We start from the raw sequence: 288,358 nt of genomic DNA on the forward strand, positions 1-288,358 counted from the left end.
CATCCCGAGCGGAGAATGATGTGCTTGAAGCCACATGAAGTTACAGCGCATTGAGTCCGTATTGAAAAGTTCAAAGCACAAAGGAAATACATATTTATGAACAGTGTATTATACATTATATATCTATGCAATAGTTTATTGAGCCTTTTCTTTTAAAGGTTTTAAATTTCAGTTACTGTGTGCGTGAAGAACAATTATAGTGCTCTGACTCTAGTGTTGTGATCTAACCGACAGCGTCTGACACCCGGTAGAAAGTAACACGATTAAGTTACAGCAATAAAGTCCAGCAAGAAAAAGTTTCTTCATTCGAAAATATAGACCTTTAGACCTTTATCTTAAAGACCCAGTATAATAGGGTTAACATTGAATCATCTTGAAGATCGTTTCATCATTGACTGTAACCGAATGCGACGTGCTGTTTGAATGCTGAATGGAGAATGACTGACAGGCGCAGAGAGGGAAAAGTTTACGTGTTCTTGAATTTAATGACTTAAATATTAATTTCTATATCACATAATAGCTTCAGAACACTTATAATACAGTACACAAAAACTTTATGGTACTTTAGAAAGTTTTTGTGCCTTTGTGCCTTACATAGAATAGTATATGCACAATATAGAATTTGAATCAGCCTCGTCAAAGATGGCAGTGTCAGAGCCGATACCGATCCTGAGTATCTAATCGGCGCACTTCTTTTCAACAGTCAAATTGAAATTGAAATTGCTTGAAACTCAACAGATACATCACATTTATTAGCCAGTAGACGTGCAAAGTTTCAGAAACGGGCATGGTGCAAGGACTAAATAGCGCCACCTTTTGACAAAAGTGGGGTTGTTAGTTTTATCTACAGTTACAAAAATCGGTATATACATTTTACTCCTCAAGCCGGACAACTTTCTATTACATAGTCATTAGCTCGGACCAAGAGGAAGTCCGATATTTTGGTTTGAATATGGTGAGCCTCTCTCTGAGCCTATGTCCCTGTATAAAGCTAAGTTTGCCTATCCGGAATTAACATTGTAGATATCAACAACGTCTTTCTGTCTAGTCGTAATTACATTTTGGATAGTTTGTATTATCATTTAAGATATCTGTAACATAATTTTGACTAGTCGAAATGACAGAGTATGGCAAGCCGTTTTAACATTTAATCATGAAAGGGCCAAAGCCTTCGGCACCGCCACCCGGGTGCCTTTAGGTAACTAAAGGAACCGGGGTTGCGGTGCCACCGGCTTGGGCCCGCCATCGCTGCTCGCAGCTATATTTATTATTATTATTATTATTTATACGACTATTCGGGCACTTTTGGGGCCCTTAACATGCTCAAAAACTCTTGAAACTTTGCACACGGGTCAGAATCCGCGGCCATCAGGGCCGGGCTGAAGATGGTACCCGGGCGTGGCAGGGGGGCTAGACAGCGCCCCCTGGAACGGGGTCCGAAAACTTGGTCCATAAATCAAACACGCTTGCATGTAATAATATGAAACTCGGTGCACATATAGATCTCATCGTTCATATATACCTCAAACTATTACTTTTTACCCCAGCCCAACAGGAAGTCGGTTATTTAGAGTTGTTCATAAAACACTCGCAATGGAATGTGCAATACTCCTCCTAGAGAATTCAAACACACGGCACGAAACTCGGTCAGCGTGAAGTCAAGACATTGAGGATGAAAGTTTGTGTGGGGATTTTTGATATCTCGAACGGTTTGGCCGTGGCGAGGAAATGAAATAATGGCGAGAATCGTGAAACAGGAAGTGTGTCATAACTTCAGCATACATTAACTGATCTTGATGAAACTTCAGCAGTTTGTTCTCTGTAAGAGGACGATCACATGGATGTGACTATTGTGAGTCAAAGTTATAGCGCCACCAACTGGCAGCAGGAACTGTGTCACTTTCAAAATGCTTTGAAATCACCCTCTTATTTTTACCCGATTTGCTTCAAACTTAATCTGTATAATGTAAACACATAGCAGATGAAGACCTGTGAATGGATTCTTGATATCTTTGATACTGTTGCTGTGGCAACGCATCAAACTTTAAAATTCTTTTTTTTTGATGATTTTGAGACTCTTAGCGGCTTTTGGGGCCCTTAACGGGTTTGAAAACTCTTGAAACTTTGCACACAGGTCATATCCCACAGCCCTCAGAGCCAGGCTGAAGATGGTACCTGGGTGTGGCAGGGGGTCTAGACAGCGCCCCCTGGAACGGGGTCCGAAAACTTGGTCCATAAATCAAACACGCTTGCATGTAATAATATGAAACTCGGTACACATGTTGATCTCATCATTTCATCTCTACCTCACACTCTTACTTTTACCCCAGCCCAACAGGAAGTCGGCTATTGAGGTTTGTTTGTAAAACGCTCGCAATGGAATGTGCAATACTCCTCCTAGAGAATTCAAACACACGGCAGGAAACTCGGTCAGCATGAAGTCAAGGCATTGAGGATGAAAGTTTGCGAGGGGATTTTTGATATCTCGAACGGTTTGGCCATGGCGAGGAAACGAAATTATGGCGAGAAATGTGAAACAGGAAGTGTATTATAACTTCAGCATACATTAACTGATCTTGATGAAACTTCAGCAGTATGTTCGCTGTAAGAGGACGATCACATGGATGTGACTATTGTGAGTCAAAGTTATAGCGCCACCAACTGGTAGCAGGAAATGTGTAACTTTCAAAATGCTTTGAACTCACCCTTTTATTTTTACCCGATTTGCTTCAAACTTCATCTGTATAATGTAAACATACGGCAGATGTAGACCTGTGAATGGATTCTTGATATCTTTTAAACTGTTGCCGTGGCAACGCATCAAACTTTACCCTTCTTTTAGGATGCTTTTAGGATGCTTTTGAGACCCTTAGCATGCTTCAAAATGCATGAAACTCAACAGACACATTTATTAGCCAGTAGACATGTGCAAAGTTTCAGAAACGGGCATGGTGCAGGGACTAAATAGCGCCACCTTATGACAAAAGTGGGGTTGTTAGTTTTATCTACAGTTACAAAAATCGGTATATAGATTTTACTCCTCAAGCCGGACAACTTTCTAATTCATAGTCATTAGCTCGGACCAAGGGGAAGTCAGATATTTTGGATTGAATATGGTGAGCCTCTCTCTGAGCCTACGTCCCTGTATGGCAAGCCCTTTCAACATTTAAAAGCTAAGTTTGCCTATCCGGAACTAGCATTGTAGATATCAACGTCTTTCTGACTAGTCGTAATTTCATTTTGGATAGTTTGTATTATCATTTAATAGATATCTGTAATGTAATTGTGAGTAGTCGAAATGACAGATAGAGTATGGCAAGCTGTTTTAACATTTAATCATTTAATCATGAAAGGGCCAAAGCCTGCGACACCGCCACCCCGGTGCCTTTAGGTAACTAAAGGAACCGGGGTTGCGGTGCCACCGGCTTGGGCCCGCCATCGCTGCTCGCAGCTATATTTTTTTTTTTTTCTTTTATTTTTCTAACGACTATTCGGGCACTTTTGGGGCCCTTAACATGCTCGAAAACTCTTGAAACTTTGCACACGGGTCAGAACCCGCGGCCATCAGAGCCGGGCTGAAGCTGGTACCTGGGCGTGGCAGGGCGGCTCGTCAGCGCCCCCTGGAACGGGGTCCGAACACTTGGTCCATAACTCAAACACGCTTGTATGTAATAATATGAAACTCGGTACACATGTTGCTCTCATCGTTTCATCTATACCTCACACTCTTACTTTTTACCCCAGCCCAACAGGAAGTCGGCTATTGAGGTTTGTTTGTAAAACGCTCGCAATGGAATGTTAAATACTCCTCCTAGAGCTTTGATCCAAGTTCGACGAAACTCAGTCAGCGTGAAGTCAAGACATTGAGGATGAAAGTTTGCGAGGGGATTTTTGATATCTCGAACGGTTTGTCCGTAGCGAGGAAACGAAACTATGGCGAGAAACGTGAAACAGGAAGTGTGTTATAACTTCAGCATACATTAACTGATCTTGATGAAACTTCAGCAGTGTGTTCGCTGTAAGAGGACGATCACATGGATGTGACTATTGTGAGTCAAAGTTATAGTGCCACCAACTGGCAGCAGGAAGTGTGTCACTTTCAAAATGCTTTGAAATCACCCTTTTATTTTTACCCGATTTGCTTCAAACTTCATCTGAATAATGTAAACATACGATAGATGTAGACCTGTGAATGGATTCTTGATATCTTTTAAACTGTTGCCGTGGCAACGCATCAAACTTTACCATTCTTATAGGATGCTTTTGAGACCCTTAGCATGCTTCAAATTACATGAAACTCGACAGACACATCACATTTATTAGCCAGTAGACATGTGCAAAGTTTCAGAAACGGGCGTGGTGAGGGCTCAGTAGCGCCACCTTTTGACAAAAGTGGGGTTGTTAGTTTTATCTACAGTTACAAAAATCGGTATGTATATTGTACTCCTCGAGCCGGACAACTTTCTAATTGACACTCATTAGCTAGGACCCACAGAAAGTCAGATATGTTTGTTTGAATGTAGAGAAAATCTCAGAATTTTGCCAGTCTCTCAGTGTCCCTCTGTGTGAGTGAGAGGAGGGGCGCCTGTCAGGTTAATTTTAACCCTTTATTTGCTGTGTGCGACTTCTCTGGCATTTTCGGGGGCCTTAACATCCTCGAAAACTCTTGAAACTTTGCACACGGGTCAGAACCCATGGCCATCAGGGCCGGGCTGAAGCTGGTAACCGGGCGTGGCAGGGCGGCTCGACAGCGCCCCCTGGACTGGGATTCGAACATTTGTCCATAAATCAAACACACTTGCATGAATTAATATGAAACTCGGTACAATTATAGATCACATCAGGCCAAACAACTTTCGTGCTCTAAGTTTTATGACAGTTCAAATGGAAGTTATTTATGAATTATGAATTATGGGTTGTTTGAATAATTGTCCTAGGAGAAATACATCAAATCACAATGCATGTGTTTACCAATCACAACCAAACTCGGTGTGCATGAAGTCAAGACATTGAGGATGCTCAATTCCGGACGGATTTTTGATATCTCGAACGGTCTGGCCGTGGCGAGGAAATGAATTTTATGACTAAAAAAGGACACATAAAGTGTGTTATAACTTTGCTCAATTTACCTACAGTTACAAAACTTACCACGTATATTGTTCTCGTCAAGCCGATCAACTTTCCAATTTAAAGTCATTCGCTCTGAGCAACAGAAAGTCAGATATTGTAGTTTGAATGGATTTATTTCCCCTGCGATTCTCTCTCTCTCTCTCTCTCTCTCTCTCTCTCTCTCTCTCTCTCTCTGTGTGTGTGTGTGTGTGTGTGTGGGTGTGTGTGTGTGTGGGGAGGGGAGGGCTGTTGTCTGTGTTTATGTGTGTGTGTGTGTGTGTGTGGGTGTGTGTGTGTGTGTGGGGAGGGGAGGGCTGTTGTCTGTGTTTATGTGTGTGTGTGTGGCTGGCTGTGATTTTTCCTTCAAGTCCTTGTCTCTAAGTCCTTGTCTTTTTGCATAACAATTTTGTATAACAATATTTTTAAATGACAAAATAGGCATATAACCCCCATCTTTTAAATGTATAGATTGCTTTAAATGAAAGTAAGATTGTATTTGTAATTGAAGTTGAATGAATTTAAAATTCATGTGCTATATTTCATTCAATATATTTGTTTTCCTTAAGATTTTAAAACACTAACTTCATTGTTATCTGAATTACAAATATTTGTTTCTGTATAAAATAATACTCTGACTAAAAACACATTTGATGTTTTTTTTTTTGTATTTTTATTTACATGTATTTATGTGTGTGTGTGTGTGTGTGTGTGTGTATATATAAAGTGCAGGGTTTTTTTAGATAAAGTAGAATTTCTATAACTATGTGTTGAACTAATAAATCACTCTTGTGTGTGTTAAACACAATCTACTTAATACAGACAACTTCATTATAAAGATAAATAACAAATCCAAAAAATATATGATTATAATCTATGACAAAAAAAGCCATTACAAACTATATTATTGGAAAATACACATTGCTCTTTGTATTGTTGTAAAATATTCATGAAAAACAAGATAACAAAAATCAAAAAGATAAATTATTTTAGATATAGCCATGTTTTAAATGTATAGCAGAGATGTTAATTGAGGCAGCAACATACAAACTTTCTAGAACAACATGGACCTGGATAGCTGGTTTTTATGGAGGACAGTGAAGAGGAAGAGGGTGCAAATCAAACAGCTCATTCTCAGACTACACAGCAAACAGCTTAAGTTTTTAGTGCTTTGTTTGAGGTTTTTAGTGCTCTGTCCTATCTATTATCAACATATAATAGATGGAACAGAACAAGAAAGGCAATTAATAATCTGTCATTGCGTCACTGCATTATGATATGAAAGGCTCAGTACAGTGTGGCACAAAACGCTTATGCGCATCCCGAGTGGAGAATGATGCGCTTAAAGCCACATGGAGTTACAGCGCACAGCGCATCGAGTCCGCATTGATGCAAGCTCTACAATACACTTCTTTTTGATAGTCAAAGCGGGGGTTACGTTTTTACACGTCGTACAGAATAACCCTAAAGGCACCAAGGTGGCGGTGCCACCGGCTTTTTATTAAATATAAATATAGCTGTGAGCAGCGATAAAGGGCCAAAGCCGGCGGTACCACCATCCCGGTGCCTTTGGGTAACTAAAGGCATCGGGGTTGCGGTGCCACCGGCTTGGGCCCGCAATCGCTGCTCGCAGCTATATTTATTATTATTATTATTATTTATACGACTATTCGGGCACTTTTGGGGCCCTTAACATGCTCAAAAACTCTTGAAACTTTGCACACGGGTCAGAACCCGCGGCCATCAGGGCCGGGCTGAAGATGGTACCCGGGCGTGGCAGGGGGGCTAGACAGCGCCCCCTGGAACGGGGTCCGAAAACTTGGTCCATAACTCAAACACGCTTGTATGTAATAATATGAATCTCGGTACACATGTTGATCTCATCGTTCATATATACCTCATACTATTACTTTTTAGCCCAGCCCAACAGGAAGTCGGTTATTTAGGGTTGTTCATAAAACACTCGCAATGGAATTTGAAGTACTCCTCCTAGAGAATTCAAACACACGGCACGAAACTCGGTCAGCATGAAGTCAAGGCATTGAGGATGAAAGTTTGCGAGGGGATTTTTGATATCTCGAACGGTTTGGCCGTGGCGAGGAAACGAAATTATGGCGAGAAACGTGAAACAGGAAGTGTGTTATAACTTCAGCATACATTAACTGATCTTGATGAAACTTCAGCAGATTGTTCGCTGTAAGAGGACGATCACATGGATGTGAATATTGTGAGTCAAAGTTATAGCGCCACCAACTGGCAGCAGGAAGTGTGTCACTTTCAAAATGCTTTGAAATCACCCTCTTATTTTTACCCGATTTGCTTCAAACTTAATCTGTATAATGTAAATACACGGCAGATGAAGACCTGTGAATGGATTCTTGATATCTTTGATACTGTTGCCGTGGCAACGCATCAAACTTTAAAATTCTTTTTTTTGATGATTTTGAGACTCTTAGCGGCTTTTGGGGCCCTTAACGGGTTTGAAAACTCTTGAAACTTTGCACACAGGTCAGATCCCACAGCCATCAGAGCCGGGCTGAAGATGGTACCTGGGTGTGGCAGGGGGGCTAGACAGCGCCCCCTGGAAGGGGGTCCGAACACACGGCAGATGAAGACCTGTGAATGGATTCTTGATATCTTTTAAACTGTTGCCGTGGCAACGCATCAAACTTTACCATTCTTTTAGGATGCTTTTGAGACCCTTAGCATGCTTGAAATTGCATGAAACTTGACAGACACATCACATTTATTAGCCAGTAGACATGTGCAAAGTTTCAGAAACGGGCGTGGTGAGGGCTCAGTAGCACCACCTTTTGACAAAAGTGGGGTTGTTAGTTTTAACTAGAGTTACAAAAATCGGTATGTATATTGTACTCCTCGAGCCGGACAACTTTCTAATTGACACTCATTAGCTAGGACCCACAGAAAGTCAGATATCTTTGTTTGAATGTAGAGAAAATCTTAGAATTTTGCCAGTCTCTCAGTGTTTCTCTGTGTGAGTGAGAGGAGGGGCGCCTGTCAGGTTAATTTTAACCCTTTATTTGCTGTGTGCGACTTCTCTGGCATTTTCGGGGGCCTTAACATCCTCTAAAACTCTTGAAACTTTGCACACGGGTCAGAACCCATGGCCATCAGGGCCGGGCTGAAGCTGGTCATCGGGCGTGGCAGGGCGGCTCGACAGCGCCCCCTGGACTGGGATTCGAACATTTGTCCATAAATCAAACACACTTGCGTGAATTAATATGAAACTCGGTACAATTATAGATCACATCAGGCCAAACAACTTTCGTGCTCTAAGTTTTATGACAGTTCAAATGGAAGTTATTTATGAATTATGAATTATGGGTTGTTTGAATAATTGTCCTAGGAGAAATACATCAAATCACAATGCATGTGTTTACCAATCACAACCAAACTCGGTGTGCATGAAGTCAAGACATTGAGGATGCTCAATTCCGGACGGATTTTTGATATCTCGAACGGTCTGGCCGTGGCGAGGAAATTAATTTTATGACTAAAAAAGGACACATAAAGTGTGTTATAACTTTGCTCAATTTACCTACAGTTACAAAACTTACCACGTATATTGTTCTCGTCAAGCCGATCAACTTTCCAATTTAAAGTCATTCGCTCTGAGCAACAGAAAGTCAGATATTGTAGTTTGAATGGATTTATTTCCCCTGCGATTCTCTCTCTCTCTCTCTCTCTCTCTCTCTCTCTCTCTCTCTCTCTGTGTGTGTGTGTGTGGGTGGGTGTGTGTGTGTCTGTGTGGGGAGGGGAGGGCTGTTGTCTGTGTTTATGTGTGTGTGTGTGTGTGTGTGTGTGGCTGGCTGCGATTTTTCCTACAAGTCCTTGTCTCTAAGTCCTTGTCTTTTTGCATAACAATTTTTTTAAATGACAAAATAAGCATATAACCCCCATCTTTTAAATGTATAGTTTACTTTAAATAAAAGTAAGATTGTATTTGTAATTGAAGCTGAATGAATTTAAAATTCATGTGCTATATTTCAATATATTTGTTTTCCTTAAGATTTTAAAACACTAACTTCATTCTTATCTGAATTACAAATATTTGTTTCTGTATAAAATAATACTCTGACTAAAAACACATTTGATGTTTTTTTATGTGTGTGTGTGTGTGTGTGTGCGTGTGTGTGTGTTTGTGTGTGTGTATAAAGTGCAGGGTTTTTTTAGATAAAGTAGAATTTCTATAACTATGTGTTGAACTAATAAATCACTCTTGTGTGTGTTAAACACAATCTACTTAAAACACACAACTTCATTATAAAGATAAATAACAAATCCAAAAAATATATGATTATAATCTATGACAAAAAAAGCCATTACAAACTATATTAATGGAAAATACACATTGCTCTTTGTATTGTTTTAAAATATTCATGAAAAACAAGATAACAAAAATCAAAAAGATAAATTATTTTAGATATAGCCATGTTTTAAATGTATAGCAGAGATGTTAAATGAGGCAGCAACATACAAACTTTCTAGAACAACATGGACCTGGATAGCTGGTTTTTATGGAGGACAGTGAAGAGGAAGAGGGTGCAAATCAAACAGCTCATTCTCAGACTACACAGCAAACAGCCTTAGTTTTTAGTGCTTTGTTTGAGGTTTTTAGTGCTCTGTCCTATCTATTATCAACTTATAATAGATAGAACAGAACAAGAAAGGCAATTAATAATCTGTCATTGCGTCACTGCATCATGATATGAAAGGCTCAGTACAGTGTGGCACAAAGCGCTTATGCGCATCTCGAGTGGAGAATGATGCGCTTAAAGCCACATGGAGTTACAGCGCACAGCGCATCGAGTCCGCATTGATGCAAGCTCTACAATACACTTCTTTTCGACAGTCAAAGCGGGGGTTACGTTTTTGCACGTCGTACAGAATAACCCTAAAGGCAACAAGGTGGCGGTGCCACCGGCTTTATATTAAATATAAATATAGCTGTGAGCAGCGATAAAGGGCCAAAGCCGGCGGTACCACCATCCCGGTGCCTTTAGGTAACTAAATGCATCGGGGTTGCGGTGCCACCGGCTTGGGCCCGCAATCGCTGCTCGCAGCTATATTTGGTTATTGAGTTCCTTATTTAAGCCTGAGTTTTCCCTGTGTCCCTTGCGAAGTCTTGTTACCCTGTAAGCGTACAATTCCGAGCGTTATTCCCTGTTCTGTGTCTCCGTGTTTCCCTGGACTCTTGACCCTTGCCTGTTTCCTGGACTGTTCACGAACCTGTGCTGCCTGCCTCGACCATTGCCTGTTTAGACCACGAGTTTCTGGATTGCCCCTTTGTTTAAGTGTTTGCCAGTTTGTGTCTGCTTGTTTTAATAAAGTGCTGCACATGGATCCGACCGTCTCTGTCCGTACGTTACACTGGGCATGATGTGAGCCTTAATAAAGGAGCAGAAATCAGACCAAAAACAAACTGAATGAGGACAACTCCAAAATAAATGATAAAATGTTTCATCATGTAGACCACAAAATGTACAAAATGTATCAATATCACAATTAAATCTGGTCACAAGATAATGATTACTTGGGTAATATTTATAAATTAGTTTAAGGGAAATTTCTTTGATTTTGTTTGTGACTAAATATTTATGAGGAAGTTTCCAGATTTTATTCCATATCAGATTATCAGCATAACCATTCCAAAATGATATAATAGCTGGTCTGGAGACAATATCCCTTTGAAACAAAGCCCGTACACAACGATTATTGTTTTTAACATAGGAAAGAGAAAAACATATACGGCCAACTTCAGTATCAGCAGGATCCAATGAGAGAGGAGAAAGCAAAGGGCAGGTATTTTTAAGAAGCATTTTTAGACCAGAGGGAACAGCATCCATAACCACAGCAAAATCTTTAGGAGTAACTGGAATATTATATTTAGAAAGAAATTCAGAATAGGTCAACATAAGACCTTCATGATTAAACAGTTGGTTAACAAAAACGATATCATTACAAAACCAATTCATAAGAAATAAAGATTTAAATTTATACAAAATGTACTTATTATTCCAAATAAAACACCTGTTTGGGGAGAAATTGTGTTTATAGATTAAATTCCAGGAAAGAAGCATGTGTTTGTGAAAATTAGAGAGTTTTAAAGGAAGTTTGGCAATTTTGTAGTCACAAAGCGAAAGGAATGGAAGGCCACCAACTTGTGAAAAGATAAAGTGAGGTATAATATTCCAGATAGATGTTGGTTTTTTAAGGAATTGCTTAATCCAGTTAACTTTGAAGGTGTGATTAAGGGTGGTAAAATCTAAAAAGTTCAGGCCTCCATTCTCAATTGAGTTCATAAGCACAGATTTCTTTATATAATGGGTTTTATTTTTCCATAAGAAGTTAAACAGTATTTTATCAATTATTTTACAAGTATTATCATTAACTGCTACGGAGAGCACTGCATATATGTAAGTCTCGAGATGCCCTCTGCCTTTGTGATAAGTACTCTCCCCCTCAAGGAGAGGTTTCTCAGTAACCATTGATTTAATTTTTCTTTGTTTTGTCAATGACTGGTGAAAAGTTAAGCCTACATCGTTCCTCTTCATTCTTCACAATCTTAATACCTAAATAAGTGATTTCGTCTTTAATGGGAATATTACAAATTGACAGAAGATTGCTGTTTTTAAGAGACATTAATTCACATTCATTTATGTTCAGATAAAGCCCTGAAGCTTTAGAGAATGTATGGACAATTTTAAGGGCTAAAGGTATTTCTCCTGCATCTTTTAAAAAAAGAGTGGTGTCGTCTGCCAATTGACTAATCATAAATTCACTGCCAGCAGCAGTGATACCTCTTAAAGGGCTCTGTTTAATATGATCTGCAAGAAGTTGTGTATAAGTAAAAATAAGTATGGGGAAATAGGGCATCCCTGTCTCATACCACGACTGAGATTGAATCTGGTTGAGGTGCCATTACGCAGCTTGATTGAGCAATTAGCATTAGAATATAAAGTTTTAATGGATTTAATAAAGAAATCACCAAAATCAAAAAAAAATATATTTTTTTAATACAAGAAATGATGTTCAATAGTTTTGAAGGCCTTATGAAAATCTAAGAAGAGAATGAAACTCTCATCTGGGTATAGATGTGGGTAATCAACAAGGTCTAATACCAAGCAAATATTATTTGAAATATGTCTATTACGCTTAAAACCTGACTGTGTCATCAATAATAGAATCCAAAGTTATCTTAATTCTAGAAGCTAATATAGAGGCTAAAATTTTATAATAATTATTAAGCAGGGATATTGGTCGCCAATTGTCTAAAATTAAAGTATCTTTTTTTGGTTTTGGTATTAAGATAATTAAGCCTTGTGTCAGGGTAGGTGGGAGTTTGCCATTATCAATACATTGTAAGAAAAGATTTAAAAGAAAAGGAGCAAGTTCTTCTGAGAAGGCTTTATAGAATTCAGATGTCAAACCATCTACACCAGGGGATTTATTTAACTTGAGCTCTGTAATAGCTTGAAGGACTTCCTTTATATGTATAGAACTATCACAATGTTCTTTTTGATCTTCATTTATAGTTTTCGAATTAGTAAGACTATCTATAAAAACAGAGGAATTATTTTCATTAAACCTTGACTTGTAAAGAGTGCTAAAAAAGTTTGAACATAGTAATCCGCAATGTCCTTTGAGTTATGTGTTATACCATTAATATTCAAGTGCATAATTGTTTTTGTTTTTGCATGGAATTTTTCTAATTGAAAGAAATATGCTGAATTCGGTCCCCCCCCCCTTTTCCAACCATCTCTGTCTAGATCTAATGAAGGTGTGATGATCTGCGGCTGGAGTGCCCGCTTGAGCCTCTGGGGGGCACTCCTTCCTAGTTTATTGTTTCATTCATGTTTTACCCTGGACTGATTATGGTTTATTTCATGCACCTGTGTTTTATCATCTTGTTTAGTTCACCTGTCTTAAGCCCGAGTTTCCCCTTTGTTCGGTGCTCAGTATTGTTTGTGTCTAGTGTCTGACTGCTTCTAGTGTTTTTCTAGTATCTCCTAGTTTCCTTAGTATTCCCTAGTTTCACGGTTCCTGGACTCTCTGCCTGTATCTGGTCCTCCCGTTTGCCTTATCCCTGAATTGTTTGATTGCTGATCTGGACTGCTTACCTGGTTTTGACCCCTGCCTGTTTCCTTGTACCTGTCTCTGGATTCTCCTCTTTAATAAAGCCTGCGTTTGGATCACCTCTGTTCATGTTCCATGTGCAGTTTCATGACAGAATACTGGGCCATTACTGATCCAGCGGCTGAGAGGAACACGGACCTCGCAATGGATCCCACAGCACAGATCGTATGCCTCCGCCAAGGAGAACGTCCTCTCAAGGTTTTTGTGATGGATTTTTTGAAGCTCTCTCATCAGTCCTACTTGGATGATTTTTGTTTAATGATATTCTTTCGGGGAGGACTGTCTGAACCGCTCGGCTCTGATATACCGTTTCCGAGTCCAAGCTGGACTCTTTCCCAATATATTGATCTGGCTTTTTCCATGAGCGGTTCGCTTTTTACTGTGGATTTTTTGGAACTTTTGCTTCACAGAGGACCCGACAATTCGGCATTTTACAAGGTACCCACTGAATCCACGCATCTAGAGTCTCCCGGTGAACCAGCACTTGGTGAGGAGTCCCCCGAATCCACGCGACATGTGAATCCTGTTGTTCTAACACTTCACGTGAGCTCCGTTGCATTCCTGCCTCAAGAGTTTTCCACTGAGCGCGTGCCAGCCGAGTCAAGTGCCGAGCCGAACGAGTCAAGTGAGTCAACGGCCGAGTCAGGTGAGTAGGGCTGCAACTAACGATTATTTTGATAATCGATTAATCGGACGATTATTTTTTCGATTAATCGATTAATCGGATAAAAAATTATATTTCTTTTTTGTTTATTATAACAAAATAAAACCCTAAAAACCACACTCTTTTGTGTGTTAAACAATCCACTTAATACAGATAACTTCATTATAAAGAAAAACAACAAATAAAAAAAATATATATGACCATAACCTATGACAAAAATGCTATTGTAAACTAGATTAGTGGATAACTCAGCATAACTTAGCCTAGAAATATCACAAGTGCACAATAATTTTATAAAATCTAAACATTTAGTGAAAAAAACATTCCTTAGTGGGGAACAAATAAGAGACAATAAGTGTAGCACTAACTCTGGTAAAACGTTACACATTGCTCTTTGTATTGTTGTTATACATTCATGAAAAACATCGTAAAAATCAGATGCACAGCTGTTTTAAATGTAAAGCACTGTTTAGTGAGGAAGCAAAATATAATAGATAGGACAGAACAAGAAAGGCTATTAATAAGATTTCAAAACCATCATAGACCTTTATCTACGGATCAATTATAATAATAACATTGAATCATCTTGGAAAGAGATCATCATGTTAACTGTTGTAACGCGACGCGCTGTTTGAACACCGAATAGAGAATGACTGACAGCCGCAGTGGAGGGAAAAGCTTAGGTTAACTTGAATTTAATGACTTAAATATACATTTCTATCTCACATTATACTATAGTATGGCTTCATAAAGTATACACGATTAACGTCGGTCACCTATTTTGGTTTCAAAACGGCGAATTTACCGAAAGGTGAATGATTTTCGTGTATGCTGCATATTGATAGCGGTTTCCTGATGCCCGCAAATTAGTTCAAACTCACGGAATCAAGAGTGCGCATGCGAGACAGAAGATAATGTGCTCCAAACCGTCCGTGTTGCGCGCGCGAGACAGGGTAGAGCGGCGAGGGAGAGAGACTGCATGTGCGCCTCATGAAGCGCATGTAAGAAGCGCATGTTCCATGTAAACAATCCCCGTGACGTAATCAGACCAACTAATCGATAACGACATTCGTTGACAACGATTTTCATAATCGATTATAATCGATTTTATCGATTAGTTGTTGCAGCCCTACAGGTGAGTCAACGGCCGAGTCAGGTGAGTCAACGGCCGAGTCAGGTGAGTCAACGGCCGAGTCAAGTGAGTCAACGGCCGAGTCAAGTGAGTCAACGGCCGAGTCAAGTGAGTCAACGGCCGAGTCAAGTGAGTCAACGGCCGAGTCAAGTGAGTCAACGGCCGAGTCAAGTGAGTCAACGGCCGAGTCAAGTGAGTCAAGTGTGTCCAGGTCCAAATCAAGTGAGTCAAGTGTGTCCTGGTCCAAATCAAGTGAGTCAAGTGTGTCCAGGTCCAAATCGAGTCAAGTGAGGGAATCTCCACTTCAAGTGAGCGCTGAATCTCCTCTTCAAGTGAGCGCTGAATCTCCTCTTCAAGTGAGCGCTGAATCTCCTCTTCAAGTGAGCGCTGAATCTCCTCTTCAAGTGAGCGCTGCATCTCCTCTTCAAGTGAGCGCTGCATCTCCTCTTCAAGTGAGCGCTGCATCTCCTCTTCAAGTGAGCGCTGCATCTCCTCTTCAAGTGAGCGCTGCATCTCCTCTTCAAGTGAGTGAGTTGTCCAGCCCAGCGAGTGTGTCTAGCCCTGTGACGCGCCGCCGCAGGAGGAGAAGGAGGACTCGTTTGGTTCGCCAGGCCCCGGTGAGCGTGCCCAGACTCCTCGCTCTGCCGGCCCCGCCTCTGCGCCTCGCCCTGCCGGCCCCGCCTCTGCGCCTCGCCCTGCCGGCCCCGCCTCTGCGCCTCGCCCTGCCGGCCCCGCCTCTGCGCCTCACCCTGCCGGCTCCGCCTCTGAGCATCACCTTGACTGCACCCTTCAAGCTCCGGGAGACCTTTCCTGAACCCGTTTACCACCCAGAGGTTCCTCCCGTGAATTTTCCCAAGTATTTTTTTGGGGGGGGCACTAGGTACTCTGCGGAGGCCATGGAGGCGACACTGACATGGACCGCACCTGAGTCTGCTCCGCCCTCGTCTCTGCCTGAGCCTGCTCCGCCCTGGCCGCCATCATGTCCTGCTCCGCCCTGGCCGCCATCACGTCCTGCTCCGCCCTGGCCGCCATCACGTCCGGCTCCGCCCTGGCCGCCATCACGTCCGGCTCCGCCCTGGCCGCCATCACGTCCTGCTCCGCCCTGGCCGCCATCACGTCCTGCTCCAACCTGGTCACCCACGCTCCACGGCCCAGGCCCACCTTGCCTGTGTCCTGGTCCCGTTCCCCTGCACGGGCCTGGCCCTCCGTCCCTCCCCCGGGATCACCTTCACTCTGCCCCCCGCCTGGATTGTTCTAGGAGCGTCTGGAAGCCGCTCCTTAGAGGGGGGGTTATGTGATGATCTGCGGCTGGAGTGCCCGCTTGAGCCTCTGGGGGGCACTCCTTCCTAGTTTATTGTTTCATTCATGTTTTACCCTGGACTGATTATGGTTTATTTCATGCACCTGTGTTTTATCATCTTGTTTAGTTCACCTGTCTTAAGCCCGAGTTTCCCCTTTGTTCGGTGCTCAGTATTGTTTGTGTCTAGTGTCTGACTGCTTCTAGTGTTTTTCTAGTATCTCCTAGTTTCCTTAGTATTCCCTAGTTTCACGGTTCCTGGACTCTCTGCCTGTATCTGGTCCTCCCGTTTGCCTTATCCCTGAATTGTTTGATTGCTGATCTGGACTGCTTACCTGGTTTTGACCCCTGCCTGTTTCCTTGTACCTGTCTCTGGATTCTCCTCTTTAATAAAGCCTGCGTTTGGATCCCCTCTGTTCATGTTCCATGTGCAGTTTCATGACAGAAGGCCCCCTCTGCCCTCCTTTTATAAATATCGTCTAATTGGCTTTGAAGTGTGAATAACTAGAGATATTTATTATCCGATAAATTTGGAGATTTATGAGTAAAAGCCGTGATTTTAGAAATGATCGTCTCCTCTTCAAGTTTTTTAGCTTTAGATAATACACTGCCAAAATTTCTAAGAAATTTGCAAGCTTCAAATTTAAATAACTCCCAATTAGAGCAATAGTTATTACTAATCTTAGCTATATTCCAATATTGTGCAATCAAACTGCGAATGGTCGTCTTTACAAAATCACGTTCCAATAAAGATTTATTAAGTTTCCAATAAGAGTTATGGTAGTTGTTGGAGGAAGAAAAGGAATGTAAAGAAATGTTGATAGACACTGCCTTGATCTGTTAGATGATCTGATGATCTGTTAGTGGCGTGGGAAGAATATTAACAGAGATATCTTCTTTATGTAAATTGCATGGAGTTAACCAGTAGTCTATACGAGACATAACTGTACGTGCCTTATTATTCCATGTGAAAGAACTGATACCAGGGAATTTCTCTCTCCAAATGTCTACCACTCCAAATTTCTGCATGAAGGCCTTCAGAGTGGAGTTTTGATAATTTATACTACGAGGTGGCCATCTGTCATGAATCGCTCCTCTGTGGCTCTCTCCGCTCATCATAGAGCTCCGTCTCCCGAGTATTGAACTGCATTTCCCATAAGCCCCGTACCTAGGTCTAATCACCGGCACAGGTGTTCCTTATTTACCTTCCTATATAAACAGCCCGCTGACTCTCAATCAGTGCGAAGTCTTGTTTTGCCCCGGCGACATTTCTGAGCGTTTTCCCTTGGCGACATTTCTGAGCGTTTTCCCTTGTGTTTATCTGGATTCTCTGTTTATCGACCCTCGACTGTCCTTGGACTTTGATTCTCCGTTTGCTGCCTGCCCTGACCATTGCCTGTGTTTCTGGATTACGACCATTGCTACCTGCCCTGACCCTCGCCTGTCTCTTCTGGATTTTGATCATTGCTGCCTGCCCTGATCCCTGCCTGATATCGGTTATTCTTGTGGATTGTCTGTTATACATTGATGCTGATCGTTGACCCTTGCCTGTATTACTATTCTTAATAAATCTACACTGCATATGGATCCGCACGCCTCCGCCTCTCCATTACAGAAGACTTCGCCGACACAGGATCCAGCAGCCATGCATCATCTAGCATCAGAGCTATCTACTCAGGCTAATATTCTGGCGTCTCACCAGCAACAGCTGGTCAAACTCACGACACTTACGGAGCATTTAGTCAAGTCCGTTCAGTTTCTTATGCCACCTGCCGGTGCTGCGGCGATTCCCTCAACAGAGCCCGATCCATCGCCTCCTCTCGTGAGTAATTCAGCCAACCATCCTCGCCTATCTCTCCCTGAGAAGTATGATGGCAGTCCTGTCAAGTGTAAAGGTTTCTTGCTACAATGTTCCATCTTTATTAATCAACAACCCCAATTCTACCAAACAGATGAAAGTAAAGTGTCTCTCATCTGCTCATTACTAACTGGCAGAGCTTTGGAGTGGGCAACCGCACTGTGGGAGGGAGGTAATTTATCATTCCCGTCCTATCACAACTTTATGCTACAATTCAAGGAGGTGTTTGAGCATCCCGCCGGAGGAAAGGAACCAGGCGAGCTGCTGCTTGCGTTACGTCAGGGCGATTCTTCAGCAGCTGATTACGCTCTGTCCTTCCGGACTCTCGCAGCACAGACAGGCTGGGGCGATGATCCACTCAAACTGCTGTACCGTAAGGGTCTGAATACAGAGCTTCAGGGAGAACTGGCTTGTCGGGATGAGGGAAAATCACTACATCAACTCATCGACTTATCAATTCGGCTGGATAATCTTATACGAGCTCGGAGAGTTCCCCAGGGTCACAGAGGCAATCCAGCCCCAGTTGCTGTTCAGGAGAGCGAACCCATGCAGATCGGCTACACCCATCTAACTCAGGAAGAGAGAGAGAGAAGAGTTTGCAACCGACTGTGTCTATACTGCGGGGAATCTGGCCACATGAGGGCGACATGTTCCAAACGACCCAGATCACGAGAGCCCAAAGCTGTGAGTTGCAATTCCAATTCCTCTAATGTGTTTGAATTGGATGTTACGCTGTACTTTGGAGGAGAGAGGATTAATACTACAGCACTAGTAGATTCTGGGGCGGCAGGAAATTTTATTGATCTATCTTTCGCCAAGACTTACCATATCTCTCTTCTCCCATGTTCACCTCCGCGGGCCGTAGCAGCGTTAGATGGACGTCCGTTGGGGAACGGCGAGATACAATACATCTCGCAAGAAGTAACATTAGAGACCAGCACCCTTCATTCTGAGATCATCCAACTGTTTACCATTGACTCACCACGACACCCAATCATTCTAGGATTACCCTGGTTGGAGAAACACAACCCCGTCATCTCATGGTCTGGAAAACAGATAGTTCAGTGGTCTAATGCCTGTCACAGGGATTGTCTCCGCTCCATCACCAAGGTGTCCTTATCCATCCCTCATTCCGAAGTTCCAGACTCAGCTAAGATTCCTGTTCAATATCAAGATCTCTCGTTAGCCTTCAGTGAGGATCAGGCAACCAAACTTCCCCCTCACCGTCCCTATGACTGCGCGATCGATCTCATTCCCGGCGCCTCTCCTACTCGAGGAAGAATTTTCCCTCTTTCACAGCCCGAATCAGAAGCGATGAAGACCTACATCGAGGAACAGCTATCCAAGGGCTTCATAAGACCATCTACTTCTCCTGCTTCAGCTGGCTTTTTCTTCGTTAAGAAGAAGGATGGAAGTTTACGACCCTGTATTGATTACCGCAGTTTGAATGAGATCACCGTTAAGTTCCGCTATCCATTGCCTCTGGTTCCTGCTGCTCTTGAACAGCTCCGTACCGCCAAGTATTTTACCAAGCTCGATTTGAGAAACGCCTATAACTTGATACGGATCCGAGAGGGAGATGAGTGGAAGACAGCCTTTTCAACCACTACGGGGCACTATGAATACACCGTGATGCCTTTCGGATTAGCTAACAGTCCTTCTGTTTTTCAGTCCTTTGTTAATGAGATCTTCCGAGATATGCTCAATCGGAATCTTATTGTCTACATCGATGATATCCTGATCTATTCCGAGACGTTTGAGGATCACGTGAGAGAGGTGAGAGCAGTGCTACAGCGCCTCATCGAGAATCAACTATACGCAAAATTACCTAAATGTGAGTTTCATCAGACGCAGATCGCTTTCCTGGGTTACATCATCAGCGCTGAGGGGGTCACCATGGATGGAGACAAAGTTCAGGCCGTGGTAGATTGGCCACAACCAAATAACGTCAAACAACTACAACGTTTCTTGGGCTTTGCAAACTTTTATCGTCGTTTCATCAAGAACTTCAGCGTCATTGCCGCACCACTCACTTCCATGTTGCAAGGTGGCGGACATAAATTGAAGTGGTCACCTAGCAGTCTAAGAGCTTTTCAACAGTTGAAGGAGAGATTCACCACCGCTCCTATTCTGCATCACCCCGACCCAGAGCGAGAGTTCATCGTAGAAGTGGATGCGTCTGATACAGGCATCGGGGCAGTACTGTCACAACGACAGGGCAATCCAGAGAAGCTCTTCCCTTGTGCATATTATTCACGAAAACTAAATTCTGCTGAGAGAAACTATGATGTGGGAGACCGGGAACTTCTAGCCATGAAGGCAGCCTTGGAGGAATGGCGGCATTGGTTGGAGGGGGCGCATCTTCCATTCACCGTTCTAACTGATCACCGTAACCTTGAGTACATCAAGACAGCCAAGAGACTGAATCCCAGACAGGCCAGGTGGTCCTTGTTCTTTAGTCGATTCGACTTCAAAGTGACGTACCGTCCAGGATCCAAGAACGGTAAGGCGGACTCTCTCTCAAGACAATTTGATAGTTCACCCAATGCTCACACCTCAGAACCCATTCTGCCTCCCGCCGTCATCGTGGCTCCCATCCAGTGGGATATCATGACAGAGATTTCAGCCGCTCAGCAGGAGGAGCAACCACCTTCAGACTGTCCTCCAGATCGTACATATGTACCGACTCGCCTTCGCACTCGAGTACTGGAATGGGTGCATAATACTCCCAGTTCAGGCCATCCAGGAATCACAGCCACTACTCACCTAGTCATGAACCGATTCTGGTGGTCAACGCTTCAGGCGGACGTTATCTCCTTCGTAAAGCAATGCATTGCATGTAACATCTCTAAATCATCTCACCAGAGACCTGCCGGATTACTCCAACCACTTCCCGTACCACAACGCCCATGGTCCCATATCGCAATTGACTTTGTTACCAATCTTCCTTCCTCACAGAATTTCACAACCATTCTAACGGTGGTCGACCGGTTTTCTAAGGCTTGTCGGTTCATTCCATTGGTCAAACTTCCCACAGCGCTACAGACAGCAGAGGCTTTGATGCAACAGGTGTTTCGGCTGTACGGACTACCCGAGGATATCGTGTCTGACAGGGGTCCTCAGTTCACGTCTCGGGTATGGCATGCTCTATGTGAAAAATTGAATATCAATGTCAGTTTAACCTCCGGATATCATCCACAGGCCAATGGACAAGTAGAGAGGCTTAACCAGGAACTCACTCGTTTCCTGCGGACATACTGCAACCAAAACCAACAGGAGTGGAGTCGTTTTCTGGTGTGGGCTGAATATGCTCAAAATTCCTTACGTAAGCCTTCCACAGGTCTAACGCCAATCCAATGCATCCTGGGTTATCAACCACCTCTATTTCCCTGGTCCGGGGAACCCACAGATTTACCGGCCATTGACGATTGGCTTCGGAGAAGTGAGGAGACCTGGAATAGTGCTCATGTTCACTTACAACGTGCAGTTCGACGTTTCAGAGAGCAAGCGGACCGTCATCGGAGAGGAGGGCACAACTATCAACCAGGACAATGGGTCTGGCTGTCATCCAGGGACCTACGCCTCCATCTTCCCAGCAAGAAGCTGAGCCCTAGGTACGTGGGTCCATTCAAGATTCTCAGACAAATCACCCCTGTGTCATACCGACTTGCATTGCCACCTACTTACCGTATCTCTCCCACTTTCCATGTCTCATTGCTCAAACCTGCCGGAGCTCCGAGTGGAGAGAGGGACCAGGACGAGGTTGCGGAGACGAGCTCCCCTCCCATCATCATCGAAGGCGAGGAGGCTTACCGGGTGAGAGAGATTCTTGACTCAAGACGCCGAGGCAGGGAACTACAGTATCTGATCGACTGGGAGGGGTATGGTCCTGAGGAGAGATCGTGGGTAAAGTCCCAGGATGTTCTGGATCCGTCATTGATCTCCGAGTTCCATCAACAACACCCCACTAAACCTGCCCCGAGACCCCGTGGAAGACCTCGGCGTCGCACACATCCTCGCTTCAGGAGCCGCTCGCAGGAGGGGGGCTCTGTCATGAATCGCTCCTCTGTGGCTCTCTCCGCTCATCATAGAGCTCCGTCTCCCGAGTATTGAACTGCATTTCCCATAAGCCCCGTACCTAGGTCTAATCACCGGCACAGGTGTTCCTTATTTACCTTCCTATATAAACAGCCCGCTGACTCTCAATCAGTGCGAAGTCTTGTTTTGCCCCGGCGACATTTCTGAGCGTTTTCCCTTGTGTTTATCTGGATTCTCTGTTTATCGACCCTCGACTGTCCTTGGACTTTGATTCTCCGTTTGCTGCCTGCCCTGACCATTGCCTGTGTTTCTGGATTACGACCATTGCTACCTGCCCTGACCCTCGCCTGTCTCTTCTGGATTTTGATCATTGCTGCCTGCCCTGATCCCTGCCTGATATCGGTTATTCTTGTGGATTGTCTGTTATACATTGATGCTGATCGTTGACCCTTGCCTGTATTACTATTCTTAATAAATCTACACTGCATATGGATCCGCACGCCTCCGCCTCTCCATTACACCATCGATCAAGGGAATTGTCTAAAGTGATATTAAAATCTCCCCCTATTAAAATAAGTGAATTTGGGAATTTAGATAAACAGTGATTTATTCAGAAATTTGACAAATTTGATAAACAGAAATTTGATTCTCTATTTTTTTTATTAAAGCATCATTTTCAATTTTAGAATTGTACCCATAAAAATGTATTGTAATTGTTGTCACCAGATCTAGTTTAGTAACTAAAATAATGAAATGACCAAGGGGATCCCCTTCAGAAAATAAAATATCCCCAGAAAATTTGTTTTTTAAAATTGCAACGCCAGCTGTACGCTCAGACCCGTGAGCAAACCAAGCATCATTACCCCATTGAGCTTTCCAGAAATTTATATCTTTGGGAGTTGAATGAACTTCTTGAAAGAAACAAAAGCCGGATATCTGCTGTTTGGCAAATAAAAACAAAGCTTTACGTTTAACATTAAACCTTAAACCCCTGACATTAAGTGTAACTAACGAAAATGACATGAATATATGAAGAACAGAAGGAACAAGAACAATATCAGAAAAAAAAAAAAAACTTCCATCCCCTTAGAACTGAAATAAAATAAAAATGGGCCCGGTTATAAAACTATAAATGTGACTTAAAACATTAAACCACAATTAACTTGCATGAGGCAAGTAATAAACAATAGTATAAACTTACAAGTTGTCATAGAACAGGTCTTCAATCAAAGGCCACCTCTCCATCCTCAGTGACTTGTCTGCTTGAGACAAATCTTCGGTGAATCTCAGCTTGTGGCTCCTCAAATATTCCGAGTGCTTGGCCTGCCGCCAGATCAGGTCCCGCGTAGATCTTCTCACGAAGCGAATGATCACTGGTCTCGGTCTATTGGCCTGTTCATTCAGTCTTCCCAGTCGATGTACAACATCTATGTCATCTTTGAAGGAGACGTTTGAGTCGGGAACAACTGAGACACAGACACCGATGACTTTTGACTTGATGTTTTCCTCAGAATGTTCCGGAATACCGTACAGACGGAGGTTGCATCTCCGCTGATAGCGTTCGCCATCTGTGGTATTTTGTCAAGTATTTAGACACGAGCCGAGAGACATGTAATCCACTGTAGTTAGTTAGGAGTTAACATGTTTTTCACTTTAAAATAATGGGCCACATCACTAGTAGTTCCTGGGGGATGACAAGGTAACGCTTAAGTAGTTATTGAGGAGTTAACATGTTTTTCACAAATGATACAAGAAATTTAATTTTATATTTGACACATACTGTACAGGTTCTGTGAGGCACTAATATTCTGACAAACACTGTAATCTGGAATCTGGAAGGTTTTTGCGCTTATCGTAACATAAATGCAGCCAATTTCTTCATTAAAGATGCTAATTGTTTTTGACAAGTGAACATCAAAGTTTATATTCATGTGCTAAAGAGAAGTCCTCCTCAGGCAGCTACTGTAACATAAAGTTATAGGTCTTTGGAGTCTGAGATATATGTGACTGACATATAGAGCTCATAATAGTGAACTAATCCAATCATGAGAGTGTCAGCATCACTTCCTAATTATTTAAGGTTTATTTTTAAAAACTGTCTTTATTAGGATTATTTTATGTTTAAGTTTTAAATAAACAGAGAACATGCGTCCATCCTGGCAAGAGTAGTGGTCACAATCTCAACCTAGCTAATGTATTTGGGGGGATCTATAAACTTCATAAACTGGTTTCCACAAAGAACCCATTTGAGGCACGTGCTTCTGAAATGTTATGACCATGTTAAGAGTAAAACCCCCACAATTGTTCACTTTTTAGACATGTTACTTTTGTGATTAGTAATTAATTGGTTATTATTTCTTAGTTCACAAGTAGTTCTCAATGAGGATATATTTCTTTAGTAACAATCAAATACCTACCAAGGAACTACCTTTGTACTAAATTACCTATTACTTAATGATTAGTTAATATTGCTTCCATATTAGTTAATAGTATTAACTTCGGTGTTAATGCAGTACTACCTATTACTTCCTGCATAGCTACTTGTTAACTACTGACCATTATTTTAAAGTGTTACCGAATTTCCTACTGATACATATTCAAAAGTCAGTGGCCTACACATTATTGATAAGGGAGGTGTCAAGACACCTATAGATTAAATTAGATTAGATTTATCTTTATTGTCAATGAGCAGAAAAAGTACAGTATAGACAAGTAGTGTAGTATATATAGTAAATAGTAAATGGCAGTGCAGTGTAGACAGTAGTATACTGTTAACCTAGTGGTATGGTTTATAGTAAGGATATGTGAAGTGCAGTAGCATTATGAGCAAATCATATGGGTATGCAGTGTGAACAATATAAACAGATATGTACAGTATGTATAGATGTGTGCAGTTTAATAACAGTAACATTTTAAGAGAGTTGTGTGTGTGTGTGTCTGTGTGTGTGGTTGCCCCTGTCAAAGCAGCCCCATGGACGTGATTCATGCAGCTCATCTGGCACAGGCAAGGTGACAGCTGATAATTTAAATGATTAAAATGATTCAGATATAGGCACATATGCACACATACATGCACACATACACACAAATGTACATTTCCCCCCCTTCTTTTTCGTTTCCTTCTACATTAAACAGAATAATAGCCCATCCAAAAATACTTATTAGTATAACTTAAGCCCAGGAACAATAATATAAAATACTGTCCCCTCGAGTCATTTTCGTATCCATTCAATATTACATGTGACCATATAATATTCCAATATATAAAGAATTGTGAGCTAGGTGTTAAATCATGCAGTTTTGGCTAAGAAATCATGGTAAAAAAAACACTTAAACAAAACCGTTTTTCTTTATTTCACATTATGTAGGCTAGGACTTTTGTACATATGGCTTCCGAACGAGATCACATTCATCTAGATCTGTAAATAAATTAAGGAACAATGTTAACCACAATAGACATTGAGATGTTTTTTGTTTTTCATTGCCTGTATAATTTCCTGATAATTTCCCCATCCCCCCATATAGTTTTTGTAGTAAATAAATAATTTAAAGTTCGTGGATAAATGTTACTTTATTCACTTGCCACATATCGAATGATTTCCAATTCCTGAAAAACGGTGTTGAAATGATTTGTCGCGTTGCTTTTATGAGCTCTTTCTATGCTATGGGCTGACTTCAGACAGTAAAAGACTGCCTGCGCGCTTCTCCTCCTGTCTATACAGTAAATTCTCTACTGTGCGACGGAAAGTCGAGTGGTTATGACGCAATTTTTAGCCTATATTTACTAAAACGGCTTCTACGGGGCCATAACGTAAGTGTCAGGGGCCGAATGACTAATAAAATGTATATTTAACTTTGTAGCCGACTACGCCACCTAGAGTGGAAACTGAGACTCCAGGAACTCAATAAAGAAAAATCAGGTTCTTTGTCGGAGTAGGGAACAGTGGAAAACAACACCCCAAAGACAGAGTAAAATAACGATTTTATTACAAAAAATTAATTGCAAGGCGATTGATCAAAAATAAAAAATAAAAAGAGCAAATCCAGAGTTCCAATCCTCGGCACGCCAAAGTTCGACTTAGTCTCTCTTAGGCATCCATATACAGCCGACGTCCGTACACGCTCCAGTCACACATAGAGGCCAGAATTAATCGATGCTGGAACACAAAGAAAAAGAGAAAAACTGCCAGCATACGACGTCCCACTCACATCACTTGCATCTACACAATTTCAGTTTATTAAGTCAAGTAAAACCCCTTTAAAATGTCGGCCGGATTCAACAGTCACTCAAATAAAATTATGCCCAACAAGTCGTCCTCGTCCGTGGCGAGGCAAATAAACTGGAACTGATAGGCGCACCGCAATAAAGAAGTCAAATGTACTCACAAAATGACTGGACAGCAACCCTGCTATCCAGTCCAATGTGTTCACGGCAGAAGAACCACAGCAGTTATCTCCACTCTTTCCCTCAGCCTCCCGGTAATCTCTCGCAGGCGGTCCTCAGCCCGTCTCACCGCCGCTCCTCCGGCAGTGTTCCGCGAAACGTCGACGTTGTGGTTACTCGTCTACAGTGTGCTGCAATCTCACATAGCCATAAGCCGTCTCAACCGGGTCTCAACGCACGTGAAACGCTCACTCTCGGTTGCAGGCACAACGTGATTCCTTCTTGCTCTCGATGTATTGACTTCAGTTGCGGGTTGCCTATGCTGCCACCATCAGTCTCAGTCACAGTGGTTATGTTTTTTTTTATAGGGGACATATTCAACGCTCCACCCAAAAATCCATCACTTAGTCAATTAATGATCAAAAAGAGAGGTGTGGCTATGGGAATACTGCTTTGCAAAAAAAAAAGAGACAACAATCCACACAAAATATCACCACAACTCACACAAAAGAAAACACAGCAATTCACAGCAATTCAATGTGATCATGCATAATATACAATATAAAATACATGGTGCAAAACCATGGTGCACAACATAAGCTACAAGGTAATGGAACCTTTTATACATTGTTGTGTTTCTTTAGAAATAAATAATGGACAAATGGAGTCTTTGGACGCCTTAGTTATTCGCTGTCAAAGTGACGCCAAAATGAGTCAATGGGATGCTAACAGCAGGTGATAGTACCATAGAGGCTAGATGTGTTACGGCGGAGTTTCCATCGTCATCACCGGCGGCCATCTTGTCACAGACAAGCTAATGTAAGATGAGTGGTCAGCACGAACACAAATACTCTTATCTCGTTGAAATCTTGACGGATTTACAAACGGTTTGGTTTCTTACAAACTTTATTAACGTGGCTATAATTATCTGGATGACTATTTATTTATACACTTTTTATTCATAAGTATGCAGTGTCATAACTACATCTCTGACGTTTATAACAAAACAAACCGTTTGAAAATCGGTAAAAAATTTAGCAAGTTATGGTCATTTAAATAGTAGATGTACCATTAAAGGGTTAGTTCACCCAAAAATGAAAATTCTGTCAGTATTTACTCACCCTCATGTTGTCCCAACCCCGTAAGACCTTCGTTCATCTTCGGAAAACGAATTAAGATATTTAAGATATTAAAATCGCTCCTGCATACAGTCCATAGGCTTCTTGAGGGACTGGCTCTTGCCGTCCCCGAAAAGTCATAAAAGACATCGTTAAAATAGTCCAAGTGACTACAGGGGCTCAATCTTAAGTTTATCAAACGACGAGAACACTTTTGTGCGCAAAAAAACAACAAAAATAACGACTTTATTTCAACTATTCGTTTATTTCTCCCTCTGCGCGAGTCAGCTAACTAGTTTAATAGCGTAAGCTTCTGTTATTGTACGTCACACGCATCACACACACATGACCAGCGTCGACCAATAGTGAGCCTACGTGTGACGTAGCTCTACGCAATCACACTACGTTAACGGACTATAGGCTTATGGAGAAGGAAGTGAATAGTTGAAATAAAGTCGTTATTTTTGTTGTTTTTTTGCGCACAAAAGTGTTCTCGTCGTTTGATAAACTTAAGATTGAGCCCCTGTAGTCACTTGGACTATTTTAACGATGTCTTCAATTACTTTTCGAGGACAGCAAGAGCCAGTCCCTCAAGAAGCCTATGGACTGTATGCAGGAGCGATTTTAATATCCTAAATATCTTAATTTGTGTTCCGAAGATGAACGAAGGTCTTACGGGGTTGGAACAACATGAGGGTGAGTAAATACTGACAGAATTTTCATTTTTGGGTGAACTAACCCTTTAACACAATGTTACGAGTGAGCGAGCTGACTGTGACAAGATGGCCGCCAGGTGCAGACGTTGACCTCCATTGGTCAGCAGTGTGGACGACATATCTAGCCTTTATATAGATATCTATGGATAGTACGCTACAATGGCGGCCCCCGGAGGCAGCTTCAACTTCCGGCTGATGGATTACCCCCTTGGACTGTTCACGGTGGGCGGCAGAAAATTTCCCTTATTTTCAAATCTAAAACTTGTATCCAGCCTCTCACGGGGATTTCGGCTGCCCCAACGCCTGTGATGAGAAGACCAACGCCTGTGAAGAGACGACTCAACGCCTGCGATATGTTATGGCGCCGTTTTATACATAAACAATATTTATATTTAATATTTATATATAAACAATATGATTGTAAGCCAGAGGAGAACTGGCCCCCGACTGAGCCTGGGTTCTCCCAAGGTTTTTTTTCTCCATCCAATCTGATGGAGTTTTGGTTCCTTGCCACTGTCGCCTTGCTTTTGGCTTGCTTGGTTGGGGTTATTTAATATTTAATATTTAACAATATTATTGATCTGTGTTGTACTACTTTCATGTTATCACTGTGAAGCTGCTTTGATACAATCTGTATTGTGAAAAGCGCTATATAAATAAATGTGACTTGACTTGACTTGACAGGTATGGCCCATCTACGTCATTATATAATCAGCAATAGGGACCCACATCAGCGGGCTTAAAACAGCTGCTGCTGTCATTTACTCACTCAGTTATCAGCTATCGGGTAGTCTTTCGAAATTTAAAAGACATACTACCCGATAGCTGACAACTGAGTGAGTAAATGACAGCAGCAGCTGTTTTAAGCCCTGTATTTAAGGCAATACAAAAGAAACGAAGCAGATAAAAATAGGGTTGGACCTGGGAGTCGAACCTCTGTCACTAAGAGCAAAACGACACTGACAGCCGTGCACGCAGACCACCGCCCTACTGAAGACATAAATTTAATTGGGTAATCTAATGTATTTCACAGACATGAATGTAAACAGAGGCTTGAATCATACTATATATCTACATCTACATCTACAATAAAGGAAAAGCGATAGCCTACACGTGCCTAGGGATGGGACGGTATGAAAATTTCATATCACGATTATAGTGTCCAAAATAATCGTGATTATCAATATTATCACGGTTTTGTTAAAAATTTATGAAAGTGCTAAAAAAGAACTGATGCTCACACTGAAAACATTTCAACAAGTTTTATAATTGAAAATCAACAAACAACAAATAAAACAAGCCTCTCTATGCAGTTTTTTAGGCAAGATTCTATTCTATGGCATTTGCTTCTTTATAATGCCCGTCGTCAATAGCAACGCATTATTACATAGCGCACATCTATATCACAACGGACGCGCGCTCTTGTTTCATTCAAATACAACTTGCCGTCTTGTGTCTCCGGTTTTTGATTGTATTGCAAAAATGAAATCAGAGTTGATTTATTGCTTACAGAGTTTGATAATATTGGTGTGATATATCTCGTCTGGACGATTGTTTTACAAAATGAATTCATAAACAGGTAAGATTTAAAACATTAGCTAAACTCATTATCAATTCAATATGTCCCCATAATTATGTGGTAAAAATACAATCGGTTTAATATGTGATGCATCTATACTTTTTAGTGTTTCTTAGTACGTTGCAGTGTTGTTATGTATGTATATGTACACTCCTTCTTGTCTACAAAATGTATGGTTTTATGTTAAGAATATTTTTTGTGTTGAAGTATAGACCCCAGGAAGAATAGCAACTGCTTTTGCAGTAGCTAATGGGGATCTTAATAAACAAACAAACAAACAAACAAACTGTCCCTTAAAATATCACTCTTAGTCTTGTTTGAAGTTGTTCGTTCGTCTTTGGCTCAAATCCACTTGCTACGAACTTTTCTTCGCGGAAGCTTGACGTCTATTTCAAGTGAGTGACATAAAATGTTTCAACTCAAAACAACATTTCGTGCCCAATTGTTTCCCAGACGTAGTTTTGGTATTGAGGTGAAAGTTAACTTGCCTTGCGTTCGGGTGATGATCACAAGACGACTCGGCAGATTTGAAGTGTTTCTACTGCAGTGACTTTTTGTTCGGCAGACAGGGTGACCATCCTCGATCAAGTTTCCCTCAGGACTTTTGTAAAACCCAAAATATGACCACACCTCAGATTTGGTCCTCTTAAAAGGCTAAAAAATCTCCTGAGCACTGTCACTGCCTTCCACCATTCCTTCTCGAATAGTAATTTAAAAAAATATTGCGTGCTGCGCGCCTGCGTCAGACTGGCCGACAGGATTCAGTGAGTTATTAAAATCGCGATAATCAAACACGGTTTTAATGATAATTAAATTTTAATCGATAATACTAACCGTCAGTACATTTTATCACGGTTTATAGTGAAACCGGTTATCGTCCCATCCCTACACGTGCCCAATGAAGAAATAAAAATTTGACAGGATAACATTTCAAAAACAGAACCTTATAGACGGATCGCTATTCAGATCGACAATCTACTATATATGTCTTTCCATCCATTAGATGGGCTGAACTTTGAAGAAATGGTGGGGCTGCTTTTAATGTTATACAAAACGGCGCTTTTTACGCCGTCTTTGTCAGACAGAAGCGCACAACAAATAACGGCGCACTGTGGGTGGCCTGCGGCGTCAGAAACGGCGTCATTGGCTGGATAAAAAAAAGGCCGAAAATGACGGCGAATTTGCTTTGTAAACGCTGTAATTTATGGCGTTTGTACCACAGTACGCCGTAATTTGCGGCGTCTTTTCGTCTTAAACGCCGTAAACACCGGCGTTTTGAGAATGAAAAGCGTTTGGATAGTGGCGAAATTTGACCCTTTTGGCTTTCCATATTTTTCAGCTTTGTCGCCACCACGCTGTCGCGCACTTTGAGCGCAGCTCCCACACGTGACCGTGACATGTGACGTCTCAAATCTTACGTCTGACGCCTGAACAGAGCTCCGGATGTCACGTGATCTACTCTGTTTAAACCGCCATATTGGCAGGCAAGGCGGACCGGGACGTGAATGAATGACGGCAGCTTTAGTTTCAAGGCAACAGAGTTCACAGAACACTTTAATTCAAAAATACATATAATCTATGTATAATCTATGTATATCTGTAATGCCCCTGGGGTGCTTTTCATGTGTATTGATAAAGGAACTGATAGTTTTCCTGAAAGTATACAGGAGGAAGAAGAGTCAGCCTCCACAGAACATACAATATTTTTATTTATTTTATTTTTCGTGCATTTATGAGGGAAAAAATGTAATGGACATGACAGTTCTCCATTATAGACCGATGTGAAAGTGACTTTAAAGCTTTCACAGACTTCAGAAAGCACAGCCTTTCTTTAAAGTAGGCTAATTGTATCTTATACAATTCATCCTATTTTAATTAATGTTTCATCAACCAATTGCCTTGATGAAATAAATAAGACGTAAATGTAGAAGACGATAGAAAAGAAACAGATGCCGGCACGTGAACTGGACTCTCATAAATAAACCGAAACTCACCGTAAATGTTGCTAGGCTACTTGCCTCACAAACCTTATAAATGTATAGAAAGCGTGATGTCTACTTTTAAAACAGAACATTTAAAAAACGAAAAACATGATCTCTGCATGCTAATGTAATAATCCATATGAAATGTGCATTTCTCTCTGGTTCGTTACTGTGAAGATCGCGAGTCAGCATCATCAACTTCATATCTTGAAGACGACACACTGACACAGAAAAACCTTGTTTAATAATAAACAATTCAAATGTCTCCTTGCTATATTTGACATATTCATAATCATTACCTTTGCCGGTTCTTTGCAGCTTTTATATACTTTGGAGCGCCGCCTTGTTACATGAACGCACCATGCATCAGCACCAAAAACGTGATATTTTTTGTATTATTATTTTTTTAAATCTAAAATAAAAAAATCATGATACGAACCAAATTTTGGTATATTTTTACAGCCTTAGTAGGAGTTTAGGACTTAGGAGTTTAGTCGTTTGTTAGTTGTAAAAAAATAAAAATAAATAAATTTTAAAAAAGGCTATCTGAACATCTTTGCCAAGCGCAAACCAGTACAGAAGTAATCAATAAATTATCGGGGAGGATCATGCTTTTTCACAATCGTTTTGGAGGGTCATAGAAAAATTTATTACTGGTAAAGGGAGTATCTTCAAGTCTTTTTTGACTTTCCCAAATTTTTCCCAGACATGAAAATATCCTAATGATGTGTCATTAGTTGTCCATTGAAATAATCAATAAAAAAAAAAAAAAAAAGAGAGAGACCGTTTATGGAAAGTGTGTGAAACATTGTGTTTTATGGGATAATGATAATATCTTTACTGACACTATTGTAAAATTATTCTTTTATATCTTTATGGTGGGATTAAATGGGTTAATCAACAGTTTAAACATTCCCCGAAGTCATTTGGAAATTTTATGGTTTTAAATTTTAAATAGACTTTAAATCATTCAACCGCTATAGATATCACAGCCGCTCTGGCACTCTCCTGATTTGCCTGCCAAAACGGCGGAGTTTAGATTGCGTGACGTCAGCTGCCGGAGCTCTATACTATGGGATTTTGGCCAGACGGCTTGCGAGCGTGTACACGTTAGTTCACCGTTCAGTTTGCTTAGCGATCGCCAAAAAGTGCACAAATCACACCCGATAGCTGGAGTGAGTTGCCGGGGGGGAAAGACGAGATCGCTGCCGGCCCCCTGGGTGCTGGCGGAGTGGCTGCCTTCCGTGAGGGAACGGAGGAGTCACCGCCGTTCGCCATTGGGCCGGAGTGTGCTACCGACCGTCATGATGGGGAGGAGCAGGGAACAGGGGACTCCTGCCGACTGCCTGAACCTGGAGGAGTAATGCCGTCCACCAGGACCTCAGGGCCATGGGAGAACAGCGTGAGGACAACAATCCTTTCCAACAGCAGTCACTGAATCTGTGCTACTGATGGATTTACATAAATTATATAGTCTTTTCTGCAGAACATTATTTCCTCTTGTTCACAGGAAGACCTTAAATATTTAGCTAGAGCATTCAATTCTGAGTAATAATGCCTATCTCTGAAATATTGTTCCCTTTCATAGTCGCTCCGAGTTACGTCGGATGACGGAGAATGGGGGGTTTCGCATAGAAAGCCAATCCTCTTCGAGTATTAAAAAACGAGCCAATGGCAAAGAAATGCCATGGGTCTGCGGAATTTGCATAGCGTATCTCCACCTCACCCCGTGAGTATAAAAGGAGGAAGTGGACGCAAACACAGTATGTTTTCGCATCGGAGCCAAGAGCATATCTTCACTCCACAAGCCACAAGACCTGAGTTTACAAGTGACTCACCTCTTCGAGACGAGCGGCTCTCCAGTGTTGGTGTGACGGCGGTACCCAGCGAGTCTTCACTTTGCCTGCGGTCTGTGTTGCGGTCTGCTGGACTCGTTGTTTTCTCCCTGGTCGCCTCAGCGCTGTAGAGCTTCCTCTCCTAAAAGAGTGCACGGTGGGCGTCTTTTTAAAGATGTCTCGCCCGTGTTTTTCTGGTTGCGGTTGATATCTGTCATCTTCTGATGGGCACGAGTGTTGTTTTGTGTGTCTGGGCTTTAAGCATGCAAAAGCAGCACTCGTGGATGTCTCATGTTCTTTTTGTGGGAAAATGACCATCGCTACACTGAGATCGAGACTCAATGATCTGAAAGTGAGAGTCCCCGTATCCACCACCCGTATCCACGTCCCCGTATCCTCCACCACCTGTTCCTCTAACAGGGCTAGTAATTCGGCTGGGGGACCGGGTGATCTGAGGGTTACGGTGTGGAGTGATCCGATGACACGTCCTCGGACCACGCCCCCCTCTCCAGTGTTGCAACCCGCGAGTGCCGCAGTGATTCAGGCGGGGCTTTCTAAGGAGGTCCCACGTGATTCATTCGGTGCTCCAGAGGAGGACGCAATGTCTATCGCGGCATTACAAGATGAGCCTGAGTCATTGGGAAGTGATGATGTGGCTGCGTTGCCTCCCTCGGGAGTCTCAGCGTTGCCCGTATCGGATCCCGAAATGACTGCTATGCTGTCTCGGGCAGCCGCGAGCATCGGGCTAGAGTGGAACCCTCCGCCCTGTCCCGCTCGCTCGCGGTTGGACGATAGGTTTTTGGGTGCGGCTGCCGCTGCAAAGCCTCAGCCAACCCCAATTCCTTTCTTCCCGGAACTGCATGAGGAGTTGGCGAAGTCATGGAAGGCTCCTTTGACCTCCCGTGAACGTTCGTTGACTTTCTCCGCCTTTCCCCCCCTCGACGGTGCAGTTGCCCATGGGTACACTGGGGTCCCTGCGGTGGAGCGCTCTGTTGCGATGTAACTGTGTCCGCAGAGCCTCTCGTGGTGATCCAAAGAACCCGTCCAAGGCCTGTAGGTTCTCGTCAGCTATGGTGGTGAGGTCTTATAGAGCTGCAGGACAGGCGGCTGCGGCCATGCATGCGATGAGCACCTTGCAGGTCTACCAGGCCCAGCTGCTCAGAGACATGCACGAGGGCGGGACTGATCCAGGGACGTTTGACGAACAGTGTGCTGCCACTGACCTCCCTCTCCAGGCGACGAAAGTGGCCGCACGCTCCCTGGGTCAGGTGATGGCCACTAACGTGGTCCAGGAACGTCACCTCTGGCTGAACCTGGCTGATATGCGGGACGCTGAGCGGACTCGTCTGCTTGATGCCCCCATATCCCAGGCTGGCCTTTTTGGCGGTGCGGTTGAGGACTTTGCCCAGCAGTTCTCGACCGCCCAGAAGCAGTCTGAGGCGATTAAACATATTGTATGCCACTATATATCGCTATGCCACCCTCGCCTGTGCCGATCTCTCCGCTCCCCCTCCGGGGGACGCTTGTGGCTCGGATGATTCCACTGGATCAGTTTTTGGGGGCTTGGTTAGAGCTCCCCAATCTGTCCCGTTGGGTCGCCCGAACTATCAGGCTCGGCTATGCGATTCAGTTTGCACGGTCTCCTCCCCACTTCAGGGGAGTCCGCTTTACGGTGGTCGGTGACAATGAGATCATGAGAGCGGAGGTTGCCACCCTGCGAAGGGTGCAATCGAGGCAGTCCCTCCAGCCGAGATGAAGTCAGGGTTTTACAGCCCCTACTTCATTGTTCCCAAGAAAACCGGTTGGTTACGACCGATCCTGGACCTGCGCGTTTTGAGCCGCACCCTTCACCGGCTGCCGTTCAAGATGCTCACGGCCAAACGCATTTTCGAATGTGTTCGGCCCCAGGATTGGTTTGCAGCGATAGACCTGAAGGACGCCTACTTTCTCCATTTTACCTCGACACAGACCGTTTCTTCGGTTTGCTTTCGAGGGGCAGGCATATCAGTACGCGGCTCTCCCATTCGGGTTGGCTCTGTCTCCTCGCGTCTTTACGAAGATTGTTGAGGCGGCCCTTTTTCCCCTTCGCGAACAAGGGGTTCGCGTCCTAACTTATCTCGATGACTGGCTAATCCTAGCACACTCTCGAAACCAGGTCTGCGAACACAGAGACCTTGTGTTCCGGCACCTAGCCCGTCTGGGCCTTCGGGTCAACTGGGAGAAGAGCAAACTTTGCCCCGTGCAGAGGATCTCTTTTCTCGGTATGGAGATAGACTCGGTCGCCATGTCCGCGCAGCTTACGAGCTTGTCTTCGACAGTTCGAGGGTAAGAGTGCGGTCCCACTGAAACTTTTTCAGAGGCTCCTGGGGCATATGGCATCCGCAGCCGTGGCAACGCCACTCGGATTGCTTCATATGAGACCGCTTCAGCTGTGGCTTCGCGATCGAGTCCCGAGGTGTGCATGGCATCACGGTACGCTCAGAGTTCCAGTGACTCCGACCTGCCGTCAGACCTTCACCCCGTGGAGGAACCTCAGCTTTCTACGGGCCGGTGTTCCCCTAGAACGAGTTTCCAGGCATGTTGTTGTCTCCACAGATGCCTCTGCCACGGGTTGGGGCACCATGTGCAATGGGCATGCAGCCGCGGGCTCCTGGACAGGACCCCAGCGCCTCATGCATGTCAATTGCCTCGAGTTGCTGGCACTACGCCTTGCCCTGCACCGCTTCCGGGTGTTGATCAAGGGTCAACACGTACTAGTCCATTCAGACAATACCGCAAAAGTAGTGTACATCAACCACCAGGGGGGTCTACGCTCTCGCCGTATGTCGCAACTCGCACGCCACCTCATCTTATGGAGTCAGAAGCACCCGACGTCCCTTCGTGATATCCACATTCCAGGAGTTTGGAACTGTGCAGCTGACGAGCTGTCACGGCTCTGTCCAGTCTCTGGCGAATGGCGACTCCATCCCCAGTCGGTCCAGCTGATATGGGACCAGTTTGGGGACGCACAGATAGATCTGTTTGCCTCCCACGACTCATCCCATTGCACCCTGTATTACTCTCTGACCGAGGGCACGCTCGGCACAGACGCACTGGCGCACAGCTGGCCGCAGGCCCCACGTAAATATGCGTCTCCCCCAGTGAGCCTTCTCGCACGTACCCTGTGCAAGATCAAGGAGGACGAGTAGCAGGTCATTTTGGTCGCCCCATACTGGCCCACCAAGACCTGGTTCTCCGAACTGATACTCCTCGCGACAGCACCTCCTTGGCCAATTCCTCTGAGGAAGGACCTCCTTTCTCAGGGACGGGGCACCCTGTGGCACCCTCGACCCGATCTCTGGAGACTACATGTATGGCTCCTGGACGGGTCGAGGCAGGTTTAAGTACCCTGCCACCTGTGGTGGCGGCTACTATCACTTACGCTAGAGCGTCGTCCACGAGACACGTCTATGCGTTGAAGTGGAACCTCTTTGTCAACTGGTGTTCTTCTCGCCGAGAAGACCCCCAGAGATGCTCGATCAGTGTCGTGCTTTCCTTCCTGCAAGATGGGTTAGAGCGAAGGCTGTCTACCTCCACCCTGAAGGTGTATGTGGCTGCCATTGCCACATATCACTAAGCAGTTGAAGGTAAGTCTCTGGGGAAGCACGACCTGATCATCAGGTTCCTGAGAGGAGCGAGGAGACTGAATCCTCCTCGCCCTCCTCTCGTTCCCTCTTAGGACCTCTCAGTGGTTTTAAGCGCCCTGCAGAGGCCTCCCTTTGAGCCTCTGCAATCAGTCGAGATTAAGTTCCTGTCGCTTAAGACAGCGCTCCTGGTTGCACTGGCCTCCATCAAGAGGGTAGGGGACCTGCACGCATTTTCCATTGACGAAGCGTGCCTGGAATTCGGGCCGGGTTACTCTCACATGATCCTGAGACCCCGGCCTGGATATGTGCCCAAGGTTCCTACCACTCCCTTCCAGGACCAGGTAGTGAACCTGCAAGCGCTGCCGCTGGAGGAGGCAGACCCAGCCTTGGCACGGCTCTGTCCAGTACGCGCCCTCCGTCAGTGGCGGTCTTAACATAGAGGCATAGGTAGGCGGCTGCTTGGGGCCTCCTACCAAGCGGTCGTATAGGGGGGCCCCCAACCAACCTCAAAAAAAAAAAAAAAAGAGCCCCTTATCATCATGAACGCTTCAAAGGCATGGTACATTTTTATTAATATTCTTAAGAAATGCATTGAAACATTTAAGTAGTGGTTAAAATGTTCAGTTCATGTTTATCTGTCCCTACACATACACCCCCCTATTTTCACAATGAAATGGACTAGTCATTAACGGTGGTCGACGCGAAAGATAAACACACAGTGAGTGACAGGAGCTCTGTGAGGTAAAGTTACACAAACAGAGAGAGACGAAACGCGAAAATGAAAAGAAGTTACCAAAGCGGATCAATTAAAAGAAAAAAAGAAAAGATGCCGATAAGTATTTGGCAAATTTTTTTATGGCTAACGTTACTACTGATACAGACAGGAACAACGACGACATCCACAGACACACACACACACACACTCTCTCTCTCTCGCGGTCTCTCTCTCTCTCTCTCTCTTACACACACACACACACACTCTCTCTCTCTCTCTCTTCTCTCTCTCTCTCTCTCACCGTCTCACACAGACACACACACACTCTCTCTCTGTCTCTCCCCCCTCTCTCTCTCTCTTACACACACACACACACAGACACACACACAATATTTGCTAAGTATATGGCTGTTTGTGAAATTTTGCTAAATATGTACTGTAACTGTTTGTGATAGATATATGTAAATAAGTATATAACTATTGTCTTGCTGGTTATATTGATATTGATTTGATCTTAAAAAAAGAATAAACAGTGCTGGTTTTCCTGGCATTTTGGCAAAGACAGGTGTTATCTGAAACCTTATTCTCTGCTGGGTTCCATCGTGACTATTAGTTTGTGTAGTGCTACACTTTGTGTGTTCTCTGCTTTCCATCTTCATTTCGGAGTAAAGAAGTATGCAGGGTTTAAAGGGGAAGATTTATATTCTCCTCTCCAACCATTACTTACCCGTAGATTAGCTTTACCTGCCTATCCACCATTCATTTGGTAATTTTTTTTCCGTTTTCTTTTAAAAAACGGATGGGGGGGGGGGGGGGATAAGGCATACATACCTTCGCCTTGGGCCCCCAATTTGCTAAATCCGCCACTGCCCTCCGTGCTTACGTAGACAGAACACAGTGTTTCAGGACCTCAGACCAGCTCTTTGTCTATTATAGTGGGAGCCAAAAGGGAAGGGCTCTCTCAAAGCAAAGGTTGTCTCACTGGATAGTGGACACCATTGCTTTGGCTTACCAGCAGCAAGGTCGACCGTGCCCCCTTGGTGTGACAGCCCACTCAACCCGGAGTGTGGCTTCCTCTTGGGCTCTAGCGCATGGCGCCTCGCTAGCAGACATCTGCAGAGCTGCAGGCTGGGCGACACCCAACACATTCGCTAGATTCTATAATCCTGTCTATAATGTCCTCTCTTGTACTCGCTCACCCGGCCAGTACTGGACCCGCTCAGGTGTCTTCGCTTGCTCGCCATTCCACTCCACCAACTGGATAAGTGCAATTTTTTTTTCTCAGTTGAGCCTTCTACGGAAGCCCTGAGTTCCTCCAGCACTGTTGATGCTGACGCCAGTGTCTTGCTTTGACGTCGGTTAGGTGCCTCCGTGTGTATGGTTCCTGCTAGTAACCCCCACATGTGTATTTCCACTGTAAGCCTCTCGGAGAATGTGTCTTCCCTCGGTAAGCCACCTTGCCACCCCTGGAGTTAAGATTCTAGCCACCCTACGGGTTGGTGACTCCAGTATTCCTCCATACGAAGCCCCCTGGGCCGTATGTGTATTCCTAAGTCCTCCCCACGGGTAGGCGTACTGCGGCATATTTCCTCTGGGATATGCTCCCCAGTGTACCTTGGTATTCCTGTGTCAAGTAGGACTTCTCGTCAGTAAGTTAAGTGCGTCAGACTTGCGCAGGGCACTGGAAGACAGCTGTGAAGGTGGCGTGATTACACGGGGGACCCCCATTCTCTGTCATCCGACGTAACTCGGAGTGTCTACGAAAGGAAACGTCTCGGTTACGTATGTAACCGTCGTTCCCTGAGTAGGGAACGGAGACGTTACGTCTCACTGCCACTTCCGCTGTACCGCTGGGTAGACGCCTTAGTTCAGTCTCGGCTCCTCAGCGAAGACATACTGCGGTTGCGTCCGCTTCCTCCTTTTATACTCACGGGGTGAGGCGGAGATACGCTATGCAAATTCCGCAGACCCATGGCATTTCTTTGCCATTGGCTCGTTTTTTAATACTCGAAGAGGATTGGCTTTCTATGCGAAACCCCCCATTCTCCGTCATCCGACGTAACGTCTCCGTTCCCTACTCAGGGAACGAGGGTTACATACGTAACCGAGACGTTTTTGTGAACAGTCTATACTAGAAGAAAATTACGTTTATCCATGATTTAAAACACTCTCACAGGCAAAAAATCTTGATAAATGAATCCTACATTTATTATTTTTCTTAATAATCACAAACAAATCATCAGTACAATCGTAATTGGTAAAGGCACATTTTGGAACAGTGATTCTAAAATAAATGTTGAAGACCTACCGCATAGTAGGCAGCTCAAATCCATTTCCATAATATACAATAAATATTTCAGAGCTTTCAAAACTTCTTTCAAAAATCCTATTAAAAAATTAAGTGTGGTAATTCTTAAACATCAAAGTTAAAGCAACTGTCTTATTTTGTGATATACAGTATCCTTAAAAAACAGTATATTTATTGACACCCTACACACTCATGACAATTCAAAAAATTCACCTTTGACTAAGCACCGCCCCCCTTAGTTACTGTTGCTACATCCGTCAAACTTCATCTGTGCTCTGCATGGCTTATGCTGTAACAGCTCTTCCTGCTGAAATGTTATCAAACTTTTATGAAGCAGCAAATAAAGTGTCCAATAGAAGTAGCAAAAGGGGCTGAAATATGCGTTCGAAGGCTATATTCAAGAGATGCAAACGCAAGAAACAAAAAGGCATCCAAAATAGAGGCAAAAGCATAACGTTACCACTCACAGTCAAATAACTAACCACCGCAGATCCTAATCGAAACGGAGGCTGGGACTAACAATATCAGGGAGCAACACTGTTCATGTAAAGCTGGGTAGGTCTCTATTCACTTCTATAATCGTTATTACAAAGCAAACGGACTAACATTACACGAGTATGACGTTGTATTTATTAGCAGCGTGTGCTAGCGTAAAACATTATAAAACGGTCTAACTAGTATAACTTCACACTCACAGTATTGTTAGAAGTAAAAAAAGATGTCCTTGTTGATCTTTGCGGGGTTTAGCTGACTGAGGACGTCCACACAGTTTAATCCAAAAACGACACTTGTCAGGATTTTACTTCGGTTTTGGGAAGGGAAAAAACGGACACCCCCCTCCAACCTCTCTGGGAAACGCGTATCTGTGTTGCAAATGCCCGAGGCACAACGTTTAACCGTATTTTGGATAAAACTACGACGGTAATAGCCTGCCGAGACCAAAAATATGAGACGCCTGTGTTGAAAGTCAATTGAGCGCTGTGAAAAAGTGTCCGACCTCTGTGGGAGCTCGTTCTTGGCTGTGCTGTGATTGGTCAATCTACATTATAGGGCGTGGCTAAGCCAAAGGTGAATTGTGTGTTTTGGTGAATTGGTGAAAATCTCATTCCTGCATTGTCGTACGATGTGCTTACACCCCAACTAAGGGTTAGGTTTATGGGTGGACATTTATACTTTTTTTCTAAAATTTGTGTTTCGTAAGAATCTAATTATACGTATTCATAAGAATTTTCACCAATTTGCCAAAAGGTAAAGTGGATCTATTTTACTCCAGACAGCTCAGAAATAAATTGCATATTGCAAATTGCAAATATGCATAATGGTCTTGGAAACAATAGTAAATAAGTTTAATCACAAGTAACGCTGCTTTAAGTCACCTTTTTGGACACCCTAGTCCCAGAATGGCTATACCGTGTCCCTGATGTGGTGAGCAGTGATGAAGATTACCTGCCCAACTTAATGCTGACATTCAGGCTTATGTATTTTTATTTGATGAATAATGTAATGACACCTCCCAATTTGACAAGGAACAATGCAAATAATACCAGAAAATTTTTAAATCATTAATTATATTATATATATATATATATATATATATATATATATATATAAACTTATTCAAAAGGAATAGTTCACCCAAAACAAAAAAAAATGTTGCTTACTCACCCTCATGTTGTTCCATAACTGTGTGACTTTTTCCTCTTCAATGAAACACAAAAGAAGCAGCTTTTGTACTAACTGCTCTTGTCCATTTAATTAAATTAAATGGTCACATTAAGATTCACAAAAGTCGCTTATACAGCTAAAAGTGGTCCATATGACTCATGCTTTATGTTTCAAATCTTCAGAAGTCATATGATAGTTTTGTGTGAAACAGAATGAAATTGAAATTGCTATTTACTGACAAACATCTTCTCCAACAACCTTTTAAGTCAAAAGTCTTTGAGTCAATCAAACTCAAAAACAGTCAAACTTCAGACTTGTAAACTACATTGATAAATTAAAAAAAAACATCTGACACCAAAGAGTCATCTGTTCATGAATTGCACACTGCCATCTAATTAAAGCTGCAGTAGGTAACTTCTGTAAACAATTTCTTTTTTTTTTTTTACATATTTGTTAAAACTGTCATTATGTCCTGACAGTAGACTATGAGACAGATAATCTGTGAAAAAAAAATCAAGCTCCTCTGGCTCCTCCCATACCCCTTTTCCACCAAGGCAGAGCTGGTGCTGGTTCGGAGCCAGAGCCTAGTTTCAAATCGGTTCTTTGTTTTTCGACCACCAAAGCACCAGCTCTGAACCAGTAAAAGTGGTTCTTAAGTAGCACCAAATTATTGCTGGTCTAGAAGTAAGAACTGCTTACGTCAGTGGCTGGGGGCGGGGTTTCCGTGACCAACAAGACGAATAGAAACTTGTGACCGCCATTTTTTAAATAGCAGCTAATCATGCTAATAGCAGCTCGATTGTAATCTCAGTTAATGCAAGTTACGGCGAGCTGCTCAGACGTGCTGGATTCGCCGTGTTTGGATACCGATGTACTGTAGGTTTGCAAAGCCATGAGCATAAATAGTAAAGCAACAACCGGCATTGTTGATGGAAGGCTTTTTCGAGATGCATCGGAGCAGTGTGGACTGATCGGAGCTGCGGGAGTGTTTGGGGAGTTTAGGACGACTCATGCTTTTGAATCAAATCTTTTTATAATGTTTTTCCGATTTGCTCTTGCAGTTCGAGATTCACAGTGCCGAACCATCTCGAACAAGCCTGGTGTGTTTGTGTGTGTCGCGCTGGCATTGCTGGGCAACATGAGATGTATACAGTAGGCGCGTTTTCATTACAGATTTGCGCAAAACTTTTGCGATATTTTCCAAATTCCTATAAAAAACTATTGCGAAATGGCGGTGTTTCCATTAACCGATGTTATGCGACTAAAACGTCTTTTTTTTCCCTCTCACGGTAAGTCATTCCAAAAATCATGGCAATGGACTTTGGTAGGTTTATAACCTATTTCAGAGCCATGAACCACACTAGACATTATTATTATAAATGGAAGGAGACGTGGTGTGTTATCCAAGCATTAATGGCAGGGAAAGACAGAGTTCCTGGTGTTTCTCCCTTATTTCTGCTTCGATGTCTTGATGGCATTTCTTTGAGGTTTAGAGAGACTATTACTGTAATTATTGTTTCTTTTTTATTAATAATTTAATAAAGAACTCTATCTCGTATTATGTCCAAACGGTCGTTGCAAAACTAATAATGAATGGTTGTATTTTTAAAATGCAAAGTTGAACACCATCATTTTAGTTTGACCACAATCTCAACGAAATTTCAGATATTTGTTTATGACTTTTTGCCCCCTTTAAAACATTTAAAATATTCACAAATTAATATGGGAAAAAAATGTAGATTTTACTGGTTCTCTAAGGCCAAATTAGAACATGGATAGCCATAAGTGCTGTAGGGCCTAGGCTACAGGTGAGTTATTATAAATGCGTCTGAAAAAATAACGAGCTAAAAACATAATCTCCGGATGCACCTTTAGAGAGAACTGCACCTTACATACGGATTACATAATCAGAAGGTATTAGTTTACGATTCGAATTTGTTCTTTTTAAAGTGGACATTTCAAGCTTTAGTCTATAAAGGATATTGTTTCAGTTCTCGCGCTCCAGTTCACGAAGATCATAAAGCGTGCCTGATTGTTTTATGTTATTTTACAAAAGCACAACGTTTTCTTGTTATTGTGACATTACGCAAATAAAAGTAGTTGCGAATAATGTATTATTATTTTCTGTATAACCAGAAATGATAGAGTATTTTAAGTTGATTCCACTGTTGATGGGAAATTGAAAGTGTTCACGGCGCGCCCTCGCCTGTCTGCCATCCAGTGCGTGCTCCAAACTCCGCACACACTCTTGGATATTGGTCAAAATCGAGTGTTTATTTGTGATAATCTTAGCCCTATTATTATTATTATTATTATTGTCCAACCTGTACTATGAATGAGATGTGACGAATTGCTTTGTTCCTTTTTTGGATAAAAGCGTCTTCTACATATAGCCTAATAAATGTTATAATAGGCTATGATGATTATTATTATTATTATTATTTGCGGACGCGGACCTAAAACACACTCCGTCTTCTAAGTCAGGTGACTGTAAATGCGCAAAATCCGTTTCCATTGCATTCCGTTTTCGAATTGCCTGAAAAATCTCCTCATGCGAGCGTAAAAACTTTTTTGCGAAATTGATGTGTTTCCATTGAGCGTATTTCATTTCGCAAATTCAATTTGCGCAAATTGAAGGGTAATGGAAACGCAGCTAGTGACATAAGATCTGGCTCTGTTATGGCTCTCTAGCCTGTGGAAAGGCAAACCGGTTCTTTGAAAGCTCATCAGTCGAACCAACTCAAAACCAGCACTAGCTCTAGCTCTGAGCCAGCACCTGTTTCTTGTTGGTGGAATAGGGGTACCAGTGTTCCTATTGCCATTTGCAGAAATACACCGCTCCCGGTCAGAAACAACCAATCAGAGCCAGGAGGAATGTATTTGCAGTGTCAATCACGCTTGTGTACGCGCTGATCACACCCCTCTCTTGCACAGTGTGCCGTCATTCAAACCAAACTCAAGATTGCCTGTGTGCTGCAGCTTTGCTAGTGGTGGAGAAACAACCTAAACTGCCAATTTCGTGAGTGGCACCTGCTCATAAAACAAAGACGGGTAAAAGGGAAAAGTGATGACGATAAATAAGCAATAAAGAAAGAATTAGATAGAGCCCATGTAGATAAAATGTCACGCACTGTGCAAAGCAACAAATGAAACCTGCTAATTCACTGGCTTGTCATGCTGCTGAAATAATATTGTGGCAAGCAGGACGAGGCCGAGGGACAAGGACATGAGAGCGGCGCGAGGCCGGTGGCGTGAGTGATAATGAACCACACCTGAGACACAACAGTCTTGCATCTTTCATGGAGGAGCGGAAGAGGGAGCTGTGGAGGGAGGGCTGTAGCGCAGCAGATAGCAAGGGGACCTGTAAGTTGTGCTTGTTCAAATTTTCAGGCTAAGTCAACTTTTCTCAAAAGTTACCTACTGGAGCTTTAACATGCTACTTTACTCATGAACTGTCATAAATTCAAATGTCACGGTTTTCAGTGAATAATGATTTAAACAGAGCTGTTACATGGCTTCAGGAGACTTGGAATATAGCACCCAATTTGAACCACTTTTATAATACTTTTAATGTGTTTTTGTAGCATGGAAATCATCATAGCATTTTTTTAAGATTGATTAAATGGATACTCCACCCCAAAATTCTCTCATCATTTTGAGTTAAAGGCTCTGTTCCAAAACCTTGTCTAAAAAGGTTGCTATCTTTTAAAGGATTTGTTCACTTTTCAAAAAACTTTTGCTGAAATTTAAACTCACCCCCATGTCATCCAAGATGTCCATGTCTTTCTTTCTTCAGTCGAAAAAAAATTAAGGTTTTTAATGAAAACATTCCATGATTTTTCTCCATATAATGGACTTAAGTGGGAACCAGACGGTTCAAGTTCCAAAAGAAACTTTCAGTACAAACTGCAAACTTATTCAAAGGACTTTAAATGATTCCAGACGATAAATAAGGGTCTTATCAAGCGAAACGATCGCTCATTTTTTTAAAAAAAAATAACAAAGTTTAAGTTTTATAAACGCTCGGCTTGCTCTGTTCTGTGGTGCACGTTCGTGACTCTCCTGTTCGAACTCGTTCAACAAAATGAACAAATCTTTTTCCGAATCAATTCGTTCCTTTCTTTCGCCGAATGAACCAAATGACTCGGAAAAAGATTTGTTTATTTTGATGAACGAGTTCAAACAGGAGTGCGTTACAGAACAGAGCAAGGCGAGCGTTTGAGCTTGTAAAACTTAAACTTTTTTATTTATTTATAAAACGAGCGATCGTTTCGCTTGATAAGACCCTTAAGGGGTCTTGATAAGACCCCTTCATCGTCTGGAATCGTTTAAAGCCCTTTGAACAAGTTTGGAGTTTGTACTTAAAGTTTCTTTTGGAACTTGAACCGTCTGGTTCCCACTGAAGTCCATTATATGGAGAAAAATCCTGGAATGTTTTCATCAAAAACCTTAATTTCTTTTCGACTCAAGAAAGAAAGACATGGACATCTTGGATGACATGGGGGTGAGTAAATTATCAGCAAAGGTTTTTTCAAAAGTGAACTACTCCTTTAAGGCAGCATCCCATACAATGTGAAACCACTTTACATAACAACAATGTTAAAGATCACTCATCATCACACAACTCATCATGTGATCATACAAGAAAATTGACGCTCGCAATTGATTTCAATTGAGTTTGGCATAAACCACATATTGCTAAGCTAAAGATTTTTTTTTATTATTATTTAATAATAAAGATGTTGAAATAAGGCCAAACATACATAGCACAGACACTTGTGTGAAAATGCATTTTTTGTTAAGATTACGATTACAATTTCAATTGATAAATTTCTATATGATGTACAGCAAGTATATTTATAGTTGAGCTTCTTGCAACTTGCATCCATATTTGATCACACTTTTATTACAATGCATTCAGGGATTGCTTTATCCACAAAGTATAAATGTGATGCTGTCGTTAAATTAGGAATTTTAGGAGCAAAATCTTTTTGCTTACTGACTGGAATAGCCTTGGCATCACCAGCATGCAAATAAATTAAAACTTAGGGCTAGGTGGTCAGCTTGTTTGGGTTTGGAACAGAGCCAGAGACTAATAACAATAGGAGAAGGAGAACATATGTGAGGACTATTTAAATGGTGTAGATACATATGGGGTTGTTCTTATATAGTTCAATTAAATCAATGATCCATTAAAGACTAAATTGTTTAACAGATTTCCAAGACGGTCAATACACCTGCATGCTTTGGAATATAGAGAAGCATAACACTTAATATAAAATGCTATATATATATATATATATATATATATATATATATATATATATATATATATCATTAAATAAAAGTCCATTAAGAATTATTCTGAAAAGGGGAATACATTAATGCATTGTAAAGAGAGTTTTAGAAATGAATACTACCCTTCTACAATATTTATTTTTTTATTTTTGTTTATTGTTTAACCTGGGGACATGATCCTCAATCATGCCCTATCTGACTGTAGTTTCCATTGGCTGAGACAAAAGGTTTTCTGAGGATAATGGTTCAACTAGTCAGGTAAGAGTTTGCCATTAAATCCACACAGATGTCTTTCCATTTTTTACTATTGTCCCTGCCCTCTCAGTGCTTGCTTTAGGTCGTGCACCCTGTTTCTCCTGAGCTGTATTGACCCGGTTCTGCTCAGTCATTGTGCCACCAGACACTGGGCTGCTAGTTATGGAAAGATGACCATTTTTTGTGTTATATGTCTGAAATGCCATGTCAAGTTGTTCCTGTGCAACTCGTAAATGGTGGTGCAAGGTAGCCAGGTCAGATGGAATATTCTCATCAGGACTTGTGCAATGCTGTTCTGAAACAACTCTGCCCATGTTCTGGTCATGTAAGATGATACTGTTAGGAATGTGACCTGGTTTGTCCGATTTAACCACAAGGTTGTACCCTGGTGGAGAACTAGAAATTTTCCTAGAGTAAGGGTAGCCATAGGAATGTCGTTGGCCCTGGTTTCGACGTTTACGAAGACTGTCACGGAAGGTACCAATCCCCAAGTGGAACATCTCACAAACATTGAGCAGCAGACAAAGACAGCTCACCACATACATGATGAGTAAAAAGATGGTCTTCTCAGTGGGTCGTGAAACAAAGCAGTCTACTCTGTGCGGACATGGGATCTTATTGCAGACATAAGAAGGGTTAACACGGAAGCCATAAAGGAGATACTGACCCGTGAGGAATCCCACCTCAAAGATGGCACGGGACAAAAGCTGAAGCACATACATTCTCATCAAGCCTTCTTGCATTATCCTACGGCGGCCATCATGCTTTATTGGATCAAGGCCTTTGCCCTTGTCCATCTCTGGTTTGACCTCCTGCATATCCAAAGTGTCTTCTTCATAGATCATTGGCTCTGTATCCTCCTCCTCATTATCTACATTTCCACAGACCTCCTCTAGGTGATGTCCATTTCTCCACTGAGTGTTGCGGCTCCTCTTTTGATAAATCTGGCTTTTACGCCATTCCTCCTCCGAGGTACGGGCGATCTTATGGATGGCATAACCCAGATACATGACAGAGGGGGTGGATATCATGATTATCTGGAAAACCCAGAACCGGACATGTGAGAGTGGGGCAAAGGAATCATAGCATACGTTGTCACAGCCAGGTTGCTTAGTGTTGCAGGTGAACTTCGTCTGCTCATCTGAATAGATTGATTCACCTCCCACTGCAGTCAGAACAATCCGGAAAATGATTAAGACAGTTAGCCAAACTTTCCCCACAAACGTGGAGTGGTTGTGGATTTCCTCCAGTAGTCGAGTGAGAAAGCTCCAACTCATGTTGGTGACAGAGACTCTTTACTTATGATCTGCAGATAGGAGGAAAATAAGGAAGGTAAGTCAAAGAAAAAGTGTATAAAATATATAGGGAAAATACACATTTTTGACACTAAAAAGGCTTATTTGCCTTGACATAATGTTGCTGCTTAAAGGTAACATTCTGATAAAAAAATGTGAATGATGTTGGCACAGCCAAGTCTCCGGCGCAAAATAAACCTTTGGTCTAATAAAACATCGGTGCCTAGTCAACCGTTCTCTGAGATTTGTTTTCATGATAATCGAATGTAAAGAGTTTTATCTCTAAAACGGTTTAGCGTATAACGTTATTATATGGCGGCATATAATAAGTAAAAAGAAATCTCTAGTTAATACCACTAATTAAGGCTCAAAATAGCCCCACACTAACACAGTAACATAATGAGGGTCCCTGCATAACGAAGCATTGAGAACATTGTAAGTGTACAGACCGTTTAATAAGAAGATACTTTATAAAGACAGTCCACTTCGTGTTTACCAGAGCCATGTATTGAGAACGTTCCGACACTGCCATAGACCGCCATTGTAACTTAGGAATGTGGAAGTAACGCGTGTCATGGAGCCGCCAATAGTTCCAACCACTGATAGTTCCAGCATTGAACCCCATTCATTCTCAGTGCTTCCGAAGTACACTCGCTGGTAAATTAATGAAATTACTGTATTTTTTACTTATACACACATTAGCCGACCTCTCATGAATCTAGTGTGTAGTTATATGTTATGTAGCCAGATCTAATAAATGTATATTGGAAGATAGTAGGTTAATTTCAGCGATAGCTTACGTGACCAACACTTCACTAACGTTGTTAGCTAACTTATGGTAACCTGATGTATATAATATTTTTTTTTAAATAATATAAATATATAACATATTATTATATTATTTAAAAGATATATAAAATATTATATAATTATATTATAATATATATATATATATATATATATATATATATATATATATATATAATATTAGATATACATACACACACAATTAATTTATTTAAATGGTTTAGGGTTATACATGTGTTTGTGTAATGTATATAGGCATACATAAATTCACGTGCATTCATATATATATATATATATAGTAAGTAGCGTTTGTTACCCCCTTGTTCTGCGTAGTTACAGGGCAAGTGTAACTCCTGCGGGTTGTAAATTAAAGTGGTGCTTGTTACCCCTTTATTACCCCAAACTTAAAATATTGTTCCCTTATACTTAGACGGAAGTACACTATAATTACAGAAACGTACACCGTAATTTCGGTGTACTTACACAGTTATTTGCGGGTCGTAAAATAAAGTGTTACCCACTGGCCTTGTGATTTTGGTATATTTTAATGCAAAAATCTTAGGTATTCCATTTTTAATCCTGTTGTTGTGGCTTAAAAATTAATCCTCACATGTGGATTGTCGTCTACTGCTTGCGATCCAACGTCACCTCTAGTAAGTGTATTTTATGATTTTTGAGCAAATAGTCATTTCAGTCTGTCAGCCAATTCAACAACAATTAAATTATGCGTCTAAAGTTGTTGTCGACATAGGATGTCTGTGTATATAATTTAAACATTGTTTGTATAGTGTGTAAACACACGTTTATAAATATATATTTAAAGATATTGTATTAAAAACTGCATATATGTTGTTGTTCTTTAAGTTAGCCATCTCCTCACATTTGCCACAGAAGCACCTGTATGACAAGTAAACATGACGCCACAGGTCCCTCGCATAAATGTAATTTCGCTTGTACGTAACTTTATCACAGAATGTGTATGTAGTTTTAAAAAAAAATGCGCCAGCATTAGTGTTTGTGTGTGTCTGTGTGTGTGTGCGTGTGTGTGTGTGTGTGTGTGTGTGTGTGTGTTGCACATCCATACTTGCAAAAAGACGCGATAACAACAACTCTATAATTACATAAATGTATCAAATAACCATAACGAGACGTTCTGGTCCATTCTCATGTGTTTATTCTGCCGGAGTCTCTTAGTACTATTTATATATTCCGATTCAAACGTACGCTGAATGACATTCAAAACAGCGCGTCTCTCACTCTCCCCTTCTGCTTACCCATAGTGTATATGTCTATGCTGCTTACCGACTGCCATAGGTTTCATGTTACGCCCTCATCCAAAGGCAGGGCGGGGATATGCAGCTCATTTGCATTAAGGTGGCAGACACCCATAACAGCTCATTTTTAATCAGGTCCCAAAATGACATTTTCAAATGGTTATAATAAATTAACTATGGGGTATTTTGAGCTGAAACTTCACAAATACATTCTGGGGACACCCGAGACCAATATTACATCTTGTAAAAAGGGGCATAATAGGTGCCCTTTAATAAATGCCCAATATACTAGCGTTATACACTAAACAGTTTTTAGAGATTAAACTCTTTTCATTTGATTATCATAAAAACAAATGAGAATGGTTAACTAGGTACCAAAGGTTTGTTAGACCAAAGGTTCGCTTAGTAATTAATAATAAGATTACTATAAGATTAATAAGATTAATAATGAGATAATATTAATAATAATATTTACAGGTACAAAACGTACATTTTTGTATGTTTGTATGCTGAAAGATAGACTCTCAGAAAATAAAGTACATAATTGTACCTTTATGGATACAATGGCTTGTCACTGGGACTGTACCCTCCAATGTACCTTATATTTGTACCCTTGTGTCAAAACTTTTATTTCCTTTATTAGGTTATTTCAAGACTACTCAAATAGTCTTTGTGATAAGTTAAAATCTACCTTAAATAATTAAGTTATAATTAAAAATTGAAACAACTAAAAAATAAAAATGGCTTAGCAGAGCCTGTCTCTTGATGTTGTACACAGCAAAAACTCCAGTGTTAAATATGGCTCCAGACTCAAGAGTGTTAAAATGGTAAATATGAGTGTTATATTAACATTTAAGAGCGTTAAAGTGCTCATTAGTAACCGTAGATCTCTATTAGATCAAACAGCGCTGACATGGAATCCAGGAGATTATGCCGTGAATGAACTAGTAATACTTTACGTCCACAGACCAGCAGCTTTCACCATGGATTTAATATAGTAACACTAACTGTAACCAGTTTGAAATTTCTCTGGCATTTCTTTCTGCTGTATCGAAAACGTACGGAACTGTGTCTTTAAAACCAAGGTACGTACCGAACCGTGATTTTTGTGTATCGTTTCACCCCAGTTGATGCTAGAGGTCAGAGGAGAATGGGCTGACTGATTCAAGCTGATAGAAGAGCAACTTTGACTGAAATAACCACTTGTTACAACCGAGGTATGCAGCAAAGCATTGAACCTTACTCTTCCGGGCGTTGCTCACGGGCCAGCATGTGCTTGTCCGTTCAGACAACGCTACGGCAGTAGCGTACATCAACCACCAGGGGGGTCTACGCTCACGCCGGTTGTCGCAGCTCGCCCGCCACCTCTTGTTATGGAGTCAGAAGCACCTGAGGTCCCTTCGTGCAGTATACATTCCTGGTGACCGGAACCTGGCAGCCGACGAACTGTCACGGGTCCGTCCTATCTCCGGCGAATGGCGACTCCATCCCCAGTCGGTCCAGCTGATTTGGGACCAGTTCGGGGAGGCACAGATAGATCTGTTCGCCTCGAGGGACTCATCCCACTGCGCCCAGTTTTATTCCCTGACCGAGGGTACGCTCGGCTCAGATGCGCTGGCGCACAGCTGGCCACGGGGCCCACGCAAGTATGCGTTTCCCCCAGTGAGCCTCCTTGCACGGGTGTTGTGCAAGATCAAGGAGGACGAGGAGCAGGTCTTGCTGGTAGCCCCCTATTGGCCCACCAAGACGTGGTTCTCCGAACTCATGCTCCTCGCGACAGCACCTCCTTGGCCTATTCCTCTGAGACAGGACCTACTCTCTCAGAGACGGGGCACTCTGTGGCACCCTCGTCCCGATCTTTGGAGGCTGCACGTGTGGCTCCTGGACGGGACGAGGCAGGTTTGAAGTCGCTGCCACCTGCGGTGGCGGCAACCATCACTTCCGCAAGAGCGTTGTCCACGAGACACCTTTATGCGTTGAAGTGGAACCTCTTCGTCAATTGGTGTTCTTCTTGCGGAGAAGACCCCCGGAGATGTTCAATCGCGGTTGTGCTTTCCTTCCTGCAAGAAGGGTTGGAGCGCAGGCTGTCGCCCTCCACCCTTAAGGTTTACGTCGCGGCCATTGCCGCTTCTCATGAAGCAGTGGAAGGTAAGTCCTTAGGGAAGCACGACCTGGTCATCAGGTTCCTGAGGGGAGCGAGGAGGCTTCATCTGCCTCGTCCTCCCCTCGTACCCTCTTGGGACCTCTCGGTAGTTTTAAGTGCACTGCAGAGGCATCCCTTTGAGCCTTTGCAATCGGTAGAGTTAAATTTTCTGTCCATGAAGACAGCACTCCTGGTTGCATTGGCCTCCATCAAGAGGGTGGGGGACCTGCACGCATTCTCCGTTGACGAAGCGTGCCTGGAGTTCGGGCCGGCTTACTCTCACGTGATCCTGAGACCCCGGCCTGGATATGTGCCCAAGGTTCCCACCACTCCCTTCCGGGACCAGGTGGTGAACCTGCAAGCGCTGCCCCTGGAGGAGGCAGACCCAGCCTTGGCACTGCTCTGTCCGGTACGTGCTCTCCGCACCTATGTCGACAGAACGCGGTGTTTCAGGACCTCAGACCAGCTCTTTGTCTGTCATGGGGGAGCCAGAAGGGAAGAGCTCTCTCAAAGCAACGGCTGTCCCACTGGATAGTGGACGCCATTGCTTTGTCTTACCAGCAGCAAGGCCGTCCGTGCCCCCTTGGTGTGACGGCCCATTCCACTCGGAGTGTGGCCTCCTCTTGAGCTCTAGCGCACGGCGCCTCGCTAACAGACATCTGCAGAGCTGCAGGCTGGGCGACACCCAACACCTTCGCCAGATTCTATAATCTGCGAATTGAGCCGGTGTCCTCTCACGTACTCGTTTCCGCCAGTACTGGACCCGCTTAGGTGTCTTCGCTTGCTCGCCATTCCACTCCCCGGACTGGATAAGTGCGATATCTCCTCAGTTCTTCCATTGAAGTCTTGAGTCCTCCAGCACCGACGATGCGGGCACCACTGCTGTTGCTCTGGATGCTGGCTAGGTGCCTCCATGTGCACGGTTCCCCATGGTAACCGTCTCATGTGTATTTTCCACTGTAAGCCTCTCTGAGCATGTGTCTTCCCTTGGCAAGCCATCTGCCACCCCTGGAGTTAAATTTTAGTAGCCACCTGCGGTTGGTGCTCCAGTGTTTCCATATGCGTTCCTATGTGGCCATATGCGTATTTGTAAGTCCTCCCTTTGGTAGGCAGCTGGTAGCATGTCCCTCCCGGGATATGTTTCCCAGTGTACCTTGGTAATCCTGTGTTAAAGTGGGATTAAAAAAAAAAAAAAAAAGAGGAGGGGTCCAGACTTTCGCAGGGCACTGGTAGACAGCTTGAAGATGGCGTGATGGCACAGACCCCCAATCTCCGTCACTTCTGATGTAACTCAAAGTGACTACGAAAGGGAACGTTACGTCTCCCTGCCACTTCTGCTGTATCGCTGGGTAGACGCCGAGTTCAGTCTTGGCTCCTCAGCGAAGACATACTGCGGTTGCGTTCACTTCCTCCTTTTATACTCACGGAGTAGGGCGGAGTACGCTATGCAAATTTCCGCAGCCCCAAGGCATTGCACGCCATTGGCTCGTTTTTAAATACTCGAAGAGGATTGGCTTTCTATGCGAAACCCCCAATCTCCGTCACTTCTGACGTAACGTCTCCGTTCCCTACTCAGGGAACGAGGGTTACATCCGTAACCGAGACGTTTTATAAGCTCAAATGGTCGCCTTGCTCTGTTCTGTGATGTGCGTTCGTGACTCTCCTGTTTGAACTCGTTTATCAAAATGAACAAATCTTTTTTTCGTGTCATTTGGTTTATTCAACGAACGAAATGAACAAGTTGACAAAAAAGATTAGTTCATTTTGATGAACAAGTTCGAATAGGAGAGTCACAAACGTGCATCACAGAACAGAGCAAACTTATAAAAACCATTTGAGCTTATAAAACTTAAACTTTGGTTGTTGTTGTTGTTGTTTTTTTTTTTTTTAAATGAGTGATCGTTTCGCTTGATAAGACCCTTATTCATTGTCTGAAATCGTACTGCCATACTGCCATACATAACCATATTGCCCATATTGTGTTATTTCCATCCTTCCTCCTATGTAACAATTGCCATTGTCAATCCTGTATAAAATATAATATGATGTAATAAAATAATATAATATAATATAATATAATATAAGATAACCTTTCCCCACATCTCATCAGTCCCTATCTTTTCTTATTTTACTGTTTTTTTTGTTTGTTTTTTTTGTGTGTGTGTGTGTGTTATGTGCAATGTCTAAAGTGCATTAAAAGAGGGAGTACAGTGCGAGAGTGTCTCAAATTGGGCCAGAGATGCTGTCCTGTTGAAACCACTTCTCGTCTGTCTTGCTTGCCTTGGTGTTTAGCGTGTTTTTTTTTTTTGTTTTTTTTTTTTCCTATTCTATGTTGTGGTGCATTAAAAACCCATGAAGAGATAAGGGGGAAGTTATTGCAATATTGATGACAATGACACTTAATTCTAGTTCTACATTCTAATTCTACAGCATTGACAATGGCAATATTGATGATAATTATAATAATAATAATAATAATAGTAATAATAATAATAAATGACAATGATGATGGCAGTGGTGATCACAACGGTGAGAGCAAAAGACAGCGACAACAGCAATTACAGCAATGAAACAATAACAAAGAGAATAAAAGTGAAAATAGTAATCATAACAGTAACAGTAAAGATAGTAATAACAATGATGACAGAAACAAGTTCAAGCAATTAAAATGCACAAATATTCGTGGGTTGGTTAAGAAGGTGGGAGGAGTCGGAGTTAAGAACAGAGAGAGGATTCATAGCTGTAAGAGGTCAGAAAGTGTTGGACGGTAGAGGTCAGTTTCAGTTGTGTAATTATGAAGGGGAGATGCGAGTTCCATTGCAATGAAGTCTGTAATAAGATTTTTCCAAATGTTAATGTGTAATTTATTTCTGGTTTTCCAGTTCATGAGGATAGTTTTCTTGGCGATGGTTAGAGCTATGAGGAGTATTTTAGAGTTTATAGTTTTATCAGTGATTATTGTGAGATCTCCCAGCAAGCAAAGGGAAGGCGACAGTGGGATGTGGCCAACTATAGTGGATAGTAATTGTGTGACCTCTTCTCAAAAGTGTTTGATTGGAGTGCAATACCAGGTTGCATGGATGTATGTATCTGTAGAATTTTGATTGCAATGTGTGCAAACTTCTGATGTGAAACCCATTTTAGCTATTGCCCGTGTAATGTGTTCTGTGAAGTATTTTGTATTGTACTGTATTAACTGAAGATTCACATTTTTGGATATGAGATAGATGTTTTTACAGATTTGGGTCCAGAAGTTGGCATCCGGGGCTATTGAAAGATCGTTTTCCCATTTTATTGTTGGTAAGTATATGGACTGAAGTTGATTTGAGATCATTTTGGATATTTTAGAGAGAAGTTTCTTTGGAGAGGAAATGTTGACCAAGTCTGATATTACCGGTGGAAGTTCTAAATTTGTATCTCTGATGTTTATTTTTGTCAGGACAGAAGATTTAATTTGTAGGTATTTTAAAAATTCGTTGTTCCCGATGCCATACTCCTGGGCCAGTTGTGGAAATGGTTTAAATGTGTTGGATTTGAAAATATGCTTAATGTGGGTGATGCCTCTTTCCGCCCATGTGTGAAAATTCAATGTTTTTTTATATCTTATAAAGTCACGCTTGTTCCATAGTGGAGTGAGGTTAGATGGAGCTAATGCAGAGTTTGTGATTTGGTGAAATTTCCACCAGGCTGTCAGAGTGGTGGCTATAGTTACTGCATTAAAACATGTGTGTTGTTTGATTGATTTGGTGAGGAACGGTATGTCAGCTATATTTAAATCTTTGCATAGTGATTGTTCTATATCTAGCCATATAATATCAGATTGGGTGGGGTGAATCCATTTGTATATGTATTGCAGTTGGTTAGCCATTGAGTAATATTGGAAATTTGGTGCTTCTAGTCCTCATTGAACCTTACTCTTTTGTAGTGTAGTGAGTTTTATCCTTGGCATTTTATTTTTCCAGTAGAAGCGAGTTATAATGGAGTCTAGTGATTTAAACCAAGTGAGTGTGGGGTGGGTTGGAATCATTGAGAATAGGTAATTAATTTCGGGTAAAATCGTCATTTTTATTGCTGCTATCCTGCCGATTATGGAGATTGAGAGGTTGAGCCACCTGAGCAAATCGTCTTCTATTTTTTTTAGCAGTGGTGTGAAGTTGAGTGTTACCAACTCTGACAGTCTGGAGGAAATCTTAATGCCTAAATAATGGCTCGTGTCCACTGAGTGGTACGGTACGGTACAGTTCGGTTCGGTACGCAATTATTTGCGTTTCCACTGTCAAAAGTTGTGAATGGTACCAAAAAGTTGTAGCACCAAAAACGAACCGTACCGTACCACATTTGGGGTACCCTTCCGTTGGGGTACCTAGCACAGTAAAAGGGAAAAGGTGGAGCTAGACTCAATCCAGAACGGTGATTGGTGGACAGAGTATCGTCACTCGCGCGTGCTACAAGGGCATGAGAAGCATACAGTTGAAATATAATTCTACTGTTATTGTGTCACGAAATGTAGTTTTAAGAGTTTTTCAGGGGAGAAAGTAGTTTTTTAAGCTCAAATCTGTGGGTTTATTTATAGATTTATCATAATTTGACTGAGATCCATTCCAAGCGATCACCGGACGCTCGCGCTCCTGTCCCCCACCTGGAACAGCCTTTCCTCGGCTATTTGTTCTGATGTTTGCCACTGACTCGGATGTCTCTGTAGTGGTTAAACATGAGATATAGTTCGTCTTGTATAAACCTAACAGGTGATCTTTGGTCTCGTGAATCTATAATTCGTTCCCTGGCCAATAGTTTCGTCAGAAGGCTAAAGTTTCATATTTTTGAGCGCTGAATTTGTATATTTGACTGACTGAATTGTTTCTTGATGTTATTTAAGCTTTACTGTATTTTGTACCTTTTACTTACTTTTATAATGGCTATTATTGATCAAACTGAAATTCAACAAAAATAGATAGTTTTGCCATTTTTTTTTTATTACAAGATCATCTGTAATGTTGTTTATTGCAACATTTGTACCAATGCGATATGCAATACATTACATATTGCCTGGAATATGTTTAATATTTTTAAATTTAAACGAAAAGAGGCAGGGTTGTTTTATACTTAGTTTTGTTATAAATATAACGTTACATACATGCAGTGAATATAATCAATAGGCTATACGTTGCCTGAACCACATTTGTGTGCTTTATAATGTTAAAAATGTATTGAAATGAAATCGTAAAGAAGTAGAGTGGTGTTTTATAACATATTTCGTTTTATTGTTGCCTAAAATGAACATACAGAGATAACCGGAGTCGCAGAGCCAGAGCGAGCTGAGTGCCGCGCTCAAGAACGCGCTGTTTTAACAGAATTACTGGACTCGCGTCCTCGGGATCATTCTCCTGAGTCGGACTTTGCGTTGGCTTCTTCGAAACGCCTAATGCCAGCGCTTGTTTCTAGTGACAAACATGCCGAGAAGCAAGAACAAGATCTGCTGTCTGTCATCCATTGTTGTTTACTATGTCGCTTTCTTCGCGCGAAAATGACGTCGATCGCTTCTTTCCAGCATACCACGCCTATCAAGTGTCATGTTATGAAGTAAGACGCGGGTCGTGATCTTCATTAAAGGTGCATTTTTATTCAGCTTACAGAATAGCATGAACTGAGCAATCAACTCACTATATCCGCAATTCCCCAACTACGGTAGCCTAACATGGACAAACGCAATCTCACAACATCTCCCCCTTTTAGAAGTTAGCAATACCAAGATGCACTTGCCAAACCCAACATCTGCATTTTGCAATATTAATCAAATCTTAAATTTCCTTAAACAATATAACAAAATAAATGCAACAACCATGTTAACTTTGTTTTTCAAACATTTCTTTTCCCCATGCTTAGCAAATAATCTCCGAACGGTGCAGGACATCACAGGGGTAGACTGCCCTCAGTCCTGTAAGGGATTATTCTGCCCTTTTGAACATCATCAGTCTCGCAGCCTAAAAGGCATTCTTATCTCACGGCCCCTGGAGGTTCTTCTCACAGGAGTAGATGGTGGAAGGGGAGACCCTGAGGAAGGGCCTGCTGGTAACTGGCTCACAGGTGATTCCGGCTGCGCAGTCACATCCGTTGGTGAGGAACTGCTGTCCTGCTGAGACTCTGTTGACTGAGCCTCTTGCTGTTCCGCAGGAGGTTCGGTCTCAGGAACAGTCTGGAGGTGACGCCTGTTCCGACGGGTCACATTCCCATTGGCCATCTCCACTAGGTAGGATCTCGGCTCCTTGGACTTACTGATGACCCTGGCAGGTGTTGTCCATCCCTTCTCCCCATCGAGCTTCACTTTAACAGTTTGACCAGGGTGAAGTTCTGGGAGCGCGCGTGCCGAATGACTGCGGTTGTAGTAGAATTTGTATGAACTTTTCGCTGTGGCGTCCTTCATGTAGACTTGATCCGGGTTGAATGGACGTGGGAGCAATGTCTTTTCTAGGACCGGAACAGTAGTACGAATTTGTCTACCAGTCATGAGCAGTGCTGGACTTTCACCTGTCGCAGCCATTGGTGTAGAGTGATAACCCATAAGGGCCAAACAGGGGTCTGGCTGTTTGAGGATGTACTTGGCAGTCTGAACAGCCCTTTCTGCTGCTCCGTTAGACTGTGGATTGTGTGGGCTGGAGGTGATGTGAGTGAAACCATAACTCCGTTTGAAATCCTGGAACTCTGCCGATGTGAACTGTGTCCCGTTGTCACTGACCAGTTCTAGCGGGATGCCCCATCTCACAAAAATGTGCTTGAGCTTATTAATAACCTGCTTGCTGGTAATGGTGGTGAGGGAAGCAATCTCAATGTCTCTAGAGAAGTAATCGACGGCGACAAGAAAATTCTTACCCTCTGACTCGAACAGGTCAACAGCAATCCTTTGCCATGGGCCACTGGGCAGGGGAGTGGTTACCAGTGGTTCACGTCTTTGTGTAGGTTTGTGCTCTCTGCAAAAGTCACATAATTTCACTTTGTTTGTGATCTGTGCTCCGATCTTTGGCCACCAAACTGTCAATTTGGCTCGCTCCCGACACTTGGTGAGGCCCTGGTGACCTTCGTGCAGTTGGTCCAGGACCCCAGCTCTGAGTACTGCTGGAACTACTATACGGTCATGGTATAGGACCAGGCTGTCCGACTCTGATAAGTGACTTCTGGCTGCATAGTATCCACACAGTGGTGAGCCCACCGCTATTCTGCGAGGCCACCCCTTTCTGATGAATGTGATTACTTTTTGAAGTTCAGCGTCGCTTTGTGTGACTCTGCGAATCTCCTCGAGCTTAGGTGACTTGATTGGTTTGCTAGCCACCATCGTGTTCACATAAGCCTTTACTTGCGTTTCTGTTTCAGGCACGTAACTGTCTTTCAGTGGATGTCTGGAGAGTGTATCTGCGACTACCAGCTGCTTACCGGGAACATGTTCAGCAGTGACATTGAATCGCATGAGGCGTGTAAGCAGTCTCTGACATCGTAGTGGAGTTTTGTCCAGATCGTATGAGTTGATCAATGGCACTAGTGGCTTGTGGTCAGTTTGTAAACGGACAGAGCCCATACCTTGGATGTAGGGGGCGAAACGTTCACAGGCCCAAACGGATGCCAGACACTCCTTTTCGATCTGCGAATACCTCTTCTCCGCATCAGTGAGAGTGCGCGAGGAAAAGGCAACTGGCCGCAGCTCTCCATCGTGGTCTTGCAACAGGGCAGCACCAAGGCCATAGCTGCTGGCATCGGCACTGACCACTGTTGGTTTGTTGGCGTCATAATAACAAAGGGCTGGTGCGGTCATAAGCATTGTTTTTGCTTGATTAAATGCTTGCTCCTGAGGCTCACCCCAAACCCACGCAGTCTCTTTTCTGAGCAGGTTAGTGAGAGGATGCAACACTGTAGACAGGCCTGGCAGGAACTTTCCAACGTAGTTAACCAGTCCGAGCACCTGCCGCAGCTGCTCCACATTGGAGGGGCTGGACATCTGAGCGATAGCCTCCACTTTGCTCTCATCAGGCTTAACACCATCCGCACTAATGATGTGTCCAAAGAACTGCAGTTCAGTCTTCCCAAAGTGACATTTGGCTCTGTTGAGCTTGAGACCGGACGCCTTAACTGTCCGCAACACCGCGTCGAGATGGCGGTCATGCTCCTCTTTTGTGGACCCGTAAACCAGGATATCATCCATCACGACAACAGTCCCTTCTAGCCCTTTGAGCAAGTCTGTCATCAGCCGCTGGAAAATTTAATCCCATGTAATCCCAAATGGTAGACGTTTGAAGCAAAACCGGCCCATTGGGGTAATGAAAGTTGTCAACCTTTGGCAGCTGGGGTCCAATGGGATTTGCCAGAACCCGCTAGAGGCATCCAGAGTGGAGAAAACCTTGGCTCCTGCTAGCTTAGGTGTTATATCATCCAGTGTGGGCAAAATGTAACGTTCGCGCTTCACAACCTTGTTCAAGCGTTTCAAATCCACACACACTCTGACCTCATCCTTGTTGCGTTTTGGAGCGGGCACCATTGGAGCACACCAGTCCGTCGGCTCTGTAACTTTCTCTATGATCTCGAGGCTTAGCATACGCTTTAGCTCTTTCTCCACCTTTGGAAGGAGCGGAAACGGAATTCTGCGTGGCGTGTTGACACTGTATGGGACTGCTTCGCCAGTCAGCTTGATTTTAACAGGTTTGCAGTTCAGTAGTCCTATTTCCCCGAACACATCACTTGTTAAGTCACTATTGATAGCATTGACTCTTGCTACCAACCCCATACGCTTTGCCACTGCCTTTCCCAACAAGTTACTAACAAACTGTCCTTTTATGACTGTAATCCAGTATTGGTATTTTTGGCCTTTGTATGTAGTGGTGGCAAGGAACTTACCCACGCATCGGACTTTTCCGCCAGGGCTGTACACCGTTGGCCTGGACGTGTTCAGTTTTGTTCTTTGGAGTAGTCTGCTGAAAGTTGCTTCAGTCATAACGGTGGTATCAGCACCTGTGTCGATTTTAAAATCCACCGGACTGCCATTCACTAGTAGCTCTACATCCCAGTCAGTATCCAGGTTTGACTCCTCAATGATATTTGGCTTCGATTTTGTGGTTGCTCTCTGGAACAGTTCTCCAATAAAAAATGAATCCTCGTCTGAATCCATAGCAGCCTCTGCTCTGACCTCTTTCAGCATTTTGAATTTACACACGGCCTCAAAATGTCTCAAAATTTTATTGCACTTTCTGCACCTTTTGTTACGGGCTGGACAGCTTTCTTTTTTCTCATGCATCCTGTTACATCTCTGACAGATCAGTTTATTCTCACTGTATTTCTGTCCTTGTCCCTGCCGCGGTTTGTCATAGCTCCTCCTTGTGCTATTGTACTGTTTATGTCTCACCTCATTCACTGTAGTTTCCACGCGCTCTGCACTTTGTTGTTTCACTTGTTCACTTTGCCGTGCAAACTGGATGGCTCTCTCCAGAGTCAGGTCCGCCTCCAGCTGGAGTTTTTGTGAAACCTCTTTGTCCATTATCCCAATGACGATCCGGTCCCGGATCTGCTCGTCCTTTCCCGCACCGAATTCGCAGTGCTGCGCGAGCTCGTACAGGCTCCGCACGAAAGCTTCAACTGTCTCACCGGCCCTTTGGCTTATGAAAACAGGCGCGATCGTGGATGACGTTTCTTTTCGGGACAAAGTGTTCATCAAACTTCTGCATCACTAGATTATACTCATATTGTGGATGTGGCATGGCCTCAGTTGCCGCAGGAAACACAAACGAGCCGTAAATAGGTTCGGCATCTCTCCCCATCGAGTACAAGAGCGAGTTCACCTGCACTTCGCCACTCTCTTTGTCCAGTTTCGATGCGACTCTGAACCGGGAGAATCTCTGCCGCCATGTAAGCCACTCCGCTGGCTGGGAAAAATCAAACGGCTCGGGAGGTCCAAACTTTGCCATCTTGCACTTAATGTCGGCGTGAAGTCCTTAATTCTGACACCATGTCATGTTATGAAGTAAGACGCGGGTCGTGATCTTCATTAAAGGTGCATTTTTATTCAGCTTACAGAATAGCATGAACTGAGCAATCAACTCACTATATCCGCAATTCCCCAACTACGGTAGCCTAACATGGACAAACGCAATCTCACAACATCAAGTAAGGGTACTGTTGGCGGTGGAAACGCAAGAATGATCATGGTGTACCCGACCCGACCCGTACTGTACTGTACTGTACCGTACCGTACCCCTCAGTGGAAACGAGCCATAAGTGATGTGATCATGACATATAGGTATAGGTGATTGATGGGGTGCCACATCCCATTTGGTTTTATGTAAAGGGAGGATGGAAGATTTATTCCAGTTTATTGCATAATCGGATATTTTTGAGAAGGACTGGATTGTTTTAATTATTTCTTGAGTAGATGTTAGGGCCGGGGGTTCTTGTATATATAGTAGGATATCATCTGTATAGAGTGAGATTTTATGTGTTTGTTGTGGTGTTTCAATACCATTGATTGCTGGGTTTTGACGGATAGCTGCTGCTAAAGGTTCAATAAAAATTGTGAATAGGGATGGAGAGAGTGGACATCCCTGCCTCGTCCCCCTGTGCAGTGTGAAGCTTTGTGATGTTAGTCCATTCGTTGTGACTGTGGCCGATGGTGATGTATAAAATCTTGATCCAGTTAATAAATGACTCTCCAAAGCCGAATTTTTGTAACGTGGTGAATAAAAATTTCCAGTTGACCCTATCAAAAGCTTTTTCGGCGTCTAATGTGGCAATGAGAGTATCTTTCTGTTGTGTTGATGAGTAGTGCATTAAATTGTATAATCTGCGGGTAGTATTAGATGCATGTCTACCTTTTATGAAGCCGGTCTGATCAGGATGGATTATAGACGGTATAATTTGTTCAATTCTATGGGCTAAAGCTTTGCTAATAATTTTTATTTCGACATTTATACGTGAGATAGGACGATAGTTGGATGTGAAGGTGTGGTCTTTGTTAGGTTTAGGAATGAGTGATATAAGTGCTGAATTCATGTGGGAAGGGAACTTTGCATTGTGTTTTATTTCTGTTATTGTTCTGCTAAATAGTGGGTATAAGGTAGACCAAAAAGGTTTTTTACCCTTTTAACAGTTTGCAGTTTGCACTGAAATTGTCTTTTGGACCTTGAACCGTTTGGTACCCAGTAAAGTGCATTCCCAGACAGCAAACTGACATTGAATCAACGTGGAAACGACGTCTTCCATGACATTGAAACAACGTTGATTTTGCTCATCGAATTAACGTTGAACCAACGTCAGACGCGGCATTCTTCAAAGCTAAATGAAAATCGAAAATTGGTTTGCTTTCATAACGTTGAAACAACACGTTGATTTTAAGTTGATTTTCCGTTAGTTTTGAAAGAATGACGCGTCTGACGTTGGTTCAACGTTAATTCGATGAGCAAAACTATGTCAGATCAACGTTGTTTCTATGTCATATTTCCACGTTGATTCAATGTCAGTTTGCTATCTGGGTTATATGGAGAAAAATCCTGGAATGTTTTCATCAAAAACCTTAATTTCTTTTCAACTGAAGAAAGAATGACATGCGGGTGAGCAAATTATCAGCAAAAGTTTTTTTTAAAAGTGAACTACTCCTTTAAGATAGTTCTGCAGGCGAAAGGGGGTCAAACAAAGTATTAGTATGGTGTTACTAATAATCCTTTAGGTGAGTGTATATCTCAGCATTTTAAGCTACTTTCTGCGACATTGATTCCCATCTATGAATTGTTGAGCAATCATCTCCCTATCTATACTGTCCAGTTTGTCACCGTGGATGTGACACAACAACACTGTTTAGACGAGACTGTGTCATTGTGCTTCAGAGCTAGGTTTTTAATCTGCGAAGACAGCTGAAGCATCTTTCACCCTCTGCTGAAAAAACAGGGCAAACAAGGAGCAACCTTTCAAGTGTTTCCACTTGGTCAAATAGTTCTATGTACACTATGTTCTATGAGGACTTCTGGCAACATATTCTGAAGGGTGTTTGCAGCCTCAGTAGTTGACTGATAATTATCCACAAGTTTCCTACGCCCCATGAGGCCTAGAGGGTGGGCGCATCTTCCGGTTCAAAGTAAACAAGCGAGACGTGACTCTCATTCATTCATTCATTCAAGTATAGATTAATCATTCATATTTATACTAAAATGTATTATTTAATTTGTTTAACTTTTTATCAATTAAAAATGCAATGGAAATGCAATGAAAATACAAAAATACAGCGTGTTTTTTCCACGAGGAGTTCTTTATTACAAGAAGATCAACTTGTGGCAGTTAAACTGGACAACTTGGCAAAAATTGAAGATAAATGCGCTGCGGTGCTCTGGACTGCCACTGCGAGCCGGCGTTTCTTTAAACAGAGACCCTTGTTTGTTCCGAAATAATAATAAAAAAGAATCATGTAAAAATAAAACCGAAATCGCGTTAATCAGATCCACGAACCTGTGTCAGAATCAGAATCACGACACATCCCTTCCAACTCCCAGAGATATATCTTCCTGTCCAGATCCAATATAGCTGCCATATCTTTACAATTTGTATTATTTGTATTATTTGAAGTTAACATTATAAAACTCCATTAATAAAGGAGTCCAGACATTAGAAAAATATAACATTTTATATTTAAAATGAGGGAAATACACATGAGAGATGTGACATAAAAAAAATTGTTTGTCAATCTTTAACTTTTAGAAAGCACTGATCAAGCCTTTATTCAAAGTTAATTTTGTTTCGTATTAATTGTATCAAATTGCCTGGATTTAATAAATAAGAATTAAAGAGCATATTGCAGGTAAAAAAAAAAATCGAAATTTATAGATAACCTTGTATGAAAATACCATATGAAAAGTTAATGCAGGATTTTAAATGTTTTAAAACAACATAAGGGCACTAATTTAGAAGATAAAGTGAGAGTTTCCTGGACTGCTAGTAAAAACGGCTTTTTTTCAACATCACGTCATTTGACGTCATATCAGGGAGCCTCGGCTCAGTGAAGAGCAGGCTGGTGTTCAGTGAGAGCGCTCGTCAGTCAGTGTGCTTTCGTTAGTTTATGCATTTTAATTTATCATCGTCATGGTAAATTATTGTGTTTGTGGAGATTGCAAAAACTCCAGCCTGTCAGGACTTCAAGATCGAGTCCACAAGTTTCCATTACAATAAAAAGGACGGTGTTATATAGCCTATCTTTCATTCCTGGAGCGGTTTGAGCAGGTGAAGAGACGGGATTTCTCTTCTGCATCGGCTCGGAAAACGCGGTCGTGTGTAGCGTTCACTTCAGATCAAATGATTATCATCCCGGCGATATGATGGAGTTCAACATGGTATGCCGAAGCAAGAATATTGATCGTCGTATACTATACCAATGGCGTCAAATAGTGTTATAGGTAACTTAGTCATGTCATCCCAAAATAGAACTTGTAGCTGCTAACTGAAAAACAAAATTGGTTGTTTAAATACTCAAATCTTTAATTTTCTGTTTATATTATAACCTAGGGGAAAAATGTGTATTAAAAATGTACCTGAGTATAGCCTATGCTTTTAGTATAGAAATATACTCTAGTAAAGTTTTTATACATTTAATAGTATATAAATCTACCCTAAACATACTCATGTCTGCTGGCCTGTTATAGGATCATAATAATCTGTACAATATTGGGAGCACAGTGTATATCGTTAGCGAACGTGTGTATAAGCACGTCTCTCACCTAAAAGGCACCTGTACTGTTCTCCACTGGTTCTCCTCAAATCACAGCTCAATTTTTCTCTGACCGTTCTGTCTGACATTATCCTGGCCTGTCCCTGCTCTCTTTAGCATAGCAGGCTCATAACTTTATGGCTTGATCCGTCATACGAGTATTTCCTCAGCGTCCGAAATGTCATGTGATCCATTGTTTTCCTGTTGTGTGAATCGACGGCTCTCCCGCTCATTGGGTCACGCCCGCCACGCCCATTTTCAGACGCGGAAGTAAAATTTTCTCACAAAAACGACTTCAGAAGCTTCTGTAGCATGTTTATACGTATATTTTAAAGAAAATCTAGTTCCTACATTGTTTTTCTATGCATTGACTCGTTGGGTTCTCTAACCTGCAATATGCCCTTTAAACATAGCAGATCATAATCAAGACACGGAGGCGCCAGCACCTGAACTGCAACTCGTCTCATAAATGAACCGAAACTCAGCGTATGTCACGGCTATGGTGTAGATCAAGACAGGCAGATGCAAAAAGCTCCAATGCAAAGGTTTACTCAAAATCAAACTGATAGGCAGGCAGGCAGAGGGTACATTCACAAAACACGATGGCATAACATACAATAACCAACAAGGACTAACTGAACAGAAGCGAACTAATGCTGCGTTCACGTGCTATGGAAAATAGGATATTTTCCACTTGTGAACTGGTATTTACCAATGTGTTGCGTTCAAGTACTTTTGTTGTCGTAATATGGTAAAAAGATGGAGATCCAGACCTGTTAATTAGCTAAAACTATTTTAGATTGCTTAAGTCAACTGCAACAGCAAGAAAATGATGTATCAAAATTCAAAAGGTAAATAATATATTTTCTAGATCATGAATAGTATATATATATTTTTTTACCATTCATGATTCTCGCGGTGCTCTCCGCCATTTTGAAATGGTCAAAGGTTATTTCATCTCGGGAACTCGTCCATCAAAATATTCTACGAGTTGCCCAGTGGTAAATACCACATGAGGGGGTGTTCATGTGCATTTTCCACGTCGGCTTTTGGTATTTACTATAATTACCATAGCACATGAACGCAGCATACAAGCATGAATCAAACATTAAGGTGAAAAACAGGTGATACAGATGAACAAGACGATGAACGGGTGGCTGATTGAGGGAGTGAGTTCAGGTGTGGAAACAAGAGGATCCTGGGAAGTGAAGTGCAGATGACAAAGACAGACTGGTGCAGACGAAGACTGTGACAGCGTACTTGCCTCACAGACGTGAGAAATATATATATTATATTATATTTATATTATATTATATATACTATAAAATGTTTACTCTCAGTGTCATTCATGTTCTGAATATGTTGCTTCACAGTAGCCTTCACTTAAAATCTTTAGTCCAAGATTGTTGGATAATACAATTTGCCATTGAATTAGTTTAGTCCGGTTATAGGACTATGTACAACCGCTAACAGCACATGTTGTTCCTGAGCTCCGTAACAACATCTCTCATAAAGGTTTGTGACTTTGTTTAAATAGTAAAACATTATCCGAAAAACACCTAGCCTCTTAGCTAAATACCACACAAAATACCATTGGTATGCTACTTCCGCCGCCTGACCGGAAGTTGCACCCACTTTATTTTTTACAGTAGCGCCCCCCGGAAACAGGTGGAAACTTGGACTTGAATATTACTAATTGCACCCTCAGTGAGCACCCTTCAAACAGACCACTATCAGACTCCCCTGTCAACAGTACCTTTTCAATAGAACTGATCATAAGCAGACCCTTTGCTCAAATCTTTATTTAAAATTGCATATTGACAACATCAAAGACCTTGACAAATTCTGTCCCGAAGTAGTCTGGTGAGGAAATGGAAGCTTTTAGCGTAAGTTCTGAATGACCACACACCATTTCCTCTAGAGCAAGTAACATCAGCCGATACTTTAGAACAGCATGATTGGGCAAATGTGCACACTGTCCACCTTGTAGGACACAAAGTTCTGATGGCTTTGCCAGATCCCTCTTTGATTTTGAAATAACCTATAAAATTAACCTTTCTTAAAATTAACTAATTTTTCACAGATTGGCCAAACAAAACACCCACTTCATGAACCCACTGCAAAGAGTCACGGATAACAGGAGATGCTGTAGAAGCATGCTGACTGAGAAATTACATTTACACAGTGTGGACCAAAGTGAACATATAATGCAAGTGGCAGACTTTCTTTGATGATGGCCTGTGCCCCTGAATACTTTCCTGCCATGTTTGCTTAGGCTGGGGTCATCTTCTGACTTGTATTTTAAAAGCTTTCCCTCGTCATCATTATGGCCTCTAAAAGATCAACCTTGTCTTGCCAGAGACTGCAAAGCACTGATTATCTTTAATAGGCACTTCCTTGCCTCCTCCTTACATTTGACAGCTGAACCCAGGTGGAAAAAAGTATACTTGAGTGCACTAAAAAAAAAAAACACTTAAATAAAAGAAAGTATATTTGTAGTACATTCTTACTTTGTGTGCTAAATAAAACTGTAAAAATTATACACTATTAATACATTAATTAAAAGTATATTTTTACTTAAGTAGTACTTAAGTGTAATTGCGAAAGTATATTAAATACCATTGATATTTTAAATGTATTTTTAGTGCAATTTTTTTTGCATTTTAATATATTTCTAACGACTATACTATAAGTACGTTGGTAATAAATATATGCTTAATTACACTTTTAAGAAATATGCTAAACACAAGCATAAATTTGATATATTTCAAACAAATGCACTATAAGTATATTGGTAATAAATATATGCTTAATTACACTTTTAAGAAATATGTTAAACACAAGCATAATAATATAGCATAATATATTTCTAAAAATGACACTACAAGTACTTTGGTAATAAATATATGCTTTTTAAGAAATATGCTAAACACAATCATACAATTTTTGTGAAGTTTTTGTGTATAGAAAACATTATGTTGCTCTTTGTGTAAGAACATAGCAAAATGGTTAAGCTTTTAGTATGTTTAAAGTACTTTTTAAACACTTATGCAATAATGCACCTAATGCAATATATTTTAATATTTATATATTTATAATTTTAATATTTTTGGGGGGAAATACTTTTATAATGTAGAAAACTTATAATGTATTATGTAACAGATTTTGATGTGATACTTCTTCTAATTTGTTTTTGTATACATTTTTGATAGTCCTGTTAGTTTAAATTAGGTTTAAGAAATATTTATCTTTTTAAGGAGGTACTTTTATTTTGACGGATTTTGTGGTCTACGGGTGAAAAAGGAAGTAATGGGAGAGCACGAGAACACGTGGTTAATGGGCTCTATGCACGGCGGTATTTCCGGTGAAGGTTTAATGATGCTCGATAACTTCCGCCGATCGTAGAGTCCAATGCAATACCGAGAATTTATATTGAATTTTATACTCCATGGTTATACTAAATAAATGTTAGTCACAAGAACAGACTAAACAGACACCCCTTGTTGTGTTTATGGTTCTTTTTAAAATTATATTAAATAAACATAACTATATATAAAATTGCATCTAAACGTATGAACGTTTCGTTTCAAAGACGGGAGGACAGTAAATTTTAAAGACTCTGCCATAATCCTGCTTTCCTCGGTTTTCCTCCGCTTTAATCTCCCCAACCGGAAACTGTTGAGCATCCTTGCGTCAAATGTGGGACTTATGCGTGCATATAGCCCATAGCAGGAAAGCAAAGGGAGAGCACGCGTTAAAGTTTAACAGTGATAAGCAACCCCCGGAAAAGGCACACAGTCTGTAATACATTTGTTTATGGTTTGTTGTTATTAATTTCTTTATTTTACTGTATGTTATTAGTAATATAACAGAGAGAGTACGAGTTGTTAATGCAAGCTTTTGTATTTCCTTTGTTCAGCTCTTACCATGATTTGTGAGGTGAATATTGAGATAATTTTTGGAGTGAAACGGACTCAATAAACTTCATCAACATCAGTAAAGTTTTGTCCATCATTCGGGAGGGGTCTGTTACATATTATAAACATTTGTCAACTATTATAAAACATTGCAATAAGCCTACTTAAAATGAAAGTTGTTCACTTTTACTTGTTAAAAGGCTAACTGAAACGGCTGTTGTCCATTACGATTCGTACGGAAATTCCCACAAGGTATTGGAATTTCTTTTGAATAATGTTAAAATTAAAGTATTTTTCAATAAAGGGATGCATTTTGTTTGTACATTACATACCTGTGCTGTATTGTATCTGTGGTATTGTCACGGGTCGGGGGAGGATGAACGCCAGATGACCGGCCGTCCCAACCCCCGACTCACGTACCACCGCAAGGAGCCAACACCACAGAGGACACAGAGGCAACAGTAATTTAGAAACACAGAATCTTTATTGAATAAATTAGGTTAAAACAACCTCCAGCAGGCCGAAGGAAGGTGAGGTTTCAGCAGTATAGCTGGCTCTTCTCAGAACTCAGACAGGCAGAGAACAGGTAAGGATGTGGAACTGTTTCTCTCGGATTCACAGCGGAACTATTTCTCTCTTGACAGGGTTCGGATGGACAGAGAGGACTAAGGAATCAGCAGCGAAGCTGGCTCTCCTCTCAGGGCTCAGACAGACAGAGAACAGGAAGGGAGTCGCAGAGGAACTGTTTCTCTCTTCACAGGATTCGGATGGATGGAGAGGAGTACGGAATCCACAGCAAAGCTTGCCCTCTTCTCAGGACTCAGGCACACAGAGAACAAAGATGCGGATTCCACAGTATGATTGACTCTTCTCAGGGTTCAAGCAGACGGAGAGAAAGGTGAGGATTCAACTGTATACTGGCTTTACTCACAAGGTTCGGAATCAACAGCGAGGCTGGCTCTCTTCTCAGGGCTCAGGCAAACAGAGAGCAGGTGAGGATTCACAGTGGAACTGGTTCTCTTCACAGGTTCCGGATAGACAGAGAGAAGTAAGGAATCCACAGCGAAGCTGGCTCTCTTCTTAAGGCTCAAGCAGACAAAGAGCAAGGGTGAGGATTGAACAGTATGACTGCCTCTCTTCCCAGGATTCGGATGAACGGAGAGGGGTAAAGAATCACATCCGGCTGGCTCTCTCCTCAGGGCTCAGGCAGACAGAGAAATGAGGTGAGGATTCAACAGTAGACTGTTACTTCACAATCCCACGGAGAGATTAAAGAGGAGAAAAGGAGAAAAGTAGTTTCACCACTAGATGACTTCCTCCATCGGCCTCCTTCCAATGAGATGCGGATGATGTCTCCACAGCCAGGACTGCTTCCCCAATGTCACTGCATTACACTTCCACTCGTGTTCAACTGTAACTCACACAAATCTGCACACATGATTATATTAATGAACAACACTGCAAAGTCTCGTCACTCACAAACTAGGGCGTAGACAGGGGATCTGGTCCACTGCACATCACTACAATCTCTTGGACTTCTTCCAATGAAGCGTGGGACATTCAAGCTTCCTCCAAAAAGACAGATTTACACCTCTTGAAGTCTCATCACATCCTCCAAACAGATTTCTCATATCACAGTCCAAACATCAATAGCACTCATTCTCTTATCATGTCCTCCACAAGATTTCTCATTTCACAATCCAAGCATCAACAGCACTTATCTCTCATCCACCACGGTTCTCCTCTCCACATCTCCACCCGAATGTCACCCGCAGTTTTTCCTCCTTTCCTCACCTCACTCCTTGTTGAAGATGAGATATCCTTTTGTCCTTCCCAACTGACAACAGCCGTTTCTCAATACCAAGTACGCAGACTTCGGACTTGCGTCCTTGGTAGTTCAGACTTGCAAGTTCGACTCCAGAGAACGAACTCCCGAGGATGCAAGTCCAGTTCTTCTGCAAATGGAACAGAGCGTACTTGTTCGCGTCACTCAGCACGCTCTACTCTATATTTTAGGCAACAATAAAACGAAATTTGCTACAACTCTGCATATTTTCGTCAACAATAAAACGAAATATGTTATAAAACACCCCTCTGACTCTTTTCATTAACAAAAAACAACATAGCCTATTAGCCTAATGGCCATGTGGTTCAGGCAACGCGATTCTCTTCACTGCATATATTTATAACAAAATGAACATGATCTTTTTGTTTTCATTTTAAAAATATGAAACATTGGATTTTTATTGACATTTATCAAACAGAGACAGGGTTATGTCATTTTATTTTATTGTTCATATAGTGAAGATAATATAAAAAAAGTTGTTGAAGTTAAATAGCCATGAAACCTTAAAAACTACTTTTTTTGCGCCATGGAACAAACTATAGTTTAATGAGACCAAAGATAGACTTATACACAAGACAAATTATACAGTACGTCAAGGTTTATCCACTAGACTAGAGAGATCAGAGCCGGCGGCAAACGTCAGAAGCACTAGCCGAGGATAAGCTGTTCCAGTCGGGGGTGATATCGCTGAGTGTCCGCTGAAGGTTTGGATGTCAGAACTCCGAAAACGTCAGATGCATTTTTCAGATAGGCGCTATCTTTATAAATAAACTACAGATTTGAGATTTAAACCACATTCTCGCCTGAAACACTCTTAAAATTACATTTCATGACTCAATAACAGTAGTATTTTGATATTTCGCGGATTTTCTCCTCTCCTATTGTAACACAGTCTCATCCCAAATCGTCATATAACTGACGTTTTGGGACGTATTTTGACCATACGTCAATATCCGCCTTTTTAGGGCCCCCTTAAACGTCGGTAGATGGCGATCCCGGGCCGTCATACAACTGACGCTTTACCTTTAACGTCAGTTAGGTGACGGGTTAGGTTTAGGGTTAAGTTTAGGTATGGGGTAGAGTTAGGATCCCATAACCTCATCTACCGACGTTTAAGGGGGCCCTAAAAAGGCGAATATTGACGTATGGTCAAAAGACGTCCCAAAACGTCAGTTATATGACGATTTGGGATGAGACCGGGTTGCCTATTGACGCTTGCTGGTTGGTGCGAGGTGCATTCTGGGTTACCTGGCTATCTCAAGTCCACACAAGTCACCTCTCGATGCATCCTCGGTAAACGGGGCGGATCAAGAACACAAATCAGGGGATTTGAAGTGGACTTGGCTAGATGCGAACTTTGAATTGGAACAGTACTTCGGCAGCGACTGATGACGTTTCACAAGTTTATCTTAAGAAGAAGTACTAAAGAAAAACTTTTAAAGAGCCCCTATCAGGGATTTTTGAAAATGACTATTCATATGGTGTGGAATATAGCTCTAAGGGAATGAAAACATCCTGCAAAGATTTATATCTGAAAGTGCACCGTATATAAAGTTATTGTCTTTCAAAAGTGAGAGTGGACTCTGAGTATATAAAATGAATTGTTTTTGAAACGAGTCATTAGCTGTAACATCGTGACGTAGAGAGGTCATTGGCCGCGCCCAGTTACTGCATGCGCAGACGGAAGTAACTTGAAGTCTACACATTCAAATACTTCATCATAGCATCATGTCGAGAAGACGCTGTGTTCTACAATGCAAAGATAGTTCAGACACTTTGTTTTCATTTACCAGGGACGAGCATGTGAAGAATCGGTGGTTAGAGTTCATATTTGCAACGATACCACAACAGTAGCCCGATTGTGTTCTCATCATTTTAATTACGAATCGTTCAAAAACATAAATTAATTTAAATGTGGATTCGCAAGCGGTTGTTCCTAAAGGGGGGCTCAGTAACTTACTTACCCAGTGTATATGGATCAGCTTCCTCCTATGAATCACAACCTGTAAGTATTATAAATAATTGTTGCTTTTATTGGTTTTGAACGGTTTTGTAGCGTGGGGCGCGAAGAGGGAAGGCGCAATAAGTATGTGTGTGTGCGCGTGTGTGTAAGTTACATTCAGCGCAGCTTCTGGGTCTCCAATGTCAATTTTTTTTAAATATGTAAAATGTTTGTCGCTGTTATTGGAGTTTTCATAAAGAATAGAGCGTCTTGTAGTACTGCAGTGCTTTATCAATATGTTTATGCATTATGACCAATCAGACCAATCACCGCTGATTAGCGCCACACAAAGGAGTTGTTTGGAAAAAATGAGTCGTTGTACGAATCATCTGGGAGTCGGTGAGCAAATCAGTTAAAATAAATGCATATTATAAGACAAATAAAGTGTTTTTTATCCTTGCATGCATGTTAAACTGTTTTTGGGAACTCCTAAAACAAAAATAGGAACATTTCAAGTGCTGTGATAGGGGCTCTTTAATTAGTGTGTGAAAATGGAGCACTTTAAGGACATTAGATGTATACTTTAATAAAATGTATTTTAGTGTACTTTATGTATTTTAGTGACAGGAATACACCTTAGGTAAAATTTATATATATATATATATATATATATATATATATATATATATATATATATATATATATATATATATTTATAATAGGTTATTATACTTTAGTTAAGTTATTAATATAAATAAAATGCATTAAAGATGGGTTTTAGTTATCCTAAAAGTGGTAACAAAATACTTTTTTAAGGTTTAAATAGTGTATTAAAAATATATTTAATTCATCTTCAGTGTGTCAAAATAGCAGAGTTGAGTAGCTACATTTAGTTGATCTTAAGTTTATCTTTTAGTATATTAAAGGTGCCCTCTGGCATTTAAAATCAAATCATACACCATATTCCATACCAGATGGGGGCAGTATACCTCCAGAAATACCTCCGCGGCCACGCGCACTCTCATGTCTTCAAACACGGGCGAGCGCTGTGTTGCTCTGTCTCTCCCTCGTGCATATTTATCAAATCAATTGACACGATAGTAAAAGGTTGGAAGACCGCAGTTACACGTGGAGCATTTGGAGATTTTTACAGATTAGAGACTAAATGAACAACATCTCAATACTAAATTATAAAGGCCGTCTTATAGACAAGCCACTGCATTTCGACGATATGGGAAAATTAAAGCCCATGCTATTATTTCTAGTTTTATGGTATTCGTTTTGTTCATATTACATTTTTATCATTAGTTTTAATTAATTTGACAGACAGCATTCCCTGATGTGGACCAAGCTAGCGTCTTTCAGAGCTGCCAACTCTCACAACACTTTTCACACTCTCACACCACACATCAATTTTGTCATGCACAGAAAACGACACGGAGACCGATGTCAGCTCTCTGATTCTGTTAATTTTATTACGCAATTCAAACAATGAATACAGTTTTGGCGCTTTACACGACAGATCCCTAACGCACGTGAACCGATCATCTCTACTAGCTAATGGTAAAAGAACACGAACACTATTGAAAGATATGTATGGAAAGCTTCCCATGAGCAGCCTGAGCGAGGAGTTCATGGTGACGCGGTCCAGGGAGGTCTTACAGTATCGGGAGTACAGAGATCCAAAGGTTGCCCAGGCTGGGATTGAGGTCAGGACAGGGCGGAAGTGGAGGGCTGCCGTGGCAGTGGATGACGCAGAGTCGAGGCTACGGCAAAGGGTATTGTTGGGCTCAGTGGCACATGGGAGAGCTGGCCTGGGCAGCAGAAGAACTCCTCGCTACCATAAGGCAGAAGGGAAAGAGAGGAGGTCCCTGATCCTGGAGGAGGTGCGTGCCGGAGTTGAGGAGAAGCGAGCTTGCCAGATGGCTGGGAAGCGGCAACAGGGCGCCTGGACAAGATGGAAGCAAACACTGGAGCGAAAAGTGACATGGACTGAGTTGTGGAAGGCGGAACCACACAGGATAAAATTCCTGTTTCAGGCGGTCTATGACGTGTTGCCAAGTCCATCCAACCTCTTCTCCTGGGGAAAGGTTGAGACACCAGCATGCCCCCTCTGCCAGAGGAGAGGAACGTTGGAACACATCCTGAGCTGCTGTCCGAAAGCCCTGGGCGAAGGGCGTTACCGCTGGCGGCATGACCAGGTCCTAAAAGCCATAGCGGATTCTATCTGCAGTGGAATCAGCCACAGCAAGAGCATTCGCCCAGTGAAGACCACAGCCTTTGTCAAAGCTGGGGAGAAGTTAATACCAGCTGCCCGGGGCACCTCCTCTGGCCTGTTGCCAACTGCGCGTGACTGGGAGCTGGCAGTTGATCTGGGTAAGCAGCTGAAGATCCCTGAAGCAGTTGCCATGACAACATTAAGGCCTGACATTATGCTCACCTCGGAGGCCTCCAAGCAGTTAATTCTATTGGAGTTGACAGTGCCTTGGGAGGACCGTATGGAGGAGGCCAATGAAAGAAAGAGGGCAAAGTACTCCCAGCTTGTAAAGGAGTGCCGGAGCAATGGGTGGCGGACAATATGCCAACCAGTTGAAGTGGGATGTCGAGGGTTTGTGGGCCATTCCCTTTGCTGGGCCTACAAAATGCTTGGCATCACAGGGGCGAGTCAGCGAAGGGCCATCAAGTTGGCCACGGACGCTGCAGAAGCAGCATCAAGGTGGCTGTGGATCAGGAGAGGAGAGGCATGGCGTGTAGGGCAGTAGCGCTACCTGGACATAAGCTGGGACTTGATCACCCCAGCTGGGTCGCCTAGGGGAGGGGGTCTGATTGTTGAAAGACCCGAAACCCCCCGTGATCCTAGGTTACATCACTGAAGATATGTCCAGGTGCACCAGACGGTGTATTAAAAAACGGACAGTATGTTACAACTTACCAAAATGTATTCCTCATGCATAATATCGACCAATCTTTTTTTAACTCTTCCCTGAACTGAAATGTAGTAGTGGGCTGTATTTTCCACACGACTGACATCAGGTTCAAGTACACACAAGCCGCGCGACGCGACTTACTCGTCTTTTGCAGTTTGGCTGGTGGTAATGTTGCCTGCCCGCATACCGCCTCCCATGGCCGAAACTGGTATTACCACACCTGCCGGGCCGGGGCTAGTAATTTAGCATGCTAATTCAGGTTAATATCTCGGCAGCACCATAACTTGTCATTTTTTTAATGACATAATCAACCTTATTTCTTCTCTTTCTTTTGATGCGTGTAGCTCATTTTTGGGATATTTTAACCTCAATTTTTACAGATGGCACCTTTAAGTACAAAATAAGTGCACGAAAATAGAGCACTTTAAGTACATTATGGAAGTGTACTAAGTGCACTTTAATAAAATATTTTTAGTGTACATTTTTTGACAAAGGAATACACCTTAAGTATAAAATATATATTATTATTATATTTTAAATAATTTATTAGTATAATTGTTGAGTACACTTAGTTGATCTTAAGTTCATCTTAAGAAGTACTTAAGTTTAGCTTTTAGTAAATTAAGTACAAAATAAGCGTGCAAAAATAGAGGACTTTAAGTACATTATGGAAGTGTACTAAGTGCACTTAAATAAAATGTATTTTAGTGTACTTTTTTTTTCACCTGGGAACATCTATTGGTCTTGATTCATAGATGCGTGTTGTTATGGCTGTCTTGTGACATTCTTTTCCAGCATGTAATGTAAACCTCTCTCTGGCCTTCTTCCAGTTTTTAAAGCCAGAGCTGATAAAGGTGGTTTCTGTATTTTTGACAGGTTGTAACTTTTTGTTTTTAAAGGCCTTGTCGCAGTGGAAGCACAATGCTCCATCAATTCCAGCCTCAACATGGAGCCATTCAAAATATTGCCTGAAAGCCTGAAATTTTACAATTTTGTCCCGAAGCACTTGACACACAATGGTCTTGGGATCTGGTTGGTGGGATTTTAATACAGGTACTGAAGACGCACCTCCTTCTACAAAAGTCAACATGTCTGATGCCCTCTGCTCTGTCAAAATATAAATAAATACAAATTAGTCAGATTAGTCTAAGGTATAAGAAATATTTCAACATAGACAGTGCTGCTAAATACAGTATTTTGTTCCTTTCAGTTTACGCATTTATACAATAACTGGTACCCAACAACAAAGGCTTTTTTTGTCTCCAAATCTAAGCCAAATCCTAAGAGTCAATTTTAGTCATAACTTTTCACAAAATGTAGTTACTTTGATTTGTAACTACACATTACAAATCAATGCAAGGCATTGCAAGGCAGTGTAGACATAAAACACATAATGACCTTAATAACCTTAACATAATAACCTTAACTTATTCCAGTCAATTCCCTCACCTCTGAAGCCTCCTTGAAACTTTCTGCCTCATTCACTCTCAACTCTAAATTAACTCCTAAATTAATTATCTATTGACAATAAAGAAGTGTTTGAAGTAAGCAGATACAGGGAATTGTGACATAAAAAAAGAAATTAAGCACACTGCTGAACAATAACCAATAATTTGTATACTACATAATTTTTCCTATACTTTCCTAATGGTAATTTTATGATTGGTCTATATATGGCACTACCAACACCTGTTGTAGATTTTACACAATGTATTAAAAAATGCAATAGCAGGTGTTTTTAAAAGCCACTATCACTTTTCATCTGTGAAGTTTCTTTTCTGTGTCATCCTCTTTCTGACTTGACAACCCTAGGCTGCCTGTTTCTTGATAGATCTTGACAACACAGATGAAGAAAAAAAAGTAAAATATGTGCAACAAACCCAATAAATTAAGACTTACATCAGAACATTAATGCATACAATTGCATACTATTGCATTTATATTGAACTATAGGTAACACTTTACAATAAGGTTTCATTAGTTAACATTTATCATCTATCTGTCTTACTAAACTTACTAAAACTTTCAAACTTCAAGCTTCTAAAACTACTTTAAACTTTCTGTTTAGGCTCTTTCAAGACAACTTAAAGTTTGTCTACAAACTTTTTTATCTAATTGTAAAGTGTTACCAAATTATATATGGTAAACATCATGTACACATGTTACAATGCTGCCTGATTCAAGCAGAAATGGTCGCTGTTAATGCATGAAAATCCAAATTCAGCATTAATATAGCTTTGATAACATATCTGTGAAAAGACAGCAGTTTCTCCCTCAAGTCAGAGGGATTACGGTATACGCTGCGTCAAAGCGACATCATTGACAGGCAAGTGTGCCAGTAACTAGCCGATATAATAAATGATGGGCCTTTTATTGTGGCCAGCCAAAGGCACACCTGTGCAATAATCATGCCGTCTAATCAGTATCTTGATAAGCCACACCTGTGAGGTGGAAGGATTATCTCGGCAAAGGAGAAGTGCACACTAACAAAATTTAGACAGATTTGTCAACAATATTTTAGAGAAATAGGCCTTCTGTGTGCATAGAAAGTCTTAGATCTTTGAGTTCAGCTCATGAAAAATGGGGGCAAAAACAAAAGTGTTGCGTTTACAATTTTGTTCAGTGTATATATATATATATATATATATATATATATATATATATACTGTATAAATAGTATATATCAAATGTTACATTTCAAATGACATATATCTTACCAAAATGCTATTTTATATAGTTTATGCTTTTTAGCTGAGAAATAAAATGCTTGTGTAACAGTATATATTGGATCTGTGCAGCTCTTAAAGGGACAGCAGCCTAATAATCCTGCTTCGCTGCTGTCTGTTTTATAACATAATAATAAATAACTTTAATAGGGCTTAATACGTATTTAAAGATACTCTTAGCGATATCACACGTTTTTTAGGCCCAAACATTTTTTGTCACATACAGCAAACATCTCCTCACTATCCGCTTGCTGCCTGTCCCCTAAACACACTGTAAAAAAACGTGGTCTATGCAGACAACCCAGGCTCCACAAATGGCAACAAAAACAAACTGCGGCAACCCGCTCCACGAAACCTAACAAACTGTTCCAGCCGATAACTAACAAGAAGGCCCTGTGGGTGGGGTTTGGGGGGGTCAGTGCAGATGGGTCTATCTAGCCTCCATTTTGTTTGAAAATACTTTAAACGTCAACAAGAAGTCACGTCACCCGACGTCGCTTAGAGCAGTGTTTCCCAAACTTTTTTTCTGGGGACCCACATTTTAAAGTCGATAAATCCTTGTGACCCAATAAACATTAGGCCCATATAGTTCATATATCACAAAGAGAATTTATGCATTAACAAATTATGTATGACCATTTTTAAGGTCAGTTAAGCTTCCAGTTAACTATTTAAAAGAGATACAGATATTTGAAAAAGCACAATTTTTTTTATTAACCTGTTGTTGACAATAAGCGAAATGCAGAGGTGAAATTAGAAAGAAAGAGACAGGGCATCTCATTGTTTTCATATTCTCATCATTACAGTGTACACAATTTACTATAATAATTATTATAGGCTTAAATTAAAATATCCTGACAGTGAGACTTTGTAACCATGCATGGCTCACTACCACTGTATAAAAAATGCCTAAACAGGTAAAAACTATACACACAATTAATTATATATTCCTCTACCCCCCCTAATAAATCTAATGCAATATAAATGACTATAACATAGTATTCAATATAAATATTCCACATCTATGCCCAAACCATGGTAAATTATTACATTCATAGGCTATTACATGGTAAATGTTTGTAAGGGTGGTGGTTAGGGCATTTAGTCTTCTAGACCGCTATGAACGCGCGTTTGGCCAATTCATGGAAAGGAAATAATCAAACCAACGAATGATTAATATCGCTGGTTCAGTCGACAGAAATACAGGACACACATAAGAACTGCTGAAATATTTGGACTGAAAACGTTTCTCTCAGGTCAGTCGGAGCGCTCATGGTACACACACAGTGCTTATAGTCGTCCAGCTGCAAGCGCTACTGCGGCCACTGCGGCAGCGCGCGTATATATAACCAAATTAAGCCGCACCACCAGAAAATAGGAGGAGGGAGGTTGAGGTGCCCTCGGCCGTATGTATGAAGATGATTGGCAGGCCGCATTTGGCCCACAGGCCGCCAATTGAATAGCCCTGATCTAGAGAGTAGCCTATAGCACACTGGAAAATAGTGCTCGACTTGGTGACCCATACAAAATCTCCCGCGACCCGCCTTTGGGAATGACTGGCTTAGAGCACCTTTAATGTATACAGTTAAGAATATGAAGTGTTTTTACATTTACTTTATACCTGTACCTAAGGTTGCCAACTTCAGAAAAGAAAAATGCGGGACAATTGTGGTTCTTTACATGAAAATAAGGGACACTCAAAATATGTGTACTGTATCACACAGCATAATTATGTAATTTCAGGTTTGTATGTGTTTAAAAGGTTCTCAGACATAAACAGTTTTTGGTTAACCTGTATTTAGAATTTAATTCTTAACCTAATTTTAAGGTCACACAAAAAAGTCACATTAAACAAAGTGTTCCATTCATCACAAGAATCACTAAATTTACTGTTCGGAATCTGAGCTACTGACATGACTCCTGAGTGCATCTTCAAACAACAGTTTGGCAGCCAGGCTAAAGCGTCCATCCAAAATTTCACGGTCATTGTGCACGCTGAGCTGCCCAGCACGAACTCCAAACTGGCCTCCTTCACTTGGTCCTCCTCCAACAACTATCGGCTTTGCATCAAAGATACGGGTGTACTCTTTTCTACGAGTACCATAAATCTTTCTCTGCCAAATCAGCTTCTTTCATTTAGCTCTACAACTCCAGACTTGACTGGTCGTTTACCGATACTGAACTGCTTTTGCGTCATTTTGGCTGCCAAAAAACACCGGCTTGTAACATTTGTAGCGCTTATGGACATACGGCTTCTTTTTGTCCAAAAGCATTCAATAGCCAGGAGCCGCATGCTGTACATTGTGCTGAGAACGTAAGGCAAGAAACGTCATGTCACAGATTACAAAGGTGGCATTATATGTAACAAATTTAATTAATCTGTTTGTTCTTTTTCCCAATGTAAATATGACCACATCTGCAGCTTTTGCTAGGATCCGCGCCACAAATTGGTTTGCCTACGCTGGTACTACAATCCTGCAATCCGAGGAAAAGGGAGGAAATTCTGAAAAACCAAACTTCTACTCCCATTAATATTTAGAATCTCTCTAAATACCTCTACTCCCACCCCGTTCCGACTTTTGTCGACTATCTTATAACCGGTCTGTCTCAATGGGTTTCGGGTGGGCATTCTTTCTCATCTCACTACATCTTTCATAGCAAAAAAAATTGCAATCAGCGAAGTTTGAACCAGATGTGGTTACTAATCTGCTTGGAAAAGAGGTTAATAAAGGATATGTCTTTGGCCCTTTCGCTTCCTCTCCTTTTTCGCCTTTTCGGATCAATTCCATCGGCGTCGCAACACGGAAATACTCCGGCAAAAACACATTCTGCCACCACAGCGAGCGTGAACAAATGTATACCTTTAGCACCCTTCTCCTTACATTACGCCTAAGTAGACAATGCTATTCATTTAATTAAGATAGCCGGTCAAGGTGCTTGGCGAGCTAAAGCCGACATCGCAGACGCTTTTAATACCATGCCAATTCATCCTTCTGACTGGCCACTTTTCGGCGTTAAATGGAATTCAAAATTCTATTTTGCAGTAAGGCTTACATTCGGGTGCAGGAGTAGCCCCCACATTTTCAATAGACTTTCCGAAGCTCTTTGTTAGATCTTTCTGAAAGTTTGGTCCTACACTTGCTTGATGATTTTCTGCTGATCGATTTTCTGTTTTGTTTAATTCTTTCTTTATTAAACAATCTGCAGTGCAGTAACTACAAGCATGTCTAGTTCTTTCCATGTGCCTCATTCTATTTTTCTTCCTCCAGTAATGTTACCACTCATCACTTAACACACAGTGACCTCTAGTGGTTTTCTCAGGAACAACATAAACTGATATCATTACATCCCCCTTTCTTTAAAGAAAACATAAAACAGTAACATAATGTTTTCCTATATGTCTAAATTTGCATTCAGTACAACATCTTAACTCAAAGTTTGTACACACCTATCAAACTAATGGTATACTGTTAAACTACAACAAAATTACTTTTTCATTGCCATAACTTTGAGCAATTTCTCACAAATCCAGTCTCTCAGGTTTTCTAATTTGTCTTGCAGATCTTCTAAGTGTAACTGTGTGACTGTTTGATGTTTGACTGTCTGTGTTTGAATTAGTGTCACAATCATCACTTGCAGACAATGCAGTTGACTCAGATTCAGGATTGCTCTGATTCAAGACTTGTGACTCTTTCTCAGTCTTCAACAAATCACGTCTGTTTCTTCTGAAAATTTGTCCGTCATTTGTTTTCACCTGAAACAATCTCGGAGCTACTTCTTGCATGACCACAGCTTTCTTGCTCCAGTTCTCATCATTTCTAATTCTCACAACATCCATCATCAATGGTTGCAAATGTCTTGCAGCTCTGTCATAATATAACTTCTGCTTTTCTTTCAGTTGGTTGAACTTCTGTTTTAACTTCACATGTTTTCTTTGCTGTGAACAACATGGCAATGTAGTACGAAGTTTTCGGTTCATCAGAATTTCAGCTGGAGCCATACCACATTCCAATGGAGATGTTCTGTAGTTGAGCAAAGCGAGGTACGGGTCAGACTCACTATCTGCAGCTTTCTTCAGCAGTTGCTTGAGAATATGAACACCTTTCTCAGCCTTGCCATTTGATTGGGTATATTCTGGACTTGAGGTAACATGTTTGAAGTCATATTGCACTGAGAAATTTCGCCACTCTTTGCTACTAAAGTATGGACCATTGTCACTCATGATAGTTTGTGGTATTCCATGTCTCGCAAAAATTGATTTTGCGTGTGTTATCACACACCTTGTGGACATGTTGGAAAGTAAGGCTAGCTCAGGGTAATTTGAGTAATTATCGTCTCTTGCTCTCCTTTTACACTTTTCCATTCCTAAATGACCTCCATGAATCCTGCTTAACATGTCTTGCCTTAAGCTTTGTGGAATTACAATTCTGTTTTGTTTCAAAAGCATTCCATCCACTACGCTCAGATCACCTCTGACTTCACGATAATTTGGTAACACTTTATAATAACTGCACACTATTAATCATTAGTTAAGCATGAGTAAACAGTTAATTCATCATTTATAAAACATTAATAGACATTAATATGCAGTTTATAAATACAGCTATACATGTTTTTTCTTGATTTATAAGCATATCTATAATGCGTTTAATGATTGTATTTTCATACTTTGTTAATTTGTAGTTTGTAATTTCTAAATGAAGTATAGCATTATTTACAAACCAGTTGTTTAAGAGTTGTCAGTCATTCATAAGATCACTTAGAAAGTGTAAGTAAATGTAGTAAATACAGGTAGTTATAAAGCATTTAGTAGTGGTTAGTTAACTATTTGTGTGAGCTAATCTAAAGTGAGGACTATTCATGCTTTGTAAAGCATTTATAAAGGTGATTTAAAGACTCGTCAATCTTCTAAACAGTAAAATGTAACAAACACAAAGCAGTGATACAGAACATAGAAATATTTAACAGCCTTTAAAAATGCTTTACAAGGCATGACTAGTCCTCACTTTAGATGAGCTCACGAACATAGTTAACTGACCACTACTAAATGCTTTATAACTACCCAAATTAACCCTTAATTACAGCATTAATACATGTTAATAAACAACGCATTCTCACCCCAAGGCGTCACCTTTGACCATGCTTCAATATTTGACGTTTTAGGCGCCCTTTAGCGTCACTTACATGACGCGATCCTACGGCGTCATCTAACTCAGGGGTTCTCAAACATTTTGGTGCCAGGGACCCCTTTCAGGGGAAAAAAAATTCCAAGGACCCCCCTCATATTTATAACAGTTATTGAGCACAAAGTTAATGTGTGAGCGGCAAATGAAATATTTTTGCACAAAATGAATGGTCTCCACCCAGGGTACTATATGCAGAAATTTCTAAATAGCCTACTGAGGTAACGAAAGTGATCTTGCTAGGAATCACTTAGGATCCCTCACTTAGGAATTTTTGATGTTCTTGATCTACACATGTGCATTTTAAGGTGTTTTAAGGCCCCACAATTGGATAACTATAGATTTAGTAGAAGCATGTCAGTCAGTGGCATACTTTTTTTTTTTTTTTTGTCAAGATGTCACGAAACACAATCACATATTCCAATCAGGAATGGCCTTAAAAGAGAAATGTTTCAATAATTAGGCCTATTCTGCACACAAATAAAGCCCATAAGCCTATAAATACAATGATAATGGCATTATGTTTAATAGGTGCGTGCGTTGTTAATTTGAGCTACTGTAATTAGCTAAAAAAAACATACAGTATATGTTAAATATATGAATCCATAATGTTAATTTCATGGGCACAGTATGTTTCTATTGACCTGCTTTTTCCTTTGCTAAAGTTGAGCTTGATTAATACTTTGCAAACTGATTGTTTCAGTCGTTTTTTAAAACTTTTATCTAAAACAGCTGTTTGTTAATAAAGGCCTACATCTTATCTCGCACTTTATGACCGTTGACTGAAACGTCGTGCGGGGAACTTTGAGTTCACTCCGACTCAAACATTTTGACATTGACGAGCTATCGTTGTTAGTCTGCTGAAGCACCTCAGACGAGAAGGTCAGTATCATCGCGATGTGCATCCTTGCAACCTCAGTTGTGGGTACGGCCCTGTCACTATGCACTTTTATTTTGATAATGATCAGACTTCTAATGTCAAATCTACAGTAGCAGTGCTAACTGACTATTGTGCGCGCACGCGAGACGCCGGCGCGCAATTACATGGGAATTTTTCCTCAGCAGTGGAAACAGGAATACTCTTATTTATGGTCATAGATAAGACAAGAGTGCATCATCCGAAACGGTAAAGTGTCCATTTTTTATTTGTGTATAGGCTACATTATAAATGACTACAAAATGTCATGCCTTTTAAAAATACAGAAAAGAACCGGATGCGGGTTCATGCCGTCTCTCTGTCTCCTTTCTGGCGCACGTCCCGCAAAATCAACAGCAGCGAATAGTCTACTTGACGCAAAGACATAGATTATCTATCTGTAGAAAACTTTAAGTGTCTACTTTGTATTGTTTTATGTTAAATGCTTTATATAAGTTACTTAGGAATAAACAGCATGTTTTCAGATGATAAAGAAAACATGACTCATAGCATGGAAAAAAACGTTAGGTTGTAAATTATTTCGCGGACCCCCTGGCTTTAGCTCGCGGACCCCCAGGGGTCCGCGGACCCCACTTTGAGAACCACTGATCTAACTGACGCTAAAGGAAAGCGTCAGTTAGAGGACGCGGTTAGGTTTAGGTGTGGGGTGGGGGTAGGGTACACGCGATCCTAGGGCGTCATCTAACTGACGCTAAAGGGCGCCTAAAGCGTCAGATATTGAAGCATGTCCAAATGCTTCCCAAGGCGTCAGTTAAGTGATGCCTTGGGGGTGAGAATGGGCTGTAATAAAGCATTTATTAACACATTAAGTTACCATCACTATATGTCTGAATAATAAGATGTATGAATGTACATTTAAATAGTTTATTAATCATTTACTTACTCGCTCTAAGTAATCGTATGAACCACTGAAAACTCTTAAATAACTGGTTAATAAAAAATGCAATTCTTCATTTAGAAATGATAAATTGATCATTAATAAAGGATGAAATTACAATTATTAAACAAATTATAGATATGCTTTTAAATCAAGAAGAAAGCATTTATAGCTGTATTTATGAACTGCTTATTAATGTCTATTAATGCTTTATGAATGATGAATTAATGGTTTACTCATGCTTAACTAATGATTATTAGCGTGTAGTTATTATAAAGTGTTACCGATATTTTGAAGATTCACCCATTGGCCATCCATTATGCATGTTGTCAACAACAGCTTGCAGTTCAGCATCTTTTCTGGTTTCTTGTGCTATCAGCTTTGACTTTTCATCTGATACAGGAAACGCAGTACGAACCATGTTGACATGTATCTCTACATTATCTTCTGTTGTACTCACACAATTTCCTGTCGGTGCTCTCGAAAGTGTATCTGCCATCACCAGGTATTTGCCAGGCATGTACACCAAGTCAAAATCATACCTTTGCAACTTCATCATCAGCCTTTGAATCCTTGGTGTCATCTCTGTCAGATTCTTCTTCACTATTGCAATCAATGGACGATGATCTGTTTCTGCCACGAAAGTAGGAAGACCATACACATAGCTATGGAACCTTTCCATCCCAAAAACTAATCCCAAACACTCTTTTTCCAATTTGTGCATATCTGCACTCAGAATCAGTCATGGATCTACTTGCATATGCTACTGGCTTCCAAACCTCATCATCAGCTTGCAATAGAACAGCACCAAGACCATTTTTGGATGCATCAGTGGACACTTTAGTTTTCTTTGTGGGATCAAAGAATTGCAGTACAGGTGCGGATGTCAACGCTACTTTCAACTGCTGCCACTCAGTCTCATGTTCATCTGTCCACTTAAAGTCTGATGTCTTTTGTAAGAGTTGCCGTATGTGTGATGTTCTTGCAGAAAGATTCGGAATGAACTTTCCTATGTAATTCACCATGCCCATTACTCGTTGTGCACCTTTTTTGTCAGTGGGACTTTCCATTTCAATTATGGCCTTGATCGTCTCGCTGTCTGGCTGTATTCCTTGATTTGATAGCTTATCTCCAAGAAACACCAGTTCTTGCACTCCAAACTGACATTTGTTTTTGTTGAGCTTCAATCCACTCACTTTTATTTTCTGCAACACGTCGGTCAGTCTTCTATTGTGCTCTTGCAGTGAAGATCCCCAAATGATGATGTCATCAATATATACTCTGACTCCTTCAAGCCCTTCAATGATATTCTCCATCGCTTGATGAAATATTTCTGATGCAGAGACAATTCCAAAAGGTAGTCTGAGGAACGAATATCTACCAAATGGAGTATTGAAGGTACAGTACTTTGAGCTCTCGTCATCCAGACGTATTTGCCAAAATCCTTGTGAAGCATCAAGCTTTGTAAAGTATTTGGTACCTGACATTTCACTCATTATTTCTTCACGTTTTGGTATTTGAAAGTGTTCACGCCTTATATTATCATTTAGATCTTTTGGATCCATGCACACTCTTAACTCTCCATTCTTTTTTTTCACACACACCATCGAATTCACCCAGTCTGTTGGCTCTTCGACTCTTTTGATTACCCCAAGTGTGATCATCCTGTCTAGCTCTTTTTTTAGACGATCTTTGAGAGGTGCAGGAACTCGACGAGCAGAATGCACTACAGGATGCGCATTCTCTTTCAACTGGATCTTGTAAACATAAGGTAAAACACCAAACCCTTTGAAGACGTCTGTAAAATTTTCCATTATGTCATCCACAGAATCACTTGCACTCACCACTGAGTAGTCTTGGTTAATGTGATACACCCTTTTGACAAGATTCAGGTTTTCACATGCTTTGTCACCTAGCAGAGATTCTAGCCCTTCAGCCACAACAGAGAACAGCAGGTGGTGCACTTTCTCTTTCACCGTTACTTTCAGTTTACATATGCCAAGAGAGTCAATGATTTGTCCATTATAGTCTTTGAGAAGTATCGACTTTTTCCTTACTTTAGGTTTTTCTTTCATCCTTTTGATGTCTGTCATGCTGATTAGATTTGCTTTTGCACCAGTGTCAAGCTTGAGAGCAATCAGCATTCCATTAATCTTTAACGGTATTCTCCATTTGTCACATCTGTCAGTACCCTCCTGATTTTGTACATGCTCTGTTAACTTTTCAGTTTTTTCAGAATCCTGTGTTTCCTGGCAATTAACCATGCCCACGAAGAAGGTATCGCTGAGGTTAGTTTCCTCTATCATCTTAACAGATCTCTCTTTTTGTCTCATTTTCCCTTTGGAGAAGCATTGTTTTGCAAAATTATTTTTACCATTACACTTCCCACAGTGTTTTCCGAAAGCTTGCTTAGGTTGATGTTCTGTACCACAACGTTTGCAATTGTACACATCATTCGTCTGTTTTACAGCTTTAGACATGTATTGCTTTCCTTTGAATGACACTGCACCGATTACTGCATCTGAGCTCGTATTTTTCCTCCTTACATTCCATATCAAAGGCAGGGCTTTCATATCAAGGTTGCTAACTCTGACTCATTCCGTGGAAAAGCTAAGTGATCAGATAAAAACAGACGACGGCTGTTTGTCCGACTTAAACTTCTGGAAGAGCTTGATAAACGTTCTACAATGATGATTTTGAATCATTGTTACAATTATTCACCGACGCTGCACCGTCCATCGGCTTTGGTGGGTTCTTCCAAAGGCAATGGATCGCAGAAAAATGGCCTAATGATTTTCCTAAAACAGCTTCTGACTCCGTGTCATTCTATGTTCAATGTGGTCTACCGTGACCGTATGGCCTAACGTGGCTTGCTCGTGGGCAGTGTCTACTGTATGTATGGCCTAACGTGGCACCGTTCTGTTGGTCTAACGAGACCTGTCTATGTATGGCCTAACATAGACACTGTTCTGTCAGTCTAATGAGACCTGTCTATGTATGGCCTAATGCGGCACCGTTCTGTTGGTCTAACGAGACCAATTTATGTACGGCCTAACCTGGCACTGTCTGTTCGGTCTAACGAGACCTGTCTATGAATGGCCTACCGTGGTACCGTTTTCTGTTGGTCTAATGAGACCCATCTATGTACAGCCTAACGTGACGCTGTTCTGTTCGGTCTAACGAAACCTGTCTATGTATGGCCTAACGTGGCACTGTTCCGTTCAGTTTCTCCATTATTGATGATATAACGAGGCCGTCTATGCATGCATGCATGCAAAAAAAAAAAAAAAAAATGACGTATAGCTCCACAATCGGTGGGTATACCTTCCATTACCTATTTTTGGGGTTTGGCTGGCCCCGTCCTGGCGGATCCAAAATCCACCTATTTTTGGGGGTCGGCTGTGGCCCTGCCTTTGCTCCAGGCAGGAAATGCAGATCCGCTACCCTTGGATATTGAACTACGGACGGGGCCCACACCAAAGAACTTTATTAATAATCGCTTGCTGGGCTGTCAATAAATTCATGTTTGTTACATCAATATATCTCTAGAGTCTTTCTGGTAGAAATGGAAGCTTTAGCATTAAGTTCTGCCAGGAAGACTTAAAGTAAACCCCCTTTTAGTAAATTAAATAACTTTACTTTATAAAGTTTACTTTATAAAGTAAACTTTATAAAGTAAAATAACTAAGGTCTGTAATAGCTTCTGGCCAAACGAACATACGGATTCGCCTTAAGTGTAAAGCGCAACTTATGCGAGTAAGTCCACTAAACACAAACATTATTTATTTACATATTTACATATAATGATTAATCATTAAAAAATCACAATCTTAATTCAAAAATCTATGCAATTTTACTCCTATATGACAGTGTCTATTAAACCTTTGCCAAGTACGATCACAGCAAACATTCAGATTCGTAATGGCTCTGCCACTGAGTCAGCAGTTGTCATGTATAGATAGGCCTATGAAACAGTTTCACGAACAGTCTTTTCAATCACTGATTCATTCAATAATGAAAAAGTGAGGTCTCTACGAGTGATTCATTGAATCATTTATTTGAATCGATAAAAGACAAATTATAAATTATAAAAGACAAATTTATAAATAAATATCAAATGAAAATAATTCATTAAATATAAACACACACATCAACTAACATTTTGTCAGAATCTCTAGTAAATTACATATCTTCTTTTGTTTAGCTGTGTGTTCAGAATTGTGGGACAATTTTGATCTCTTTTTTAAACAATAATTAAATAAATAAAGTGAGGAAGAACTCGGGGAGGATCAACTCATTAATAGGCTAATCTTTAATTTCGGGGGGGGGATTTTTATTTTATTATTTTAGACAATTCTTGTATTAGAATAGGTAGCAACTTGGTTAGAAAAAACCCAAAGGTAACATCCTCAAAACAAAAACCTTTATAAAATGAAAAACATCACATTTCAACCATTTTAACTATTGTTTAAGAAAAGGAGGGGGAGTCAATTATACATGATAGATTATTATCCAAATTATTTTGAGTTTTAGAATGCACATTCCCTTTCCCTTAAAAAACAGGAATCACCTTTAAATTGTTTAACAGTTGATTTTCAAAGCAATATACTGAGAGGTTGCCATCCAAAACTTTCTACAGTTTTCTTAAAGCTGAGGATAAATGTATTTAAAAAGTTTGTGTGACCTGTTAAATTCCTTGTGCACCACACATTCCAAATGAATTCCTTCTCGATGTAGCCTATCTTTAATTTGGCCAAAATCAAACTATCTCCATGGAGAAATTCAGTTGAACATGTTTGTTCCACACACAAGTCATAAATGTTCAAATGTTGTTCACTAACCTTTCATATTTCTGTGTCTTGATAAGCTACTTAGGAAAACATTGTTTGGAGGAAACATGAAATATGTTTAATGTTATTATAGATTATAGAAGATTTTACATTTAAATACACCTGAAAAGACATTGAAATTATATATATGTATCCAGCCCTGCCTGTATTAGTATTAGTAGTATTGGACTAGAACATTTCAATGGTGTCAAAAAAAAATATATAAAAATAAAATCGGGAAATAAGATTTTGTAATTTCGCACACACCTACTAAAAGTAAACAAAAAGTAGTCTGATATATTACCTTAAATATGTAATGGATTACCTTATTAACTACAATTTTTGTCATGTAATGGACTACTTGCACAACTACTTCCGCGTTCTACTTATTACATACCGGGAGTTTCCGGTTAGAGTGTTCATCGCATAGACATATGGTTCATCGCACGTCCGTATGAAAATGCAGATTATTATCACTACGTTTTATGGACGCCAATTGATTAAAACAATGAATAACTATCTCTGTATTAATTATCTTGAGCCTGCTGAAATGTTCCTATAAATATATTTTCTTTCTAACTGTTCGATTCTGAATAATAAATAGGCTAAATATATATATATATATATATATATATATATATATATATATATATATATATGATCCACTAACCTGCAGCAGTCTTCTGTCGTCTCATTAACAGCAGTATTAGCCTACTTATATTCTATACTTGAGTTTAATTTTTTTTAATGAATTTGACTAATAAAAAGTGTGCATTGGGGCTTTATTCCTGTCTTTTTAAAATAGTTTAATGAATGAATGAATGATCGCGAGGTGCCTACCTACGATCAGAACGCACGCAGCTAGAGGAGAATGACAGTCAACTGCTCTGAATATTAATTAAGCATTTTGGGCATGAACATGTAATAGTAAAACGATTGACATTGAAAAACAACACTGAATGATTACAATATTTAATCCAAATAAATAAATGTTCATGTTTCGTACTGATGTTATTAATATTAGATATTAATATTAGTTATTAGATAGTGTAGATGAATACTGACACCCTGTGGTGAAATAATGGCGTATTTTTAACAGCCGCAGCTTTCTCGGATTGGCTTGGTTTGGATTTAAACTTCATGTTCCGATGAGTTTTGAAAATTCTGCACACACAGTAAACATCAGAATATCCCTTCTTCTGTCAATAAAAATGTCCAAAATATTTAATAGTTCAACTCATTGACCGCAGCACATTGAAAGTAAACGTAACCGGAAATAAGTGATATTGTTTCCAAACGGAAGTGCGTCGCGAAGCTCAGTGCAAGTAGTCCATTTGGAATCAGTAACCAGCTACAATTTGTAAGTAATGACCACTTATCACAAAAGTCACAACAACGAGTCAAAGCAGCAGATTTAGCTAAATCTAAATTATATTTAATATTACAGAGCATATTTAAATAAATTTAGGAATTTTGTGATAAATAAGTGAATACATGTAGGTTACCAAATTTTCTATGGTAATGGATTATAATGATGTTCATTCATACGTCATTGATATTATACTAGGCTATATTTCACACATTTGTTCATGTACCTTCAAAAATGTCTTGTAATAAAAACTTAAAACACATCTTCTACTTGAATAATTTCAAAATGTAAAATAACATGAGGAATTGCCAAATACTAAGAACTAATGCAACCATTTCTGTTACAAAAGTAAAATAGTAGTAAGTAAAATAATAATTTTAGCTTATGTCATTTGCCACTTATACTTGTTATATACTAGAGGTAAAACAACGTACAGACCTTAGGAATTTGCACCAAGGGAACACTTTCAGAAGACTCACGCTCCATCCGGTCATAATTTTCCGCAAAACTGCGGTAGCGTCTCAGCATTCCACTTGTGGTCGCCTGTCCACAGTCAAATGTAACTGTGATTTATTAGTCTCTAAAAGTTGCAGCGTGCAAGAGACGGACAGCTCCACATCCCACAAGCCCATTGTGAACAGCTAATGAGAGACCGTCTGTCTCACTCAAGCCTCACACTCGTCTGAGTCCAGCTTGTTTTACATACCCACTGTCGAGAGAGGAAATATAAAGGGGTGGGGGGGAGGCCAGAGAAATAGTTCCTCTGGCTATTGCCCTGGATCATGGGTTTAAACTCCAAGACTAACTGCTGGGGTGTTCCAGCACAGTAATTGTTGTAAATGATCACTCTACAGTGATTTGTAACATAGCAGGCGGGTAATAGAGTATATGTACTGCTTTTGATCAAGAATGTACTTCGTTAAAAAAGTGCATTCTAAGTGGTTAGGCGGTCTCTGAGGTTACAGGATTAGTTCAAATCAAAATGAACATTTCTTTATAATTTACTCACCCCAAAGCCATCCAAGATGTTCATGTCTTTCTTTCTTCGATGGAAAAGAAATTTAATGTTTTTGAGGAAAACGTTTAAGGATTTTTCGGTAACACTTTATTTGAAGGAGTGTGCATAAGACTGACATGACACTGTCATAAACATGACATAACACCTGTCATGAACATGAACTAGTCTTTATGAATGTTTATGACTGTTGTCATTAAGTGTCATTCGGTAAATTATGACACTTTTAATGCAAAGTTGACATTATTTAAAATGTCTTTGTTATGACAACTTGACATAAACCAAGACAGAAATGTCTTTGTTATGACAACTTGACATTAACCAAGACAGAAATGTCTTTGTTATGACAACTTGACATTAATCAAGAAATCATAACCTGTCACAAATATGTCATAACAGGTCTAATTATCAAACTTAAAGAAGTTATTTAGCTTTGCGTTAACATTACATTACCCTGTCATATGTGGTTGGTTTTGACTTTGGCCGTCATGACACCATTATAACTGTCATGAATATTTTACTTGTCCTCAAGTAAAGTAGAACACATTGTACTAGTTATAAAGATGTCATTAAGGGTTATTACACTGTCAAATGCTTTAACAACAGTGTCATTAATATTTCCCCTTACCTCAAGTAAAGTGGAACACGTTGGACTAGTTATAAAGATGTCAGGTTGACAGGTTATGATTTCTTGGTTAATGTCAAGTTGTCATAACAAAGACATTTTTGTCTAGGTTAATGTCAAGTTGTCATAATCAAGACATTTTTGTCTAGGTTAATGTCAAGTTGTCATAACAAAGACATTTTAAACAATGTCAACTTTGCATTAAAAGTGTCATAATTTACCGAGTGACACTTAATGACAACAGTCATGAACATTCATAAAGACTCCTTCATGTTCATGACAGGTGTTATGTCATGTTTATGACAGTGTCATGTCAGTCTTATGCACACCCCTTCAAATGAAGTGTTACCGATTTTTCTCCACATAATCGACTTCAAGCAACATGTTGAAGTTCAAATCAATGCAGTTTAAAAGGGTTTTGAAGAGCTTCAAAGGGCTGTGCACGTTCCCAGCTGAGGAATAGGATCTTATCTAGCGAAACGATCGTTCATATTAAAAAAAAACAACATTTATACTTTTTGTAACCACAATTGTTCGTCTTGTGCTGGTCTGCGACGCGCCAGGCATTACGTCATCACGTTGGAAACGTCACAAAATATATTTTTTAAATTATAAATTAAAACAAAGGTGTCGGACGATTTTGAAGTTGGATGAGAAAATGAGATGGAATTTTTCACCATTTCCTGCCTTTTTGAACCGGAGTTCACAGAAAGATAACTTAGATGACGTGACGCGTCATGTTTCCACCGTGATGCCATAATGCCTGGCGCGTCGCATATGGCACAACATGAACAATTGTGATATGATAGATTATGATATGATAGACAAATGATAGATTATTATCCAAATTATTTTGATTTTTAGAATGCACATTATCTTCCCTTTCCCTAAAAACAGGATTCACCTTTAAATGGTTTAATAACAGTTTATTTTCAAAGCACTAAACTTAGAGGTTTCCACCGTGATGCCTGGCCTAATTTTAACGCATATGGCACAATATGAACAATTGTGTTTAAAAAGAATATAAATGTTTATAATTTTTTTGAAAATGAACTATTGTTTCGCTAGACAAGACCCTATTCCTCAACTGGGAACGTGCACAGCGCTTTGAAGCTCTTCAAAACCCTTTTAAACTGCATTGATTTGGACTTCAACATGTTGCTTGAAGTCCATTATGTGGAGAAAAATCCTTAAACGTTTTCCTCAAAGACATTAAATTTCTTTTCCACGGCATGAACATCTTGGATAGCTTTGGGGTGAGTAAATTATAAGGTTACCTCAGAGACCACCTAACCACTGCACTGTAAAAAATAAACCGTAAATTTTACGGTAAAAAAATGGCAGCTGTGGTTGCCAGAACTTTACCATTAAAAATACGGTAGGAACGTTAATGGTTTTACAGACTTTACATTAATGTCACGATTCCTGTCTTGTATTTTCCTTGTCTTGTGTGGACTTTAGTTATTTCCTGTTTCTGTGCCATGTTTTGTAGTCCTTTGTAGTTTTTCTTGTTTATAAGTTTCCCCAGGTGTTTCTGATTTACCACGCCCCCTTGTTCCCTCGTTTAGCCTGTTTGTCTGTGTATTTAAACCCCTGTGTTTCAGTTGTTGGGTGTCGGTCGATGTTTCACTGTAGCGTTGTTTCGAGTTCTTGTTTCTGAGTTTTGTTCTGAGTTCCTGTTTCCAAGTTCTTTGTTCTCCGTGGATTTCCCTTTTTGTTTGTTTATTATTATTATTAAAAACTGCTTACTGCATTTGGATTCCTCCTTGCCTCCTTAACGTTACAATTAAACACCATCATGGTAACACACATGAAATTAAAAAATGCAATAAACATTAATTTAACAACATTAAATGTAACATTTATGACACCCTAATGTACATAACTGATTAGAAAAAAAAAAACAATAAAACTATGAGGAACTATAGTTATTTCAACAAAAATACATCAAATGTGAAGTGTCACACAGGCAATTGTGGGAATGTCAATTTACGTTTTTTCACTGTAAATTATACAACGATTTGTTCTTTTTCACTTTCAAAAACTGTAAATTTAACGGTATTTTACTGTAAAATTATATCACAGTTATTTACTGTATAAAGCACAGAAACTTTCTGTTAACCAATTAACAGTTTTGCACTGTAGCATTTTTACAGTCTATTACTGTTAAAATCACAGATTTTTTTTACAGTGCAGAGTGTGAGTAGGAGCTGTCCATGAGCTAGGGGCAGGAGAAACTTTTACTATAGGTATTCTGATTAATTATTTTATCATTTTGCCTCCATGTTTCCACAATTGCCAGCGAGCTTCTCCTGTACATACAGTAATCTCTCTACTGTGCAACAGAGAGTCGCTTGGTTATGACGCAATCGTTAGCCTACTTTTTCAAAAAACTGCTTCTACGGGGCCATAACATAAGCTAATGGAGCATTTTATATATTTTCGTGTTTCTTTAGAAATAAAAAATGGACAAATGGGGTCTTCAAACGCCTCAGATGTAAAGTTTTTTGCTGTCAAAGTGACGTCAAAATGAATGGGAGTAAATGGAAATGCTAACGCAAGTAAAGTTCTGCTACAAGATGGCAGCTCCCGCGAGGCTTCAACTTCCGGTGGATGGATTACCCCCTTGGCATAACCCCTATTAGTAATTTTTGGTGAACAAGTGAAATATCTGAGAGAGCAAGACAAAAGGGAGTGCAGTATTCGAGGGATATATTTACGACTACGATATATTCATATATAATCGTCTTATTTTACGTCATATCATTATGACCAATGACCCATCAATATTTCCAAGCAATAGGTGTTTTTGTTAACCATGTCGACCGGTAGTTGTGAATGGGTCTCCCACAGTGCTTGATCACGCCCATGCATCATTTCTTCCCTTGGCTTTTAGATCTTCTGGAAGGAAAACAATTCCTCTCCCCCGTCCAAACTTTTAGGATACCGGTATCAGATTTTCATAATCCATACGCACAATGCGTCAGCATGTTTCCCTCGTTCGAAAGCTTGCCAGACCTCCCGCTTATAGACCATTTCACAAGATGTAAACAACACTGGTCCAGAAGCACTTCCTGTTTCAGTTTGTAACTGTTGTCTTTATTTCACATGTAAAGAAAACATCTTAAAGATGTTTGTTTAACTTTTTGATTCAGTTTTAAATGTTCTGTTGGTTGTAATTTATCCCAGCTTTTATGTAGTGTAAAAAAACTGAAACAGGAAGTGCTTCTGGACCAGTGTTGTTTACATCTTGTGAAATGGTCTATAGTTACGGTTGCTAAGACACGATTGGCCAGTGGTGGTTTTGGGGCGTGGCTTGGCGAAGGGTCAATTAACCCCTTACTTATACAACATTTTACTTGCATTACAATGTTTGTAATTTATTTTTTTTAATGTGCACATTTTTTTGACCACATTAATTTCCGACTTAGAGAACTGAATTTTTGAGAGGACTGTGTTCTGTTTACTTGACTACATAAGATAATTTTAATTTTCAGCCATTCTATATTATCAACTAAGAGTAACTTCCTTAAAGGAGTCGTTCCCTTTTTTAAAAAAACTTTTGCTGATAATTTACTCACCCCCATGTCATCCAAGATGTCCATGTCTTTCTTTCTTCAGTCGAAAAAGAAATTAAGGTTTTTGGTGAAAACATTCCAGCATTTTTCTCCATATAATGGACTTCAATGCGAACCAAGCGGTTCAAGGTCCAAAAGACACTTTCAGTGCAAACAAACTATTCAAAGGGCTTTAAATGATTCCAGACGATGAATAAGGGTCTTATAAAGCGAAACAATTGCTCATTTAAAAAAAAAAAGTTTACGTTTTATAAGCTCAAATGCTCGGCTTGCTCTGTTCTGTGATGCGCGTTCGTGACTCTCCTGTTCAAACTCGTTCATCAAAATTAACAATCTTTTTCCGAGTCAATTCGTTCAATGACTCGGAAAAAGATTTGTTCATTTTGATGAATGTGTTCGAACAGGAGAGTCACAAACGTGCGTCACAGAACAGAGCAAGGCAACCATTTGAGCTTATAAAACCTAAACTTTTGTTATTTTTTTATTAAATGAGCGATCGTTTCACTTGATAAGACCCTTATTCATAGTCTGGAATCATTTAAAGCCCTTTGAACAGTTTGCAGTTTGTACTGAAAGTGTCTTTTGGACCTTGAACCGTTTGGTTCCCACTGAAGTGCATTATATGGAGAAAAAATGCTGGAATGTTTTCACCAAAAACCTTAATTTCTTTTCGACTGAAGAAAGAATGACATGGACATCGAGGATGACATGGGGGTGAGTAAATTATCAGCAAAAGTTTTTTCAAAAGTGAACTACTTCTTTAAGGAACTGTATAAACCCTAACTCCAACAGTTAAATTGTTGTTCATCATGAATCCAGAAAGACAGAGACAAACTTTAATATCTTTCTGGTTTTAAGTTGTACCGCTAATCAGAGCTCCACAGAAGAAAGGCAGTAGTCTAGAGGGAGTGCCTAACCATTGCTTTTGCTATAGATATGCCATGACAGAGCAATGTATGTTCAGTGAGCAGAAAACTACTGGTGGACTTTTTATATGCCTCTGTGGGCTGGATGAGCAGCCGACCTATTCAGATGGGCCGTTGGCATCCTCCAAAGGCCATGCCTGTCTGCCCACTTCCAACACAGAACATATCACAGATATAGCCGCAAATATCACCCTATATCCCAAGACTGGTTTCCCACTGCTAAGCAGGATTCAGCCTGGTTATTACATGGATGGGAATCCTCCTGGGAAAACCAGGTTGTTGTTGGAAGAGGTGTTAGCGAGGCCAGCAGGGGGTGTTCACCCTGTGGCCTGTATGGGTCCTAACGCCCCAGGGTAGTGATGGGGACACTATACTGTCAAAAAGCACCACCCTTCAGATGAGATGTCAAACCGAGGTTCTGACTCTATGTTGTCATTAAAAATCCCAGGATATCCTTCGAAAAAAGAGTAGGCATCCTGACTAAATTTGCCCATTGGCCTCTGTCCAGGCATTATGGTCATTCCCATATATACTGACTGGCTTCATCACACATTTCTCAATACCTAGGTCTCTTATTCAAAACTCCTTTTAAAGTTCTCCTTACCAACTTTCAGCTTGGCACCGCAGATACAGTTTTTCACAGATACAGGTACAGGTACACTGCAGATACAGGTAGGGGAGCGCGGGGCACAACCTAACACGGGGTTAAATGTAACACAGACGTTTTACATAGTTCGTCAGGATCAAGCAGGCTGTCTTTCTACTCTTTTTCTCTCGCTGCCAGAAGACGGTCTCACGCGTATTTGCGGAAAGTTTTGATAATATTTCATGAAGATACTGGACAAGGAGTGTTTTGACACCATGAAAGTAATTTTTTTCATCATAGGTTTTTTTTCGGTTTCTGAGTTGGGTGTATTTCAAAAATCTAACTTTATATTGCCTTAATCACTGTCATGTTGGCTCAAACATAGCACCGTTTTGAAACATGTCAGCAATTCTTAGCGACTGTTAGCTGGGTTTAAAATATGTAATACACAGCAGGGTTAGTTCTAACACAGTGTTACAACTAAGCCTCCAAGTGTACAATGATAATCAAATGAAAACGGAGCCACACAACTTTTCAGGTTTGAGCATACATTTAACTTTGTTGGAACAATGTTGGAATTTAAAATGTTTAAAATTTAGTGTAATATGAATGATAACTTGTTTATTTATTAAAAATATGGCCTATTTTTTAATGCAATAAACCCTTTAAATTTTTATTTTAAGCTCATTTGTATTATTATGACTGTTATTATTATTAATAATATACTATAATTATTAATAATAATAATTGTACATGCAGCTGCCACACACAAATCTAATTTAATTGCAATTACAATATTTTATAATTTTATTTATTATTATTTATCGCAAAATTGTGCAGCCCTATATGTCTCTATCCATGATATTGATCCACAATAGAAGGATGATTGGATGAGGGATGGATGGATGTATGGATATCTGTCTATACAGATGCACAAACAATATCAAACTATTCAAATACAATAGTACTGAATTATGTGTGTTACACACAAGTGTTACAACTAACCCCTCAGTCCCTCCAGGATTTCGCGGGCCTTTTTTGTGATTGTTGCGGCCTAAAATGCCTGATGTTGCGGCCGCTTTTTTAAAAAGTTGCGATAAAAGTTGCGATGTTCTTCTGCATGTTTTTATAGGTTAAAGCGGCAAAGATAGATAGATTTTTACTTAAAATGCCCATATTATGCTTTTTGGCTTTTCCCCTTTCCTTTATTGTGTTGTTATATTTTTTTGTGCATGTTATAGGTTTACTAAGAGAGAAAAGTCCAAAGTCCACCCCAAAGGGACTTATTATGTCCCACAGAAAACACAGTTCATCATCTGCATCTGCTCTATTGTAGTCCAGAATTGACTTAAGAGACAAAGTCACACACTTTGTAACACACGAACAAACTAACTAACCATTAGTAACCATAAGGCAAAACCAAATGTTTTATACTGTATTTTAATATAGCTAATATAATATAATATAGCCGCATATTCAATAAAGCTGTTCTCATTTGCTTATTTTTTTTTTTTTTTTTTGTCAGACAATAGAACGAGTCGGCTAGCTATTTTTTATGTGTAAAATTTTCTGAATTGAGAGAGTTCGGGAACTGGGTGAACTAATGCACTGTGATAGTGAGTAGCCTATACAAGTGATAAACACAAGAAAAGACAGGAAAATAAAATGGTCAAACTCAATTCTTTAAATATAAAACAAAAGAGAAGCAGATAAGTGATAAGTCCGTGGAAACAACACTGCTCATTCGCGTCTGTCAGCTGCCGTGCTGCTCCTCTACTGCAGCCGTTCACTGAACAGGGACGCAGAGAGAGGTGTGACGGCAGGGAGAAAGAAAACCTCGCGCTCACAGGATTGTGCTGGCAACATTTGGTTACTGAGGTTTGTCCAAAAAGCCGCTAGATTTGTCTCTAGTCGCTTTTTTTATATCACTAAATATAGCGACAAAGACTAAGTTGGCAACATTGGCCTTTTCTGTTATTTTTGTAGGTAGCCTAAATGTGAGACGTTGGCAGTCCACATCTGCTGCGTCTTCTGAACAAAACAAGTGAGTTTGGTGACGTATGACGACGCTTTGCAGGAGACCGCGGCGCGATGATTCGTCAGGTACAGGTACACCGCAGATAGGGGAGAAAAAAAAAATTCATGATAAAACCAGAGGAATCAGAGATGCTCTGTGAGAATGACTTTGAAAGTTAAGGCTGATGTCTAGCTAATACTTTGTCTAGCCTTCATTAAGAGCGCGTAGGGGAGCGCGGGGCACAACCTAACACGGGGTTAAATGTAACACAGACGTTTTACATAGTTCGTCAGGATCAAGCAGGCTGTCTTTCTACTCTTTTTCTCTCGCTGCCAGAAGACGGTCTCACGCGTATTTGCGGAAAGTTTTGATAATATTTCATGAAGATACTGGACAAGGAGTGTTTTGACACCATGAAAGTAATTTTTTTCATCATAGGTTTTTTTTCGGTTTCTGAGTTGGGTGTATTTCAAAAATCTAACTTTATATTGCCTTAATCACTGTCATGTTGGCTCAAACATAGCACCGTTTTGAAACATGTCAGCAATTCTTAGCGACTGTTAGCTGGGTTTAAAATATGTAATACACAGCAGGGTTAGTTCTAACACAGTTACAACTAAGCCTCCAAGTGTACAATGATAATCAAATGAAAACGGAGCCACACAACTTTTCAGGTTTGAGCATACATTTAACTTTGTTGGAACAATGTTGGAATTTAAAATGTTTAAAATTTAGTGTAATATGAATGATAACTTGTTTATTTATTAAAAATATGGCCTATTTTTTAATGCAATAAACCCTTTAAATTTTTATTTTAAGCTCATTTGTATTATTATGACTGTTATTATTATTAATAATATACTATAATTATTAATAATAATAATTGTACATGCAGCTGCCACACACAAATCTAATTTAATTGCAATTACAATATTTTATAATTTTATTTATTATTATTTATCGCAAAACTGTGCAGCCCTATATGTCTCTATCCATGATATTGATCCACAATAGAAGGATGATTGGATGAGGGATGGATGGATGTATGGATATCTGTCTATACAGATGCACAAACAATATCAAACTATTCAAATACAATAGTAGGCTACTGAATTATGTGTGTTACACACAAGTGTTACAACTAACCCTCTGTCTGTTACAATTAACCCCGCATATGGGGTCTTAACATTTGCACTTCTGTCACTTTCAGTGCAACTGTACGAAAATGGTAGGTCCTAGAAAAAACTTTAAGTGTTCAGTTGTAGCAGAGATGTGTATGTTGCTTGTGTAAAAAAATATTAATCTAAACTAATTATTTTTTAATTAATTGAGCCAAAACCAAAATGCGTTAGGTTGTGCCCCGCTCTCCCCTACTTGAGGCCCACTCAGTGAACCCATTCGCTCATATACATAATTTTCAGCAAAACTCCAAGCACATTATCTGCTTTACACTCAGTTTGAAATTGTAAAACAAACATACAGCCCATTCTCACCCCCAAGGCGTCACTTAACTGACGCCTTGGGAAGCATTTGGACATGCTTCAATATCTGACGCTTTAGGCGCCCTTTAGCGTCAGTAAGATGACGCCCTAGGATCGCGTGTACCCTACCCCCACCCCACACCTAAACCTAACCGCGTCCTCTAACAGACGCTTTCTTTTAGCGTCAGTTAGATGACGCCGTAGGATCGCGTCATGTAAGTGACGCTAAAGGGCGCCTAAAACGTCAAATATTGAAGCATGGTCAAAGGTGACGCCTTGGGGTGAGAATGCGTTGAAACATAACAAAATGCTAAACGCAGTAATCTACATTAGACACATCATTCAAATCTAACTGATCTTGGTTTCACACTGCAATGTAAATGCCACACTCATTTACTGATTACCCACATCCAGTGATCATGTCTGAAAACACTTCTACCTAATTTGTTCACTTGGAAATTAAAACTCTGTGTATTGATAAATAAATAAATTATTACAACCTAGCATTTCTGTTTATAGTGTAAATATACCTAATTTATTCACTTATGGCTCGTTTCCGAAATGTAGTTGTAAGAATTTTTCAGGCGAGAAAGTAGTTTTTTAAAGCTCAAATCTGTGGTTTATTTATAGATTTATGATCATTTGACTGAGATCCATTCCAAGCGATCACCGGAGGCTTGCGCTCGTGTCCCCCGCCTGGAACAGCCTTTCCTCGGCTAGTTGTTCTGATGTTTGCCGCTGATTCGGACGTCTCTGTAGTGGTTAAACATGAGATATAGTTCGTCTTGTATAAACCTAACAGGCGATCTTTGGTCTCGTAAATCTATAATTCGTTCCCTGGCCAATAGTTTTGGCAGAAGGCTACGTGAAGTTTCATATCTTTCGGCGCTGAATTTGTAGCCTATTTGACTGACTGAATTGTTTCTTTATGTTATTAAAGCTTTACTGTATATCTTTTTGTACCTTTTACTTATACTTTTATAATGGCTATTATTGATAAAATTGAAATTCAACAAAAAGAGATAGTTTTGTCATTTTTTTTTATTTTATTACAAGATCATCTGTTGTTTATTGCAACATTTGTACCAATGCGATATGCAATACATTGCATTACACATTGCCTGGAATATGTTTAATATTTTTAAATTTAAACGAAAAGAGGCTGGGTTGTTTTATATTTAGTTTTGTTATAAATATAACGTTACATACATGCAGTGAATATAATCAATAGGCTATGCGTTGCCTGAACCACATTTATGTGCTTTAGAATGTTTAAAATGTATTGAAATGAAATCGAAAAGAAGCAGAGTGGTGTTTTATAACATATTTCGTTTTATTGTTGCCTAAAATGAACATACAGAGATAACCGGAGTTGCAGAGCCAGCTCAGTGGCTTGTTAGAGCTGCTTTAGAACAGAATTAGAACAGAAGTTCAAGAACGCGCTGTTCCATTAACAGCATTACTGGACTCGCGTCCTCGGGATCATTCTCCGAGTCGGACTTTGCGTTGGCTTCTTGGAAACGCCTAATGCCAGCGCTTGTTTCTAGTGACAAACATGCCGAGAAGCAAGAACAAGATCTGCTGTCTGTCATCCATTCTTGTTTACTATGTCACTTTCTTCGCGCGAAAATGACGTTGATCGCTTCTTTCCAGCATACCACGCCTATCAAGTAAGGGTACTGTTGGCGGTGGAAACGCAAGCCTGATCATGGTGTACCCGACCCGTACCGTACTGTACCGTACCGTACCCCTCAGTGGAAACGAGCCATTAGAAATCAAATCTCAGTGTTTTGAGAAGCAACATTTTTTTCTCAGTGTTTTCAGAAAAGAAATAAGTTAGTTTCAAAGCAGTTTCACAATAGTTAAAATTCAAATTCTGTTCTAAAGCAGCTCTAACAAGCCAATAGTATCATATAGCTCAATTCAGTTCAGTGTTGATTCAGTTCAGTTCAATAACGTCTCGGTTACGTGTCGTCGGGGAGTTCCCTGACGAATTGGGATCACGATAGGGAGCCTTATTACCTCTGATAGATTTAACAATGAGCCAATAACCATTGGCATGCAATCTTTGCATTCCACGAGCAGCCTACAAGCGCGGATATAAAAGCGGATGCAAACTTTGCATAGACGCTTTTCGCTGAGGAGCCGAACAGACCTCCGCGAAGGTACAGAAACATGGCAAAGGGACGACACGTCTCCGTTCCCTGTACTCAGGGAACGAGGGTTACATACGTAACCGAGACGTTCCCTTTCGTCCTGGGAACTCCAACGTGTCGTCGGGGAGTTCCCTGACCAATTGGGATCCCTAATAAAACGCCATGGTGCTGGCCCCTTCCAGCGCCCAGCGACACTACCCACGCAGTTTCAGAAATAACGGTAGCTAGCTAGGGAGTCACACTGCTGTTCCGCAAGACCCAATCAGTGGACATGGATAACATTGGGAAAGCGTGCCCAACCCGAAGAAGGGGAAGGGAACGCTGCGGAAGCCAGCCGCCTAAAGAAGGCCTGGAATACACATATGTACTAGCCCAGGGGATAGTGAAACATATGGCAGTCACTGAGGTAGTCCCAATCCAAAGGAAATCTGTCAAGGGGAAGACACGGCTGGACTGCACGTGGCATAATGGGTCACCGAAGAGACCACTGGACATAACACCCAGTCTACACAACAACTCCCTAGAGGTAGTAGACCTGGCGCCTGGCGGTCCGCCACGCCTGGCACCGGAGGGGTGATGGAGGAACTCCCGAGGCTAACCAACGTAGGGTGCCAACGGAGCAGAAGACGCACGTATCCGGCAGAGGCATGGAGTGGCGTAGCAAGCCAACACACAACCTATTCCCTCGCACCACTAGTCGTATCGAGTACTCGGGAGGAAACCGGTTCCACACATAGGCTAATAGAACCTAGCGAATGTGTTCGGTGTCGCCCAGCCCGCAGCTCTACAGATGTCTGACAGCGAGGCGCCTTGAGCCAAAGCCCAGGAGGCGGCAACACCTCTCGTGGCAACCTGGGAGGACAAGGCTCTCCCGTAGCTTCATACGCTCGGGTGATAGCATCCACTAACCAGTGAGCTAACCTCTGCTTGGAGACAGCCTCCCCCTTCTACTGGCCTCCGTAGCAGACAAAGAGCTGGTCTGAGGTCCTGAAGCTTTGCGTTCTGTCAATGTAAACCCGCAGGGCGTGGACTGGACAGAGAAAAGGTAGGGCTGAGTCTGCCTCCTACTGGGGCAGCGCTTGCAGGTTCACTACCTGGTCCGCGAAGGGAGTGGTAGGAACCTTGGGCACATATCCGGGGCGGGGTCTCAAAATAACACGAAAAAGGCCGGTCCGAACTCTAGGCACGATTCGTCGACCGAAAAAGCCTGCAGATCCCCGATCCTCTTGAAAGAGGCCAATGCCAACAGGAGCGCTGTCTTAATGGACAGGATATTCAGCTCTACTGTCAGCAAAGGCTCAAAGGGAGTACTTTGGAGAGCTCTCAGTAACAGAGCTAGGTCCCAAGAGGGTACAGAGTGCAAAGCATGAGGCAGATTTAACCTCCTAGCACCCTTGAGGAATCTGATGACCAGGTCGTGCTTCCCCACGGACTTACCTTCTACTACATCGTGATGCGCAGCTATTGCTGCAACATACACCTTGAGGGTGGAAGAGGACAGCCTACGCTCCAACCCATCTTGTAGGAAAGAAAGCACAACTCTGATCGGACAAGTTCGGGGGTCCTCCTGGCGGGAGGAACACCACTCGACGAACAGGTTCCACTTCAAGGCGTAGGCCTTGGAGGTAGCTCTAGCAGAAGTGATGGTGTTTACCACTGCCTGTGGTAGATCACCTAGAACCTCCGCGTCCCGTCCAGGGACCAGACATGGAGTTTCCAGAGGTCTGGACGCGGGTGCCATAGAGTGCACCGTGTCTGAGAAGAAGGTCCTTCCTCAGAGGAATCGGCCAAGGAGGGGCTGTCGCGAGGAGCATGAGTTCCGTGAACCAAGTCCTGATGGACCAATACGGCACCACTAACAGGACCTGCTCCTCGTCCTCCCTGACCTTGCAAAGTGTCTGTGCTAGAAGGCTTACTGGGGGAAACGCATACTTGCGCAGGTCCCGGGGCCAGCTGTGGGCCAGGGCGTCTGTGCTGAGGGACCCCTCGGACAGGGAGTAAAACCACTGGCAGCGGGTCGTGTCCGGAGAAGCAAACCAGTTTACCTGTGCGACTCCGAAAACACTCCAGATCAGCTGAACCACCTGGGGGTGGAGTCGCCATTCTCCTGGCAGGGGAGGCAACCGTGAAAGCTCGTCTGCCACATGGTTGAGCTCCCCTGGAACATGAGTGGCATGAAGCGACCTCAGATGCTTCTGACTCCACAGGAGGAGGTGACAGGCGAGTCGCGACATGCAGCGGGAGCGTAGACCACCTTGACTATTGATATATGCAATGGTCGCAGTGCTGTCCGTACTGACCAGTACGTGCTTGTCTTTGAGAAACCCCTTGAGGTGGCACAAAGCCAAGCGTACTGCTTGCAACTCCAGGCAGTTGATATGCCAATGCAGCTGGGGCCCCGTCCACAGACCCGAGAGTGCATGCCCTTTGTACGTGGCCCTCCACCCCATGGCAGAGGCATCCGTGAAAACCACAGCATGTCTGGAAACCTGGACTAAGGGCACTCCGGCCCGAAGAAATGCAGGATCCGACCATGGGGAGAAGGTTTGGCGACCATGCGGGGTTACTTTGACCCTGAACGTGCCGCTCTGCCACGCCCACCTCGGGACTCAATCGAGAAGCCAGTGCTGGAGCGGTCTCATATGTAACAGGCCGTGTTACTGCGGCTGTGGCTGCCATATGCCCCAGGAGCCTCTGAAATAGTTTCAGTGGAACCACTCTCCTGCCTCGAAAGGACCGGAGGCAGGTGAGCACTGACTGGATGCGTTCCTCCGTGAGGCGCGCCGTCTGGGCGACCGAGTCCAACTCCATACCGAGATAAGAGATCCTCTGCACGGGGCAAAGTTTGCTCTTGTCCCAGTTGACCTGAAGCCCCAACCGGCTGAGGTGCCATAGCACCATGTCCCTGTGACCGCACTTGAGAAAGCAAACGCCTTGTTCTCTCACTTTCGTGAAGACGCGGGGACACAGGGCCAGCCCGAAGGGCAGGACTTTGTACTGATACGCTCGACCGCAAACAGTAGAAACGGTCTGTGTCGAGGAAGAATCGAGACGTGAAAGTACGCGTCCTTCAGGTCGATCGCTGCAAACCAATCCTGGGGACGGAAGCATTCGAAAATGCGCTTCTGTGTGAGCATCTTGAACGGGAGACTGAGCAGGGTCCGATTCAAAACTCACAGGTCCAGGATTGGTTGTAACCCACCGCTTTTCCTGGGTACAATGAAGTAGGGGCTGTAAAACCCGGTCCTCATCTCGGCAGGAGGGACCAGCTCGATCGCGTCCTTCGCCAGCAGGACCTCGAACTCCTACCGCAGGACAGGGGCGTCCACTGACCGCACACAGGTGAAGTGAATGCGCATGAAACCTGGGAGGCCGGTCTGCAAACTGAATTGCACAGCCGAACCAAATGGTGCGGATGAGCCATCGGGACGGACCCGGAAGCGAGGCTTCTAGGTACCGACCCAACGAGCCCACCCAAACCACCGGCATACCCGCGAGGGGCAGCGAGGTGGAAGGCAGGGACCCGGCTCCAGTGGCAAAGTATCCACTGGAAGTGGGGTCTGGGCGTGAAGTTCGCCAGGAACCTGCTTCCACCGGGGGGCAGACGGCAGAGAGAGCCCGTGGGCTTTCTGCTGCGGGCCGCCCCGTGGCGAGGGGAGGGGAAGAGGCGAAGCACGAGGCCCTGCCTCCTCGTAAGCTGGTCTCTGCCCCTCCAGGCCCAGCCACTGACAGGAGCGACGCAACCGAGGACCGAGGCTATCTGCAGACTGGGGAATGAGAGCAATGCTGCTCAGAGACAGCATCCACTGCTTTTCGGACCCTCTTGGGTGGAGGAGACCGTGTGCTCGCCAGTCTCCACCAAAGATGACCTGAAGAAGGAAGAAACCGCTCTATTACAGATCTTTTGGGTACCGCTGACCGTGTGGTCAACGGTGGAACAGCCAAAAAGATTTTCGGCCCGGCCCTCCCCCGGGGGAAGGAGGTGTGGCGAGACACCCCCCTGTAGAGAAGATTCCTGGACCTCCCTCAGATCGCCAGAGTCAGGAAAGCTTCCCTCCCTTCCTCTTAAGGCAAGGGGCCGGGGCTTCTGAGCGGGCTAGGCCGTCAACCTACAACCAGACTTCCGGCCTCCAGGGTTGGAAAGCTGTGCTGGATGGGGAGCTGGTGCCGGAAGACGGCCTTGGCGACGGGGAGCAGCTGGAGGCCCGCCCCCTGTGCAGGACATGCCGTACAGCCTCCGACTGCTTATGGGCGACGGAGAACTCCTGGGCTAACATATTCCCGCAATGAGAGCATGACTCATCCACAAACGCCGCCTCCGCGTGTGCTAAGCCCAAGCACGAGAGGCAGTGTTTATGGCAATCTTCCTGAGGGAGATATCGACCGCATCCAGAAACGCACGGGTGAGTCGACATCCTAAAAAGGACGCGAATACATCGAGGAGCTCTTTCAGAAGGAAAATAAAATAAAAAAGCAATTTGAAGCGCCGAAGCACCGCAGGATTAGCGGTGCTAAGTGATTAGCAGACACTTCCGGGTGAAACTGCAAGCCCTTGTGCTGCTCTCAGTCGCGTTGTTCACACAAGCGCCATCACACCAGCAGCCGTCAAAGAGTCTTCTTTCTCCAGCTTGTTTCTCTTCAAAAGGTAAGGAACAGCAGCACTGAGGCACTAGAGGCTCCGAAGTAAAAAGCGTCTATGCAATGTTTGCTTCCGCTTTTATATTCGCGCTTGTAGGCGGCTCGCGGAATGCAAAGATTGCATGCCAATGGTTATTGGCTCGTTGTTAATTCTATCAGAGGTAATAAGGCTCCCTAGCGTGGTCCCAATTCGTCAGGGAACTCCCCGACAACACGTTGGAGTTCCCAGGACGAAAGGGAACTAAAGATTTTCAATTTGTTGTGCATACAATACTGTAGGTACAAACACATGAGGTCTATGAGAAACTCCTGTACACTCCACTGCACACTGAACAAGCAAAAGACACAAGAGAGTAATGTTTTACATTTGTCATATCCATGAGTTTGGCATGTCAAACCTAAACCATAGATAATAATTTGATGGTTTGTGTGTACAGTTACTGTGCAAAACCTTTGCGAAACCATTGCAAGAGATGTGTAATGTTTTTCATGTTGTATATGTGCTTTGTGGTTCCCTATCGAGGGAACTCAACACTGCGTCGATAAAATCGACTCTTTGGGGACGCTCCCTAAGCGTGCGCCTCTGAAGTATGAATGAAACTAATCCAATCCTGATTGGTGTTGCGTCGTGACGTAACATGTGACGGCATACCCGGAAGTATAAAAGTGACGCTGTCACAACACACACTAGCTTTCGCTCTTCAGCAAGCGCTTTATGTTGAAACTGTTTGTCTTATTTGGTGTTGTTTGTCTTATTATTGAAAAGAATGGCCAGTGAGCAGTTCAAGAAGTGTGTGCATCCCTGCCCTCGTTACATCACGGGTGGGGACGCACACTCTCTTTGTGTGAATTGTTTGGGAGTGCAGCACGCACGGGCAGCTCTCGAGGGGGCTGCTTGTGAAATGTGTGAGGCTATGCCTATTAGAGTGCTGCGCTCCCGGCTGGCGTGCTTTGACGAGCACGGTCAGGCTCGCGTTCCCCAGGGTTCCGGTCCCGCATTTGTCGAGGCGATGCGGCGACTGAGATCCTGGGGTTCGCAGCGGGATCTGGCGGAGGAGAGTGAGAATGCTGAGGCATTTTCTCGCTCTCCATCGGCTGATCCCGCGGCCTCTGAGAGTGGTGTGGGAGCCCGCGCTGCGGTTTCTCCTGCCCGCGATCAGGTCCCGATGCTTGAGCTGTCTGCTTCTGAGGAAGTGGACGTGCTCAGCATTGATGCGGACGACCGTGATCTCAGCGCGCCATCACGCGGCCTGAATTATGAGGAGCTGGTGGAGGTTGTGACGCGCGCTGTGGCCAGACTAAACATCAGCTGGCCACAACATGAGCAGGAAACGCAAGTCACAAGTAAAATGGACGAGCGTTACCTGCAGCGCAGGTCACAGCCTCACCGCCGGGGTCTGCCGTTTTTCCCCGATCTCCATAAAGAGATCGCGAGATCGTGGGAAAGACCGCATTCGTCCCGTATTTCGAGTCCCAGTATAATAGATTACAGCAATGTTGTGGGGGCTCGAGATATGGGATATGGGAAGATGCCGAAAGTGGAGGAGGCTTTAGCGAGCTATCTCTCTCCCGAATCGGCGTCTTCCCTAAAGACCCCGGTGTTGCCTAGTAAGCCCTGCAGGGAAACATCTGCATTAGTGGGCAGGGCTTACATGGCGGCGGGTCGGGCTGGTTCATGTCTGCACTCGATGGCGATTTTGCAGGCATACCAGGCCGACCTCCTGAAAGATTTGGATGAGGGGGAGGGGCCTACTCCTGAGGACATCGCGGAGTTGAGGAAGGCCGCAGATTTGTCTCTCCGGGCCACTAGGGAAGCAGCCAGCGCTATTGGCCGCTCTATGGCGGCCATGGTGGCCACGGAGAGGCATCTGTGGCTGAACTTATCTGGAATTAAAGAAAAGGATAGGTCCTTCCTGCTGGATGCGCCGCTTTCGGCTTCTGGCCTGTTCGGCGACGCCGTTAATTCGGTTGTCGACAGGTTTCAGGAGTCGAGGAAACAATCTGCGGCGTTCCAGCAGTACCTCCCCCGGAAAGCGAAGGCCAAATCTAGTAGGGTGGGGCAAAGCGATCAGCCCCAGCCATCAGCCAGCTCCTCCCATAGGGCAGAGCAGAAGGAGAGCGTTTCCTCTAGAGCCCCCCCTCCGGGGTCTTGGCAACAGAGGAAACGCTCCCAAAAACCGAAGTCCTCCGGCCAGAGGGGCGACCTGAGGGACGTCATTCAGGCTAGGAGGACTTCGGAAAAGAGGTCCTAGCCACGGCAGGACTTCAGAGGGCTGCCCCCTCCGCAGTGAGACAACCGAGGTTGTTCTCGCAGCGGGGCCCTCTAGGAAAAGATGCAGGTCCGCCGTTAACAGCGTTTCGGGCCGCATCAATTTCCAGCGAAAAGACGATTTTAAAACATCGGTTATGGTCGCAGGGACCGAATCGACTACAGCCTGCCAATATTCAGCTTCAGGTAGTCGAAGAGAATACCCTGAAGACACCGGAGGCCAGCCTCGAGAGGCTGGTACCCTTAGTAGATTTTGTAGAGGGATGGTATCATCTTCCCAACATATCTCCATGGGTCCTGCAGATAATACGAGTTGGGTACAGACTGCAGTTCGCGCACCGCCCCCCCAAGTTTTCTGGGGTGGTGCTCACTGCGGTGGTCCCAGAGCAGGCTCAGGTGCTGGAACAAGAAGTACAGACTCTGCTGTCGAAAGGAGCCATAGAACGTGTTCTTCCGGTAGACAGGGAGTCCGGGTTTTACAGCCGGTACTTTATAGTTCCAAAGAAGGATGGGGGGTTAAGGCCAATTTTGGATCTCAGGGTGTTGAACCGGTCTCTGAGAAGGTTCAAATTCAGAATGTTGACCATTCCAACAATCGTGAATCAAATCAGGTCCGAGGACTGGTTTGTCACGATAGATCTGAAAGACGCCTATTTTCACATCTCCATCCTTCCATGTCACAGGAGGTACCTGAGGTTCGCTTTCGGGGGCGAAGCATACCAATATCGGGTTCTTCCGTTCGGCCTAGCACTCTCTCCCCGCACATTTACCAAGTGTATGGACGTGGCCCTTGCTCCATTGAGACTTCAGGGGATTCGGGTATTGAATTATCTCGACGACTGGCTTATTCTGGCCCAGTCTCGGGAGATGGCAGTTCGGCATCGAGATGTCGTTCTTGGCCATATTCAAAAATTGGGGTTAAGACTCAATTTGAAGAAGAGTGTGCTAGTACCGTCCCAGGGCACGACCTTTTTGGGAGTCGTGTGGAACTCGGTTACAATGCAGGCACGTATGTCTCCCGCACGTATCGAGTCAATTCTGGCGATGGTATCCAGGGTGAAGCTAGGCCAGGCCGTCACTGTGAAACACTTTCAAAGGATGCTGGGCCTCATGGCAGCGGCATCCAACATTATTCCTCTGGGCCTCCTTCACATGAGGCCCCTCCAGTGGTGGTTGAAGACCAAGGGGTTCTCACCCAAAGGGAATCCGTTCCGTATGATCAGAGTAACGCGCAAGTGCCTTCAGTCTCTGCAAATATGGAAGAAGCCTTGGTTCCTATCCCAAGGGCCAGTGTTGGGGGTGTCATGTCGCCGGGAAACCGTTTCGACAGACGCCTCCCTTACTGGCTGGGGCGCGGTCATGGACGGCCGCTTTGCCAGGGGTCTGTGGCAGGACCATCATCGCACTTGGCACATAAATTGCCTGGAAATGATGGCTGTGTTCAGGGCTTTGAGGAGCTTCCTCCCAGACCTCAAGGGTCGCCACGTCCTAATACGGACGGACAATACGTCAGTGGTGGCCTATCTGAACCGACAAGGGGGACTCAGATCGCGCCCTCTGTGCAGACTGGCGCATCAGATTATCCTTTGGTCCCAGGGGAAGATATTGTCAATAAGGGCAATGTATATCCCAGGGGTTCAGAATCGGGGAGCAGACATCCTGTCGAGGCAGGGGCTGAGGCCCGGGGAATGGAGACTTCATCCGGAGGTGGTGAAGTCGATATGGGAGAGGTTCGGACCGATGGAAGTGGATCTGTTTGCGTCTCGAGAGACGTCCCACTGTCCACTTTGGTTCTCCCTCTCACATCCAGCCCCGCTGGGGTTGGATGCCATGGTACAGGCCTGGCCGAAGCTTCGCCTGTATGCTTTTCCCCCGATCGCTCTGCTCCCAGGGGTCCTGGAGAGGGTCCGTCAAGAGGGCATCAGTCTACTTCTGGTTGCCCCGAGATGGCCGACACGAGTATGGTTCTCGGATATAATATCACTCCTCATAGCTCCGCCGTGGCCGATTCCTCTGAGGAGGGATCTATTGTCTCAGGCGGAGGGCACAATCTTCCACCCTCGCCCAGAGTTGTGGAAGCTGTGGGTCTGGCCTCTGAGGGGGTTCAGTACCTGAATGCTGGCTTATCAGCTGAGGTGGTTGAAACCATACTTAGCTCTAGGGCCCCATCTACCAGGAGATTATATGGCCTCAAGTGGAAGGTGTTTCACACTTGGTGTGGAGAACGAAGGTTGGATCCAGTAAACTGCCCAGTGGCTTCAGTTCTGGAATTCCTTCAGGATCGTTTCTCTGCGGGTCTCTCCCCGTCCACTCTTAAGGTGTACGTGGCTGCCGTTTCGGCTTTCCACGCGCCAGTAGATGGTGGACCTCTGGGGAGGCACCAATTGGTCATTAGGTTTCTCCGTGGTGCTTGGAGGATGAGGCCGGCGACCAGGTCCAGGGTTCCTGCCTGGGACCTGGCGATAGTTCTGGAAGGGTTGTCCCTCGCTCCCTTCGAACCTTTAGAGTCGGCTTCGCCTAAGGACTTAACGCTAAAAATGGTCTTTCTCTTAGCGATTACTTCTCTTAAGAGGGTGGGAGATCTCCAGGCCCTGGCGGTAACGCCAGCTTGCTTGGAGTTTGCCCCTGGCAAAGTAAAGGCCTTTTTGCACCCGAGTCCGGGCTACGTACCTAAAGTTCCTTCGAGTACGGCTCGCTCTGTAGTCCTTCAGGCATTCCATCCTCCACCTCATGTGTCGGCGGAAGAAGAGAGGCTTCACTTGCTCTGCCCCGTCAGAGCTTTGAGTGTATACCTGGAAAAGTCTGCTTCTTGGAGAAGATCTGACCAGTTGTTAGTATGCTTTGGGTCACCTAAGAGGGGGCTCCCGGCGACCAAACAAACTATAAGTAACTGGATTGTCCAGGCTATTACTGAGGCTTACAAGGTGCGCGGGGTTCCTTCACCTTTGGCCTTGAGGGCTCACTCGACTAGAGGCATGGCTTCCTCTAGGGCCCTTCTGTCGGGAGTACCTCTGCAGGAGATTTGTGAGGCAGCCGGCTGGGCTACCCCGCATACTTTCATCAGGTTTTATAGTCTCAACCTTCCCAGTACGCCCGGTGCACACGTACTCGGCCCTTGCTGAGGGCCTAATCAGTTTCACTCTGGGGCGGGTCTGTTCGGTGCGTGGCCTAGTGGGTACTCATTCCCCAAAGAGTCGATTTTATCGACGCAGTGTTGAGTTCCCTCGATAGGGAACGTCTCGGGTTATGACTATAACCCTTGTTCCCTGAGAAGGGAACGAGACACTGCGTCGTGTTGCCACGCCCCTTTTTTAGACCCTTGAGCGTCTTGCTTCATCGCGAGGCTAGTGTGTGTTGTGACAGCGTCACTTTTATACTTCCGGGTATGCCGTCACATGTTACGTCACGACGCAACACCAATCAGGATTGGATTAGTTTCATTCATACTTCAGAGGCGCACGCTTAGGGAGCGTCCCCAAAGAGTCGATTTTATCGACGCAGTGTCTCGTTCCCTTCTCAGGGAACAAGGGTTATAGTCATAACCCGAGACGTTTTATGTGTAGCGTTTCAAGAAAAAGGAGGAATGGTTTCAGAAATTGTGTGTAAGCATTTAAAAAAAACTTAATTTAATTTCACATTCAAAATGCTCTAAAACTACCAAAACATTTCATAAATATCTAAAGTCCATAACAATAGAAGATTGCCACCTAAAAGACACACTGTAAACTCATAAAACTAACAAAACAAATACCTAAAAACACTAACAACAGGTGCTACACAATGACAATTTCACTTTAGTTTATGTTACATCAGAATGTCTATATTACAGTACAAAATTATTCCTACGGTTTCTACAACTGTGTAAGTGTTCAGCTACAGCTAATTGTTTTGATAGTATTTATTTTTTGGGGAAATATATTTCAATATGGTATTACTGCTGACATGTAGCAAACTTCTGTCTGATTTAGTTTTGTATTATGTTGTATTAGGTTATGAAATGAGTATGTAAATATGCAAATTGCCCAGTAGGTACATATAAATTTGGTATTAGTGAGAAAATAATTAATGTAATTTGAAAGTAGTCATTGAATGCATTTTGCTTTTTTAAGCAGTTGAATAATGTCAAAAGAATTACCCAGATAGCATTCTAGATAGCATTGTTAGAATGATGCAGTTGGAGTGGCTGCTGAAGTGAGCATCTAGTTTTTGCTCTTTGTAATGTCAACTTTAGTTCTCCAAATGTCTTAAGTTGATGGGGGTAGTCTTGGGTCACAGAATTCTTGGTTTATGTAATAGATCAAGTTCAGCCATGTGACTGAGAAGTGCCCTCAGAGAAACACTGACAGAAGACCCCAATCTACACAAGCATGTAGCTTCAAAGTCCTTCCAAACAACCACTCCATATAATGTCTCTCTCTCTCTCAGTCACAGACAAATACACACATACACACACAGACACATTGGGTTGACCCATCAGCTAGTGTGGCGGCTAACCTATAGGCAGTTTTTGTTGTGGCAGTCTCATTTGGTTACATCTTCTCATTGAGCCTGGCTTCAACTGCCTTTGGGCCAATGGCCCTTACATAGAGTTTGATGAAAACATGAATCCACTGAGGTGACTTGGAACAACTGCCCAAAGGTTCATGCCAACATTGCCAAAGAAACTTCCCTCAAAATATGGAGCCTCTTGTTCGGCTAGCGCTGTAATCAAGTGCAGAAGGACATCACTAGAACATCAAACAAAGTACATATATATCTACGGCTGCAGCCAACTCAGCATGCTATGAAGTTGCTATACAGTGTAGCAAATGCATTCTCATATCCAAGATCGGTGGGCTCACACTTAAACTTGTTGTTTGAGCACAAAACTGTAAGAAAACAAACTAAAAAAATACCCTAAAACTCTTTTGCTATACACTTAATTGCAAAAGAACATTGATATATCCTGTGCCCTGCTGTAAAGACAGAGGAGGTCTTAAAAATCTGTTAACTTTCCCTTTAATCTTACCTGCATTTCCACACAGGACCTCCGAAAGTAAAGTATATGATTTAAAAATCTGCCATTTTTTAACTGTGACATTTTCTCCAAATGTCTAATTTCTAAGCAAGCTGTCGGCTCTTCCTGATTCCCCCGTTTCCCCGTTGGGTTATTTGGCTATGCGGTAGACAGCTTCGCGGAACACTACATTGAGGCCCAGTCTAGGCCGGATTACCCATAGGTGACACTGGGCGAGCCAATGGGGGGCACCAAATCATTAAAACAATGAATAGACCTTTAATATATTTGACATATTTTATAAATGTATATGTATTGACTATATAGTTATATAGTTAATACATATATATTTAATACATATTTATTTATGCATTTAAAAAATAAAGAAATATAATTGTGATTTGGTAAGTTCCCCCCTACCCCTCCCCCGATCTTGGTCCATTCCACAGTGACACACTGCCGCCCATTCAAAATGAACAGGCATCAGTTAAGCGGTTGTGCTAAGTGAAAACTAAAAAAAAAGAAAAACAATCAATGCACATTGACACACTGCCGCCCATTCAAAATGAACAGGCATCAGTTAAGCGGTTGTGCTAAGCGAAAACTAAAAAAAGAAAAACAATCACGGCACATTGCCACGATTCATAATGTAACCGCAATCGCAAGCTTTTTTATTCAGAAAGACACGTCACCGGCGGCAGGAGCAGAAGTAATGTTAACTAGCATTATTTACAGTATATTATTATGATATCATAGTTTTGAAGTACTGGGAAGAGATGTAGGCTACGTAAGCATTTGACTATTTTTTTTCCACATTATCATAGAGTTAAGTTACTAGCCTAAATAGCCTAAATCTATGGTGAATGTTGTTGATTTGTGGACTGAAAAAGCCTTCTATAAGTGTTTCTCCTGGTTTCCACATCAGCGCTGTTTGATCTGATATCTATGGTTTATAACAGAACTCTGCGCGGAATCGGAATGTTTCTCGCTGGATCTCGTAGTGATGATGTTAAAATTCTGAGGCGAATTTAATGGATTTCTTCACTGGATCTCCTAATAACAGTGTCGCGTGAGCGAGATCGGCCCGCCGCGACTGGCAAGTTCGGGGCTTTATTTTACTGTCAGTGGTTCGGGTCACTGCTGCTGCTCCACGGTCCTAATCATAGGCCTATGAGTAGCGTATTTTCGTTCTACTATCATTTTGTTTGCATTCGCTGCTAGGTAACGACTAACGAGTCGATAGATTACTCATTGCTCAGACGCACAGCAGGTTGTGATATTTGTCTCCGTCTCCATTCCAGAGACGTCTACGCGCGCTATTCTTGTCACGGATTCATTGACGCGCCCCTTCCATGCTTAACCATGCATTTAACGTGTGGCAAATTTACTGGTCGCACATGTGCGATTGTATACACTTAAACTGTGGTCACTCTAGGGCACAAAACTATGTTAATCCGGGCATGGGCCCAGTGCCTGGTTGCTTAAAGCACCTTAAGTGTAATTTTATTTTAAGGTATTTTAAGTCTATGATGCAGCTAAGTCAAAAAAACAATCAAAATGCGGGAATGCGTTTTTGGTCCTCAGAGGGTTAACTGTGTTTACCTGATACATAATTGTTATGGTAAGAATCCAAGAGAAATTCAGATCAGAAGTTCTTTGTCACTTATTGGTGATAACCGTCATCATATAGTTGCATGCTTTATTTAGACCACCTGAAGTGTAATATCTGATTAAGTCGTAAAATATTATCTGTCAATTTAGCATGTCAATACTGCTATAGAAGATCATGCAGCACTGTGATACTAAGATTTTATGAAGTCATTATACAGACAATGTTTTGACAGGATCATACAGACTTACACAGACATCAAGAATCAGCATATGAATCACAACAATAGTGATCAACTCTGAACTATTGTAAAGTATATATATATATATATATATATATATATAAATGGCGAGCGAACAGCAGTTCAGAAAGTGTGTTCATCCCTGCCCACGCTACATCACGGGTGGGGATACACACGATCTGTGTGTTGTTTGTATGGGAGTGCAGCATGCTCAGTCAGCTCTCGAGGGAGCTGGCTGTGAGCATTGCGAGCGTTTGCCCATGAAAACGCTCCGCTCCCGTCGTGCTCTCTTCGAGGAGAGTGGCTCGGTTCGTGCTCCCCGCGGTTCGGGTCCCGCTGCTGCCGAGGCACAGCGGAGGCTTAAATCATGGGAATCTCAAATGGATCTATCAGCGGGGATGGAGATGGGCTCTGCCTTTTCTCTGCCCTTACCTGGTAGATCCAGCGCCTCAGACTTGGGTTTGGGGGTCCGCGCAGCGGTTTCTCCCGCAGGGTGAGGCTCTATCACTTCAGCTATCCAGTTCCGAGGAACTGGATGATGAAAGTGTGGATGTTGAAAGTGTGGATACTGTGGAGACTGGGGACTCGTCATCCCAGTCTCCTGCGCATGAAGAGCTTATGGAGGTTTTGACTCGGGGGGTGCAAAAACTTAGCATTGAGTGGCCAGTAGAAAGACAGCAGTCAAGAGTGAAAAGCAAGTTGGACGAAAGATATTTACCGTCACACTCTTTACATCTGCGCCGGTGTTTGCCTTTCTTTCCCGATCTACTTACCGAGGTGTCGAGATCGTGGAATAGACCAGTGTCAGTGAGAATATTTACACATCAGACATCTATGTACTCAAATATCGCTGGGTCTAAGAGTCATGGTTATGGGGCTATACCAAGGATGGAGGAAGTTTTGGCGAGCCATCTTTCTCCTGATACGGCATCGTCCTTTAAAACACCGGCGTTGCCCACCAAGCCACTCAGAAATACCTCGGCTTTGGTGGGAAAAGCTTATTCGGAGGCGGGACATGCAGCTTCATGTTTACACACAATGTCTATCCTTCAAGCTTATCAAGCAGACTTATTAAAGGATATTAGTGAGGGGGAGGTTGTAAGTGCTGACACGATTAAAGAACTGCGTCAGGCAGCTGATATTTCTCTCTGTGCCACCAAGGAGACGGCTAGATCAGTTGGCCGTTCTATGGCAGCCCTTGTGGCTACGGAGAGGAACTTATGGCTTAATTTGTCTAACATGAAAGAGAAGGAAAAAGCTTTTCTCTTGGATGCGCTGCTGTTGACCGCTGGCCTCTTTGGTGATTCTGTTAACGCGGTCATTGAGAGGTTTAAGGAGGGGAAAAAGCAGGCAGTGGCGCTCCAGAAATATCTCCCCCTCCGAGTGCATGTCTCCGGGGCTGCTGGGCGGGAGCAGCCCCACCCGTCGGGTAGCTCTTCGCACAGGGTGCAACAAAAGAAGAGTGTCGCGTCTCGCGCTCCTCCCCAGCAAAACTGGGCCGAGACGCGGCGCTCTCAGGCGAGGTCTTCCCGGGGCAAAACTGATCTGAGGACGGTTATTGTCGCCAGGAAGGCGTTTCGGTGCCCTCAGGGGCCCGTTCTGCCAACCCCGCCTGCGTGTTGGGGCGTAGACAGTCCCAGCAAGTGTTTTCCCGAGGGATGCTCGCTCGCTCTGAGGAGCGATACAGAACGGTCAGACCGGTTGTTCCCTGTCGGTGCGCTGTCACAGGGCGTTGTGTCTGTCATACAAAGTACTCCAGAGGCCAGTCTCGAGAGACTGGTACCCTTAGTAGAATTTTTGGTGGAGTGGAAAAGTCTTCCAAATATATCTCAATGGGTCCTGCAGACTATCGAGCACGGGTACACGATCCAGTTCAGGTCATGCCCGCCTCGCTTTCAGGGGATTTTACTCACAATGGTGGCCCCTGAGCAGGCTCTGGTTATGGAACAGGAGGTGAAAACTCTGTTACTGAAGGGGGCGATAGAACGAGTTCTTCCTCCCGACATAGAGTTGGGTTATTACAGCCGATACTTCATTGTTCCAAAGAAGGATGGGGGGTTACGTCCGATTTTAGATCTGCGCCTGTTAAATCGCTCAGTGGGGAAGCTCAAGTTCAAAATGCTAACTCTCAAGCAGATCGTGTCACAAATCAGGTCTGAGGACTGGTTTTTCACGATAGATCTAAAAGACGCATACTTCCACATTTCCATCCTTCCACAACATCGGAAGTTCCTGAGGTTCGCTTTCGGGGGCGAAGTGTACCAATATCGAGTTTTTCCGTTCGGCCTAGCTCTGTCTCCTCGAACTTTCACAAAATGCATGGACGCGGCTCTGGCTCCGCTGCGACTCCAGGGTATTCGCATTCTAACGCCGGTTTCACACCGCTCGCGTTAGCCAAGGGCGCAGATGGCACTGGGGACGGGGGGGACATGACCCCCCCAGATTCATGGTGACCCGATCCGTCCCCCGCCCTCACTATCCCTATGAAAGTCAACAAAAATCGGTAAACCAGAGGATAACCAGTGTTTTCGCTAGCCAAAGTTATTGTTGTGTGTGCCCCGACCCGATTCTGAAGCAGCGGCGGGCCGGGACACGCACAATAATAATCTACTAACTACACCGGTCACCATTACTTTGTACCATAGACTGTAAAAAGCTTTGTACCCATGTTCTCACTACACGCTGTTCTTTTGTCCACCGACGTTTACACTCTCTCTCTCTGTGTGTGCTACGACTCCTCTTGAGTGACATCTCCGGGGTCCTATGAGGAGCTAGCTGCCTCCATCGTGCCTGTAGTAGCCAGTGTTGGGTAAGTTACTCTAAAAAAGTAATTAATTACTAGTTACTAATTACCTCTTCAACAGTGTAATTGTCCCCTCGAGGCCCGTCTCCGGGCAGGCGTGCCTGGGTTTCAGCATTTAGGCCTGCCCGGAAGAACACACAGAGGCTGGTATCATCATAGTGAACATGAGGTACCAAGTCCAAATACCTCTGTGTGTGGGCCTCGAGGGATTGATCCTCCTGCTCCAGGAGGAGAAGTTGCACTGCTGCAAAATCCATGTTTTGGTAGGTCGGTCGTTCTGTCAGGGTGTGGGGCTGGTAGAGGAACCAGAGGAGTCCAAATAGCGTTGATCACTTTTAATATACAAAACAGGCAGGCAGACAGACAGACAGGAACACGGGTGCAACACAGGCTAACATAGACAACGACCGACAAAGACTGAATCAAACAGAGGGAACTAAATACACAGATGAATCAAACATAACAAGGTGGAAAACAGGTGTAACAGATGAACAGGACGCTGAACGGGAGGCTGATGAGGGAGCGAGTTCAGGTGTGCAGACGAGAGGACCATGGGAAGTGTAGTGCAGGAGACGCAGACAGGACGGTGCAGACACAGACTGTGACAGAACTCCCCCCTCCCGGAAGGCGTGGTCTCACGCCGCAAAACAGAGGAAGGAGGGGGGACGCTCGAGGGCTGAGCGGGGCGTGGCCAGGGCGGAGCAGGTTAAGGGCGTGGCCAGGGCGGAGCAGGTTGAGGGCGTGGCCAGGGCGGAGCAGGCTGAGGGCGTGGCCAGGGCGGAGCAGGCTGAGGGCGAGACCAGGGCGGAGCAGATGGAGGGCGAGACCAGGGTGGAGCAGATGGAGGGAGGACCCCTGGTGGAGCCGATGGAAGCGGGGCTGACAACACCAGGGGGCCGACTGGTAGGGGCGGAGCAGATGGAAGAGGAGACCAGGGTGAAGCTGAGGGACCAACGAGAACTGGTGCTGAAGAGGGACTGAGGGACCATGGTGACACCGCAGGCTCAGGTGACAGAAGTGACGACAGGGGCACAGAGGGACACGGTGAGGCCAGAGGGAGTGAGGGCTGCGGTTGACTGGAGGGAGTGAGGAGTCCGACAGAACACCGGGGGGGTGACATGACGGGGCGGAGCCAGAGGAAGGAAGTCCAAAGGTGAAGGGAGGATGACGAGGGAGCGAAGGGAATCTGGAGGGACGAGGGAGCCTGGCCGAGCTGGTGGACTGATGGGCCATGGAGGAGCTGAGGGAGGTAAGAGCCACGGGGGAGTAGATGGGACAGGGGGCCGAGGAAGTGTCCAGATGGAGGAGGTGTGAGGCAAAGGCCGGGGATCCACTAACCATGCTGGGTCTGGAGGTTTATAAGACAGGAGGGCTGATGGGTGAATAATGGGAGTAGGCGGGAGAGGGAGGCTGGGTGGGATCCTGGTCTTAGATGCTGGCTGGACGGTCTCTGGCGCTGGCTGGACGGTCTCTGGCGCTGGCTGGACGGTCACAGGCTCTGGCTGGATAGGGCTGGACGGAACCAGCGATGAAGTGAGCTCGGGCTCGGCGGGGCTGGACGGAACCAGCGTTGAGGAGAGTTCGGGCTCGGGAGGGCTGGACGGAACCAGCGATGAGGAGGGTTCAGGCTCGGCAGGGCTGGACGGAACCAGCGAGGAGAAGAGTTCGGGTTCGGCGGGGCTGGGCGGAACCAGCGGAGAGGGGGGCTCGAGCGTTGGAGTGGGGCTGGTGACGTCATCCACGGTGAAGGAAGATCCACATGACACCAGCACCCACTCCACATAGGCCGGGAAGTCCCCTCGAGGCCCGTCTCCGGGCAGGCGTGCCTGGGTTTCAGCATTTAGGCCTGCCCGGAAGAACACACAGAGGCTGGTATCATCATAGTGAACATGAGGTGCCAAGTCCAAATACCTCTGTGTGTGGGCCTCGAGGGATTGATCCTCCTGCTCCAGGAGGAGAAGTTGCACTGCTGCAAAATCCATGTTTTGGTAGGTCGGTCGTTCTGTCAGGGTGTGGTGCTGGTAGAGGAACCAGAGGAGTCCAAATAGCGTTGATCACTTTTAATATATACAAAACAGGCAGGCAGGCAGGCAGGCAGGCAGACAGACAGGAACACGGGTGCAACACAGGCTAACATAGACAATGACCGACAAAGACTGAATCAAACAGAGGGAACTAAATACACAGATGAATCAAACATAACAAGGTGGAAAACAGGTGTAACAGATGAACAGGACGCTGAACGGGAGGCTGATGAGGGAGTGAGTTCAGGTGTGCAGACGAGAGGACCATGGGAAGTGTAGTGCAGGAGACGCAGACAGGACGGTGCAGACGCAGACTGTGACAGTAATTAGATTACTGTACTAGATTAGATTAGATTAGATTTATTTGACCACTTAAATATAAAAATATGAAGAACAGTAAGAAACTGTTGCATACATTAAAAAACAATACAAAAGTAGTCAGGGATAACACAATAAAGCCCGAAGACTTATTTCCATTGTGGTCCCTACTAATTACTCTCTCTATTTAATTACTTTTAATTACTAATTACTTTCAAAATCCCTTATCAATCTCAACCAGCTGAATAATTTAAGGATAGACATGAATCTGTTTTAATTATTTCAAATAAATACTATAAAATTGCATGAATTATCTTTAAACTGACCAAGACGTTACTTTTTAACATCAGACAATACATTCTGATGTTGAACCCACAATTGTTTTATGTCAGATCTCATGACATTTCACACTTTTTTCATACATATTTTACAAGACGGCTAATTCATACGAATTTGTACGAGTGCGGTCGTACGATTTAGACACCTCATAAAATGCATACGAATCGCCGTGAGTTCGGATTGATCTATTCACAGTATTTACCTCAATTACATCAGCAACTGTAATTAAATTACAGATAAATGAAGAGTAATCCCTTACTTTACTTTTTCAAGGGAAACGTAATTAAATTACAGTAAATAATTACTTAGTAATTAGTTACACCCAACACTGGTAGTAGCGGACCGGTAACCAAAGTGATCATATACAATCTATGACTGAGCTGAGTCAGTGATTTTCTGAATTGAAAAAAAAAATCGACTGTATAAATGCCACATAAAGGCATCACCTCGTTTTTTAAAAAAAACAAACAACATCCTATGCCTGTTGACTTTCCCAAATGTGGCAGATTAGATTTGTCAAGGGGAATAGCTAGTCTGACAATAAGGCTTTTGCACTTAGTAAACACTGCAAAATGTGGAGATCATAACTATGCATTAAGATGAGTGGACAGAGGCAAATAATGAATGAACACAAAAAGAATGGTTGGATAAATCAAACAATTTATCGTTGTCAGGAAATAATGTTTGTGGAATAATTTAACCCATTGTACTGTATAAATTGACTGAGGTATGTTCAGTGTTGTGTAAACCACTATAAAAAATAATTATAATAAGTAAATTTGTGTAGTGCAAGGTTTATGCAAACAACAAATAAAGGCCTACATAAATTTTTGACATCCTCTTATAGCTGGAAATCATGTTTGTATTTTTATTCTATGTATTTTTTTATTGTTCGGAGCAACGGGGGATATAGATTCTAAAATTACGGGCTATGAAAAACATTTCTTAATATGTCATACATCATTTGAAAGATATTTCTAATCTATAAATTGCAACAAACTTGTAATTAACACTTATATTTAAAATATTTAGTTATTATTAGATATTTTTGAAATAGTAGCCATTAATTCTCTGCAATATGTTGTATTTCACATTGTTGTGAAATTCTATAGAGGTAAAGAGGTTTAACTGAAATTATATACTTAAAAATGTTGTCATCCTGGCCAGCAGGTAATTTCTGATGACAGTAAGGCAAGCCCTAGTAGTCAGTGATGATGTGAGGATCTGCAAGAGGGCAGCCACAGTAAAAATATGTTGTTGTTATTTTATTTTATTTTTATTTTTGCACATAGGTTCTTTGCTTTTTTGTTCATAATGATAGACATTGTATGCTGAGATAAGCAAATGTTTAAATAATAATACTTTGCTGAAGACATGGGTCATCATGGGTGATTGGAATACTGTACTAGTCAAATAACAGTCTGTTCATGCATATCTAGTGGCGAACAGTAAAGCCTTTTTTTTCTTTTTTCTTTCATTGTTGTAATCCATGATTTCAAATAAGAATCCCTGATTGACTTTTTAGTCCAAATCATTTGCCCAAATAACGCAAAGAAACTACTTGAGCACTAGTTAAAGCCTAAATTGTGTAAAATAACGTTTTGAGTTTAAATCATTTGCTGACAGCTTGGTCCCCCCCAGTTAAAAAATCCTATCTGCGTTAGCAGAGCGTCAGCAGTGCAGGAGCAGTGCATATGGTGAGCGGAAGCAGGACACACGCGTTTTGCTTTCATAATGACAGCGTTGACACGTGCGTCAAGTACTCTATAATGGGCAAGTTGGCTTTGCTTTATTTTATTTTCAAATACATTTAAGAGAAAAGACTTGTCAAGAAGCTTATTTTATTAATGGGCTATATTATATAACTTTTGGTTAATCTTTTTGTTTTTGTTGACTTTGTTTTCTTTTTAAATTGATGAAGGTCATTTGATTGACTGTTTAAAACGCAATAGATATCATCAATGCGCTTTTGGGCAAAACTTCTGTGTAATTTGGCCATGATCAATGCAATGTTGCTTTAATTCAGCGTAAGCCGCGCGGCAAAAATAGAAAGGACGCAAAAATAGAAAGGACGCCGAAACGATCGCAGCACTCCTGCTCCTGCTCTGCTCCTGCTACGCGATGCCGCGCCGCCTCTGCGTGCGGTGTGAATGCTCTAATCTGTGAACATGGGCGCCGAAAAAAATATGCGCTGCTGACGCTCTGCTAATGCGTGCGGTGTGAAACCGGTGTAAACTATATCGATGATTGGTTGATTTTGGCTCAGTCGGAATATCAGGCAGTTCGGCATCGAGATGTCGTCTTCGCCCATATCAGAAGGTTGGGGTTGAGACTCAATGCCAAGAAAAGTGTGCTTTTGCCAGTACAGAGTACGACTTTTCTAGGTGTGGTTTGGGATTCGATGACAATGCAGGCACGTCTGTCGCCTGCTCGTATAGCTTCGATTCTCTCAGGTGTCAAGCAAGCAAAGCTAGGCCAGTCACTCACTGTAAAAGAATATCAGAGAATCTGGGTCTGATGGCGGCAGCGTCCAACGTCATAGTGTGCGGCCTGCTGTACATGAGACCACTGCAGTGGTCCCGAGGGGAAACCCGCTCCGCAAGATCAGGGCCATGAGACGGGGTCTCCGTGCCCTGGCTATGTGGAAGGAACCTTGGTTCCTGTCCCTGGGACCTGTGCTGGGAGCTCCGTGTCGTCAGGTAACTGTAACGACGGACGCCTCTCTCACAGGTTGGGGAGCAATCATGAGTGGTCGCTCGGCCCACGGGCTGTGGCAGGACCATCATCTTCATCTGCATATAAATTGCCTAGAAATGATGGCGGTGTTTCAGGCCCTGAAACATTTTCTCCCAGACCTGAGAGGTCACCATGTTCTTGTCCGGTCAGACAACACGTCGGTGGTCTCTTATATAAACCATCAAGGGGGTCTGCGCTCACGCCCATTATACAAGCTAGCTCGCCAGATCCTTCTGTGGTCCCAGGGGAAACTTCTGTCATTGAGGGCGATTTATATCCCAGGATATTTAAATCAGGGAGCAGACATCCTGTCGAGGCACTTCGTGCCGAAGTAGACCTATTTGCATCCAGGGAAACGTCACACTGCCCGCTGTGGTTTTCCCTGAGCCCACCAGACGCTTTGGGGTTGGATGCGATGGTACAGGAGTGGCCGAGGTTTATCCCTGTATGCGTTTCCCCCGATTGCTCTGCTCCCAGGAGTTCTGGAGAGGGTTTGCCGGGAAGGGGTCAATCTACTGTTAGTAGCCCCGTACTGGCCGGCCCGAGTGTGGTTCGCGGACCTAATTTCTCTTCTCGATGGCCCTCCTCTGGAGATTCCGGTCATTCTCAAGCATGCGGGTCGATACTTCACCCCTGACCAGATCTATGGAGGTTGTGGGCTTGGCCTCTGAGGGGGCCCAGCTCATAGAATCAGGTCTCTCGACTGATGTCGTGGAGACCATCCTCCAATCCAGAGTTCTGTCCACGAGGAAATTGTATGCCCTGAGGTGGAAAATGTTCACCTCTTGGTGTGGAAAACACCCGTTGGACCCAGTTAACTGCCCGGTGTCGGAAACTGCGTTTCTCCACAGGGTTATCCCACTCCACACTGAAGGTGTACGTGGCGGCCTTATCTGCTTACCACGTCCCTTTGAGTGGAGCTTCTCTCGGGAAACACCCACTTGTAATTCGTTTCCTTCGTGGTATCTTGAGGCTGAGGCCAGCAGTGCGCACAAGGGTGCCGACTTGGGACCTAGCAGTTGTTTTAGAGTGGATCTGTCTAGCACCTTTTGAGCCCATTGAAGAGGTTCCTGAGAAGTTTGTCACTCTGAAGACCATCTTTCTTCTAGCAATATCTTCCCTAAAGAGAATTGGAGATATTCAGGCCTTGTCGGTTTCTCCCTTGTGTTTGGAGTTTGCTCCCGGTATGGCGAAGGCTTTCCTCCTCCCTAGACCAGGATATGTTCCTAAGGTTCCAACTAATGTTGTCAGGCCTATTGTGCTGCAGGCTTTCTGTCCTCCACCATTTATCACACCAGACCAAGAGAAACGAAATCTGCTTTGCCCTTTGAGGGCTTTAGACGCTTACGTCCACAGAGCTGCCCTGTGGAGGAAATCTGAGCAGTTATTTGTCTGTTTTGGACCTCCTAAGAAAGGTTGTCCCGCGTCTAAGCAGAGGTTGAGTAAGTGGGTGGTCGAGGCCATCTCACTTGCATATGAGTCCTCCGATCAGCCTTCTCCCTTGGCTGTCTGGGCTCACTCAACCAGGGGTATGGCCGCCTTTAAGGCGTTGTTGTCGGGAGTTCCTATTAATGAGATTTGTGATGCGGCAGGATGGTCATCACCACACAAATTTGTAAAATTTTATCATCTTGATTTTAGCTCCACTCCAGGGGCGCAGTTGCTTTCGTCTGAGTGTGCGCTCTGATTTCATACAACGGACACCTGCTCGCATGGCAGCGTTAGTATTAGCGTTCCCATAGCGGTTACATGCAGCTCGAAGTTCCCTGAATGGGAACGTCTCTGGTTACGCATGTAACCTTAGTTCCCTGAAGGGAACGAGACACTGCGTGTCCATGCCACACTCCCAGCATACCCGTGAGCACTTGCTTCGGTCTTATCAGAAGCTGTCGCGCTTGTGTTTCTAGGGTACTTTATAGTTTCCTGGTCAATACGTCACCCCGCCTATGACGTTCCGTCTCGCCATTGGACTGATTTCATACGTGCTTCATGACACATTCACGCAGGGGCGTTCCCCATAGCGGTTACACGCAGCGTCTCATTCCCTTCAGGGAACTAAGGTTACATGCGTAACCAGAGACGTTTCTTTTGAAGCAGGGTCAGATGTTATCAGGGGGTTGGGGGGTAAAATGCCGGCAGAATTAATATGCACCCAAAATTCAAGATGTGGTGGAAAAAATGCTCCTAGTAGGCTATGAGTTATTTTTTATTTTTATAACATATGATATTTAGTAAACAGTTCAGTAAGCAAAGAGTGGCTTAGTTCCAGAATGACCGTTTCTAATGAATCAATTGATGCTTCTATGATTCGTACATTAAAGGGCACCTATTATGGAAAATTCACTTTTACATGGTGTTTGAACATAAATGTGTGTTGGGAGTGTGTGAGCAAAACCACCCTAGAATGATAAAAATCCACCTAGTGGTTTTTTTACAATCTCAATAAATCATATGCACTGTCCCAGAACGAGCTGTTCTGAGATCCAGCTCTTTGTGACGTAGAAAGTGAGAAAGGGGTTTGATTGACAGTGTGGTTGTGGCATAGACCCCGCCCTCGGTGATCTGTACACATCATCCTCCATTGTTTCAACGACAGCCGGTAATGTAAACGTAAACGTTCTGTCGTGGGTTAATCCTGTTGTTGTGGCTTAAAAGTTCCTCAACTGTGGATCGTCGTCTACTGCGATCCACCGTCACCTCCAGTAACGTTAACAGTAAGTGTATTTTATGATTTTTGAGCAAATAGTCTTTTCAGTCAATGTCAGCCAATTCAACAACAAATGCATCTAAAGTTGTTGTCATCGTAGTCTGTGTAGGCTATATAATTTAAACCTTGTTTGTATAGTGTGCAACCACACGTTTATAAATATATATATTTTTAAAGATATTGTATTAAAAACTGCATATGTTGTTCTGTAAGTTAGCCATTTTCTCACGTTTGCCACAGAAGCACCTGTATGACAAGTAAACATGACACAACAGGTCCCTCGCATAAATGTAATTTCGCTTGTATGTAGCAAACTTTATCACAGAATGTGTATGTAGTTTCAAAATATTGCGCCAGCTTCAGTGTTTGTGTGTGTCTGTGTCTGTGTGTTGCACATCTGGACGCGATTACAACTCTATAATAAGTACATAAATGTATCAAATAACCATACCGAGACGTACTGGTCCATTCTCATTTATGTTTATGCTGCCGGAGTCACTTCGTACTATTCATATATTCCGATTCAAACGTACGCTGAATGACATTCAAAACAGCTTCTCTCTCAGTCTCTCAGTACCGACTGCCATGGGTATCAAGTTACGCCCTCATCCAAAGGCAGGGTGGGGATATGCAGCTCATTTGCATTAAGGTGGTATAGTCCCCAAAACAGCTCATTTTTAAGCAGGCCCCAAAATGACATTTTCAAATGGTATTTTGAGCTGAAACTTCACAAATACATTCTGGGGACACCCGAGACCAATATTACATCTTGTAAAAAGGGGCATAATAGGTGCCCTTTAAGACGGTAATTTGGCGCCACTTATTGGCGGTTTTAATTTCATAATAAAAAATATATATAATTAGGCGGACATTTTTTTTCCTGAGCAAAAATATCCTTAATACCTGACCTGTACAGCATAACACAATGGTTTTAACCTTTAGTTGTAACTTTTAACTTTAATGTGCCATTTATATTTTATTTGACCCTTGATGTAACTTATTGGTATTAAATCATATTTTTGAAAAACAAGCAGTTAATTAAGTCACTAAATTAAGCACATTTTAGGTTATCTGATTTTTTTCTTTACAGTGCTGTTAACTGTACAGTCTTTACCAAGAAATTATATGAAAAATATTTTACAAAAGCTGGACAGGACAGTTCAATTCTTACAGTTCAATACAATAAAAGAGTATAGTAAGAAAGAAAAGTTAAGCTGTTACACTGAGATGGTTTGGGAAAACCAAAAAGGGTTTTTGTACAGTCAATTAAATGTGTACAGGAAGCATTAAACCATCTAGTTAAATGATTGTTTATTATTACAAAACCTTTGTGAGATTCTTTATTTAGGCTTTTTGTTTCTCGTTGCCTCTCCTATTGAGCTATTTTGTCCGCACATACGACTCTCTGCCAATCAATCACACGTGCTCACATAATTTTCATTCTATGAAAGCTGTATACTGCATTCACCAGTTTTCACTCTATAGCGGTTGACCAGAGCACTGAAATTATTTCTCACGTAAACCAGTGCTCGAAGTGGGGCGGTACTCACCGGTACGCAGTACCGGCACTTCTACATTTTACTCTTAAAGGCCTCATTATGCTTCTGCGTCAACTCCACGGCGTAGCTACGTCGTCACCACTACGGCGTCGTGGCCGTTTTATGCTTCTCCGTGAGGTTGTGGTGCATCGCGGTGCATTTCGCCACCAGAACGCTAGGGGGGTTCGCGAATCTCTTTGGTTCCGTGCGCCGCGAGCGAAAGAGAGAGAATGTTGTTTTTGCAGCTGCCAGCTGGAGCTAATCGACGTTGAATAACGAGACGACACAAACTTTATCCCCACAGAATCAACACGGATGTCCAGGGCCCATTCCTGCCATAACGATACCTGTTCAAAATGACTTGAAGGATTTTTTTCAGTCTCCACATGGAACTGTGCTATGGCAGGATATAATGTGTCCCGTGGCAGACTTGGTTAGTACTGTATTATCAATGATGTAACCGTGAACATTGTATTGAAAATAAACGACAAACTGTGTTTCAAAACAAACGTCGATTTATTGATTGTTTGAAGTTTATGAAAAAAATCCTTCAAGTCATTCCGAACAGGTATCGTTATGGCAGCTCGGGTGGAACCTTTATTTTACTGTCTATGGGTGGAACGGGCTCTGGACATCCGTGTTAATTCTGTGGGGATAAAGTTTGTGTCGTCTCGTTATTCAAAGTCGATTAGCTCCAGCTGGCAGCTGCTAAAACAACATTCTCTCTCTTTCGCTCGCGGCGCACGGAACCTAAGAGATTCGCGAACCCCCCTAGCGTTCTGGCGGCGAAATGCACCGCGATGCACCACAACCTCACGGAGAAGCATAAAACGGCCACGACGCCGTAGTGGTGACGACGTAGCTACGCCGTGGAGTTGACGCAGAAGCATAATGAGGCCTTTAAGCGTACCTGCACTTTTTGTTGCGTACCGCTACTTCTCGCATGTAGCCGGTACTCTATACCACTGACAGGAAAAGCGTGCTGTGAAACGGCAACTGGAGCTCGCTGCTGTCACCGCTAGCGTGAGTAGCACGTATCTTTTTCGCCTTGCATGTTGCCGATCGGCGGCTGACTTGAAACAGTGCATGCTGGTTAGAAATTTTGTCCGACTTGATGCAGCGCTGACTCCATGTGATGTGACTGTGATGTATGCCATCAAAGTACCGCGAGAGCGATACGAGAGTAGCCGGCGCAGCTTCTCAAGAGCGGCTGCACGAGCTCTGATGATGTCACAGCTGTTATTTAGTGTTTAGCAATGTTGTTGATCTGTGTTGTGCTACTTTCATGTTATCACTGTGAAGCTGCTTTGATACAATCTGTATTGTGAAAAGCGCTATATAAATAAATGTGACTTGACTTGACTTGACTTTTCATGGAGAAAATAAATATGATTTCACTCACACAAAAAGTGACCAAACTGCACAGAATTTGCATGTCTAGTGTGTTTTAACAAGAACTGGAGTAGGCCACGTCAGAAGACTCAAACATATTTATACAAGATTTAGCCATTTAAACTTGTCTTAATTATTCAGTTTGGGTAAAAATATGTTTTATAAATAAATAAAACGAGCAAGCAAGTCAGAATATAAGCTTTTCTTTTAGTTTATGTACACAGACAGGTAGCCTACATGCCCAAATCAAACAACACGGGCGAGCGCTGTGTTGCTCTGTCTCCCTCGTGCATATTTTCCAAATCAATTGACACGATAGTAAAAGGTTGGAAGACCGCAGTTTCACGTGGAGCATTTGGAGATTTTTACAGATTAGAGACTAAATGAAATACATCTCAATACTAAATTATAAAGGCCGTTTTATAGACAAGTCGGTGCATTTCGACGATATGGGAAAATTAAAGCCCAGGCTATTATTTCTAGTTTTATGGTATTCGTTTCGTTCATATTACATTTTTATCATTAGTTTTAATTAATTTGACAGACAGCATTCCCTAAACTAAAATCAAATGGATTTCCCCACACATTTTGTGTCAGTCCTCTGCATGACATTTTATTATTTTCTTTTTTAGAGGGAACATTGCTCATAACATTATAAATGGTGTGTTGTAATTGCAGTAAAATTGCATGGTTAGAAAAAAATGTTAAAACATAGTTAGAAAAATGGTTTAAAAATTGTTTAAAAAATGCCCCCGGAAATTATTTATGGGGTCACATATTGGTTCTTAATGGGAAAGTTACATATGACATTTACTATAATACCAATATAATTAATGCATCACACTTGTGAATTTAGCTTCAAATGATTTATCTTCAACATGTTTTATATAATTGTTATAATAATAATAATAATCATTCCAAATTTTGATAATCATAAATATATCCTATAAATTATATGAATATTATTAATATTACAATAGAAATGTATAAGAAAGGTAATAATTTCTGAGAGAAAAAAAAAATAAGGTTGACCCTTAGCAGGACTCGATTTGACTTGCTTGAAGTGAACCACTGACTTGACTTGACTTGGTTGTGTGTACCTGCGACTTGGACTTGCTTGAGACTTGATGATAGGGACTTGAGATTTACTTTTGACTTGAACATGTGTTGAACACTCCCATCTCTGTCATATGTTGATTATTGATGTCTCTATACTCCTAAAAAATAAACCAGCCAAAAACATTTTCATTATAATATTTTCTTTTAAATTTCTTTATAATACTGATGTTTCAATATTTCAAGGTTCATGGGGAAAATTATGACATTAATCATAGGCTTTCTGTAAAACTAAAGCCCATCTATATATAATGTAATCTCAACCAATAAATTCAGAACTTTCTGTTGTGGATGCGCTGTGCCGTGTCTAGAGTGTTAAAGTACAACTCACATAAAGTTGATAATTCCACGAATTCCTGCAATTTCAGATTTCGAACAGAGATGGCGAAAAGAGGAAAAACATCAGACTGCGGCTTTAGTAAATTTGCAAAGATTAAAAAAAAAAACTTTTCACGTTGTCACCCTTACAAAAATAAACTATATTTTCCAATATATGAATGATCAAATTATCACTATATGAAATGATATAACAGTATATTTGAAAATTAAAATTATATTGAAAGATACATAAGGAATTGCATTGAAAATATATTTAAAAATGTGACAATATATTTCATAATATTTCATAATAAATGTATGTAATTTTATATTCAGTAATTCACTTCATATATATATATATATATATATATATATATATATATATATATATATATATGTATCACAGATTCTTTAAAAGTAACCCTGACAGTGCTGCATGTTGGCCTTATAAGATTAACGTGGGCGTCAGCTATAAAAAGGTGATACAAAAACACTCCAAATGTTTTTGTTTTTATATTTTTAAAAAAGCTGAAAATCCGTTCACTTATAGGCCGGCATATTTATTTACGTCTCAATGCATTATGGGTAGAGATGTGTAAAGGTTGTAGCCGGTTGTAGCCTAGCCGTTGTAGCAGCTTCGTTTTTTGTTTTTCCAATGTACCGGCTAGCTAGCTAAGTTTTGACAGTAGCGAGATGATCACACCGTAGGCTTAAATCCGGAGAATAACGAGAATGTCAGTTTACATGTTGGATGCATGGTTGGCTAGGGAGAAGAGTCCGCAGAGTCATTCCATCATGTGCAGTTAACAAAATAAGAATTGTAGAATTGTAATTGAAAATGTAAATGAGGTTGTTGAGCAGAACAGTGTTGACTTTGTTCAGTGTAAGGGTATTTCTGTGTATTCGACATAGTGACTGCTTGGAGAAAATAAAGCAAACAACGATGGTAGATGACTTATTAAACTATTTAAAGTGGAACGGGGTGAATTGAAGGGCCCACCGGCGAAGATTCATGTGGACAAGGAAATAAAAATAAAAATTCGGTAACACTTTACATATAAGGGTGCATGAATTATCATAAATTCATGCACGAATTAGGCATTAATTCATACATTAATATCTCAGGATTCATCAGGAACTAACACAAGTTCAATGTTTTTCATTCATGACTTCATGGATGAACAACACCTTATTTAAAACATTAACTATGATGAGTACATCATCATTAATTATGATTTATTGATGTTTTCTTTGTTCACAAAAAAATGTGTCTTTATTATCCATTGTGGATAAAGCTACAGTTATGGTACATGAATCATCACAAACTCATGCATAAAAAGCATAAATTCATGCATGCTAGATACTCTTCGAATTATTAAAGGAATATACAAAAATCCACATTACCTCATGCGTGCATACAGGCTAGAACATTATATCAATTAATATGAGAACTGTTTTTCTGAATTATGATATGAGTTTCCAAGCATGTCTTCTTCATAGCCAACAGGTAAATGGACAGACCCCAAAATTGGCCAATCACAGCAAATAGCACATGAATTCTGTTGACATTCAAATACAGAAGTCATCATTAACTAAGCATAATCTTTTAATGATTTCATCATGTGTGTGGCCCCTCAACTAAAGTGGTGACTTGGTCCTTTGAAACACTGATGAACAATATGCTTAATGGTGGCATAACTTTGAAATTATACGCATATTAACATGAAAGTTCAATGATTCAATGAAAGTTACCAATGATTTAGTTACCAACTTAATCATAGACACTGCACTCATCATTTGGAATTGTTTTTAACACTCAACCTCCTCAGCCAGCCTAAGGTTCTTTCTCTTTCACATGTTCTTGTCAAAATTGCACATGTCATGTGGCGGTGAGGCTAAACCCAAGGACTCTTCTCCAGTCCTAGGGTTTTATTAGCAACACAGAGCCACATCAGAGCTGGGGCTCAGGGGCCCAGCAGAGCTGCCGTGTTCTGGATGAACTCAGCCAACTCACACCCTAGGCCTCCCCAACTTCAGCTCTGACAGTAATAATAGTCATCACTGACCAAGATTATTACGCTCACAAATATTATCTCAGGCAGTCATACATGTCATGACATAAGCAGCAGATTAGAGCATAGCACATTTATGTGATGCGTCACATATACTTCTGCAATAATGATAAACATATTGACAGGGATGCTGGTCCCACAAAATTTGGTAGCAATTCAACCACATGGTCTGTTAAGAAACTACTACAGTATAATATACATTTCTTGTATCATAAGTTGTAATTAGAAGTCCTGTGCACTGGGAAATACTTGTATCCAATTAGCTGTTTGTACTGACATTATGTCATGACATCATGTCAATGGTTATTGAAGCACACAACATTCTTTTTGCAATATTTTAAAATAGTGCTGGATAAAATGATCATCAGGCTTAGCACAAAACATGACCATGTCATATTTCCAAAAAGGAGAGATGTTCTCTTGAAATTCTCACATTCATGTGCATTTTTCTGTTTTAACTTTTCACTCAAATTTCCATGCTGATAATCTAAGTTGAAACTAAATAAATAAAATAAAAAAACGAAGTGTTTTTGCTACATGACATGTAATATTAATAATAATTAATTATAAGAATGTTGTTTTATTAGCCTTATAATTGTATTCACAAAATTCCAGTTGTTTCAGAATTTGCAACTGTACTAATATTTGAGACCACTAGATGGCACGGTCATAAAAATTAGATTGACTGTAAGACAAGGCCCCAGTGCATCAAGCGTAGAGTTACTTGATGTAAATAAGTTTAATGTTTCTCATTTGTGTTCAGTTAGAAAGCTGTATAACTATAATTCCCTTTCGTAGTCACTTCGAGTTACGTCAGAAGTGACGGAGAATGGGGGTTTCGCATAGAAAGCCAATCTTCTTCGAGTATTTAAAAACGAGCCAATGGCATGAAAATGCCTTGGGGCTGCGGAATTTGCATAGCGTATCTCCGCCCCACGCAGTGGGTATAAAAGGAGGAAGTGAACGCAACCGCAGTATGTTTTCGCTTCGGAGCCAAGAGACCTCTTCACTCCTAAAGCCATTCTCACTGATCCAAGACTCTTCGAGACGAGCGTTCTCTTCAGTGTTGGTGTGACGGCGGTACCCAGCGAGATTCTGCATCGCCTGCGATCTGAGCAGTGGTCTGCCAGACTTTGCGCTTCTCCCTGGTCGCCTCAGCGCTGAAAGAGTGAATTTCCTCCTCTCATCGAAAGAGCTGCACGTGGCACGTCTTTTTAAAGATGTCTCGCCCGTGTTCTTCTGGGTGCGGTCGATTCATGTCATCTTCTAAAAGTCACGATCGCTGCTCTGTGTGTCTGGGCATTCAGCATGCAGCAGCAGCGTTCGTGGATGACTCATGTTCCTTCTGTGGGAACATGACCATCTCTACACTGAGATCTAGACTCAATGATCTGACTAAAGTGAGAGTCCCCGTCCCCGCCACTCGATCTGCTTCTTCCACGAGAAGCTCTTCGACTCGCGGACAGGGTGATCTGACGTTGTGGAACAAAGCCCCGACGATAGTTCCTCGGGCCACACCCCCCGCTCTAGTGTTAGAGCCAGCGAGCGCCAGTTCGATTCAGCCGCCTGCCTCTTCGCAGGTACCGTCTGTTTCATTCGGCGCTCCAGAGGATGATGCGATCGCAGCATCACAAGGCGGGCTTGATTTCTTGGGAAGTGAGGATGCGGCTGCGTTGCCTCCCTCGGGAGTGCCAGCGTTGCCCATGTCTGATCCCGAGTTAACGGCCAAGCTATCTCGGACCGCCGTGAGAATCGGGTTAGAGTGGAACCCTCCGCCCTGCCCCGATCTCTCACGGATGGATAATTGTTTTTTGGGTAAGGCTGCCGCCGCAAGGCCACAGCCGACCCCAATACCTTTTTTCCCCGAACTGCATGCGGAGCTGACGCGCACTTGGAAGGCTCCTTTGTCCTCCCGAGAGTGCGCTCTAGCCTCCCCCACCTTTCCTCCCCTCGACGGTGGGGCCGCCCGTGGGTACACTGGGATGCCTCCGGTGGAGCGCTCTGTTGCGATGCAGCTGTGTCCACAGAGCGCCTCCTCCCGTGGTCCTACAAAGCACCCATCCAAAGCCTGTAGGTTCTCGTCTGCTATGGCGGCGCGTTCCTATAGAGCGGCGGGACAGGCGGCCTCCGCCCTGCATGCGATGAGCACTTTGCAGGTTTTCCAAGCCAAACTTCTCATGCATGAGGGGGGACTGACAAGGGAGATATGCACGAGGGGGGACTGACCAAACGGCCTTTAATGAACTGCTCCGTTGGTCAGGTGATGGCCACTAGCATGGTCCAGGAGCGCCATCTCTGGCTTAACCTGGCAGACACAAGGGATGCCGAGCGGACTCGTCTGCTCGACACCCTGCTCTCCCAGGTTGGCCTTTTCGGCGGTGCAGTCGAGGACTTTGCCCAGTAGTTCTCTACTGCCCAGAAGCAGACGGAGGCGATCAAACATATTCTGCCCCGACGGCCAGCTGCTGCCTCCACCCAGCCGTCGGTACAGACGCCTCCCCCTGCTCGCCGCCGAGGACGCCCCCCTGCAGCTCCCCTCCCTCCCACGCGGCCCCAGCAGCAGCCTTCATCCGGGTCGCGGCGTGGAGGAGGACGCAGGCAGGCGTCACAGCCCCCTCAGGCCGCACGCCCCGCTAAACGCCAGGCCAAGCGACGCTCCTGAGACGGGCTGCTCAGTGATGAAGTCGAGTTTTTCCCAGGAGGTGGTAGCAGGCCCCCTCCTTCCCCCGGTGGAGGGCCGGGGGAGAATCTTTTGTTCTCAGCTCCCCGCTGCTCACCCACGGGTGGGCAGTACCCTGAGTTGGTTAAAGAAAGACTTGACATCATCACTGAGCACACAGACAGGAATGAGTGCGCTCGACGTCCCAGTGCGTCAGCCCACTCATTCCTCTCTGTCTCTGAGGGTGCAGAAGGGAGCGTGTGTCGTCCCTCGACTACGCCACTCCCCTCCCCCTCTATCGCCAGACCCCCGGCAGAACAGACCCCCGTGGAACGCTGGTCCTTCCCTGGTCTCTTCTGTCGGGGAGCGGGCTTTGACTGTGCATCCGGGCGGGGTAACTCCTGCGCGCATGCCAGTCGACCTGCCTCGCTGCCCCTCTGGGGGGACGTCTGTGGTTCGTATGACCCCGCTGGTACACTTCCTGGAAGCTTAGCTAGAGCTTCCCGGCCTGTCCCGCTGGGTCATCAGAACGATCAGATTCGGCTACGCGATTCAGTTCGCACACGGTCTCCTCCCCGTTTCAGGGGAGTTCGCTCCACTATGGTCGGTGGCAATGCCCCGGTCATGAGAGCGGAGATTGCGACCCTGCTGGCGAAGGGTGCAATCGAGGCGGTCCCTCCAGCCGAGATGAGGTCCGGGTTTTACAGCCCCTACTTCATTGTCCCCAAGAAGACCGGTGGGTTACGTGGGTTAGGGAAAAGAGCAAACTTTGCCCCGTGCAGAGGATCTCTTTTCTCGGCATGGAGATAGACTCGGTCGCCATGTCCGCGCAGCTCACGAGCGAGCGCGCGCACTCACTGCTGACTTGTCTTCGACAGATCGAGGGCAAGAGTGCGGTTCCACTGAAACTGTTTCAGAGGCTCCTGGGGCATATGGCATCCGCCGCCGCGGCAACGCCGCTCGGTTTGCTTCATATGAGACCGCTTCAGCTGTGGCTTCGCGATCGAGACCCAAGGTGGGCATGGCATCTTCCCGTGGTCGAACCTCAGCTTCTTACGGGCCGGTGTCCCTCTTCAGCAAATTTGCAGGCATCTCGTTGTCTCCACAGATGCATCTACCACGAGTTGGGGTGCCATGTGCAATGGGCATGCAGCCGCGGGTTCCTGGACAGGACCCCGCCTCATGCACATCAATTGCCTTGAGCTGCTGGCAGTACGCCTGGCCCTGCACCGCTTTCGAGCGCTGCTCAGGGGTCAACATGTACTTGTCCGTTAACTTACTTGTCTTGTCGCAGCTCGCCCGCTACCTCTTGCTATGGAGTCAGAAGCACCTGAGGTCGCTTCGTGCAGTGTGCATTCCAGGAGACCGGAACCTGGCAGCCGATGAGCTGTCACGGGTCCGCCCTATCTCCGGCAAATGGCGACTCCATCCCCAGACGGTCCAGCTGATTTGGGACCAGTTCGGGGAGGCACAGATAGATCTGTTCGCCTCCCGGGACTCATCCCACTGCGCCCAGTTTTATTCCCTGACCGAGGGTACGCTCGGCACAGATGCACTGGCGCAGAGCTAGCCGCGGGGCCCACGCAAGTATGCGTTTCCCCCAGTGAGCCTTCTTGCACGGGTGTTGTGATCAAGGAGGACGAGGAGCAGGTCTTGCTGGTAGCCCCTTATTGGCCCACCAAGACGTGGTTCTCCGAACTCATGCTCCTCGCGACAGCACCTCCTTGGCCTATTCCTCTGAGACAAGATCTACTCACTCAGAGACGGGGCACTCTGTGGCACCCTCGTCCCGATCTCTGGAGGCTGCACGTGTGGCTCCTGGACGGGACGAGGCAGGTTTGAGTTCGCTGCCACCTGCAGTGGCGGCAACCATCACTTCCGCTAGAGCGTCGTCCACGAGACACCTTTACGCGTTGAAGTGGAACCTCTTCGTCAGCTGGTGCTCTTCTCGCGGAGAAGACCCCCGGAGATGTTCGATCAGTGTCGTGCTTTCCTTCCTGCAAGAAGGGTTGGAGCGCAGGCTGTCGCCATCCACCCTTAAGGTTTACGTCGCGGCCATTGCCGCCTCTCATGAAGCAGTAGAAGGTAAGTCCTTAGGGAAGCACGACCTGGTCATCAGGTTCCTGAGGGGAGCGAGGAGGCTACATCCGCCTCGTCCTCCCCTCGTACCCTCTTGGGACCTCTCAGTAGTTCTAAGTGCTCTGCAGAGGCCTCCCTTTGAGCCTTTGCAATCGGTAGAGTTAAAGTTTCTGTCCATGAAGACGGCACTCCTGGTTGCACTGGCCTCCATCAAGATGGTGGGGGACCCACACGCATTCTCCATTGACGAAGCGTGCCTGGAGTTCGGGCCGGCTTACTCTCACGTGATCCTGAGACCCCGGCCTGGATACGTGCCCAAGGTTCCCACCACTCCCTTCCGGGACCAGGTGGTGAACCTGCAAGCGCTGCCCCTGGAGGAGGCAGACCCAGCCTTGGCACTGCTCTGTCCGGTACGTGCTCTCCGCACCTACGTTGACAGAACGCGGTGTTTCAGGACCTCAGACCAGCTCTTTGTCTGTCATGGGGGGAGCCAGAAGGGAAGGGCTCTCTCAAAGCAACGGCTGTCTCACTGGATAGTGGACGCCATTGCTTTGTCTTACCAGCAGCAAGGCCGTCCGTGCCCCCTTGGTGTGACGGCCCATTCCACTCGGAGTGTGGCCTCCTCTTGGGCTCTAGCGCACGGCGCCTCGCTAACAGACATTTGCAGAGCTGCAGGCTGGGCGACACCAAACACCTTCGCGAGATTCTATAATCTGCGAATTGAGCCGGTGTCCTCTCACGTACTCGCTTCCGCCAGTACTGGACCCGCTTAGGTGTCTTCGCTTGCTCGCCATTCCACTCCTCGGATTGGATAAGTGCGATATTTCCTCAGTGTCTTCTGTCGAAGCCTTGAGTCCTCCAGCACCGACGATGCGGGCACCACTGCTGTTGCTCTGGATGCTGGCTAGGTGCCTCCATGTGCACGGTTCCCTATGGTAACTGTCTCATGTGTATTATCCACTGTTAGCCTCTCTGAGCATGTATCTTCCCTTGGCAAGCCATCTGCCACCCCTGGAGTTAAATTCTAGTAGCCACCTGCGGTTGGTGATCCAGTGATCTCCATATGCGTTCCTATGCGGCCATATGCATATTTGTAAGTCCTCCTTCGGTAGGCATCAGGTAGCATGTCCCTCCCGGGATATATTTCCCAGTGTACCTTGGTATTCCTGTGTCAAAGTGGGATCCCTGTTAAAAAAAAAAAAAAAAGGTTCAGGGGTCCAGACTTTCGCAGGGCACTGGAAGACAGCTTGAAGATGGCATGATGGCACTGACCCCCATTCTCCGTCACTTCTGACGTAACTCGAAGTGACTACGAAAGGGAACGTCTCGGTTACGGATGTAACCCTCGTTCCCTGAGTAGGGAACGGAGACGTTACGTCTCCCTGCCACTTCGGCTGTATCGCTGGGTAGACGCCGGAGTTCAGCCTTGGCTCCTCAGCGAAGACATACTGCGGTTGCGTTCACTTCCTCCTTTTATACCCACTGCGTGGGGCGGAGATACGCTATGCAAATTCTGCAGCCCCAAGGCATTTTCATGCCATTGGCTCATTTTTAAATACTCGAAGAGGATTGGCTTTCTATGCGAAACCCCCATTCTCCGTCACTTCTGACGTAACGTCTCCGTTCCCTACTCAGGGAACGAGGGTTACATCCGTAACCGAGACGTTATAATTGTACTGATAAATACAAACAGTGTAGTTTGTTTATCTGGAGTTCTTTACGAGACCACTCATCTAGTGCAACATGATCTTGAGTAGGCCTTTGTATACTGTATGTATTTTACTTAAAGTGTGGTTCTACCACACGTAGCCTACATATACTTACGTTTGCATAGGCTTTAAAATGTAGGCTACAATATTGACAGCAACTAAAACATAAATTATTTACATATTAATAACTTCACAGATATACAAATTGTTCATAACCCCTTATTTAACTTATTAAATATATAAATATTTATATTTATATCATAAACTTAATCCATTTTAATTCTGTTCTGTAATCCAAATGTTTCGAATCGTGTGGCATCTAGACCAATCAGCAGTGGTGGAAAGAGTACTGAAAAAACATACTCAAGTAAAAGTACCATTACATTCCAAAAAATGTAGTGTGAGTAGAGTAAAAAGTACTTGTCCAAAAAATTACTTGAGTAAGAGTAAAAAAGTAGCTTATTTAAAAGTACTCAAGAGTAGTGAGTAGTGAGTACTAAGGGTGCCGATTCTAACCCTTATAATAAACACTGTGCACTACAATTTATAAATTAAAAAAAAATGCACATACTGGAATTCACATTATATTTTGTTCTTTGTAAGAAAGATTGAAGAATATCTATCATCCATCTTTTTAAAATGCATCAAATCAGTACACTCATCACCATTTAAATCATATTATTTGGGGGGAAAAGCATTTAAAATTAGGCGAAAAGCCACTGGGCCTGAGCATGTTATTGTTGCACATAAAATATCAATATTCATAACTGTGCAAAGAATTCAAAAACCTTTAGAAACTCATATGATAGTTCAGCATCACACACCAAGAGATGGGTTAAATAAAAAAAAATACCCAATTTCTCTCCAAAACGGTACCAATGTTAGTGTTTTGATAAATGAGAATCACTAATATTATCATATTACCTCAAATAATGCACTGAAAAAGGCTAAGATAGTGAGCTAACACTAATTACATTGCTGATAATATAATTTGTAAGGAAAATTGTGCATTAAATATTATGCACAAAGTTATATCCAGGAAACTTTTACAAAAGAAACAAACACACTTTGTCTCTGAAGTCTCGGCGAAGCTGTTTTATCAGCAGCATCCACAAACAAACAAAAAAAGTTCAGCATGAAAAATGTTTTTGCGCAAGTGCACTTGCCAAATGAAGACGGATCATATAATGGAACAATAAAAAAACGCTGTTTATTAACGAGCTGTGCTAATTTCTTATTAAGTAATGCAGTTCAAGTTAACGACATGGTGCACTGATTCTGAATCTGGCAGCATGGCAAGCGCGGCAGTGGTGCACAGATCGTGACGCGCGTCTCTCTATGATTGTGAAGTAAATGGGAGCGGGAATTCACCGCATTATGAACTCGTCTCGCAATTCCACAAACGGCCACAAACAGAAGGAAAATAGCGGCGAAAAAGTACCGATACATCACTTAAAATGTACTCAAGTAAAAGTAAAATTACACAATTTTCAACTTACTCAAAAAAGTACAATTTCTGAAAAAAACTACTTAATTACAGTAACGTGAGTATTTGTAATTCGTTACTTTACACCCCTGCCAATCAGACACACACAAAGTATTAATTATGTTTAATGAATAATCCAGCAAACTCACTCTCCCAAATAAATGGAACTTCCCCCAAAACTAACGTCCAAAATGAAGCTAACATACTGGCAGAACCCGGTGTCCTATGCTAAGTTTACACTACAGGATTTTAAGCCCGATTTATGCGCGATTTGCAAATCATTGAGCTCGCCGACAGGTCAGGGTGTTATCGCGTGCAAATCGCAGGGGATTAGCGGACGATGAACGCTTGCCAATCTGTTAGTATGAAAGAGCCAACAACGCAGCGAAAACGCTCGCAGACGCCTCGCAGACGCATCTCCTAGCCCAGAAAAATATACAGTATAGCCTGCTAGATATCCAGAGCCGTCGCACGACTCAAACTCAGTGATGTCATGAGAACAGCTAATCATAGCAACGCATGGGTTGAGGACACCGGGTAAATCTTAAGCCTAGTTCACAATACATGATTTTAAAACGTCGAGCTGAACTGTGCGGTTCACACTACATGACTTGCTCTCAGTGAAATCAGGAGTGTTCAAGTTGTTTAACTATTCACACCACACAACACAACATGATTGATCCACAACAGGAGGTAACTCACTACACGAGTTGAAAACGCACTACATAGAGATACAACCACGATCGGATGATAAGAGCAAATCATTTTTGACTCTAATGAGAGCTGTTTCAGTACTATGGTATGGTCTAAATCATGAAAATAATCAAATAAATAACGAGTTGACAACAAGTCTGTCACCCAACGATTCTATCTTGTCTACAAACCACGTTTTGTCACGAAAAACCAGCAATAAAAAACAAACCATAAATGACGCGAAACAGCACGTGCGCCAATACCCAGCGAAGAAGAGAACACAACACGCGAATATGGACGTCAAACAGAAACTAGTGCTGCACACTAGCCTGGATGCCAGCCCGAACTCCGCCCACAATATTTTTTGGTCGGGAAATTCGGTCTGGACTCGATCCATTGAGGAGTAATTATGATCAGGCAAGAAATGAACGGGCCAATCAAATTGCCAGGGCGGGCTTTATGATGATGGACAGATGATCTGCAGAGACGTAATCATCACGTTATCAAAGAGCGCTTGTCAGAGATGACTGCAGCTGGAGAATTGAGATGTACACTGTTAAAAATTTTCCCGTTAAAAAACAGTAAAGAACTGGCAGCACGGTTGCCAGCAAGTTACTGTTAAATTAACAGGTTTTTACTGTTAGTGAAATTTACAGTTCACTACCGTTTATTAAAAAACAGTAATTAACTGGCAGCATGGTTGCCAGCAAGATACTGTTAAATTAACGGTGTCTTACTGTTGGTTAAATTTACAGTTGTTACTGCTTTTGGAAATGCATAAAGCAGTTTCTACATGTTACAGCAATATCCTGAAAAAAGCATGGGCACTTATTTGTTCTTCATATTGAAATTAGTGTAAACTACACAAATATACAATATGGTATTGTGTAATGTACTGAATAATGGACAGTTAGCAAAAAGGACAATTTTTCCCCCTGTGTTTTTAAAGATTATTTTCTGAACCTTGTGATTTAATACATTTCCCTGTTGCAGTCTTGCTATAAAATACCAAAAGTGAATAAATTTAAAGGTGAAATAGTGAATTAAAAATGTAACAGAAGAAAAGCAGCTTTATTGTTTCAAAACATGTCTCTTGTTTATTAAACTTCTGAAACTTCTGAAAATTCAAGGTTTAGAAGTTACAACAAACATAAATAAACAAGATGTTTCCAAAATCAGAATATGATCTATCCTGTAACTTGAACAAGTCCTTAACAAATGATTAAGTATACTGTCATTTTTTTTTTTTTTTTACTCTGGACACAAACAGTGAATTACCTTATTCACCTGATTTTGAGTGTGTGTGTGTGTGTGTGTGTGTGTGCGCGCGTATATGTGTGTGTGTGTGTGTGTGTGTGTGTGTGTGTGTGTGTGGGGTGTGAGTGTTTGTGTGTGGTTGTGTGTGTAATACTTGTATAAAGTCCCACTCAAAATCCATACATTTTTTAAGCAGACTGGAGACACGAGGGTTCACTGTTTTGTTTTTCTGGGCGACCTTCCCCGTCCGTTTTGAAATGACTCCTCCAACCTTGGTGCCTTTTTTCTGGGTTTATCCCGATGAACCACCTGAAAAACAAACATGTTTGTTCAGAATTAGTTTACTCACAAAGAACATATAAATTTGCTATAATCTTAACTATTCTTGTTTTAAGATCACTTCCTTTAACTTTGTCAGGAAAGGATAGCTTTCTGAACAATCTTTTGGGGGTGAAGGATGTGATTTAATCTAGAATAAAGATATCTCCTATGCACACCTTATATGCTATTTTAGCAATGTTTAAAACATTTTAACAAAATCATTTGATCATCATTTAGGTGTCAAAGATGAGGCTTCCTTCCAAGGTTTTCACCAACACTTCACCACCACCAAAGCCCTGTTTATTTCCTTGACATAGTCATCTATGGCTACTCACCGTGCTTCAAATAGTTTAAAAGAAAATGTCTTTATTTGATGCTAGATTCCGTTAATTCGGGCCAAATTGTGTTTCATCAATTAAACATGCAACATTGCAACAATGAAAAATGTTATGTAAAGCTGCATTGAAATGATATGCATTATAAAAAGTGCTATATAAATAAAAGTGAAGTGAATTGAATGTATGCATCCAAGTATTTACCTTTGAATAAATTCCAGTGTGCATGCTGCCTCAGCTTGGTATTGAAGATTGAAGTTGTAAAAAGTAGAAAAAACAGCAGCAAGCCCAGACAGAAAACCGTCTGGATGCCCTCACAAATAATATGACCCTCAAGGCTGATCATCCAGTGCTGAATACAGTTTCCTGGTGTTTCACCTGAAACTTTAAAATGAAAAACTGTCAGCATCGGCATAAAAACATGAATCTGCCACCACCGTATTGTAAATGAAATCATTGACAGAGCCATTTTTATTACATTTTCAACGTGTTGATCATGGACTTATCTGGGCAAACATTAAAAATGTGTATTGTGAAATTATGTTCTCAACATTGTTAATGGGTTAGTTTAACCATAAAAAGAAAATCCTGTCATGAATTACTCACCCTTATGTTCCAAACCCATAAAACTTTAATTTATCTTTAGACAAAGATATTTCTAAAATTGTTTAATAATTGTTGTCCATCAATTAAAAGTCCATGTTAAACATAAACTCAACAGAAACAACACTGGGCAAGAAGATGATATAATTAGTGTGTGTTGTGTGTGTGTGTAAACTATCCTTTTAAGTGGTGAAAATAAGTAAATTAATATAAAAATTGAAAATTAAGCAAATAATTACTCACCCTGGTGTTGTTCAAGGCCATATGTTCTTTTTCAGATCACAAATTAAAGAAAAATTGACTACACATGTAATCTGAAATCTGGTTTCTGACAATTGAAATCAGAAAATGATTCTATGTGACTCATGTCATATATTCCAAGTGTTCTGGGGGTATACAAACCGAAATGTACTGTAAATTTACACGACACGAGACTCTATAGCACCACATTTCACTCCAAATCATGCTCTGCAGCATGATAACACTGCAGCAGCAATAACTAACGTTTAAATATGAATTAGTGTTAATAAATATAATAAAGTAACACTGCAGCGGCAACAACAAAACTTTAAATGTGAATTAGTGTTAATAAATTTTAAATTACGTGTTGGGCAAAATAACACTGCAGCAGCAACAGTGAAACATTAATTAGTCTTAATGATTATTAAAAATTACGTGCTGGACAAAGTAACACTGCAGCAGCAATAACTAAACTTTAAATATTAATTAGTCTTAAAGATTATTCTAAATTTCGTGCTGGACAAAGTAACAATACAGCTTAACTTTAATATGAATTATTCTTAATGCTTATTCTATCACTTATACTTATATCAAAACCTGGATCTATGCAAAAATAAAGCCACCATTAAAGTAGGCCTAACAATACAATCACTTGTACAACAAATAAATCACCCTGAGATGTACAGATTAGGCCTACAACAAGTTTATCCCCATTTAAAAGCACAAAAAGCCCGAAATTTAGGTTTTGTGCAACGGTTTTCCGAATAATGAAAAATCAAGCTGCAACACTTTAGCGCGCTAAGACGACGATGTAATTCACATGCAACAATGTTTTTACTTATAGCTTTGCATAAACTTTGCAGAAAAATTGATTTTGGATGAAACTCACCCTCTAATCGGGAATTATCCGTGTGAGGAATCCAACTTCCCTCACGATGTCGCAGTTGGTGCTTTTATCACTGCGAATACAAAAATAGTTAGGCTACTTCCAATATCCAAAATACAAGTTAGTAACAATTGCAGATGTAATGCATTTTTCTATCACAACGAGCAAAACAAAAGGGAACTCACCTATTATAAGTATGAAGATGGATGAAAAATCCATGCGTGCTCACTGCAGCTCTTCCGATGTCAAGTCAAAAATACTGTTAAGTACCGTTTTGTTTCCCTCGAGCAATAATTACGTTAAAATGCCGTTATAATTTTTCTACGTCATATTACAAACGCAAAAAAACAGCAATGTACTGCTTTTGAACAAAACAGGAATATACTGTTGAAATTTAGCCGTAAATTTACAGCAATTTCTAACAGTGTATAGATTCCGCTGTCACGTCTTTTGTTAAAAAAAAAATCGACAGCGCATTCATTTTAATAGACAAACAGAGAAATGCAATCAGGGCATTTGTCGATCGGAAAGATATTTTTGGCGTCCTTCCTACATGATTCGGGAAAAGTGTAAATTATCAGCTGGCTCTGACGGTCGTTAAGAAGATGGGACGTAATGAAAAGCCTGTGGTCGTTGTGGTTTCTCCTTTGGTGGCACTCATGGAGAAGTAAGTAAAAGAAGTAACACTCATTATTTAACTTCCAAAATAAAAAAGTAGGCTACGTTCTGTATTTGAAAACTGCGCTATGCAAAGGAGTTGACTTATGCGTTGCTCTGATTGGTTGGTAGGTCTACCGACTATCCAATTGAGTGCAGAGGGGTTTTTTTTTTGTCCTGGTTCAGTTACGACACGCCTCATAATCAAAGCCCAATGGAGGAGTTTCAGACTCATATTCTTTCTTGAATATGAGTATGACGAAGTCAGGCTAGCTGCACACTGCGATTTGCACATCGCGATTTGCACGCGATATAACCTGACCTGTCGGCGAGCTCAACGATTTGCAAAGCGGGCATAAATCGGGCTTAAAATCCTGTAGTGTGAACTTGGCTTTAGTTTTTCTTTTTTTTTTTTGCATTTTTTTCCTCAGAGCAGATCGTCGCGCAAACAGTGTTCAGCACTAGTTTCTGTCTGACGTCCATATTCAAGTGTTGTGTTCTCTTCTTCGCTGGGTATTGGCGCAATATTTATTTATTTATTTATTGCATGTTTTTTCATGACAAAACATGGTTTGTAGACAAAATAGAATCGTTGGGTGACAGAGTTGTTGTCAACTCATTATTTATTTGATTATTTTCAGGATTTAGACCGCAACATAGTACTGAAACAGTTCTCATTGAGTCACAAATGATTTGCTCTTATCATCCGATCATGGTTGTATCTCTATGTAGTGCGCTGTCAACTCGTGTAGTGAGTTACCTCCTTTTGTGGATCAATCACGTTGTGTTGTGTGGTGTGAACAGCTAAACAACTTAAACACTCCTGATTTCACTGAGAGCAAGTCAGAGCAAGGTGTAGTGTGAACCGCACAGTTCAGCCCGACGTTTTAAAATCATGTAGTGTGAACAAGGCCAGACACATTAAGACTGATAATACTTTTTACGACCCCAAAAGGAATTTGCAGAGAGTTGTGACTCTCACTTAATTCTTGCTGATAAGGAGAAATAAACCCCTTTTAGTCAATAGTGCCATCAGGTGGTAAGTTATTCCCAGATAACAACTGCTCAAAACAGATAACGCAAGCTCATCTGGGTTACTGAAGTCACCAGTGCTATAGGCCAGCTAGAAATGTTTTTTTTTTTTCTTTGTGGAAGTTTTGCATTTGGTGAGCTAATAAAGTATTAAAACTCAGCCGAATTAGTATTTTGTGTATAGTTTTGTAATTTTGCCATCCAGTATCATGGAGTTTCATACGAATGCAGCTGCTGCCATTTTGTGACTATTGTTAACCCAAGATCGTTGACTATTGCGATCCTGGGTGTTGACGTTCGGAATATTTTCAAACAAATCGGAGGCTAGCTAGACCCTCCCTCCTCCGCATCTCATCTCCTCCCCCTCCCTTCCGTGCTTCCTTAAATAATTGTGAACGTGCATAGTTCTAGCTAATTATATCCTTGTGTGGGTTTGGCGAACATAAGCGTCAATTTAGAAGAACAAAAAACTATTTAACGTTACCCACCTGTCCAGCAAAAACAGAGCAACCTGAATGTCGGACTGGAAGCCCTTCTGCCGCCGGAGTTCTCGCCATCGTTCAAAAGCTTTGCTACCGATGTAAATTCGAAACTTCGCACGTTCTTTATCCGACTCCTTCTTCTTTTTAATTTGTTCTTCAGAACGACGTCTCTTTGGTCGTGTGTCAGACATTTTTCAAACTTCCCTCTGATGCTTCTCTCTCCTTCACACACACACACACACCCTTCATGGGCACGCGCACTAACCCCCCAGACCCACCCTCAAATACTTCTTGCTAGTGATTGGCTGGAATACTGTTTGTTAGGTTTCGTGGTCCGGGTGAGACATGATTGTTTTTGTTGCCATTTGTGGAGCCTGTGGTGTCTACAGAGACCGCGTTTTTTACAGTGTGTTTAGGGGACAGGCAGCTAGCCGATAGTGAGGAGACGTTTGATGTATGTGACAAAAAATGTTTTGGCCCCACATCGCTTAGAGAACCTTTAACAAAATAATCTTCAAGATTCTTATAATACTAATGCCTCACAAAGTTAGTCAAATGTATTGTAAAATAATAAATGGGGGATTGCAGTTTATAGAGACTAAACATGCTACACATATGATTTTGGTTAACCATAGTATGCAAGTCTGAAACATTAATCCAAAAAGTTTAAAAGAGAGAATGAATACATAGGCTAAACCACATAAAAGGAAAATCACGAGATGGGAAATTTGGAGACATGTTTATACATTTCTCTAGTGGTTATATACTGTATATAGAATATGTAAGGGATAATGCTTCTAATGTTGGGGGTTATTTTGAGAGAACCGGCAGCTGGATGTACATTATCCCGCTTATTACACCCGCTTATTAAGTAAATAATTAGACAAAATATTGATCTGAGTCATTCCACTTATTACACAGCATTTTGCCACATAAATAATTATCGGGATAAGATTTATTGATTTCAGATTAAACTGTTTTAAGTTCATACTTCATACTTTAAAAAATCACTGATCACAAGATCACGTCTCTTGGTGATGGTACTTTGCTCAAGGCTGTTGATCTCAAACAATGCTATAACTACATGCTTTCCTGTATTATGCTTCAGTTCTCTTTCATTTGGTAAACTGTATGAATTTTATAATAATAATAATAATAATAATAATAATAATTCATTGCATTTATATAGCGCTTTTCTGTGTACTCAAATTACTTTACATGGAAGGGGGAATCTCCTCAACCACCATCAATGTGCAGCATCCATCTGGATGATACGACGACAGCCATATGTGCCTGAACGCCCACCACACAACAGCTTACTGGTGGAGAAGAAACAGTGATGAAGCCAATCAGTATATGGGGAAAATTAGGAGGCCATGATGGACAGAGGCCAAAAGGCAAATTTGGTAGGGGTTACATCCCTACTCTTTTTCGAAGGACACCCTGGGATTTTTAATGAGCACAGAGTGTCAGGACCTCGGTTTAATGTCTCATCCGGAGGACAGTGCTCTTTGTCATTAAAGTGTCCCCGTCTATACACTGGGGCATTAGGACCCAGACAGACCACTATCTGCTGGCCCATCCACGTACTAACCAGGCTCAGCCCTGCTTAGCTTCAGTGGGCGACCAGTCTTAAGCTACAGGGTGATATGGGTGTTGCCATGTAGTTTAAATGTAGTCTAGTTAATATCTAGTTAATGTCTTGTGTATATCACACAGTTGACCATATTTCAAGCTCATATCTATACTGGAGTCCCTAATCATGCAGATTTTGACTACTTGCCGTAAAGTAAATGTATATTTCTTAGAATTAATAATAATAATAATAATAATAACTCATTATATTTATATAACGCTTTTCTCGGCACTCAAAACGCTTTACATAGAAGGGGAAATCTCCTCAACCACCACTACTGTGCAGCATCCACTTGTATGATGCAATGGCAGCCATATTGCGCCAAAACGCCCACCACACACCAGCTTACTGGTGGAGAGGAGACAGTGATAAAGCCAAGTGATATATCTACAATATATATGTGGATTATTAGGAGGCTATGATGTACAGGCAACTGGGCAAATTTGGCCAGGATGCCGGGGTTACACCCCAACTCTTTCGAAAGACATCCTGGGATTTTTTGTGACCACAGAGAGTCAGGACGTTAGTTTAACGTCTCATGCGAAGGACGGAGCTCTTTGATATAGTTTCCCCATTACTATACTGGGGCGTTAGAACCGACACAGGCCACAGGGTGAGCACCCCCTACTAGCCTCACTAACTTCCAGCAGCAACTTGGTTTACTCAGGAGGTCTCCCATCCAGGTACTAACCAGGCTCAGCCCTGCGTAGCTTCAGTGGGCAACCAGTCTTGGGCTACAGGGTGATGGCTGCTGGCAAACTGCTGTTAATAAAGAATTAACACTGAGTGTTCACGGCTCAAACAGGTTAATTGATTGTATAATTAAATTCAAGTCTTTATTTAACAATTTTCATCTCCATCCTCAGTTGCGACCTTAATCAGCAAATCTGTTACAGTTAGATCTTTACTCATACTACTCTTTCGCCTCCCAGCAAACTGGGAAATTTTGCTGGGTATATGCTGACGTTCAAAACACATTTTATACCTTGTATAGTTACATAAACCTTTACCTTTGAATAAATACCAGTGAGACCAGGATGTATAATGCTGTGTGCCTCCCTGTTGTCATGCATGCATCCTTCAATCTTTTCATCTCTAAATATTTGCTAGGAACGAGTGGGTGGAATGTCCTGAGTGTGAGTGACTGCAGTGCCGTTGTGACAATCTGCAGCTGTAGTGCCCTTGAGAGCCTCTGGAGGGCACTCTCTCCCCATGTTGTGTTTCCCCATGGACTCTTTGTGTTTTATTATGTTCAGCTGTGTTTCATTATTGGTTATTGAGTTCCTTATTTCCTTATTTTCGCGGGTCGAACCGAAGTTTGAGCGCGTGCCAGCCGACTCGAGTGAGTCAAGTGCCGAGCCGAGTGAATCAAGTGAGTCAAGTGCCCAGCTGAGTGAATCGAGTGCCGAGCCAAGTGAACCGAGTGACGAGCCAAGTGAGTCAAGTGCCGAGCCGAGTGAATCAAGTGAGTCAAGTGCCGAGTCGAGTGAATCAAGTGCCGAGCTGAGTGAATCAAGTGTGTCCAGTGTTGAATCTAGTCAGTCCAGTGATTCTTCAAGTCAAGTGAGTGAATCAGGCCCAGCGAGTGAATCAAGCCAAGTGAGACGCCGCCGCCGCAGGAGAAGGAGGACTCGTTTGGTTCACCAGGCTCCAGTTAGCGTTCCCAGACTCCTTGCCCTGCCGGCCCCGCCTCTGTGCTTCGCCCTGCCGCCCCCCCCCCCCCCCTCTGTGCCTCGCCCTGCCGGCCCCGCCTCTGCGCCTCGCTCTTCCTGCACCCTTCAAGCTCCGGGAGGCCTTTCCTGAACCCGTTTACCACCCAGAGGTTCCTCCTGTGAATTTCCCCAAGTATTTTTTGGGGGGGGGCAGTAGGTACTCTGTGGGGGCCATGGAGGGGATGCTGACATGGACCTCGTCTGTGTCTGTGAGGGCCATGGAGGCGACGCTGACATGGGCTTCGCCTGATTTTGCTCCGCCCTCATCTCTGCCTGTGTCTGCACCACCGCCCTCATGTCTGCCTGAGTCTGCTCCATCCTGGTACCCTTCCAAGTGTGCTTCCCCATGTGCCTGGCCTCCTGCCTCTCCATGGGCCTGGCCCTCCATCCCAGCCCCCGTTGACCTCCCCCCGGAGCTCTTTGGAGCGTCTGGAAGCCGCTCCTTAGAGGGGGGGGTTATGTGACAATCTGCAGCTGTAGTGCCCTCGAGAGCCTCTGGAGGGCACTCTTTCCCCATGTTGTGTTTCCCCATGGACTCTTTGTGTTTTATTATGTTCAGCTGTGTTTCATTATTGGTTATTGAGTTCCTTATTTAAACATGAGTTTTCCCTGTGTTCCGTGCAAATTCTTGTTACACTGTAAGCGTGCAATTCCAAGCGTTATTCCCTGTTCAGTTTCTCCGTGTTTTCCTGGACTCTTGACCCTTGCCTGTATCCTTGACTGTTAACGAATCTGTGCTGCCTGCCTCGACCATTGGCTGTTTAGTCCATGAGTTTCTGGATTGTCCCTTTGTTTTACTGTTTGCCTGCTTGTTATGTCTGCTTGCAATAAAGTTCTGCGCATGGATCCGACCGTTTCTGTCCGTACGTTACAGCCGTGGGCAAGTGTTTACTCTTATCTATTTACTTTTTTTCCTTTTCTGTTATTAGTTTTTATGGGGGTTGGATCTTTTTAAACAAACTACAGCTTGTCCAAAACACAGCAGCTAGAGTTCTTACCAGAACCAGGAAGTATGACCATATTAGCCTGGTTCTGTCAGCACTATAGTACATTGGCTCCCTATTAAACATCTTATAAATTTTAAAACATTGCTGATTACTTACAAAGCCCTAAATGGTTTATCTCCCCAGTACTTGAGCGAGCTCTAAACGCATTATAGTCCGTCACGTCTATTGCAATCTCAATATTCTGGCCAGTTGATAATAACTAGAATATCAAAATTGACAGCTAGCGGTAGATCCTTTTCCTATTTAACACCAAAACTTTGGAACAGTCTTCCTAACATTGTCCAGGAAGCAGACACATTCTGTCAGTTCAAATCTAGACTAAAACACATCTCTTTGACCTAGCATACACATTATAGTGTATAATCAATAGTGTAATAATCTTCAATAATTCAATGTTAGGCTGCATAGATTAGGTCAGCCGGAACCAGGAACACTTCCCGTAAATCCATATGTACTTGTTATATCATAAGAAGGATGTCGTCTAGCCTACTATTAGTATCTCTGTTTCCCAAGGTTAAACACAGTCCACCTGATCCGGGCTGTTTCTAGATCTGATGCAGGACGTGTGCCTGGACACAATGACAACGCAGTCCTGAAGTGTCACTAGGTGAAAAGAGGCTTGAACCCTTTCAACCTCGAGAATGAATAGTGCTACTGTTATCTTTCTTAAAACGGTGGATAAAACCAATGAGTTAGTGTCATTATCATTGATGATGAAATTTGAAATAATATCATCTAAAATACTCTTTCAAATGTCCCCCCGTTTGTTAGAGATTGAAATCCTAAAACAAGCATATTCTCCTTGCGGAAAAGTCCTTGAATAGTCCTTGTTTGTCCTAAAAAAAGGGAAATGCCAGAGACAACAGCAGACATTAATATCATGGTGGGCTCTAATACAGCAGGTCCATCTACAGTGGACCGGATCGAGTCAGAGTTGACAAGGCAGGGGATTTTACTACTAATTTTCACAGCTATGCTTATTTTAGTTTCATTTTCACTCTCACTGTCTGCTTTGCTTCCATTTGCCTATGTGTTCTCGTTGGTCTTCTAGGTTACTAATATCTATCTTGTTTGTTACTATGGTTACTCATCAGGTCTCTCTTGCCACACCTGTGTTATTCCAATCATCCTTTGCACATAGTTTATATTTGCCTGTGTTTCTGTTCCCTTTGTTGGTTCTCATTCATCTTTAGTTTGAGTATGGTTATGGTAAATTCTCTGTTAATAAAGTCTTTTTGCATTTATCCCATTCGTCTGCTGTCTACGACATGTTTGCTAAAACATGACACTAATGGGGTGGATGTTCTACTGAGACAGCTGAGGCCAGATCAATCTCATTGGCTCTGAAAACATTAGGAACAGAAAGCACAGAATCACATGCAAGTGCACAGACTAATCCTGGTAGAGATACAGAGAATTCTGAACTTGTGGAAATTATACAGTCATGCAGCAATACAGCGATTGAAACATAACCTGTAATGAGAAATTTACGAGAGAATGGTGACATTGATTTACATTTAATCATTTAGCAAACGCTTTTGTCCAAAGCAACTTACAAATGAGAACAATAGAAACAATAAAATGAACTAGAGTGCTGTGTCAAAGCCCAGTTAGTCTAGCAAAGTGCACGTAGCAAGTAAAAAAAAAAAATTGAGAATCAGAATAGAATAGTAGTAAGGCCGTGTGTCCACCAAAGCGTTTTCCACGCGCCTGGCGTATGTTTTCAATTGTTTTCAATGGGAGCGGCGTGTTTTTTAAACGCCATGAACGTAACGAGGCGCTGAGCGTTTTTTTCATGCTGAAGCGCCGAGCACCCAACGTGCATAGCAACAAAACGTCTCAACGGAAAAAACGCTGCGCTGCCAAAACGCTCTGAATAGCCCAAAGCACGGCGTCTTCAGCAGAGCGTCTGCCATTTTCAGCTGGCTAAAAATGCTTTGATGGACACACGGCCTAAGTGCTAATATTTATGGGTTAAGTGTTAAACCATAAATATTAAAAACCCATACTAAAAAAAATATGTGTTTAGTCTAGTTCCAGACATGTCTTTAGTCTAGTTCCACGTCCAGAAAAGTCATTTGATGTTGTGGTAGAGATACACTCTTCTAAAGTTTTAAGCATAAACCAAAGCTCCTCAAATGGCTGAGTACCAAATCTCGATGTACTATCGCATCCTTTAGGTCGATGGTCCCAAACCAATCTCTGGTCTGGTTATTTGACTTTAACATCTGTAAAACATCACTGTCCCACTGAGCACAAGGTTTAAGTTTTGTAAGTCCAATATCAGACGTAAGCCACCATGCTTTGGTAGCTATAAGCGCCAAGTCAGTTGCCTGCCTGAGCTCCTTGACAGCCTCTGGAGTCATACCTTCCCCTTCATCCAGCTCTTTAAGTAGCTCTGCTTGATAGACCTGGTGTACAGCCATAGAATGAAGATAAGCTGCTGCCTGTTCAGTGGCCATGCACGATTTTCCAACCAAAGCAAAAGTAATCCTGCACGGTTTGGATGGCAGCAAGGGCCGTGACTTCCAAGCTGGAGCTGAAGTCGTCCTGAGATGGGGATTTCTTCAACAGCCGGCATTCCTGCGTAGCCTTGCTCCATCATTTTAGAAACCGTGGCGAAATCAGTGGCAGCAGGGTTAGTAATGTGTGTCAAAATGGCTGCTTCCAAGACTTTGAAACCTCATGGTGGAGGTCTTGGAAGAAGGGGAGAGGCTTACGGGCAGTGTTGTGCAAGTTACTTCCAAACTGTAATACATTAGGAATTACTTGTTACTGTTATTTAAAAGTAATTCATTACCTTACAATATTACTGTCCCAGAATTGTAATGCGTTACATTACTCATGTATTACTTTTAAATTACTTTCACCAAAATAACTAAGTAGAACTTAACTTTTGGGCTGGAACGATAAGCAATATGAAACCGAAATCGCGATTCGCCACACGACTCAGATCCACGAACCTACAGAATCGCGACACACCTCATCCAACTCCAGCGTTATTCTCCTTACCGTCCATATCCAATGCTGCCTTATCTTTAAATTAGGCTATTAGTATTATTTGAAGTTAACATTATAAAATACGTAGACCTACACCACAAAACTAGTTGAGGATAAATTATTTAAAATTGGGGAAGTCCAGCATTATGGACATGACATTTGCAGTCAAAACTTGAAATACAAATTCTCAAAAAATACATGTATTGAAACGTATATAGGCTACTTCCTTAAAGGACTCCAGACATTAGACAAATATCAGTCTATGTTTTATTTTTAATATTCGGGAAAAGACACACATTCATGCGTGACAAAAAAATAGGAGGTAAAATATATTTTTTGTAATTCTGTTAATTACACTGCGCAAATCGGATGAGGAAGGGTTGGCTCTCCAGTCTCCATAGAACTTAAAATATTCATTTTATTTTAGTTCTCGTGTTCGCATTTATGAGGAAAAAACTATGTTACAGACGCGACCGCTCTGAACTGGCACTAAAAGACTGCTTTAAAACTTTCACATAGTCTGTTGCCTTTAAGAAGTAAAAGCAGACAATACACTGTAATACAACTGTAATACAAGCCTCACTGAACATGTAACGAGTAAAATATTACTGAAAATTGATTAGTAATGCCTTACACTACTGCGTTACAGCAAAAAGTAATATGTTACTGTAATGTATTACTTTTGTAATGCGTTACTCCCAACACTGCTTACGGGGATGAGATGGGGTGTGGTTGGTCAAATATCGTTTGGTCAGTTTCAACTGGGGCCGAGTTTGTGCGGGCTTGCATTCCCATTCTAGCCCCAGCTTGTCTACAGCACGAGTGACAACATCTAACAGCTCATTGTACTACAGAGAAGTGCTTTTCTCCTGTCTCTTTGGAGGGAGAGAACAAAACACATCACTCCTCAGAGTCAGAAGCTATTGTAGACAGCACATCATCATCAAATGTGCCACAGACAAAAGAAATCGACTTGCGAGCTTCTGGGGTAGGCTGCAAATCGAAACCGACAGGGTCACAGCCGCGCTCGTCTGCGAGCATGTAGCTCAGGGAGAGAGTGAGAGAAAGGGAGAATATTCTGTCTGCTTACTCTCCATGTGCTCCAGCTCGTAATCGTCACCCCAAGTGTCCGTCTCATGTGGTGTCTTGGCAACTGCAGAAACGGAGAGGCGGAAAAGCAGGTCCCTCAGAAAGCAGGCGAACCTGGAGCACAAAACGCAGATGCAGACTATTGCAGTGTCAACAGCCAGATGGGCCGCCTAAATGTGATTAAGGCCTAAATATTACACACACCCGTCATGAGTGTCTTCTCCTGCAATGAACCTGTCACACAGGTCAATGCATTTCCTGTAGCTCATCGTGTCCGCTTGAGAGGAGTGAAACTGATCTGAAGTATGCCAATGAACATGAGAAATGTTACTTTCCTTCAGGCATTATGTGATTAAATAGCTCACAGTACGCTGATATGAAGCTACGTGATATATTTTTTGGGTGGTGCTAGGCACTACTGGCCAATCAAAATGGCGTGATTGTTTAGGGGCTTCAGACATTCGTGACACAGAAGGTGTTCCCATAATGACCGCTTTGCAATGTTGAGAGAACTTATAAAAGGAAACATGACAGTGTTTTTGGATTTTTTTCAACTATGGGTAAAGTTTTGTCCAAATCATGTGTTCTGGTTTTAACAAAGAGAGTTTAAATAACATAGGAGATACACCATGGTGTACATTTATTTTTGAGAATAGAAAACCAGCATGGAGGGTTCTGTATAAGCCACCATTGACAAAGAGTAGGTGATCTAGTGGAGAGGTCACCAGCTAATGGCTGTTAAGTGTTAAAAATTTAGGTAACACTTTATTTTACGACCCGCAAACAACTGTGTAAGTACACTGAAATTACAGTGTACGTTTCTGTAATTATAGTGTACTTCCGTGTAGGTATAAGGGAACAATAAGTTTTGGGTAATAAAGGGGTAACAAGCACCACTTTAATTTACAGCCTGTAGGAGTTACACTTACCCAGTAACTACGCAGAACAAGGGTGTATCAAGCACCACTTTAATTTACAGCCCGCAGGAATTGCACTTACCCTGTAACAACACAGAACAAGGGGGTAACAAACGCTACTTACTATGTAGCAATACGAAACAACACTATTTGCACTGTAATAATTACAGAGAAAGGTACTGTTATCAAAAACAAACAAACAAACAAAAAAACGTTTTAATTACACAGTATATTTGCCATGACATTTAGGTGTCATTGCAATTCAATGGGATAAGGTAAGTACTAATTACCCAACGCATTCTCATCCTTTAGCGTCATATCGAACGCTATATGACAAAACGGCGCTATAGACGCTTTCAGCAGTGACAACATAAACAAACGGTACTGCGCAAGTGCATTAATCTGGCCCAAACTTAACTTCCGGCAGACTTGCGGAGACAATCCATAACGAGTAAATAACCTTAGTAGCTGGTATTTTTTGCCAGTCAAAGAAAATAAATGTTACCTTGCCAAACTGAAATGTGACACTACCAGACCCGTTGAACAAAAATTGGAGATGTTTTTCTACCGACGTGTCTGATTTACCGCAGTGTTAAAAAAACTGTGGCGAGCGCGACAGCGGGGTTTGATAAGATTAACAGCTCTCCTTATTAGCTAGGCTTCTTACATGCTTGCTAACCTTTTTTAAGGTGGGTCTCCACATTGACAGCATGTTGGATGGATCTGTGCAGCGCTGTTTATGATACTAACCATTCAATACACAGACTGGTCCGCTGTCAATGTGTTTGCGAGAGAGAGAGAGAGAGAGAGAGAGAGAGAGAGAGAGAGAGAGAGAGAGAGAGAGAGAGAGAGCGTGCGAATATGCGCTGCACACAACTCTGCAGTCAATTACAACTTTTCCCATCTTAAATTGTTAAAAACACGGAAATCAATATGTGGCGCTCAGAGCTGATAATGTGGTGGGCTGCCATTAATAATTGTATGGGAAACACTGTACCGGTTATCACTCAGATCAGATAAACATAGCTAGGCTATTTTAATACCACCGTCTCCCTCATAGGAAACCTTGACATTTTCATTTTTAAAAGTTGCGTTTGCTCCCTAGGTCAGGTTGCACCCCACAGCTCAACAACCTGCTCATCACCTTAACTTTCACTGCATTTGTAGTCAATGCCATATTATCTGGTAAACACTAATAAACGAACAGAACGGAAGTTAACTTTGGGCCAGCTCATCACCATGGCAACGCATCTGATGAAAGCGTCTATACTACGCACATGGTACCCGTTATCGATAATATAACACGCGCTGTGATGGTTAGGTTTAGGTGTGGGGTAGGGTAGTCTCATATTATGCGAAAGGATTTATGACGCCTTGGGTTCTCGTGAATATTAACGATAAAGGGTGCCATGTGCGTAGTACAGCGCCGTTTTGTCATATAGCGTTCTATGAGACGCTAAAGGATGAGAACGGGCTGAATTACCACATGGTAAGGTCTAAATTAAAATCATATCAAAAACAAATTATTTTGACTTAACATTAAGTAATCTAGTAAGAAATGCCAATAAATTAAATTTTTATCATAGTATATATATATATTAGGGGTGGCACGGTACATGAAAAAACACCCGAACCGTTCGGTTCGCTTGTCTCGGTTCGGAGCGTCTGTGCGTCTCACGGTTCGACGCATGCGCAATGTAACCTCGTGCCCGTATGTGACGTGTGTTTTCTTTTCGCGCGACATAAGCTTGTTCGACTTGGACCGGCGCTGCACAGAGCGACCGGTGAATAACATCACACTAGAGCGGGAACGACGGCTCCGTCACTCACTTTCGCGGTATGTGATGTCATTACCGATCGCTCTGTGCAGCGCCGGTTCAAGTTAGTAAACAAGCCAGTAAAAGTGGAGTATGGAGCGCTGCAGGTCACGGCACGCGGAGAAATGGCAAGTGGGAGAGATGAGGGAGTTGGAGGATGCGCCAGCGTCGTATGAGTCTATAAGTCCGGTGTGTGGGGACATTTTTGATTTCATGTTATGGTATTTTAATATAACGTTACAGTGGCACTTTATGTTTAGATAAGAGCTTCAGTCAAATGTTTCCAAATCCTGCACTTTAATTTAAACTGAAAAAAAGGTACCCTCACTTTTTGGGAATAGAAGCATTGTTGATACTGTTTTTTGTGTTGAGGTTGAACTTTTCACTTTATGTTTATGGCCTTTGCTATTTCTATAGCCTAATTATAGGCAATGAGGTTTCATGTATATTGACTTATTCATAAAAGACAGTGTAGTTCCTCTTTTTTTCTTTTAAAAGATAGAATTTTTGTAAGAGCTACAAAAGTTGTCAGTTCATAAATGCAAGTTAATTTCTTTGTGTAAATAAGATTTGTGTGATAAAAATGCACAAGTTCTTGTAGAGATAGTGATACACATTCTCCTTTTTTTGCCAAATAAACTAAAAGCATGTCAATTTCTTCTCTCTTGCTGTGTCAAAATCTCACCTAGCTTTCCTCTGAGATAGTCCCAAAATGTGCTTAAAGTCAAAGAGTCAAATTCAGTTTGTGCATGATTGCATGAATATATTTTTTTTATACTGTATCCTAACGTGTGGATAATTAAGCTATATATCACATGATGAAGTACATTTCTGAAGTGTTAAAGATTAAAAGAAAAAAATAACAAGAACCGTACAGAACCGAAAACCGTGACACTAAAACCGTGATACAAACCGAACCGTCGGTTTCGTGAACCGTGCCACCCCTAATATATATATATATATATATATATATATATATAATATATGTGTGTGTGTGTGTGTGTGTGTGTTTAATTTTCAACCCACAGATGTCAAAATTACCCTGTAACATTGCACAAGAACATATTTTGCCAGAAATGTGATATGTTTTATAAACAACAGCCGTACAATTTTTGCCTGGAATATATTAACAGAATAGGTACCTGTTATTTTTTAACTAATTAAATAATTTGCTTGTTACCCCTTTAGTACCCCAAACTTAACATATTGTTCCCTTATAACTACACGGAAGTACACTAAAATTACAGAAACGTACACCGTAATTTTAGTGTACTTACAAAGTTATTTGCAGGTTGTATATCTGTTTGTTACCCCTTTATTACCCCAAACTTAACATATTGTTCCCTTATACCTACACAGAAGTACATTAAAATTACAGAAACGTTTGTAATTTCAGTGTACTTACACCGTTGTGTGCGTAAAATAAAGTGTTACCAAAAATGTATTAAAATGTTTCATTTAGATTTCCAATACTATAGTATATAAACTGAGGAAGTTTATTAGTGTGAATTTTGTAGCTAAGGGAAATGTCACAAACCTGCCTGTTGCTGTCATCCTGATTTTTCTATTGCAAGTTAAATTGATACCATCGCCTTTTGTTTGTGAGTTCCTGTCTCAGTGCGAGAAGGCCTACCCTTCCTGTTTTTGTCTCAGCGTTTGAAGAGTCATGCTGAGCAGGTTTGAATAGTCATGCTGAGCATATTCCAAAACCTGTATACCTCATTTACATGCTTTGTTTTAGAGTAACTCCTCCCCCTCTAAAAGTATAAACTATATGCAGTATTTTAGTTCAGTTGGGTAAGATGGATGAAGCAGACTTGACAAGGACTGCAGCTACCAACAGCTTGTGTTTCTCAAATAAAGAATCCTGCTGAAGATACAAAGTCTCTTGGTCTTTGAGCTCCTAAGCTGTTAATGCTTTTATTTCTATTTTAAATCCTGAGGTTAGGTCCTTTTTGTTATAAAAGAGAAACTGCAAGTTGGAACCTTTGTTTATTTTATTGAGAAATATTTTTTACATAAACACTATCTTTGATGACTTTTGTTTTGGGTTGTTAATATGTGGGATTCAGTTGTTGAATTTTCTACTTGGTCTCTTCCAAATCTAGAGCGTTGATTGATTTTAATTTGTATAAATCATTGGAGGATCTTCTTTACTTTGAGTTTGTTTTTTGCACAATTTCTGTAATTGCACTGTTCTATTTTTTCCAATGATGTTTTTTTTTTTTTGTGTGTGTGGTGTCTTTGTAAAAACTGTAATAAAGAAAGTTCAAATTCAGCTCCCTCGCTCTCTCTCACACTCTCTTTTCTTTCTTTCTTTTTGAAATGAACTTTTATCAGTTTTACCCACCAAAATAAAGTGTTACATTTGGTTTATTCTGGATTCTTCTGAAATTATTTTGCCTAGTAGATTACGAGGAGTCTGATGTTATGGAAAATCTCTGACCAGAATAATAATTCTTCACTTTTCAGTTATCTGGGACTTCCAGATGTCTAATCATCAACAACTTAACCACTTGTATGCAAAGCTAATATGAAGTAATTTGGTTGTGAGCAAGCTGTAGGCCAGATTTAATGTTATTAGCAAGCCCGGTAACCTCTGACTACAATTAGACTTGCCAGTTTGTGATCATGAAACTCGTGATAATGCACTGTATGGTCCTTAATGTGAGTATGAGACACTAAATGATCAAATTACTATGACTAAACAAATATCTAAATTAGGATTGCTTATAAAATGATGATCAATCTAGGCAGAACTTCAGCCTTTTGACAACTCATGTGATTTAGAGTCAGATTAATAATGGGATTCAAATATATTTCTTTTAGAATTTAATCATTTTAAAGGACTTCTTACAGAGGCACAAAAAGAAATGTGTGCAGGAAACCTAGCAGAGTGCAGAGAATTTGAACTTGTCCCGTGTTTCCCCTTTGAAAGGTTAGAAGCATTGTTGCTAGATTATTAAACTAAGGCTTATAATATACAGTACATTAATCCTTATATATACGGTGGCCCATAAGAGTACACTTAAGCCAAACACAAAAAGATGTATGAATGTTATTGCATTATACAAAATATAGCTTTTTTTAAAACGTCACATGCATTAGCACATTTTTTTCAAACAATTAACATACATTTCACAATCAATAATAGCTTGCTTTTTACATAAGATTGCCTATCAGCTAATGTGAGGATTTCAAGTCAATAACAACCAAAGCAATACTGAACTAGTTTGAAGTTTGAATGGAAACATTATACAGGACCATACTACAAAGTGATTGCCATTTTATCAGCCTGTAAAAACATTTGCACAGACTAAATGAAAAATATCACAAACAGATACAACCTGAGATACTCAAATATATTATACAGTTCTGATAAAGTTTTCTGGAGAGGCCCTGGTGCCAGACAAATGTCATATACCTTGTCAGGTCCTTCAAAGGATTTTGCCTAATTACCTCCTGACCGTAATATCAATCACAGTAAAAGCTTGGTTGTATTGCCATTAGTTGTAAGTGCTCATTAGGCATCCAAACAGTGAGAATGCTTCTACTCTGTTGGAATGTTGAGTGAATCTATCTCTTTGGCAATCTGCTTTCCTGCTATCCACAGGAAGCAGGAAAGAACTGCTGCTCTTTAGACTGTTTAGGCAGATTATTTGTTGACTCTTATGACGTTTTAGTTGTAAAGAATAATTACAGTAACCACACTGTTGTCTGGGTTATGTTCTGTTGACTTTGATTTTAATACTCAGGAGGGTATTCTTACCGTCAAAGATACCCTGAACTTGCTGTTGATTCACACCTTGCTTCCTCGAAGTATGCAATTTTCATAAACGCATCCAGGAGTAAGTTTAGCCAACCCAAAGGATGTACATAATTAACACACAAAACATTCTCAACGGAGCAATGAATCTTCGAATCACTATAATAAAAAATGCACCATACTACTCTCTTCATATTTTGATTAATGTCTATTGACATAGGCTCCAATATCGCCACCTTTTTAATGGTTGTGCAATAATTTTTGAATATTTTCATTTAATAATCTTAAATCACTGTGAATAAGAATTACATTGTTTAATGCCAATTAAATAATACAAATAAAGACTGATTAAACTGTTATCTTTGCTTGATTATCTTTGTAAAAGTAATTTTGCTTCCAAATTGCTTGAAATGTAAGATATATCATATTTTTTATTTTAGAAATACATTATAGCATTGAATACGTCCTGTTGCAAAAAAAACAAAAAACGTCTAAATTCCGTAAAACGCACGCATAAATTCCGCATTTGACGCAAGGATGCTCGTCCATTTCCGGTTGTGGAGATTAAAGCAGAGGAAAACCGAGGAAAACCGAGGGATTATGGCAGAGTCTTCACAATTTGCTGTCCTCCAGTTTTTGAAACGAAACGTACATACGTTTAGATGTAATTTTATATATAGTTATGTTTATTTAATATAGTTTATAATATAGAGTATAATATAGAGTATAAAAGTCAATATCAATATATAAGTAATATAGTATAATATAGAGTATAAAATTCAATATAAATTCTCGGTATTGCATTGGACTCTACGATCGGCGGAAGTTATCGAGCATCCTTACACCTTCACCGGAAATACCGCCGTGCATAGAGCCCATTCTAGCCTCACGCTCATTGTTTTGATTAGAATACATCACATCCGGTCAGCCAGTCGCATACAGTCTAGCCACAGAAGTACGCAAATGATCGAACTTCCTGCAGCTCCCGTACGACTCTCCATTGGAAATGAATGACTTCCGGTCCGATGACTGTCGTTTGTTGTGTGCAGTGGAAAGGCGGCTTCAGACTGTAAATGAAGCTCGGGCGCACCAGATAACACGTCAGCAGCGTCTTACGTCACCAGCGTCACTGAACGAGGATTGACAACAGAACCGAAAGAGAATACAATGCTTGATAAAGTTGTAGTTTTTGACTACTTTGATGATGTCTTTATTTCCTTTCTGGACAAGGACAGTGTACCATGTATACATTTCAATGGAGGGGCAGAAAGCTCTCGGACTATATCTAAAATATCTTAAACTGTGTTCCGGTTTAAGATGAACGGAGGTCTTACGGACTTGGAACAACATGATGGTGAGTCATTAATGACATAATTTTCATTTTTGGGTGAACTAACCCTTTGATGGTAATTTAGCAAACAGACGATCAGGCAGCACAACCCGATCTCACGGGAATTCGTACGAATTTTACGAGGTGGCTAATTCGTAACAATTTGTACGACCTCACTCGTACGAATTAGTACGATTTAGCTAATTCGTACATATTTTACAAATTAGCAAATTCGTATGAATTCGTATGAATGACCTACCCCTGACCCCGCCCCTAAACATAACCGTCACGTGGGTTTAGACAAATCGTACAAATTTGAACGAGTGAGGTCGTATGAATTAGTACGAATTAGCCACTTTTGAATCATTCGTACGAATTCGTACGAATTGGTCGTGAGATAGGGTAGGGCAGCAACACACTCTAACCAATATGGTGAACAGACAAGGAGTGACTGAAAAGGAATAACTATACAGGTACACAAACTAAGTAACAAGCAACACAGCTGAACAGAATTAACTCATAATGAGGTGATCAGGGCAACTAAAGGCGGGCATGTGCGATGTCTTGTTCGCTTTCAGCAAGGTACCTACTCACACTCAACAAGTAAATCGCATGTGATGCAAAGCCAAAGTTCAGGATTTATGTGCTCACACTGTACGGTCCGATCGTTGAGCTGCGACTTCACTGCTCACACTATACGTGTAATATCTGCGATAATCCCCTGGATTGCGCCTATATTGCGCCTGTATGTATCCCGTATGCACCTATATTGCGCCTGTATGTATTGCGCCTGTATGTATCCAGAGATATTGTCAAAACAAGCATCTGCTATCAATATCAAGATGATTTAGCATTTTCAATTTATGCATTTAATTATATTAGTATTATTGTATTATAATTATTAGGGGAGGCCTGTAGGCTAATTTTATTATTAAATTGATCCGCTATTTTAATTAATTTGCCACGCAATATTTTCACAGCACAACCAACGTGCTGTGAGGATAATAAAATATTACATAATCTTACTCCTCATGAAAAATTGTCTAAAACATTTAGATCGATTACAATATAAATATAAATACAATATACATATAAAATAGCTATTAACAGTCTATAATATGTCCAAACATTGCCATAATTAATCATCAATAAAAATTAAAAACAGGTTTATTTCAAAAACATTGTTTAACAAATTAATAAAAGAGGTTACATCGCAGGTGGCTTGGAAGACGTGGGTAATATTATCCATTTTGCAACACTAACTGGAGAGCAAGTCATTTTTTGAACTACAGAACTTAAAGATCTCCCTCTTTTTGTTTTTATGTTAATTTTATTTTTTGCTGCAGATGAAATGGTTAAACTTCTGTTTTAGCGCAGGCGCAGTGAGGGAAAAAACACTGAGTTTAGGGCTATCGGTTCGTAGCTTTGCTTCAACTGTGCGATATAGTCACGAGGAGCGACCAAAATTTCTGACATGCCAGAAATTCATCCGACCATCCGATTGTCGATTGTGAGAAGTTAATCGCCTCTCTTTTCTCCCTGTACACTGCACGAACACTGCACGACAAACAACGCACGACAAAGCTGAAAATCAGTCCGACACGAAAAAGAGTCGCACAAGTCAGAATTTGGCTCAAAATCGGACGAAAATCGCACAGTGTATGCCCACCTTTAGAAATGGCAGGAATACAAAAAACTGTATAACTTAGTCTTTTTAGACTGTGTTTATAGACCATTTTGCAAGATGTAAACAACACTGGTCCAGAAACACTTCCTGTTTCAGATTGTAACTGTTTTCTTTATTTCACATGTAAAGAAAACATCTTAAAGATATTTGTTTAACTTTTTGATTCAGTTTTATATGTTGGTTGTTCCAGCTTTTATGTAGTGTTAAAAAACTGAAACAGGAAGTGCTTCTGGACCAGTGTTGTTTACATCTTGCAATATGGTCTATAGCATGCCTCCTCACCTTCAAAAGTAATCCTGCTGAGGCCTCCATGATAAAAGCATTTTAGGTGGAGCTTGAGAAGTGGCCCCTTCCTCTCTGAGGAGGTGCTTAATGGTGCATTCACATGCTATTGAAAATAGGATATTTTCCACTTGTGAACTGGTATTTACCAGTGTGTTGCATTCAAGTGCTTTTGTTGTCGTAATGTGGTAAAAAGATGGGGATCCAGACCTGTTATTTAGCTAAAACTATTTTAGATTGCTTAAGTCATCTGCAACAGCAAGAAAATGATTTATTAAAACTCAAAAGGTAAATAATATGCTGTATCCTATTTTTTCTAGATCATGAATAGTATATATTTTTACCATTCACGGCTCTCGCGGTGCTCTCTGCCATTTTGAAAAGATCAAAGGTTATCTCATCTCGGCAACTCGTCCATCAAAATATTCTACAAGTTGCCCAGTGGATAATACCACATGAGGGGGTGTTCATGTGCATTTTCCATGTCGGATTTTGGTATTTACCATAATTACCATAGCACATGAACGCAGCATTAGGCCCTTCGCTCCCTTCGTGATCGTCGAGCTAGCTCTCCTAAAATATGTGGCAGGCCTCCTCTCTTTTGAGTCATCCTGCTGAGACCTCCATATACACAGTTTGGCTGTGTTGATCTGTTCTGTTCTGATGCCTCCATGCAAACAAGCTTTGCATGTAGTAGAAAAAGGGCCATCTCACTAACAGAGTTGTTTAGGCCTCTTACAGCCTGAGTTCTACATGAACTTTATTCACCCTATGAGGAAAAGCTCTAGACCACAGTGGTGTAAGTGTGGCAGACCTCCTCTAATGTAACACCGTGTCCTAACTACACGTGACGCGATAAAATTCCAGCGACAGCAAGTGTGTCTGTCCACACTAGACGCGACGCGACTGTGAGACGCCACACATTTAGAACAGTGTGTGAGCACTGTGAAAGCACACTGTTGGCCCGCACTCGCATTGGAAATGGGTAAAGACATAATCAAATCAAGAAATAACATTATTAAAAATCTAAACATTAACAAAATATACTCATTGATTTATTACATGCTTTCAAAATCTGAGGTAAATTATCCGTTATCGCTTGTGGCACAGTGACCCTTTTTTTAACTAAAAATAAATAATGTGTACTCATAACCAGTGTAATTTCTTCATTCTGTCAGCCGCGACGTCGCAGAAATAGGAATCGTTTCTAAATTAGAAACTTCGCGTGTCGCCGTTGCGTCTGGTTAGGACAAAACTCTGATTAACATGGAAAAGATACCTTTTATCGCGTGTTGCGGCGTCACGTCGCGTGTAGTTAGGACACGGTGTTAGAGTCATCCTGCTGAGGCCTCTGCTAGCACCATCTCTAGCACCGGCTAGAGACTGTGGTTGAGTAATGTAAACCCAAACAGGTTGTTGGCTTCAGCGTTAAGCATGATAGACTCCCTGGTGTGGGGGTTGACACTGTCCCTCCGAAAGTTGCAGTCTAGGGCCCATAAGGACCCCACTCTGAAGGTTGGGCTGTAGTTCCCATGCTCTTGAGCTGGCAAGCCCTCTGTTTGATTCACAGATTTCCCCACGCTTAGCATGGCGCTCGAGCAGTGGGTGTAGGGAGTAGTTCTACAGTTGGCCTAACGTCTAAGCCGTAAGGGGTTTTAACTTTGAGTTAAGGTGTTTTTGCTTGTAGCCATAGTTGCTGAAGCATCCCCTCAGCATGGCAGGGTTCCCCATAGCGCTTGACACAGTTTGAGTTCCCTTCAAAAGGGAACGTCTCAGGTTACGACTGTAACCTATGTTACCTGAGAACAGAACGAGACACTGCGTCTCGTCACCATGCCTCCGGTCATGCCTCCTTTTTCAGTCCCTTCAGTTAAAGAAGTGGATGACATGTTCTCTAGATGCTCCTCTAACAGCAGAAAAATAAAAAACCCTCTGACAAGCAGAAAAATATTTAACTCCATGGTTAACTGAAATACCAGTGTTAATTTCCCCTACGAGTATGCACCAGGCTGTCAGTAGCACTACACCCTAAGACCACTGTCTGAGCTTCATGTCTCAATGAGGAAGTACTTTCCTGATTCACAAGGAGGACTTGAACCAGAGCCAAGCTCAAAGTCTTGGAAACCAGAACCCATCTTTGAGAGTGGTTCTTTTAATGAAGGATATGAAGTATTGTAACGTGTTCAGAATGCTGTTCTGTCACAAGTAAGGATGCATTTAATGTTAATGTTGTGCTTTATGCATTTATGTGAGTCAATGTGATTCGTTGTTCAAGTTCAATAGAGACTAATGCTCCACCCCGTGGAGGGAGATCGTCTCGCTGGTTCAAGTGCGGCTGTCTCATGTGTATGGCGTGGGTTGTGGCCGACAACCGCCTCTAATAAACACCTTTTTGTTATTCAAATACGGCTCATCTTTAGCGGAGAACGCTACAACTGGTGTCAGAAGTAAAAAAAAAAAAGAAATAAAAAAAAGAAAAGAACAGCGGGAGGGACAACCACTGATTTGAGCCCTGAGTGAGCGTGCATTGGCCAGGCAGCTGCTATCTTCCGCTGGTGAGAATGGATAATGCAGTTCGTATTAAGATGGAGGAAGATGACGGCCACTCTGGAGCTGGGTCGGCCAGTATGTTTGGTGTGCACAACGCTCCAGTCTCCAGTCATTTCAAGGCCGATTCAAAGAGCAATGTGAAGCCGTGGCCGCAGGCGAAAAAGTGAGCCGCCATTATCCGCCGCTGCCGAACGTCACGAGCCGCCATTACCAGCGGCAAAACATCATGACGTCAGACGCCGGCTCGTCGATCTCACAAGATATGAGGGGACAAAAGGTAAATAATGGCGGCACCCATGAGTTGAATATGCCAGCTGGAATAAAAACACCGAAATACGCCGGTAAATCGGATTGGGAGGCTTTTCATGCCCAATTTGAACTTTTAGCTCATGCATATGCTTGGTCAGAGGAACAGAAAGCCCTTCAACTCGCTCTTTGCCTGACAGATGATGCACTTTCATGTCTGTTGCTGCTTGATACTAGTGAGAGGGCTGATTATGGTGCATTGGTTGGTGCATTGAGACGACGCTTTGGACAATGTTTCCGATCTGAGCTTCTCCGGTCTGAATTACACAGCCGTCAAAGAATTCCGGGGGAACCACTGCGGGTTCTTGCCAACGATATTGAATCCCTAGCAAGGCGAGCTTATGCGCATATTCCTCCATCAGTGCAGAGTGAGCTGGCCCGTGATCAGTTCATCAGAGCTTTCCCCAGCAGAGCTGCGCATACATACACAGCTTGCACGCCCACGTGATTTGGCAGAGGCCTTGGAGTGGGCACTGGAGGGAAATGGCGGTTGAGGCAGCAATGCGAGGCACAGCAAGGGACCCCTCCCCCACCATCAGGGCAGCCGGGGGTGGTGACATGGCTTCACCAAATCTTGAGTGGCTGGAGGAGATTACGGAGATGACTCGGGGATTGGCGTTGCCTCCACCCAGGAGACACAGGCAGCATTCCTCTGGTTAAGGAATGCCCTATGATGGCTAGGAATTCAGGAAACAGAAGGGGGCACAGTAGGCGGGATGCTGCAGACCCCCAGCCCATGTCCCGCTTTTTATTGTTTACTGTGAACACACAGACAGGCCCAGAATGAGCAACGGGACTAAAGAACATGGGGTGGTGGTGGTGGGAAGAACAGCCATATCAGATATTTGCCATGTTCCCATTTGCATCGAGGGAGTGGAATGCACAGCCCTAGTAGACACAGGGTCTACAGTTACTGTGGTTCGCCCAGAGGTGGTACCGGCGGGAACATGGCCAGAAGACACAGCAGTTCAACTCCGCACAGTGACTGGTGAGCTGGCACCGATGATAGGGAGGGGGCTGTTGACACTGACCGTGGGGGGTTTGAATATACAACATCTGGTGTGGATAGCTAATGTACAAGACAGCTGTATCGTGGGTTTGGACTTTTTGAGGGACCATGGCTGTCATTTAGACCTGTCCAAGGTCACTTTGAGTTTTAACAATGGTCAGGTAGTGAGGATGAGGCCACCTGGGGCTCGTCACACTGATGGGCTGACTATAGGTTCCTGGGCATGTGACCTAAATGATGGGGATGGGGCACACAGCACAGTACCACCCAGTGCATCCCATCAAGAGCACCAGTTACTGGACACTTGGCCTGAGTCGGCTTTTAGGGAATAGGGAGAAATAATAAGGGCTCTGCGGGAGATGACACAAAAGAGCTCCAACGACCTGGACATGCAGCAACAAGGACAGTTGTGGCAGCTGATAGTGGAATTCCAGGACTGTTTTTCCTGTGATGAAGAGGACCTGGGTCAGACTTCCCTGGTGCAACATGACATCATGGGGATGCAACGCCCATACGTCAGCGGCCAAGACAAATGCCCTTAGGTCGGCAGGAGGCGGCGGAGCAGGCGTTGGTAAAGATGCAGCGTGCCGGTATAATAGAGCCCTCTGAGAGCCCCTGGGCATCCCCAGCGGTCATGGTCCCAAAGAAAGGGGGGGAATGGCGTTTTTGTGTCGATTTCAGGAGGCTCAATGCAGTGACACGGAAAGACTCATATCCTCTCCCACGTGGACGAATGTTTGGATCTGGTGACTGGCTCTTGCTGGTTTTCATCATTGGACTTGAGGAGTTGGTAGTTGCAAGTGCCTCTGAAGCCAGAAGCCAGATCCAAGACGGCTTTTTGCACGGTAAGGGGTCTGTGGCAATTTAAAGTTCTATGTTTTGGTCTCTGCAATTCCCCTGCCACATTTGAGCGCCTAATGGAGAGGGTACTGGAAGGCATTCCGTGGTAGCAGTGTCTGGTGTTTTTGGACGATATACTAGCACATGGGAGTTCATTCGATTTAGCTGTCACAGCCCTGAGGCTGGAGAAAATGGTGGAGAAAATCCACCAAAAATGCTGGAGAAAATCAGAGCATCGGTTCTGAAGTTAAATCCCAATAAATGCCGGCTGTTAAGCAGAGAGGTGACCTTCTTGGGGCATCGCATTGACAGTGAGGGGATTGGCACAGTCGAAGACAAGGTCAGAGCCGTACAGGAGTGGCCTATCCCACCGAGTCAGAAGGAATTAAAAAGCTTCTTGGGTCTGGCATCCTACTACAGGAAGATTGTATGCGTTTTTTCTTGTATTGCTGCTCCCTTATACAAGCTCCTGCAAAAGGATCAGTGCTTTGTCTGGTCGGAGTGCTGTCAAAAGGCTTTTGATACTCTGAAGCAAGCCCTGGTGTGTGCGCCCATTCTGGCACCTCCCGATCCCCAACTGCCTTTCGTTCTTGACACAGATGCAAGTGGGGATGGAATGGGGCTGTTCTTTCCCAAGTGTGCCCAGATGGAGAGAAAGTAGTAGCATATTTCAGCAAGGGGCTAAAAAAGTCTGAAAAGAGGTATTGTGTCACACAACGAGAGCTGTTGGCCGCAATCTCCGCCATAAGGCACTTCAAGTACTACTTGTGCGGCCGGCACTTCACCATACGCTCTGACCATGCCTCCTTGCAGTAGTTGATGACTTTCAAGGAACCAGAGGGCCAGGTGGCTCGTTGGCTCGAGGAGTTGCAAAGTTATGAGTTCACCGTTACGCATCGTGCAGGGGAACGGCATGGTAATGCAGACGCACTGTCGAGACGTCCGTGTAGTGTGCAGGAGTGCAGGTATTGTGAGCGCAGAGAAGCCAAGGAGTTGGAGCTTAGCCAGAAATTGGATGAAAGCGATGGGCCCGAGCCGGTCTGTCGGGAGCTACAGGAGGTGGATGTCACTCAATGGGCAGAGAATCAGAGGGGGGACCCAGACCTACAGCCTGTGATCCTGTGGGTAGAGGCACAGCAACGACCACCATGGGAGGAGGTAGCAGCCCTCTCCCCAGGTACCAAGCGATTATGGGCCAAGTTCAAGTGTTTACGGCTGACAGAGGGGGTCTTCCAGCGAGCATGGGTGGTACCAGCGACAGGAGAAAAAAGATGGCAAATTGTGGTGCCTAAGGACATGCAAGAGGCAGTGTTGAAGGCCATGCATGGCTTTGCCGGGTCTGGCCATTTTGGGGTGACCGAGACACTTCGGCGTTTGCGTCAGACCTTCTACTGGGGATGGCTGAGGCGTGATGTGGAGGACTTCTGTAGACGTTGTGATCTTTGTACAGCACGCAAAGGGCCGCAGGGAAAGTCTAGGGCCCAGCTGCAGCAGTTTCTGGTGGGGGAGCCGATGCAGCGGGTGGGGGTGGACGTCATGGGGCCATTTCCTCGCACCACACAGGGAAATCGCTTTGTTTTGGCCACTATGGATTACTTTATGAAGTGGCCTGAGGCCTTTGCACTGCCTAACCAGGAGGCTGAGACTGTTGCCAATGTTTTGGTGGAGGGCATGTTTAGTAGGTTTGGGGTGCCCCAGTGTATCCATTGTGATCAAGGCAGAAACTTCGAGTCCAGGGTCTTCTCTTTAATGTGTGAGCATCTGGGGATCAATAAGACCCGCACCATCCCACTCCACCCTTAAAGTGACGGGCTTGTGGAGCGATTCAACAGGACACTAGCTGAACAGTTGTCCATTTTAACATCAACTCATCAGCACGATTGGGACACCCATCTGCCACTGGTCTTAATGGCATGTCACTCTGCTATTCAGGACTCTACCTCATGCACACCGGCCCTGCTCATGTTGGCTAGTGAGATTAGAACCCCTACACAGTTGGGCTTCGGGCGGGCCCCTGATGCTCCTCCTGTTCCTGCTGGACCTGAATATGCTAGACAACTCCAGGACCGCTTGGACTCTGCCCATGCATTTGCCAGGAAGCACCTGGTGTCCTCAGAGGTGAAAAGAGCATATGACTTGCATGCTCGACGTTGCAACTTTGGGGTCGGACAGCTAGTTTGGGTTTACAGCCCAGTCAGGAAGAGAGGAAGGTGCCCAAAGCTGGACAGCCACTGGGTGGGACCATGCCCGATATTGGACAAGCTGGGGGAGGTGGTGCATCGGGTGCAGTTGCCTCCACGGGGGCGCAAAGTGGTACTTCATCGTGATAGGCTGGCCCCTTACCGGGGTGCCGCGACACCAGAGGGTGCCACAGTACTTCCTTCACACAACAGTGGGACTCAAAGGGGGGCAGAGGGGGTAATTGAACCAGTTGATATGACCAGTAGTGGACAGCAGGTGACACCACTGGGCGACATCCCAGTTAGAGGGGGGGGGGGGGTAGTGTAACGTGTTCAAAATGCTGTTCTGTCACAAGTAAGGATGCAATTTAATGTTAATGTTGTGCTTTATGCATTTATGTGAGTCAATGTGATTCGTTGTTCAAGTTCAATAGAGACTAATGCTCCACCCCGTGGAGGGAGATCGTCTCGCTGGTTCAAGTGCGGCTGTCTCATGTGTATGGCGTGGGTTGCGACAACAGCCTCTAATAAACACCTTTTTGTTATTCAAATACGGCTCGTCTTTAGCGAAGAACGCTACGGTATATATTACATATATATAGTGTATGCATGCGTGTGTCTGTGTGTGTGTGTGCATTTTGTAAATTTTAAAAAGCAATTTTAACCAGAAAGATCTAAAATAAATTCCTAAAATTCCGCAGCCCTATATTTTCTCTGGAAATCAGCAGGTCCCCTGACATGAAATTTTCATTTTCTTTTTAACATTAATATGAGTTCCCCTAGCCTGTATTTGGTCCCCTCATGTCTAGAATTTTCAATCGGTGTAAACCGAGCTTTGGTTATCTTTCTCTTCTCTGCAGCTCAGACGCACTGATCTTGAATCTCCCCTATATGACATCGTACGGGGAAAAGGTTACTCCCATTTTCTCTGCTTTGCCCGCCTGGAGAATTTGGCTGGGCCCTGAGAAAACGAGCTAAGAACAGGAAGTACGAACATGCAGGCGCGATTTTAGTTTTTCCTTGAAAGATTTCCTCGCATGGCAGTTGATCAGTGTTCAGATGTACAAATGAACACAAAAGTATTTTCTAGTTCCTTCATCCGAGCCTCTGAAGAAACAATGGCCCTCATTTATCAAAAGTGCGTACACCAAATTTCCAGCGTACACCTGGCGTACACCCAAAACCACGGTGATTTTGAGATTTATCAATATGGACGTTGGCGTACGGCACACTCAAATCCTACACCAGCTCAGGAGGTGGTGTACGCACGTTTTGAGTTAGTGCGGAAATGCGCAGAAAAAGTCCTAACACCACAAAACGCACTGACAAACTAAAATATATGATATATTATGACCCAGTGTAAAAAAACAAAACAAAATAGTATTTATAAACTTCAGTATTTATTTTTGTGCAACATGGACTTCAATTGTTTAATTTGTGAGACTTTACCAAGGCATTTGATTTGTAAGCATTCCTTCAGTTGCGAGCCTGTGGACTTTACTCTGCCGTTTCAGGATTATCCCAGCAGGTGCGCACGGACACGGTTCGGTAATGAAAGGCTTTCAATGACCAAAAAATAATTCAGACTGACAAAATAATAAAAAATACATTCCTCTTCTTTTACATACACTCACCGGCCACTTTATTGGGTACACCTGTCCAACTGCTCGTTAACACTTAATTTCTAAGCAGCCAATCACATGGCGGCAACTCAGTGCATTTAGGCATGTAGACATGGTCAAGACAATCTCCTGCAGTTCAAACCGAGCATCAGTATGGGGAAGAAAGGTGATTTGAGTGACTTTGAACGTGGCATGATTGTTGGTGCCAGAAGGGCTGGTCTGAGTATTTCAGAAACTGCTAATCTACTGGGATTTTCACGCACAACCATCTCTAGGGTTTACAGAGAATGGTCCGAAAAAGAAAAAACATCCAGTGAGCGGCAGTTCTGTGGGCGGAAATGCCTTGTTGATGCCAGAGGTCAGAGGAGAATGGCCAGACTGGTTCGAGCTGATAGAAGGGCAACAGTGACTCAAATAACCACCCGTTACAACCAAGGTGGGCAGAAGAGCATCTCTGAACGCACAGTACGTCGAACTTTGAGGCAGATGGGCTACAGCAGCAGAAGACCACACCGGGTGCCACTCCTTTCAGCTAAGAACAGGAAACTGAGGCTACAATTTGCACAAGCTCATCGAAATTGGACAATAGAAGATTGGAAAAACGTTGCCTGGTCTGATGAGTCTCAATTTCTGCTGCGACATTCGGATGGTAGGGTCAGAATTTGGCGTCTACAACATGAAAGCATGGATCCATCCTGCCTTGTATCAACGGTTCAGGCTGGTGGTGGTGGTGTCATGGTGTGGGGAATATTTTCTTGGCACTCTTTGGGCCCCTTGGTACCAATTGAGCATCGTTGCAACGCCACAGCCTACCTGAGTATTGTTGCTGACCATGTCCATCCCTTTATGACCACAATGTACCCAACTTCTGATGGCTACTTTCAGCAGGATAATGCGCCATGTCATAAAGCTGGAATCATCTCAGACTGGTTTCTTGAACATGACAATAAGTTCGCTGTACTCAATTGGCCTCCACAGTCACCAGATCTCAATCCAATAGAGCATCTTTGGGATGTGGTGGAACGGGAGATTCGCATCATGGATGTGCAGCCGACAAATCTGCGGCAACTGTGTGATGCCATCATGTCAATATGGACCAAACTCCCTGAGGAATGCTTCCAGCACCTTGTTGAATCTATGCCACGAAGAATTGAGGCAGTTCTGAAGGCAAAAGGGGGTCCAACCCGTTACTAGCATGGGGTACCTAATAAAGTGGCCGGTGAGTGTATAATTATAATACAAATAATAATAATAACGACATTCTTGTTCTAAATAACAAGCGCCATTAATAATACAAATCATAATAGGCCTAATAATATATAGGCCTAGAAGAATATTGCAAATTGTCATGCAATTATTAGTGTGAATGAATGGTACTCCACATCACATCATCATCATCATCATCACTATTGTACACCCCAATACATGTGAAGTGATTCTAAATTGAATCCTAATTCAAAAGACGTGTTGTAAAATAATGCATGTGATAGGTCATTTCGGCATCACGTCAGAGAAGTTTCTCTTCTTTGCCGTCTTCCGTGTGTCCATGGCGTAAAATGAGGGCTTGGGGGGAGCGGAGACTTGAATATTTAGGGGCGTGTTATTCTAATGACGATCGTTTTCTGCCGCGGGATTTATCAAGGGCAGGCATTGCGTACACCTGGATTTCAAAGGTTCGCACAGCTTCATAAATCAGGCGGTGAGAGGAGTGTAAGCATAATCTTACGCCAACATATACACCCGTTTCTACGCAAGAATGATAAATGAGGGCCAATGAGTTAATTTTATTTTCTCTGGAAATGCACCGACTCAACTCCCAAAGTTTTGTATGGTCCAAACATTTCACAGAGGACTGTTTCCTCAACTCGATGAATGTCTGAAAATAAATCGATAGAGCTACCAAACAACAATTTCTGATACTGTAGCCTAATTTTTCAAGTTCAGACAGGTAATTTAATCTTTCTCTCAAAATCGTTCAACACTGTTTATAAGCCAGTGATTAAAATTTCAACTTCACATCGTTTCTTTTAGTAGGATGAAAATAATCTTATTTAAATTGTGAACAAATTATATACAGAAAGCAATCAAATAACAATCTTACCACACAGCGCGAGTTTATCTGGACAACTCATTATGAAATCAATGACGCACGTTACACTGGACACCGAAGCTCTTATTGTATGTACATCATCGTGTTTGCATTGGTGAAAGCAGAGAGTGCAGAAACTGTGTTGCAATAAGATCTTCATTCTGCTTGCTCAATGCTCATCACAGCAACCTTTTATGTGATTGGAATCTAAATACTCGATAGCTGTAATAGTAAAAATGTATAATAGCTGTAGTGAAAGTATTCAAGAGAGTTTCACATGTAATATGTAGCTATTTCATATGCAAGCATGTCAGCCAATCACAGCAGTGGGCGGTTACACTGAATTCCACAGCAGACACGCCCCTTCAAACAGAGCTTTCAAAGCAGAGGCTAAAATCAGGCTAGGAAAAATGCCTTTTATTTATAAATTATGACTATTTTTGATCTAAAAAACATACTAACATTATAAGGGAAACATTATAAAATAATAAAATAACCCAACCCGATCTCACGACCAAGTCGTACGAATTTGACGAATGATTAAAAAGTGGCTAATTCGTAACAATTCATACGACCTCACTCGTACGAATTAATACGATTTTGCTAAATCGTACATATTTTACGAATTGGCCAATTCGTATGAATTCATACGAATGACCTACCCCTTACCCCGCCCCTAAACTTAACCATCACGTGGGTTTAGACAAATCGTACGAATTAGTACGAGTGAGGTCGTACGAATTAGTACGAATTAGCCACTTTTTAATCATGCGTCGAATTCGTACGAATTGGTCGTGAGATAGTGTTGAATAACCCCATGTCAGGGGACCTTTAAAGGAGAACTCCGGCGCAAAATGAACCTTTGGTCTAATTACACCTTTGTACCTAGTCGACCATTCTCTGAGATTTGTTTTAGAGATATAACTCTTTTACATTCGATTATCATGAAAAAAGTTTAGCGTATGTGCTAGTATATGGGGGCCAGGGTTTCCGTTGTCCGGTAATTACCGGACATTGGCCGGGAAAAAAAGTAAATTTCCCACAAAATTAAATCTCTCCGGTCAAATTGTCCGATTAAAATTGCCTAATAATCCCGCCCCCCTAACACAATCTGAATTAGAGAATAAGCCTAAAATGTATAAAGCAAAAATACACCGACCTGTGGCTATGTTATAAAGCAACAAGCTCTACCGTTTGAATGAAATTAAAGACGGCACACATACAATGATGTCAACGTGACCAATTCAAGCGACCGCTATTCAAGCTTTCAAAAAAGCCAGGGAACGCTATGTTCAACATCTGATAGATGCCTTGCAAGATCGGTTCCCCGAGGATTGCATGGATCTACTTCACTGCCTCGATGCCCTTCTGAATCCCTCTAGATATCCGCAGACACGTAGTGGTAGGCTAAGTAGGATCTGTTGATTTATTAAACGGGTCATTCTACAGAAACGTCCCCTTTTAGTATGGCAAGATGCCTTTATTTATTTATTTATTTTTCTAACATTTAAACTTGCACAACATTATTAGATTACTAAAAATGTAAAATAGAAATAAAAATGTATATTTTTGTGCATTTATTTAAAGACGGCATGTACCCGTATTTTCCGCACTATAAGGCGCACTTAAAAGCCTTCAATTTTCTCAAAAAACGACAGTGCACTCGCGCTCGTGTCCATCTTATGCCCGCTCTGCACGGCCAGTTCAACCTCATATAATCAATAATCAAATCACTGTTCCCGGTTGTCACAGAATGTTCATAAAGCGCTCCCCGTTCAGCGCTCAACGCAGTTTGCTTCGCGCTCCTCTCAAATCGCCCCCGCTCGCTCCAAAAACAAACAAAAAAAAATCTACATGTATTTTTATTTCACTTTTGGGTTAGACCACAGCCTTACCTTACAAACAACTAAAGACCAACAACATTTTCCAAACAGAAATGTTTCATTTCAAATTACAAATTAGGACTAGCAAGAACATGAATGTAGCATACACAAAAAGTCCTGTAAAATTAAACGAATAAATTGGCCTAATAATATGAACAAAAATTATATAAACAAAAATATACATAAAAGTTAATAAAAGTAAATTAACTATCGGCCAGAATTTTGATAACTGAACTTTTTGCCCAACGCACACGATAAAAATGTAAATGGGCTTATAACCATTGTACACACAAACTGCTGTAAAATTAAACGAATAAATGGGCCTAATAATATAACTAAAATAAAAATATGAACAAAAATGTAAAAAAATATATATATATATATATACAGTATATGCCTACATTTATGTTTAAAAGTAGGCTAATTAATCATTAGGCCACATTTTGATAAGCCTAACTGATTTTTGCGCAGCGCGCATTATTAAAATTTAAATTGGCTTAGGCCTATATCATCTGTACACAAAAAAAAACAAAAAACAAAAAAAAACTGTAAAATTAAAAGAATCAATGGGCCTAATTATATAAATAAAAATCCTCTACATCAACATCAACGTGTTAAATTAAATAAATTTTGGTAAATTAACTATTAGGCCACCAGACGCCTATATCTAACTGGACTTTGCGCAGAGAGCACGTGGATGACAATTTAAATTGTCTCAAACTTAAAAAAAAGAAAAAAAAAGAATTGCTTTCCTTATCTAGCCTACAGTTCTTTTGAGTTCACCTTCAAGAACACGAGTTTGGACAATGTCTGAGGCTTCAGACACATGCGGTGGTTTCTTGAAAGCAGGCCAGCAGCGGAGAAAACCCTCTCTGCGCTCGCAGACTCGCTTGGGGAATGCTGAATACAATGCAAGCAACTTTAGTCAGGCGGGTAAAAGACGTGGAGTTTTCTCTTGGTGTGAGCGGAGCGGAGCGGGAAATAGGGCGTTCATGTTTTCCGTCTATTTGAAAGTTATGCTAATAAACATGTTGCATTCTATACGGCCTGATGATGTCATTTTTTAAGTTACATAGCCTGCCTCCAGTTTTCCTCAACTTGACTAATTAAGAGGCGATATTTGACCGGCATATCATCAAAATGTCCGTTAAACTAAAACTCTGCCGGTCACTTTGACCGGCACCATTTTTTTCTAGCGGAAACTCTGATGGGGGCATTTAATAAGTAAAAAGAAATTGCTACTAACAAGGCTCCAGACAAGTCGTTGAGGCGGCCTTTCTCCTCCTCTTCCGTCTCCGGACCACCGGACTCGGGACCACCGGAATCGGGACCACAGGACTCGGGACCACCGGACTCTGATACCCTTTGACCACAAAGATGGATTCTCTTGGCCCACTGAATCAGGAGAATCTTCGTGACGTTGAAGGAGTTTTTTAAATTGCCCAAACGTCAACCTCTGCAAACCTCTCATAATTACAAAAGGGATGGGCTTATCAAGTGCATAATTAAGTAGATCCTTCAGGGCCCCCTTCAATCCCTCTGCCGCTGCAGTGAACTTCTGGGCAAAGTCCCTCACCTTAGTCCCCTGTTGCCGAAGAGAGGCCAACTCCCTGAATTTCACAATCCGTTCATATAATGGGCATGACAAAGGAAGGACCGGTGGTTCCTTTGAGCTCCTCCTCCGCTGAGTCCTCATGATGGCTTGTTCGTTCTGTCACGGGGTGCTTGTGGAAAGGAGAGCGAGGACTCAAATGCAGAGGATGGATGTTTAATGAAAAGTAGAAAATAAATCCAGAATATAACAAAACAAAACAGGTAACAGACCAGGCCAAGAATCAGAACACGAGTAGACATGTATGTAACAAACAAGCACAGGACTACAACCACAAGGAGATTAAATAGGGGAACAAACAAAGGAGGGTAACGACCAGCACAGGTGGGATAAATGAACCAATAATCAGTTAACAAAATGGGAGGGGCTAGACAATAGACAGAAGAGCACATGGCACAAGGAAACACATGACAAGCCATGTGCTCACAACAAACACTAACACCAAAACATGACAAACCTGGTAATGTCAGAGTTCTGTCACCAAACCAAGAATTAACCAGACTGAAGTGACAGAACCGTGACAAGCCCCACACTAACACAGTAACATAATGTGGGTGAATCAGGGTTCCTCAGCCTCCTCCTGCTCGCCACAGTCACTTTTAAACACTTTTAGAAAATTACACGTATATACCAGGTATCCTTCTCACCCCGGTGAACCCAGCTCAATCTCTCCTCACCCGCTTCCAAAATGGTCAGCAGTAGAGGAGTAGAGGAGAGGAGGAGTGTAGAGGAGTTCCTCGATCTGACGCATAAGGTACCATGGAACAAGGACACCTTAAAAATGGTGTGGGTTGGACGAGTTCCTCTACCAACAATTTCCTGCAGAACCACATGGTCCCTGGCTCATTGAATATGTGCTGTGGTTGAGTGGTTCTTCACTCACTGTCAGAGAGGTTAGTGAAGGTACCACCCCCACTCAACCACAGTCACCCTCTCCCACTGAACCGTCACCTCCGGCCCTACCACCTGAACCCTCAAGGCCTGTCCCTGAGCCTATGCCCATAGCTTTGCCCAAGATGAGTTTTGGAGGGGGGAGGGTTCATCCTCGGTCATGGTGGCCATACTGGGCCCACACGGAAAGGCCACGAAGGATGATTCGCCTCGGCCGGCCGAAGGGTCTTCTCCGCCATGGCCTCCCGAACAGCCTACTCCGCCCCGGGCCATCTGCTCTTCCTGTTGTGCCCTGGTCTCCTGAACTACCGGTACTGTCCTGGAGTCTTCAATCCCTTTTGACCCTGCTGACACTCATCTGTTTCTATGGTTACTGTCATTTAGTTCATCATCTGTTTCACCTGTGTCTAGTAAATTATCATTTCTGTCACCTGGTTTCTATTAATCTGTGTTCATCAGTGTTTGTATTAAGTTCCTTTCAGTTCAGCCAGTCTTAGTCTGTTCTCAGTCTTATTTAGTGTGTGTGTTCATCCTGCCTGTCTGTACCTGTTTGAACTATATTTATAGTAAAAGTTTGTATTGGATTTTTTTTTTTGCCTCTTCATCTTCTTCAACCTACACCACACTGTGACAAGAGCAGAAAATATTTGAAATTATTTTTGAGCAAATAATGCACAATAAGGCCTATCTCTTTCCATTAATAATATAAATCACTTAAGAATACTATTTGGCCAGTGGAAAAGACTGAGAAAAACTTTCAATGAAATGTGTTTGATTTATTATTTAAAAACAAGGCAAGAATCACTATTTTTTGGCACGATGTGGAGCGAAGTGATCTATGTCATAGCTGTCACCGGTCAATACAATTGCCATGATTTTACAGTGCTTCAGTCAATAGTCATGCTGATGCGTTTCCCAAAGTCAAGTCACATTTTTATTTAGTGCTTTTTACAATTCAGTTTGTATTAAAGCAGCTTCACAGTGATAACATGAAAATAATACAACACATATCAATAATATTGTTGAATATTAAAATGTCCCCAACTAAGCAAGCCAAAAGCAAGGCAACAACCAAAGTGTCTCAGGAGTTCAACCAAAGTGTCTCAGGAGTTTCAAAAGGGAACTCTGTGAACCCTACTGGGCGATCTGTACTCTTTTTCAAAACCTAATACAATACAAAAATGAATAAGACAGCAATGTGCTACATTTTTACAGTAATACCATATTAAAATGATTTCCACATCTAAAAAAATTTATATTATCAAAACAATTAAATGTAGCTGCACAACTACACAGCTGTTAGTCTTTGTCATTAAAGGGGGGGGGGGGGGTTGTATTGTAATTTAAACATGGACCATGTAACAAAATAATGCTGCAGTCATTTTTGTTTTATTAAGACATTTTGCAAAAGAAAACATTGTATAATGTGGTAACACTTTATAATAACTGCACGCAATTAATCATTTGTTAAGCATGAGTAAACAGTTAATTCATCATTTAATATCATTAATAGATATTAATAAGCAGTTTGTAAATACAGCTATAAATGCTTTTTTCTTGATTTATAAGCATATCTATAATGCGTTTTAATAATTGTATTTTCATACTTTGTTAATGATCAATTAATCATTTCTAAATGAAGTATAGCATTATTTACAAACCAGTCATTTAAGAGTTCTCAGTCATTCATAAGATCACTTAGAAAGTGTAAGTAAATGTTGTAAATACAGGTAGTTATAAAGCATTTAGTAGTGGACAGTTAACTATTTTGTGAGCTCATCTAAAGTGAGGACTATTCATGCCTTGTAAAGCATTTATAAACAAGATTTAAAGGCACATCAATCTTCTAAACAGTAAAATGTAACAAACACAACACAGTGATACAGAAATATTTAAGAGCCTTTAAATCTCCTTTATAAATGCTTTACAAGGCATGAATAGTCCTCACTTTAGATGAGCTCACAAACATTGTTAACTGACCTGTACTAATTGCTTTATAACTACCCTGAATTAACCCTGAATTACAGCATAAATACATGCATTTATTAATAATAATAAAGCAATAAAGCATTTATTAACACAGTAAGTAACCATCACTATGTCTGAATAATAAGATGTATGAATGTACATTTAAATAGTTTATTAATCATTTACTTACGCACTCTAAGTAATCTTATGAACCACTGAAAACTCTTAAAGGTTCTATATGTAACTATTTTTATAAAATGAATCCTTTTTTTTTCTCATCTAAAATGACAGAGTGTCTCAAAGATATAAAATGCTGGATGACGCGTAATTTCCTGCTATTAAATTCAGATAAAACGGAGGTATTACTTATTGGTCCAAAAAACTACTCACAAAACCTCTCACAATACAACTTTAATATAGACGGATGTCCTGTTACTTTATCCACAACAGTGAAAGACCTGGGTGTTATACTAGACCGCAACTTGTCGTTCGAAAATCATATTTCATATGTTACAAGAACAGCCTTTTTCCACCTTAGAAACATTGCTAAGCTACGTAACATGCTATCTATTTCTGATGCAGAAAAATTAGTTCACGCATTCATGACCTCGAGACTAGATTACTGTAATGCTTTATTAGCCGGTTGTCCTGCATCCTCAATAAACAAGCTACAGTTAGTACAAAATGCAGCTGCTAGAGTTCTTTCTAGGTCAAGAAAATATGATCATATAACACCGATTTTATCATCTCTACACTGGTTACCTATTAAGTTCCGCATCAACTACAAAATACTACTACTGACCTATAAAGCCCTAAATGGTTTAGCACCTATGTACTTAACGGACCTTCTTTCGCCCTACAATCCACCGCGTTCCTTAAGATCACTAAATTCAAGGCTTCTGGTCATTCCTAGGATATCGAAGTCCAGTAAAGGAGGGAGGGCGTTCTCGCATTTAGCTCCAAAGCTCTGGAATGGCCTTCCCGATACGGTCCGAGCCTCTGACTCGCTGACACAGTTTAAAACTAGATTAAAGACGCATCTCTTTAGTCAAGCATTCACATAATGCTTACCTTCTAGTCCTCTGTTATGCCATACGGAACCGTTTGCCACTGAAACTGCTTAACGCACCAGTGGGGCTCGACAGCCTCTTAGACAAACGGGTCGGCGCGTATGGTTGGGTTGCGGAGAGTTCGGGTTACGGAGAGTTTGTGAGTTATAACGGAAATTATTATGAACATCAGCTATGCTAATTATTTCCCATCTGCCTTTCTGCTGTTATCTCGGGACGCTTGTCCCGAGAAAAATGGCGTTCGTCAGGTCCAGTTTTGTGTCCAGCCTCTCACGGGGATTTCGGATGCCCCAACGCCTGTGATGAGACGACTCAACGCCTGTGATGAGACGACTCAACGCCTGCGATATGTTATGGCGCCGTTTGATTCATAAACAATATTTATATTTAATATTTATATTTAAACAATATGAATGTAAGCCAGAGGAGAACTGGCCCCCGACTGAGCCTGGGTTCTCCCAAGGTTTTTTCTCCATCCAATCTGATGGAGTTTGGTTCCTTGCCACTGTCGCCTTGCTTTTGGCTTGCTTTGAGCTTGCTCAGTTGGGGTTATTTATTTAGTGTTTAGCAATGTTGTTGATCTGTGTTGTGCTACTTACATGTTATCACTGTGAAGCTGCTTTGATACAATCTGTATTGTGAAAAGCGCTATATAAATAAATGTGACTTGACTTGACTTGACTTTTTTTATTGCCTGTGTTTGAAGGGGTTGTAATCACACATTGCAACGATCCACTTTTCGGGTTTTGCCATTACCTTTGAAGGCCAATATTCTTATTTATATGCGAGGTCTCCAGGTCGGATTTCCTGCGAAATCCATCAGATGTGACGTGCATGCGCGCTCCCGAGCCTTTCTATCCAGTCTATCATGCGACCAACAGCACTTCAGCTGACGACATGGAGTGTGATAACTCCCCAAAACGTCCTGCCTCACGCACAACACAGACTCAAACACAATCACCACAATCTCAAACACAATCTCCACGGGGCGGCAGTGGCTCAGTGGTTCATGTGGATTGTCTACAAACCGAAAGGTTGGTGGTTCAATCCTCGGTTCCACCTGACCAAGTGTTGAGGTGAGCAAGACACCTAACCCCAGCTGCTCCCGACGAGCTGGATGGTGCCTTGCACCTTGTGTATGAATGTGTGTGTGAATGGGTGAATGTGAGACAATATGTAAAGCGCTTTGGTGGCCATTAGTTCTATGAAAGCGCTATATAAATGCAGTCCACATAAATATAAAAAACAAAAAAAGATTTATCTGCTCAAGCTCGTCAGGCAAAACGTGAATCTGATCGACTACCATATTGTTTATACACATTTCCAGACAAATTCAGTACAGTATTGTTACTTCCTACGATCTTACTGATACACTGAAACTGTTCAGTTTAGTTCACTAACCGTTTTCGTAATCATATTATACATTCACCTATGTTGACATTGCTGATTGTGAAAGATACACGAATAGTTAGAGAAATGGCTTATGCTATATAACATCACATGTCGGCTAAATGCAGTTTATTGTAACATTATCATGGTACGAGCACAGAGCATTAGTTCAACGTCAAGCTAATAAAAGTAAGTTAGGCTATTATTGTACCTGCAGTGGGAGTTTACATTAGTTTCCAGCATGTTGTGTGATGATTTCGCCATTACGTTGAAAGTCTCCGTGTGGCTGGTAATGATTGCTCGCTCTTGAGATTGATCACGCACACAAGCACGAGCGCTCTTGTTGCATTCTGAAACATCACCGCTAGAGGTCGCTAAAAATCGCATACAGCACCTTTAAATAACTGGTTTATAAAAATGCAATTCTTCATTTAGAAATGAACAACATATGACAGCTCATATTGTTAAGAATTTCCTGCAGTACAAAATACATAGTTTGTTTACATTTCAGTACAAAATAATTTTTTTGTACATATGGTGATAAAATTGAAAGACTGTGTAGGTGTTCAGCTACATCTGAACACAATTCAAGTTGCAGTTTTTCTACAAACTCTACAATAAATTTTACAAAACAGTTGTTGTGTAGGCTACTACCTATTGTTAGTGTTTTTTGTGTGTTTGTTTGTTTGTTTGTTTTTTAATCTTTGTTTTATTACTGACAATGTGTGTTTGTTGGGTGACAAAATTTGCTAGTGTTATGGAAGAATTAATTTATTTGAGACATGTTTTGGTAGTTTTAGTCAATGTGAAATGAACTGCTGTATTTTTATATTACTTTTATTTGTTTTTTTACCAAGTCTGTATATGTATAGAGATAGATAGATAGACAGACGGACGGACGGACGGACGGACGGATGGATGGATGGATTTGCAGTAACAGAATTTACGTTTTTTTACTTTATGGTTTTAGATTTTTATTAATTAGATTAACCCTGCTAAAGGTGTGTTTTTCCAACTTCTACAGAGTTGAAGAATGTTGCAATGCACTCCTCTTATGCCCTCAATTAATATACAGTAGTTAGATTGCACTTTCTATTAACCAGGTGTGAATAGTAGAGTGTTAAATCACGCTAGTCTTTTTCATTACCTATGAAAATAGTCTTGGTGCATTGCTTAGAACTTATAAATGTGTTTGGCAGATAGGCTTAATCTAGTAGAGTTATCAATCTTATATCTGAATTATTCGATTTTTTTGCATAAAAAGAAACAAATCACCCTGATTGTTTACAAGGAAACATAAAAACATAAACTTAATTAACCACTTCAAATATTAAATAATGTTCATATATATATATATATATATATATATATATATATATTTATATATATATATAGAGTTCAGATGCAAAAGCCTCTAAATGCCATTTGAAATGTTCTTCTTTAAGGATGATTTTTATCAAACTTGTATATTTAAGTTCAGTAATTTAACTTAAATAACAATTAATAGGTAATCATCATTGCCATTTAAGTGAAATCACTGAACTTAAATATACAAGCTTGATAAAAATGATCATTCTAGAAGAAAATTTCAAATGGCACTTAGAGGTTTTTGCATCTGAACTCTTCATATATATATATATATATATATATATATATATATATATATATATACAGTATATATATATATACAGTATATATATATATATATATATATATATATATATATATATATATATATATATATATATATATATATATATATATTAAAAAGTACTCTTTTCAATAGTATTTTTCCTTAGTACAAGTAAATCACCTACCTCTCCATGATGGTAGATTTTCTTATGAAGTCTTTGTAAAACATCACAAACCCACAAACTGACTCAACACAACCAGGCAAAAGGAGGCACAATGGATCATTTACCCTCAAAACCATTCACTACCAAGTACAGGCAGTGACACACAGGAGCAACACCACAAGCCAATAGATCCATTGTTTTCCCTTCTGTTTGTGTTTCTTTTATTGTGGTTTCCAACATGATTCTCTCACAGAGCCATCATCTCAGTCTTCAACCCTTTAAAGACAATGGATTTTTTTGTTTAAGTGCTAAAAGACTAATTTTTCCCCTGATTATTGGTAGGAGATTGTTTTGTTATGTTTTTCTAATTGGTGATATTCATTGCTTATTTAAAATGAGAAATATCATAGTCATATCAAATAATTTAAGGGCAAAATCTGGGAAAAATTAATTACAAAACAACATAAGGAACCTGAAAAGGAGATTCAGTAATGACAAAATTGCATGTGTCATAGCTGATTGTGGTGTGGCAAGTAAAAACATGAATGAGATTGGAAAAAGTGCAGCAGTAAAGAATAATGACTGACTTAATAATGAAGAAAAAATGTGTTCTTTACAGAAAGCTTTAATATGTCTTCAAAAGACTTGGAATAAGTCATATGAACCACTTTTATGTCTTTTTTCCTTTTTTGAGTTTGTGTGTGGTAAATATATTGATTGTATGAAATTCTGCACAATTTTATTATTCCTAATCTAATCTGGAAATACAGTAAAAGACATTCAGCATCTCAGAGGCATTACAAGTTTATAGCAAGGTCTTTCATAATGGCTGACTCCAGAAAAATCCATAATTTGACAACTACAGGTGTGTTGAAGCAGGGTTGGAACTAAATTATGTAGGACTGTGGAGCCCGATCTCATGAAAGTTTGTATCTATAGCACGAATGTCATTTCTCGTGGCATTTATACGCCAAAAACAGTTTTTGCGTGTATATGGTATGCATTTTTCGCGTGCATATGATACGCACTTTTTGGCTTATATTACGCACAAACTCCCCACCCCCCTCCTCCCTAAACCTACCCCAGGGTTTTTTAGTGCGTAGCATATGTGCGTAATACATTTTAGTGCGTAGCGCCAACATTTTTGGCGTATAAACGCCACGAGAAATGACATTCGTGGTATTGATATGCATTTTCATGAGACTGTGTTGGATTGTGACCATAGGAGCTGAGTTTGACACCCCTGATTTATGTAGTGCTTTATACAATCCAGATTGTTTTAAAGCAGCTTTACATTTAAAAACAAAAACAAAAAACACAAAAATAACATGATCAATGATGGAAACTTCTGATGAAGTTAATAGTCAAGTCAATTCACCTTAATTTATATTGCGCTTTTAACAATATGGACTGTTTTAAGGCAGGTTACCGGAGCCAAGCGCAAATGCAGATGACAAGACAAGCCAACATTGCTGGAAGTTTCAGCCCAACTGCATCAAGGAGCAATTAAAGACATTTAAAGATGAATTCCGGCAAAAAGGCTTAAAAACAAGTGCCTTTTCACTTGATTGGATGTATGTGATCATGTGACCATGCATGGCTGTATATATGGAAGTGTGTCTCCCCACTTGTTTATGTCTTATGAAGGGCTTGGGCAAAAGTTATAAGCCAAAATAGCAATTTTTCATTTCTTCGGACCAGTAGGTGGTGCTGCGCCGAAACGCCACCTACCGAAACGATGACATGTACCAAGATTGGTCTGGATGCGATAAAGCGTTGCAGAGATACAGCAAGTGGTTCTATGGGCTGCCATAGACTCCCAGTTGGAAGAAGAAGAAGAATTTTGAGAACACCAACGGATACAATAGGTGCCTACGCATATTCTGTGCTTGGCCCCTAATTACCACAACAGATTGTTTAGGCTTTACACCAGCATTAGGATAAAGTTATTGTCCAGCTAAAGTTAGTTTTGATTGATTCACTTCCGTTGCGAAGATCATTATTTATGAACTTAAGGGCCACTAATATGACACTGTTCTAACAGAAAAAATCTTAACGCACTCCGGCCACCCATCCGCACTCCCTGAAATAGATTCAAAGGTGCAAACGTTTGTCCATTATCTCTGCGCAAACCTCAAAAACACAAACCCGTGAGAAAGCAGACGGCACGCACATGCGCATCACATGTTCAGTCCATAGACGTATGCGCGTTTGAATATATATGTGCACAGGCGTGTAGTCTTTATTTACAAATCAACCCTCAAACTACTTACTGAGGCTGAGATCATGACTGTGACAACCCATTTTTAAAATGTCTTCATAGGCTTTAATTGCTTTGGATCTGGACGACGAGAGGACACTGGCGCTGTCTGTTCGCCGCTTCTTCAGTCACGCCAAAATAACGCTTTTATACACAAATCCGGCGAAACATGGAAGTAAAGCAGCGCCGCCATTACCGCGGGCCTTGCTGCTGCGGAAGTAGCGTTGTTCTCGTAGGCGGCTATAGCAGATGTTAGATGTTTTTATTTAGTTATTTTGTGCGTATGTCCAGTGATGCCGGGAAGAGCGTGTTGTGTGGTTGGCTGTTTTAACAATTTTCTCTGTATTGTTACTAACACATTATGGTACGAGTTCACTGCCTGTGAAAACCTCACGACACCTTTTAATGTGATGAGCTCATTTGCGATGGAATGCAGTATCTGGCCAATCTATCCAGAGCTCGTGTAATTCTGACCTTCAATCAATGCCCTGTAATTTAGGTTCTGAAGCTCATCGCATGCCAGATTATTAATAAAATAATATTGAATACCTGTAAGAACATGTATTTTATTGCTGCAACTGGTCGTGGCTAATAGTTATCTGCAAATTGTGAATAGCCAGCTTCAGAGAAAAATGTGGGACAAGTGTTGTTCTTTACAGGAAAATAAGAGACACTCAAAATATTTGTACTGTATCAAACAGTATATGTAATTCCAGGTTAGTATGCGTTTAAAATTTTCTTTTTTTTAAACACAAAAGTTCAAACATTTGTTTTGCTTAACCTATTTAAGTCAAGTTGTAACGGTTACCAGCTGGAGTGCCCTATTTAGCCACCAGAGGGCACTCCAGATAAGACTATGTTTCACACAAACTACAGTTCCCAGAACTCACTGCCCGGACTCATCATCACTGATCACATTCACCTGTACCTCATTCACTATTCAGTCCCTCCAGAAAAACGCGATTATGCGATCGCTGAATTCAATGCAAAATCAGTCAAAGTCCGCATATTTATGCGGGGGCCGCATTTTTCCGAATAAGCCGCACTTTCGCCGCATAAAATGCCGATTTCCACGCAAAATATGCGGGGCTTGCATGATTTCATAATCCTCGTATTTTCGTTGCAAAAAAAAGTCACATATATCTTCGCAGAAAGTTGAAAAATGTTGCGTTTGCTTCATACAAGAGCAGCCATTTCCTCCGGTTTCCATGGGAACGTTATGAAGTGACGCAATTACGCGACGGGATAGCTCACAGCTGAAGTTATTGCAGAGGCCAGAAAGACTCACGGAGGCGATTGACATCTCACAAATCGAACTCGTATAACTGTCTGTCACACGTTCTACCATCACATCGTTACTTAATAAACAAAATAAGATAAAAGAATAAGCATCAAACAGAAATTACCCGCACACGACATGGGGTGTTTGAGGCGCACACACTGCAGACAGTTCAGCGCACAGCTCTTAAAGGGGCCACACCTTATTTACACTCGTTACAGTCTGAAATAAAACATTGCTGATTTTGTAATTGTGAAAGAGAGTCTATTGTGCACTTATTGTTTGAATGTCCCTATTTTTCAATCTTTTGGAATGAGATGTCTCAATTTCTAGGTTTTAAAATGAATTGCAACCTTGTCTTAAATTTGTCATCTTCATACAAATGATTTTGACTTTCCTATAAGAAAAATGTATGTTATCGATTTTTTCTATTATTAGGAAAATTTCATATTCATCAAACTAAGTGGAGTAGCCTAACTCAAAACCCAACTTTGCTCATTTCAAAACAGCCTTTAAAATGTATTTTGAGTCTTTAAAATTTAAAAAAAAAAATCGAAAAGCCCAAAAGATCTGTATCTCTGCTAAAGGAATTTAATATGTCTGTGATGCCCTCTATCTTTTTTTTTTTTCTTTTTTTTTTTTTTTCCAAATTATTGTTTCATGTTTTAGGCTACTTCTCAGATTTTATACTTATCAGAAAATGTGTAAAAGAAATGTCAAGAACTTGATATCAAACTCTGTGATTTTGAAAATTTAATAAAAATAAAACAAGATGAGAAATTAAATATTCCCAGCACTTTCTATGATGTAGTATGCTTGCTACATCATAGAAAGTAATAAGAAATGACTCTTTACATTAAGGTAGTAGCCTAGTGAGAACAGGATGTTGGGGGAATCACTTTTTTTCTCTTTTTCATCAAACCGCAGTTTTTGCAAGTTCCCGCAATTTTTGCAAGTTCCCGCAATTTTTGCAAGTTCCCGCAATTTCATCGCATAAAATTGCATAAATATACCGCATATTCCATCGCATTTTTAAAGAAAACGGGCCGCGTAATCAAGGATTTTTGCCCGCAACAATCACAAAAAAACTCCGCGTTTTTCTGGAAGGACTGACTATTGCATTCACCTGTCTCATCTTGTTAGTCTGGCTATATATACCATGTTCATTCAGTCACTCACCGCGAAGTCTTGTTTAAGTGTTACACTGCAATTCTGAGCATTCTACGGTTTTCGGTCACGAATCTGCTCTCAGAAGAGGGTTAAGATCCAAACGCAGCTTTATTTGAGGGCAATCCAGAGGCGTAATCCAATGTACAGGCAAGGGTCATACACAGATAGGCAGTCCAAGACAGATACACAGAGAAACAAACAAAACAGGCAGGGACCAGAGGCAAGAGAGTAATCCAGGGAACAGGGCAAGATATCCAAAAACCAAGAGACAAGAAAACCGTAAGAATGCTCAGAATTGCAGTGTAACACTTAAACAAGACTTAGCGGTGAGTGACTGAATGAACATGGTATATATCAATGCATTCTCACCCCAAGGCGTCACCTTTGACCATGCTTCAATATTTGACGTTTTAGACGCCCTTTAGCGTCACTTACATGACGCGATCCTATGGCGTCATCTAACTGACGCTAAAGGAAAGCGTCAGTTAGAGGACGCGGTTAGGTTTAGGTGTGGGGTGGGGGTAGGGTACACGCGATCCTAGGGCGTCATCTAACTGACGCTAAAGGGCGCCTAAAGCGTCAGATATTGAAGCATGTCCAAATGCTTCCCAAGGTTAGGTGGGGCCTAAGTGGGGCGTTAAGTGACGCCTTGGGGGTGAGAATGGGCTGTATATATAGCCAGGCTAACAAGATGAGACAGGTGAATGCAATAGTGAATGAGGTACAGGTGAATGTGATCAGTGATGATGAGTCCGGGCAGTGAGTTCTGGGAACTGTAGTTTGTGTGAAACATAGTCTTATCTGGAGTGCCCTCTGGTGGCTAAATAGGGCACTCCAGCTGGTAACCGTTACACAAGTCAAGTCACATTTATTTATATAGCGCTTTTCACAATACAGATTGTATCAAAGCAGCTTCACACAGTAATAAAATGAAAGTAGTACAACACAGATCAATAATATTGTTAAATATTAAATATTAAATAACCCCAACTAAGCAAGCCAAAAGCAAGCCAAAAGCAAGGCGACAGTGGCAAGGAACCAAAACTCCATCAGATTGGATGGAGAAAAAAACCTTGGGAGAACCCAGGCTCAGGTGAGAGGCTGGATACAAAACTGGACCTGACGAACGCCATTTTTTCTCGGGACAAGCGTCCCGAGATAACAGCAGAAAGGCAGATGGGAAATAATTAGCATAGCTGATGTTCATAACGATTTCCATTATACGGGAGTCGGTGTTAGAAAACCACTATCTCACAAACTCTCCGCAACCCAACCATACGCGCCGACCCGTTTGTCTAAAAGGCTGTCGAGGCCCACTGGTGCGTTAAGCAGTTTCAGTGGCAAACGGTTCCGTATGGCATAACAGAGAACTAAAAGGTAAGCATTATGTGAATGCTTGACTAAAGAGATGCGTCTTTAATCTAGTTTTAAACTGTGTCAGCGAGTCAGAGCCTCGGACCGTATCGGGAAGGCTATTCCAGAGTTTTGGAGCTAAATGCGAGAACGCCCTCCCTCCTTTACTGGACTTAGATATCCTAGGAATGACCAGAAGCCTTGAATTTAGTGATCTTAAGGAACGCGGTGGATTGTAGGGTGAAAGAAGGTCCGTTAAGTACATAGGAGCTAAACCATTTAGGGCTTTATAGGTTAGTAGTAGTATTTTGTAGTTGATACGGAACTTAATAGGTAATAGTGTAGAGATGATAAAATCGGTGTTATATGATCATATTTTCTTGACCTAGTAAGAACTCTAGCAGCTGCATTTTGTACTAACTGTAGCTTGTTTATTGAGGATGCAGGACAACCGGCTAATAAAGCATTACAGTAATCTAGTCTCGAGGTCATGAATGCATGAACTAACTTTTCTGCATCAGAAATAGATAGCATGTTACGTAGCTTAGCAATGTTTCTAAGGTGGAAAATGGCTGTTCTTGTAACATATGAAATATGATTTTCGAAAGACAAGTTGCGTTATAGTATAACACCCAGGTCTTTTACTGTAGTGGATAAAGTAATAGGGCATCCGTCTATATTAAAGTTGTATTGTAAGAGGTTTTGTGAGTAGTTTTTTGGACCAATAAGTAATACCTCCATTTTATCCACTTTAGACATTCGACTAACTATAAGTAACTTTTCAACTACATGTCAACTAACTGTCATTAGAGTATTAGTAGACTGTCAGCTTAATATCTGCTAACACTTTATTTTGTTTGTCCCCCAACAGACATTCAACTGACTATTAGTAACTTGACGACTACAAGTAAATTTATTCTCCTAACCCAAAGCCTAACACCTAACCATAAACCAACAGTCTACTGACAGTCTACTCTAATATACTAATACTCTAATGAGAGTTAGTTGACACGTTGTTGAAAAGTTACTTATAATTAGTAGAATGTCTAAAGTGACTATCGAAATAAAGTGTAACCATTAATTCCATGTTTTCTTATAATATTACCAAGTGGCAGCATATATATTGAGAATAGCAGAGGGCCTAAAACCGATCCTTGCGGTTCTCCATAGTCTACTGATGTTATCTTCGATTTTCCCCCTTTAAACAGACAAAATGATAACGGTCCGATAAGTACGATCTAAACCAGCTTAATGCCTGTCCCTGAACACCAGTGTAGTTTTGTAGTCGATCCATTTAGTGTCGAACGCAGCGCTAAGATCAAGTAGAGCTAGCATTGAGATACAGCCTTGGTCAGAAGCTAAAAGTAAATCATTTGCAATTTTAACTAGCGCAGTTTCTGTACTATGATGCGGTCTGAATCCTGACTGGAATTTTTCATAGATATCATTTTCTTGCAAAAAAGAGCACAATTGAGCGGACACCACTTTTTCTAGTATTTTGGACATAAATGGAAGATTTGAAATGGGTCTGTAATTTGCCAAGTTATTTGGATCTAATTGCGGTTTCTTAAAGGTGCCATCTAACATCATAAATCAAATCCTACTCCATATTCCATAACAGATGGGGGCAGTATACCTCCAAATAATGACTTGTGCTCCTAATTTGACAGACAGCATTCGCTGATGTTGATCAAGCTAGCGCCGTGAATTCACCGTGAGACACGCAATCCTCAATATTATTGAGACAATCCTCAATATTATTAACTCGTCTTTATCTTTAGGTCATGTCCCAAAAATATACAAGCTGGCTGTAATAAAACCGCTCATTAAGAAACCGCAATTAGATCCAAATAACTTGGCAAATTACAGACCCATTTCAAATCTTCCATTTATGTCCAAAATACTTGAAAAAGTAGTGTCCGCTCAATTGTGCTCTTTTTTGCAAGAAAATGATATCTATGAAAAATTCCAGTCAGGATTCAGACCGCATCATAGTACAGAAACTGCGCTAGTTAAAATTACAAATGATTTACTTTTAGCTTCTGACCAAGGCTGTATCTCAATACTAGTCCTACTTGATCTTAGCGCTGCGTTCGACACTATAGATCATATAATACTCTTGGATCGACTACAAAACTTCACCGGTGTCCAGGGACAGGCATTAAGCTGGTTTAGATCGTACTTATCGGACCGTTCTCATTTTGTCTGTTTAAATGGGAAAAAATCAAAGATAACGTCAGTAGACTATGGAGTACCGCAAGGATCGGTTTTAGGCCCTCTGCTATTCTCAATATATATGCTGCCACTTGGTAATATTATAAGAAAACATGGAATTAATTTCCACTGTTACGCTGACGACACTCAATTATATATTTCATCACGACCAGATGAAAACACTAACTCATCTAAAATGACAGAGTGTCTCAAAGATATGAAATGCTGGATGACGCGTAATTTCCTGCTATTAAATTCAGATAAAACGGAGGTATTACTTATTGGTCCAAAAAACTACTCACAAAACCTCTCACAATATAACTTTAATATAGACGGATGTCCTGTTACTTTATCCACAACAGTAAAAGACCTGGGTGTTATACTAGACTGCAACTTGTCGTTCGAAAATCATATTTCATATGTTACAAGAACAGCCTTTTTCCACCTTAGAAACATTGCTAAGCTACGTAACATGCTATCTATTTCTGATGCAGAAAAATTAGTTCACGCATTCATGACCTCGAGACTAGATTACTGTAATGCTTTATTAGCCGGTTGTCCTGCATCCTCAATAAACAAGCTACAGTTAGTACAAAATGCAGCTGCTAGAGTTCTTACTAGGTCAAGAAAATATGATCATATAACACCGATTTTATCATCTCTACACTGGTTACCTATTAAGTTCCGCATCAACTACAAAATACTACTACTGACCTATAAAGCCCTAAATGGTTTAGCACCTATGTACTTAACGGACCTTCTTTCGCCCTACAATCCAGCGCGATCCTTAAGATCACTAAATTCAAGGCTTCTGGTCATTCCTAGGATATCGAAGTCCAGTAAAGGAGGGAGGGCGTTCTCGCATTTAGCTCCAAAACTCTGGAATGGCCTTCCCGATACGGTCCGAGCCTCTGACTCGCTGACACAGTTTAAAACTAGATTAAAGACGCATCTCTTTAGTCAAGCATTCACATAATGCTTACCTTCTAGTCCTCTGTTATGCCATACGGAACCGTTTGCCACTGAAACTGCTTAACGCACCAGTGGGGCTCAACAGCCTTTTAGACAAACGGGTCGGCGCGTATGGTCGGCGCGTATGGTTGGGTTGCGGAGAGTTTGGGTTACGGAGAGTTTGTGAGTTATAACGGAAATCATTATGAACATCAGCTATGCTAATTATTTCCCATCTGCCTTTCTGCTGTTATCTCGGGACGCTTGTCCCGAGAAAAATGGCGTTCGTCAGGTCCAGTTTTGTGTCCAGCCTCTCACGGGGATTTCGGATGCCCCAATGCCTGTGATGAGACGACTCAACGCCTGTGATGAGACGACTCAACGCCTGCGATATGTTATGGCGCCGTTTGATTCATAAACAATATTTATATTTAATATTTATATTTAAACAATATGAATGTAAGCCAGAGGAGAACTGGCCCCCGACTGAGCCTGGGTTCTCCCAAGGTTTTTTCTCCATCCAATCTGATGGAGTTTGGTTCCTTGCCACTGTCGCCTTGCTTTTGGCTTGCTTTGAGCTTGCTCAGTTGGGGTTATTTAGTGTTTAGCAATGTTGTTGATCTGTGTTGTGCTACTTTCATGTTTTCACTGTGAAGCTGCTTTGATACAATCTGTATTGTGAAAAGCGCTATATAAATAAATGTGACTTGACTTGACTTGACACGCAATTGACACTTAGCAAGCAGGTTAGTTAAGCTCTCAGATTCTGTCAATTATATTACGCAATTCAAAGAATAAATATAGCTGCGAGCAGCGATGGCGGGCCCAAGCCGGTGGCACCGCAACCCCGGTTCCTTTAGTTACCTAAAGGCACCCGGGTGGCGGTGCCGAAGGCTTTGGCCCTTTCATGATTAAATGTTAAAACGGCTTGCCATACTCTGTCATTTCGACTAGTCAAAATTATGTTACAGATATCTTAAATGATAATACAAACTATCCAAAATGTAATTACGACTAGACAGAAAGACGTTGTTGATATCTACAATGTTAATTCCGGATAGGCAAACTTAGCTTTATACAGGGACATAGGCTCAGAGAGAGGCTCACCATATTCAAACCAAAATATCGGACTTCCTCTTGGTCCGAGCTAATGACTATGTAATAGAAAGTTGTCCGGCTTGAAGAGTAAAATGTATATACCGATTTTTGTAACTGTAGATAAAACTAACAACCCCACTTTTGTCAAAAGGTGGCGCTATTTAGTCCTTGCACCATGCCCGTTTCTGAAACTTTGCACATGTCTACTGGCTAATAAATGTGATGTATCTGTTGAGTTTCAAGCAATTTCAATTTCAATTTGACTGTTGAAAAGAAGTGCGCCGATTAGATACTCAGGATCGGTATCGGCTCTGACACTGCCATCTTTGACGAGGCTGATTCAAATTCTATATTGTGCATATACTATTCTATGTAAGGCACAAAGGCACAAAAACTTTCTAAAATACCATAAAGTTTTTGTGTACTGTATTATAAGTGTTCTGAAGCTATTATGTGATATAGAAATTAATATTTAAGTCATTAAATTCAAGAACACGTAAACTTTTCCCTCTCTGCGCCTGTCAGTCATTCTCCATTCAGCATTCAAACAGCACGTCGCATTCGGTTACAGTCAATGATGAAACGATCTTCAAGATGATTCAATGTTAATCCTATTGTACTGGGTCTTTAAGATAAAGGTCTAAAGGTCTATATTTTCGAATGAAGAAACTTTTTCTTGCTGGACTTTATTGCTGTAACTTAACCGTGTTACTTTCTACCGGGTGTCAGACGCTGTCGGTTAGATCACAACACTAGAGTCAGAGCACTATAATTGTTCTTCACGCACACAGTAACTGAAATTTAAAACCTTTAAAAGAAAAGGCTCAATAAACTATTGCATAGATATATAATGTATAATACACTGTTCATAAATATGTATTTCCTTTGTGCTTTGAACTTTTCAATACGGACTCAATGCGCTGTAACTTCATGTGGCTTCAAGCACATCATTCTCCGCTCGGGATGCACATAAGTGCTTTGTGCTGCACCGTATTAGAGCCGTAATATCATAATGCAGTGACGTAATGACAGATTATTAATTGCCTTTCAATTATATGTTGCTGCGTCATTAAACATCTGTCCTATGCATTTCAAACATTTATAGCAGCCATGGCTATATCTTTTTATGATTTTTGTTATCTTGTTTTTCATGAATGTATTTTTTAAAAATAAGAGCAATGTGTATTATCTATTATTAATATAGTTTATGATAGCATTTTTGTCATAGATTATGACAAAGTAATCATATGATCCACCAGCGAGGAACCAGCAGAACAGAGTGAACATTCTTTCTGTTTAGTTCAATCCTACTTAATAGGAATTTATTTAAAATGCTCGCTCTACTCCACACCATTAATGTCTTGTGCGGACATCCGTATTTTGACTTTCGGTTTTAAGTAAGCGATTTAAAAGCTCCCAAGTCCCAGCGGAGTCACACGTTGATTAACCGGTGGGAATATACACAATAGGCCTACCTGATATTGAACACAAGAGGGCAGTATAGCACTACGTATGACTCAGATTATTATTTTTTTCTGAATTTTACAACAATTCTGGCTGTTTTTGAACGTAAACATAATTCTTAAATGAAAAAAGGGAAAAATTGGGGAAGTTATAATATTTGTATAATTTAATTTAGAAACAAATGATGTAAAATTACATTTTTAGAAGATATGAGGCTTTTAGTGTTTACTTTTTTCACATTACTTTAATCTTTTGCCATAGTTGCACATGTCTACTGGCTAATAAATGTGATGTATCTGTTGAGTTTCAAGCAATTTCAAGCATGCTAAGAGTCCCAAAAGCATCAAAAAAGAATGTTAAAGTTTGTTTCGTTGCCACGGCAACAGTATCAAAGATATCAAAAATTCATTCACAGGTCTACATCTGCCGTGTATTTACATTATACAGATGAAGTTTGAAGCAAATCGGTTAAAAATAAGAGAGTGATTTCAAAGCATTTTGAAAGTGACACACTTCCTGCTGCCAGTTGGTGGCGCTATAACTTTGACTCACAATAGTCACATCCATGTGATCGGTCTCTTACAGCGAAAACACTGCTGAAGTTTCATCAAGATCAGTTAATGTATGCTGAAGTTATAACACACATCCTGTTTCACGTTTCTCGCCATAATTTTGTTTCCTCTCCACGGCCAAACCGTTCGAGATATAAAAAATCCCGTGGCACTTTTTCATCCTTAATGTCTTGACTTCACGCTGATCGAGTTTCGTCGAATTTGGTTCAGTGCTCTAGGAGCAATAATTTAAATTCCATTGCATGTGTTTTAAACACAACCCTAAATAGCCGACTTCCTGTTGGGCTGGGGTAAAAAGTAAGAGTGTGAAGTATATATGAAACGATGAGATCTATATGTGTACCAAGTTTCATATTATTACATGCAAGTGTGTTTGATTTATGGACCAAATTTTCAGACCAAGTTTATTGACCAAGTTAATCTGATTAATAAACTAATTATATAAAACTATTGTCAATTCACTACAATTAAACTAGTTATATGCCTTTACTTATAAAAATAAAAATAAAAACTTATTTAAAAAATACCAGGCTTGAGAAATGTATTTTCTTTATGCAGGTCATACACACAGCAGTGAAATGGTTAAGCCCCCTCCCCCTGCACACACACACACACACACACACACACAGCCAGCCAAAGACACAGAGACACAGAGACATGTAGGCTCAGAGTGGCCATATTCAAACAAAAATATCTGACTTTCTGTGGGTCCTAGCTAATAAGTGTCAATTAGAAAGTTGTCCGGCTCGAGGAGTACAATATACATACCAATTTTTGTAACTCTAGTTAAAACTAACAACCCCACTTTTGTCAAAAGGTGGCGCTACTGAGCCCTCACCACGCCCGTTTCTGAAACTTTGCACATGTCTACTGGCTAATAAATGTGATGTGTCTGTCGAGTTTCATGCAATTTGAAGCATGCTAAGGGTCTCAAAAGCACCAAAAAAGCATCCTAAAAGAAGGGTAAAGTTTGATGCGTCGCCACGGCAACAGTTTCAAAGATATCAAGAATCCATTCACAGGTCTACATCTGCCGTATGTTTACATTATACATATGAAGTTTGAAGCAAATCGGGTAAAAATAAAAGGGTGATATCAAAGCATTTTGAAAGTGACACACTTCCTGCTGCCAGTTGGTGGCGCTATAACTTTGACTCACAATAGTCACATCCATGTGATCGTCCTCTTACAGCGAACACACTGCTGAAGTTTCATCAAGATCAGTTAATGTATGCTGAAGTTATAACACACTTCCTGTTTCACGTTTCTCGCCATGATTTCGTTTCCTCGCCACGGACAAACCGTTCGAGATATCAAAAATCCCCTCGCAAACTTTCATCCTCAATGTCTTGACTTCACGCTGACCGAGTTTCGTCGAATGTGGATCAAAGCTCTAGGAGGAGTATTTGACATTCCATTGCGAGCGTTTTACAAACAAACCTCAATAGCCAAATTCCTGTTGGGCTGGGGTAAAAAGTAAGAGCGCAAGGTATAGATGAAACGATGAGATCAACGTGTGTACCGAGTTTCATATTATTACATACAAGCGTGTTTGAGTTATGGACCAAGTGTTCGGACCCCGTTCCAGGGGGCGCTGACGAGCTGCCCTGCCATGCCCGGGTACCATCTTCAGCCCGGCTCTGATGGCCGCGGGTTCTGACCCGTGTGCAAAGTTTCAAGAGTTTTCGAGCACGTTAAGGGCCCCAAAAGTGCCCAAAAGGTAGCAAAATAATAATAATACTAAAGAAGAAATATAGCTGCGAGCAGCGATTGCGGGCCCAAGCCGGTGGCACCGCAACCCCGATGCCTTTAGTTACCCAAAGGCACCGGGATGGTGGTACCGCCGGCTTTGGCCCTTTATCGCTGCTCACAGCTATATTTATATTTAATAAAAAGCCGGTGGCACCGCCACCTTGGTGCCTTTAGGGTTATTCTGTACGACGTGTAAAAACGTAACCCCCGCTTTGACTATCAAAAAGAAGTGTATTGTAGAGCTTGCATCAATGCGGACTCGATGCGCTGTGCGCTGTAACTCCATGTGGCTTTAAGCACATCATTCTCTACTCGGGATGCGCATAAGCGTTTTGTGCCACACTGTACTGAGCCTTTCATATCATAATGCAGTGACGCAATGACAGATTATTAATTGCCTTTCTTGTTCTGTTCCATCTATTATATGATGATAATAGATAGGACAGAGCACTAAAAACCTCAAACAAAGCACTAAAAACTTAAGCTGTTTGCTGTGTAGTCTGAGAATGAGCTGTTTGATTTGCACCCTCTTCCTCTTCACTGTCCTCCATAAAAACCAGCTATCCAGGTCCATGTTGTTCTAGAAAGTTTGTATGTTGCTGCCTCAATTAACATCTCTGCTATACATTTAAAACATGGCTATATCTAAAATAATTTATCTTTTTGATTTTTGTTATCTTGTTTTTCATGAATATTTTACAACAATACAAAGAGCAATGTGTATTTTCCAATAATATAGTTTGTAATGGCTTTTTTTGTCATAGATTATAATCATATATTTTTTGGATTTGTTATTTATCTTTATAATGAAGTTGTCTGTATTAAGTAGATTGTGTTTAACACACACAAGAGTGATTTATTAGTTCAACACATAGTTATAGAAATTGTACTTTATCTAAAAAAACCCTGCACTTTATACACACACACACACACACACACACACACATAAATACATGTAAATAAAAATACAAAAAAAAACATCAAATGTGTTTTTAGTCAGAGTATTATTTTATACAGAAACAAATATTTGTAATTCAGATAACAATGAAGTTAGTGTTTTAAAATCTTAAGGAAAACAAATATATTGAATGAAATATAGCACATGAATTTTAAATTCATTCAACTTCAATTACAAATACAATCTTACTTTCATTTAAAGCAATCTATACATTTAAAAGATGGGGGTTATATGCCTATTTTGTCATTTAAAAATATTGTTATACAAAATTGTTATGCAAAAAGACAAGGACTTAGAGACAAGGACTTGAAGGAAAAATCACAGCCAGCCACACACACACACATAAACACAGACAACAGCCCTCCCCTCCCCACACACACACACACACCCACACACACACACACACACACACACACATAAACACAGACAACAGCCCTCCCCTCCCCACACACACACACACCCACACACACACACACACACAGAGAGAGAGAGAGAGAGAGAGAGAGAGAGAGAATCGCAGGGGAAATAAATCCATTCAAACTACAATATCTGACTTTCTGTTGCTCAGAGCGAATGACTTTAAATTGGAAAGTTGATCGGCTTGACGAGAACAATATACGTGGTAAGTTTTGTAACTGTAGGTAAATTGAGCAAAGTTATAACACACTTTATGTGTCCTTTTTTAGTCATAAAATTCATTTCCTCGCCACGGCCAGACCGTTCGAGATATCAAAAATCCGTCCGGAATTGAGCATCCTCAATGTCTTGACTTCATGCACACCGAGTTTGGTTGTGATTGGTAAACACATGCATTGTGATTTGATGTATTTCTCCTAGGACAATTATTCAAACAACCCATAATTCATAATTCATAATTCATAAATAACTTCCATTTGAACTGTCATAAAACTTAGAGCACGAAAGTTGTTTGGCCTGATGTGATCTATAATTGTACCGAGTTTCATATTAATTCATGCAAGTGTGTTTGATTTATGGACAAATGTTCGAATCCCAGTCCAGGGGGCGCTGTCGAGCCGCCCTGCCACGCCCGGTTACCAGCTTCAGCCCGGCCCTGATGGCCATGGGTTCTGACCCGTGTGCAAAGTTTCAAGAGTTTTCGAGGATGTTAAGGCCCCCGAAAATGCCAGAGAAGTCGCACACAGCAAATAAAGGGTTAAAATTAACCTGACAGGCGCCCCTCCTCTCACTCACACAGAGGGACACTGAGAGACTGGCAAAATTCTGAGATTTTCTCTACATTCAAACAAACATATCTGACTTTCTGTGGGTCCTAGCTAATGAGTGTCAATTAGAAAGTTGTCCGGCTCGAGGAGTACAATATACATACCGATTTTTGTAACTGTAGATAAAACTAACAACCCCACTTTTGTCAAAAGGTGGCGCTACTGAGCCCTCACCACGCCCGTTTCTGCAACTTTGCACATGTCTACTGGCTAATAAATGTGATGTGTCTGTCGAGTTTCATGTAATTTGAAGCATGCTAAGGGTCTCAAAAGCATCCTATAAGAATGGTAAAGTTTGATGCGTTGCCACGGCAACAGTTTAAAAGATATCAAGAATCCATTCACAGGTCTACATCTATCGTATGTTTACATTATTCAGATGAAGTTTGAAGCAAATCGGATAAAAATAAAAGGGTGATTTCAAAGCATTTTGAAAGTGACACACTTCCTGCTGCCAGTTGGTGGCACTATAACTTTGACTCACAATAGTCACATCCATGTGATCGTCCTCTTACAGCGAACACACTGCTGAAGTTTCATCAAGATCAGTTAATGTATGCTGAAGTTATAACACACTTCCTGTTTCACGTTTCTCGCCATAGTTTCGTTTCCTCGCTACGGACAAACCGTTTGAGATATCAAAAATCCCCTTGCAAACTTTCATCCTCAATGTCTTGACTTCACGCTGACTGAGTTTCGTCGAACTTGGATCAAAGCTCTAGGAGGAGTATTTAACATTCCATTGCGAGCGTTTTACAAACAAACCTCAATAGCCGACTTCCTGTACGGCTGGGGTAAAAAGTAAGAGTGTGAGGTATAGATGAAACGATGAGAGCAACATGTGTACCGAGTTTCATATTATTACATACAAGCGTGTTTGAGTTATGGACCAAGTGTTCGGACCCCGTTCCAGGGGGCGCTGACGAGCCGCCCTGCCACGCCCAGGTACCAGCTTCAGCCCGGCTCTGATGGCCGCGGGTTCTGACCCGTGTGCAAAGTTTCAAGAGTTTTCGAGCATGTTAAGGGCCCCAAAAGTGCCCGAATAGTCGTTAGAAAAATAAAAGAAAATATAGCTGCGAGCAGCGATTGCGGGCCCAAGCCGGTGGCACCGCAACCCCGATGCCTTTAGTTACCCAAAGGCACCGGGATGGTGGTACCGCCGGCTTTGGCCCTTTATCGCTGCTCACAGCTATATTTATATTTAATATAAAGCCGGTGGCACCGCCACCTTGGTGCCTTTAGGGTTATTCTGTACGACGTGTAAAAACGTAACCCCAGCTTTGACTATCAAAAAGAAGTGTATTGTAGAGCTTGCATCAATGCGGACTCGATGCGCTGTGCGCTGTAACTCCATGTGGCTTTAAGCGCATCATTCTCCACTCGGGATGCGCATAAGCGTTTTGTGCCACACTGTACTGAGCCTTTCATATCATAATGCAGTGACGCAATGACAGATTATTAATTGCCTTTCTTGTTCTGTTCCATCTATTATATGTTGATAATAGATAGGACAGAGCACTAAAAACCTCAAACAAAGCACTAAAAACTTAAGCTGTTTGCTGAGTAGTCTGAGAATGAGCTGTTTGATTTGCACCCTCTTCCTCTTCACTGTCCTCCATAAAAACCAGCTATCCAGGTCCATGTTGTTCTAGAAAGTTTGTATGTTGCTGCCTCAATTAACATCTCTGCTATACATTTAAAACATGGCTATATCTAAAATAATGTATCTTTTTGATTTTTGTTATCTTGTTTTTCATGAATATTTTACAACAATACAAAGAGCAATGTGTATTTTCCATTAATATAGTTTGTAATGGCTTTTTTGTCATAGATTATAATCATATATTTTTTGGATTTGTTATTTATCTTTATAATGAAGTTGTCTGTATTAAGTAGATTGTGTTTAACACACACAAGAGTGATTTATTAGTTCAACACATAGTTATAGAAATTCTACTTTATCTAAAAAAAACCTGCACTTTATACACACACACACACATAAATACATGTAAATAAAAATACCAAAAAAAAACATCAAATGTGTTTTTAGTCAGAGTATTATTTTATACAGAAACAAATATTTGTAATTCAGATAAGAATGAAGTTAGTGTTTTAAAATCTTAAGGAAAACAAATATATTGAAATATAGCACATGAATTTTAAATTCATTCAACTTCAATTACAAATACAATCTTACTTTTATTTAAAGCAAACTATACATTTAAAAGATGGGGGTTATGCCTATTTTGTCATTTAAAAATATTGTTATGCAAAATTGTTATGCAAAAAGACAAGGACTTAGAGACAAGGTCTTGTAGGAAAAATCACAGCCAGCCACACACACATACATAAACACAGACAACAGCCCTCCCCTCCCCACACAGACACACACCCCCCCACACACACACAGAGAGAGAGAGAGAGAGAGAGAGAATCGCAGGGGAAATAAATCCATTCAAACTACAATATCTGACTTTCTGTTGCTCAGAGCGAATGACTTTAAATTGGAAAGTTGATCGGCTTGACGAGAACAATATACGTGGTAAGTTTTGTAACTGTAGGTAAATTGAGCAAAGTTATAACACACTTTATGTGTCCTTTTTTAGTCATAAAATTCATTTCCTCGCCACGGCCAGACCGTTCGAGATATCAAAAATCCGTCCGGAATTGAGCATCCTCAATGTCTTGACTTCATGCACACCGAGTTTGGTTGTGATTGGTAAACACATGCATTGTGATTTGATGTATTTCTCCTAGGACAATTATTCAAACAACCCATAATTCATAATTCATAAATAACTTCCATTTGAACTGTCATAAAACTTAGAGCACGAAAGTAGTTTGGCCTGATGTGATCTATAATTGTACCGAGTTTCATATTAATTCATGCAAGTGTGTTTGATTTATGGACAAATGTTCGAATCCCAGTCCAGGGGGCGCTGTCGAGCCGCCCTGCCACGCCCGGTTACCAGCTATAGCCCGGCCCTGATGGCCATGGGTTCTGACCCGTGTGCAAAGTTTCAAGAGTTTTCGAGGATGTTAAGGCCCCCGAAAATGCCAGAGAAGTCGCACACAGCAAATAAAGGGTTAAAATTAACCTGACAGGCGCCCCTCCTCTCACTCACACAGAGGGACACTGAGACACTGGCAAAATTCTGAGATTTTCTCTACATTCAAACAAACATATCTGACTTTCTGTGGGTCCTAGCTAATGAGTGTCAATTAGAAAGTTGTCCGGCTCGAGGAGTACAATATACATACCGATTTTTGTAACTGTAGATAAAACTAACAACCCCACTTTTGTCAAAAGGTGGCGCTACTGAGCCCTCACCACGCCCGTTTCTGAAACTTTGCACATGTCTACTGGCTAATAAATGTGATGTGTCTGTCGAGTTTCATGCATTTTGAAGCATGCTAAGGGTCTCAAAAGCATCCTAAAAGCATCCTAAAAGAAGGGTAAAGTTTGATGCGTCGCCACGGCAACAGTTTCAAAGATATCAAGAATCCATTCACAGGTCTACATCTGCCGTATGTTTACATTATACATATGAAGTTTGAAGCAAATCAGGTAAAAATTAAAGAGTGATATCAAAGCATTTTGAAAGTGACACACTTCCTGCTGCCAGTTGGTGGCGCTATAACTTTGACTCACAATAGTCACATCCATGTGATCGTCCTCTTACAGCGAACACACTGCTGAAGTTTCATCAAGATCAGTTAATGTATGCTGAAGTTATAACACACTTCCTGTTTCACGTTTCTCGCCATGATTTCGTTTCCTCGCCACGGACAAACCGTTCGAGATATCAAAAATCCCCTCGCAAACTTTCATCCTCAATGTCTTGACTTCACGCTGACCGAGTTTCGTCGAATTTGGATCAAAGCTCTAGGAGGAGTATATGACATTCCATTGCGAGCGTTTTACAAACAAACCTCAATAGCCGACTTCCTGTTGGGCTGGGGTAAAAAGTAAGAGCGCGAGGTATAGATGAAACGATGAGATCAACATGTGTACCGAGTTTCATATTATTACATACAAGCGTGTTTGAGTTATGGACCAAGTGTTCGGACCCCGTTCCAGGGGGCGCTGACGAGCCGCCCTACCACGCCCGGGTACCAGCTTCAGCCCGGCTCTGATGGCCGCGGGTTCTGACCCGTGTGCAAAGTTTCAAGAGTTTTCGAGCACGTTAAGGGCCCCAAAAGTGCCCAAAAGGTAGTAAAATAATAATTATTATAATAATAATAATAGTAAAGAAAAATAATCCCAAGGAAAACAATAGGGCCTTCGCCCTTTCAGGGCTTGGGCCCTAAATATAGCTGCGAGCAGCGATTGCGGGCCCAAGCCGGTGGCACCGCAACCCCGGTTCCTTAGTTACCTAAAAGCACCAGGGTGGTCATGCCACTGGCTTTGGCCCTTCATCGCGGATCACAGCTATATATATATATATATATATATATATATATATATATATATACATATATATATGAAGCCGGTGGCACCGCCACCCTGGTGCCTTTAGGTTTATTGTGCACGACATGCAAAATGTAACCCTGCTTTGACTGATGCAAGCTCTACAGCACAGTTTATAGTAAGAAAGAATATAGTAAGAAAGAAAAGTAAGCTGTTACTCTGAGATGGTTTGGGAAACAAACATTCATCATGTCGCATTGGTTTTAGTTACTTGTCCTCGAACAGAGCCCTAATCTGTTTATATTTCAGTTACACATTCTACATTGATTAAAAAAGAAAAATCAAATGTGTTTTTAATTCATACAGAAATAAAATATTTATAATTCAGCTGAGAATAAAGTTAGTTCAAATTTTAAGAAAAACAAATATATGATCTGAAATATAGCACATTCATTTTTAAATTCATTCAGGTTCAATTACCAAAAATACAATCCTAATTTAATTTAAAGCAAATAATAAATCTAAAATATATGGGTTATGTGCATATTTTGTAAAAAAAGAAAAAAGAAAGAAAGAAAGATATATATCCAAAAACACAAGGCCTTAAACTTTAACAAGGGTGCAACTCTTATCACTACAACAAACATAGTCACACATACAAGTCAAGTCACTTACATTTTAGATGCAATATTGACTTTTTAGATGCAATATTGACTTTTTTCTGTTTCAGCAGAGAAAATAGTTAAACAAAGATCACAGCGACCCATCGCGCATCTCAAAGCAATGTGTTTTCTCATTACTGAATGATTCAGCATTTTGAATCCATGACTCGTTCATTAAGACGGTCATCTGGTGACACCTTATGGTGATTTAGGGTTATGTTTAAAAGTATCGTTCTTTACAGCGATTTTTAATTGACTCCTGTTAAACCAATCTCGTAACATTATTGTGTAACCGATTTAATTTGATCAGCCTTACCTAGGGTAACAGCCCTAGTGTCTTATTATTCTAAATTATTGAATTTATTGATCAAATTTACTAATGAAAAATGAAGCATACATTTATTAAGACTAGGCTGCCCTGCAGATATTAGGCTACAATATGCAGATTTAAATATACCATTTATCAAATAATCTGTTTATTTTTAGGTTACACATTACATTGTTTAAAAAATAAAAATCAAATGTGACCCGCTCTGGCGAAATGAGTCGGAAGTTGCAACCTTCCATTTTAAGATATGGGCCGATTATGTGGAAAAACCATGAAATAAAAAAAAAAATATATATATATATATATTTTTGATAATTTCAAAGAACAGACATTCAAAAATAATCTCACAGGGTTTCGTAGTCGAGATAATTGAGTAAAGGTATTTAAATAATGATTAAAGTTGTCAAAGCTTTAAATTCGCTGAAATAAACATTGCTCTTCTCAACTCCCCTCGTCACCTCTGAGCATTTCCCGGGTATCCCCTGAAACGTTGAACTCACTGGAGGCTTCTAACCTAAACTGCGTGAGTATATTTATCTGCAAGAAGAATATAGCCTATGTAAGGCTGTAACGATCGCGACACTCAGATCCACGAACCTGTGTCGCGGTGTGAGAAGACAGAATCACGACACCGACACGTCCCTTCAACTCCCGAAGTTATCCTTCACGCCCAGACCCAATGCTAGCTGCAACATCTTTAAATTACTATTAGTATTATTTGAAGTTAACATTATAAAATACGTAGACTTACACCACAAAACTTAAATTATTACAAAAAATTTTAAAATTGGGCAATTTCAGCATTATGGAGGAGATCCAATTCCCAGATAATTAAATATTTTAATAAATTGGCCTATGTGAACCACACTGCACAAACCAAAAGTAATACTCACCGGATGAAGAAGGGTTGACTCTCTCCAGAACATAAAATCTTTATTTTATTTTCCGTGTTCGCATTTATGAGGAAAAACAATCCGAACGTGACCGTTCTCTGGAAGCAGCACTAAAACTTTCACATAGCTTAAACATGCAAGCACAAAGCCTTTCTTTAAAGTAAATTTCGTTTTAAAATAATTATCTTAATTTAAATCAATGTTTCATCAACCAATTACTAGGATTTAATAATAAGAAATAAATTGCAGACAATAGGCTAGGCCTAATCACGACGCGCGGCACGTGAACTGAAGCTTGTCTCGTGAACCGAAAGTCAGCGTATAAGGTATCCTCACATATATATTGAAATGTCTACTTTTAAAGACAACCATTCAAAATGAAAGAAAACAGACTGCTCTCTGCTTATGTGGGCTAAAACTGAATTTCTCTCTGACTCCTCTTCAATCTTTCTGATTTTAGAACATTTTTGTAAAAGTGACTTTTTAATTATTTATTTCAAAAAAATTAAAAATAAGTTGAGTTTCAGCCTCATTAAATGGCATTTAGATATGTTAATCTATTTGGTCAAATTAAGCTATATAAAATAAATAGTTTATCCCTTAAAATGCTATGGATTTTGAAAGATATCAACAAAAAAAAAAAAAACGGGCAAAAAAAACTTTAAAAGCGATTTTCTTAGGTTTTCAATTGGAAAAAAAGGGCAGACGACCAGAATTGAAATCTGTATATCTTTACAACCATTCAAGGTATGACCAAGGTATCATTTGAAAGCTTACAGTGTCCTCTTTCCATTAATATCAAAATCTCAATTTTTAAATTTGGGTCACTGACTAATTTTGCTGGATCAGGTCGGTCACATATGTGTTTTTTATTGTAGTATTATTTTATACAGAAATACATTATAATTATATATAATATACAAAATATAACCGTGGGCGCGATTAAACAGTGTTACAATAAAACTCAACATTGTGTTTTTTAAAAATAAATTCAAATAATACAAATCCCGAAATTGCGCTAATTTTAAAATTAAACTAAAACTCATGGCTGCACAAGCATTCATAACTGTGCGCGCCAACAGCGAGGAACCAGCAGAACAGAGTGAACGTTCATTCTGTTTAGTTCAATCCTACTTAATAGGAATTTATTTAAAATGCTTGCTCTACTCCACAACATTAATGTCTTGTGCGGATATCTGTATTTTGACTTTCGGTTTTAAGTAAGCGATTTAAAAGTTCCCGAGTCCCAGCGGAGTCACACGTTGATTAACCGGTGGGAATATACACAATAGGCCTAACTGATATTGAACACAAGAGGGCAGTATAGCACTACGTATGACTCAGATTATTTTTTCTTCTTCTGAATTTTACAACCATTCTGGCTGTTTTTGTAACGTAAACATAATTCTTAAATGAAAAAAGGGAAAAACTGGTTTAATTATAATATTTGTATAATTTAATTTAGAAACAAATGATGTATAATTACATTTTTAGAAGATATGAGGCTTTTAGTGTTTACTGTTTACTTTTTTGACATTACTTTAATCTTTTGCCAAAGTTGCACATGCCTACTGGCTAATAAATGTGATGTATCTGTCGAGCTATCTGTATCTATCTGTTTCAAGCAATTTCAAGCATGCTAAGAGTCCCAAAAGTATCAAAAAAGAATGTTAAAGTTTGATTTGTTGCCACAGCAACAGTATCAAAGATATCAAGAATCCATTCACAGGTCTACATCTGCTGTATTTTTACATTATACAGATGAAGTTTGAAGCAAATCGGTTAAAAATAAGAGGGTGATTTCAAAGCATTTTGAAAGTGACACACTTCCTGCTGCCAGTTGGTGGCGCTATAACTTTGACTCACAATAGTCACATCCATGTAATCAGCCTCTTACAGTGAACACACTGCTGAAGTTTCATCAAGATCAGTTAATGTATGCTGAAGTTATAACACACTTCCTGTTTCACGTTTCTCGCCATAATTTTGTTTCCTCGCCACGGCCAAACCGTTCGAGATATCAAAAATCCCCTCGCAAACTTTCATCCTCAATGCCTTGACTTCATGCTGACCGAGTTTCGTGCCGTGTGTTTGAATTCTCTAGGAGTATTGCACATTCCATTGCGAGCGTTTTACAAACAAACCTCAATAGCCGACTTCCTGTTTGGCTGGGGTAAAAAGTAAGAGCGTGAGGTATAGATGAAACGATGAGATCAACATGTGTACCGAGTTTCATATTATTACATGCAAGCGTGTTTGATTTATGGACCAAGTGTTCGGACCCCGTTCCAGGGGGTGCTGTCTAGCCCCCCTGCCACACCCAGGTACCATCTTCAGCCCGGGCCTGATGGCTGTGGGATCTGACCTGTGTGCAAAGTTTCAAGAGTTTTCAAACCCGTTAAGGGCCCCAAAAGCCGCTAAGAGTCTCAAAATCATAAAAAAAAAGAATTTTAAAGTTTGATGCGTTGCCACGGCAACAATATCAAAGATATCAAGAATCCATTCACAGGTCTTCATCTGCTATGTATTTACATTATACAGATTAAGTTTGAAGCACATCGGGTAAAAATAAAAGGGTGAGTTCAAAGCATTTTGAAAGTGACACACTTCCTGCTACCAGTTGGTGGCGCTATAACTTTGACTCACAATAGTCACATCCATGTGATTGTCCTCTTACAGTGAACACACTGCTGAAGTTTCATCAAGATCAGTTAATGTATGCTGAAGTTATAACACACTTCCTGTTTCACGTTTCTCGCCATAATTTTGTTTCCTCGCCATGGCCAAACCGTTCGAGATATCAAAAATCCCCTCGCAAACACTTTCATCCTCAATGCCTTGACTTCATGCTGACCGAGTTTCGTGCCGTGTGTTTGAATTCTCTAGGAGGAGTACTTCAAATTCCATTGCGAGTGTTTTATGAACAACCCTAAATAACCGACTTCCTGTTGGGCTGGGGTAAAAAGTAATAGTTTGAGGTATATATGAACGATGAGATCAACATGTGCACCGAGTTTCATATTATTACATGCAAGCGTGTTTGATTTATGGACCAAGTTTTTGGACCCCGTTCCAGGGGGCGCTGTCTAGGCCCCCTGCCACGCCCGGGTACCATCTTCAGCCCGGCCCTGATGGCCGCGGATTCTGACCCGTGTGCAAAGTTTCAAGAGTTTTTGAGCATGTTAAGGGCCCCAAAAGTGCCCAAATAGTCGTATAAATAATAATAATAAATATAGCTGCGAGCAGCGATTGCGGGCCCAAGCCGGTGGCACCGCAACCCCGATGCCTTTAGTTACCCAAAGGCACCGGGATGGTGGTACCGCCGGCTTTGGCGCTTTATCGCTGCTCACATCTATATTTATATTTAATATAAAGCCGGTGGCACCGCCACCTTGGTGCCTTTAGGGTTATTCTGTACGACGTGTAAAAACGTAACCCCCGCTTTGACTATCAAAAAGAAGTGTATTGTAGAGCTTGCATCAATGCGGACTCGATGCGCTGTGCGCTGTAACTCCATGTGGCTTTAAGCGCATCATTCTCCACTCGGGATGCGCATAAGCGTTTTGTGCCACACTGTACTGAGCCTTTCATATCATAATGCAGTGACGCAATGACAGATTATCAATTGCCTTTCTTGTTCTGTTCTATCTATTATATGTTGATAATAGATAGGACAGAGCACTAAAAACCTCAAACAAAGCACTAAAAACTTAAGCTGTTTGCTGTGTAGTCTGAGAATGAGCTGTTTGATTTGCACCCTCTTCCTCTTCACTGTCCTCCATAAAAACCAGCTATTCAGGTCCATGTTGTTCTAGAAAGTTTGTATGTTGCTGCCTCAATTAACATCTCTGCTATACATTTAAAACATGGCTATATCTAAAATAATTTATCTTTTTGATTTTTGTTATCTTGTTTTTCATGAATATTTTACAACAATACAAAGAGCAATGTGTATTTTCCATTAATATAGTTTGTAATGGCTTTTTTTGTCATAGATTATAATCATATATTTTTGGATTTGTTATTTATCTTTATAATGAAGTTGTCTGTATTAAGTAGATTGTGTTTAACACACACAAGAGTGATTTATTAGTTCAACACATAGTTATAGAAATTCTACTTTATCTAAAAAAAACCCTGCACTTTATATATACACACACATACACACACACACACACACACACACCACACACACACACACACACACACACACATAAATACATGTAAATTAAAATCCAAAAAAAAAAAAAACATCAAATGTGTTTTTAGTCAGAGTATTATTTTATACAGAAACAAATATTTGTAATTCAGATAAGAATGAAGTTAGTGTTTTAAAATCTTAAGGAAAACAAATATATTGAAATATAGCACATGAATTTTAAATTCATTCAACTTCAATTACAAATACAATCTTACTTTTATTTAAAGCAAACTATACATTTAAAAGATGGGGGTTATATGCCTATTTTGTCATTTAAAAATATTGTTATGCAAAATTGTTAAGCAAAAAGACAAGGACTTAGAGACAAGGACTTGTAGGAAAAATCGCAGCCAGCCACACACACACACACATAAACACAGACAACAGCCCTCCCCTCCCCACACAGACACACACACCCACACACACACAGAGAGAGAAAGAGAGAGAGAGAGAGAGAGAATCGCAGGGGAAATAAATCCATTCAAACTACAATATCTGACTTTCTGTTGCTCAGAGCGAATGACTTTAAATTGGAAAGTTGATCGGCTTGACGAGAACAATATACGTGGTAAGTTTTGTAACTGTAGGTAAATTGAGCAAAGTTATAACACACTTTATGTGTCCTTTTTTAGTCATAAAATTCATTTCCTCGCCACGGCCAGACCGTTCGAGATATCAAAAATCCGTCCGGAATTGAGCATCCTCAATGTCTTGACTTCATGCACACCGAGTTTGGTTGTGATTGGTAAACACATGCATTGTGATTTGATGTATTTCTCCTAGGACAATTATTCAAACAACCCATAATTCATAATTCATAAATAACTTCCATTTGAACTGTCATAAAACTTAGAGCACGAAAGTTGTTTGGCCTGATGTGATCTTTAATTGTACCGAGTTTCATATTAATTCATGCAAGTGTGTTTGATTTATGGACAAATTTTTGAATCCCAGTCCAGGGGGCGCTGTCGAGCCGCCCTGCCACGCCCGGTTACCAGCTTCAGCCCGGCCCTGATGGCCATGGGTTCTGACCCGTGTGCAAAGTTTCAAGAGTTTTAGAGGATGTTAAGGCCCCCGAAAATGCCAGAGAAGTTGCACACAGCAAATAAAGGGTTAAAATTAACCTGACAGGCGCCCCTCCTCTCACTCACACAGAGAGACACTGAGAGACTGGCAAAATTCTGAGATTTTCTCTACATTCAAACAAACATATCTGACTTTCTGTGGGTTCTAGCTAATGAGTGTCAATTAGAAAATTGTCCGGCTCGAGGAGTACAATATACATACTGATTTTTGTAACTGTAGATTAAACTAACAACCCCACTTTTGTCAAAAGGTGGCGCCACTGAGCCCTCACCACGCCCGTTTCTGAAACTTTGCACATGTCTACTGGCTAATAAATGTGATGTGTCTGTCGAGTTTCATGCAATTTGAAGCATGCTAAGAGTCTCAAAAGCATCCTAAAAGAATGGTAAAGTTTGATGCGTTGCCACGGCAACAGTTTCAAAGATATCAAGAATCCATTTACAGGTCTTCATCTGCCATGTATTTGCATTATACAGATGAAGTTTGAAGCAAATCGAGTTAAAATTAGAGGGTGATTTCAAAGCATTTTGAAAATGACACACTTCCTGCTGCCAGTTGGTGGCGCTATAACTTTGACTCACAATAGTCACATCCATGTGATCATCCTCTTACAGCGAACACACTGCTGAAGTTTCATCAAGATCGGTTGATGTGTGCTGAAGTTATGATACACTTCCTGTTTCACGTTTCTCGCCATAATTTTGTTTCCTCGCCACGGCCAAACCGTTCGAGATATCAAAAATCCCCTCGCAAACTTTCATCCTCAATGTCTTGACTTCACGCTGACCGAGTTTCGTCGAATTTGGATGAAAGCTCTAGGAGGAGTATTAAAAATTCCATTGCGAGTGTTTTACGAACAACCCTAAATAGCCGACTTCCTGTTGGGCTGGGGTAAAAAGTAAAAGCACGAGGTATAGATGAAACGATGAGATCAACATGTGTACCGAGTTTCATATTATTACATGCAAGCGTGTTTGATTTATGGATCAAGTGTTCGGACCCCGTTCCAGGGGGCGCTGTCTAGCCCCCCTGCCACGCCCGGGTACCATCTTCAGCCCGGCCCTGATGGCCGCGGGTTCTGACCCGTGTGCAAAGTTTCAAGAGTTTTTGAGCATGTTAAGGGCCCCAAAAGTGCCCGAATAGTCGTATAAATAATAATAATAAATATAGCTGCGAGCAGCGATGGCGGGCCCAAGCCGGTGGCACTGCAACCCCGGTTCCTTTAGTTACCTAAAGGCACCCGGGTGGCGGTGCCGAAGGCTTTGGCCCTTTTATGATTAAATGTTAAAACGGCTTGCCATACTCTGTAATTTCGACTAGTCACGATTATGTTACAGATATCTTAAATGATAATACAAACTATCCAAAATGTAATTGCGAATAGACAGAAAGACGTTGTTGATATCTACAATGTTAATTCCGGACAGGCAAACTTAGCTTTTAAATGTTAAAAGGGCTTGCCATTCAGGGACGTAGGCTCAGAGACAGGCTCACCATATTCAAACCAAAATATCTGACTTCCTCTTGGTCCGAGCTAATGACTATGTATTAGAAAGTTGTCCGGCTTGAGGAGTACAATGTATATACCGATTTTTGTAACTGTAGATAAAACTAACAACCCCACTTTTGTCAAAAGGTGGCGCTATTTAGTCCTTGCACCATGCCCGTTTCTGAAACTTTGCACATGTCTACTGGCTAATAAATTTGATGTATCTGTTGAGTTTCAAGCAATTTCAATTTCAATTTCATTTTGACTGTTGAAAAGAAGTGCGCCGATTAGATACTCAGGATCGGTATCGGCTCTGACACTGCCATCTTTGACGAGGCTGATTCAAATTCTATATTGTGCATAAACTATTCTATGTTAGGCACAAAGGCACAAAAAACTTTCTAAAGTACCATAAAGTTTTTGTGTACTGTATTATTAGTGTTCTGAAGCTATTATGTGATATAGAAATTAATATTTAAATAATTAAATTCAAGAACAAACTTTTCCCTCTCTGCGCCTGTCAGTCATTCTCCATTCAGCATTCAAACAGCACGTCACATTCGGTTACAGTCAATGATGAAACGATCTTCAAGATGATTGAATGTTAATCCTATTATACTGGATCTTTAAGATAAAGGTCTAAAGGTCTATATTTTCGAATGAAGAAACTTTTTCTTGCTGGACTTTATTGCTGTAACTTAACCGTGTTACTTTCTACCGGGTGTCAGACGCTGTCGGTTAGATCACAACACTAGAGTCAGAGCACTATAATTGTTCTTCACGCACACAGTAACTGAAATTTAAAACCTTTAAAAGAAAAGGCTCAATAAACTATTGCATAGATAGATAATGTATAATACACTGTTCATAAATATGTATTTCCTTTGTGCTTTGAACTTTTCAATATGGACTCAATGCGCTGTAACTTCATGTGGCTTCAAGCACATCATTCTCCGCTTGGGATGCACATAAGTGCTTTGTGCTGCACCGTATTGGAGCCGTAATATCATAATGCAGTGACGTAATGACAGATTATTAATTGCCTTTCAATTATATGTTGCTGCGTCATTAAACATCTGTCCTATGCATTTCAAACATTTATAGCAGCCATGGCCATATTTTTTTATGATTTTTGTTATCTTGTTTTTCATGAATGTATTTTTCAAAAATAAGAGCAATGTGTATTATCTATTATTAATATGGTTTATAATAGCATTTTTGTCATAGATTATGACAAAGTAATCATATGATCCACCAGCGAGGAACCAGCAGAACAGAGTGAACATTCTTTCTGTTTAGTTCAATCCTACTTAATAGGAATTTATTTAAAATGCTCGCTCTACTCCACACCATTAATGTCTTGTGCGGACATCCGTATTTTGACTTTCGGTTTTAAGTAAGCGATTTAAAAGCTCCCAAGTCCCAGCGGAGTCACACGTTGATTAACCGGTGGGAATATACACAATAGGCCTACCTGATATTGAACACAAGAGGGCAGTATAGCACTACGTATGACTCAGATTATTATTTTTGAATGAATGAATTATTTTTATGAATTTTACAACAATTCTGGCTGTTTTTGAACGTAAACACAATTCTTAAATGAAAAAAAGGAAAAATTGGGGAAGTTATAATATTTGTATAATTTAATTTAGAAACAAATGATGTATAATTACATTTTTAGAAGATATGAGGCTTTTAGTGTTTGCTTTTTTGACATTACTTTAATCTTTTGCCATAGTTGCACATGTCTATTGGCTAATAAATGTGATGTATCTGTTGAGTTTCAAGCAATTTCAAGCATGCTAAGAGTCCCAAAAGCATCAAAAAAGAATGTTAAAGTTTGATTCGTTGCCACGGCAACAGTATCAAAGATATCAAAAATTCATTCACAGGTCTACATCTGCAGTGTATTTACATTATACAGATGAAGTTTGAAGCAAATCGGTTAAAAATAAGAGAGTGGTTTCAAAGCATTTTGAAAGTGACACACTTCCTGCTGCCAGTTGGTGGCGCTATAACTTTGACTCACAATAGTCACATCCATGTGATCGTCCTCTTACAGCGAACATACTGCTGAAGTTTCATCAAGATCAGTTAATGTATGCTGAAGTTATAACAAACTTCCTGTTTCACGTTTCTCGCCATGATTTCGTTTCCTCGCCACGGCCAAACCGTTCGAGATATCAAAAATCCCCACACAAGCTTTCATCCTCAATGCCTTGACTTCATGCTGACCGAGTTTCGTGCCGTGTGTTTGAATTCTCTAGGAGGAGTATTGCACATTCCATTGCGAGCGTTTTACAAACAAACCTCAATAGCCGACTTCCTGTTGGGCTGGGGTAAAAAGTAAGAGTGTGAGGTATAGATGAAACGATGAGATCAACATGTGTACCGAGTTTCATATTATTACATTCAAGCATGTTTGATTTATGGACCAAGTGTTCGGACTCCGTTCCAGGGGGCGCTGTCTAGCCCCCCTGCCACACCCAGGTATCATCTTCAGCCCGGCTCTAATGGCTGTGGGATCTGACCTGTGTGCAAAGTTTCAAGAGTTTTCAAACCCGTTAAGGGCCCCAAAAGCCGCTAAGAGTCTCAAAATCATCAAAAAAAAGAATTTTAAAGTTTGATGCGTTGCCACGGCAACAGTATCAAAGATATCAAGAATCCATTCACAGGTCTTCATCTGCTATGTATTTACATTATACAGATTAAGTTTGAAGCAAATCGGGTAAAAATAAGAGGGTGATTTCAAAGCATTTTGAAAGTGACACACTTCCTGCTGCCAGTTGGTGGCGCTATAACTTTGACTCACAATATTCACATCCATGTGATCGTCCTCTTACAGCAAACAAACTGCTGAAGTTTCATCAAGATCAGTTAATGTATGCTGAAGTTCTGACACACATCCTGTTTCACGATTCTCGCCATAATTTCGTTTCCTCGCCACGGCCAAACCGTTCGAGATATCAAAAATCCCCTCACAAACTTTCATCCTCAATGCCTTGACTTCATGCTGACCGAGTTTCGTGCCGTGTGTTTGAATTCTCTAGGAGGAGTACTTCAAATTCCATTGCGAGTGTTTTATGAACAACCCTAAATTACCGACTTCCTGTTGGGCTGGGGTAAAAAGTAATAGTTTGAGGTATATATGAACAATGAGATCTATATGTGCACCGAGTTTCATATTATTACATGCAAGCGTGTTTGATTTATGGACCAAGTTTTCGGACCCCGTTCCAGGGGGCGCTGTCTAGCCCCCCTGCCACGCCCGGGTACCATCTTCAGCCCGGCCCTGATGGCCGCGGATTCTGACCCGTGTGCAAAGTTTCAAGAGTTTTTGAGCATGTTAAGGGCCCCAAAAGTGCCCAAATAGTCGTATAAATAATAATAATAATAATAAATATAGCTGCGAGCAGCGATTGCGGGCCCAAGCCGGTGGCACCGCAACCCGATGCCTTTAGTTACCCAAAGGCACCGGGATGGTGGTACCGCCGGCTTTGGCCCTTTATTGCTGCTCACAGCTTTATTTATATTTAATATAAAGCCGGTGGCACCGCCACCTTGGTGCCTTTAGGGTTATTCTGTACGACGTGTAAAAACGTAACCCCCGCTTTGACTATCAAAAAGAAGTGTATTGTAGAGCTTGCATCAATGCGGACTCGATGCGCTGTGCGCTGTAACCCCATGTGGCTTTAAGCGCATCATTCTCCACTCGGGATGCGCATAAGCGTTTTGTGCCACACTGTACTGAGCCTTTCATATCATAATGCAGTGACGCAATGACAGATTATTAATTGCCTTTCTTGTTCTGTTCCATCTATTATATGTTGATAATAGATAGGACAGAGCACTAAAAACCTCAAACAAAGCACTAAAAACTTAAGCTGTTTGCTGTGTAGTCTGAGAATGAGCTGTTTGATTTGCACCCTCTTCCTCTTCTCTGTCCTCCATAAAAACCAGCTATCCAGGTCCATGTTGTTCTAGAAAGTTTGTATGTTGCTGTCTCAATTAACATCTCTGCTATACATTTAAAACATGGCTATATCTATAATAATTTATCTTTTTGATTTTTGTTATCTTGTTTTTCATGAATATTTTACAACAATACAAAGAGCAATGTGTATTTTCCATTAATATAGTTTGTAATGGCTTTTTTTGTCATAGATTATAATCATATATTTTTTGGATTTGTTATTTATCTTTATAATGAAGTTGTCTGTATTAAGTAGATTGTGTTTAACACACACAAGAGTGATTCATTAGTTCAACACATAGTTATAGAAATTCTACTTTATCTAAAAAAACCCTGCACTTTATACACACACACACACACATAAATACATGTAAATAAAAATACCCAAAAAAAAACATCAAATGTGTTTTTAGTCAGAGTATTATTTTATACAGAAACAAATATTTGTAATTCAGATAAGAATGAAGTTAGTGTTTTAAAATCTTAAGGAAAACAAATATATTGAAATATAGCACATTAATTTTAAATTCATTCAACTTCAATTACAAATACAATCTTACTTTTATTTAAAGCAATCTATACATTTAAAAGATGGGGGTTATATGCCTATTTTGTCATTTAAAAATATTGTTATGCAAAATTGTTATGCAAAAAGACAAGGACTTAGAAACAAGGACTTGTAGGAAAAATCACAGCCAGCCACACACACACACATAAACACAGACAACAGCCCTCCCCTCCCCACACAGACACACACACCCACACACACACAGAGAGAGAGAGAGAGAGAGAGAGAGAGAATCGCAGGGGAAATAAATCCATTCAAACTACAATATCTGACTTTCTGTTGCTCAGAGCGAATGACTTTAAATTGGAAAGTTGATCGGCTTGACGAGAACAATATACGTGGTAAGTTTTGTAACTGTAGATAAATTGAGCAAAGTTATAACACACTTTATGTGTCCTTTTTTAGTCATAAAATTCATTTCCTCGCCACGGCCAGACCGTTCTAGATATCAAAAATCCGTCCGGAATTGAGCATCCTCAATGTCTTGACTTCATGCACACCGAGTTTGGTTGTGATTGGTAAACACATGCATTGTGATTTGATGTATTTCTCCTAGGACAATTATTCAAACAACCCATAATTCATAATTCATAAATAACTTCCATTTGAACTGTCATAAAACTTAGAGCACGAAAGTTGTTTGGCCTGATGTGATCTATAATTGTACCGAGTTTCATATTAATTCATGCAAGTGTGTTTGATTTATGGACAAATGTTCGAATCCCAGTCCAGGGGGCGCTGTCGAGCCGCCCTGCCACGCCCGGTTACCAGTTTCAGCCCGGCCCTGATGGCCATGGGTTCTGACCCGTGTGCAAAGTTTCAAGAGTTTTCGAGGCTGTTAAGGCCCCCGAAAATGCCAGAGAAGTCGCACACAGCAAATAAAGGGTTAAAATTAACCTGACAAGCCCCCCTCCTCTCACTCACACAGAGAGACACTGAGAGACTGGCAAAATTCTGAGATTTTCTCTACATTCAAACAAACATATCTGACTTTCTGTGGGTCCTAGCTAATGAGTGTCAATTAGAAAGTTGTCCGGCTCGAGGAGTACAATATACATACCGATTTTTGTAACTGTAGATAAAACTAACAACCCCACTTTTGTCAAAAGGTGGCGCTACTGAGCCCTCACCACGCCCGTTTCTGCAACTTTGCACATGTCTACTGGCTAATAAATGTGATGTGTCTGTCGAGTTTCATGCAATTTAAAGCATGCTAAGGGTCTCAAAAGCATCCTAAAAGCATCCTAAAAGAAGGGTAAAGTTTGATGCGTCGCCACGGCAACAGTTTCAAAGATATCAAGAATCCATTCACAGGTCTACATCTGCCGTATGTTTACATTATACATATGAAGTTTGAAGCAAATCGGGTAAAAATAAAAGGGTGATATCAAAGCATTTTGAAAGTGACACACTTCCTGCTGCCAGTTGGTGGCGCTATAACTTTGACTCACAATAGTCACATCCATGTGATCGTCCTCTTACAGCGAACATACTGCTGAAGTTTCATCAAGATCAGTTAATGTATGCTGAAGTTATAACAAACTTCCTGTTTCACGTTTCTCGCCATGATTTCGTTTCCTCGCCACGGCCAAACCGTTCGAGATATCAAAAATCCCCACACAAGCTTTCATCCTCAATGTCTTGACTTCACGCTGATCGAGTATCGTCGAATTTGGATCAAAGCTCTAGGAGGAGTATTTCAAATACCATTGCGAGCGTTTTACAAACAAACCTCAATAGCCGACTTCCTGTTGGGCTGGGGTAAAAAGTAAAAGCGCGAGGTATAGATGAAACGATGAGATCAACATGCGTACCGAGTTTCATATTATTACATGCAAGCGTGTTTGAGTTATGGACCAAGTGTTCGGACCCCATTCCAGGGGGCGCTGACGAGCCCCCCTGCCACGCCCAGGTACCATCTTCAGCCCGGCTCTGATGGCCGCGGGTTCTGACCCGTGTGCAAAGTTTCAAGAGTTTTCGAGCATGTTAAGGGCCCCAAAAGTGCCCGAATAGTCGTAAGAAAAATAATAATAATAATAATAATAATAGAAAAGAATAATCCTAAGGAAAACAATAGGGCCTTCGCCCTTTCAGGGCTTGGGCCCTAATAATAATAATCCTTAGGAAAACAATAGGGCCTTCGCCCTTTCAGGGCTTGGGCCCTAATAATAATAATAATTAAAGCTGCAAGCAGCGATGGGCGGGCACCTGTAGCACGTCGGGGTGTGAGGCAGCCGCATTGCATATTCTGCAGCTCAGCCAGTGCCGCTGTGCATTTGCTCTGCTTCGTTAAAGGTCACTTCCTGTTGCCAGCAGGTGGCGCTATGACTGTGGGTGAATGTCTGCATGTAGATTTGTTCAGGGCAGGACTCTTGTCAAATGTGTAAAATTTCATGCAGATCTGGGCATTTACAGCCAAGTTACTACAACTTCCTGTTTAATGGCGAATCATTGACGCCACGGACACACCCGTCGACGAAAACGCGCAGATAGCACAACTTTACATCGTCAATGCCTTTAGAAGGCACAGCAGAAATGTGAAGTCGATCCGACTAAGTCCCTAGGAGGAGTTAGTTAAAGTACGTAATGAGTAAATCATCCAAAAATGTCGGTAAAATTAGAAATGGCCGATTTCCTGTTGAGTTTAGGGCATCGCTCCAAGAGACTTTTCTGTGCGTCTGGATATGTTAGTTGTACCACAAAAATTTCGTACATGTCGGTCAAACATGCGGCGGGGGCTGCTTCGTTAAAGGTCACTTCCTGTTGCCACTAGGTGGCGCTATGACTGTGGGTGAATGTCGGCATGTAGATTTGTTCAGGACGGGACTCTTGTCAAATATGTAAAATTTTGTGCAGATCTGGGCATTTACAGCCAAGTTACAACAACTTCCTGTTTCATGGCGAATCATCGACGCCACGGACACGCCCATGGACGAAAACGCACAGATAGCACAACTTTACATCGTCAATGCCTTTAGAAGGCACAGCAGAAATGTGATGTCGATCCGACTAAAGCCCTAGGAGGAGTTAGTTAAAGTACGTAATGAGTAAATCATCCAAAAATGGCGGTAAAATTAGAAATGGCTGACTTCCTGTTGAGTTTAGGGCATCGCTCCAAGAGACTTTTCTGTGCGTCTGGATATGTTAGTTGTACCACAAAAATTTCGTACATGTCGGTCAAACATGCGACGGGGGCTGCTTCGTTAAAAGTCACTTCCTCTTGCCACTAGGTGGCGCTATGAATGTGGGTGAATGTCGGCATGTAGATTTGTTCAGGGCGCGACTCTTGTCAAATGTGTAAAAATTAGTGAAGATCTGGGCATTTACAGCCAAGTTACTACAACTTCCTGTTTCATTGCGAATCATCGACGCCACGGACACGCCCATCGACGAAAACGCGCAGATAGCACAACTTTACATCGTCAATGCCTTTAGAAGGTACAGCAGAAATTTTAAGTTGATCCGACTAAATCCCTAGGAGGAGTTCGTTAAAGTACAGAGTGTGTAAATCGTCCCAAATCGGTCGCCAAATTCAAAATGGTGGACTTCCTGTCGAGTTTAGGGTATGGGTTCTTGAGGCTTTTTTGTGCGTCTGGTCATGGTAGATGTACCACAGAAATTTCGTACATGTCGATCAAACAAGCGGCGGGGGCTGCTTCGTTAAAGGTCACTTCCTGTTGCCAGCAGGTGGCGCTATGACTGTGGGTGAATGTCGGCATGTAGATTTGTTCAGGGCGTGACTCTTGTCAAATGTGTAAAATTTCGTGCAGATCTGGGCATTTACAGCCAAGTTACTACAACTTCCTGTTTCATGGCGAATCTTCGACGCCACGGACACGCCCATCGACGAAAACGCGCAGATAGCACAACTTTACATCGTCAATGCCTTTAGAAGGCACAGCAGAAATTTTAAGTCGATCCGACTAAATCCCTAGGAGGAGTTCGTTAAAGTACGGAGTCTGTAAATCGTCCAAAAATGGCCGCCAAATTCAAAATGGCGGACCTCCTGTCGAGTTTAGGGTATGGGTTCTTGAGGCTTTTTTGTGCGTCTTGATATGATACACGTCCCCACCAAATTTCATGCACGTAGGTTGAACGTGGACGAGGGGCTAATTTTTTCCAATTTTCTAGGTGGCGCTAGCGTGCCATTTTGCCCCGCCCATCTGTGAAACCCACAAAATACGAAATTTTTCACCAGTCCTGACATGCGTGCCAAATTTGGTGAGTTTTTGAGCATGTTGCGGCCCCGAAAATGGCACTTACTTTGCAGAAAAAAGAAAAAAAAAAAAAAAAAAAAAAAAAAATAATCCTAACAGTTTCAATAGGGACCTCGCACTGTTAGTGCTCGGGCCCTAATAATCCTAAGGAAAACAATAGGGCCTTCGCCCTTTCAGGGCTTGGGCCCTAAATATAGCTGCGAGCAGCGATGGCGGGCCCAAGCCGGTGGCACCGCAACCCCGGTTCCTTTAGTTACCTAAAGGCACCCGGGTGGCGGTGCCGAAGGCTTTGGCCCTTTCATGATTAAATGTTAAAACGGCTTGCCATACTCTATCATTTCGACTAGTCAAAATTATGTTACAGATATCTTAAATGATAATACAAACTATCCAAAATGTAATTACGACTAGACAGAAAGACGTTGTTGATATCTACAATGTTAATTCCGGATAGGCAAACTTAGCTTTTAAATGTTAAAAGGGCTTGCCATACAGGGACGTAGGCTCAGAGAGAGGCTCACCATATTCAAACCAAAATATCGGACTTCCTCTTGGTCCGAGCTAATGACTATGTATAGAAAGTTGTCCGGCTTGAGGAGTAAAATGTATATACCGATTTTTGTAACTGTAGATAAAACGAACAACCCCACTTTTGTCAAAAGGTGGCGCTATTTAGTCCTTGCACCATGCCCGTTTCTGAAACTTTGCACGTCTACTGGCTAATAAATGTGATGTATCTGTTGAGTTTCAAGCAATTTCAATTTCAATTTGACTGTTGAAAAGAAGTGTGCCGGTTAGATACTCAGGATCGGTATCGGCTCTGACACTGCCATCTTTGACGAGGCTGATTCAAATTCTATATTGTGCATATACTATTCTATGTAAGGCACAAAGGCACAAAAACTTTCTAAAGTACCATTAAGTTTTTGTGTACTGTATTATAAGTGTTCTGAAGCTATTATGTGATATAGAAATTAATATTTAAGTCATTAAATTCAAGAACACGTAAACTTTTCCCTCTCTGCGCCTGTCAGTCATTCTCCATTCAGCATTCAAACAGCACGTCGCATTCGGTTACAGTCAATGATGAAACGATCTTCAAGATGATTCAATGTTAATCCTATTATACTGGGTCTTTAAGATAAAGGTCTAAAGGTCTATATTTTCGAATGAAGAAACTTTTTCTTGCTGGACTTTATTGCTGTAACTTAATCGTGTTACTTTCTACCGGGTGTCAGACGCTGTCGGTTAGATCACAACACTAGAGTCAGAGCACTATAATTGTTCTTCACGCACACAGTAACTGAAATTTAAAACCTTTAAAAGAAAAGGCTCAATAAACTATTGCATAGATAGATAATGTATAATACACTGTTCATAAATATGTATTTCCTTTGTGCTTTGAACTTTTCAATACGGACTCACTGCGCTGTAACTTCATGTGGCTTCAAGCACATCATTCTCCGCTCGGGATGCACATAAGTGCTTTGTGCTGCACCGTATTAGAGCCGTAATATCATAATGCAGTGACGTAATGACAGATTATTAATTGCCTTTCAATTATATGTTGCTGCATCATTAAACATCTGTCCTATGCATTTCAAACATTTATAGCAGCCATGGCTATATCTTTTTATGATTTTTGTTATCTTGTTTTTCATGAATGTATTTTTTAAAAATAAGAGCAATGTGTATTATCTATTATTAATATAGTTTATAATAGCATTTTTGTCATAGATTATGACAAAGTAATCATATGATCCACCAGCGAGGAACCAGCAGAACAGAGTGAACATTCTTTCTGTGTAGTTCAATCCTACTTAATAGGAATTTATTTAAAATGCTCGCTCTACTCCACACCATTAATGTCTTGTGCGGACATCCGTATTTTGACTTTCGGTTTTAAGTAGTGTTGTGACGGTACCAAAATTTCAGTATTCGGTACCAATACCAGTTAAAATTCACGGTTCTCGGTACCAATTTCGGTACCAAAGCTTAGTTTAAATTTACATATATTTAAGTGTTTATCACGGTTACAAGTATGGAAACTGTACATTTGTATTATAAACAAAAGATTAGATAAAATGACCTAAAATAAACAATAGTATACACTAACACATTTTTAAAGTTGTTTGTAAAGTTTTAATCCATTATTTATTTAATGCACAATGAATTAAGTGAACAAACATGAACAATCAGGTGTTTGTAATAAATAACATTTTCAAACATGAATTAATGTTGTAAAAATATATTGTTCACTGTTGATAACTAGGTAATGTTGATGAATGGTATCTTTGTAGCATTACCATAAAACATGTTTTATTTGACTTGACTGTCCTTTTATTTAATCTAAAACTGCATTCATATTTAATTTTAAAAAGGCTTTTTAAACCTCCTGAGTTATAAAGGCAAGAATACGCCTAGAACTGGCACTGACATTAAATGACAATACTAATACCAGTAGCCTACTCTGGTGTCGGGTGGATACTACTGTGCTCATTTACTCGTAAAACTACCCCGAAAGCACTTTAGAGGCCGTTCACATGTCGCGCGTGTTTTTTTATTATATTTTTGCGCGTGCTTATTCTTTCCAAAGCGCTTGCTCTCACGCGGCGTCTGTCGTTGCTATGCAACGCCAACGAGTTTTTATTATGAGCGTGCTTGAATCGCGCCTATATTTGAAATTGCGAATTTGCATGTAATCGGCCTCTTATGGCAACGTGACATTAGCCTAATCCAAAATATTTCCATATGTGGCTCTTTCCTCCTTTCGTTTCAACAAGTGGATTCAGAGAGAGAGAGCCATATCAGCGTTATAAAGAGGACGCAACTGTGCATGTTTCAGACATCGCGTCTAGAACAGAACTGGATTAACCTGGTACTCGGTACCTAGAAAAGCTGGTACCGTAACATTTTTTTTTTTTTAGTACCGACTTGGTACCGAAGTACCGAGTTTTTTGACAACACTAGTTTTAAGTAAGCGATTTAAAAGCTCCCAAGTCCCAGCGGAGTCACACGTTGATTAACCGGTTGGAATACACAATAGGCCTACCTGATATTGAACACAAGAGGGCAGTATAGCACTACGTATGACTCAGATTATTATTTTTTTCTGAATTTTACAACAATTCTGGCTGTTTTTGAACGTAAACATAATTCTTAAATGAAAAAAAGGAAAAATTGGGGAAGTTATAATATTTGTATAATTTAATTTAGAAACAAATGATGTATAATTACATTTTTAGAAGATATGAGGCTTTTAGTGTTTACTTTTTTGACATTACTTTAATCTTTTGCCATAGTTGCACATGTCTACTGGCTAATAAATGTGATGTATCTGTTGAGTTTCAAGCAATTTCAAGCATGCTAAGAGTCCCAAAAGCATCAAAAAAGAATGTTAAAGTTTGTTTCTTTTCCACGGCAACAGTATCAAAGATATCAAAAATTCATTCACAGGTCTACATCTGCCGTGTATTTACATTATACAGATGAAGTTTGAAGCAAATCGGTTAAAAATAAGAGAGTGATTTCAAAGCATTTTGAAAGTGACACACTTCCTGCTGCCAGTTGTTGGCGCTATAACTTTGACTCACAATAGTCACATCCATGTGATTGGTCTCTTACAGCGAAAACACTGCTGAAGTTTCATCAAGATCAGTTAATGTATGCTGAAGTTATAACACACATCCTGTTCCATGTTTCTCGCCATAATTTCGTTTCCTCGCCACGGCCAAACCGTTCGAGATATCAAAAATCCCGTGGCACTTTTTCATCCTTAATGTCTTGACTTCACGCTGATCGAGTTTCGGCGAATTTGGTTCAGTGCTCTAGGAGCAATAATTTAAATTACATTGCATGTGTTTTAAACACAACCCTAAATAGCCGTCTTCCTGTTGGGCTGGGGTAAAAAGTAAGAGTGTGAAGTATATATGAAACGATGAGATCTATATGTGTACCAAGTTTCATATTATTACATGCAAGTGTGTTTGATTTATGGACCAAATTTTCAGACCAAGTTTATTGACCAAGTTAATCTGATTAATAAACTAATTATATAAAACTATTGTCAATTCACTACAATTAAACTAGTTATATGCCTTTACTTATAAAAAATAAAAATAAAAACTTATTTAAAAAATACCAGGCTTGAGAAATGTATTTTCTTTATGCAGGTCATACACACAGCAGTGAAATGGTTAAGCCCCCTCCCCCTGCACACACACACACACACACACACACACAGACAGCCAGCCAGCCAAAGACACAGAGACACAGAGACATGTAGGCTCAGAGTGGCCATATTCAAACAAAAATATCTGAGTTTCTGTGGGTCCTAGCTAATAAGTGTCAATTAGAAAGTTGTCCGGCTCGAGGAGTACAATATACATACCAATTTTTGTAACTCTAGTTAAAACTAACCACCCCACTTTTGTCAAAAGGTGGCGCTACTGAGCCCTCACCACGCCCGTTTCTGCAACTTTGCACATGTCTACTGGCTAATAAATGTGATGTGTCTGTCGAGTTTCATGCAATTTGAAGCATGCTAAGGGTCTCAAAAGCATCCTAAAAGCATCCTAAAAGAAGGGTAAAGTTTGATGCGTCGCCACGGCAACAGTTTCAAAGATATCAAGAATCCATTCACAGGTCTACATCTGCCGTATGTTTACATTATACATATGAAGTTTGAAGCAAATCGGGTAAAAATAAAAGGGTGATATCTAAGCATTTTGAAAGTGACACACTTCCTGCTGCCAGTTGGTGGCGCTATAACTTTGACTCACAATAGTCACATCCATGTGATCGTCCTCTTACAGCGAACACACTGCTGAAGTTTCATCAAGATCAGTTAATGTATGCTGAAGTTATAACACACTTCCTGTTTCACGTTTCTCGCCATGATTTCGTTTCCTCGCCACGGACAAACCGTTCGAGATATCAAAAATCCCCTCGCAAACTTTCATCCTCAATGTCTTGACTTCACGCTGACCGAGTTTCGTCGAATGTGGATCAAAGCTCTAGGAGGAGTATTTGACATTCCATTGCGAGCGTTTTACAAACAAACCTCAATAGCCAAATTCCTGTTGGGCTGGGGTAAAAAGTAAGAGCGCGAGGTATAGATGAAACGATGAGATCAACGTGTGTACCGAGTTTCATATTATTACATACAAGCGTGTTTGAGTTATGGACCAAGTGTTCGGACCCCGTTCCAGGGGGCGCTGACGAGCTGCCCTGCCACGCCCGGGTACCATCTTCAGCCCGGCTCTGATGGCCGCGGGTTCTGACCCGTGTGCAAAGTTTCAAGAGTTTTCGAGCACGTTAAGGGCCCCAAAAGTGCCCAAAAGGTAGCAAAATAATAATAATACTAAAGAAGAAATATAGCTGCGAGCAGCGATGGCGGGCCCAAGCCGGTGGCACCGCAACCCCGGTTCCTTTAGTTACCTAAAGGCACCGGGGTGGCGGTGTCGCAGGCTTTAGCCCTTTCATGATTAAATGAAATGTTAAAACAGCTTGCCATACTCTATCTGTTGTTTCGACTAGTCACAATTACATTACAGATATCTTAAATGATAATACAAACTATTCAAAATGTAATTAAGACTAGTCACTTTTGTCAAAAGGTGGGGTGTTGATATCTACAATGTTAATTCCGGATAGGCAAACTTAGCTTTTAAATGTTAAAAGGGCTTGCCATATAGGGACGTACAGTAGGCTCAGAGAGAGGCTCACCATATTCAAACCAAAATATCTGACTTCCTCTTGATCCAAACTAATGACTATGAATTAGAAAGTTGTCCGGCTTGAGGATTAAAATGTATATACCGATTTTTGTAACTGTAGATAAAACTAACAACGCCACTTCTGTCAAAAGGTGGCGCTATTTAGTCCCTGCACCATGCCCGTTTCTGAAACTTTGCACATGTCTACTGGCTAATAAATGTGATGTGTCTGTTGATTTTCATGCAATTTCAAGCATGCTAAGAGTCTCAAAAGCATCCTAAAATAATTTCAAAGTTTGATGCGTTGCCACGGCAACAGTATCAGATATATCAAGAATCCATTCTCAGGTCTTCATCTGCCATGTATTTACATTATACAGATGAAGTTTGAAGCAAATCGGGTCAAAATAAAAGGATGATTTTAAAGCATTTGGAAAGTGACACACTTCCTGCTGCCAGTTGGTGGCGCTATAACTTTGACTCACAATAGTCACATCCATGTGATCGGCCTCTTACAGCGAACACACTGCTGAAGTTTCATCAAGATCAGTTAATGTATGCTGAAGTTATAACACACTTCCTGTTTCACGTTTCTCGCCATAATTTTATTTCCTCGCCACGGCCAAACCGTTCGAGATATCAAAAATCCCCTCGCAAAATTTCATCCTCAGTTTCTTGAATTCATGCTGACCGAGTTTCGTGCCGTGTGTTTGAATTCTCTAGGAGGAGTATTGCAAATTCCATTGTGTGTGTTTTATGAACAACCCTAAATAACCGACTTCATGTCTAGCTGGGGTAAAAGTAAGAGTGTGAGGTATATATGAAAAGATGACATCAACATGTGTACCGAGTTTCATATTATTACATGCAAGCGTGTTTGATTTATGGACCAAGTTTTTGGACCCCCTTCCAGGGGGTGCTGTCTAGCCCCCCTGCCACGCCCAGGTACCATCTTCAGCCCGGGCCTGATGGCTGTGGGATCTGACCTGTATGCAAAGTTTCAAGAGTTTTCAAACCCGTTAAGGGCCCTAAAAGCCGCTAAGAGTCTCAAAATCATCAAAAAAAAGAATTTTAAAGTTTGATGCATTGCCACGGCAACAGTATCAAAGATATCAAGAATCCATTCACAGGTCTTCATCTGCTATGCATTTACATTATACAGATGAAGTTTGAGGCAAATCGGGTCAAAATAAAAGGGTGAGTTCAAAGCATTTTGAAAGTAACACACTTCCTGCTACCAGTTGGTGGCGCTATAACTTTGACTCACAATAGTCACATCCATGTGATCGTCCTCTTACAGCGAACAAACTGCTGAAGTTTCATCAAGATCAGTTAATGTATGCTGAAGTTATGACACACTTCCTGTTTCACGTTTCTCGCCATAATTTCGTTTCCTCGCCACTGCCAAACCGTTCGAGATATCAAAAATCCCCTCGCAAACTTTCATCCTCAATGCCTTGACTTCATGCTGACCGAGTTTCGTGCCGTGTGTTTGAATTCTCTAGGAGGAGTATTGCAAATTCCATTGCGAGTGCTTTATGAACAACCCTAAATAACCGACTTCCTGTTGGGCTGGGGTAAAAAGTAATAGTATGAGGTATACATGAACGATGAGATCTATATGTGCACCGAGTTTCATATTATTACATGCAAGCATGTTTGATTTATGGACCAAGTATTCGGACTCCGTTCCAGGGGGCGCTGTCTAGCCCCCCTGCCACGCCCGGGTACCATCTTCAGCCCGGCCCTGATGGCCGCGGTTTCTGACCCGTGTGCAAAGTTTCAAGAGTTTTTGAGCATGTTAAGGGCCCCAAAAGTGCCCGAATAGTCGTATAAATAATAATAATAATAATAATAATAATAATAATCCTAAGGAAAACAATAGGGCCTTCGCCCTTTCAGGGCTTGGGCCCTAATAATAATCCCAAGGAAAACAATAGGGCCTTCGCCCTTTCAGGGCTTGGGCCCTAATAATAATCGTTAGGAAAACAATAGGGCCTTCGCCCTTTCAGGGCTTGGGCCCTAAGAAAAAAAATAATCGGAAGGAAAACAATAGGGCCTTCGCCCTTTCAGGGCTTGGGCCCTAATAATAGAAAAGAATAATCCTAAGGAAAACAATAGGGCCTTCGCCCTTTCAGGGCTTGGGCCCTAATAATAATCCTAAGGAAAACAATAGGGCCTTCGCCCTTTCAGGGCTTGGGCCCTAATAATAGTAAAGAAAAATAATCCCAAGGAAAACAATAGGGCCTTCGCCCTTTCAGGGCTTGGGCCCTAAATACCGTTTTGGCGCTTGTACATGTTACACTACAGATCCCTAGCGCACGTGAACCGATCGTCTCTACTAGCTGGAAAAAGAACACGAACACTGGTGAAAGATACAGTATGCTACAACTTACCAAAATGTATTCCTCATGCATAATGTCGACCAATCATTTTTTAAACTCTTCCCTGAACTGAAATGTAGTAATTGGCTGTATTTCCACACGACTGACATCAGGTTCAAGTACACACACAAGCCGGCGCGAGCGCGACTCACTCGTCTATTGCAGTTTGGCTGGTGCTAACGTTGCCCGTCCGCATACCGCCTCCCATGGCTGGAACTGGTATTACGATACCTGCCGGGCCGGGGCTAGTAATTTAGCATGCTAATTCAGGGTAATATCTCGGCAGCACTATAACTTGTCAGTTTTTTAATGACATCTTGCACTTATTTCTTCTCATTCTTTTGATGCGTGTAGCTCATTTTTCGTATATTGTTACCTCAATTATTACATATGCCACCTTTAATGAGCGGTTTTATTACTGCCAGCTTGAATATTTTTGGAACATGACCTAAAGATAAAGACGAGTTAATAATATTGAGGAGAGGCTCTTCCACTACAGGTAATAGTTCTTTCAGTAGTTTAGTGGGTATTGGATCTAATAAACATGTTGTTGGTTTAGATGCAATGATAAGTTTATTTAGTTCCTCCTGTCCTATCATTGTAAAGCGGTTTAGTTCTAGTTCTAGAGGGGCCATAATTGAAGCTGAATCATATGACACCATAGAGGATTGTACATTTATAATTGTGTTTCGGATGCTTTCTATTTTCTCATTGAAGTAATTCATAAAATCATTACTACTAAACTGTAACGGTATATTTTGCTCTGGTGATGTCTGTTTATTTGTTAGTCTAGTCACGGTGTTAAATAAAAACCTTGGATTATTTTGGTTATTTTCGATTAGTTTGCGGAGATGCTCAGGCCTGGCTGTTTTTAGTGTCTTTGGTCCCACTTTATATTAAGTGGCCCTAATACCTGTGAAATTACATGGTTACTAGATATGTACTAAGTTTGTAAGTACAGTGTAAATGCATATTGGTACATAGTATTTACAGCTGTAGTATGTGTGTAACTACACATATGTAATAACACACTGAAATGTATGGGTAAGTACAAATGTGTAACAGGACATTGGTAACAACACTTTTTTTCACTGGAGTAAGTACACACAGTGGTGTAGTGCAGGGTATACGCAGGTATACGGCGTATACCCACTTCCTTTTCAGTCGGCATTGCGTATACCCACTTCTAAATCCCCTCTGATGCGCATCATTTAGTTGCTAATCCAATTTCGTGAATAAAAAAACACCCCGTTAGAGTTGTACCCGTAATATTAACTCTAATTTGTTGCTGCAATGATTCTCCCATCGCGACGATAACTGACCTTCTCATCTGATCTGCTTCAGCACTCACCTGCTCGTCAATATCAAAATGTTCGTGAGACCAATCAAAGAATGCAGTATTTTTGTTCATAGAAGCGCGAGCCGAGCGCGAATCGCAACGCGGCGCTTCACTTCAGTTAACGACAGTGCGAGATATGCAAGTAGCTCAAATTTACGTCTGTTTTTCAATAGACGTTTTAAATGACCGACAGAAATAATCAGTTTGATTAAAGGCAGTGTAAATTACAAGCTCAATTTAACAACACAAGCACCCTATTAAATATATTGCCATTATTATTGTATATATATTTGTATAACATTTTTTCGAATGTGTTTGACTTGTCTGAGTTTGCGCCAATTGCATCATTTAGCCAGAGGGTGGCGACAAGTGACTGTCTTTTTGAGTGAGCAATTGAACCATTAATTAAATTAACAGATTAGTCCAAAAAACATTGATTAATTTAGGAAAGAAAAGTCGCTGAAAATGGAACTGATTCTCATGTTTAAGAATCTGATCAAATAGGTTACTTCATGCTTTTAAAGCTATTGTTGTCAATTTTTTTGGCCATCAAAACACCTTAAAATGCTCATTTCGAGATCAGGAAAATCAAAATTTTCTCGGGGGGGGGGCATGCCCCCGAACCCCCCTAACAATAAAATTTATGGGACCTGGCACCTAGGTATTTAGAAAACTATATGTGCGGCCCTGATATGCAAGAATACTACTGATTCTATGTGTTCTATTGTATTCATTATACCTACTCTATTCTATAGTCTTGCATATTGAATACTAATGCAAGACTAGTAGTCTTACATGTCACTGTTTATAACACAGGGCGTTCATCCTTTGCTGGGACGCTTAAAAAATATTGGGGGCATAAATTAAGAGTATACCCACTTCTCCAGGCACCACTACATCACTGAGTACACATGTGTAACAGGCATTTTGTAACTACGTTTTGTAACAACAATATGCATTTACACACATTCTTCCACTTCCACACAGTCTTCAATACTGTAGTTACCAGTTTGGAAGGCACTGAAACTCCACTGAAATCATGATGATTCCTATGTGTATACCATGTATTTACTGTATGACTCACGCTGAATTACAGCTAAAGTTTCCCCTTTTAAACTATTATAACTTACTGTGTATAATAAAAAAAAAAACCTCTGTACAACACTGTATTAACAGTGTACTTGCATGGTAACTCCTCAGTAACTCTGCACTTATACAATGCATTAAACTGTCATAACTTACTCTGTATAATAATAAAAAAAACCTCTGTACAACACTGTATTAACAGTGTACTTGCATGGTAAGTCCTCAGTAACTTTGCACTTATACAATGCGTTAAACTATCATAACTTACTGTGTACAATACAAAAAAACCTCTGTGCAACACTGTATTAACTGTGTACTTACATGGTAACTCCTCAGGAACTGTACACTTAATATAAAGTGTAAAACTATCATAACTTACTGTGTATAATAAAAAAAACAGAAACCTCTGTACAACACTGTATTAACAGCGTACTTACATGGTAATTCCTCAGGAACTGTCTACTTAATATAAAGTGTAAAATGGCTATAACATTACAAGTAATGTACAAAACCCAAACCTCTGTGCAACACTGTATTAACAGTGTACTTACATGGTATCTCCTCAGTAACTCTGCACTTGTGTTAAACTGTCATAACTTACTGTGTACAATAAAAACCAAAACCTTTGTACAACATTGTATTAACAGTGTACTTAAATGTTAACTCTGCAGAAACTGTCCATTTAATATAAAGTCCAATAGCTAGGGTCATTGTTGTGTACCATCAGTGTCGTTACATGATTTCAAGGGAACTTCCGAATTATGAAATGTTACATGTTAATTCCATTGGAATTGTCCACTTGAATGTATTTTAATAGTTGTTTGGGTAAAATGTCCAAGTATTAAACCTTGATTACTTCTCAGTAAAAAAAAATATAGATGACTGCAAAAAAAAAAAAAAAAAAAAAAAGAAGAGAAAAACAATGTAATAAAGCTGAATAATGTTTATTTAACACATTACAGAACAGTTTACCAGATTTTCAAGTAAAACTTCAGTTTACCTGCAGCTGGGTTAACACTAGAACAGCATTGTACAATGACCAAAATTGTCAAATTAAACTCAGTTACCATTTCAGAGCAGTTATAAGGAACATTACACAGGGCTCCGGACTAACTTTATGTCTTTCTATCTGAGCTTGTATGTTATTGGCAGCAGTTTACGCTCTTTTTTTGCATTTTCTATGGTAGACTTGAGGTCTGCTGTCATTGACTGCAGGCACCGCTTTGCAAAGTCGCAGAGTTTCTCATCCTTTAATCTGAACTTTGGGATGCTTCGGTAAAACTCTGGATCAACAAGCTGTATTTCAGCCACAACAGCTGTTAATGCCAGTGTATTTCGGTCAACCCCAACTTTGGTGCATGCCTTACTGATACTCCCTTCTTTCTTGAAGGCGTGAAAAACTTTATTGTACCGCTTCAGTACATCTTCTGGGGTTGTTGCTGTAAAAAGATTAAAGCTTCCTTTATTAAGACAAACCAAAACCAAAAAACAAGACTTGCATCAAACTGATCAATTTCCAGGTAAAAGCATATTATTGTAAAACAAACATAATATATATATTGGTGGTCTTGAACTGCTAGCATTTTTTTTTTTTTTTACAATTAGTTTCCTATCTTAAATATCACGTTTGCATTTCTCAGACATTTTCTAAATATGTGATGCGATCTGGGAAAACCCACCACATGGTGAAATTTGACATATTACAGGTTTTGAGACCATATTAAAGCTGGGTTCAAGCCCTTTCCTAATCTGTTATTACTTCTTTTATCGTTTGTCTGTAACAAAAGTTATGGTTATCTGAAGTCGGCTGATTGCTATGATTTTCAGAAACGGAAGAAAAAAACAGGTAATTAAACCTTTTTTTTTTTTTTTTTTGAGAAAAACAGGTTTAATTAACTGTCATGTCCTGCTAGCGGGCCGACTGGCGCTCCCTTTTATATTGCCTTTTTTCATATCACATATTTTAGTAATCATTATAGATTAGGTATCAATCGAAAGCTTACAAACTCAAAATTTATCCTGTGAAAACAGATTTGGAATTGGATTTAGAGGTGAGCAAGGTCTTTTAAATGAGCAGCTTCAAACTCTGTTGATCTCTTGTGCTCCGCATCACACAACACGATAACACTGGATAAAATAAATAAAAACTTGCAGGCTGTTGTAGTTCACCCAGGACTGGATTTTATTCTGTTTTGTGCTTTATTTTGATAGGCGAAGTGTCGTTGTAGTGTTAAGAGAAGGAGAGCTAAACGAGAGATATTGTCTTTTGCACCTCAGCTCTGCCTGCGTGTTCTTAAAGAGAAACACAGTCTTTTCAGCTGGACATTATATATCTCTATTTTTCTGCACTAAACTAGTGAATTTTCCCAAGATATATTCAGAGATGATAAACAAGATGTTATAGAATAATAATTCAATATAAAAACCCAACATTCAATCTATATTTAGACCTTACTGAAAAGTTAGAAAATTAAACTTGTTCAGTAATTACTAAATTCTTAAATAAAATAGTCAATAGAGCAAAACAGATATATGTCTCGTACTTGAGAGTTTTAGGACAGCTTGACGGAGAAAATCTCGTTCCTCTTCAAGTGCCTTTATTGCCTGGGCCATGAACATCAGCTTGTCTTTTTCTCCCAAGGAGGAAGACTCCTCATGTCCTCCTTAAAAACAATATAATATCAACACCAGGATTTTTTATAAACAAGTAATAGAAGATCAGTGGTATCCATATTTTTCATATGCCAAAACAGTACAAAACGTTCATATGCCCAAACAAATGTTTCCCTTGTGTTCAAATGTTTTAAACATGATGTGTCACTGAACAGAAGAGTAAGACAACGGAGTGATATATAAACAGGCTTATTTATAATGCAGGGGAATCTGAAGCAGTAAACTAGAATGGCAGGTGGAAATGTAATGCAGTGAGGTATGGCTGGATTTATTATGAGAACATCATTCAAAATTATTTTGATACTTGCAGGTGAGATGGAACGGAGAAGGCAGAGGAGGATCTGATGAGTGGCCGAAGACAGATATCAGTAGATCTGATAGCTGGTAATTAGCAGGTTAGGAGTCAGGGTGAGTGTATCTAGTGCTGGGCGGTATAGCAGTTTATACCGAAAACCGGTGTATAATTTTGTTATGATATTAATGTTTTATATCCCAACATACCAATTTATTTAATTTGCTGCGCGACACTGTTTTAGATGGACCCTTTACAACGTTGCACTTCTCAGCAGCGACTGTGAGGCTAGGCCGAAGGTATACAGCAGTGCTCTGGTGTTACTTTACAGGGAAGATGGATGCCGCAGAACTATGGCGTTATTTTCCTGTCAAATGTCGAGAGCGCACTATTGTAGCGTGAAAGTACATTAATATAATGCTTACGCGTGGAACATAATGTGCTGCGCGCACTCTCAGATACACGCTTCTCTTGTAAGAATAGGTCTATTTTCTCTGGCCTCGCTCAGAGAATCATGCATTTAAAACGTGTTCAGTGCAATCGCCAATCTCACCTCTTCCCAAGATAACAATTTTAGGTTATAAGAACGTTTTCATAACGTTAAGTTATAAAAACGTTATTTCTGTCCAGTTTTTTTTAGATGTTGTATTAAGAACGTTATTCAAAATATTATAAGAACGTTCAGTTCTCCCATTATTATATCAACGTTGAATTAACGTGCTTGCTTGGCTATAAGATCATCTTTCAAACATCATTAGAACGTTCAATTCTCTCGTTACATAAACGTTGTATTTTAACATTATTTCCTGGTTATAAGAATGTTATTAGAACGTTAATAAATCATAATTTTAGGTTATATTGGGCCCTAGTCTATTCTACAATATTCACTAATGACAGTAAAATAGACCATCCAAATCAATTTATTGCAGTAATTCTTCTTTCAACCAGTAGAAAATGCTTTGAACACCTGATTATGCATAAAAAAAAAAATAATAATAATAATAAAAAACCTGTCATAAATACGGCTTAATTTTGAAAAAAAAAAAATGATATGAATTTTTGGTCAAACCGCCCAGCACTATATGAGCCCCTTCTCATCCCAAAGCGCCATATAGGACGCTTTTGCAAAAGCGTAAATATCCAACGCACATGGCACCCTTTAACGTGAAATGGGACGCAGATATATTTGGGCAGAAGGCGCCCCCTAGTGGTCTAACCCTTACCCAACACCTTACCTAAACTTAACCATAACCGAAGCGTCTCATTAGACGTTAAAGGGTGCCATGTGCGTTGGATATTTACGCTTTTGCAAAAGCGTCCTATATGGCGCTTTGGGATGAGAACGCGTTGACTATATCTATGGCTACATTTACACTTGGCATATACGATCACCGTGATCCGATCAGGCAGATCAGATCATAAGCCAGGACATGGTGCTTTTATAACTGTACACATTAAGTGGCTTCTCTATCTGGATAACAGATCGAATCTCGCATTCCTGTAAAACACATACACTCAAAAAAAGGATGGCTCCGGTGCAAAGTCGATCTGAAGTGGTGGGTTTTCTTTTAAAAGCAGTTTTCAGTCCAGGTACATTTTACAAATCTTGCAAAATAAGGAGGACGAAGAGTCTGCAAGTATTAATAATGTGTATAGCTGCTGTAATGGAAACGGTACAGAGAAACGTATCAGAGAACTTTGCCAGCTGTGGAGTTTTTTACAGAAAATGTATGGTTTTGCAACTTTAGGGTATGAAAGCAAACAATTTTAGTATTTTTGCGATATGCTTCACACTCGACAGTATCGCAAAACCACACAGCTACGTGCAGCAATTTCTGGAGAGAGGAGGGGGGATAAAGACTGGACAGAGTTTTTTATGACGTACACATGTGAATGCAGGCACAATGGCTGGATTGCATTTATATTACACTGAGATGCATTTATATATATAATCACAATGCGTCCTCAACTACTTATTGACTTGGACACGCTCATCGGATAACATTCTGATCAGAAGTGCTTTTACACTTTTTTTTTTTCAATATGTGGATAACATCCGGATACAGGTCACACGTTAATGCCAAGTGTAAACGCAGCCTCTGATAAGACCCAAAGTGGTGGGATGTGCAGGTTTATGAAGGGTGGTGGTGTTGAGCTGGTGCAGGTGTGGTGCATCATTAATCAGGTGGTAATCTGCAACAGGTGTGGTGATGGCTGCCTGAGTGCAGGTGGGGATCATAAAGGATGATGGGAGATGTACAGTAGTGGAGGTGATAGAGCTGGTGACCGTGACAGTACCATCATACAAATGGGTTTCCCTTGTGTAATATGGCCATCAGTGTTAGATCAAGTATTTATTGCCCCATATATACACATTGGAACAAGAATGTGATTGTCTGTTGTAGTTTTGGTTAAAGGGTCACACATGAAAATGTCACACATGAAACATGGCTTGCACAAAATAAATAATGTTCCCTCACATGCTGCCTTTTTTAAATTAGTTCAGTGAGAGCTTCATAATTAGGGCCCGAGCACTAACAGTGCGAGGACCCTATTGAAACTGTTAGGATTATTTTTTTTTTCTTTTTTCTTTTTTCTTTTTTAGGGCCCGAGCACTAACAGTGCGAGGACCCTATTGAAACTGTTAGGATTTTTTTTTCTTTTTTTTTTTTTTTCTGCAAAGTAAGTGCCATTTTCGGGGCCGCAACATGCTCAAAAACTCACCAAATTTGGCACGCATGTCAGGACTGGTGAAAAATTTTGTATTTTGTGGGTTTCGCGGATGGGCAGGGCAAAATGGCACGCTAGCGCCACCTAGAAAATTGGAAAAAATTAGCCCCTCGTCCACGTTCAACCTACATGCACGAAATTTGGTGTGGACGTGAATCATATCAAGACGCACAAAAAAGCCTAAAAAACCCATACCCTAAACTCGACAGGAAGTCCGCCATTTTGAATTTGGCGACCGATTTGGGACGATTTACACACTCCGTACTTTAACGAACTCCTCCTAGGGATTTAGTCGGATCAACTTCAAATTTCTGCTGTGCCTTCTAAAGGCATTGACGATGTAAAGTTGTGCTATTTGCGCGTTTTCGTCGATGGGCGTGTCCGTAGCGTTGATGATTCGCCATGAAACAGGAAGTTGTAGTAACTTGGCTGTAAATGCCCAGATCTACACGAAATTTTACATATTTGACAAGAGTCCCGCCCTGAACAAATCTACATGCCGACATTCACCCACAGTCATAGCGCCACCTATTGGCAACAGGAAGTGACCTTTAACGAAGCAGCCCCCGCCGCATGTTTGACCGACATGTACGAAATTTTTGTGGTACAACTAACATATCCAGCCGCACAGAAAAGTCTCTTGGAGCGATGCCCTAAACTCAACAAGAAATCGGCCATTTCTAATTTTACCGCCATTTTTGGATGATTTACTCATTACGTACTTTAACGAACTCCTCCTAGGGATTTAGTTGGATCGACTTCAAATTTCTGCTGTACCTTCTAAAGGCATTGACGATGTAAAGTTGTACTATCTGCGCGTTTTCGTCGATGGGCGTGTCCGTGGCGTTGATGATTCGCCATGAAACAGAAACTTGTAGTAACTTGGCTGTAAATGCCCAGATCTACACGAAATTTTACACATTTGACAAGAGTCCCGCCCTGAACAAATCTACATGCCGACATTCACCCACATTCATAGCGCCACCTAGTGGCAAGAGGAAGTGACTTTTAACGAAGCAGCCCCCGTCGCATGTTTGACCGACATGTACGAAATTCCTGTGGTACATCTACCATGTCCAGACGCACAGAAAACTCTCTTGGAGCGATGCCCTAAACTCAACAGGAAGTCAGCCATTTCTAATTTTACCGCCTTTTTTGGATGATTTACTCATTACGTACTTTAACGAACTCCTCCTAGGGATTTAGTCGGATCGACTTCAAATTTCTGCTGTACCTTCTAAAGGCATTGACGATGTAAAGTTGTGCTATCTGCGCGTTTTCGTCGATGGGCGTGTCCGTGGCGTCGAAGATTCGCCATGAAACAGGAAGTTGTAGTAACTTGGCTGTAAATGCCCAGATCTGCACGAAATTTTACACATTTGACAAGAGTCACGCCCTGAACAAATCTACATGCAAACATTCACCCACAGTCATAGCGCCACCTGCTGACAACAGGAAGTGACCTTTAACGAAGCAGCCCCCGCCGCTTGTTTGACCGACATGTACGAAATTTCTGTGGTACATCTACCATGACCAGACGCACAAAAAAGCCTCAAGAACCCATACCCTAAACTCGACAGGAAGTCCGCCATTTTGAATTCGGCGACCGATTTGGGACGATTTACACACTCCGTACTTTAACGAACTCCTCCTAGGGATTTAGTCGGACCAACAGTGTGGCAAATGCACAGCCGCACTGGCTGAGCTGCAGAAAATGAAACGCGGCCGCCTCAGACCCCGACGTGCTACAGGTGCGAGGGCCCGCCCATCGCTGCTTGCAGCTTTAATTTTTTTTTTTTTTTTCTTTTTTCTGCAAAGTAAGCGCCATTTTCGGGGCCGCAACATGCTCAAAAACTCACCAAATTTGGCACGCATGTCAGGACTGGTGAAAAATTTCGTATTTTGTGGGTTTCATGGATGGGCGTGGCAAAACGGCACACTAGCGCCACCTAGAAAATTGGAAAAAATTAGCCCCTCGTCCATGTTCAACCTACATGCACGAAATTTGGTGGGGACGTGTATCATATCAAGATGCACAAAAAAGCCTCAAGAACCCATACCCTAAACTCGACAGGAAGTCCGCCATTTTGAATTTGGCGGCCATTTTTGGACGATTTACACACTCCGTACTTTAACGAACTCCTCCTAGGGATTTAGTAGGATCAACTTCAAATTTCTGCTATACCTTCTAAAGGCATTGACGATGTAAAGTTGTGCTATCTGCGCGTTTTCCTCAATGGGCGTGTCCGTGGCGTTGATGATTCGCCATGAAACAGGAAGTTGTAGTAACTTGGCTGTAATTGCCCAGATCTGCACGAAATTTTACACATTTGACAAGAGTCCCGCCCTGAACAAATCTACATGGCGACATTCACCCACAGTCATAGCGCCACCTAGTGGCAACAGGAAGTGAGCTTTAATGAAGCAGCCCCCACCGCATCTTTGACCGACATGTACGAAATTTCTGTGGTACATCTACCATATCCAGACGCACAGAAAAGTCTCTTGGAGCGATGCCATAAACTCAACAGGAAGTAGGCCATTTCGAATTTTACCGCCATTTTTGGATGATTTACTCATTACGTACTTTAACGAACTCCTCCTAGGGATTTAGTCGGACCAACTTCACATTTCTGCTGTGCTTTCTAAAGGCATTGACGATGTAAAGTTGTGCTATCTGCGCGTTTTCCTCAATGGGCGTGTCCGTGGCGTTGATGATTCGCCATGAAACAGGAAGTTGTAGTAACTTGGCTGTAAATGCCCAGATCTGCACGAAATTTTACACATTTGACAAGAGTCCCGCCCTGAACAAATCTACATGGCGACATTCACCCACAGTCATAGCGCCACCTAGTGGCAACAGGAAGTGAGCTTTAATGAAGCAGCCCCCACCGCATCTTTGACCGACATGTACGAAATTTCTGTGGTACATCTACCATATCCAGACGCACAGAAAAGTCTCTTGGAGCGATGCCATAAACTCAACAGGAAGTAGGCCATTTCTAATTTTACCGCCATTTTGGGATGATTTACTCATTACGTACTTTAACGAACTCCTCCTAGGGATTTAGTCGGATCGACTTCAAATTTCTACTGTGCCTTCTAAAGGCATTGACGATGAAAATTTGTGCTATCTGCGCGTTTTCCTCAATGGGCGTGTCCGTGGCGGCGATGATTCGCCATTAAACAGGAAGTTGTAGTAACTTGGCTGTAAATGCCCAGATCTGCACGAAATTTTACACATTTGACAAGAGTCACGCCCTGAACAAATCTACATGCTGACATTCACCCTAAGTCATAGCGCCACCTGCTGGCAACAGGAAGTGACCTTTACCTAAGCAGCGAACCATATTCACAGCCGCACCGGCTGAGCTGTAGAATATGCAACGCGGCCGTCTCACACCCCAACGCGCTACAGGTGCGAGGGCCCGCCCATCACTGCTTGCAGCTTTAATTCTTTTTTCTTTTTTAGGGCCCGAGCACTAACGGTGCGAGGACCCTATTGAAACTGTTAGGATTATATATTTTCTTTTTTCTGCAAAGTAAGCGCCATTTTCGGGGCCGCAACATGCTCAAAAACTCACCAAATTTGGCACGCATGTCAGGACTGGTGAAAAATTTCATATTTTGTGGGTTTCGCGGATGGGCGTGGCAAAATGGCTCCCTAGCGCCACCTAGAAAATTGGAAAAAATTAGCCCCTCGTCCACTTTTAACCTACAAGCACGAAATTTGGTGGGGACGTGTATCGTATCAAGACGCACAAAAAAGCCTCAAGAACCCATACCCTAAACTCAACAGGAAGTCGGCCATTTTGAATTTGGCGCCCATTTTGGGACGATTTACACACTCCGTACTTTCACGAACTCCTCCTAGGTATTTTGTCGGATCGACTTCAAATTTCTGCTGTGCCTTCTAAAGGCATTGACGATGTAAAGTTGTGCTATCTGCGCGTTTTCGTCGATGGGCGTGTCCGTGGCGTCGATGATTCGCCATGAAACAGGAAGTTGTAGTAACTTGGCTGTAAATGCCCAGATCTGCACGAAATTTAACACATTTGACAAGACTCCCGCCCTGAACAAATCTACATAACGATATTCACCCACAGTCATAGCGCCACCTATTGGCAACAGGAAGTGACCTTTAATAAAGCAGCCCCCACCTCACGTTTGACCGACATATACGAAATTTCTTTGGTACATCTACCATGTCTGGACGGACAAAAAACCCTCCTGGAGCGATGCCTTAAACTCAACAGGAAGTCGGCCATTTCTAATTTTACCGCCATTTTTGGATGATTTACTCATTACGTACTTTAACGAACTCCTCCTAGGGCTTTAGTCGGATCAACTTCACATTTCTGCTGTGCCTTCTAAAGGCATTGACGATGTAAAGTTGTGCTATCTTTGGGTTTTCGTCGATGGGCGTGTCCGTGGCGTCGATGATTCGCCATGAAACAGGAAGTTGTAGTAACTTGGCTGTAAAAGCCCAGATATGCATGAAATTTTACAACTTTGACAAGAGTCCCGCCCTGAACAAATCTACATGCCGACATTCACCCACAGTCATAGCTCCACCTGCTGGCAACAGGAAGTGACCTTTAACGAAGCAGCGTGGCAAATGTAAAGCCGCACTGGCTGAGCTGCAGAAAATGCAACACGGCCGCCTCAGACCCCGACGTGCTACAAGTGCGAGGCCCCGCCCATCGCTGCTTGCAGCTTTAATGTTCTAAATGGTTTTAATTTACTGTATTTTATTTTTATCATAATTTTTATTTTTCATTATTTCTTATTAGGGCCCGAGCACTAACAGTGCGAGGACCCTATTGAAACTGTTAGGGTTATTTTTAGGGCCCGAGCACTAACAGTGCGAGGACCCTATTGAAACTGTTAGGGTTATTTTATTAGGGCCCGAGCACTAACAGTGCGAGGACCCTATTGAAACTGTTAGGGTTATTAGGGCCCGAGCACTAATAGTGCGAGGACCCTATTGGAACTGTTAGGGTTATTTTTAGGGCCCGAGCACTAACAGTGCGAGGACCCTATTGGAACTGTTAGGGTTATTTTTAGGGCCCGAGCACTAACAGTGCGAGGACCCTATTGAAACTGTTAGGATTATTATTATTATTATTTTATTTTATTTTTTTTTACTGCAAAGTAAGTGCCATTTTCGGGGCCGCAACATGCTCAAAAACTCACCAAATTTGGCACACATGTCAGGACTGGTGAAAAATTTCGTATTTTCTGGGTTTCGCGGATGGGCGGGGCAAAATGGCACGCTAGCGCCACCTAGAAGCTTCTAGCACCTAGAGGCTTCTCAGTAAGGTCAAACCATTCTTGTCCCGAGCTGACTTTGAAAAAGTCATTCATGCCTTTATCAGCTCGAGGATAGACTACTGTAATGCCCTCTACACTGGACTTAATCAATCATCTCTTAATCGGCTTCAACTGGTTCAGAACGCGGCAGCACGTCTACTCACCAACACCTCCAAACGCTCGCACATCACCCCTGTCCTCCGCTCGCTCCACTGGCTCCCGATACGGTTTAAGGTGGAGTATAAGATCCTACTGTTTGTGTTCAAGGCTATTAATGGTCTGGCCCCGGTCTACCTCGCCGATTTAGTAACAGTTTATCAACCACCCAGAACTTTGCGCTCATCTGAACAGATCTATCTGGTCATTCCCAAATTTAAATATAAAAAGTTTGGAGGCCGGTCATTTGCTGTCCAGGGCCCTAAACTGTGGAGCGCTTTACCAACATTCCTAAGAAGCATCACTGTGCTGGGTGCTTTTAAATCACAGTTAAAAACATATCTGTTCAGACAAGCTTTTAACATGTAATCTTCAACTCTGGCTTATTTTTGTGTTTTGTTTTGTTCTTCCCCTTTTTTTTCTGTTGTCTATTGATGCTTTTACTGGAAAGCGCCTTGTGCACCTTTTTGGCTGTTGTAAGGCGCTATACAAATAAAATTTGATTGATTGATTGATAGAAAATTGGAAAAAATTAGCCCCTTGTCCATGTTCAACCTACATGCACGAAATTTGGTGGGGACGTGTATCATATCAAGATGCACAAAAAAGCCTCAAGAACCCATACCCTAAACTCGACAGGAAGTCCGCCATTTTGAATTTGGCGGCCATTTTTGGACGATTTACACACTCCGTACTTTAACGAACTCCTCCTAGGGATTTAGTCGGATCGACTTAAAATTTCTGCTGTGCCTTCGAAAGGCATTGACGATGTAAAGTTGTGCTATCTGCGCGTTTTCGTCGATGGGCGTGTCCGTGGCGTCGAAGATTCGCCATGAAACAGGAAGTTGTAGTAACTTGGCTGTAAATGCCCAGATCTGCACGAAATTTTACACATTTGACAAGAGTCCCGCCCTGAAAAAATCTACATGCCGACATTCACCCTCACCTCAGTCATAGCGCCACCTAGTGGCAACAGGAAGTGACCTTTAACGAAGCAGCCCCCGTCGCATGGTTGACCGACATGTACGAAATTTCTGTGGTACATCTACCATGTCCAGACGCACAGAAAAGTCTCTTGGAGCGATGCCATAAACTCAACAGGAAGTTGGCCATTTCTAATTTTACCGCCATTTTGGGACGATTTACACACTCCGTACTTTAACGAACTCCTCCTAGGGATTTAGTCGGATCAACTTCAAATTTCTGCTGTACCTTCTTTTTTTTCTTTCTTTTTTTTCTTTTTTGTTATCAAATGCTCACTCTTTTTTTTTTTTCTTTTTTGTTGTCACATACTTTTAATGATGAGAAGAGAAATACACACATTTCTTACTAGGTATAAATTGAAACATGATGTTGCAAATCAAACCGTGCAGTCAAATTCAATTGTTAGATTTATATCATTCACAAGAATTCTGATTTGTAATTCACTCTACTGGAGTAAAACCGTTACATTCATTGCTTACAGTGTCATAACTTTAAACGCTTGGCAATGATCATAACAAGGGCCTTGTTAACTAATTCTAAGAAAATCTACCTTTGCATACAGTTCCCATTCAGGGAACTTCGAGCTGCGTGTAAACGCCGTGGGAACGCCTCTGCGTGACGAGTCATGAAGCACGTATGAAATCTGTCCAATGGCGAGACGGAACGTCATAGGCGGGGTGACGTATCGACCAGGAAACTATAAAGCATCCCCGAAACACAAGCGCAACAGCTTCTGAGTCTTCACAGGCGCTCTATGTATGAATATTGTCTGTCTGTCTAATATTGTATATATATATATATTGGAAAATATGGCAAGCAAACAACAGCAGAATTTCAGAAAGTGTGTTCATCCCTGCCCTCGCTTCATCACGGGTGGGGATACACACGATCTGTGTGTTGTTTGTTTGGGAGTGCAGCATGCTCAGTCGGCTCTCGAGGGGGCCGGCTGTGAGCACTGCGAGTGTCTGCCCATGAAGACACTTCGCTCCCGCCGGGCACTCTTCGAGGAGAGTGGTTCGGTGCGCGCTCCCCGCGGCTCGGGTCCCGCTGCTGCCGAGGCACAGCGAAGGCTTGCGTCGTGGGGTTCGCAGATGGATCTATCAGCGGGGATTGAGACGGGCCCCGCCCTTTCTCTGCCCTTACCTGGTAGATCCAGTGCCTCAGTTCTCGCTGCGGGGGTCCGCGTTGCGGTTTCTCCTGCCCGGGCTGAGGCGCCATCACTTCAATTATCCAGTTCTGAGGAGCTGGATGTTGAAAGTGTGGATGCAGAGTCTATGGACTCAGTGGAGATCGGGGACTCGCCATCCCAGTCTCCCGCGAATGTAGAGCTGATGGAGGTTTTGACTCGGGCTGTGGAAAAATTAACCATTGAATGGCCAGTTGAAAAACAAGAGTCGAGAGTAAAAAGTAAAATGGATGAGAGATTTTTAAAATCACACTCACTACCTCCACGCCGGTGTTTGCCCTTCTTGCCCTTCTTTCCCTTACACCTCGGTGTGTAGATCGTGGAACAAACCAGTGTCAGCTAGAATTTTGACACAACAGACCTCTATGTACGCTAATATTGCTGGGTCTAGGGGACACGGTTATGGGGCGATGCCGAGGATGGAGGAAGTTTTGGCGAGCCATCTTTCTCCTGAGACGGCATCGTCTTTTAAAACACCGGCGTTGCCCACCAAGCCACTCAGAAATACTTCGGTTTTGGTGGGCAAAGCTTATTCAGCGGCGGGACAGGCAGCATCTTGCTTGCATACGATGGCCATCCTCCAGGCGTATCAAGCAGATCTGCTGAAGGATATGAGCGAGGGGGAGGTCGTCAGCACTGACGTGATTAATGAGCTGCGTCAGGCGGCAGATATTTCTCTCCGTGCCACCAAGGAGACGGCCAGATCAGTCGGCCGCTCTATGGCAGCCCTGGTGGCCACGGAGAGGCATTTATGGCTAAATCTGGCTAATATGAAGGAGAAAGATAAAGCTTTTCTCCTGGATGCGCCGCTGTCGACCGAAGGTCTTTTTGGTGGTTCTGTGAACGCAGTGATTGAGAGATTCCAAGAGGGAAAAAAGCAGGCAGCGGCGCTCCAGAAATGTCTCCCCCTCCGTACTCATCCTTCGGGGGCTGCTGGGCGAGAGCAGCCCCGCCCGTCGGGTTCCTCGCATAGGGCGCAGCAGAAGAAGAGCGTCGCGTCTCGGGCTCCTCCCCAGCAAAACTGGGCTGAGACGCGGCATTCTCAGGCGAGGTCTTCCCGGGATAGAACCGATCTGAGGACGGTTATTGTCGCCAGGAAGGCTTCGTCGAAGAAGTCCTGACGCCACTGGTGTCAGGCTACTGAGGGTGGTCCCCACCGTGAGACAGAGGTGTTCGCCGCTGAATCCGGCGCCCGCTCTCTCTCGGTGCCCTCAGGGGTTCGTTCTGCCAACCCTGCCTGTAATAGGGGGTGCAGACGGTCCCAGCGAGCGATTTCCCGAGGGACGCTCGTTTGCTCCGAGGAGCGATACAGAACGGTCGTTAAACCCTGCCTGTGCGCGGTCACAGGGCGCTGTTTCTGTTTTAAAAACTACTCCAGAGGCCAGTCTCGAGAGGCTGGTACCCTTAGTAGAATTTCTGGTAGAATGGGGAAGTCTTCCAAATATATCTCGTTGGGTCCTGCAGACTATCGAACGCGGGTACGCGATCCAGTTCAGGTCGCGTCCACCTCGTTTTCGGGGGGTTTTGCCCACAGTGGTGACCCCCGAGCAGGCTCTGGTTATGGAACAAGAAGTGAAAGCTCTGCTACTGAAGGGGGCGATAGAACGAGTTCTTCCTCCCGACAGAGAGCTGGGGTATTACAGCCGGTACTTCATTGTTCCAAAGAAGGATGGGGGGCTGCGTCCGATTTTAGACCTGCGCCTCTTAAATCGGTCAGTAGGGAAGCTCAAGTTCAAAATGCTGACTCTCAAGCAGATCGTGTCACAGATCAGGTCCGAGGACTGGTTTGTCACGATAGACCTAAAAGACGCGTACTTCCATATCTCCATCCTTCCGCAACATCGGAAGTTCCTGAGGTTCGCTTTTGGGGGCGAAGCGTACCAATATCGGGTCCTTCCATTCGGCCTAGCGTTATCTCCTCGAACCTTCACGAAATGCATGGACGCGGCCTTGGCCCCGCTGCGTCTCCAGGGCATTCGCATTTTAAATTACATCGACGATTGGTTGATTCTGGCTCAATCAGAGCATCAGGCGATTCGGCATCGAGATGCCGTCCTCGCCCACATCAGAAGGTTGGGGTTGAGACTCAACGCCAAGAAGAGTGTGCTTTCGCCAGTTCAGCGGACCACTTTTCTAGGCGTGGTATGGGATTCGACGACGATGCAGGCACGTCTGTCGCCGGCTCGTATAGCCTCGATTATCTCGACTGTCAAGCAAGTGAAGCTAGGCCAGTCACTCACTGTAAAGGAATTCCAGAGAATTCTGGGTCTGATGGCAGCAGCATCCAACGTGTTACCGTGCGGCCTGCTGTACATGAGACCACTACAGTGGTGGCTCAGGACCAAGGGGTTCTCCCCGAGGGGAAACCCGCTCCGCAAGATCAAGGTCACGCGACGTGGTCTCCGTGCCCTGGCTATGTGGAAAGAACCTTGGTTCCTGTCCCTGGGACCTGCGCTGGGAGCCCCGTGTCGCCGGGTAACGGTGACGACGGATGCCTCTCTCACGGGCTGGGGAGCGATCATAAGTGGTCGCTCGGCCCGCGGGCTGTGGCAAGACCATCATCTCCGATGGCATATAAATTGTCTAGAGATGATGGCGGTGTTTCAGGCTCTGAAACACTTTCTCCCAGACCTCAGAGATCATCATGTTCTTGTCCGGTCAGACAACATGTCTGTGGTCTCTTACATAAACCACCAGGGGGGTCTGCGCTCACGTCCATTGTACAAGCTGGCGCGCCAGATCCTGTTGTGGTCCCAGGGGAAACTTCGGTCGCTGAGAGCGATTTATATCCCAGGATACTTAAATCGGGGAGCGGACATCCTGTCGAGGCAGGGGCCGAGGCCCGGGGAGTGGAGACTTCACCCCGAGGTGGTGGAGCTCCTTTGGAGACACTTCGGTCGGGCCGAAGTGGACCTCTTTGCGTCCAGGGAGAACTCACACTGCCCGCTGTGGTTTTCCCTGAGTCCTCCAGCTCCATTGGGGCTGGATGCGTTGGTACAGGAGTGGCCGAGGGCACCCCTGTACGCTTTTCCCCCGATTGCTCTGCTCCCAGGGGTTCTGGAAAGGATTCGCCAGGAGGGGGTCAGTGTACTTCTGGTGGCCCCCCGTTGGCCAACCAGGGTATGGTTTGCGGACCTGATTTCCCTTCTCGAGGGTCCTCCTCTGGAGATTCCGGTCAGGAGGGACCTTCTGTCTCAAGCAGACGGGGGGATACTCCACCCCCGTCCGGAACTGTGGAGGTTGTGGGCTTGGCCTCTGAGGGGGCCCAGCTCATAGATTCAGGTCTCTCGACTGAGGTCGTGGAGACCATCCTCCAGTCCAGAGCCCCATCCACGAGGAAGTTGTATGCCTCGAGGTGGAAACTGTTCACCTCTTGGTGTGGAGAGCGACAGTTGGATCCAGTTAACTGCCCGTTGCCGGCAGTGCTGGAATTCCTTCAGGAACGCTTCTCCACAGGGTTATCGTACTCCACACTAAAGGTGTACGTGGCGGCCCTATCCGCTTACCATGTCCCTTTGAGTGGAGCTTCTCTTGGGAGACATCCCCTGGTAACCCGTTTCCTTCGTGGTATCCTGAGGCTGAGGCCGGTAGTGCGTACGAGGGTACCGACCTGGGATCTAGCGGTTGTGTTGGAGGGGCTCTGTTTAGCCCCTTTCGAGCCCATTGATGAGGTGCCTGAGAAGTTTCTTACTCTCAAAACCATCTTTCTCCTAGCCATCTCTTCCCTAAAGAGGATTGGAGATATTCAGGCGCTGTCGGTTTCCCCCTCGTGCTTGGAATTTGCTCCCGGTATGGCGAAGGCTTTCGTCCTCCCTAGACCGGGGTATGTTCCGAAGGTTCCAACTACGGTTGTCAAACCTATAGTGCTACAGGCCTTCTGTCCTCCTCCGTTTCGGACACCAGACCAGGAGAAACTAAATCTGCTCTGCCCGGTGAGGGCCTTAGACGCGTATGTCCACAGAGCTGCCCTGTGGAGGGAATCAGAACAATTATTTGTCTGCTTTGGGCCTCCTAATAGAGGTTCTGCGGCGTCTAAGCAGAGAATGAGTAAGTGGGTGGTCGAGGCCATTTCACTTGCTTATGAGTCCTCTGGTCAGCCTTCTCCCTTGGCTGTCCGGGCTCATTCAACTCGGAGTATGGCTGCCTCTAAGGCATTATTATCAGGAGTTCCCTTGTGTGACTTCTGTGAGGCGGCAGGATGGTCTTCACCTCACACATTTGTGAAGTTTTACCATCTGGACTTCAGCTCCACCCCAGGGGCTCAGATGCTTTTGTCAGAATGTGCACTCTGATATTCATACAACGGACACCTGCTCGCATGGTGGCATTGGTATTAGCGTTCCCACGGCGTTTACACGCAGCTCGAAGTTCCCTGAATGGGAACGTCTCTGGTTACGTATGTAACCTTAGTTCCCTGAAGGGAACGAGACGCTGCGTGTCTATGCCATACTCCCAGCATGCCCGTGAGCGCTTGCTTCAGTCCTATCAGAAGCTGTTGCGCTTGTGTTTCGGGGATGCTTTATAGTTTCCTGGTCGATACGTCACCCCGCCTATGACGTTCCGTCTCGCCATTGGACAGATTTCATACGTGCTTCATGACTCGTCACGCAGAGGCGTTCCCACGGCGTTTACACGGCGTTTACACGCAGCGTCTCGTTCCCTTCAGGGAACTAAGGTTACATACGTAACCAGAGACGTTTTTTTTTTTCAATCAAAGAAAATAAAAGGGAAAAACATACTGACACAATTGCACTTTTTATGTATACATATAAATAAACATCTGTGTGTCATGTTGATCTTAAAGTTCTTGAGTGATTAAATGGTCACATATAACCCTCAAAACCTAAACCTGCGTGCATCTTTCCTGTCGTTGACGTTTGTAGGCATTGTAAATATCAAGGAACATTTTTCGGCAGGAAATGCGGGCCTTTAGCTTGGAACAGATGAGGAATGAGCCAGCCATTTTGCGGTGCAGAGAGTAAGTCTCCTCTGGAGGAGGAGTGAGACGGTGTTGAAGCATGACAGGGATCAGGCTCTGGATACGCTGTGTGGTACTCTGAGTGCCAAAGTCAAACACTTCCGAAGAAGCAAATGCTTCACCGAGGATCATCACTGCCTCCACGTGTGCATCCTTGAATGCCTTGGCTTCGAAACCGGTAAGGAACTTCAGGTCTTTAGATTTCTGCAGAACAGTTGCCCTGTTCCGACTGACGCTGCATGAACCACCTTGAATATATACATTATATACACACTTTAAGAAAGATACTGTACATAAAAGGGAACAAAGACAGTAATGATGTTCTTTTTTTTTTTTTTTTTTTTTTCCTTGGTTGGTTATTGGTTGCTTGGTTGGTTGGTTGGTTGGTTGGTTGCTTTGTTGGTTGCTTGGTTGGTTGGTTGCTTGTTTGGTTGCTTGGTTGGTTATTGGTTGCTTGCTTGGTTGGTTGGTTGGTTGCTTTGTTGGTTGCTTGGTTGGTTGGTTGGTTGCTTGGTTGCTTGGTTGCTTTATAGGTTGCTTGCTTGGTTGCTTGCTTTGTTGGTTGGTTGGTTGGTTGCTTTATTGGTTGCTTGCTTGGTTGGTTGCTTTGTTGGTTGCTTGCTTGGTTGGTTGGTTGCTTGGTTGGTTGGTTGCTTTATTGGTTGGTTGGTTGGTTGGTTGGTTGCTTGGTTGGTTGGTTGCTTTGTTGGTTGCTTGATTGGTTGGTTGGATGCTTGGTTGGTTGGTTGGTTGGTTGCTTTGTTGGTTGCTTGCTTGGTTGGTTGGATGCTTGGTTGGTTGGTTGCTTGGTTGGTTGCTTGGTTGGTTGGTTGGTTGGTTGGTTGGTTGGTTGGTTGGTTGCTTGCTTGCTTGGTTAGTTGGATGCTTGGTTGGTTGGTTGGATACTTGGTTGGTTGGTTGGTTGGTTGGATGCTTGGTTGGTTGGTTGGTTGGTTGGCTGGGTGGTTGCTTGCTTGGTTGGTAAATTAATTATTTGTTAATGTTGTCTTTGATTATGATATTTTTTAGCTCCATTTAGTGTAATAAGCTACAGGACGGGATTTCTTTTTTTTTTTTTTTCTTTTTTTTTTTTTCTTAGGCTGGTTGTTGAATGCCACGTCGGTCCACAGATTGAGAGCTGGTTTAGGTTGAATATTGAATACCAGACTGGTCCACAGAGTGTGATCTGACTTAGGCTGGTTATTGAATGAATGCCAGGCTGGTCTACCTATTATGGATTGACTTGGGCTGGTTGTTGGATGCCAGATTGGTCCACAAACTGTGTTCTGACAGTAGCTAACAGCAGGCTATCTGACAGTTCAACATACTGTGTGCTGACTTGCGCTGGCTTTAAGATGCCAGGCTTTTGGCTTTAAGATGCCAGATTGTGAGCTGGCCTAGGCTGGATACTGGATGTCGAACTGGACCACAGGCTGTGAGCTTGCTTAGGCTAGTTGTTGGGTAACAGATTGGCCCATAGACTGTAAGATGGCTTGGGCTAGTAGTTGTAAGCCACTCGACCAGTCCATAACCTGGTAACGGACTTGTGCTAACTGTAGACTGCTGGGAACAGACTGGTCAGTTGCTTGTACTAACTGCATACTACTGGGCAAGAGCACAAACTAGTTACGGGTTTGCGCTGATCGTACTGCAGAACCCCATATCCCTCCGTGAGGCGGAACACAGAACCCTTCCCTCCCATTAAGTGACATAATTAATCAGCGGGGCCCAGAGATGATCGAAATCAGCTGATCGTAATTTGTTAAAAGCAAACATGGATTCCAGACTGATGTGGTCCGACAGGAGATTTCTATACTGGTTAATGCTAAGATTGTTTTTAGTTTTCCAATTCAAAAGGATAGTTTTCTTTGCGACAGATAAAGTGGTAAGGACCATATGTGCTTTGTTGATCTCCATATTGATATCATTTAAATCCCCCAATAAACATAGCTTTGGACAAGTAGGTATATTACAATTAAGCCATATTGATAAGTCCTCACAAACCTTAGTCCAGAATCGTTGGACCGGTGTACAAAGCCACAAGGCATGCATGTAATCGTCTGCTGTATCATTTGTGCACTGTGTGCAAGTATTTGATTGATTAAAACCCATCTTAAACATCCTTTGTCCTGTATAATAAGTTCTATGGAGGATTTTATATTGTACAAGTTGTAGATTCAGGCTGTCAGTCATATTAAAATTGTTAAATATCATTTCTGACCAAAACTGATTGGTGGGCTTTAGTGATAAATCTGACTCCCATTTCGCAATTGGTAATGAAATTGTGTCATCTATTTTAGAAATAACTCTATTTATTTTCGATAGTAGCTTTGGAGTACCAAGGCTCCTAAATTCTGTAACACTTGGTGGGAGTTCCAGGTTTATTTGATTAAGAGGGAATTTTTTACTAATTACTGATTTGAGTTGTTGATATTCTAAAAAACTGTTATTACTTATCCCATACTGTGAGGTGATTATTTGAAATGGTAAAAAATTACAGTTATGCATTAAATGCTCTAAATATTTAACTCCTTTGTTTTTCCATTGGATAAAATTGATCATATTTTTGTTTAGTGTGATATCAGGATTATTCCATATAGGGGTGAGTCTACATGGTATCATTGAAGAGTCTGTTTTTTTAAGAAATTCCCACCAAGCTGTCAAACAAGTGCTGATGTTGATGCTCTTAAAGCACTTATGAGATTTAATATTCAAACTGAAATACGGTAAATTAGAAATTTCCAGATTGTCGCATAGTGCTTGCTCTATATCCATCCATGTTTCATCTAATACACTAGGTTTAAGCCATTTAGAAATATACTGTAACTTATTTGCTAAGAAATAATGATGGAAATTAGGTAAATCTAGTCCACCCCTGTCTTTAGTTTTCTGTAAAGTTTTCAGGCTGATTCGAGAGGGTTTGTTTTTCCAGAGAAATTGAGAAATGTGAGATTCTAGTGATCTAAACCACGTATATGGAGGTTTCGTAGGAATCATGGAAAACAAGTAATTAATTTTTGGCAAAATCATCATTTTTATTGTGGCAATTCTACCCATGAGTGAGATGGGTAGAGATTTCCATCGAGCAAGATCGTCTTCTATGGTCTTCAGTAGTTTAGTATAATTTAACTTTATTAAATCTGACAGTCTGGATGAGATGTTTATGCCAAGATATCTTATATTTCCTGATTGTAATGCTATACTGGATGGCCCTTGAAACCTACAGTTAATCGGTAGAACTGTGCTCTTTGACCAGTTAATAGAATAATCGGACAAAGATGAAAACTTATTAATTAATGTAATTGTTTCAGAGAAAGATGTACGTGAGTTCTGAAGGAATAATAAAACATCGTCGGCATAAAGACTTATCTTATGTTCATTCTTTAAAGACCAAATACCTTTAATATGCTGATTTTGCCTGATTGCCATTGCTAAAGGTTCTATGAAGATGGCAAAAAGTGATGGGGAAAGAGGGCATCCCTGTCTAGTGCCTCTCTGCAGACTGAAACTAGGAGAGGTTTGATAATTTGTCCTAACTCTTGCATTAGGGGATTTATACAAGATCTTAATCCAGTTAATAAAGGTTGATCCAAAGCCGAATTTACTTAAAGTAGCAAAAAGAAATTTCCAATTAACTCTGTCAAAGGCTTTTTCCGCGTCCAGAGATACTATAATTGTTTCTAAATTATTAATGTTGGAATAGTCAATTAAATTAATAAATCTGCGCATATTTGAAGAGGAGTGTCTGCCTTTTATAAAACCCGTTTGATCAGGGTGAATTATATATGGAGTTATTTTCTCTAATCTTCCCGCTAAGGCTTTGCAAATTATTTTAAGGTCAACATTTATCAGTGATATGGGGCGATAACTAGCTGGTAATGTAGGATCTTTGCCTGTTTTTAACAATACAATAATGTTTGCTGAGTTCATGGTTGGTGTTAAGTAGTTTTCTTCTTTAATTTGTGTGACCATTTTAAAAAAAGTTGGTGCCAGAATTGTCCAAAATTCTTTATAAAATTCTATTGGGAAGCCATCTGGTCCGGGAGCTTTATTGCAAGTCATATGTTTAAGGGCTTCGTATAGCTCTTCCACTGTAAGGGGAGAGTCTAAAGCCATGACTTGTTCTTCATTTAATTTTGAGAGGTTTATGTTGTCCAAGAATTTCTGGATATCACTATCTGATGGATCTAGTTGGGATGAATATAAAGTTCTATAGAAGTTTCTAAAGGTATCATTTATTGCATTGGGCTCATGTATGATATTACCTGCTGAGTCTTTAATTGAGTTAATCATTGATTTTTCTTTGTTAGTTTTTAATTGGTTAGCTAAAAATTTTCCAGATTTATTGCTATGTTCAAACTGTTCTAAGCGTAACCGTTGTGCCATAAATTGTGTTTTCTTATTGATTATTTCGTTTAATTCAAGTTTAGCTTTCCTTATTTGCTTAAGCGTCTGTTCTTCCGGTGATGTATTATAGATCTCCTCTAGTGATTTAATTCTTAATTCTAGTTCTGATATAATTGCATTTTCCTTCTTTTTTTTACATGATGCAAAAGAAATTATTTTTCCTCTCATCACTGCCTTCCCCGCTTCCCAAAGGATACCTGCTGAGACTCCTGGTGTATCATTGTTTTCTAAATAGATGGACCATTCTCTTTTAAAATAACTGATAAAGTCAGGGTCTTTAAGCAGTGCTAAATTGAATCTCCAATTCCTAGGGTAAGGTAGTTGATTTATTCCTCATATTGAAAGAAACTGGGGCGTGGTCACTCACAGTGATCGGGTGAATTTGAATATCAGATAACTCACTCACTAAAGAGTTGCTAACTAGAAAATAATCTAATCTAGAATATGAATTATGAACTGAGGAGAAAAAAGTATATTCTTTAAGATTAGGGTGGTAAGAACGCCAGACGTCACATAGTCCCAGGTCTTCCAAATATTGTTTGACTGTGTTAACAGATTGCCAGTTTCGATGATTACCTGTATTACTAAGCCGGTCAGCGGTGGGGTCCATTACCATGTTGAAGTCCCCTCCAATAATCAATACACTGTCTGTATACTCAGACAGTGAGGCGAAGAAGGAGTGAAAAAAGGAAGGGTCATCAACATTTGGACCATATAAATTGGCTAAGCACAGTTTCATATTCTGAACTGACAAATTAACTACTATAAATCTCCCTTCGGGATCTGTAACTATGTTGAAAACTGTGAATTTGACCTTTCTATTACAGTTTTTTTCGATTGCTTAAGCACAATTTTGAAAACAGGGCCCGGTTTGTCAAAACACTACACACAATTAACACAACCCTACAACAAAGTAGCACAACACTTCAGATCATTTGCAAAATGGAACACTTTTCAAAATGGCAACCCCTCTCTGTTTAGAGTTATAACTGGAAGAAAAGATGTGCGGAAACTGTACTGTAGAAAGGATATCGACTGAAGTATTTGACATGTGAGTCTCCTGTAAGAACACAACATCCGCTTTTAAGTCATTTAATCGATTATGAATTTTTAGCCTCTTCTCTCTGGTCCCAGCCCCGTGTACATTCCACGTGATAAATCTGAATGTATTCATGCACATAGTGATGTTGTGTGTTGAATGTTATCTATAAATGTGTGTATGTATAAATGTGTGTGCATATATGTATGCGTGTGTGTGTGTGTGTGTGAGCATGCACATACGTGTGTGTAATTGTGTATGTTTCCTTACGTTCATGTGACTCTATCAGTATAACATGTCTGTATGTATGAAAAATATACAGATACCAGTTTGTTTCTATACATATATTTTTTGTATACATGTAGTGTCCTGGGGGGTGAGAGTGGGGAATAGTGTGCAAGAATAAAAAGAAAATAATGCAAGAGAAAAAAAAAACTAAAAAAGAAAAGAAAACTGAAAAAAAGAAACTAAATACAAAAACCATTACAAAAAATGGTTACTAACAAACAAGAGACCGGCAGTGTTATAATAAATAGATATCACAATCAATTAGCAGATCTAATGTATTAAACCCAGCGAATCCGATTAGCATATCTCTCCCATGTAAACTACATGAAGAAAAATAATATCTGAATTCAGTAGAGCCAAGGGGTATTTTTCTGGTCTCGGTATAGCTGCCCATTTACATACAGTTTGTCCACCGAGATGACAGCGCGGGCTCCTTCCTCCAGGAATTTCTTCCTGATGGGGAACAAGATCTTACGACGCTCCAGAATTTCTTTTGGAAACTGATCATTCATACTGTAGTCAGTACCCCGGAGCTGTCTACCGCAGCGCTTCACTTCTTCTTTTTCTTTATGAAGCACAAATTTAGCAACAATGGGACGCGGTCTTTGGCCTGCTGATCTTTTTGCACCCAGACGATGCACGCGATCAAACTGAATGGCCTTGGCCTTAACTTCTGGAAGTTTCAGTTGTGTTTGCAGAAAGTTTTTAAAGGTTACCTCGGCATCTTCTTCAGGTTGTTCTGGTAAACCGGCGATCACCAAATTATCCCTCATGCTCCTACCCTGCACGTCTAGAATCATTTCTTTCATTTTTTTATTTTCTACCGTGAGTCGAGTTACTTCTTCATTCAGGTATTTCACAGAATCCCGGAATGAGCTGTTCTCCGCGGCCAGAGATTCTACCTGATTTTGGCTATATTCCAGAGACTCACGTAATGCCTGGATTTCCCGGTAAAGGTCCTCAAGCAGGCCCAACCGCGCATCAAAGCTGGATAATTTCCCTTCTATGGAAAGCAATAAGTCCGTCGTGTCGTTCCCGGTTAATGATGTCGGAGAGGATTCCCCGGGGGAGTCTTTCCGACTCCTCTTGGATTTGCCCATAACAATACACTGGTAACTCTCGTCAATAAAGCTCGTCAAGCTGGCTAAATCCTCCTCCCTGTGGTCCAGGATTGCCGAGTTTAATGTTTTAAGTCACTTACTTGACTTGATGTATTATTATTATTATCTTTTCGTTAATTATTAAGCATTTGTTGTTTGCTTGCTTCAGAAGCACGCCATGAAGATGCCAAGTCTCGCCGTGTCTCGTGCTACAGCATTACAGCGCCCCCCAACGGAACCTGACACTTCTCTGTACCTTCTAAAGGCATTGACGATGTAAAGTTGTGCTATCTGCGCGTTTTCGTGGATGGGCGTGTCCGTGGCGTCGATGATTCGCCATTAAACAGGAAGTTGTAGTAACTTGACTGTAAATGCCCAGATCTGCACGAAATTTGACACATTTGACAAGAGTCCCGTCCTGAACAAATCTGCATGCCGACATTCACCCTCAGTCATAGCGCCACCTAGTGGCAACAGGAAGTGACCTTTAACGAAGCAGCCCCCGTCGCATGGTTGACCGACATGTACGAAATTTCTGTGGTACATCTACCATGTCCAGACGCACAGAAAAGTCTCTTGGAGCGATGCCATAAACTCAACAGGAAGTTGGCCATTTCTAATTTTACCGCCATTTTGGGATGATTTACTCATTACGTACTTTAACGAACTCCTCCTAGGGATTTAGTCGGATCGACTTCAAATTTCTACTGTGCCTTCTAAAGGCATTGACGATGAAAAGTTTTGCTATTTGCGAGTTTTCCTCAATGGGCGTGTCCGTGGCGGCGATGATTCGCCATGAAACAGGAAGTTGTAGTAACTTGGCTGTAAATGCCCAGATCTGCATGAAATTTTACACATTTGACAAGAGTCCCGCCCTGAACAAATCTACATGCCGACATTCACCCACAGTCATAGCGCCACCTACTGGCAACAGGAAGTGACCTTTAACGAAGCAGCCCCTGCCGCACGTTTGACCGACATGTACGAAATTTCTGTGGTACATCTACCATGTCCAGACGCACAGAAAAGTCTCTTGGAGCGATGCCCTAAAGTCAACAGGAAGTCGGCCATTTCTAATTTTACAGCCATTTTTGGATGATTTACTCATTACGTACTTTAACTAACTCCTCCTAGGGACTTAGTCGGATCGACTTCAAATTTCTACTGTGCCTTCTAAAGGCATTGACGATGAAAAGTTGTGCTATCTGCGAGTTTTCCTCAATGGGCGTGTCCGTGGCGGCGATGATTCGCCATGAAACAGGAAGTTGTAGTACATCTACCAGAAATTTCTGTGGTACATCTACCATGTCCAGACGCACAGAAAAGTCTCTTGGAGTGATGCCCTAAACTCAACAGGAAGTAGGCCATTTCTAATTTTACCGCCATTTTAGGATGATTTACTCATTACGTACTTTAACTAACTCCTCCTAGGGAATTGGTCGGATCGACTTCACATTTCTGCTGTGCCTTCTTCATTGACGATGTAAAGTTGTGCTATCTGCGCGTTTTCGTCCATAAGCGTGTCCGTGGCGTCGATGATTCACCATGAAACAGGAAGTTGTAGTAACTTGGCTGTAAATGCCCAGATCTGCACCAAATTGTACACATTTGACAAGAGTCCCGCCCTGAACAAATCTACATGCCGACATTCACCCACAATCATAGCGCCACCTGCTGGCAACAGGAAGTGACCTTTAATTAAGCAGCGTAGCAAATTCACAGCCGCACCGGCTGAGCTGCAGAATATGCAGCGCGGCCGCCTCACACCCCGACGCGCTACAGGTGCGAGGGCCCGCCCATCGCTGCTTGCAGCTTTAATTCTTTTTTCTTTTTTCTGCAAAGTAAGCGCCATTTTCGGGGCCACAACATGCTCAAAAACTCACCAAATTTGGCACGCATGTCAGGACCTGTGAAAAATTTCGTATTTTGTGGGTTTCGCGGATGGGCGTGGCAAAATGGCACCCTAGCGCCACCTAGGAAATTGGAAACTACAAACACGAAATTTGGTGGGGACGTGTATCATATCAAGACGCACAAAAAAGCCTCAAGAACCCATACCCTAAACTCAACAGGAAGTCGGCCATTTTGAATTTGGCGCCCATTTTGGGACGATTTACACACTCAGTACTTTAACGAACTCCTCCTAGGCATTTAGTCGGATCGACTTCAAATTTCTGCTGGCATTGACGGCTGGCAAAGGCATTGACGATGTAAAGTTGTGCTATCTGCATGTCAGGACTGGTGAAAATTTCGTATTTTGTGGGTTTCGCGGATGGGCGGGGCAAAATGGCTCGCTAGCGCCACCTAGAATATTGGAAAAAATTAGCCCCTCGTCCACGTTCAACCTACATGCACGAAATTTGGTGGGGATGTGTATCATTTCAAGACGCACAAAAAAGCCTCAAGAACCCATACCCTAAACTCGACAGGAAGTCTGCCATTTTGAATTTGGCGACCGATTTGGGACAATTTACACACTCCGTACTTTAACGAACTCCTCCTAGGGATTTAGTCGGATCAACTTCAAATTTCTGCTGTACCTTCTAAAGGCATTGACGATGTAAAGTTGTGCTATCTGTGCATTTTTGTCGATGGGCGTGTCCGTGGCGTCGATGATTCGCCATGAAACAGGAAGTTGTAGTAACTTGGCTGTAAATGCCCAGATCCGCACGAAATTTAACACATTTGACAAGAGTCCCGTCCTGAACAAATCTACATGCCGACATTCACCCTCAGTCATAGCGCCACCTAGTGGCAACAGGAAGTGACTTTTAACGAAGCAGCCCCCGCCGCACCTTTGACCGACATGTACGAAATTTCTGTGGTACATCTACCATGTCCACACGCACAGAAAACTCTCTTGGAGTGATGCCCTAAACTCAACAGGAAGTCAGCCATTTCTATTTTTACCAAAATTTTTGGATGATTTACTCATTACGTACTTTAACGAACTCCTCCTAGGGATTTAGTCGGACCGAATTCACATTTCTGCTGTGCCTTCTAAAGGCATTGACGATGTAAAGTTGTGCTATCTGCGCATTGTCATCGATGGGCATGTCCGTTTCGTCGATGATTCGCCATGAAAGAGGAAGTTGTAGTAACTTGGCTATAAATGCCCAGATCTGCATGAAACTTTACACATTTGACAAGAGTCCCACCCGGAAAAAATCTACATGCCGACATTCACCCACAGTCATGGCGCCACCTGCTGGCAACAGGAAGTGACCTTTAACGAAGCAGCCCCCGCCGCATGTTTGACCGGCATGTACGAAATTTCTGTGGTACATCTACCATGTCCAGACACACAGAAACGTCTCTTGGAGCGATGCCTTAAACTCAACAGGAAGTCGGCCATTTCTAATTTTACCACCATTTTTGGATGATGTACTCATTACGTACTTTAACAAACTCATCCTATGGTTTTAGTCGGATCGACTTCAAATTTCTACTGTGCCTTCTAAAGACATTGACGATGTAAAGTTGTGCTATCTGCGCATTTTTGTCGATGGGCTATTCGTGCCGTCGATGATTCGACATGAAAGAGGAAATTGTAGTAACTTGGCTGTAAATGCCCAGATCTGCACCAAATTTTACACATTTGACAAGAGTCCCGCCCTGAACAAATCTACATGCCGAAATTCACCCTAAATCATAGCGCCACCTGCTGGCAACAGGAAGTGACCTTTAATGAAGCAGCGTAGCAAATTCACAGCCGCACCGGCTGAGCTGCAAAATATGCAACGCGGCCGCCTCACACCCCGACGCGCTACAGGTGCGAGGGCCCGCCCATCGCTGCTTGTAGCTTTAATTAGGGCCCGAGCACTAACAGTGCGAGGACCCTATTGAAACTGTTAGGATTATTTTTTTTTCTTTTTACTTTTTTCTTTTTTTTTTTTCTGCAAAGTAAGCGCCATTTTCAGGGCCGCAACATGCTCAAAAACTCACCAAATTTGGCACGCATGTCAGGACTGGTGAAAAATTTCGTATTTTTTGGGTTTCGCGGATGGGCGTGGCAAAATGGCACGCTAGCGCCACCTAGAAAATTGGAAAAAATTAGCCCCTCGTCCACGTTCAACCTACATGCACGAAATTTGGTGGGGACATGTATCTTATCAAGACGCACAAAAAAGCCTTAAGAACCCATACCATAAACTCGACAGGAAGTCTGCCATTTTGAATTTGGCGGCCATTTTTGGACGATTTACACACTCTGTACTTTAACGAACTCCTCCTAGGGATTTAGTCGGATCGACTTCAAATTTCTGCTGTGCCTTTTAAAGGCATTGACGAAGTAAAGTTGTGCTCTCTGTGCGTTTTCATCGATGGGCGTGTCCGTGGCGTCGATGATTCGCCATGAAACAGGAAGTTGTAGTAACTTGGCTGTAAATGCCCAGATCTGCACGAAATTTGACACATTTGACAAGAGTCCCGCCCTGAACAAATCTACATGCCGACATTCACCCTAAGTCGTAGCGCCACCTGCTGGCAATAGGAAGTGACCTTTAACGTAGCAGCCCCCGCCATATGTTTGACCGACATGTACGAAATTTCTGTGGTACATCTACCATGACCAGACGTACAAAAAAGCCTCAAGAACCTATACCCTAAACTCGACAAGAAGTCCGCCATTTTGAATTTGGCGACCGATTTGGGACGATTTACACACTCCGTACTTTAACGAACTCCTCCTAGGAATTTAGTAGGATCAACTTCAAATTTCTGCTGTACCTTCTAAAGGCATTGACGATGTAAAGTTGTGCTATCTGCGTATTTTCGTCGATGGGCTTGTCCGTGGCGTCGATGATTCGCCATGAAACAGGAAGTTGTAGTAACTTGGCTGTAAATGCCCAGATCTACATGAAATTTTACACATTTGACAAGAGTCCCGCCCTGAACAAATCTACATGCCGACATTCACCCACAGTCATAGCGCCACCTACTGGCAACAGGAAGTATCCTTTAACGAAGCAGCCCCCGTCGCATGTTTGAGCGACATGTAGGAAATTTCTGTGGTACATCTACCATGTTCAGACGCACAAAAAAGTCTCTTGGAGCAATGCCCTAAACTCAACGGGAAGTCGGCCATTTCTAATTTTACCGCCTTTTTTGGATGATTTACTCATTACATACTTTAACTAACTCCTCCTAGGCATTTAGTCAGATCGACTTCAAATTTCTGCTGTGCCTTCTAAAGGCATTGACAATGTAAAGTTGTGCTCTCTGCGCGTTTTCATCGATGGGCATGTCCGTGGCGTCGATGATTCGCCATGAAACAGGAAGTTGTAGTAACTTGGCTGTAAATGCCCAGATCTGCACAAAATTGTACACATTTGACAAGAGTACCGCCCTGAACATATCTAAATGCCGACATTCACCCACAGTCATAGCACCACCTGCTGGCAACAGGAAGTGACCTTTAATAAAGCAGCGAAGCACATTCACAGCCGCACCGGCTGAGCTCCAGAATATGCAACGCAGCGGCCTCACACCCCGACGTGCTACAGGTGCGAGGGCCCGCCCATCGCTGCTTGCAGCTTTAATTAGGGCCCGAGCACTAACAGTGCGAGGACCCTATTGAAACTGTTAGGGTTATTTTTTTTTTTTTTTTTTTTTTCTTTTTTCTGCAAAGTAAGTGCCATTTTCGGGGCCGCAACATGCTCAAAAACTCACCAAATTTGGCACGCATGTCAGGACTGGTGAAAAATTTCGTATTTTGTGGGTTTCGCAGATGGGCGGGGCAAAATGGCACGCTAGCGCCACCTAGAAAATTGGAAAAAATTAGCCCCTCGTCCACGTTCAACCTACATGCACGGAATTTGGTGGGGACGTGTATCATATCAAGACGCACAAAAAAGCCTCAAGAACCCATACCCTAAACTCGACAGGAGGTCCGCCATTTTGAATTTGGCGGCCATTTTTGGACGATTTACAGACTCCGTACTTTAACGAACTCCTCCTAGGGATTTAGTCGGATCGACTTAAAATTTCTGCTGTGCCTTCTAAAGGCATTGACGATGTAAAGTTGTGCTATCTGCGCGTTTTCGTCGATGGGCGTGTCCGTGGCGTCGAAGATTCGCCATGAAACAGGAAGTTGTACTAACTTGGCTGTAAATGCCCAGATCTGCACGAAATTTTACACATTTGACAAGAGTCACGCCCTGAACAAATCTACATGCCGACATTCACCCACAGTCATAGCGCCACCTGCTGGCAACAGGAAGTGACCTTTAACGAAGCAGCCCCCGCCGCTTGTTTGACCGACATGTACGAAATTTCTGTGGTACATCTACCATGACCAGACGCACAAAAAAGCCTCAAGAACCCATACCCTAAACTCGACAGGAAGTCCGCCATTTTGAATTCGGCGACCGATTTGGGACGATTTACACACTCCGTACTTTAACGAACTCCTCCTAGGGATTTAGTCGGATCAACTTCAAATTTCTGCTGTACCTTCTAAAGGCATTGACGATGTAAAGTTGTGCTATCTGCGCGTTTTCGTCGATGGGCGTGTCCGTGGCGTCGATGATTCGCCATGAAACAGGAAGTTGTAGTAACTTGGCTGTAAATGCCCAGATCTACACGAAATTTTACACATTTGACAAGAGTCCTGTCCTGAACAAATCTACATGCCGACATTCACCCACATTCATAGCGCCACCTAGTGGCAAGAGGAAGTGACATTTAACGAAGCAGCCCCCGTCGCATGTTTGACCGACATGTACGAAATTTCTGTGGTACATCTACCATGTCCAGACGCACAGAAAAGTCTCTTGGAGCGATGCCCTAAACTCAACAGGAAGTCAGCCATTTCTAATTTTACCGCCATTTTTGGATGATTTACTCATTACGTACTTTAACTAACTCCTCCTAGGGATTTAGTTGGATCGACTTCAAATTTCTGCTGTGCCTTCTAAAGGCATTGACGATGAAAAGTTGTGCTATCTGCGCGTTTTCGTCGATGGGCGTGTCCGTGGCGTCGATGATTCGCCATGAAACAGGAAGTTGTAGTAACTTGGCTGTAAATGCCCAGATCTGCACGAAATTTAACACATTTGACAAGAGTCCCGCCCTGATCAAATCTACATGCCGACATTCACCCACAGTCATAGCGCCACCTGCTGGCAACAGGAAGTGGCCTTTAACGAAGCAGTGTGGCAAATGCACAACCGCACTGGCCGAGCTGCAGAATATGCAACGCGGCGCCTCACACCCCGACTCGCTACAGGTGCGAGGGCCCGCCCATCGCTGCTTGCAGCTTTAATTTTTTTTTCTTTTTTCTTTTTTCTGCAAAGTAAGCGCCATTTTCGGGGCCGCAACATGCTCAAAAACTCACCAAATTTGGCACGCATGTCAGGACTGGTGAAAAATTTCGTATTTTGTGGGTTTCGCAGATGGGCGGGGCAAAATGGCACGCTAGCGCCACCTAGAAAATTGGAAAAAATTAGCCCCTCGTCCACGTTCAACCTACATGCACGAAATTTGGTGGGGACGTGTATCATATCAAGACGCACAAAAAAGCCTCAAGAACCCATACCCTAAACTCGACAGGAGGTCCGCCATTTTGAATTTGGCGGCCATTTTTGGACGATTTACAGACTCCGTACTTTAACGAACTCCTCCTAGGGATTTAGTCGGATCGACTTAAAATTTCTGCTGTGCCTTCTAAAGGCATTGACGATGTAAAGTTGTGCTATCTGCGCGTTTTCGTCGATGGGCGTGTCCGTGGCGTCGATGATTCGCCATGAAACAGGAAGTTGTAGTAACTTGGCTGTAAATGCCCAGATCTACACGAAATTTTACACATTTGACAAGAGTCCCGCCCTGAACAAATCTACATGCCGACATTCACCCACATTCATAGCGCCACCTAGTGGCAAGAGGAAGTGACCTTTAACGAAGCAGCCCCCGCCGCATGTTTGACCGGCATGTACGAAATTTCTGTGGTACATCTACCATGTCCAGACACACAGAAACGTCTCTTGGAGCGATGCCTTAAACTCAACAGGAAGTCGGCCATTTCTAATTTTACCACCATTTTTGGATGATGTACTCATTACGTACTTTAACAAACTCCTCCTATGGTTTTAGTCGGATCGACTTCAAATTTCTACTGTGCCTTCTAAAGACATTGACGATGTAAAGTTGTGCTATCTGCGCATTTTTGTCGATGGGCTATTCGTGCCGTCGATGATTCGACATGAAAGAGGAAATTGTAGTAACTTGGCTGTAAATGCCCAGATCTGCACCAAATTTTACACATTTGACAAGAGTCCCGCCCTGAACAAATCTACATGCCGAAATTCACCCTAAATCATAGCGCCACCTGCTGGCAACAGGAAGTGACCTTTAATGAAGCAGCGTAGCAAATTCACAGCCGCACCGGCTGAGCTGCAAAATATGCAACGCGGCCGCCTCACACCCCGACGCGCTACAGGTGCGAGGGCCCGCCCATCGCTGCTTGTAGCTTTAATTAGGGCCCGAGCACTAACAGTGCGAGGACCCTATTGAAACTGTTAGGATTATTTTTAGGGCCCGAGCACTAACAGTGCGAGGACCCTATTGAAACTGTTAGGATTATTTTTAGGGCCCGAGCACTAACAGTGCGAGGACCCTATTGAAACTGTTAGGGTTATTTTTTTTTTTCTTCTTTTTTCTGCAAAGTAAGTGCCATTTTCGGGGCCGCAACATGCTCAAAAACTCACCAAATTTGGCACGCATGTCAGGACTGGTGAAAAATTTCGTATTTTGTGGGTTTCGCATATGGGCGGGGCAAAATGGCACGCTAGCGCCACCTAGAAAATTGGAAAAAATTAGCCCCTCGTCCACGTTCAACCTACATGCACGAAATTTGGTGGGGACGTGTATCATATCAAGACGCACAAAAAAGCCTCAAGAACCCATACCCTAAACTCGACAGGAGGTCCGCCATTTTGAATTTGGCGGCCATTTTTGGACGATTTACAGACTCCGTACTTTAACGAACTCCTCCTAGGGATTTAGTCGGATCGACTTAAAATTTCTGCTGTGCCTTCTAAAGGCATTGACGATGTAAAGTTGTGCTATCTGCGCGTTTTCGTCGATGGGCGTGTCCGTGGCGTCAAAGATTCGCCATGAAACAGGAAGTTGTACTAACTTGGCTGTAAATGCCCAGATCTGCACGAAATTTTACACATTTGACAAGAGTCACGCCCTGAACAAATCTACATGCCGACATTCACCCACAGTCATAGCGCCACCTGCTGGCAACAGGAAGTGACCTTTAACGAAGCAGCCCCCGCCGCTTGTTTGACCGACATGTACGAAATTTCTGTGGTACATCTACCATGACCAGACGCACAAAAAAGCCTCAAGAACCCATACCCTAAACTCGACAGGAAGTCCGCCATTTTGAATTCGGCGACCGATTTGGGACGATTTACACACTCCGTACTTTAACGAACTCCTCCTAGGGATTTAGTCGGATCAACTTCAAATTTCTGCTGTACCTTCTAAAGGCATTGACGATGTAAAGTTGTGCTATCTGCGCGTTTTCGTCGATGGGCGTGTCCGTGGCGTCGATGATTCGCCATGAAACAGGAAGTTGTAGTAACTTGGCTGTAAATGCCCAGATCTACACGAAATTTTACACATTTGACAAGAGTCCCGTCCTGAACAAATCTACATGCCGACATTCACCCACATTCATAGCGCCACCTAGTGGCAAGAGGAAGTGACATTTAACGAAGCAGCCCCCGTCGCATGTTTGACCGACATGTACGAAATTTCTGTGGTACATCTACCATGTCCAGACGCACAGAAAAGTCTCTTGGAGCGATGCCCTAAACTCAACAGGAAGTCAGCCATTTCTAATTTTACCGCCATTTTTGAATGATTTACTCATTACGTACTTTAACTAACTCCTCCTAGGGCTTTAGTCGGATTGCCTTCAAATTTCTGCTGTGCCTTCTAAAGGCATTGACGATGAAAAGTTGTGCTATCTGCGCGTTTTCGTCGATGGGCGTGTCCGTGGCGTCGATGATTCGCCATGAAACAGGAAGTTGTAGTAACTTGGCTGTAAATGCCCAGATCTGCACGAAATTTAACACATTTGACAAGAGTCCCGCCCTGATCAAATCTACATGCCGACATTCACCCACAGTCATAGCGCCACCTGCTGGCAACAGGAAGTGGCCTTTAACGAAGCAGTGTGGCAAATGCACAGCCGCACTGGCTGAGCTGCAGAAAATGAAACGCGGCCGCCTCACACCCCGACGTGCTACAGGTGCGAGGGCCCGCCCATCGCTGCTTGCAGCTTTAATTTTTTTTTTTTTTTTTTTTTTTTTCTGCAAAGTAAGTGCCATTTTCGGGGCCGCAACATGCTCAAAAACTCACCAAATTTGGCACGCATGTCAGGACTGGTGAAAAATTTCGTATTTTGTGGGTTTCGCAGATGGGCGGGGCAAAATGGCACGCTAGCGCCACCTAGAAAATTGGAAAAAATTAGCCCCTCGTCCACGTTCAACCTACATGCACGAAATTTGGTGGGGACGTGTATCATATCAAGACGCACAAAAAAGCCTCAAGAACCCATACCCTAAACTCGACAGGAGGTCCGCCATTTTGAATTTGGCGGCCATTTTTGGACGATTTACAGACTCCGTACTTTAACGAACTCCTCCTAGGGATTTAGTCGGATCGACTTAAAATTTCTGCTGTGCCTTCTAAAGGCATTGACGATGTAAAGTTGTGCTATCTGCGCGTTTTCGTCGATGGGCGTGTCCGTGGCGTCGATGATTCGCCATTAAACAGGAAGTTGTAGTAACTTGGCTGTAAATGCCCAGATCTACACGAAATTTTACACATTTGACAAGAGTCCCGCCTTGAACAAATCTACATGCCGACATTCACCCACATTCATAGCGCCACCTAGTGGCAAGAGGAAGTGACATTTAACGAAGCATCCCCCGTCGCATGTTTGACCGACATGTACGAAATTTCTGTGGTACATCTACCATGTCCAGACGCACAGAAAAGTCTCTTGGAGCGATGCCCTAAACTCAACAGGAAGTCAGCCATTTCTAATTTTACCGCCATTTTTGGATGATTTACTCATTACGTACTTTAACTAACTCCTCCTAGGGCTTTAGTCGGATCGCCTTCAAATTTCTGCTGTGCCTTCTAAAGGCATTGACGATGAAAAGTTGTGCTATCTGCGCGTTTTCGTCGATGGGCGTGTCCGTGGCGTCGATGATTCGCCATGAAACAGGAAGTTGTAGTAACTTGGCTGTAAATGCCCAGATCTGCACGAAATTTAACACATTTGACAAGAGTCCCGCCCTGAACAAATCTACATGCCGACATTCACCCACAGTCATAGCGCCACCTGCTGGCAACAGGAAGTGACCTTTAATGAAGCAGTGTGGCAAATTCACAGCCACAACAGCTGAACTGCAAAATATGTAATGCGGCCACCTCACACCCCGACGCGGTACAGGTGCGAGGGCCCGCCCATCGCTGCTTGCAGCTTTAATTAGGGCCCGAGCACTAACAGTGCGAGGACCCTATTGAAACTGTTAGGATTATTTTTTTTAGGGCTCGAGCACTAACAGTGCGAGGACCCTATTGAAACTGTTAGGGTTATTTTTTTTTTATTTTTTTTTTTTTTATTTTTTCTGCAAAGTAGGCGCCATTTTCGGGGCCACAACATGCTCAAAAACTCACCAAATTTGGCACTCTTGTCAGGACTGGTGAAAAATTTCGTATTTTGTGGGTTTTGCGGATGGGCGAGGCAAAATGGCTCGCTAGCGCCACCTAGAAAATTGGAAATAATTAGCCCCTCGTCCACGTTCAACCTACATGCACGAAATTTAATGGGGACGTGTATCATATCAAGACGCACAAAAAAGCCTCAAGAACCCATACCCTAAACTCGACAGGAAGTCCGCCATTTTGAATTTGGCGGCCATTTTTGGACGATTTACACACTACATACTTTAACGAACTCCTCCTAGGGATTTAGTCAGATCGACTTAAAATTTCTGCTGTGCCTTCTAAAGGCATTGACGATGTAAAGTTGTGCTATCTGCGCGTTTTCGTCGATGGGCGTGTCCGTGGCGTCGAAGATTCGCCATAAAACAGGAAGTTGCAGTAACTTGGCTGTAAATGCTCAGATCTGCACGAAATTTTACACATTTGACAAGAGTCCCGCCCTGAACAAATCTACATGCCGACATTCACCCACAGTCATAGCGCCACCTGCTGGCAACAGGAAGTGACCTTTAATGAAGCAGCCCCCTCCGCTTGTTTGACCAACATGTACAAAATTTATGTGGTGCATCTACCATGACCAGACGCACAAAAAAGCCTCAAAAACCCATACCTTAAACTCGACAGGAAGTCCGCCATTTTGAATTTGGCGACCGATTTGGGAAGATTTACACACTCCGTACTTTAACGAACTCCTCCTAGGGATTTAGTCGGATCAACTTCAAATTTCTGCTGTACCTTCTAAAGGCATTGACGATGTAAAGTTGTGCTATCTGCGCGTTTTCGTCGATGGGCGTGTCCGTGGCGTCGATGATTCGCCATGAAACAGGAAGTTGTAGTAACTTGGCTGTAAATGCCCAGATCTGCACGAAATTTTACACATTTGACAAGAGTCCCGCCCTGAACAAATCTACATGCCGATATTCACTCACAGTCATAGCGCCATCTGCTGGCAACAGGAAGTGACCTTTAATGAAGCAGCCCCCGCAGCTTGTTTGACCGACATGTACGAAATTTCTATGGTGCATCTACCATGACCAGACGCAGAAATAAGCCTCAAGAACCCATACCGTAAACTCGACAGGAAGTCCGCCATTTTGAATTTGGCGACCGATTTGGGAAGATTTACACACTCCGTACTTTATCAAACTCCTCCTAGGGATTTAGTCGGATCAACTTCAAATTTCTGCTGTACCTTCTAAAGGCATTGACGATGTAAAGTTGTGCTATCTGCGCGTTTTCGTCGATGGGTGTGTCCGTGGCGTCCATGATTCGCCATGAAACAGGAAGTTGTAGTAACTTGGCTGTAAATGCCCAGATCTGCACGAAATTTAACACGTTTGACAAGAGTCCCGCCCTGAACAAATCTACATGCCAACATTCACCCACAGTCATAGCGCCACCTCCTGGCAACAGAAAGTGACCTTTAACGTAACAGCATAGCAAATGCACATCCGCACTGGCTGAGCTGCAGAAAATGCAACACGGCCGCCTCAGACCCCGACGTGCTACAGGTGCGAGGGCCCGCCCATCGCTGCTTGCAGCTTTAATTTTTTTTTTTTTTTTTTTTTTTTCTGCAAAGTAAGTGCCATTTTCGGGGCCGCAACATGCTCAAAAACTCACCAAATTTGGCACGCATGTCAGGACTGGTGAAAAATTTCGTATTTTGTGGGTTTCGCAGATGGGCGGGGCAAAATGGCACGCTAGCGCCACCTAGAAAATTGGAAAAAATTAGCCCCTCGTCCACGTTCAACCTACATGCACGAAATTTGGTGGGGACGTGTATCATATCAAGACGCACAAAAAAGCCTCAAGAACCCATACCCTAAACTCGACATGAGGTCCGCCATTTTGAATTTTGCGGCCATTTTTGGACGATTTACAGACTACGTACTTTAACGAACTCCTCCTAGGGATTTAGTCGGATCGACTTAAAATTTCTGCTGTGCCTTCTAAAGGCATTGACGATGTAAAGTTGTGCTATCTGCGCGTTTTTGTCAATGGGCGTGTCCGTGGCGTCGATGATTCGCCATGAAACAGGAAGTTGTAGTAACTTGGCTGTAAAAGCCCAGATCTGCACAAAATTTTACACATTTGACAAGAGTCCCGCCCTGAACAAATCTACATGCCGACATGCACCCACAGTCATAGCGCCACCTGCTGGCAACAGGAAGTGTCCTTTAACGAAGCAGCCCCCGCCGCTTGTTTGACCGACATGTACGAAATTTCTGTGGTACTTCTACCATGACCAGACGCACAAAAAAGCCTCAAGAACCCATACCCTAAACTCGACAGGAAGTCGGCCATTTTGAATTTGGCGACCGATTTGGGACGGTTTACACACTCCGTACTTTAACGAACTCCTCCTAGGGATTTAGTCGGATCAACTTAAAATTTCTGCTGTACCTTCTAAAGGCATTGACGATGTAAAGTTGTGCTATCTGCGCGTTTTCGTCGATGGGCGTGTCCGTGGCGTCGATGATTCGCCATGAAAAAGGAAGTTGTAGTAACTTAACTGTAAATGCCCAGATCTGCACAAGATTTTACACATTTGACAAGAGTCCCGCCCTGAACAAATCCACATGTCTACATTCACCAACAGTCATAGCGCCACCTAGTGACAGGAGGAAGTGTCCTTTAACGAAGCATCCCCCGCCGCATGTTTGACCGACATGTACGAAATTTCTGTCGTACATCTACCATGTCCAGACGCACAGAAAAGTTTCTTGGAGCGATGCCCTAAACTCAACAGGACGTCGGCCATTTCTAATTTTACTGCGAATTTTGGATGATTTACTCATTACGTACTTTAACGAACTCCAAGTAGGGATTTAGTCGGACCAACTTCACATTTCTGCTGTGCCTTCTAAAGGCATTGACGATGTAAAGTTGTGCTATCTGCGCATTTTCGTCGATGGGCGTGTCCGTGGCGTCGAAGATTCGCCATGAAACAGGAAGTTGTAGTAACTTGGCTGTAAATGCCCAGATCTGCACAAAATTTAACACATTTGACAAGAGTCCCGCCCTGAACAAATCTACATGCCGACATTCACCCACAGTCATAGCGCCACCTGCTGGCAATAGGAAGTGGCCTTTAACCCCCTGAGCCCGACGGCGTCGTCGACGATGCCACACGTCACCTCCGATAAATGTTTACATAACTCGATGACAGATTTATCGATTTTCTTACCGTTTTTTCCAGCAGAAAGCTAACGAGCTAGCCATCACGGGGGTGTCTTTCGGGTCTTTCTAGCCTTTACAGAAGGTTTTCTATCCAGCCTGGAACTTGTGCTTCCTTTCAGAGGTTTTCAGCAATAAATCCAAACACTTTATGTCAAACTTTGATAATCTTGAAGCCCATAATTCATAAATATTCGGTCATTTTTGCCGCTAGCTCAATGCTAGCGGACATCCTGGATATCACGTGATGTTTTCACGTGATGGTTTTTGACCAATTACAGGCTGATCCGTTGTAAACATTGGTGCGCGTCAATACGCATGAACCAAGCGCTGATATAGTGTAGAGAGATAGAGAGACTCACGGAGACGCGCGATTCACAGAGAAACACAGCGAAATGGACGTAAATAAAGCGCTGGTCTATTTTGGTGCATTGCAGGATGAAGGATTTTCAGGAGAACAGAGCTTTTTGACAGATGAGAAACTAGATTACCAGGATAGACCCAGCTGAAGTGCCATTTATTTATTTACTGTAAAAAAGTATTATAGTAGTATAAATGTATTATAAAAGAATAAAAAGAACATAATAAATAAAAGAATAAATAAAATAGAAATGCAAAACCTGTGATGTGGCCCTCTGTGTGATTGCTGATAGGAACTGTTTTGAGGCTTGGCACCAGTGAATTTCATGAGGCCCCAAACGCCTGGACTTCTTTTGGAAAAATGTCAATAGTTTTTGTTCTGTACAAGTTATAATGTTTATTCCTGTGCTCCAGGACTCCAAAGACATGAACAAACTATTTTCCAGAGGAAAATTGCTTAGCTTTTATTTATTTGTGTGTGATTTCAATAAATAATTGAGTGATTCCATTTCCGATTTATTTTTTCATTTGTCTTTATGGTCCCATAACTTATTTTACATTCAGGTGACATCAATGTAACACAAATATGCTGAAAGTTCAATTTGTCCTGAAAAAAAAGAGGTGTGTCAATTGTCTGTGCACCAAAGGGTTGATATTTTACAAGCTTTTTTAGTAAATGACACCAGACGGAAAATTTATTGTAAAAATACCCTTAGGTCTCAGAGGGTTAATGAAGCAGCGTAGCAAATTCACAGCCGCACCGGCTGAGTTCCAGAATATGCAACGCGGCCGCCTCACACCCCGACGCGCTACAGGTGCGAGGGCCCGCCCATCGCTGCTTGCAGCTTTAATTTTTTTTAATTTTTTTATTTATTTATTTATTTATTTATTTTTTCTGCAAAGTAAGTGCCATTTTCGGGGCCGCAACATGCTCAAAAACTCACCAAATTTGGCACGCATGTCAGGACTGGTGAAAAATTTCATATTTTGTGGGTTTCGCAGATGGGCGGGGCAAAATGGCACGCTAGCGCCACCTAGAAAATTGGAAAAAATTAGCCCCTCGTCCACGTTCAACCTACATGCACGAAATTTGGTGGGGATGTGTATCATATCAAGACGCACAAAAAAGCCTCAAGAACCCATACCCTAAACTCGACAGGAGGTCCGCCATTTTGAATTTGGCGGCCATTTTTGGACGATTTACAGACTCCGTACTTTAACGAACTCCTCCTAGGGATTTAGTCGGATCGACTTAAAATTTCTGCTGTGCCTTCTAAAGGCATTGACGATGTAAAGTTGTGCTATCTGCGCGTTTTCGTCGATGGGCGTGTCCGTGGCGTCAAAGATTCGCCATGAAACAGGAAGTTGTAGTAACTTGGCTGTAAATGCCCAGATCTGCACGAAATTTTACACATTTGACAAGAGTCCCGCCCTGAACAAATCTACATGCCGACTTTCACCCACAGTCATAGCGCCACCTGCTGGCAACAGGAAGTGAACTTTAACGAAGCAGCCCCCGCCGCATGTTTGACCGACATGCACAAAATTTCTGTGGTACATATACCATGTCCAGACGCACAGAAAAGCCTCTTGGAACAATATCCTAAACTCGACAGGAAGTCGGCCATATCTAATTTTACCGCCATTTTTGGATGATTTACTCATTACGTACTTTAACGAACTCCTCCTAGGGATTTAGTTGGATCCACTTCAAATTTCTGCTGTGCCTTCTAAAGGCATTGACGATGTAAAGTTGTGCTATCTGCGCGTTTTCGCTGATGGGCGTGTCCGTGGCGTCGATGTTTCGCCATGAAACAGGAAGTTGTAGTAACTTAGCTATAAATGCCCAGATCTGCAGGAAATTTTACACATTTGACAAGAGTCCTGCCCTGAACAAATCTAAATGCTGACATTCACCCACAGTCATAGCGCCACCTGCTGGCAACAGGAAGTGACCTTTAACGAAGCAGCCCCCGCCGCTTGTTTGACCGACATGTACGAAATTTCTGTGGTACATCTACCATGACCAGACGTACAAAAAAGCCTCAAGAACCCATAGCCTAAACTCGACAGGAAGTCCGCCATTTTGAATTTGGCAGCCATTTTGGGACGATTAACACACTCCGTACTTTAACGAACTCCTCCTAGGGATTTAGTCGGATCGACTTCAAATTTCTGCTGTGCCTTCGACAGGCATTGATGATGTAAAGTTGTGCTATCTGCGCATTTTCGTCGATGGGCGTGTCCGTGGCGTTGATGATTCGCCATGAAAGAGGAAGTTATAGTAACTTGACTGTAAATGCCCAGATCTGCACGAAATTTTACACATTTGACAAGAGTCCCGCCCTGAACAAATCTACATGCCGACATTCACCCACAGTCATAGCGCCACCTAGTGGCAACAGGAAGTGTCTTTTAACGAAGCAGCCCACGCCGCATGTTGAGCGACATGTACGAAATTTCTGTGGTACATCTAACATGTCCAGACACTCAAAAAAGTCTCTTGGAGCGATGCCCTAAACTCAACAGGAAGTCGGCCATTTCGAATTTTATCGCCATTTTTCCATGATTTACTCATTACGTACTTTAACTAACTTTAGCTAGGGATTTAGTCAGATCGATTTCAAATTTCTGCTGTGCCTTTTAAAGGCATTGACGATGTAAAGTTGTACTTTCTGTGCGTTTTCGTCGATGGGCGTGTCCGTGGCATCGATGATTCGCCATGAAACAGGAAGTTGTAGTAACTTGGCTGTAAATGCCCAGATCTGCACAAAATTTTACACATTTGACAAGAGTCCCGCCCTGAACAAATCTACATGCCGACATTCACCCACAGTCATAGCGCCACCTGCTGGCAACAGGAAGTGACTTTTAACGTAGCAGCCCCCACCGCACGTTTGACCGACATGTACGAAATTTCTTTGGTACATCTACCATGTCCAGACGCACAGAAAAGTCTCGTGGAGCGATGCCCTAAAGTCAACAGGAAGTCGGCCATTTCTAATTTTACAGCCATTTTTGGATGATTTACTCATTACGTACATTCACCCACAGTCATAGCGCCACCTGCTGGCAACAGGAAGAGACCTTTAATGAAGCAGCGAACCAAATTCACAGCCGCAACGGCTGAGCCGCAGAATTTGCAACGCGGCCACCTCACACCCCAACGCGCTACAGGTGCGAGGGCCCGCCCATCGCTGCTTGCAGCTTTAATTTTTTTTTTTTTTTTTTTTTTTTTCTGCAAAGTAAGCTCCATTTTCACGGCCACAACATGCTCAAAAACTCACCAAATTTGGCACGCATGTCAGGACTGGTGAAAAACTTCGTATTTTGTGGGTTTCGCGGATGGGCGTGGCAAAATGGCTCGCTAACGCCACCTAGAAAATTGGAAAAAATTAGCCCCTCGTCCACGTTCAACCTACATGCACGAAATTTGGTGGGGACGTGTATCATATCAAGACGCACAAAAAAGCCTCAAGAACCCATAGCCTAAACTAGACAGGAAGTCCGCCATTTTGAATCTGGCAGCCATTTTGGGACGATTAACACACTCCGTACTTTAACGAACTCCTCCTAGGGATTTAGTCGGATCGACTTCAAATTTCTGCTGTGCCTTCTACAGGCATTGATTATGTAAAGTTGTGCTATCTGCGCATTTTCGTCGATGGGCGTGTCCGTGGCGTTGATGATTCGCCATGAAAGAGGAAGTTATAGTAACTTGACTGTAAATGCCCAGATCTGCACGAAATTTTACACATTTGACAAGAGTCCCGCCCTTAACAAATCTACATGCCGACATTCACCCACAGTCATAGCGCCACCTAGTGGCAACAGCAAGTGTCCTTTAACGAAGCAGCCCCCGCCGCATGTTTGAGCGACATGTACGAAATTTCTGTGGTACATCTAACATGTCCAGACACACAAAAAAGTCTCTTGGAGCGATGCCCTAAACTCAACAGGAAGTCGGCCATTTCGAATTTTACCGCCATTTTTGGATGATTTACTCATTACGTACTTTAACTAACTCCTCCTAGGGATTTAGTCAGATCGATTTCAAATTTCTGCTGTGGCTTCTAAAGGCATTGATGATGTAAAGTTGTGCTGTCTGCGTGTTTTCGTTGATGGGCGTGTCTGTGGCGTCGATGATTCGCCATGAAAGAGGAAGTTGTAGTAATTTGGCTGTAAATGCCCAGATCTGCACCAAATTTTACACATTTGACAAGAGTCCTGCCCTGAACAAATCTACATGCCGACATTCACCCTAAGTCATAGCACCACCTGCTGGCAACAGGAAGTGACCTTTAATGAAGCAGCGAACCAAATTCACAGCCGCAACGGCTGAGCCGCAGAATATGCAACGCGGCCACCTCACACCCCAACGCGCTACAGGTGCGAGGGCCCGCCCATCGCTGCTTGCAGCTTTAATTTTTGAAATGTTTTAGCTTACCTCAAGGGTATCCAAGATGTAGGTGTCTTTGTTTCCACAGTATTTTCAATTTTGACATTTTTCGGTCAAAACATATTTAGATATACGGGAAATGGAAGACAATTTCGATATATCTAAATATGTTTAGTGAAAGATAACACTTCCGAAATCTCAGTGTAAACAATGCGTGACGTGACGCGCAAGAGATCACTTCCGTTGTAACGTTTGGACACGGTTCAGTTCGGTTCAGTTGGACATCTGATTCAGATCAATACATGTAGCTGTTAACAAGAGGTAAAAACTATATAAATACTGTTTGTTTTCTCACACAAACCGCTTGTTTTGTGTCTTAGGCCATCAGTGTGTACTTACATTCACGAGTCATTAAATCATGTTTAATTTTGACTTCTCTGTGCATGCTCTTTGAGGTGGACCCCCTAAAACTCCATTATATGATTGACACACAACAACGGTTTGACCAAAAAATTTCAAAATTGAAAATACTGTGGAAACAAAGACACCAACATCCTGGATGCCCTTGAGGTAAGATAAAACATATCAAAAATTAAATTTCAAAGTGAACTATCTCTTTAACACCGCTTCAGCACTAGTTTTAGCCAGCAGCCATATCACCCTGTAGCCCAAGACTGGTTGCCCATTAAAGCTAAGCAGGGCTGAGCCTGGTTAGTACCTGGATGGGAGACCTTCTGAGAAAGCCAGGTTGCTGCTGGTAGAGGTGTTAGTGTGGCCAGCAGGGGGTGCTCACCCTGTGGTCTGTGTGGGTCCTAACGCCCCAGCAAAGTGATGGGGACACTATGCTGTCAAGAGCACCGTCCTTCGGATTAAACGTTAAACCGAGGTCCTGACACTCTGTGGTCATAAAAAATCCCAGGATGTCTTTCGTAAGAGCAGGGGTGTAACCCCGGCATCCTGGCCAAATTTGCCCAGTAGCCTCTGTCCATCATGGCCTCCTAATCATCCCCATATATACACCAATTGGCTTCATCACTGTCTCCTCTCCACCAGTAAGCTGGTGTGTGGTGAGCGTTCTGGCGCAATATGGCTGCCGTCGCATCATCCAGGTGGATGCTGCACATTGGTGGTGGTTGAGGAGATCCCCCCCTTCTATGTGAAGCGCTTTGAGTGTCCAGAAAAGCGCTATATAAATGTAACGAATTATTATTATTTTATTATTATCAAGTCCTGAGGTTCCGTGGTAGAGCGGCATGCCCTGTGTGAGAACAGATCACCCCGGCTGGCCGCCAACTGCAACAACTCGAGGAGAACGACAGAGTGCTTTGCTGACAGATTCTAAAGTTGGGGGCTGGGCGACACCTAGTTTTAAAGACCCCCTCCGATGAAAAAAAAATTCTAGGTTTTAACATGTTCTTGTGTAATTTTTCTGATGTTGAGAAAAATAAGCTCGGAGTGTTATTTCCAAGTATTTCTACATTCAAAAGGCTGTGAATAGCAGACACTAAAATGCCAGGTAAAATAGACCACAACTTACAACGGGGCCACAACTTACTCTCCTCCATACTCATACTCCCTAAACCTTTTAAAAACAAGCACGTAGATTATGTATAATATAATAGTACTTAATTCATGTATAATATATCATAAAACACACCACAGATGCACAATATAGAAAAGAGATGGACAGGGACAATATGGAACTTTTATTTTTCAGATAATGTTTATTGCACATATTTTGTTATTTAATGGCTGCCTATAAATATAAAACAATATACATACAGACGCAGTCAATATCTAATGTTGTATTTCATGCGAGAGACCAGCGGTCAAGTGACAAAAGAACGACTCAAACCCGAAAACTCGAGAGATGAACTAATCATTTCTCTTTCCGGTACTGACAGCATAGTCTCTTTGGGACTGAGAGGAAGAATGAAAGACCCGGCCGAACTCAAACTCGAGACTCCAAATATTAACTAATCATTACTCTTTCCGGTCCTGCAGTGTCACACACGGCACGGCCCAGCAGACAGATCAGAGTCAGACACTGATGAGTTGACAGCTAACGTATCAAGACACGAGAGGAGGAGAACAAACCTGATAAACATGAAGGTGCAAAGGAAAGAATGTCTCGGATCAGGAGGTGAGAATCAGACAGCAATAGCCTGAATTTAAGACCCAACAACTAATAAATTCATTCATAGTTGCTTATAATTTGTCAGTGTAAGCTAGCGGGAGAGACAGAGCTCTCAGCAACGGGAAGGGGAGGGTCGTCTCCATGCCAACGGCTCCGCCCACAACCCAGAGGCGAATTGCTAATGAGCTACTGCCGCTCTGCTGAAGTGAAATCCCAGAAAACGGCACAGGTTTTGTGATTTTGGCTAAAAATGGCATAATCATAATTTAAAGACCATTGGGAATGTTTAAAAATATCTAAAAAATATGATCGGAGGGGAACTTTAACCGCTGCTTCCATGGGCTCCCTTCTACTGAAGTCAGTTTCACCAGACTGGAGCCACCCCAGTGACATTCCATATGCCATACTGCCCGGTCATCCGCCCAGTTCATATGTGTATTCTCCATGTTACCTCCCTCCGGGTTGGATGTGGCTTCTGCAGTGTCCCTTCCTTCCAATGTATGGGGAATGCTTTCCCAGTGGTCCTGTAGGAACAGCAGTGTCCTTCCCCGCCTTAAAATTTCAGGGGCATCAGGAGGCTTTTGTCTAGGCACTGGAAGGTGGCAGCTTTAGTGGCATTTTCAAAGGTTATCCCCATTCAGTCAACTACGCCTGACGTTATCAACTGAAAGGGAACATCCTGGTTGCGTATGCAACCCACCGTTCCCTGAAGGAGGGAACGGAGGACATGCAGTAGGTAGACAACCAGAATGTGGTTTTTACCGCCGCAGGTTTGCCGCGGCGGTAAAAGTTTAGGTGTATTTGCTGCCTTTGGCCGCTAAGAGGCGCTAATATCACAGACTTTGAAAAGTGTCCGTTTTTTGTGTAATCTTCAGCTGCGCCGCGGCTCTTTCAGAGCGATTGAAAGATGGTAGCAGATTAATTCAAATGGAAACGTTGTTAAATTAATTAATTAATCACAATACTGAAATTAAATTGAAAAAATAATGAAACCTTAAAACATTGCAGTCGAAACATATTAGGGTACATCAATGAGGCTTTACAATCATATGAGACAACATTGCGATAGCTGTGTGGTTAACGCATCATCCTCAACCTCATCGACTTCCAAACGACGCGAGATCGAACCTCGTTACATGCTGTTGGCCGACAGCTTTTATGTTTTAGCCTACCGTTCTTGAAGCTTAAATAGATAGCTGTTTATTAGCGAGTTTATTAACTGTTTATTTAGGCCTACTTAAAGTGTCCGACTTAATTTGCCACTTCTCATTGAGAGCTGAGGTAGATAAATTCAAGGTTAACACTCTAGCCTGTACTTGGGGAAGGGGTGGGACATGTCCCTTTTTGCCAGGGTCGATATTGTCCCCACCACTTTTGAAATCTTAGCTAACCGCATTCGTTTCATTCATCTAGCGCTGAAATGTGTTGTCTTCAATCGGACGCACGCTGCAATCAGTTGTGGAGGTTTCATTCGTTCCGGTGAAATCACAAATCAATCCGTCCCCTCAGTTTATAAACTGTAGGCTACTCACGGATTCTTAAACTGTTCCCTCGGTTTAACAATTCGTGCCTACGGATTCATAAACCATACCCACGAGTTCCTAATCCGTGCTCTCAGATTTGTAAACCGTTTGTAAATCTGTAGGCCTACCCACAAATTCATAAACCGTGCCCACGCTTTCGCAATCCGTACTCACGGGTTTGTAATCCGGACTCGCGGGTTTGTGGCTCGTCCCCGAGAATGTGCCGCATGATTCAAACAGGCCTCCTGTTTAGATGCGGGATGCATTGTTTTTAAAAGGAC

At 42.1% G+C, this 288,358-nt stretch overlaps 2 protein-coding genes and 1 pseudogene across 4 annotated transcripts; all 3 read right to left on the reverse strand.

Annotated features, from left to right (window-relative positions):
* Nucleotides 1-33,800: 33,800 nt before the first annotated feature.
* LOC148981387 (uncharacterized) lies at nucleotides 33,801-35,317 on the reverse strand (annotated as a pseudogene).
* Nucleotides 35,318-47,505: 12,188 nt separating this feature from the next.
* LOC120461405 (gap junction gamma-1 protein) lies at nucleotides 47,506-191,021 on the reverse strand. Of its 3 annotated transcripts, none has more exons than XM_089130962.1 (2): nucleotides 190,934-191,021; nucleotides 47,506-49,039 (listed from the first exon to the last, which is right to left on the reverse strand). In XM_089130962.1, the coding sequence occupies exon 2, from the start codon at nucleotides 49,008-49,010 to the stop codon at nucleotides 47,751-47,753; it is 1,260 nt and encodes a 419-aa protein (XP_088987088.1). In that variant the 5' UTR covers nucleotides 49,011-49,039; nucleotides 190,934-191,021; the 3' UTR covers nucleotides 47,506-47,750. The 3 variants fall into 3 exon arrangements, with proteins under 3 accessions (XP_088987088.1, XP_039505510.2, XP_039505509.2); XM_039649576.2 differs by lacking the exon at nucleotides 190,934-191,021 and adding an exon at nucleotides 134,620-134,732; XM_039649575.2 differs by lacking the exon at nucleotides 190,934-191,021 and adding an exon at nucleotides 93,964-94,205.
* A 49,688-nt stretch (nucleotides 191,022-240,709) lies between these two features.
* On the reverse strand, nucleotides 240,710-244,788 carry LOC120474793 (uncharacterized). The gene is made up of 4 exons (XM_089131678.1): nucleotides 244,659-244,788; nucleotides 242,128-242,247; nucleotides 241,857-241,876; nucleotides 240,710-241,078 (listed from the first exon to the last, which is right to left on the reverse strand). Exons 1-4 carry the CDS (start codon nucleotides 244,786-244,788, stop codon nucleotides 240,710-240,712), a joined length of 639 nt encoding a protein of 212 aa, XP_088987804.1.
* Between the last annotated feature and the right edge of the window lie 43,570 nt (nucleotides 244,789-288,358).

The sequence above is a fragment of the Pimephales promelas genome, chromosome 5 (assembly GCF_988280905.1).
Source record: "Pimephales promelas chromosome 5, fPimPro1.hap1.1, whole genome shotgun sequence".
NCBI classification, from domain to species: Eukaryota; Metazoa; Chordata; class Actinopteri; order Cypriniformes; family Leuciscidae; genus Pimephales; species Pimephales promelas.

Bases quoted from the DNA above. Each gene is read 5' to 3' on its own strand.
- LOC120461405 (XM_089130962.1), bottom strand. From the start codon at position 49,010: ATGAGTTGGAGCTTTCTCACTCGACTACTGGAGGAAATCCACAACCAC.
- LOC120474793 (XM_089131678.1), bottom strand. From the start codon at position 244,788: ATGATCCCCACCTGCACTCAGGCAGCCATCACCACACCTGTTGCAGAT. The intron at 241,877-242,127 runs GTACGAGACATA...TTTCTCTTTAAG, and splicing joins AGCTGTCCTAAAACTCTCAA to AACACGCAGGCAGAGCTGAG. The intron at 241,079-241,856 runs GTGCAAAAGACA...GTTTGATGCAAG, and splicing joins AACACGCAGGCAGAGCTGAG to TCTTGTTTTTTGGTTTTGGT.